Source organism: Dendropsophus ebraccatus, chromosome 9 (genome assembly GCF_027789765.1).
Source record: "Dendropsophus ebraccatus isolate aDenEbr1 chromosome 9, aDenEbr1.pat, whole genome shotgun sequence".
Lineage (NCBI taxonomy): Eukaryota > Metazoa > Chordata > Amphibia > Anura > Hylidae > Dendropsophus > Dendropsophus ebraccatus.
Window position 1 is genome coordinate 12,024,865 of NC_091462.1, and position 274,952 is coordinate 12,299,816.

Here is a 274,952-nt window from a genome sequence, read left to right on the forward strand (position 1 = left end):
GTCCTCCATAGGATCGGCTGCAGGATCGGAGGAAGTCCTCTAACTCTTAGCCTGAGGAAGGGAAATAATTGAATACCTGCAGATGTTATCCGGGCGCACTTGTCGCTCGGTGATGGCGGCTATAATAGATGCACGCTGGCGCCATAGATCTGCACAAAAGAGCTGTTATAAATAACGCCGGTGTGATGGTGTAATGAGCGATAACGCTGCCGAGAGGTTGGAGTGTCACTTACCCATGGAGGGAAATGATTTCAGACGCTCGCTGCTCCGCATTGTTTTGTTTGTCTCACAATAGAAGCGTAATGAGTGGAAGCGGAGCGCGCCGGAAAACAATAATAATTAGCCGATAAGATGGGAGACGTGGATGACAAGAGTCTTACTGACTGAATCCTGACCCTGAACATGGAACCGCGCTGTCACCATCACAGGGACGTATGTGCACAATGATGGGCTGAAACTACAACCCCCAGCATGCCCTAGCAGCCAACTACAACTCCCAGCATGCCCTGACCGCCAACTACAACTCCCAGCATGCCCTGACAGCCAACTACAACTCCCAAGCATGCCCTGACAGCACACTACAACTCCCAGCATGCCCTGACAGCCTGGGGAACTATAACCCTCTAGCTGTTACAAAACTGCAATTCCCATTATGCTAAAGCTTTGGCTGTCCAGGTATGATGGGAATTGTAGTCACACTGCGTGCAACCTGCAGTGTGAATAGAGTCATAGATGTGCGGCCAATTTTCCCTATTTTTCTGTTGAATGTGGGGGGGGGGGGTGGCTACCTCCTGTTGGCCTGCACTCCACCCATGTCCCAAGGGTGCTATAAAAGAGATCATTTGGCTCCTATCTGCCCAGTTGTAGGCTTATTCAGCCCAGGAGAGACCATTGCTAGTGTGAAAATGATAGGGACCATGTCTCGAGGACGCCTTAACGTTGGCGACATGGTACACTCTGATCAAATAGTTTGCTAAGAATCTCATTTTTTTATATCTACAGAGCAGGTGTTTACCGTGTGTACACTGTGGGTTGCTGCTGCACTTTCTGTTTTATATATATATATATATATATATATATATATATATATATATATATATATATTAGTGCTGCCCTCACCTTACATAACCACACTCCCCTCTGGGCTCTTCTGCAGCATGTTCGCTGCAGGGACTATGCAAATTTTACAATGGGGACCCAAGTATTCCGTCAGAATGGAAAAGGGTGACATGCAAAAATGACCACTCTATTCATTCTCTATGGCACAAGTATTAAACTTGATGCCCTACAGCTTTTGCAAAACTACAAATGCCCTGGGTCCGGGGTGGGAATGCCCTGGGTCTGGGCGTCACAAATGCTCTGGGTCTGGGCGTCACGAATGCCCTGGGTCTGGGCGTCACGAATGCCCTGGGTCTGGGCGGCACGAATGCCCTGGATCCTGGCAACGGCAGTGCTGGATCCAGCAGGGGGCGCTCTGACCTTCAGGAGGAGCAGCTGCAGCTCCTGGCCAATCAGACTCCTTGTTCAAGCTGGAGGCCGCCAGCAAGCGCACTGCCTAAGCCCTAAGCACCACTGCTCCCCCTGCAGTCCAGAACGCACTTTTTTTTTTTTTTTTTGAATTTGCGATTTAAAAAAAAAAATTGATTTTGAAGTTAAGGGTGAATTAATTGAATTAATCGCCCAGCCTTAGTTATATGTGTAAGTGCAGAACTTTTTATGACACTACTGAGCGCTACTTACACAAACGCCATCCGTAAGCATTGAGCACATTATGGAGAAGGTCCCCCCAGTAAATCAGTCCTGTGAAGGAGAAGACACGCGGCTTGTGTAGGTGCTGCTGGCGGCTGATCTCAGGGCTGCACTTTCCTCCTTGACCAGGTAGACGCAGGACATCTTCTTCCAGGAAAGATATAGGAGGTGACAGCGGTTCTGGAGAAGACGGAGGGAACGGCGCTCGGGAGGGCAGTAAGTCAGATGTGCGGTAATCAGAAGGATGGACGGCTCCTGATATAAAAGTGATTAAAGACCTTTAATTAAAATACAGATGCAGCAGGACGCGGAGCTGGGCGCTCACTCGCTTCCTCCGCTGCCGCTACAACGGCCTGCAGGAGAAACCAGGGAGCGCTTTGATATGCAGCGACTTCACACATCTTATAAATGTCAGACTGTAAAGGTAACATTTACCTCCAGCCAAAAAGTCTATCTTGTTTGTGATCTCCGATGGCTTAAAGGGGTAATTCCCATATTTTAAACTAGGATTGCTAGGATAAGGCATCACTACATGATGATGGTGGAGGGGGGGGGGGTGTCTTTGTTCACTGTTTGATCCGCTTTCACCGGAAGATTATCACTTAAATGACAACTCCAGACAAAAGTATTTTTTAATATGTTATAACTTATGGAAAGTTAGACAAATTTCTAATGTACATTAATTATGGGAAATGCACATATACTGCTATTTCCCTTAATTTAGTAGATCAGGGAGACTTCAAATTCTCTCAGAAACCATGACGTCACGAATCAGGTGTTATTCCTCTGGAGTGTCCAGCAGGGGGCGCACTATATATAGAAGTCAATGAGTACCATTGACTTCTATATATAGTGCGCCCCCTGCTGGACACTCTATGGATTCAATTGATGTGTATGTAAAAATGTAATGTACAGTATGTTTTTGATTGAATACATTTATGGAATACTTTGGGGAGTTAGTGTCCTTGCTCCCCAAAGTTTTCCATAAATGTATTCAAATCAGTACATTTGGAGGGCACTGAGCAGGGAGGGAGAGGGATGCCTGTGCATCTAACTACCTCCCCCTCCCTCCCTGCTCTGTGCTGGACACATATACACAGTACGCCTCCTCCCATCATCTGCTCATAGTATGAGCAGATGATGGGGGAGTAGTACCAGGGCCATCACCAAACCTCATTATTCTGAGGTCAAGTTGCTGATAAACTCACCAAGATTATCCCTCCCGCCATTACAAAGAAGCTGCAATGTTGCAGATACAGCCTGCCAGGGACTTGTTTACATCAGCTGTCTCAGAAGGGAGGGAAGAGGAGGGGGAGACAGAGAGAAAAGCTCACACACAGATTTTTGTGTTTTCGTCAGAAAGCAGCAGCTGAGAACTGGGGGAAGGAGACTGAATAGATAACAAGAAGTCGGGAAGGAATTGTTAGTCTCACCATGGGCAGCAACATATCAGAAGTTATGTTTGAGTGGAATACCCCTTTAAGCTTTAATAACCAGCCCAGTCCAAATCCCTGATCGTTTCTAGGAGATGCATGAGATGTGATTTTCTGTCGCCCCTGAGAGGCTAATTCCAGGAACGGACCTGACATTTTTCCCTAACCTGTCGCTCTTATCACACTCTGGAGATTGGTGCCCCGGTGATGGTGCCGCCGCTCAGGATGGGTGCTATTGGTGTGCTAATCAGCCCATTTCTCTTGAAATTACAGAATCTAGCCAAATGACTGAGGGGAGCTGCAGGAGTCACTATTACAGCTTCTATTTATGCGCCGCCAAGAATTGCATGAAAAAAAAAAGAAAATAGCATAAAGATAGTGGAATCAGCAGCTCGGTTCACAGACGAGCAATGAAAAGCCCCTTCTTGGCTGCCTGCTGACAATGAATATTCCACTGCTAGCAGGCAGCTCCGCGCTCCTGACCTCAGCCGCCCTGCGCTGCCTATTTCTAGACTCATTTTGGACCAAATTAACTTTTATGGGGGGAAAAGGAGAAAGTTTACTGGCAGAATGGAAGTTTTCTGTGAACTTTAGGAAAGAATCATATGGGTCGTGACCGTCTGTAGTCAGAGGTCGGCCATGAGTGGAGCCTATGGGAACAGAGTAGCCTGGCTGTATCCAAGAGCCGCCTGACCACCTCCGACCTGACAGTGAGAAGAAGAGGAGCAGGGGCAAGTAGAGTACTTATTGTATACTTTGCTATGGGCAACAAATCCACTTTTCCTTGGCGTCAGGTTTACAACATCCGTCCCAATGTTGTCCATGTAAAATTGCGGTACAATTGCTGCTTATATACGAGGGGGTCTTTGGCTTTACCCAGAAAGAAACGAGATAGGAAGATGAAACTTTACATGTATTCCACATTTTGTCCACTGTCAGCACACTTCTTACATCAGTATTCCAAGTTCTGTAAGCCTTGCAAGAAGAAGGATTTTGGTTGTGCCCCAAAACCAGTCATCCATAGTAGCCATGGCATCAGAAATGGTGCGAAATTTGGTTCCCTTGAGGCGTTTTTTCAGGTTTGGAAACAGATGATAGTCGGGGAGAGCTAGATCAGGTGAATAAGGTGGGTGGTCAACCAGCGGGAAGCCTGGCTCCACCAGTTGTCGCTTGTGCAGTGTGAGCGGAGGTGTGTGTCTTCGCAAGATTCCTTTGGACAGCTTGCCGCACCTTTTGGCCTTCAGAGCTGCCTTCAATTGGTCCAAAAGTGCAATGTACAGTAATACCTTGCATTGATGGTGGAACCATTTTAAAGGTAGTCCACTAGCAGCATACCCTCCTTATCCCAGAACACAGACGCCATCACCTTAGTGGCTGATTTTTGCACCCTCAACTCAACCCTTTTGAACCACTTTGCCGCCACTATTCTGACTGCCCCTTGGTTTCAGGGTCATACAAATAAATACAGGTCTCATCCATAGTGACCAGTCCATCCAGAAGGTTCTATCAGTCTGGAAACACTGACAAATGGAGCGAGAAGTTGTCACTCACGTGCTTCTCTGATCTGTTGTCAGACATTAGGGGACCCACTTTGCAGATCGCTTCTTCATGTTCAAATATTCATGGATAATGGCAAGCGGTTTGGGGGGGTCAGATTGTGGGTACAGAGTCGCTTTAATTACAAACCGCACCTGAACTGGAGACAAGAGTCGTTTTGTCTCTGAAAGAAATTGGTCATGTTTTTTTAGCACTGGATAGCCCCTTTAACTGTAGAATATGAAGGGCATTGCTCCCCAAATGTCTACGACATATCACCATGAATATTCTTGAGTAAACCTTGAGCACAGGTGTGTTGATCCAGGCCCGAGTGTGCATTTGATTAACAGTGTTTTCAGAGTATATAGCACTGTATACACAAGGGCAGAGTACAAAGCAGTATATACACAGGGGCAGTATATAGGTGTATACAGGTATATATACACACAGGGTGGTCACTCAAGTTACGTGCCATCCTTCCTCCTACATGAGTGCGTGAGTGAGACATAGACACTCTGACCTCGAACCGTGGCAGAGTTAGTTAGAGGGCCGGATGTGGCCTGTGGGCAATACAATGACCAAGTCTGGAACATGGCCGCCATCTTCAAAGCTGCCATACTGGACCAAGGGTACGTTTTTTCCAATGAAAGGATGGTCATGTTGCATATCAAAAGAACACCAGAACTGCTCAGCAGTCCATTGCTGCCATCAGATGCACACTATGGGGGGGATTTACCCCAGTCACCAGCCCTGGCTATGACCCCGGTCACCAGCGCTGGCTATGACCCCGGTCACCAGCGCTGGCTATGACCCCAGTCACCAGCGCTGGCTGTGGGGGTCTTAAAGTAACATCCAGTTTATGGTTTCAGACAAGCCTAATACAGAGGCACTTTTGCATTTGTATTATAGTTCCCTTTGGTGCTTTGACTTTCGGTCGGGATTTGCCTCTGTAATAACACATGTCCGTATTACATTCATCTGAAATTCTTTTTCCGCATTGTTTCTACCAAGGCTGTGGAGCCGGAGTCATGGAGTCGGAGTCGGAGCTAGTTTTGTCTGGAGTTGGAAAAAAAATGTACCAACTTCGACTCCAGCTTTAAAAAAATCTTTAAAAAATGTAGAATTGAATTTTGATATGAATATTACAATTTTTGCTCATGAATATATATTATGAGCAACTTTCTAAAAGGACACTGGCTCAGTGGTTAGCACTGTAGCCTGGGGTCCTGGGTTCAAATCCCACCAAGGGCAACATCTGCAAAGAGTTTGTATGTTCTCTCTGTGTTTGCGTGGGTTTCCTCCGGGTACTCCAGTTTCCTCCCACACCCAAAACATACAGATAGGTGGATTTAGATTGTGAGCCCTATGGGGGACAGGGAGCAATAATTGGCGAAACTATGTAAAGTGCTGCGGATTCTGTGTGCGCTATACAAATAAAAGCATTATAAAAAAAGCATCATTATTACATAAGGGGGGTCATGGAAACGTTGTCGGTCACTATTTGGCAGTTTGTTTCTGAGCTGGAAGAGTCCATTGTGTGGGGGGAGATCTGTGCTGTTCTCTTCCTGGATGCTGGATGACTGTATATGAGCAGCAGTGTAATATGAAGATATCCTATGTAATATAGAGGAGAAGGAGAAGACATAAGTAGTGTAGCAGTAACCTCTGTCCTCAGTGTGGTGTTTTCTCTTTGATTGTGTTTTTTCCTTCAGCGTTCTATGGCTGCAGCTGTGTGTGTGTGTGTGTGTGTGTGTGTGTTACGACTGCAGCAAGCTGTGTGTGTATGCATGCTATGGCTGCAGCAGGCTGTGTGTGTATGCTATGGCTGCAGCAGGCTGTGTGTGTGTATGTTATGGGTGCAGCAAGCTGTGTGTGTGTGTGTGTGTGTGTGCTATGGCCGCAGCAGGCTGTGTGTGTGTGTGTGTGTGTGTGTGTGTGCGCGTGCTATGGCTGCAGCAAGCTGTGTGTGTGTGTGTGTGTGTGCGCGCTATGGCTGCAGCAGGCTGTGTGTGTGTGTGTGCTATGGCTGCAGCAAGCTGTGTGTGTGTGCACTACGGCTGCAGCAGGCTGTGTGTATGTGTGTATGGCCGCAGCAAGCCGTGTGTGTGTGTGTGTGTGGTGTGCACTATGGCTGCAGCAAGCTGTGTGTGTGTGTGTGTGTGTGTGTGCTATGGCTGCAGCAGGCTGTGTGTGTGTTAGTGCGCATGCTATTGCGTTCCCACACAGTGACCTTCTATATCACTATGTGTGACCCCTCTCTATATCACTATGTGTGACCCCTCTCTATATCACTATGTGTGACCCCTCTCTATATCACTATGTGTGACCCCTCTATCACTATGTGTGACCCCTCTATCACTATGTGTGACCCCTCTCTATATAACTATGTGTGACCCCTCTATCACTATGTGTGACCCCTCTATATCACTATATGTGACCCCTCTATCACTATGTGTGACCCCTCTATATCACTATGTGTGACCCCTCTATCACTATGTGTGACCCCTCTCTATATCACTATGTGTGACCCCCCTGTATATCAGTATGGCTGACCTCTATATCACAGGGATCTGGCATTGTTTGCAGGGTTTCTTTAAAGAGGACCTGTCACCCCCCGTGTCGGGGTTACAGGCTCCCGACCCCCAGGTAGATCCCCTTATACAGACCTTATCTGGCCGAGTCCAGCTCCTGGAGCCGGTCCCGGGACGGAGATATCCCGGTCAGAAGCCGGCGCGCGCGGTGTGGAGATAGGTCCGGCGTCCATAGAGAATGAATGGAGCCGTGCGCGCGCTGCAGAGATGAGTCCGGCTCCATTCGTTCTCTATGGACGCCGGACCTATCTCCACAGCACGAGCGCCGGCTTCTGACCGGGATATCTCCGTCCCGGGACCGGCTCCGGGAGCGGGACTCGGCCAGATGAGGTCTGTATAAGGGGATCTATCTGGGGGACGGGAGCCTGTCACCCCGGCACGGGGGGTGACAGGTCTCCTTTAAGTATGGTGAATATTTAGTTAGAAACATAGAAGACTGTCAGCAGGAAAAGACCACCTGCTCCATCTAGTCTAATAGTGAGTAGTTCTGGACATGGAGGCTGGAGACTGGCTGCATCCACTGCACACACAGGAGAAGCTGCTTTATATGTTGCCCTATTCCCTCAGAAGTCGCCCCAGGATCATGTAGCCAGTGTGATAATAACTCCCCTGGTATCTGACCGGCCATTTATGAAGGAGCAGGAGTCGGAGTCAGAGTCGGTCCTGATAAAATTCAGGAGTCGGAGCTGCGGCTTACCGACTCCACAGCCCTGGTTTCTACACATACTGAATTTTTTTTAATTATTTATTTATTTTTTTAATGTAATACTGACCGTCCACTTAGCTGCGGCGCCACCTCTTTATATCAGCTGTTAATCTGCAGGTCAAGTAGTGACCAGCGACCCCTGTAGCTGCCGCCATGTCTGCAGAATATACAGAGATCATCATCCTATGGCAGAGAGCAGCAGGAGGCAGTGATGGCGGAGGTACGAGCGCTCTGTATGGCAGGTTAATTGCCTTGTAATCCCAACCTTACAATTCTTCAGCCTCAGGTGAAAACAAGACCCATTCAATTAATTTTTTTACATTATTTTTTTTATTATATTAAAATGTTGCAAACACAGTAGAATATTGTATCACAACGGCCGGAAATAATCAGCCAGTGGCGTCTAATATTCAGAAATACCAAGATCTGACGGCTGCTACCGGTAACAGCAAATGTCTTCTGGTTAATAGGTTTTTCCATCTCACAAAGTGACAGAATATAGCATTCTCTGGGTGAGTGGGGGTCCCAGAGTGTGCACCCCCACAGTGGCCCTATGTTCAGAGGATTTGAAATCATGTTTTAAAATGGGAAACCCCTCCTAAAGGGGTACTCTGCTGAAAAAACTGGTGTTCCAGTACTTTTCAGCTGCTGTATGTCCTGCAGGAAGTGGTGTATTCTTTCCAGTCTGCTGCCCCCTTTGTCCATGTCAGAAATTGTCCAAAGCAGCAGCAAATCCCCATAGAAAGCTTCTCCTGCTCTGGACAGTTCCTGACATGGACAGAGGTGGCAGCAGAGAGCACTGTGTCAGACTGGAGAGAATACACCACTTCCTGCAGGACATTCAGCAGCTGATAGGTATTGGAAGGCTGAAAATGTTTAAATAGAAGTAAATTACAAATCTATAAAATTTGAAAACATTTGATTTGAAAGAAAAAGATTTTTGCCGCAGTACCCCTTTAAAGCATTGATGGGGAACAGGCAGCTCTGCAGTTTTTGTAAAACTACAATTCCCATCATGCCTGGACAGCCAAAGCTTTAGCTTTGGCTGTCCAGGCATGATGGGAATTGTAGTTTTGCAACAGCTGGAGGGCCCTAGACTCCTGTCCTATGTTGAGGGTGAGCCCCAGAAGAAAATTTTATTTTCCCAGTCCTTAGGGGGTTAAAGGGGTACCCTGGGGGACTTCTAGTATATACACTTTGATCTCTCATTGAGATCTTTGCTGTATAGTTATACAGGAAAGATCAAAGAGATCGGCACTCGTTTGCTTTTGGCTGCTGCAGCCAAAAACAAACGAGTGCCGAGCCGGGGATGGTGCCATCTTGGAGCGGTCCCCGGCCGGCAGCAGTAACGGAGATCGCTGACAGCGATCTCCCCCACTAGACACCAGGGAAGTGATGCTTCCGGTAATCGGATGCAGCTGTCATGTTTGACAGCCGCATCTGATTACTGTATTAGCGGGCATGGCGATCGGACCATGCCCGCTAATACCCGCGGTCCCGGGCTACAAGGGGCCGACGGAACCGCGGCGGAAATCAATAGTACAGACGATTTTAAGCAACTTTGTAATTTATTAGCCGAAAAATGCATTTTTATAATGAAAAAGCAGTTTGAAGCATGATTGTCTATGGAGAGGGGAGGGGTTAAGGGAGATGAGGCACCAAAACAAGACAACAAAGAGTTAATTTACAGCTACATCACCGGGCTATCTCCTCTGAAGTCAGCACTGACCTCTCAGAAATCTGAATACCACACAGGTTACACAGGTCAACCGTGTAATCCTTTGTTCTCTGCTGCTGACTAATCTCCCTCCTCCCCCCTCCCCTCTCCATAGATTACACAGGGCACGTCTGATGTAAAAGAGTCGAGATTTCCTGATAATGAGCAGTGGATGATAGAGAGGAGGGGGGGGGACCTGGGGAAAGGCTTTGTGAATGCAGATAATGGTATATTTGCCTAATAAACCCAATTACAAAGTTTCCTAAAATTTCCTGTAGTATTGATTTCTACAAAAAAAAAACAACAGTGACACTTTAAATTGCTGTCATGCAATACTAAATGTCCCCTCTAGGGGTCTTTCTGGGGTCAAAAGCATCTTCACATAGTGGAGATCAATAGGGGTGAAACCTGCCATTGTCTTTATGGCAGTGTCTCTATCCAGATCATTGCCTGCAAAGTGTCTCCATTCATTGACATATAGCAGGGATCTAGGAAAAGTTGTAGAATTGAGTGCCAGTTACAAAACTAATCAATATTCAGTATGTATAGGAATAACACCTACACCATGTGCATGATACCCTGAGCCCTTGGAGACAAGCATGCTGGGAGTTGTAGTTCCACATTGGTGACTATGTCTCTCCTGAAGGTGTAACCATAAGCCTTGGAACGCGTTACGATCCCCTGCAGCCGTGTTTTTATCAGGCTCTCAACATTGATTGTTTTCTGATATCTAATGTCCCCCCAGGGGGGAGTGCGGCTGTTTTCTCCCACAGACACATTATTGTGGTGCGTCCGATTCGTGCTGACCTCTGTGAAGAAGCGAAGAGAAATGGGAGGTGTGAGCGGCGTCTCTCAGCGGCGTCCGGCCATGTGATGGCGGCTGATGGCTTCAGGTATCCCAGGAGCTGGCGCTGCACTTTATAAATGCGGCCGCGCACCTCCATAAAACGTCTGCCTTGTTTTTATGAGGATTCTCGGAAATGCAGCGGTCAGCGATATTTACAATGAGAAAAAAAAAGGAAATGGTGAATGTACAAGAGAAGCAGAATCAGGAATTACGTATCACAGGGCGGACGTGTCTGGGCTGATAGATATAAAGAGGGCTGTTAGGATCACTTTGCCACCCCCTCTTGGTGTGTGGGGGGGAAGGGGTCACATAGTTGCTCCTGTGCTCCATATGGTTTGGGCTACACAGCGACTTTGGCTAAAACAAAGGTCAAAGGGTCAAAGATGGCGGCATCACAGTGCTGCACTATGGTTAATGAAAATGAACGTACTGATCATGTGACCTGCAAGTGGCTGCTACCATAGCTTCATCCTGGAGTGGTTACAATCACGGCTACTGCAACGGCAAGATCCCCAGTGGTCAGACCCCTTGTCAGATGGGAATACCCCTTTAAGTGTTCAGAACTGATTGTCTTACATGGTGGCACCACCGCAGCTACTTGCCATGATGGCACCCATAAAGTAGGGGCTAAATGTTACAGCCATATGGTCACATGGAACCATAACATCATGGCAGCCATATGTAAATATCAATATAACATTACAAATCACACAGCAGTGTCCATACAGTAGTTGGCGCTACAAAGTGCCAGTGTGCCAGTCTGAGCAGCGCCTGGGAGTAGCGAGATTGTATGTGTTTTCGACATGGAGAGGGGAATAAACTCCTGACAGACATCACTGAGCACTGTGGTGTAGATATAAGGTTCGCAGGCCCCAAAAGACCCCACTTACATAAGCCGATTTCTCGGGCATGAGCGGCCACAAACAAGCAACGATCAGTGTTTGCAGTGCCTTTGCGTGGCATGAGAAGTCGAGCAGCTGGGCTGCACGAATGATCCTTGTATTGTTAGTGCGGCCATGTTAGCTGACAGCACAGATATATACATGCTGCCAGTTTCCAGATCGCACAGCAGTACATACTGCTGCTGTGATCAAGCATCCTCTCCTTCGGCTCTCCTGCCGAGCCGATATTTCTTCAGGACCTGCCGCCTCTGGCTGTCAATCATTCTGGAGGAGACAGCGTTCTGAAGCGTTCTGCAGTGCTGGGCGAGAGAGGTGTTGGAACACAGCAGCAGCACACTAGGTAAGTATGTACTGCTCTGTGGTCTGAAAGTTGACAGAATTGATATATAAACATCAAGGGACACAATATATATACACTTATCCATGCTGTCAGTATTCCTTTATCATTATCATTCACAAATCCCGTTTACACAGAAAGATGTGTGGCCCAAGGATAAATTTTAAAGTCTGCTCTAATGACACCATTGGCTGAGGCTCAGGCGTTTTCCCCACCCTCAGCTGATCGCTGTAACTTTTACACAGGCCAATTATCAGCTGCAGGGGCGTTTCCCACAACACTCCTAGATGATAATCGGCCCATTAAGGTTAACTGCTTCTGCCTGACCTGCTAAACGTCAGCTGCAATGATCAGTAGTATATGGAGATCTGTGTGGCAGCACTGACAGGAGCAGAGGTGTGACACAGGCTAGGGCCCTATTCCACCGGACGATTATCGTTTGCATAATCGTTAACGATTAACAATCTCAAACGACCACTATTGCGAATGACCTGAAAACGTTCACTCATTTTCATGGAACGATAATCGTTACTTATGATCGTAATTGCAATAATTTTTTCTTCGCTATTTATTCGCTACTGGGTTCGTATCTATTGTGAACGACCAAACGACGTCTTATTCAATGCGAACGATTTGCGAACGTTTTGCGAACGAGCAACGTTAAAAATAGGTCCAGGTCTTATAAAGCGATCAACGATTTCTCGTTCGGTTGTTAATCGTTAACTGCATTTCAACCGAACGATTATCGTTTAGATTCAAATGATTTAAGGATAATCTGAATGATAATCGTCCGGTGGAATAGGGCCCTTAGAGATCAGAGGAGTAGAATCATACAACAGGAGGACTGTATGGTAACCCCTTCCTCAGGAGAATACTAAAATCCACCATGTCTGATCTTTCTTTTTGCAGTCAGTAGGACGGGACACATATACATATTAGATGGTTAGCTGTATTTCCATCGTTCAGTTTCCCTATTTCTGCCCAGCTATATGAGCACTGTGCCCACTAGCCCCTCTTTAACCCTTCTCTTTCCCGCTATATACTTATGCCTGATTATGAATCGCGATCACATAATTTATTAGAAAGAAAACAGAGATGGCGGAGTCATGGAGTGATAGTGATAGATCAAAGCGAGGCCCCTGGGCGATGCTCCGAGAGCGCCAAGTCACAGCAAATAATACAAACAGCAAAATGATATGATAAGGACATGGACCTATTCCTGGGAGCGGGGCCCCTCCTCTCCGCTGATCTCCCCCCCCCGCTGACCCTGTGGGAGTCACGCCTGTTATCTCCAATTCCCCTAAACACATGCAGCAAGCTCACTTCTCCTTTCACATGCAAAGCACCGCCGGAGTCCTGATGAAGTAAGAAGCGCGTTCTGGCCACGATAATAAGCGGAGAATACTAAATGAGATGGCGCCATAGACAAGACAACGTCCATTACTCATAACATGTCCACTTACCTGTCTGCTGTCACATCACGTCCAGCTCCTGTCAGCCTTCCTGATGGCTCTGCCTGCCGCTAGTCACCAGAATATGGAAATTCACAAGAATATATTCACTGCTAAGAAAACAAAGAGAAAAAGTTGGAAAGAAGAAGGTTGGAAGAAGAAGTTGAAAGAAAGAAAGAAAGGACCTGACCATATAGAACACCTGATCCTACAGAACCCATCACCCTATATAAGACCTGACCCTACAGAACCCATCACCCTATATAATACCTGACCCTACAGAACCCATAACCCAATATAACACCTAACACTACAGAACCCATCATCCTATATAAGACCTGACCCTACAGAACCCATTACCCTATATAACACCTGACCCTACAGAACCCATCACCCTATATAACACCTAACCCTACAGAACCCATTACCCTATATAACACCTGACCCTACAGAACCCATCACCCTTTATAAGACCTGACCCTATGGAACACATTACTCTATATAAGACCTGACCCTACAGAACCCATCACCCTATATAAGACCTGACCCTACAGAACCCATCACCCTATATAATACCTGACCCTACAGAACCCATTACCCAATATAAGACCTGACCCTACAGAACCCATCATCCTATATAAGACCTGACCCTACAGAACCCATCACCCTATATAACACCTGACCCTACAGAACCCATTACCCTATATAACACCTGACCCTACAGAACCCATCACCCTATTTAACACCTGACCCTACAGAACCCATCACCCTATATAACACCTGACCCTACAGAACCCATCACCCTATATAAGACCTGACCCTACAGAACCCATCACCCTATATAAGACCTGACCCTATAGAACACATTACCCTATATAAGACCTGACCCTACAGAACCCATCACCCTATATAATACCTGACCCTACAGAACCCATCATCCTATATAAGACCTGACCCTACAGAACCCATCGCCCTATATAACACCTAACCCGACAGAACCCATCACCCTATATAAGATTTGACCCTATAGAACACATTACCCTATATAACATCTGAACCTACAGAACCCATTACCCAATATAAGACCTGACCCTACAGAACCCATCATCCTATATAAGACCTGACCCTACAGAACCCATTACTCTATATAACACCTGACCCTACAGAACCCATCACCCTATATAACACCTGACCCTACAGAACCCATCACCCTATATAAGACCTGACCCTATAGAACCCATCACCCTATATAAGATTTGACCCTATAGAACACATTACCCTATATAACACCTGACCCTACAGAACCCATCACCCTATTTAACACCTGACCCTACAGAACCCATCACCCTATATAAGACCTGACCCTATAGAACCCATGACCCAATATAAGACTTCACCCTACAGAACCCATCACCCTATATAACACCTTACCCTACAGAACCCATCACCCTATATAACACCTAACCCTACAGAACCCATCACTCTTTATAATACCTGAACCTACAGAACCCATCACCCTATATAAGACCTGACCCTACAGAACCCATAACCCTATATAATACCTGACCCTAGAGAACCCATCACCCTATATAACACCTAACACTACAGAACCCATCACCCTATATAAGACCTGACCCTACAGAACCCATCACCCTATATAAGACCTGACCCTACAGAACCCATCACCCTATATAACACCTAACCCTACAGAACCCATTACACTATATAACACCTGACCCTACAGAACCCATCACCCTTTATAAGACCTGACCCTATGGAACACATTACTCTATATAAGACCTGACCCTACAGAACCCATCACCCTATATAAGACCTGACCCTACAGAACCCATCACCCTATATAATAACTGACCCTACAGAACCCATTACCCAATATAAGACCTGACCCTACAGAACCCATCACCCTATATAAGACCTGACCCTACAGAACTCATCACCCTATATAACACCTGACCCTACAGAACCCATTACCCTATATAACACCTGACCCTACAGAACCCATCACCCTATTTAACACCTGACCCTACAGAACCCATCACCCTATATAACACCTGACCCTACAGAACCCATCACCCTATATAACACCTGACCCTACAGAACCCATCACCCTATATAAGACCTGACCCTACAGAACCCATCACCCTATATAAGACCTGACCCTATAGAACACATTACCCTATATAAGACCTTACCCTACAGAACCCATCACCCTATATAATACCTGACCCTACAGAACCCATGACCCAATATAAGACTTTACCCTACAGAACCCATCACCCTATATAACACCTAACCCTACAGAACCCATCACTCTTTATAATACCTGAACCTACAGAACCCATCATCCTATATAAGACCTGACCCTACAGAACCCATCACCCTATATAACACCTAACACTACAGAACCCATCACCCTATATAAGACCTGACCCTACAGAACCCATCACCCTATATAACACCTAACACTACAGAACCCATCACCCTATATAAGACCTGACCCTACAGAACCCATCACCCTATATAACACCTAACACTACAGAACCCATCACCCTATATAAGACCTGACCCTACAGAACCCATCACCCTATATAACACCTGACCCTACAGAACCCATCACCCTATATAAGACCTGACCCTACAGAACCCATCACCCTATATAATACCTGACCCTACAGAACCCATCATCCTATATAAGACCTGACCCTACAGAACCCATCACCCTATATAATACCTTACCCTACAGAACCCATCACCCTATATAAGACCTGACCCTACAGAACCCATCACCCTATATAATACCTTACCCTACAGAACCCATCATCCTATATAAGACCTGACCCTACAGAACCCATCACCCTATATAAGATTTGACCCTATAGAACACATCACCCTATATAATAACTGACCCTACAGAACCCATCACCCTATATAATACCTTACCCTACAGAACCCATCACCCTATATAAGACCTGACCCTACAGAACCCATCACCCTATATAATACCTTACCCTACAGAACCCATCATCCTATATAAGACCTGACCCTACAGAACCCATCACCCTATATAAGATTTGACCCTATAGAACACATCACCCTATATAACACCTGACCCTACAGAACCCATCACCCTATTTAACACCTGACCCTACAGAACCCATCACCCTTTATAAGACCTGACCCTACAGAACCCATCATCCTATATAAGACCTGACCCTATGGAACACATTACTCTATATAAGACCTGACCCTACAGAACCCATCACCCTATATAATACCTTACCCTACAGAACCCATCATCCTATATAAGACCTGACCCTACAGAACCCATCACCCTATATAAGATTTGACCCTACAGAACCCATCACCCTATTTAACACCTGACCCTACAGAACCCATCACCCTTTATAAGACCTGACCCTACAGAACCCATCATCCTATATAAGACCTGACCCTATGGAACACATTACTCTATATAAGACCTGACCCTACAGAACATGTCAGCATATAGAACTCATCATATACAACCTAGGTGAGTCTTCATAAATACCTTAAATTTCGAGTTACATCCAGTATTATACTCCAGAGCTGCACTCACTATTCTGCTGGTGGGGTCACTGTGTACATACATTACATTACTGATCCTGAGTTACATCCTGTATTATACTCCAGAGCTGCACTCACTATTCTGCTGGTGGGGTCACTGTGTACATACATTACATTACTGATCCTGTATTATACTCCAGAGCTGCACTCACTATTCTGCTGGTGGGGTCACTGTGTACATACATTACATTACTGATCCTGAGTTACATCCTGTATTATACTCCAGAGCTGCACTCACTATTCTGCTGGTGCAGTCACTGTGTACCTCTCTCTCACCATGGACCAGTCAGATGAGATTTGTATTGCCTTCAGTATAGTTTGGTGGCTGCTATCATACTCTAGGTTTATAATACCTAGTATCGCTATAGGAACCCCAAACCACTGGGGCACTCATAACGAAAATTCAGTGCTCACCCTTGGCAACCAATCAAAACGCTGCTTTCATTTTCTACCGCGCGCTCTGATTGGTTGCAGCGACCGCTCTTCCTCTAGTCTTCCCATCGTGTGCGCGTTCCGTCACGTGACACCTTCACACCCCCTCCAACCGGCTACTGCGCGATGACGTCACGGTTTAACGCTTGTTACGTAAGGTCACGTGGTGCCATAGTCACGTGATTTCTGCCATCCGGCCCCTGCGGGAGGCTGTTGCGGGTCTCGGTGTCGGGCAGCCATGATTAAGTGAGTACAGGGCTGGAGGTGGGCGGCAGCTGTCAGGGATAGAGTAACTTACCGTATATAGAAGTGGTTTCCAAGCAACCGACCCCGGCCACACACATGCACGCTGGAGCTGGGTGAGTGTGCATGCTTCCTGGGGGAGGGGGAGAGGAGGCGGTCACACTCTTCCACATCCCAAACCGATGGGTGCGGCCGGTTCCTATCTATGTGTATAGGGCTTCAGCTTCCATGCAGTGGATTGGCCTGTAGCAGATCATGTGTTATATAACAAGAGGTTCTGCAGCAGGACCTGGAGGCTCACACTAGTGATATGCACATCTCCCCGATGACACAGTGCTCTCTGCTGCCACCTCTGTCCATGTCAGGAACTGTCCACAGCAGCAGCTAAACCTCTCCTGCTCGGGACAGTTCCTGACATGGACAGAGGTGGCAGCAGAGAGCACTGTGTCACCACTCCCTGCAGGACATACAGCAGCTTATAAGTACTGGAAGACTGGAGATTTTTAAATAGAAGTAAATTACAAATCTATATAACTTTCTGAAACCAACACCTGGACTCACATATGATACTAGATCATATAGCAGGACACCTGTGGCTATTGTCGGGGGAGGGGGAGGGGTCTGTACAATATTGATTTTCTAACTGTAACCAAGAGTCGGAGAGGAGTTGTGTCTCAGCATTTGTGCCGCACGCCGGCCTCACCACTGCTCCCTCTTCTCTATAACCTGCCGGAATTTGCCGTCATTGTTGACATCAGTGGCTCATGCTCAGACTAGGAAGCTGTCCGCCAGCGGATGCCGACATCTCTGAGATTCTGTGCCCCAGGATCCCCCAATCCTAGGGCACAGCATCTCAGTGATGCCCGCATCCGATGTGGGGCAGCCGCTGCTTGGAGTCCCAGCTGGTGGGGGCTGCGCTGAGACACTTGGGGGGTGCTGGGGGTGGGATGCAGAATGCTTTAAGGCAGTGTTTGTGTTAGGGGGTGGGGGCAGGGGGCTGCGTCTCAGACAGTTGTTTCTTCAGGGGAGTTGAGGCCCGCTGCTTACGGCTCTCATCTCAGTGTGTCCTGGGTGGGAGTCCCTGTTGGCAGCTCTTGGATTGTGTTTTAGAGGGGGGAGGGGACAATCGGTGTGGTTGCACCATTGCGACAGGCCACGCTTTGTCAGGGGAGCCCAGGCCCTATCGCAGCTGCGTGGTCTGCCTCCATGGTTGCTTTGCCACTTCCTACAGCATACTGTCAGCACTTGAGTTGGGTCTGGGTGCTGACAGCTTTTCTTTAAAAGAAAGAGAAAATCCCTGAAGTACAGCTCTAACATCAAGTTAGCCAGAACGCTGGACACAAGGTGCGATTATACCTTCACGCAGTAATACAACCTGCAGGATCAGTAACTACACCTGAGGTTATCCTCCAGGAACTTGTCCATTTACACACAAAGATTATCTGACAGATTATCCGCCAAAGATTTGAAGCCAAAGCCAGAAACAGACTATATACAGAAATCAGGTCATAAAGGAAAGACTGAGATTTCTCCTCTTTTCAAACCCATTCCTGGCTTTGGCTTCAAATCTTTGGCAGATAATCTGTCAGAAAATCTTTCTGTGTAAATGGACCCTAACTGTCCGTAATGAATGTTCTTTAAGTGCGATTTGTGGAAGCAAATTCTAGAATCGAATTACTCTGGAAGCGGAGGAGGTGGGGGGGTATGAGCTGCGTCTTCACTGTCTCAGGCTCCATTTAGCATCTAGCGGGGGGGGGGGGTCTCCTGTACCTCACACTTATCTCTATTGTTTGGATGATGAATGGTTAAATCAGCTGTCTTCAATCAAGCGCCCACATAGTGTTACTGCGCCATCAGATCATGGTAATGCTGCCTGACAGTCACCGTGTACGGAGGAGCTCGCTCGGTGTTGAAGACAAAGGTTTGGGGGGGGGGGGAGGGGAGTGAGGTGGTTAAGAATTCTGGGACCTGAGCAAACTGGAGATGACCGGAGGATTTAAACCACTGCGGCCAAGTAGTAAAACTAAACTGACTGATCATCCATGATGGCCGACAACATGAAAGTGATTTGCCTGTAGGTATCTGTTGCCCGGCAGGTGGCCCGAGTGGCCAATTACAGGTGATTGTTGGTGATCTGTCTCCTTGATCGGCTAGTATAGTCTGGATGTTGGTGATCTGTCTCCTTGATCGGCTAGTATAGTCTGGATGTTGGTTATTTGTCTCCTTGATCGGCTAGTATACTCTTGATGTTGGTAATTACCCTTCTTGATCGGCTAGTATAGTCTGGATGTTGGTGATCTGTCTCCTTGATCGGCTAGTATAGTCTGGATGTTGGTAATTACCCTTCTTGATCGGCTAGTATAGTCTGGATGTTGGTTATTTGTCTCCTTGATCGGCTAGTATAGTCTGGATGTTGGTTATTTGTCTCCTTGATCGGCTAGTATAGTCAGGATGTTGGTGATCTGTCTCCTTGATCGGCTAGTATAGTCTGGATGTTGGTGATCTGTCTCCTTGATCGGCTAGTATAGTCCGGATGTTGGTTATTTGTCTCCTTGATCGGCTAGTGTAGTTTAGATGTTGGTGAGTGCTCTCCTTGATCAGTTAGTGTAGTTTAGATGTTGGTGAGCGCTCTCCTTGATCAGCTAGTATAGTCTGGATATTGGTGATCACACCACTTGATCGGCTAGTATAGTCTGAATACTGATAGTTAGATCATCCTATGTATAGTCTTGCATACAATTAAGATCAGGCACTTAACCTTGAAGACCCGCACTGTAGTGGTAATACACACTAGCTGGGATCAATGATAACTCAGATCCCGGCAGTTTAAATCCCCCAGAGCCACAGTCAAAAGCAACAGGCAAAAAGGGCTCCATGTCCCCATCAGCTGCCTGCAGGCTGTTGCAAAACTACAATTGGCTGTCCGGGCATGATGGGAGTTGTAGTTTAGCAACAGCTGGAGGGCTGAAGTTTCCCTAACCCCACACTAAGGGGCCAGCTGATCTCCATTTTTGTGTTTTGCCATCAGGCCAAGTAGTTGGATTAGCAACTAAAACTATAACCTGTTTACAGAGGATAATTATCGTAGCGGTAATACACACTAGCGTTTCTGCTGAGATCGAAGATAACTCAGATCCCGCCAGTTTAAACCCCATGATTTCCCCCCCCCCCCCCCTTATCAACTACATACGGGCCCTCTGTGCACTGTCATGGCAGCCCCCAGGCCCACCATGGCTCTGTACCCATTAGGTCCCACCAAGGGCAGTAATACTTTTTACTGTTAGCGATTCCCCAGTATTTACTAACAAGACTGATGCCAAAGGAGCTGACAGATTTTTACGTAGCGACTCTGAGACCCCTCTGACTGTATGTAGAGCTGCCGCCGTCCCCTCCCGTCCTGTAACCTTCCTCTCGTCTCTATGCTGCGCACTGGAGCTGAATACTGAGTCGTGGCGTAGACCGCGCATCTGTTCTGCTTTTTACGAGGGGATGATCAGTGAGGCGGAGGCGCGTGCTGCAGGACCTCACCGCCGCCGCCATAGCAGATGAATTATGGGGAAGTTACGGCACAATTTACAATGGTGGTTATTTTTAATAGATCTGAAAATGGGAAGAAAACTAAGAAGTATACAAGCAGCTGCTGCTCCTCTGGAGACGTCTCCTCCCGGCATGTAGATGGCTGACAGGAGGGGGGGCTGTAAAGACTAAAACTCCTGGGCTCCTGGTCCATTGTATCTGGTCACATTGGGCACTTTTTAAAGGGACAGTAACAAAAAAAGTTTTTTTTACTCTACGGGGTTAAATGGAAGCTGCTGTTCCCTGGGGTCAGCTGGAGTCTCACTGCAGTGTTCTGGATTCTCTCTGAGGGTATGTGCACACTGAACAATTCCGCGACGGAGTTTCCATCAAAATTATTCAGTGTGCACACACCCTTATACTGAAAATCTCAATTTTACAAATTTTACATTTTATTTCCAGACTAACATAATTAAGACAATGGTTACTCAAAGGGGAACACCAGCAATTTTTTTTTTTTTTTTTTCAAATCAACTGGTGTCAGAAAGTTATAAAGTGGTGTATTCTTTCCAGTCTGACACAGTGCTCTCTGCTGCCACCTCTGTCCATGTCAGGAACTGTCCAGAGCAGCAGCAAATCCCCATAGAAAACCTCTCCTGCTCTGGACAGTTCCTGACATGGACAGAGGTGGCAGCAGAGAGCACTGTGTCAGACTGGAGAGAATACACCACTTCCTGCAGGACATACAGCAGTTGATAAGTACTGGAAAACTGGAGATTTTTAAATAGAAATAATATACAAATCTGTATAACCAGGCTGTCCAGGCATGGTGGGAGTTGTAGTTTTGCAAACAGCTAAATGGGCCTCAAGTTGTGCACAACTGCTTTATATACCTAGTGCCAGGGCCGTATTTACCACTAGGCACTCGTGGTCCGGTGCCTAGGGCAGCACCTTGCAGGGGGGCAGCACCAGGGAGCAGGGGGACAGAAAAAAAATAATTTTTTTATTATTATTATTTTTTTATTTTCCCTCCTCCCGTTTAGACTTGCCAGTAAATCTGGTGTCTTTTCCAGGGGGGTGGGGGGTATGGTGGTATTGGTCAGGTCTGGTATCGCCAATAGGTGCGTGTAGATGGGGCGTCTTAGGTTTAGTGCCTAGGGCAGCAGCAGCTGTTAATACAGCCCTGCCTAGTGCCTAGGATTAAAGATGAGAATGGTGACTGCTCCACCTGTCTGTACTGATGTGTGATCTGGAAGCCTTAGCCGGTGCCTTGTACATGTACTAAGAATAGGACGAGCGCTTCTCCCATCTCCTATAATGATCTCCGTATAGCGGCGGCGGCCTCCCCCCGCCCGGCTCATGACTGCCATCCACATGAGAAGGCTGACAGGTTTCTACCTCCCGACGCTGAGCATCATGGGGACCACGTCCCTGTATGTATATAAAGCCACGTTATAAATGGAGCCATATTATCAGCGGTTTTTATTTATTTATTTATCTCGCATCTTCGGGTTTTCAGGGCTGAATTACTTTATAACACAGAGAAAAGCGCGATTAAATCAAAAGGAAGAGGGAGCGGCACCATTACGGTCAGGAATGAATCTATTCCACGGGAATATTTGTCACGGCTCTTGACGCCTGTTGATGAAAAGCCACGGCGCAGGGCAGGGTGACACATGCTGAGCCGGAAAATCCACTTATACTTCTTAACAAGACAGTATACACCTAATTTAACAGCGCCGCACAGTGCTGCCCGACACAATGTATCACATTATTCTTTGTATCATTACCCCTGCACCTCCGCCATGGCGCCTCGCGCCTCCTCACTTATTTGTGTGCGGTTTCGGGTGATGGGGCGGAAATATTCTCGGCAGGGTGGGATGTGGATGAGTGGACTCTCAGTCATCGCATTATAAGATTTTATTTTTTATTTATTTTTTTTGGTGGTTATTTTTGGAACAGGATGGGGGAGACTCGGAAGCGAGCGCTTCAGTCCTACATCGACCGGTTACTGAAAGTCATCGAGTTCAACGCAGCAGCCGAGGAAGGTAAAAAGGAAGTTTCCATCTTAAAGGCAACTTCAAAACCTTTAAATCCTTTACCCATCAGCAGTGGCGGATTAAATGTACCCTGGGCCCCGGGCTGTCCCCCCTACCTGGCCCCCCCCCCCTCCTTCCAATTCGTACACAACCGACCCCAGCTGAAAAACAACTCCCATCATGAACTGCCAGCAGGCCATGATGAGGTTGTAGTGCCGTAACCTGGAGAGACAGAAGACTGCAAAACTACAACTCCCATCATGAGCTGCCAGTAGACATGATGGAGATTGTAGTGCTGCAATCTGGAGAGACAGAGACTGCATAACTACAACTCCCATCATGAAGTGTTAACATGGCATGATGGAGGTTGTAGTTCTAGGGATAACCTGTCAATGTTTCTGCTCTTCTCTGGGGCTTACATCTACACATATAATGTACATACATACACCATATACATACATTGTATACACATATACTGTGCATGCATACATACACCATATACATACTGTGCATGCATACAGTTACATCATTTACACACATACTGTAATGCATACACATGCATCATATACACCCATACTGTACATGCATACACATATACATACATCATATACACCCATACTGTACATGCATGCCCATATACATACATCATATACACCCATACTGTACATGCATGCCCATATACATACATCATATACACCCATACTGTACATGTATACACACATACATACATCATATACACACATACTGTACATGCATACACATATACATATCATACACATACTGTACATGCATACACCATATACATACATCATATACACACACACTACATGCATACATCATATACACATACTGTACATACATCCTTTAAACACACACAGTACATTTACTGAGCACATTACATACAGAAACACACTTTATACACATACACTTCCACACTGCATGTTTACATCCACAGTTCTCATACACAGAGACAGGCACGTGTGCACACACACACACACACACACACACACACACACACACACAGTATACAGCCTGACCCAGTGTAACAGACACCACACACAGTATACAGCCTGACCCAGTGTAACACCACACGCAGTATACAGCCTGACCCAGTGTAACACCACACGCAGTATACAGCCTGACCCAGTGTAACACCACACACACAGTATACAGCCTGACCCAGTATAACACCACACACAGTATACAGCCTGACCCAGTGTAACAGACACCACACACACACACACACACACACACACACACTTATTATGAAGAAGCTCCTGGTTGTCAGCAGACAGCAGCTCCATGCCTCCCTCCTCCATCTTCCTCCTGGTCCCGGCACCGGGTTCTTCCGTCCCTCCCCCTCCTCCTCCCATGCACCGACAGCAGAGGAGAGCAGATGGGGGAGGAAACAGGGCCCCAGACTGCTGGCTGCGGTGGTGCTCACTTCCTGCAGCATCACCAGCTTCCTCTGACTGCTGCGCTGCGTCCCGCCCACCTGGAGCAGCTCTCCTGTCCCAAGTGAGGCTAAATGCCGCGACGGGGGGGGAGTTCCGGGGGGGGGGGGGGGCGGGTTTGCGGACTCCAGGGACAGCGCGCCACAGCAGCACATCACTCAGGGGCCCACTGGGTCATCATGCATAGTAATAATGTGGGCGGCATGGGCCCCCCCGGAGCCTCGGGCCCCGGGCGGCCGCCCATACCGCCCATATTATAATCCGCCACTGCCCATCAGTAACATGTGGTGGTCTCCATTCAGGTCTAAAGTTAAATGTACAATACAGCCTGAGCTCAGAACGTGGCTCTAAATCTACGTGCTCAGGTCACGTGACTGCGGGGCGGAGCCTGTTTTAAAAGACAGAAAGCAGCTTTGGATGTAAATGGAGCACTATTATAGGGAGAATACACACTACTGAACATGTCAGAGAATTATATTCACTGCTGTGTAGGATGCCGACTGGACTAACAAGCCCCAGCAATATATACTATAATACTGCTACCTATATACAAGAATATAACTACTATAATGTATGCAGAGAGACATAGGAAGTAGCACTCACCCGAAGAATTCAGCGAATCTTGTCTTAGTTCCACAGGGAGCGGGGAGGTAGGAAGGTCAGGTGCAGACGCGTCCTGGGACGGCTGTTTCGGGGACACACCCCCTTTGTCGACAAAGGATGTGTGTCCCCAAAACGGCCGTCCCAGGACGCGTCTGCACCTGACCTTCCTACCTCCCTGTGGAACTAATAAAGACAAGATTCGCTGAATTCTTCGGGTGAGTGTTACTTCCTACGTCTCTCTACATACATATGTGTTTCTACCCTCTGTTATTTGCACCCCTGGTCAGCAGTCCACGTACCGCAGGAGAGATCTAGCTGCCGACTTCATCCAGACCTCCGTACATAGGTGCTTATAGGAGTGGTGCGGGACTCTCTGCCTCCCAGTTCATAACTACCTAAATACTGCTCCTATATACAAGAATATAACTACTATAATACTGCGCCCTATATACAGGAATATAACTACTATAATACTGCCTCCTATATACAAGAATATAACTACTATAATACTGCTCCTATATACAGGAATATAACTACTATAATACTGCAGCCTATATACAGGAATATAACTACTATAATACTGCCCCCTATATACAAGAATATAACTACTATAATACTGCTCCTATATACAGGAATATAACTACTATAATACTGCTCCTATATACAGGAATATAACTACTATAATACTGCTCCTATATACAGGAATATAACTACTATAATACTGCTCCTATATACAAGAATATAACTACTATAATACTGCTCCTATATACAGAAATATAACTACTATAATACTGCTCCTATATACAAGAATATAACTACTATAATACTGCCCCCTATATACAAGAATATAACTACTATAATACTGCTCCTATATACAGGAATATAACTACTATAATACTGCTCCTATATACAAGAATATAACTACTATAATACTGCTCCTATATACAAGAATATAACTACTATAATACTGCTCCTATATACAGGAATATAACTACTATAATACTGCCCCTATATACAGGAATATAACTACTATAATACTGCCCCCTATATACAAGAATATAACTACTATAATACTGCTCCTATATACAGGAATATAACTACTATAATACTGCTCCTATATACAGGAATATAACTACTATAATACTGCCCCTATATACAGGAATATAACTACTATAATACTGCTCCTATATACAGGAATATAACTACTATAATACTGCTCCTATATACAGGAATATAAGTACTATAATACTGCTTCTATATACAGGAATATAACTACTATAATATTGCTCCTATATACAGGGATATAACTACTATAATACTGCTCCTATATACAGGGATATAACTACTATAATACTGCTCCTATATACAGGGATATAACTACTATAATACTGCTCCTATATACAGGAATATAACTACTATAATACTGCTCCTATATGCAGGAATATAACTACTATAATATTGCTCCTATATACAGGGATATAACTACTATAATACTGCTCCTATATACAGGGATATAACTACTATAATACTGCTCCTATATACAAGAATATAACTACTATAATACTGCTCCTATATACAAGAATATAACTACTATAATACTGCTCCTATATAAAAGAATATAACTACTATAATACTGCCCCCTATATACAGGAATATAACTACTATAATACTGCTCCTATATACAAGAATATAACTACTATAATACTGCTCCTATATACAATAATACAACTACTATAATACTGCTCCTATATACAAGAATATAATTACTATAATACTGCTCCTATATACAAGAATATAACTACTATAATACTGCTCCTATATACAGGGATATAACTACTATAATACTGCTCCTATGTACAAGAATATAACTACTATAATACTGCTCCCATGTACAAGAATATAACTACTATAATACTGCTCCTATATACAGGAATATAACTACTATAATACTGCCTCCTATATACAAGAATATAACTACTATAATACTGCTCCTATATACAAGAATATAATTACTATAATACTGCTCCTATATACAAGAATATAACTACTATAATACTGCTCCTATATACAGGGATATAACTACTATAATACTGCTCCTATATACAAGAATATAACTACTATAATACTGCTCCCTATATACAGGAATATAACTACTATAATACTGCTCCTATATACAGGAATATAACTACTATAATACTGCCTCCTATATACAAGAATATAACTACTATAATACTGCTCCTATATACAAGAATATAATTACTATAATACTGCTCCTATATACAAGAATATAATTACTATAATACTGCTCCTATATACAAGAATATAACTAATATAATACTGCTCCTATATACAGGGATATAACTACTATAATACTGCTCCTATATACAGGAATATAACTACTATAATACTGCCCCCTATATACAAGAATATAACTACTATAATACTGCTCCCTATATACAAGAATATAACTACTATAATACTGCCCCCTATATACAAGAATATAACTACTATAATACTGCTCCTATATACAGGAATATAACTACTATAATACTGCCCCTATATACACATACATGTGCTATAATAATCTCATTTCATTGTCGGCCATTACAGGAGACTCCATCAGATGTAACAGTCTCCGTATTTGTCTCTGTCGGCTCTTTCTGTATAATTTTAGCTCTCCATTAGGAGTGATACATTAATAATAAGAGGAATCAGGTAATATAGATAGAACAGATAATCTCTTTGTCTCTTCCTCATCCACAGACTTTATCCAGGTTGCTCAGAGTTTTGAGGCTTCGAGGAAGCGATGGCAGCAGGCGGAGAAGGATCTGAGGGAGAAGCGGGAGACGCTGCTGCGATGTGAGATTGAGCGCTCGGCTCTGCAGGTGAAGCTGAAACACGCCCGCAACCAGGTGGACGTGGAGATGAAGCGACGTCAGAGAGCAGAGACTGAGCTGCAGCAAGTGGTAACCTCCTCTATGGGCATCAGAGAGAACAATACCTAGTACAGGGGTAGGGAACTACAACTCCCATCATGCCTGGACAGCCAAAGCTTTAGCTTTGCAACAGCTGGAGATCCAAGGTTCCCTAGTCCTGAACTAGTAGATGGCGGCATAATGTGTGCATAGTTGTCTCCGTCCCAGCAGCTCTTAATGTGTTTTATTACAGGAGCGTCAGATGCAGCTGATTGGGGAACTGATCCAGAGTGACGGTCAGAGCGCTGTGCCACTTAGTGACTCCGTTTTAGCGTTCCTCGGGGGAGGCCGCACCAATCCAGCCTCCCATGGTGTTGGAAACAGGTATTGTACATGGCTGAACTAGTAATCTGAGTGGTCCCCAGCGGCTTCTCCCCACCCTGTTAGCGTTGATTGACAGCAGCAGGACAGCCAATAGCCACCGAGGCCCATAAAAGTAATAACCGGATCCCTTTAAAAAGTGTGAACAGATGTTATTTCATGGAATCCCAGTGAAACCTCATTCTGTAGAGCTGTAGGCAGAGAGCTCCACAGCTCCCCCTGCAGGCAGTTTGTACATTACATTTTCAGTACTTGTCAGAGATCTGGAGCTATAAAGATTAGAGAAGAGCAAACCTCAAGCGTGCTCTGCTTTGCCTGTACCTCATCGCTCTGCGTTCACCAGTGGCTGAAGAAGTTGGAAACAACCTATGGGCTCATACACACTGAGCAATAGACGAGGAATTGAAGAGGAAAGGTTTTTAATTGAAACTCCTCTCCTTTTCTGCTCTGGCAGAATTCAAGCCCCATTGACTTCTATAGGATTCCTGTAGCAGATTCCGCCAAATGAAGTGACATGCAACTTCTTGTGGCAGAAGGTGGCTCAGCAGCGTAAAAATGCAGTTGGAAATTCTGCAGTGTGAACAGTACAGCGCAAAGCCCATTGAAAACAATGGGGAAGTTCTGTGATCTATTTAAACGGGTGGAATTTTTTGCAGAATCAGCCAGAAATTCAGCGTCTATTACTGAGTGTGCATGAGCCCTATGGCTGTTTCCATATTTTCTCAGACTCTAGGGCTGCATCCAACTTCAGTGGCCAGTAATCAAATGCCAAGCATTCTGGTTCAGACGAACTCAAGCGCTCTTCAGATTCTCTTATCTCCTGTCATTATTTGTTTGACTTATTTAAGTAAAGCTTAAAGGATTGTCTGTGGCAAAATGTCATACTTACCCATGCTGCTGGGGACTGTAGGGGACGTTTCAGTAATAGATACTTACCTGTCCCGCTCCCCTGCTATTGCTGCTTCTCGTACTGCCCGCTCTGCACCGCTCTCGGGGTTTCCAAAAAAATCTGGTGACATGCTGCTTTCACCGGAAATTGCTCAGTTATGCTGACTGTCCATTTCCTATGGGAGAGGGATGTCCTCAAATGTTATGAAAACACTGACAATGGTGCAGAGTGGGCGGCCCAGGAACTGACAGCAGTGGGGGAGCGGGACAGGTAAGTATACATGACTGTCATATCTATGTGGCTGGGACTGTAGGGGACAAGTATGATTTTTTTTTTTTTACCTCAGACAAGGCTCCTTTTAAGCTTATTTCTTTTACTGAAATGAGAGCACTCCTCTAAGTAAAAGGGTTTAAGCTGCAATATGAGCAATAGCCCATATACAAAGATGGCGCTGTTTCCTGTAAATACAGTGCAGACCCTTATTCCTGACTCTTTAGTGTACAGTTGACGTCACTCTGATATGTCTTTAAAACGCACACAATGTTCTTCTCTTGGTCAGATTGTCCATGGTCGACGAGTCCTGCGGTTCCTTCCTGTCGGACATCAGCTACGACCAGACTGACGATGACCTGGTGAGCCCCCGCTCTGTAGTTGCTGGTATAAGCCTCCCTCCATCTCTGGCCTCCGGGCGCCTGGGTTGTGCCCCCCCTCCCCCGCTGTGCGGTCGGGGTGGGTTTCAGGGCCGGTGTAAATCTGTTGTGTTTCTCTTACCAGCGCCATGCCCTTGCTCTCTTCACTCTTCTGACAACTGGTTTATATTTATTAATAAAATAAAACCACAAAATCTCATTCCATCCAATTTAAATGCTAATTTCTGTCCCTTTCGGTGTAACCGGGAGTCTTTCGCTGAGCGTTCAGCCGAGAAAGGTCCCTGTGGGGAGTCTTCTCCCCCCGCCGCCCTGTTTAGCTCTCCCTCCCCGCTCACACACTGTGCTCCTGAGAATACATCCTGTTTGTAATTTGCTTTCCTTAATGCTTTTGAACCGTCCAGAGCTGCCTGCGGTGTCTCCCGGAGGCGGCATTAATATTTAGCTGGCTCGATGGCTCCGCTGCCTCGTGCACTTAGGATTGTGCCGCTCATCCTGGACATCTACCCATCCGCCTGGAGGAAAGCCTCCACCGTCCCCCACCTATGCTCACCTAGGACCTCAGTTGTGGGATTTCTACACTGCTGCATCCTCTATGGTAAATGTTTCCCAGCAAGCGGCTCGGTAGAGATGAGTTTTTCCCTTCTTGAGCAGCCAGGCGTTTCTTTGGGTTGTAAATACTTCTCATTTATGGAACAGTGAGGCTCTGAAATGCACATAATGAAGGTAATACTCCCAGTGCAGAAAGATGTATGCATATGGTAGGGAGCCGGGGCCTCAGGGATCTGCCCCCTGCACCATGTAATGAGAGTCTCTGGATAAGTTCATCATTAAAGTGATGTTCCCATTGTGATCAGTGGGGGACGCCAAACTCTTGGAGAATAAAGGGTGTTCCGTGCCGGTTCACCACGGTGTCACTTTTTTAAGTTTTCCCTGCGCAGCTGGCTCCATTTACTTGTATATAACTTTTCTGCGGCCACCGACTGTGCAGGTAAATGCAGCAGAGCGATCTATAAATGATGGGGCTCGCTACAGTACCCTGAACAGCCACTGGGTGGAGTACTGCCATGAAAGGGAAGCGGCACTAACCAAAGCTGTGGTCCCTCCTCAGGATCAGTGATGGTCCGGGGGTCGGGCCTCACCGGCCATAGAGTGATGATCTGCACCATTACTTACTATAAGATAGGGAAACCCCTTGAAGGACCATTATGCTTTGCAGTGAACACCACATTCAGTTCTCTCTTTATTGAAACATGGTGCATTGTGGTAGATGTATATAATATATAGACTAGTCTTCTACATTAGTACCATGATGCATTGCAAAAGACGTTTCAGTAAGGTTAGGACTATGGCTGCCTGAGTCATGTTACTTCACAGTTATTGAAAGTACAAGGGGTTGTGTTACATCCTTAAAGTGCCTGTGACCAAAACCCAGCAGTGACCAAAGATCCGTCCAAGATGGTCCCCGGGATGTGGGCACTTGTACATTATTCATTAACTTCTATTAGTTGTGATGAAGTGTTCATTGGCTGCATGATGCTGCCCAGTGCACCATGTAGCCCTAGTTTAAGTCTAAGGGGGGATACCGCTGGGTGCACCTTGTAATCTCGAGAACAGGGACCCCAGTCTCCCATTGGGATGGAGTGGTGGGTCGCACTTGTACACCTCCTTTCTATTCTCTATGGACAATACTGAAAACTGCAACCACTGTACCCTGCATAGAGAATGAACAGAGCAGGGGTGCGCTAGAGAACAATGCATTGTGGGAGTTCAGGAGGCAGTTTTCATTAAAGGGGTTGTCCCATGAAGCAGATCTGATGTTTGCCCTATGTAAAGCAGTACAATTATATATTTTCCCTTCCCCCATACTGTTCTCCTCCCCTTGGATATAATCACTTGTTTCCTCTCTGAGCAGAGCACACACTTTCCCACAATCCCCCGTGCTTGCAGGCTCAATGGAGACAAACTGCCAGTACTTCCTGGTGATTGCTATTAATCTGAGCACGTCTGACCTACCTAAGCAGGTCGTAACCAAGGGCAACATGTCAAAGCAAAGCAGACACAAGGGGGATTAGTAAGTCTATATCTCTCCTACAGGGCACTCATGTGCCCTGACAGTGGGTGGCGCTAAACTGCTGTCAGTTTCTAAGAATAACCAGCACGGTTTGGAAATTACTGATTCATTTGGTGAAATTGTATAATAAGAATCTGTATAATAAGCGTACAGTAAAGTTTCTGGATCATGTGACCCCAGTGTAGTCGTAGTCGTGTCTTACGAGCTTATTCTGCATGCCTTGTGTATTATAAGATGCTTGTTCTCCTCAGGATCTGGATGACCTTTCTTCAAGACCTGTAAAACTGAAGCCGCGGGAGAGAAGGGTAAGTGAGGCACATGTATGTATGTATGTACAGGGACAGCACATTGAATCCAGTATCTGTAAATAAAATATCTGAGGTGTTATCAGCCATAACATTAAAACCACTGGCAGGTCATCACATATGGGGCCTGTCAGGAATATATCAGCCAGAGAGTGACCAGTAAGGTTTTGAAGTTGATGTTGGAAGCAGAAAAAATGGACAAGTGACAGATTATCTGCCAAAGATTTAAAACCAAACCCAGGAGTGGATTTGAAAAGAGGAGAAATCCAGTCTTATAGTCTGTTCCTGGTTTGGCTTCAAATCTTTGGCAAATAATCTGTCGTCAGATCTGTTGTTGGAATAGGGCCTTAAGGATCTGAGTGGATGTGACCAGAGCTGATAGTGTTGTGTAGACGCCAGGGTCAGAGCGTCTTGTGCGGTCCCTGGTATGTAGTGGTCAGTACTGGCAAAAAGTCTCCAAACAAGACGGGTGTGTGGGGGGATAAAGGCTAGCCTGTCTGATCCCACAGCAGAGCTGTTGTAGAGCAAACTGCTGAAAAACTCCTGGGTATGATAGAAAGGAGTCAGATGGGAAGAAGACAAGATGGCGGGGCAGTGTGATGGGCAATGTTCTGCTGGAGACCTTGTATCCTGGCATCATGTGGATGTTACTGTGACACCAACCACCTACCTAACCATTATACACACAAAGTACCCCCCTCCGTGGCAGTGGGACCCCCTAATGGCAGCGGTCAGCAGAATAATGCCTGGGGGGGCCACACTGCAGACATTGAACAGGAATGGGGAACAGGACAAAGAGATCAAGATGGTGACCCGTCCTCCAGATTCCCCAGATGTCATCTGCCCCATCATCTGTGGGATGTGCTGGAGGCTTTATTGTTCTGGCTGATGGTGTATACCCTTTGTGATGGCACTTGTCTGTATAGTGTCACCCTGTATACCGCTGGCTCTCCCCAGCAGCTGTAATATCCAGTGTAAATTCATCAATTACACAATGTAAATATTAGCTTCCACCGCTTGTTCTCCTCCTTCTCGGACAAGAGGGGTCAGATGTTATTAATGCCAAGACCAGACGGACTTACTTCATTTGTCAGCAAATTGCCCGGGATCAATAAAAAGTTCATTATTTGGATACCGGGCTCCTGCAGGTTTGGCAGAAATTTTTCATAAATCATTGTAGAAGTATTAGTGAGGGTGCGGGCCCGGTGTGCAGGCGCCCTCTAGTGCTCGCCTCTGGATGTAGAGGCCGGTGAGGATCACACAGAGGACTGCTCCATGTACATATAGAGCGGAGGATGTGATGGAGGCGGAATATGACTGATGGAAGAAGGAATGATCACATTTCCATATAGAAGCAGGAGGCGGCCAGAGGAGTCTATAAGGGTAACGGGACATAATGTTCCCTATTGCTGGTTAGTGGCCTCTGTGCTGAGCTCCGTACAAGATGCAAATGAATTCTCTTGTGAATGTGGCCGTAAATCTGCTCCTACATCCATGACAGAATCATTGTGGCAAAGATCCCACCGGCTGATGGAGTAGTCCTGCCGGCCCATATGTACCAGGATGAATTCTCGCACACTGTCCTTGTATCTATTTACAGGTATGAGAGAAGCCAGGGTGCACCAAAACAAACATTCCCCCATCATTACACCTTCACCAGCTGGAACAGGAAGGGATCATTCTTGATCCTCCAGAGATCTGGATCCATCAAGCCAGGCTGTGTTTCTCCACAGACATCTGGATCCATCAGGCCAGGCCGTGTTTCTCCGCAGAGATCTGGATCCATCAGACCAGGCAGTGTTTCTCCACGGAGATCTAGATCCATCTGACCGGCCATGTTTCTCCACAGAGATCTGGATCCATCAGATCAGCCCATGTTTCTCCACAGAGATCTGGATCCATCAGACCAGGCCATGTTTCTCTGCAGAGATCTGGATCCATCAGACCAGGCCATGTTTCTCAACAGAGATCTGGATCCATCAGACCAGGCCATGTTTCTCAACAGAGATCTGGATCCATCAGACCAGGCCATGTTTCTCTGCAGAGATCTGGATCCATCAGACCAGGCCATGTTTCTCAACAGAGATCTGGATTCATCAGACCAGGCCATGTTTCTCAACAGAGATCTGGATCCATCAGACCAGGCCATGTTTCTCTGCAGAGATCTGGATCCATCAGACCAGGCCATGTTTCTCAACAGAGATCTGGATTCATCAGACCAGGCCATGTTTCTCAACAGAGATCTGGATCCATCAGACCAGGCCATGTTTCTCAACAGAGATCTGGATCCATCAGACCAGGCCATGTTTCTCAACAGAGATCTGGATCCATCAGACCAGGCCATGTTTCTCAACAGAGATCTGGATCCATCAGACCAGGCCATGTTTCTCAACAGAGATCTGGATCCATCAGACCAGGCCATGTTTCTCAACAGAGATCTGGATCCATCAGACCAGGCCATGTTTCTCAACAGAGATCTGGATCCATCAGACCAGGCCATGTTTCTCAACAGAGATCTGGATCCATCAGACCAGGCCATTTTGGATCCATTTTGCTTTATTGCCTCTGGAGTCTTCATTTTCTGTTTCTTTAGGTTCCTATTACATGGGCTGGTGAAGGCCTGATCAATATTGTAAACGAGTGCTGATGTGCTAGATCAGCGCTCGTTTACTGGGCCTGTAATGGTGCGTTTACACAGACAGATTTATCTGACAGATTTTGGAAGCCAAAGCCAGGAATGGATTTGAGAAGAGAAGAAATCTCAGTCTTTCCTATTATCTGTTCTCTATTTATAGTCTGTTCCTGGTTTTGGCTTACAAAATCTGTCAGATAAATCTGTCTGTGTAAACGCACCATTACACTGCCTGATAATTGTTTAGCAAGGGTTGCACGGACATCGTTAGTGATGTCTGTGCAGCTCTTGCCCAACACTTTACCTGTTCATGCTCCCGGTCTTCTCCTGCGCTCTGCATGTGTCGCGACTTTGCACGCTGTACTTTGAGAGGCCTCTTTGAGCTGACAGGCTGCTCAGCCAATCATTGGCCACGGTGGTTCTGGCAGAGAGGTCCCAGCTAGTCTAGCCCCCGATGGCCAGGCCTCTCTTTGTCACTCCGATCACTAGATTTTTCCACTAATGTGCATTCACCCCGAGACTGTTCTATACAGGGATTATTTATTAGGAAAGTGCAGGTGTTTAATAAAATGGCCATTTAGTGTATCTCAGTGTATGTAATATCTGTTTTCTGTCTCTGCAGCGCTCCTCGCTCGCTCCACTGATCGCTCCGTTTATGAAGAAGCCGCGTCCGAGCTTAACCCCTGCTGTAGTAAATGAGAATGTGAGTGCATGTCTGACTCTAGGGTATGTTGGGGGCAGAGGGAGCGGAAAAAGACTGCAGGGCCTGACTACATAGCAATTTTTGCAGTCTGTTGCCATAGAGACACAGAGGTCTGCATAGGATCTGTATACAAAGGTAGATTTTTATTTTTTTTAGGTTATGTATTTGAGTAGTAAAAAGTTGCAAAACTACATATACCCAGTAAGCCAGCTGTTGCCCAACTACAATTCCTATCAAAGCTTTGGCTGTCCAGGCATGATGGGAATTGTAGTTTTGCAACAGTTGGCGAGCCGGAGGTTCCTCATCCCTGGTCTATAAGGAAGAAGTCTGTCTTGGACCTACAGCTTGATGGGGATATTCCGCAATAAGTTACCCCTATTCACAACATAGTGGTTAAAAGGGTTATCTAGCGTTGGAATAACATGACCACTTTCTTGCAGAGACAGCACCACTCTTGTCAGCAGTTTGGGTGCAGGTTTTGCAACTCTGTTCCATTGAAGTGAATGGAGCTTAACAGCAAACCACACCTGAACTGGAGACGAGAGTGATGATGTCTCTGGAATAAAGTGGCCATATTTTGTTGACACTGGATATCCCCTATAAATATCTATCTGGTCCAGTCTTTGGGTGCACCCACCATGATCATAAGAACAGGGGCTTCTCCCCCTAAGGGAATGGAGTGTCGGCACATATGCTCCATTTATTTTTTACTGTAATCCCTATACACCCCTATATTGCCTGTAGGGTTTCCTGTATAATATATAACCTACATATATATCTGTACCCTGCAGCACTGGCTGCAGTTACTAATACATCCTTGTGTCACCACTGCCATAGATGTGACATTTGCAGAATAGATTATTCTTTTTTGTCTATTAGAAGTGTGCGGCAGTCATTTGGCTAGTCCGGGTTTTTTTTGTCACCGTCCACTTGCAGCCCCGTACTTACTGCAGTCCACAATCTATTGACTGCTAAAATTCTAGGCGACTAATCCTTGATATACATCGCAGTGCAATTTACAGCATACGTGACTCCGGAGCGAGGATCCTCCGTCCGCCGAAGACTGACACTGCCATCTAGTGGTAGATGGTGGAACTCCAGATGGGTTAGATGAGTGTTTACTGCGTTACCCCCCCTCTGGGCGTAAAGACATCGCAATGTCCGGATTCAGAGGGAGTCCCTGCAGCAATAGATGTCAATGGAGGAAGGGCTTCTTCAATTATATAAAAGCCAAGATATGGGGAGTAGAGATGGACGAATTTCGAGCAAACCTGAGCGTGTGCCATTTGATTACCAGTGGCTGTAGAAACTGGATGCAGCCCTAGGTAGTCCTGGGCCTATGGCTGTATTCATGTTTTCCAGGTAGCCTTGGGCTGAAGCCAATTTCTGCAGCCACCGGTAATCAAGTGCAGAGTGTTCAGGTTTGGATGTCTCCAACCAGTGAGAAACTACAACTCCCAGCATGCCCAATGACAACATTATAAATAGAGAGGCTATTGCCTTGATATCCAACCTCTGGCTGTCTGGGCACGCTGGGAATTGTAGTTTTGCAACAGCTGGCGCACCACAGATTGGGGACTAAGGGCTCTATTACGTGGAAAAATTATTGTGCAAACAAACGAACATTCCGTGTATTATGGGAAACATTTCAGGTCGTTCGCAAAAGCGTTCGTTTGCAGTAGTTTATAGTTAAAGGGGTATTCCCCCTAAAAATGAAATGTTCCAGGACCTAGCAGGTCCTTCTCACCAAGTCTACTTGATTATTTTGAGCCTCCTGTCTTTCTAGTTGCTGCCCTTTCTGAGTTACAAGTTTTTCTAAAAGCAGATCTATATTCAAGATGGTGCTGGCCGGGAAACGAAATTTCCCAGCATACACTGCACTTCCCAATTCAACTGCCAAGTCTCCACCTCATCTTGTAGTATCTGCCCACTGCTGGCTCAATCTGCTTTTGTTTTAGGGTGTATTCACACTTAGTAATTCAGGCGGAATTCCGTGTGTCATAGCCCGTCTATGGGACAGCGTATGCTTCACCGCTGCTGCCGCTTAAAGCAGAGACATGACACTTATTTGAGGGGAGAGCCACGGCAGCAGCAGCGGAGGAGCGCTCTCTCTCTTTCATAGAGATGCTATGGCACACTGAATTACTCCCCCTTAGGGTACAATTACATGGAACAATAATCGGCCGAATTGGCCCGATTCGGCCGATTATCGCTCCGTGTAATAAATGCAACGATCAGCCGATGACAACAATCATCGGCTGATCGATGATATAGGTTAGAACCTATTTTTATTGGGCGCTGACCGCGCACCGCTGCGTGTGATAGCGGTACAAGGGTGGCGACTAACGATATACATTACCCATCCACGTTCCAGGCCTGCTCCTGCCGTCCGCTTCTCCCCGAGTCCCGCGCGCGCTCTAGCTTCACAGCGGCCTGTCAGCTGATAGGCCACTCAGCCAATCACAGGCTGCGGCGGTCCCGGCCTGTGATTGGCTGAGCGGCCTATCAGGTAACAGGCCGCTGTGAAGCTAGAGGGCGCAGGCCCCGGGGAGGTAATGTATGCCAGTTTAGCAAGGGCTGCAAGGACATCGGTAACAATGTCCTTGCAGCTCTTGTTAAACGATTATCGGGCTGTGTAATAGGCCCAGTAAACGAGCGACGATCTAGCAGATCGCTGCTCGTTTACAGGTATTATCGAGCCCTGCTCGGCCCGTGTAATACCACCCTTACACTGTAAACAAAATATCTGTCCATCTATCTACATAATAGATAGATTAGAAAGAGAGAAAGATGAAACAACAGTGTGTCCTTTCCCCTACACTGCTTGGGCCACTGTCAATGTTTTGTTGTTCCCATCTCTTTGGCCAGGTGGTCACTGATTGGTGTGATGTCAATGGTGGGCGGGGTTAGGGAAGAGGCGTTACAGCAATAGAAAGACAAAGATCCTGTAAGTTTCGTCTCAGAAGGGAGGGCGGCGGACAGGATTGGAGACAGAGTGGATTAGGAAGTGAGAATTGTTGCAATTTGCAATAAAAGCCGTGATTTATACAAACCATAGGTTGTCTCTGAATGAATGGAATCCCGGCCAGAGCGTATACAAATAGTACACGCTCTGGCTGGGATTCCATCCAGCCGTGCGAAAGACAGACATGTCAGTTTTCTGTGGCCGCTATTCATTGAATAGCGGCCACAGAGAACTTGTCAGTTCACACAATGGAGTGTGCGGCTCCAGCTACATGTTCCATTGTGTGCAACGGTGAATTGGGATGTGGGGCATCCCAGTTCATCAGAAATAAAGATAATCCGGCTGGTACTGCAGTTTAGGCCAGGATGATCTTCAGTAACACCGGCTGTTCTTTGACCAGGCCGGGGTTATATGTAGTGTGAACATGGCCCCAGGGTGTGAGTCAGGATGTGCTGCAGACAAACAGCACATTTCGTGTAATAGAAACCTAGTACAAACAAGATTTAGAGTATGGATTCAGCAGGGTTAAATCTTAAGTGCACCCCTTAATTGGAGAAAACAAAAAATTGCTTTGTCTAATAGGATAAAATTTATTTTTTTTTCTTCCTTGACCATACAAACAGTTCTGGGAAGAGTTGCCCCCTCCTAAATGCCCTGAAAAGTTAAAGGGGATCAGCCGCAAGGTTTATTCCACCTTAAAGAGGCCAGCATAATCTAGTGAAAATAATGCTGAACAGATGGTTGTATTACTTACTTCATTTTTTTCAGCAGTTCTCCTAATATGCAGGAGAATAGTATTTTTGCCGCACCCCCTGTCCTCCAGCTGCTGTGTGAGCTGCAGTGGTGACTATTGTGGTTGTCAGCTTTCCAGCTACATAGGGGAAGACTTAGGGCACCATGTTGCAGTAAGATCCTTTCTGTTGCCCGTTGCTACCTATCACAGCTCGGCTTTCATTTCATCAGCGCAATATGAAAAGTGAAAGCTGAGCTGTAATATGGGCCACACCTAGAATAATGCTGGGTAAGAGCAGTGAGGAGTTGCCACCCAGAACTAAAGCTGGTCATACACATGACCAAGTGGTCGGCTAGTCCCATGTGTGGCCGGCTTAAACAGAAGCCAGCCTCCATTTTTGCTGTAATTGAGACTTTGAGCCCGCTTTCCCAGGAATTCCCAGGAATTTTTTAGTTTTCTGTCTCTTGGAAAGATGAGTGACAGCTAAAACCCTTAAAGGGGTCATCCAGCCTTATTAGAAACCTGTGGCCCTCCCAGGTCCAGCAAAACTACAAGCATTCAGGAGACTGTGGTACTCGCTTAAGCCATGAAGTCCCCAGGCCATCAATTTTATAAGGCTGGAAAACCCCCTTTAAAGCGAATCTGCCCCTTTTAAAGGGGTTATCCAGCGCTACAAAAACATGGCCACTTTTCCCCTCTCTTGTCTCCAGTTCAGGTGTGGTTTGCAATTAAGCTCCATTTACTTCAATGGAACTGAGTTTGAAACTCCACCCAAACTGGAGACGAGAGGGGGAAAAGTGGCCATGTTTTTGTAGCGCTGGATAACCCCTTTAAAGGGTTAATCCCTGTCATTTGGGGTGACATACTCAGGAGTTGGGCAGTATTATGAAAAACCGAAACTTGGCTTCTTTTTTTCCCCCAGAACAGCGCCCCACCTAGCCACAGGTTGTGTGTGGTATTGCAGCTCCTATCACTATTGCCTAGCTGCAATACCAAGCACAACCCGTGGATGTTGTGGTGCTGTTTCTTGAAGAAGGCAGCCATGTTTCCCTAATCCTCTACAGCCCCTGACCGCTATATTGGTTGTCACTCTTGGTTTACAGTAACGCATACAGCCGTTATAAGTGACAACCAATATAGTCGTTTTATATCTCTTACCCAGCTTTTCCAGTCTGGCAGCCATCTTGGCGGTCACCCAGCTTTCTCCGTATTCAGAATAAGACCATCCAGGCCCTTTATATCTTTATATGCTGTGCACAATGGGGAGCGCTGCAGCCGTATCCAGCGCTCTGCCTCCATTGTGTGCGGAGAATGGATGAAGCGCGGATGCTGTTTGTTGTAATCCTCTATTACAGGTCATAAGCCGAGGATGGCGAGATAAAAGGATTTGACCCGTAGCCTGCTCCTCGCCGCCGCCTCCCATTGGATCACCGCTCTCCTAGAATGGCGTTGTTTCAGAAACAGGATTTTTTTTATTTTTTTTTTATTTCTTGTGATGAAATGTGTTTTGAAAGACGAAGAAATTGATTTGCAACTTCAAAGTAAAGCGGGTGCAGGCGCGGCGGCGGAAGGGCACGGCGTGCTGCACATGAGAGGCTGCCGCCAGGATGCCTGCTCCTCATTACACCCCGGTTACGCTTTGATTTTTTTATTTTCTACACACAAACAGAAGCCAGGTTAGGAATAATGAAAAGCATCCGGTCGTATTGTGTATGCAGCCCCTGTGCAGATCTGTGTGGCTACAGGGTACATGCAACAAGTGACTGCAGGATCTGACTACACAGTGTTGGTTGTAGTCTGTCACCGTGGAGACAGTCTATAAATTTGGACAGGATCAGAAAAACTTGGCTGCTTTCTTCCAAACGCGGCACCACCCCATCCACAGGTCCGTTCCACTGAAGTGACTAGGGTTAAGTTACAGTACCATACACAGCCCGGGGACAGGTGTGGTGCTGTTTTCTTTCAAAAGCCGCCCTGCTTCTGTAGTATTGTACAATCCCTTAAAGGGAGCTTTTGACATCTATTTTTTATTTGGGGTAAGTTACTGCTTCCTTGTAAATGAACAATTCACCAAAACTTTTCTTTCAAATAAACTTGTGTTATATAAATATGTAATAAAAAAAAATCTCCAGTCTTCCAGCACTTATCAGCTGCTGTATGTCCTGCAGGAAGTACTGTAGTCTCTCCAGTCTGGCACAGTGCTCTGTGCTGCTCCCTCTGTCCATGTCAGGAACTGTCCAGAGCAGCAGCAAATTAACATACACAACCTCTCATTGTGTCAGACTGGAGAGAATACACCACTTCATGCAGGGCATGCAGCAGTTGATAAGTACTGGAAGGCTGGAGATTTTTTAATAGAAGTAAATTACAAATCTCTGGCACCAGTTGATTTGAAAGAATTTTTTTTTTTGGTGTGCTATCCCTTTAAGGACAGTTCTTGTTAAAGGAACGCTCTGGCCGTAACTAAAGCACAGTGTCCTGCTTAGAGCATGGCAGAGCATGACGGCCGTTGGTGGTTTGTGAATCCCTGCCTCGTTCTCCGCCTCCCTAGGAATTCTATTAGGCAAAACACTGTGTATAAGTTTCATGGGTCCGGTGTCCGTCGTTCAGTGTTTGCATTGTATTTGCAGATCAAGGAGGCAATTATTGCAAAAACCACCATGTTTATCACAGAGTCCGGGCCGATCCATGCCACGTCCAGCATAGAGTCTGTACCACGCCGGCGATCGCGCAAAAGCAGAGCCTTCTCATCTATGCAAGGTGGGGTCCTCCAGAGCATTCTGCCTCTATGGTATATAATACAGCGCATATAGGAGACGTCTTTGGCCCTAATGGTGGAGGATGGAGCCCCCCCTCCCATAGTGCAGGGACTGCCTCTCCTAGCAGGGAGCTTTCTCAATAACAAGGGCGCCCCCTATCAGACACTTAGAGAATGTAGTCAGGATGTGTAGCCTACTGAGGCCTGTGTATTTGGTTCCAGACCAGAATTCTGCATTACCCCAAATTATCGAGGCCGATCAGGAAATGGAACCAGAAATGGCTCGACCCAACAACACAGCACGACCGCACGTCTTCTTGTCCAAAACGGTGAGGACTTCATAGCTATACAAGTAACAACCAGCAGAATAGTGAGTTCAGCTCTGGAGTATAATACAGGATGTAACTCAGGATCAGTAATGTAATGTATGTACACAGTGACCCCACCAGCAGAATAGTGAGTGCAGCTCTGGGGTATAATACAGGATGTAACTCAGGATCAGTAATGTAATGTATGTACACAGTGACCCCACCAGCAGAATAGTGAGTGCAGCTCTGGGGTATAATACAGGATGTTACTCAGGATCAGTACAGAATCAGTAATGTACTGTATGTACACAGTGACCCCACCAGCAGCATAGCGAGTACAGCTCTGGAGTATAATACAGGATGTAACTCCGGATTAGTAATGTATGTACACAGTGACCTCACCAGCAGAATAGTGAGTGCAGCTCTGGAGTATAATACACTTTATAACTCTGGATCAGTGAATGTATATAATAAGATGTGATACGCTGATCACGCTAGGCTGCACGCTTCTCATTCTGCATTCATCCTTATGCCGCGCCGTCTTCTCCTGTAGATGATCCGGGCGGAGCAGTGCTCTGTCTGCGGCCAGAAGACCCGCTTTGGCAAAATGTCTTTGAAGTGCAGAAACTGTCGGATTTTGATTCATCCTGAATGTCGTGACTTCTGCTCCAAGTTTTGTCCGTCCACCTCGCTGCCCTCTCAGAACGTGGCCCCAAAAAAGGGACAGGTGACCGTGTGCTGTGATTCCAGTGGGGGGAGGCAGGGGAGATGGCGGCCGGCCTGTCCGTGTCTGTGACGTGTTTGGTGTCTCTCGTACCCCTCACAGGTGCTGCTGTCTGACTTTGCCCCCGCCGCTCCTCCCATGGTGCCCGGCCTGGTGGTCCAGTGTGTGAATGAGATAGAGAAGAGGGGACTGAATGAGGTAGGACCATCCCACACCCTGCGCCTCAGCTCCTGTTCACACTCTGTATTCTCTATTAGATCCTCAGATATCTGGTGCAGGTCTATGATCACATGTATGTACCAGGCTGGTGTCTTGTCTGCAGCGCGGCCTCTATCGTGTTTCCGGTGGCGAGCGACTGGTAAAGGAGCTGAAACAAAAACTTCTCTACGGGAAGGTGAAGTCTCAGCAGCTGATGAAAGAAGACATCCATGCCGTGTGCAGCGTCCTGAAGGATTTCCTGCGGAACCTGAGCGAGCCGCTCCTCACCTTCTCCCTGCACGCACACTTCCTGGACGCTGCCGGTAAATCCAGAACACGGGGAGCGGTGGGGAGGACCAGGGTCAGCTTTATGTAGGGGGAATTTTATCATTTACAGGTCCTGACTTCTCTACACAGGTGTAATGGGTAAATGTTGCAGTTTTTATACCTAAAATGGGCACTGTCACTTTAAAAATCTGTGTGTCAAAAGTTTTGATTGGCAGCCGTTAAGACTCTGACCAATCGGTGCTTTAGGGCGGGGTCTAGTGTGCGCTACAAGCATTCTCTCCCAGCTCTTATGCTTGTGACCAAGACAGGCTTCCAACATAAGGGCCTATTACACAGGATGACTATTGTGCAAATTATCGTTATATTGTTGGAATTTAAACTATAATTTTTTAAGTCTTTCATCGTTTTTTTTTGGTGCTGTCACCAAAATCACCGTTTATCGTTGGCTGGAATTCTGGATTCGTTCTCTAATCATTCAGTTTAATTCCACATCACTCCTTCATTTGCTGGGATCAGATTTTGTAATAGTAATAGTGACTATTCTGCGTAAAATGGGGAACGATTTCAGGTTAACAATAAACTATTTTGTTTGCGATTTGTTTATTGTTTAAAATCGCTTTGTCTAAAAGGACACAAGACCATCTTAGTTGTTCATTTATCCGTTTGGTTCTGAACCCTCAGACTCAAACGAATTAAAAAGTCTTTGTTGTTTGTTAGTTTTTTGTTGTTTTTAAGAGACAGGGTATGTTCACACTGAGTAATCTAGGCGGGATTCTTCCGCAGAGAGCCACACTCCGCCGCTGAATCCCTCCTGCCTGTGTCACTCAGTGACTATGGGATGGCTTGTGCGCCTCCACTTAGAATTAGTGTCAATTCTGCCTTTATTACTTTAAAAATTCGATTAAAATTTTTATTTGTCCCTGGGAAAGCTGGGAGATAACCATTATGGCTGCCATCATAGCTCCCAGAGGCGCTGCCAACAGACAGGATGGTTAGTTATGAATCCCTCCAGGGAGGCTCATGTGGCCTCCAGCTTTCCCAGAAAAATCTATAATAAATGGCTCAGGAAGACAGGTAAGGGGCAATGGTTGTAGTGGCGGCCATATTGGTTATCCAGCTCTTCTACAAATGGATGGAATAAATCTGGTGAATGTAATTTTCTATAAGGCTGGTGTCAGACAAGTCTTATAACAAATAACAGACACAAGTCCTGGCCTGACCACAATTTGTCCGTCCGGATCATCAGATTTGCGGTGAGGCTGGGAACAAATATGTGCGTGTAATACGCTGGCGGTGAATCCGGCCTGACAGAATAAAGCTACCAACACTTATACTTACTTTTTGTTTAGAAATAAACCTCTGTAACCTTTGAACCTACATTTTTTTTATGTTTTCCTCCTTGTGTAGATATCCTCAATGAAAGTGACAGTAAGTCTGAGATCTGTCAGGCGGTTCAGGAGCTCCCCCCTGCTAACCGGGACACGCTGGCCTTCCTCATCCTGCACCTGTACAGGTAATGGCCCCCCCACACACACTCACACACAAGGCGGATGTAGCATGCCTATGGCTATGTCTTCCAGGCAGTCCTCGGGCTGCATCCACCTTCCCCAGGCAGCAGAGATTCAAATTCTGATCAATCGGGTTCATGCAAACCTGAACTTACGGCAAGTTCACTCATCTCTAATAGATGCTAATAATCAAATTCACATTATACCTACCATTTTGTTGCTTGTGTTTGTTTGTTTTTTACACTTGAGCTGTGAATAGTGTCAAAGAGATGGGGCTTATCCTTCCCTGGGCCTTAGCACCTCCCAGTCTCACTGGGCTGTATGTTCACCCCTTAAAGGAGAAGTCCGGCTAAAAAATTTTATTAAAGTATTGTTTTGCCCCCCAAAAGTTATACAAATCCCCAATATATACTTATTACGGGAAATGCTTATAAAGTGCTTTTTTCCCTGCACTTACTACTGCATCAAGGCTTCACTTCCTGGATAACATGGTGATGTCACGAACCGACTTCCAGAGCTGTGTGGGCTGTGGCTGCTGGAGAGGATGATGGCAGAGGGACACAGGGCACTGGAGGGACACTGAGCATCCCTCTGCCATCATCCTCTCCAGCAGCCACAGCCCACACAGCTCTGGAAGTCGGTTCGTGACATCACCATGCATTCCAGGAAGTGACATCACCATGTTATCCAGGAAGTGACATCACCATGTTATCCAGGAAGTGACATCACCATGTTATCCAGGAAGTGACATCACCATGTTATCCAGGAAGTGAAGCCTTGATGCAGTAGTAAGTGCAGGGAAAAAAAGCACTTTATGTGCATTTCCCGTAATAAGTGTATATTGGTGATTTGTATAATTTGGGGGGGGGGGGGGGAATACAATACTTTAATAAAAATTTTCGGCAGCAGACTTCTCCTTTAAACAACCAATGTCCGCTCCGCATACAGCAAAGTGAGGCGTAGCGGTGCTAGGACCCAGGGGAGGATAAGCCCCGCTTTTCCCTTTAAATGAGGTGCATGCCCCCCCCCAGCTTGATAAGCGGTCAGGGAGGGATAAATAATCCAGGATTAGAAGAACCACAGCTACTTTCTTGCAAAATCTGTGCCACCCCTGTCCTCAGAGTGGATGTGGTATTACAATTCAGCTCCATTCACTCCATCCATTCGTCTCTGTTCCACAGAGTGATGAGGAGTCCGGACTGTCAGATGGATAGGATGAACCTGTCTCGAGTCTTTGGTCCCACTGTGGTGGGTCATTCTGTTCCTGACCCCAGCCCCCTGGTCATCATGCAGGACACCCCCCGTCAGGCAAAGGTCAGTGAGCGGCTCTTGTGACTACCGGACGCCATGCTTTCCCTGCCGTCACTGACACCTGGGTTTGTCATCAGGTGATGTCTCTGTTGCTGTCGCTGCCGTCCGGTTTCTGGAATCAGTTCTTGTCCAACAATCAGGAGAATCAAAACTTTGATTCTGTGAGCGTGGCACAAGGTGGGTCCATGGGGTAAGATGGCAGCCGGTCCCAACATTGTGCAGTCTGCTGATGTGTCAGATAAATGGAGGCTCTATGAGGTGCAACTCACCACACTGAGATACATTTTGGTGGAATTGCACCAAAGCTGCATTCACAATTCTGTAGGTTTTAGACCTTATTTAGCGTCTGCACACAGCTTGCTGTTATGTTTCTTCATTCAGACTTGCTGATAATTGTTTCTAGTATCGGTATGTTCATGTAGTGCGGAGCCAATGTACAGTATGTACACAGTGACCCCACCAGCAGAATAGTGAGCGCAGCTCTGGAGTATAATACAGGATGGAACTCCGGATCAGTAATGTAAAGTATGTACACAGTGACCCCACCAGCAGAATAGTGAGCGCAGCTCTGGAGTATAATACAGGATGTAACTCAGGATCAGTAATGTAATGCATGTACACAGTGACCCCACCAGCAGAATAGTGAGCGCAGCTCTGGAGTATAATACAGGATGTAACTCAGGATCAGTAATGTATGTACACAGTGACCCCACCAGCAGAACAGTGAGTGCAGCTCTGGAGTATAATACAGGATGGAACTTCGGATCAATAATGTATGTACACAGTGACCCCACCAGCAGAATAGTGAGCGCAGCTCTGGAGTATAATACAGGATGGAACTCCGGATCAGTAATGTATGTACACAGTGACCCCACCAGCAGAATAGTGAATGCAGCTCTGGAGTATAATACAGGACGTAACTCAGAACAGTGAGCGCAGTTTGTTTGATTCCTACGAGACCCAAGTCAATGATCAAAGACTTTTTTAGCATTTCTTAGGCTCTTGCCCTGTCAGATTGATATCATCCACCTTGAAGCGAGCTGAAAAACATTTTCTTTTGAAGCTTCTATGTTCCATATCGGATCGATATAAGTCTGTGGCTTTGTGATTCATTGTTTATCCCAATGTAGAAAGCACTTTCCAGGGTCTGTACTATAGCAGTGATGTCAGCAGCAGGATAACATGATAACCTGTCTGATCTCCGTACAGAGCGTCTGTTCCGTCCGCTGACTTCGCCTGAGATCACCAACTCACTTGCCGTTCCTCTTAAACCCAAAGGGAAGTCTCCTTACTTGTAAGTATTGCTGATCTTTCACCATTCTCCTACGGATCATTTAGTTACACTCCTCCATCATGTCCTCTATCTGTTCTCTTAAGGGGGTCATGCTGAATGACTGCCATCTCTCCCACCCTCCCCATTACACATGAACGTTCAGTACCAATGGCCGATCCCGACCCCCAGTGGCAGATTTGGGCAATATAAGTGTAAAGCATATGGGGACCTTTAGTCTTGCATTGAATCACTCACTCCTCTCTAACCAAAGGGTAGGGAAACTTGACTCTCCAGCTGTTGCAGAACTACAACTCCCATCATGCCTGGATAGCCAAAGCTTTAGCTGTCCAGGCATGATGGGAGTTGTAGTTTTGCAACAGCTGGAGAGCCATGGTTCCCTCCCCTTAAATTAGAGAGGAGTGAGCAATGTAACATATGAAGTAAAATACCAGACTATTTTTTTTTTTTTTTGTAGCCTGTTACTATGGAAACGCATGCATCTGCATAGGGGCCGTATTTACAACTGAGACCCTGATATATTGGCCCATTCAGTCATGTAACAGAGTTGAATAAATTAAAAAAAAAAGTCCTTGGGCTTTGTCCACACGTTGCTTCCATGGAGCAGCAATGCGTGAACGCAATTCTAATGTACAACAAAACTTTATTTTTAAATCAGTCTGAAACGCCTTCCGTTCATGTGATGCATGTGTGATCTATAACATAATTGTAAATCACTTTACCAAAATCACTCCTCACCCCAGAAACTAAGCTCCGGACCATTAGATGTTTCTCTGCTGCAATCTGATGTCTAGTACTTGTTGTTAGGGGAAATCTGTCTCCAGTAACAGCATCAGCAAGACAGAACACAGGAAGTTGGCCATATGTGAGAGCTTGGGCTGTTTGCTCTGCATTGGGGACACACTGTTCCTAAAAGGCAAATCATGGCTTCCCTCTCATACAGTTGTGGTCTTACCATTCCCTATCTCACATTTACAGAACTGAGTCTACAAGCAAAGGCGAGTTGCCAAAGAAGCCGGGAAGATTTTTCACTTCTCCTAATGCCTGAAGGGGTCAATGCTCCACTTTTTGTCTTGGTCACTTATTCACTGTTCACCCATGAACTGGCACCTCTTATATCTTTATATACCTGTTCACTGTCACGTGTTTTGTACTGTATGTGTGTGCGGAGACCCTCCCTGGACTGGACGGGATCCTGAGAATAATAGAGCTGCATATGATGTATTTATAGGAAATAAATTATAGAGTTTCAGCTTTTGTCTTGATTTCCTTTGCTGAGACTTGATGCTTTTTTGGGCCCTCTTTCTACTAGCAGAATTTTTTCTTTTCCTATCAGGACAATTTGCAAAGTTTTTTCATTTTTACATTCACTGGAACAATAAAAGGAATAGGGTCAATAATAGAAAAACACTCACTCAATAGAACCCGAAGGAGTATTAGGGTATCAACTCACTGTCTTTCAGCGCCCCCTAGTGGGAGTTAGAACAAGTACTGGAACACAAATACCAGCTTGGTCATCTTTTCTAGGGTATGTTTGTTGTCCTGAGGGCGGTATTCTCCCACCCTGCAGCTTTTCAACTGCTGCAAAACCACAACTTCCAGCATGCCCTGACTGCTTTCAGCAAAGGTGGGTGGTCCTGGAAGTACAAAGAGGACATAACTCATGAGTGTAGTTATATATTATCTGTACAGGGGCCTCTTTGTTTGTTTATTGTTAACCTGAAATCGTTCACCATATTACACAGAAAGATGGTCGGTAGTTACGATTGTTATTGCGATTGTTACTATGATCGTTTACTCCTTCTGATCCCAGCAAAACAATGTGCAATTACACTGAACGATTAGTGAACAAATGTGGAACTTGAGCGAACAAACGTGGAATTACAGCGAACGATTAACGATAATTTTAGGTTCAGATCTAAATCAACGGTCAACGACATACGAACGATTTTTTTGGTCGTTGCCTGCAATTACACAGAACGATTACTGTTTCAATTCGAACGATATAACGATTTTTCGCACGATAATCGTCCCGTGAAATAGGGCTCTTAGGTTCCAGTAACAACAGGGCTTTTATAGGGACCTCATTTATATTAGAGGGGTGGGTTGCCTCATACACAGCCCCTTTCAGATCAGAGCCGCTGCAGCCAGTACATGCGGCAGAGGTCAGGAGTCATGCTTATAGATAGGCTGTGCACCGACTGTTCCTTCAGACCAGTTTAAGATGTCTTGCTGGTAGGTGCATAGTCCTGACCCTAAACCTGAGAACCAGGGGGTTACTGCCATCTAGTAGGAGGGGGTTGGCTGTCAGAGGGGAAGACAGTATTTATTTTTTTTATATAACCTGTAAATTTATGGTGCGTTTACACAGACAGATTTATCTGACAGATTTTTTTTTAAGCCAAAGCCGGGAACAGACTATAAACAGAGAACTGGTCATAAAGGAAAGATTGAGATTTCTCTTCTTTTCAAATCTATTCCTGGCTTTAGCTTTAAAAATCAGTCAGGGTGGGTTCACTCGTAATGGAACTGCAGCGGATTTCATGGTGCGAGTTTGCATCGCTGCTATTCCGCTCCTGTCAGTTTCCCATAGGATTACATACTCGCAGAATAGTCATCCCGCGGCGAGTATATAAATGGTGGCCCTCTTCACCCGGTGCATACATTATCTGGTTGGCGCTTTAGCTTGCTTTGGGGGCTCCTGGACGTTCCGCTCAGCCAGTTAGTGGGTTCGGTGAGGCAGCTTGGTTGTCAGATGAACCCTTTAGAGTTGTAGAGTTTAGTAGGTGATGTCTGTGCTGTTACTGAGCCAAAGAGTTCCCTTCATTTACGCAGTGCTGTCAGGACTTCCATCCTCCGGTCTCTGACCAATCACAGCACAACCTCCTCTCTGCTATAACATGACATAGTGCCATTGAACAGGCTTGCATTGTTTGGGGATAATGACTTATACAGTACATTACAATAGCTGGCATGTGGGGGAATTAGGGTTACTGATACACTAGCTTTGAAAAAAAAAAAAAAAAAAAGGGCAGCACAGGGATACAAGCCCTGTGGCTGAGAGAAGCTGTGACTTTGTATATACAGTGCAGTGGGTAGGTCTTCAGGTAGACAGTCCAGGCTTTCTCCATGTACAAGCCAGCAGATAGCACAGGAGTCACACAGTGACCATTTACCCCACACTATACAAATCAGAGGGAATTTATCATTATATGCCTCAAGAGTGGAGAAAAGTTAGGGAAAGTGTCTAATTCTGGACCCTCCCATAGACTTGTATGGGGGTCTTCTGTGACGGATCTCCGGATGAAAGTAGGACAGGTACTATAATTTCCTGACTTATGGCCTTTGGGACCAGCGAAACTTAAAGCGGGCAAGGAGGGGGCGAAATCCACACAATTTCCCTATTGTGCAATGACCCTATATTTCCTGAACTCACAAGGAAAAATCCTAAAGTTTTCATTGCTCAATACAACCCTAGGGGTCAGGAAAGCTATTTGGATTTCCTGGTAATAATAATAGAAAAAATCCAGGTTTTCCTGATGTGTGGCAGAGGCCTCAGTGTAGCGACAGGCCGAGAGTGGTGGCTGAGATCCTCCCATCGTGTACCAAAATGACACAAGCAAAACAGGGAACCCATTGTCATACTTTATTAGAAAGAACTAATATTTTATAATATATTCTATTTACTTCCTCATTAATAAGGGAAGAGTGAATTTATAGAAATAAAGTGAAGGGCTGAATCAGCCTGCTGCCTTATAAAGGGGTACTCCAACAAGAAATGTTTTCTTTCAAATCAACTGGTGCTACAAAGTGCCAGAGATCTGTAATTTACTGCATTAAAAAAAAAAATATATATCTCCAGTCTTCCAGTACTTCTCAGCTGCTATATGTCCTGCAAGAAGTGGTGTATTCTTTCCAGTGTGGAGAGCTAGAGATGAGCAAATTTACAGTACAAAGTGAATAAGCCGACTGCGGAGCTAACAAAGCAATTTGCTTTGTTTGTACTGTAAATGCGCTCATCTTTACTAGAGAGGTTTTCTTTAGGGATTTGCTGCTGCTCTGGACAGAGGTGGCAGCAGAGACCACTGTCTAAAGAAAATACACCACTTCCTGCAAGACATACTGCAGCTGATAAGTACTGGAGATTTTTTTATATATAAATTACAAATCTCTAGTACGTTCTGTCACCAGTTGATTTGAAAGAAAACCATTTTCGCTGGAGTACCCCTTAAACTCACTGCCGCTCCATCCCGGACACTCAGAAACGTCTCCCAGCTTCCCAGGACAGAATCCAGCTTTTCCCAGCACCTGGGGAGGAGCGGCAGTGGGTTATAAGGCAGCAGCTGATGAGCGGATTGCAGACAAAGCGCTTCACTGTAAATTCGCTCATCTCTAGTAAACCACATGCTCAAAATGTCATTCTGAACCCAAACGCTGATCATTATGGGGTTAATGTGAAAACTTTAAGTACATGCAGGACTTCTCCAGCACAAATGACTTCTCCAAATGTAACTTTTAATAACCCGGGAGGGACTGAGGCCTCGGCCTGCAGAAAATCTGTACATGTGATATAAATTACAATGGATACAAGAACACCCTGGGGTGATGTGTATAGAGCGCTGCCTCTAGTGGTCAGTCACATCTCTGCCTGAAGAAGAGCGACCTTCCCGATCTCCATGTCCAATTTGTAGTCGCAGCAGAAACTCCAGAGGTCACTGGGACGATGCCCTGATGTGCTGGAGGAGCCGCCGTACACAGAGAGGCGTCCGTGCCCCGAGCGCTGTTCTCATCACTGTCCCCAAACTACAGAATTATCTGATTCTTGAAGCTGCGGCCCAGCTCCTTGTGTGGGAGGACGATGGAGTTTAAGATGACGACCTCCGCAGGGATGGAGACGTTACAGCCTGGAAGACAAAACAAAACTTATTACTATCTATACAGAATAACACTCCGCACAATCTATACAAACATTTAAAGGGGTTATCAAAGATTCAAACACAGCTGCTTTATCCAGAAACAGCGCCGCTCCTGGCCTCAGGCTGTATGTGCTTTTGCAGCTCACTTCCACTGAATTAAAGGATTTCTCCAGCAAAAATCTTTTTCTTTCAAATCAACTGGTGTCAGAAAGTTATACAGATTTGTAATTTACTTCTATTTAAAAAGTTCCAGTTTTTCAGTACTTATCAGCTGCTGTATGTCCTGAAGGAAGTGGTATATTCTCTCCAGTCTGACACACTGCTCTCTGCTGCCACCTCTGTCCATGTCAGAAACTGTCCAGAGCAGCAGCAAATCCCCATAGAAAACGCTCTAAACAGTTCCTGACATGGACAGGGGTGGGAGCAGAGAGCACTGTGTCAGACTGGAAAGTATTCACTTTCTGCAGGACATACAGCAGCTGATAATTACTGGAATACTTGAGATTTTTTTAATAAAAGTAAATTACAAATCTCTGGCACCAGTTGATTTTATAGTAAACTACCCCTTTAATGGCCAAATAATGCAGACACCATTGCACGTGAGCGCAGTCTTGTCTGCATGGAGCACAGTGCGTTGTATTGTACCCCTAACTATCAGTTTACCTGGACCCCACTGAGGTTCTCCAGGATTAGGAAAAAACCCCACACCCAGACTGAGGACAGAAGAAGTGCTGTTTCTGGAAGAAAGCAGCCTGTACAAACCCTTCAAGTTATTACAATTTATTTATTTTTTTTACCTAGAATTGTGATGGACGGGGTGAGCTTCCCTTCCCGGAACAAGGTTTCACTGTCTATCTTGGCATGAGGGTCATTAGGATTGGGGTCACTGGGCGTCCCTTCCACCCGGGCCCATCGGCCAATGCTGCTGTCCCAGCCCACTATGGTGTTTAGGACGCAGCTGTGATCCTAGAAGAGAACACAGAAACCGTGTATGAAACAGAGAACAGACACACCAAGAGCCTGGTATTGTGTATGGCCGGGGCTGGGACATTAACGCACCTGTAGTACGGCTCCATGTAAAATGATAGATTCTCGTACCCGGACCCCAGCTCCAATTGTCACCCCCATCCCGATAGAGACATTGGGGCCCAGCTGTCAACAACAGGAATATAGGGACAGAGCATTTTGTCATGAACAGTACAGAAAAACACATACACAAAACCCCTTTAAGTACCTACCACGGCCGTGGGATCTACATTGGCTGTGGGATGGATATACACGTCTCCTGGAGAGGAAGAACCAATGAGGCTTATTACTCATAGAGAACACAGTACACGGTGCCCATACTCAGTAACATGGCTAGGAGTCCATACCCAGTATAATGGGAGCGCCATCCTTATTGTGCGCCAGTCTCTCAGGATGCGTTATATGATACTGGTTCAGATACAGGCGGCTGGCGTATATAGCTGAGCTGGTAACAGAGGATATAACACACGGATGTGAATGACAGGGTAAGGTCCGACATGCTGCCCCTTCTTATAAGAGCCGGCACTCACCCTGCAGACTTAATCTGACTCCAGAAGCAGTCTGTTTCATAGACATAGAGCTGTCCTCGCCCGGCCAGCGCGGTGAAGATATCCTGCTCCAGCCGGATCACCTCTGTCCGCTGCCAGCTCGAGTTCTCCTCGCTGCTACACAAAAGAGCAAAAGATTGTAATGGAAATGTCAAATTAGCTTTATTTGCTGTATTTACGAGCTTGCTGGATCTGACGCCTCACTACTGCCACCTGCTGGTTCACTTTGTACAGAGCATGTGCTGATGTCGTGCATTGTGGGAGAGGTGGTGTACACATGGCACTATACACCAGTAACCCTGCTAGAGTGTTACACTGCATAACAAGGAGCTGGCAGCCACTATACCAAGACCCCAGCCACAATCCCAATCTCTACATAAGGAAAGAGAATTACTTTATGATGTCATGTGCCATAAAAATTTGATGGCTGAGGGTCTGTCAACTGGGACCCCCACTATCCTGAGAGCGCGAGAGGATGGAAAAGTCTTGCTCTATATCTCCTATTCACTATAATGGTGAGGAATCATGCATGCTTGACCCTCTCCTCTAGAATTGGAAGTAATAAACCCCCCTGTACTCACCACTGGCCAGGGTTAAGGGGGTTATTCTGCGCTACAAAAACATGGCCGCTTTCTTTCAGAGACAGCCCCACTCTTGTCTCCAGCTTGGGCAGGGTTTTTGCTGCTCAGTTTCTATTGAAGTGAATGAAGCTTAATTGCAAACCGCACCTGAACTGGAGACAAGAGTCGTGTTGTCTCTGAAAGTAGCCGTGTTTTTGTAGCACTGGATCACCCCTTTAAGCAGTCAGATCCCCCCCTCCATATAGTCTATAACATGAGACCCCAGCCTATAAGCTCTGGCACAAGATGCAACATGTCTGCTACCTCCCACGCTCCTGTGTAACATGAAGGCTATGAAATCTGGGTGACAACCTCTATGGTGGCCGTCTTGGCAGCCCAATAGGATTAAGAAAATGCGGCAAAGCAATATATGAATGATACACCATACGTGCAGGAAAATCCATTGTTATTTGTTGTCCCATAATCAATCCTTACTATATATTATATATATATATATATATATATATATATATATATATATATATATATATATATATATAGTGTCTGATTACAGGGGTCCGGCTCTTGGGACCCTCACCCTTGTTTATATGCATGTGCACAGTCGCTCCATTCCAAGTCTGTGGGACTAGTGGAGACGGAAATATACAGACCTTGATGGAGCAGAAGAGCACACGCCATGATCACTGGGGGTGTCAGCGATCGAATCCCCAACAATCAGATTATCACCTATCGCATTATTGGAAACCCCCTTTAAAGGAGTACTCCAGAGGGGGAAATGGTTGTTAAATCAAGTGGTGAAAGAAAGTTATACAGATTTAGAAGTCAATTCTATTTAAAAATCTCCACTCTTCCAGTACTTATCAGCTGCTGTATGTCCTGCAGGAAGTGGTGTATCCAGTCTGACACAGTGCTCTCTGCTGCCACCTCTGTCCATGTCAGGAACGGTTTTCTATAGGGATTTGCTCCTGCTCTGGGCAGTTTCAGACATGATCAGGTGGCAGCAGAGAGAATACACCACTTCCTGCAGGACATCTAGCAGCTGATAAGTACTAGAAGACTGGAGATTTTTAAATAAAAGTAAATTAAAAATCTGTATAACTTTATGACACTAGTTCATTAAAATAAATAAAAATCCAAAGTACCCCTTTAAGGTCGGAACGTGAAGGACACGAGGAAGACAAGAAGTTGTAGAAATGGTTGTGATGCGTGAACAGATGAGGTGATTGTGCGTTTTAAAGCCGAACATCCAGTGACTGTGGTGCTCATGCCATGTGCCCGTGCCACACACAGCACTCACCTGATGCAGGAGGAACAACTGGCCGCACATGCGGGAGGCACAGGGGACACAGCGGAGGAGAAAAAAGAAGAATGAATGTACATGAGGAGGCGATAAATGAAATAGGAAGAAGAGGGGGTATGGGGGGGGTCCATGCTCTGATGGAGGAGGGGGTGTACAATGATGGACAGGAGGAGGTGACTCACAGCTGCAGGTCCTGCTGATTCTGCTTGAAAACCTCTGCAATGTGCTGGAATATGGAGGGTGAGAAGAGATAGATGCCGCAGTTGATGATATCGCTGACAAATGTGCTGGGCTTCTCCACATAATGCCGGACCTGATGAGGACAGATAACAAGTCACGGATTGTTATAGATTCACTGATCAATTCTGTCTATCTGCAGTCACCACTAGGGGGCAGCACACTGATGTAATATCATAGGGGAAGGGGGGGGGTGTATGCAGTGAGCCGTCCCTAGAGCTACTAGGATTTCCTTCTTGTCCTGGGAGCTCCTTATCTCCCTGGGCTCCTGACTAAAGGGGTAAGTTCAGCAAAAAAAATAATGGAAGTAAATTAAAAATCCGTATAACTTTCTGACATTAAATTGGGGTGAACAAACCCTTTAAATCCAAACAGTTACTTGCTGTGAATCTGGTCAGTTGCCCATTGTCATGATTTAGCCATTCCCATGTTGGTCCTTACCTCCTGGGTATCGGCATTCGCCACAATGCAGCCGTAGTTGAGAGACTGTGTCCTATTCGCCTACAAGATAGGAAACTGTGTGAGTAGACGGCAATAACCATAACTGTAAAACATGACCATTAAAAAAATAAGAATTAACTCCACCCTGGGAATTAACTCCACCCTCGGCAGGTTCGGACCATCCCTACTAGAAATGTCTCTACGACATAAAGAGTTTATTTTAAAGGGGAACTATCAGCAGGTTAGACGAATCTAACCAATAAAACAAGATCATACCAGTTTTTCACTTAAACATAGCTCGAAAAAGAAGCTATCGTGCTTCAAAACGTCGCAGACATGTTCACGTGGATCTTCAGCTAATGCCTATTCGTGAGTGAAGCTGGTAGCTCATTACGAGCATGGACTTTGCATAGCCCAGGTAGGGCAAATGGACTTTGTTTAAAGCGACTCTGTACCCACAATCTGTCCCCCCCCAAACCACTTGTACCTTCGGATAGCTGCTTTTAAGATATGTCCTGTGGTCCGTTCGGCAGATGATGCAGCTATGGTCCTAAAAAACAGCTTTTAGGGTACAAACCCACACACCGTATACACAGCAGATACGCAGCAAATACGCAGCAGATTTGTTGGTACAGATTTGATGCTGTGTTCAGTTATTTAGATCTAATCTGCTGCGTTTTTGCTGCGTGTTTGCTGCGTATTTGCTGCGTATCGAAGCAATAAATACGCTGCATATAAGGTGTGTGGGTTTATACCCTTAAACTGGCAGCCCCATGTCAAAAGGCCGTGGCCATGTGTATGCATTAGGCTGGCACACCCTCTTTGTCCCTCCTCCCCGCCCTCCTCATCATTAGAAATGCTCCTGGCAGATTTTCTACTATTCATCACCTGTGTCAGCAAGGCACATGGGCTGCATCGTTAAGGCACCTGTGCAATGTTCAGACAGGAGAAAATGTTCTAGGGGCATTCCTAATGAAAAGGAGGGTGGGGAAGAGGGACGGAGGGGTGGTGCAAAGTTAGGGCACAGATACTCTAGGCCACGGCCGTTTGGCACAGGCTTTAAAGGGGTATTCCCCCCAAAATTATTTTTGCATGAATACGCTGCCCACCCGTAGCTTTCCATCTTTCCAATATAAAGTTATTATGGATAGTGCACAGTTTTGCTCTTATCCAGCTGCGTTCACCCCCATGGATTGCAGAGAATCATCAGACCTCAGTCCACACCGACACGCTCCCTGCTCCTGGCCCCCACCCTCCGTGTTGGCATCACGTGTCCTCAGCCCCAGTACAGTGAAGTGACTGAGAACACTGATGCGGTGGCTGCTGTTACAGAGGGAGACAGTGATCAGCGCAGCTGTGACTGCATCCCTCCCTAACAGCAGCCACCGGGTCACCCCCAGCCCAGAGCTCACCCCGTGTCCAGAGCCTCCCGACACTGTCCAGCACTCACCCGGAGCACACAACCCCCCCATCATCACCCGTGGCATCCTTCACTTACCCGCGGCCCCCCCCCCCCCCCCCCCCCGGCAATCTCCGACCCCGACTAGCTCCGCCCCCGCAATCGGCGCGTCTAGCTCCGCCCCCCGCAATCGCCCGCGGCAAGCTCCGCTCCCCCCCCCCCCCCCCCCCCGCAATCTCCCGCGGCAAGCTCCGTCCCCCGCAATTGGCCGCGGCATGCTCCGCCCCCCCCCCCCCCGCAATCGCCCGCGGTAAGCTCCCGTCCCCCCCCGCAATTGCAGGCTCCGCCCCCCGAAATCGCGCCGTCACCGCCAACTCAGCTCTGCTACGCCGTCACCCCAAACTCAGCTCTGCTACGTCGTCACCCCAAACTCAGCTATGCTACACCGTCACTTTCAACTCAGCTTTGCTACACAGACACCGCCATCTCAGCTCTGCTACACTGTCATCATCTCCTTCATTGTCTCAGCTCTGCTACTTCACCATCATCAGGCAGAAGCATTGCATGATGGGAAATGTAGTTTCCTATCTTGGATATAGATCGGCTTTTAGAAAAACTTGTAACTCAGGAACGGCAGCAGCTAGAAAGATGGGAGAAGCTCAAAATACTCAGAGGGACTTGGTGAGTAAGGCCAGCTAGGTTTGGGAGCATTTAATTTTTTTAGCTCTTGGGGGGAATACCCCTTTAAGTTTAAAAGTTGTTTTTTAAGACAATAACTGCATCACCTGCGGAACGGACCCCAGGACAGATCATGGATTAAAAGCAGCTATCCGAAGGTACAAGTAGTTTGGGGGGTATTGGGTATGTGTCTTACCTTTCTCCTTAGCGCCGGTACCACGCTGTTAGTCGGTGTAATCTTCAGCCGGGAGCACTGCCCCACCCCCACCCCCACAGCATCATCCGGCCTGCCCGGATGAACTAACATAGCGGGACCGGCGCTGAGGAGGAAGGTAAGAGACACACCCTCCTCAGTGTTCCGGGCACCATAGGGGGCTATCAGCAGGTTAGATTTGCCTCACCTGCTGATAGTTCCCCTTTAAAGTGACATGTTCAGCAGAAGGGCAGTAAATAAGACAAGTCATAAACAAAAACTCTGCAGATCCTGCGTAAGGCTATATACAGTCCCTCCCCCCCACCAATAGCCCAACGTATACACCAGCAATGGGGACCCTTCGGCTGTCCAGGCATGATGGGAATTGTAGTTTTGCAACAGCTGGAGGGCTGTAGGATCCCCATCCCTGGTATACACCATACACAGTTATTACACTACGCATCAGATCCCTATGTGTCTCGCCTTATTCCGTCCCCCTCTGGCACTCGTACCGTGGTTCCCAGCATGATGTACTTATGCGTCTCCTCATTTTGCTTCTGAAACTCCAACATTTCGAGAAGAGGGAACTGGCAGCACACGTCCGCATTCATCACAAAGAACGCCTGCGGCCCCCCGGACAGGATCTGGTCCCGGAAGTGGTAGATGCCCCCGCCAGTGCCCAGGGCTGAGAATTCCTGCAGGTACCTGCCAAGAGGATGGGGGTAGGAGTTCTGTATTACTATACAATGCCAGGATGACGCTTATCTACTCTGGAGAGCAATAGGTTGGAGACTACTGTTTTAAATCAGCATGTTCCAACCTGTAGCCCTCCAGCTGTTAAAAACTACAACCCCCATCATTCTCTGATGATAGGAGTTGTAGTTTTGCAACAACTGGAGGGCCACAGGTTAGGAAACACTAATCTAAATAAATAGTCTCTGATACTAACACTCCAGTCACATCCAGAGCTGCATTCAAAAATCCCTGACTGTCTCTATTAGCTCCAAGGTTGTCAGATCTCAGAGCTCCCTGCTGGTTCAGTGTCTGAAGTAAATCTTTGCTGATCTCAGGTCGCAGGATCCTCGGTTCCCTGTCTGATTGCGCAATGATATCAGCTGGATGAAACATAAGACAGAAGGGAGTGAGGAGGCGTTTCCAGCACACTACTGACCAAGAGGAACCGAGAAGAAGTCTGAATGCAGCTCCGGATGTGATTAGAGTATAAGCTATAAGGAAATGGCTGTAAGATGGTGTTCACATACTCCGAACAGAAGAAATACAAATGCTCTGTCTGGATACAATGACATGACACACTATGATGACCTCTCACCTAATCGCTACTTTAAACTCTTGCTGTGCTGTGACAAGGAATCGGCTGAGGGCCTCATTGGGCTGATAGAATCCGATCAGTAAGATCTCCTTCAGGTTGGGCACCTATGGGACAGACAAAGCATGAATGGTGCTGTATACAGTATGTCACACACACACATATATATATATATATATATATATATATATATATATATATATATATATATATACACACATACATATGGTATTTAGTTTATATTCTAGACACAGAGCCTTAAGTCATTGAGCCATTTAGGTTTCTGGAATTCTTAAAGTGGTATTCCACTCAAACATAACTTTTGTGGTATTCCACTCAAACATAACAATTCCTTCCATACTTGTTATCTTTTCAGTCTCCTTCCCCCAGTTCTGAGCTGTTGCTTTCTGCTGAAGACACAAAAATCAGTGTGCAAGCTTTTCTCTCTATCTCCTCCGCACTCCCTTCTGAGAGGGCTGATGTAAACAAGTCCCTGGCAGGCTTTATCTTAAACATTGTAGCTTCTCTGTAATGCTGGGAGGGTTATTCTGAGGTAAAGTTGCTGATACTGTAGGGAGCAGTGCAGTGATGCTGCACCACAAGACATTCATTCTGCTGATCAGTGAAGGATCCAACCTCACTTATCACGTAACAATGGCTGATTGTGAACGTGAAATCCCGGCCAATGTCTGGAGATCTTACCTTGCTGCAGGCCTCAATATGATGCTGTAACATGGGGACACCGGCAACTGGGAACAGGGGCTTAGGAACCTCAAATGATAGAGGCCGGAACCTGGTACCTATGAAATTACAGAAGAGCACAGAGACCCCCATAAACACACATGTACTGGAGCGGGTGCCCCAAATATTCCTTATCACATTAGGGAGATGGATCAGACTACACTAGGTTTGTAGTCTGTAACCATGGAAACACATAAGTATACAAGCTCCATACACAAAACAGTAGATCCGTAATCAAGATTATGTGCAAAGTAGCTTCTTTTTTATTTCAATGCAAAAATCTACATATCATTAGGCTACGTTCACACTACGTGAAGAGACCGGCCGTTCCGGACAGGTCACCAAACGGACGGTCTCTGCACGGATCATCACGGCCGGTACTGCAGTACCGGTCGGATGATCTTTTGGCCGCAAGGTTCTGATGCGGGCGCATCCGTGCGCGCCCGCATCAGAACCTCCCACAGCACACTATGAAGCAAGGAGCTGCGCGCTTCATTGTGTGAACTGGCAGGTCTTTCTGCGGCCACAGAAAACTGACATGTCAGTTATTTGCGGCCCCGTACAGGATGCCGGCCGGAGCGTATACGATGTGTATACCCTCCGTCCGGGATCCCATAGAAGATAGGCTAGGTTACACACCGTACAAAGTACGGCCGTTGTTGCCGATGGCAACAACAGCCATACTTTTACGTAGTGTGGACATAGCCTTAAAGTGTATCTACACCTCTAAACAACTCATAGCAAAGTAAATGATGGAACAAAGCACTCAGCCATGCGCTTCTCTCCCTGTGCTCTAAAGCAGTGGAGGTCTCAGCAGCTGGACCCCTCCGATCACAACTTCTGATATGTCTCTATGAGGTCAGAGGTTGTATAGAGGTTCATGTGCACCATGAACCTTCCGTATTAGATCTATATGTAATACTTACCCTTCTGTGGGCCCCCGATGAGGATGACGGCTTTCAACATTTCTGCAGGGTCTAAAATAAAAACAATAAAGACGAATATAAAAAAACAATAAAGAGCCAAGACTCCTATATATTCTATATAGCTGCAGCTCGCCCACTACAACTCCCAGCAAGCCCCAACATCGCTCTAACACATCCTTTCTCTTAATAACTAGTGATTTCCATAAGTTTTGCTTGCTGTCAATGGATGGAAACATTTTTTGTTTCAGTTTAAGGCTTAAAGGGATTCCTTAAAGGGATTGTCTAACCAAGAAGACCTGCGGATAGCGGATAACAGTTATCTCAAGAACAAGAATCCCCGGTCCCCCCAAACCCTCTGTGTAAGGATCAGGTGTAAAGCATAAAGTACAAGTGCTTCCATTCACTGACAGCCAGCAGGATATAGAGATGCCTTCCATTAATACAAGGACTATAAGGCACAGCGCAGCCTACAACTGCTGAGGGTTGTAGTCCCGGCTGCTACAGAGAACCTGATATAGGCTGTAAGCCCTCACAATGGCAGGACATGCTGGGAGTTGTAGTCCCCCTACAGCAGACAGTATAACACACCTGCTCGGCGCTGTGATATTATACTTACTACACTCACAATAAGGTAAAGAAGACGAATAAACCGCAGATACCTGCTCTCCTGTCTACACTTCCGCGTCAGTGGCTCTATGGCACGTCAGCCGGGAGGAGGATGCCGGGATTTGTAGTTTGCGGGGTTATCGTCCTTCCCATTGGATGGAGGGGAGCACGTGATGACTTACGTAGAAGAGGTGCGTGGTCTCCAGGGTAACAGAGAACACCTAGCCTGACGGGTCAGTGACGTGACGTAACGTAAACCGTGAGTAAAATAAATATTAGTCACGTGATCCGCGCTTTAACCCCTTAGATCGAGGTCTATAAATCATAATGAGAGTTTGATAATTAAACTGAAACCATGAAAGAAGAACTTTGTACATTTGTTGAGGCGTCATACCCTGGTGTTACCCCACTTGTGACCCTACAACTGTGGCAGAACTACAACTCCCAGCATGCCCTGAAAGCCTTTGGAGCAAGGGTTGGGAACCCAGGTTCTCCAGCTGTTGCAAAACTACAACTCCCATCATGCCTGGACAGTCTCTGTCCATACATAATGGGAGTTGTAGTTTTGCAGCAGCTGGAGAGCCAGGGTTGGTGACTATTGCTTTAGACCAGTGCTCTCCAGCTGCTGTGGCTGAGAGGGACATGATGGGGGTTATACTGTCTATTATTGAAAAGAAGAAGAAATCTTCATAGTGGACGGGCCAGATGGAGAAGAATGGAATAGTGAGCAACTCCAATGAGAGAAGATGCCCCCTCTGAGTCACTGGATGTAACTGCACTGTAATCACTTACATGGTGTGCACCTGTGTCTACCTCTATATGGGTCGGTGTACAGTGGATGTTATTTAGTAATGGTATGACGGTATTAGTCATTAAGTGGTGGTAATGTTGGTGGCCATATAGGGTGTGGTCATGGGGGTGTGGCCATGGGTGTGGTCATGGGGGCGTGACAAATTCCTTGAATGTCCCTCTTTGCTAGGAGGTATGTACAACGTATAGAAGGGGGAGGGTGATATGTGTGCCGTACTTAGTGATTGGTCGGGGTCAAAACTGATCAAAACTTTTAATATGTCTTTACAAAAGTTTTTTTTACTAATCCCAATGATGCAGTTTTCTTCGTCTGAGTGCTGTACTATCTGCACCAGCCTCATTGGCAGTGAATAGGGTGGCGGTGGAGCGTGTGCACTACAGCTTTATGTATTTGTGTGATGGCTTCTGTATACATCATACATCAGTAATCAGGTGTCCTATATCACACAGGTCCAGGAGGACTCTTGACTTGTTGTCCCCTCTCGGACGGCGCGGTGAGGACAGCACGGTGAGGACGGCGCGGTGAGGACGGCGCAGTGAGCGCTGTGTAATACTAGAACCAGATTTCATTAGTTTACTCTCAGCAATAAACAGCTGTCACCGGGGCGGGAGGCTGCAGGCAGTAACACCTCCTCATATGGACATGGCAGATAGATATATATATATATAGCGTCTGACTCAGGCCGGAGACATGGAGGGTGTCAGGGTGGGGGTGATAGAGCCCTCAGCGCTTCTTCATTCCATTCACAATGTCACCATTTACTGACACGTCATCCTGACAACCACAAATCCCCAGTAATGGAGGACCACACCCCCCGCCCCTCAGCTTCTATTTCATACATTCTGTTTTTAGACAAGTTGTGTGACAAGATTTTTTTGAACAATGAATAACTGGGCCCCTGTGTCACCGCACATTGTATATAGTAATATTTCCTGTGTACGGATAGTGGTTTTGCTAATGATGATACATAGAGGTTAATATTTAAAAGAATACTCTGGAGAAAATCTTTTTCTTAAAAATCTCCAGTCTTCCAGTACTTATCAGCTGCTGTATGTCCTACAGGAAGTGGTGTATTTTCTCCAGTCTGACACAGTGCTCTCTGCTGCCACCTCTGTCCATGTCAGGAACTGTCCAGAACAGCAGCAAATCCCCATAGAAAACCTCTTTGGTTTCTCTGCTCTGAGCAGAGAGCACTGTGTCACACTGGAAAGAATCTACCACTTCCTGCAGGACATACAGCAGCTTATAAGTACTGGAAGACTGGAGATTTTTTTAATAGTAGTAAATTACAAATCTATATTTCCTTCTGAAACCAGTTGATTTGAAAGAAAAAGATTTTCGCCGGAGTAACCCTTTAAAGCGACTCTGTACCCACAATCTGACCCTCCCAAACCACTTGTACCTTCGGATAGCTGCTTTTAATCCAAGATCTGTCCTGGGGTCCATGCAGTTATTGTCCTAAAAAACAACTTTTAAACTTGCAGCCCCATGCCAAACGGGAGTATCTGTGCCCTAACTTTGCACCACCCCTCCGTCCCTCCTCCCCACCCTCCTCATCATTAGGAATGCCACTGGAACATTTACTCCTGTCTGAACATTGCACAGCTGCTTAATGATCCAGCCAGTTTAAAAGTTGTTTTTTAGGACAATAACTGCATTACCTGCGGAACGGACCCCAGGACAGATCTTGGATTAAAAGGTACATGTGGTTTGGGGGGGTCAGATTGTGGGTACAGAGTCGCTTTAAGATCTTGTGGTTTAGTAGGTGTTGCAAAAAAAAAAGTTATAAAATCAACAGGGATCACAAGCAGTTTTGCAATATACTGTCAAATTTTTTTTCTATGTTTTTTTCTATGTTTAAATCATTGTTATACATATGGTCATGAGGTGTCTCCCCTCCTGGGCTCCATGCTCCCTCTGTGCCGATATTTGGTCTTTTCGCTGTTCAAAAAAAAGGGAAAGGTCCTTTACGCTCTCACAGACATGACTTGGTGTTGATTGACAGCCATTCCTGAGCAGGACAAGACTTCACTGCACATGTGTACAGCTGCTGCACATCCACATTCAGTAGCAGAGAATCCTGGGGTGTTTGCATTGTACGGTCAGCTCTCCTGGCACCAAAACCTCTGTAACCACACAGTGACATTATACTGAGTGAATTGTTACATAACAAAGAGCATTGTCTCCTGGTAAGCTGATAATAGAGCTGATAATAGAATTTAGGCGCTATCCAACCTGCATGATGGACAGGTGTCTTTCCTTGTGTGAGCACACAAAGTACTGGGACTTCCTGTGTTTGGTCTTTTTTTAAACAGACAGCAGGGAGGAAACATGGAGCACAGTGTGACATGAAGGGAGACACCTAGTGGCCAAATGTATAACGCTGATTTACACATAGAAAACCTAAGAAAAATTTTATAGAGAATGTGTAAAACTGCTTGCCATCACAACTCCTGTTTATTTTTGGTAAGCTTTAACACTCAGGCACTATTAACATGATGGAAATGGGTGCTGGTTTTGGCATCCTTAGCTATTGTACTGGGAAGCCATTCGAACTGGGCAGCAGGTCATCCAAACACACTGCATTCTCTATGGTGAACATTACTCGTGGCTTCCGTGGCTCCCATAAAGAATGAATAGTGGCCCCTATTCTTGAGATTCAATCCTGTGCATGGGGGATGACGTCTTAAGATAGGAAGACCATTTTAAAGCAAAAGTAATGAGCTGTCAATCACTGAATAGATCCGCCCATAATAGAGTTCTGTTTTCCTCTAGTTCCTGTTGATGGATCTTGGGGGGGGAGGCAGTTTAGAATATTTCTTTTCTAAGCAAAGAAAGGACAGAGAGACAGGAGCTTCACCAGCACAGATCACACGCGGGGTCCCGTGCAACCTCATTTATTTTATCTTCTCAACTTCTCCACACAGAAGAAAAAAAAAACATGGGGGGGGGGGGGGAAGGGGGACATTACAAACCCAGGAAAGCAACACAAATTCTATTAAATAAAAGGAAACATCATGAATAAATAAGAAGCTCGGGAGCAGCATGGGTGGGGGAGGGAGGAGGGTGCAGCGCAGACGCCCACCCACCCGCAACAAATGTACAATCCGCCATGTTTCATTAGCGCAGCCCCTCCACCCTCTCCTGGATTCGTCCTTCTGAGAACATGTCACTGTCCACCTGATTGTCTGGGACGGTCACCCGTGAGTCCTCTCGACCACCCCACATACATGTGTCACTCATGTGCATGTGACTCCGCACGCCTTGTGCAGCTGACATTCATCCCTGTCCGTGTAAGCGGCGGGTTAAGAGATAACTGAGAGTAAGGCCTGGAGCAGAGATATCCCATATATCTGGCAGCTTAAAGGAGAACTCCACCCACAACGCTAATACGCGGTGTACTCACTGTTACTACAAGGTTGGCTATCTCCGTGACCCGTGAACAGATATGGTGTCAGCAACCAGCTTATGTCATTTCTCCTTTCTCGACATAACGGTTGTATGGTAGATAGAACTCATGGGAATAATCTGGAAAAGACCCAACCAAGTTTTCCATACTGACTATACAAGGGAACGTAAAAAATCTTGATAATTCCATGTACTAAACCAAGACCTAAGGCCTAAGAGTGGTTGTGAGCCGTATAGTTTCCTGTTTAGTTTAGATCTCCCTCTCATACATGTAGACATCCCAATGTCACCAGTTCACTCCATAAAACCAGTAACCCCTCCCAGTTCCCTATTTGCTCAGGTCTCTTCCATGTGGGCCCCGTCCGCTCCTATTTCTCGGCTCTTCCTATCTCTTTGTAAACAAGTATCACGGGGATACGGCTACCTATGGCTATGAGATTAATAAATACTACACTACCCCCTTCATAGAAATCTCTGGTTACCCTCATCTAAATAAATTAATTTAAAAAAAAACTATATAGAATTATTCACGGCCCCTCTGAATTGTTAAGACCACTTGATTCAACCAGGGATTTCCTGGGAAGATCTGCGTAAACGAAGCGTTGTCCAAGACGATCCAGGTGAATTTCCAGCAGAAAGCTTGGTGCCTAAGGTCTCACTGAGGTTCAGAGTGGCAGCCGGAGCTGGTACCAGCTGAGGAGGTGCCGTGGTTGTGGAAGCGGGGGGGTCTCTTACATGCATCATGCACCCCCACTTCTTTCCTCATCTCTGTCCCCCAGTCTCACTGGACTGTTCGACTTCTGTTATTGAGGTATGTTGACCAGCAGTGCTCCAGGACCCCCCTTGTCCTGGGTGGTCTGGGGTCCTCTCTATGTACACTCAGGGTATTTACTGTATGTGATTTGTCTCTGACCCGACCTGCCTCCCTGGGACTGCTGGCGTCCCACATCGTCCAGTGGAATGCACCGCCGGCTCCGTGGCCACCTTATTTACCGCCAAAGTCCTTCCTCCGTGGTCACTGGGTGACAGGGGCTGTGGGCTGTGCACCATGGTAGGAGCGGAGCAGGACTTTATGCTTGGTAGCAGTGTCCGAGCGTCTTCTCTGCTGCTCCACCAAGAACTCCTTCAGACGGTTGGTTGTAAAAGTGAGAGTCTGTCGCCGGAGCTTCATTAGATAAGCGTCCTGAAGCCAAGGGTTAGAGAAGCACTCCTGTATGGAGGGACGGCTCCTGTGAACGGAAGAATAGAGGATATATAGTATAGATGAAGTGTGGTGTAGTATATAGAGGAGGTGGTGTCCTGTGTGGTGTAGTATATAGAGGAGGAGGTGCCCTGTGTGGTGTAGTATATAGAGGAGGTGGTGTCCTGTGTGGTGTAGTATATAGAGGATGTGTCCTGTGTGGTGTAGTATATAGAGGTGGTGTCCTGTGTGGTGTAGTATATAGAGGAGGTGGTGTCCTGTGTGGTGTAGTATATAGAGGATGTGTCCTGTGTGGTGTAGTATATAGAGGAGGTGTCCTGTGTGGTGTAGTGTATAGAGGTGGTGTCCTGTGTGGTGTATTATATATAGGAGGTGTCCTGTGTGGTGTAGTATATAGAGGAGGTGGTGTCCTGTGTGGTGTAGTATATAGAGGAGGATGTGTCCTGTGTGGTGTAGTATATAGAGGAGGTGGTGTCCTGTGTGGTGTAGTATATAGAGGAGGTGGTGTCCTGTGTGGTGTAGTATATAGAGGAGGATGTGTCCTGTGTGGTGTAGTATATAGAGGAGGTGGTGTCCTGTGTGGTGTAGTATATAGAGGAGGTGTCCTGTGTGGTGTAGTATATAGAGGAGGTGGTGTCCTGTGTGGTGTAGTATAGAGGAGGTGGTGTCCTGTGTGGTGTAGTATATAGAGGAGGTGTCCTGTGTGCTGTAGTATATAGAGGAGGTGTCCTGTGTGCTGTAGTATATAGAGGAGGAGGTGTCCTGTGTGGTGTAGTGTATAGAGGTGGTGTCCTGTTTGGTGTAGTATATAGAGGATGTGTGGTGTCCTGTGTGGTGTAGTATATAGAGGAGGATGTGTCCTGTGTGGTGTAGTATATAGAGGATGTGGTATCCTGTGTGGTGTAGTATATAGAGGAGGTGTCCTGTGTGGTGTAGTATATAGAGGAGGAGGTGTCCTGTGTGGTGTAGTATATAGAGGAGGGTGTGTCCCGTGTGGTGTAGTATATAGAGGATGTGTGGTGTCCTGTGTGGTGTAGTATATAGAGGAGGATGTGTCCTGTGTGGTGTAGTATATAGAGGAGGTGGTGTCCTGTGTGGTGTAGTATATAGAGGAGGTGTCCTGTGTGCTGTAGTATACAGAGGAGGTGTCCTGTGTGCTGTAGTATATAGAGGAGGAGGTGTCCTGTGTGGTGTAGTGTATAGAGGTGGTGTCCTGTTTGGTGTAGTATATAGAGGATGTGTGGTGTCCTGTGTGGTGTAGTATATAGAGGATGTATTCTGTGTGGTGTAGTATATAGAGGATGATGTGTCCTGTGTGGTGTAGTATATAGAGGAGGTGTCCTGTGTGGTGTAGTATATAGAGGATGTGTGGTGCAGTATATAGGAGTAGTCGGCACTCACCAGGGATATATAGACAGCAGCTTTCGTATAAAGAGGGACGCGCTCTGGGATACATTTGAGTACAACTTGAAGATGTCAAACCGGCCTGATAGGATCTTATTCTCTGTTTCCACTGGATCCGCTTCAAAGAAGGGAGATCGGCCGCTCAGCCTGCGGTATAAGAAAACTCATTGGTTTCCACCCAATAAGTAAGAAATAACTGTACACTACCATAGTCATTCCACGGTCATACAATATTCTGTTTTAGGCCACGTTCACACAACGTATAATTTAATTAAGCAATGGTCGTTATTTAATCACCGTGGCCGATCAATTTACTCACTATGAAATCCCAGCCAGAGTGTACACACTCTGTATACACTCCAGCTGGGATTCCATGTGGCCGCACAGAAAACTGACATGTCTGTTTTTTTGTGCGGCCGCTATTCATTGAACAGCAGCCGCATGAAACGGACAGTGTAGACAATGTAAAGTGCGGCTCCGGCCGTACTTTACATTTGTCTGCTATGGGTCATTGGAATGCAGACACACCCGAATGCGCCCGCATTCCAAATATAAAGAAATTAACCTTGTGTGAACCTGGCCTTTTACTTCAGAGCTGCGCTCACTATTCTGCTGGGTGTAGCACACAGCCGTTCTTCGTATTTGTTACTCACATGAGATAGGTCAGTACTCCTAATCCCCACACATCCGCAGCTGGACCCACCGGGTCTCCCTTTAACATCTCTGGAGCTGTAAGAGAAGAAGGAGGAGATGAGGGTTAGGAGGAATCACGCCTGCACATATACCATTCAGGGCCGTAGAAAGCTGGGTTATGGGACTGCACTGCATCTACAATACTATTATAAGCAGTGCTGCAGTCTATAGGGGTCGTGATCTATATGGTTACCCACTGGTTTAAGGGGTCTTACGTACACATGTATTCCAGGGTCCCCACACGCTTTCCTAGTGCACGAAGGACAAGGGGGCTAAACGTCTGAGCGCTGCCGAAATCAATGATCTTAACGGTGTTCATATAGGACACCATGATGTTCTCCGGCTTAATGTCCAGATGAAGGATCTTCTGTTCATGGAGGTACTCAAGACCCTGCAGGATCTGTAGGAGGTAATTGACCACGTCGTCCTCAGAGTAGCGGAACCTGCAGACACCAAAAAAGGGAAGGTGCAAAATGTGGTAACTGTGTGATGGCGGGGGGTGACCCCTATGGGACATCCCTCTCCTCCAGGAGTCCGACATAGTGCTACGGCCATTAGGCTGCTGCCCTGTTCTACTACTCAGCACTTCCTGATCTCAGTCTCCAGTGGGCAGTCAGTGGCTGAGGCGGGTCACTGCTGTGGCCCATGATTGGCTGAGCAGGTTGAGATCAGGAAGTGCTAAGTAGTGGATGGTGGGAGATCAGGGCAGATGACTACAGTTTCTTTTTTATCATTTAGCTCAGCCTGGCAAGATTTGGTCAAAAGAAATTAGTCCCTGGGCAACCACTTTAAAGAAGCACTCTGGAATTTTTTATTTGTTGCCCTGCTGCGCGCTGGCGCATATTCTCACCAGCGATGTTCAGTATCCTGCGGCGCCGTTCAAATCCTGTGTGCGTTTACGTCACCGCTCTTCTGAGCCCTCTTCTGTCTCCATGTCAATTGAAGGCCAGAAGTCACGCTCTCCCATAGAGAATGCATTGAAGAGCATGACTTCTGGCCTTCAATCGACATGAAGATAAAAGAGGGGTCAGAAGAGCGGTGACATGTGAACGCGCAGGACCGCAGGACCGTAACAAAGCCGTGCCGCGGGACACTGATCATTGCTGGTAGCTCCTCAGTCTGTGATATAGTATAAGAGCAGGCGGTAATTATCTATACAGAACATGGCGTCACCCCTGACCCCCCCCTCCTACCTCTCTACCAGGCAGTAGAGGATTTCCCTCCCGGAGCACTGCTCGGAGATCAGCACCAGGTAGCGGGGTGTTATGTAGGCCTCATGCAGGCTCAGGATCCGCTGATGGTGAAGACACTTCAGAACCTCGTATTCTTGCAGGACGCTTTGCTTATTCTCCTGCTCGTAGGGAACAATCTTCGCCATGAAGTGCTTCCCTGTGGCGTTCTCCTTACATTCCCGGATCACCCCAAAACGTCCCCTGCAGAGGATGAATCCATAAAATGACTGATCTCTTAAAGGGGTTATCCAGAATTAGAAAAACACAGGTACTTTCTTGCAAAAAAAAAAAAAAACGTCACCCCTGCCCTCAGGTTTTGTGTGGTAATACTCCATTCACTTTAATGGAACATCAAATCGACTGGAGCCAGAAAGTGCCAGAGATTTGTAATTTACTTCTATTAAAAAATCTCCAGTCTTCCAGTACTTATCAGCCGCTGTATGTCCTGCAGGATGTGGCGTATGACACAGTGCTCTCTGCTGCCACCTCTGTCCATGTCAGGAACTGTCCAGAGCAGGAGCAAATCTCCACAGAAAACCTCTCCTGCTCTCCAGACTGGAAAGAATACACCACTTCCTGCAGGACATACAGCAGCTGATAAGTACTGGAAGAATTTAGATATTTTGAATAGAAGTAAATTACAAATCTCTGGCACTTTCTGGCACCAGTTGATTTGAAGGAATTTTTATTCTCACAGCTGAAAGTTGTATCCAGCCTAAACAATGCTCTGTGAGATTTTACTATGCTAAACTGGGTGTAACAATATTGTCAGTCCACTCACCTTGCCTTCTCATCCAGAAAGGTATAAGGCTTCTGTGGTACCCCCTGTCGGAGAGCGCTTTCTCGTCCGGATGGCGTGTATCTACCGTCCTTACTGGGAGTCACGCTCTTCACTAGGATGCGTGTAGGGACCGTCTGGGCGACCGGAGCAGCAGGCAGTGGAGCGGGCGTCTCCGTGGCTGGTGATGCCGGTGTTGGCATAGATATGAAGGAGGTGACCATGTATGTTGGAGAGGCCGGGGTTGATGGCTTATACACTGGGCTGGTCGGAGGAGATGGGAATGAAGGTTTGACGCTGGACGTAGGACTTAGCGGCGAGGGAAGAGTCGAAGATTTAAAGGGGGGAATGTGCAGCATAATTGGAACTGAAGGACTGGTAGGCACTGGTTTTGGAGCCACCGGTGGGGGAACCTTGGACTCTACAGATACTGGGCTAGGTGCTGGTTCTTCAGGCAATGGAGACTTTGTCATTTGGGGGATGGGGAAAGGTTTAACTGGGGCTACATAGGTCACTGAGGGCGTATTCTGGAGGCCTGTTGGAGACTTCACCTCCTGCACTGGTTTAACTGGGACAGTTTTAGCTACTGGTTCTGGAGTTGGCTTCACCTGCTGGACCGGAGGTGCTGGTGGAACTCGTAAATGGGACACGGCTTGTCTTGGGGTCACTGACACCGTGACTGCGGACACATGGGACGTCACCACCGCCCCTGCTGCTGCAGGTTCAGGGGACTGGGGTTTGTTGTTGGAAATTACTTGGCTTTGGGGCTCTACTTTAGCGGTGGCTTGAGGTACGGCCCGGTGTACTGTGGGCGGCGTTGGAAGTCCTCTCTGACGTCTTGGAGGAGTTGGAGGAGGAGCTCCTTTGGTATCGGGTTGTACTGGAGCTCCTGCAGCGGGGACGTTTGTAGGAGGTGAGGTAACGGCAAGAGGAGACCCAACCGAGGGCGGCAGCTTGGAAGTAGTGACAACTGGTGGTGCAGACGTGACCCGGGGGGAAACTGGTCCAAAAGTGGATACTGAGGGGCCTACTGGTCGGGCCTTCTGGGCAGGATGAGCCAAGGCCGGTGATGGTTTTCCATCTACAAAAAGAAGAATAAAAATATAATGAGTCCACTGGTGTCACATGGGGTCATGACCCACAAATGAGGCCAAAACAGACACAGGGTGAGTGGACTCCAGACTGATACATTGTACATAGCTAGTCCTGATCTCAGCTGTATCCAGTGTAGACAATGCTCTGTGAGCTCCAGACTGATACATTGTACATAGCTAGTCCTGATCTCAGCTGTATCCAGTGTAGACAATGCTCTGTGAGCTCCAGACTGATACATTGTACATAGCTAGTCCTGATCTCAGCTGTATCCAGTGTAGACAATGCTCTGTGAGCTCCAGACTGATACATTGTACATAGCTTGTCCTGCTCTCAGCTGTATCCAGTGTAGACAATGCTCTGTGAGCTCCAGACTGATACATTGTACATAGCTAGTCCTGCTCTCAGCTGTATACAGTGTAGACAATGCTCTGTGAGCTCCAGACTGATACATTGTACATAGCGAGTCCTGCTCTCAGCTGTATCCAGTGTAGATAATGCTCTGTGAGCTCTACAGCCTGGACCCCAGACTGATACATTGTACATAGCTAGTCCTGCTCTCAGCTGTATCCAGTGTAGACAATGCTCTGTGAGCTCTACAGCCTGGATCCCAGACTGATACATTGTACATAGCTAGTCCTGCTCTCAGCTGAGAAGTGATACAATAGTATCCAGTGTAGACAATGCTCTGTGAGCTCTGCAGCCTGGATCCCAGACTGATACATTGTACATAGCTAGTCCTGCTCTCAGCTGTATCCAGTGTAGACAATGCTCTGTGAGCTCCAGACTGATACATTGTACATAGCTAGTCCTGCTCTCAGCTAAGAAGTGATATAGTTATATCTAGTCTAGACAATGCTCTGTGAGCTCAACACCTCTGCAGCAGCTCCACAATCAGTTAGGTGATTTGCTACCATATCCCGATATATTGTGACCTCATTACAGAGGTAAGAGATACATGGATTTCCCTGATTCGGGGTTATTTTATGCTGTATGCAGGTGACTTCTTACTGTTTCCATCTATGACCACAGTCTGGGATATCTCGCTGTACGGCCCTTGTCCTGCTTTGTTCACACAAGCCACACGGAACCTGACTGAGCCGGGCGGCAGCTCGGTGACGTTGTAATAGCAGTCCTTGATGCCGCTGCTGACCACCTTCCACTCCTCTTGTCCTGTTGGATCATAGAATAATATAAATGATTCCTGTCCTGTGAGCTATAGTAACGTTTCACCATCTACAGCAGTGCTTCTCAAACTGTGAGGCCGGCCTTAGCAGTGGGGCGCCCCCTAGTTGATAGGGTGATAGGTAGCCCTAGCATTATTGTCAATTTTTTTAATGGATTTTCATCTCAGATGGTGAGGCCCGGCATCCTCTTTGTCAGTCTGGTGAGGCCAGGCACCCTCTTTGTCAGTCTGGTGAGGCCCGGCACCCTCTTTGTCAGTCTGGTGAGGCCCAGGCACCCTCTTTGTCAGTCTGGTGAGGCCCAGGCACCCTCTTTGTCAGTCTGGTGAGGCCCGGCACCCTCTTTGTCAGTCTGGTGAGGCCCAGCATCCTCTTTGTCAGTCTGGTGAGGCCCAGGCACCCTCTTTGTCAGTCTGGTGAGGCCCGGCATCCTCTTTGTCAGTCTGGTGAGGCCCAGGCACCCTCTTTGTCAGTCTGGTGAGGCCCAGGCACCCTCTTTGTCAGTCTGGTGAGGCCCAGGCACCCTCTTTGTCAGTCTGGTGAGGCCCAGGCACCCTCTTTGTCAGTCTGGTGAGGCCCAGGCACCCTATTAGTCAGTCTGGTGAGGCCCGGCATCCTCTTTGTCAGTCTGGTGAGGCCCGGCATCCTCTTTATCAGTCTGGTGAGGCCCAGGCACCCTCTTTGTCAGTCTAGTGAGGCCCGGCATCCTCTTTGTCAGTCTGGTGAGGCCCGGCATCCTTTTTGTCAGTCTGGTGAGGCCCAGGCACCCTCTTTGTCAGTCTGGTGAGGCCCAGGCACCCTATTAGTCAGTCTGGTGAGGCCCAGGCACCCTCTTTGTCAGTCTGGTGAGGCCCAGGCACCCTATTAGTCAGTCTGGTGAGGCCCGGCATCCTCTTTGTCAGTCTGGTGAGGCCCGGCATCCTATTTGTCAGTCTGGTGAGGCCCGGCATCCTATTAGTCAGTCTGGTGAGGCCCGGCATCCTCTTTGTCAGTCTGGTGAGGCCCAGGCACCCTCTTTGTCAGTCTGGTGAGGCCCAGGCACCCTCTTTGTCAGTCTGGTGAGGCCCAGGCACCCTCTTTGTCAGTCTGGTGAGGCCCGGCACCCTCTTTGTCAGTCTGGTGAGGCCCAGCACCCTCTTTGTCAGTCTGGTGAGGCCCAGGCACCCTCTTTGTCAGTCTGGTGAGGCCCGGCACCCTCTTTGTCAGTCTGGTGAGGCCCAGCATCCTCTTTGTCAGTCTGGTGAGGCCCAGGCACCCTCTTTGTCAGTCTGGTGAGGCCCGGCATCCTCTTTGTCAGTCTGGTGAGGCCCAGGCACCCTCTTTGTCAGTCTGGTGAGGCCCAGGCACCCTCTTTGTCAGTCTGGTGAGGCCCAGGCACCCTCTTTGTCAGTCTGGTGAGGCCCGGCATCCTCTTTGTCAGTCTGGTGAGGCCCAGGCACCCTATTAGTCAGTCTGGTGAGGCCCAGGCACCCTCTTTGTCAGTCTGGTGAGGCCCAGGCACCCTCTTTGTCAGTCTGGTGAGGCCCAGGCATTGCCTTGGTCTATGAGACTCCAGTAGAAAAAGTTTGAGAAGCACTGATCTACAGGAAAGGTTCCTGAGCAATGAATAGTGACATAGAAGGTCTCAGAGGTAAATCCTAGAGTGTATGCCATATACATCAGCTGTTCGGATAAAGGTAGTCTAGTGCCCCCTGCTGGGGAAAGGCTGCATGTAGTGACTGCGATGGCTGCTGTTCTTATACAGTTATGACTTGTTGTATCCTCCCCTTAGATTTGTGACACCACTCACCATTCGTCTGACTCTCCAGGATGTAGGTGCAGGGACAGCTATGCTCCAAGGATTTCCACAGAACCAGCACTGTGTCCTTATACTTCTGCGGGATCTCCGGGATGCCAGGAGCCTGGGGAATTCCTGCAGAAGTAATAGCACAGGGACACATAACTTTCTGTTTTGCCTGATACTGGAGAACAGCTTAGTAAGACCACAGCAAGCTTTCCTGGCATTAAAGCCCCTTCTCTCACAGACTGCTTCTTTTACCCCCTCTCTCACATCTCTCACAGACTGCCTCTCATACCTCCTCTCTCACAGACTGCCTCTTATATCCCTTTTCTCACAGACTGCCTCTTATACCCCCTCTCTCACAGACTGCCTCTTATACTCTTCTCCCACAGACTGCCTATTATACCTCCTCTCTCACAGACTGGCTCCTATGCAACATCTCTCACAGACTGCCTCTCATATCCCCTCTCTCACAGACTGCCTTATACCCCCTCTCTCACAGTGTGCCTCTTATTCCCCTCTCTCACAGACTGCCTCCTACGCACCCTCTCACCTTACAGACTGCCACCTATGCCCCCTCTTACAGACTGCCTGCTATGCACCCTCTCATCATACAGACTGCCACCTATCTCACTGTTTTTGGTGGTGCTGCCTCTCACAGACAGCTCCATATATCTCCTCTCTCAAAGACAGCTCCATATACCCCCTCTCTCACAGACAGCTCCTTATACGCCTTCTCTCACTGACAGCCCTTTAAACCCCCTCTCACACAGACAGCTCCTTATACCCCCTCTCACACAGACAACTCCTTATCCCCCTCTCACACAGACAGCTCCTTATGCCCCCTCTCACACAGACAGCTCCTTATACTCCTCTCACTGACAGCCCTTTAAACCCCCTCTCACACAGACAACTCCTTATCCCCCTCTCACACAGACAACTCCTTATCCCCCTCTCACACAGACAGCTCCTTATGCCCCCTCTCACACAGACAGCTCCTTATACTCCTCTCACTGACAGCCCTTTAAACCCCCTTTCACACAGACAACTCCTTAAACCACCCTCACACAGACAGCTCCTTATGCCCCCTCTCACACAGACAACTCCTTATGCCCCCTCTCACACAAACAGCTCCTTATACTCCTTCTCTCACTGACAGCCCTTTAAACCCCCTCTCACACAGACAGCTCCTTATGCCCCCTCTCACACAGACAACTCCTTATGCCCCCTCTCACACAGACAACTCCTTATGCCCCCTCTCACACAGACAACTCCTTATGCCCCCTCTCAGACAGACAACTCCTTATGCCCCCTCTCACACAGACAGCTCCTTATACCCTCTCTCACAGACAGCTCCTCATTTCCTCACCTTTAACAGACAGCTCCTTATACCCCCCTTTCGCACACACAGCTCCTTACACCCTCTCTCTCACAGAGAGCTCCTCATTCCCTCATCTCTAACAGACTGCTGCTTATACCCCCCTTTTACAAACTACAATTAGGTCCCCTACTGTGATCACACGGTCATAGTGATCCCCTACAGCCATCACTAGATGGGAGCTGTCTATATACAAATTTATACACAACCCATAAAGCTTGACACAAGCTGATAGACCCCCATGTTGTGAGCTCCCCCTTGTGGTGGCTTCTTACAGCCAGAATTATAAAATGTAAGAAAAACGGAGGTGTCTTCTACTGTGCTATATTGCCTTCTTAAGTTTAAAGCTCCAAAAATTGTGGAATAATGTTAAAGAGACGTATACATACTTGCCACAGCTAAGGAACAGGAGCTGGTAGCATTGCCCAGGGCATTGGCTGCCACACACTCATAGAGGCCAGCTTCTCTCTGGCCAGCCCTGGTGACGGTAAGAACCTGGCGTCCATCCGGATTGGATCTTATAATGACCTGCCCTCTGGATTCTATGACCATCTTATCTAAGGAGAGAACAACAATCAGAATACAGATAGACCTGACCTACTGTATAGTACAGATGTGATTTTTATGGTGCTGACAGTCTACCAGGTCTGCAGACTGGATACATGATTCCTAAATTACAGATGTAGCAGAACATTGCACGGCTTCCTGTGTACATCATGTGCGGATGATGTAGTGAGTGGAGCCGCGGTCCAGTGTAATAATACACCTGCCACATTGTGCTGAGTGATAAACTCAGCTCTGCTGCACCTGAGCTGTCTGTTCTATTACAGGCGGCCATGCTTCATTCCACATGGCTGCACAGTGTATTGAGGCTGTATATAAATAATACAGAGATGTTCTCAGCTCTAGAATGAGATACGTCCTGTAAAGCAGCTGTCAAGCGTATCACTACCACAACGTACAGGTTTTAACCATTCCAGGACACTGTCAGCTTTAAACGGGTTATAACTAGAGATGAGCGAACCTGGAGCATGCTCGAGTCGATCCGAACCCGACCGTTCGGCATTTGATTAGCGGTGGCTGCTGAACTTGGATAAAGCCCTAAGGCTATGTGGAAATCATGGATATAGTCATGGGCTGTATCCATGTTTTCCAGACAACCTTAGAGCTTTATCCAAGTTCAGCAGCCCCCGCTTATCAAATACCAACAATCGGGTTCGGATGGACTCTAACCCGAACCCGGTTCGCTCATCTCTAGTTATAACGTACTATCAGTGAGGAAACGAATGTGGTCCCTACACCCAATGACCAGCTTACATAGAAGTGAATGGGAGAAGGCTGCAATACCTTACATTGCTGCTATAAGTATGAACCATCTTAGAGCAGAGCCGGTGTATTCATTTAATGGGGTACTCCGGCGAAAATCTTTTTCTTTCAAATCATTTGGTTTCAGAAAATTATATAGCTCTGTTAGGGTATGTTCACACCTCGTTTTCGTCATTATGTGACTGTGTTCTGCTCATTTGCGGGACGTACACGGCTTTTGTGCAGGACTCAAATGTGTGGTCGACCACGCTCTTGAGTCCTGCAAACGAGCAGAACACAGTCACATAATGACTCCGTCCTGCTCATTTAAGTCAATGTGGCCGTCGGCCGCAAGTCGGGCTGCATGTCCGCATCCTTTTTTCACTGATTCCTGAAGTGCAGCCAGACGTGGGATTGAAAACGAGGTGTGAACATACCCTTATTTAATTCTATTTAAAAATCTTCAGTCTTCCAGTACTTATCAGCTGCTGTATGTCCAGCAGGAAGTGGTGTATTCTCTCCAGTCTGACAAAGTGCTCTCTGCTGCCACCTCTGTCCATGTCAGTAATGTCCATAGCAGGAATGGTTTTCTATAGGGATTTGCTACTACTGCTTGCATGAACTGGAATTAGGTGTTAGTCCCCCCACTGACCTGATATAAATTACTTAGGATAGCCCTCTTAAAGTGAGTGGCCACCACTGTATACTATCTGAATAGATCCAACATTTTACGTTGACAGCTCCAGATTCTCTGCAGTAATCTGAAGTTACATGATACTTTTTTAGCCGCCTGCCGTCACCTATAGGGGGAGCTCAGGAGCTGACAGCATACTGGTTATATACTGAACACAATATGGTGTGAGCTACTAAGCTCCCCCTAGTGGTGGCACCAGGCAGACTTTTATTGTGTAACTGTCTATGCAGGGGATATGTAGCTGTGTATCAGAAAAATGAAGCCCATTCACCATAAAGCTATATGAACTGCATCACACAGAATAGCGGATGTAATAAAATTCACTTTAGAGGCTTCTATGCCGGGTATATGTACAAGGAGCTGCATCACAGTTACCTTTCTTCCATAGAATTCGAGGTGCAGGGCTACCGGCAGGAAGACAGGACAGGGACACAGAGTCGCCCTCCAGTATCACAGTGTCCTTCAGCTTTATGTGGAACACAGGCGGGAAATCTAAAGGGAAGAAAACATTGCTATAAAACATGGCCGACATGCGGAGCGCAGGAGCAAAAAAAGGTTTTCTTTAACAATACAAAATGTCCTTCAGTCGTCCATAACTGCTTCTTAGGCCCCATTCACACCATATTTTGCTATTACATTGCTGCCATACATTGGCAAAATAGCAAAAAGGCAGTCTAAAGGATGTCTATTAAAGGGGTACTCCGGTAAAAATCTTTTTCTTTCAAATGAACTGGTGAAAGTTTTATAGATTTGTAATTTACTTCTATTTAAAAAATCTCCAGTCTTCCAGTACTTATCAGTTGCTGTATGTCCTCCAGGAAGTGATTTATTCTCTCCAGTCTGACACAGTGCTCTCTGCTGCCACCTCTGTTCATGTCAAGAACTGTCCAGAGCAGCAGCAAATCCCCATAGAAAACCTTTCCTGCTCTGGACAGTTCCTGACATGGACAGAGGTGGCAGCAGAGAGCATTGTGTCAGACTGGAAAGAAAACACAACTTCTTACAGGACATACAGCAGCTGATAAGTACTGGAAAACATTTTAAATAGAAGTAAATTACAAATCTATATAACTTTATGAAACCAGTTGATTTGAAAGAAAAAGATTTTCTCTAGAGTACCCCTTTAAGCTTACTTGCCCCCTTTCCACAGTATAGGGGACATGTATGAGATCACAGGAGGGGGTGTGGGGGTCCTCTGGGGATCTGTAGATCAGCATCCTAGCTCCTTTGTTATGAATGGAACCACAGATCGGTGCATGGCACGCCGCTCCATTAATTCTCTATGGAGTCTCCAGAGAGAGCTGAGTACAGCACGGGTCTGCTGTAACAAAGCTCAGCTCTTTCCTGTGGCTCCATAGAGAATAAATGGAGCTGCGGGTCATGCGCTCTCTCTGCGGCATTGTACTGACACAGTCGCGCTGCTGTGTCAGTACGGTCCCATGAAAATGTAAGCACTTTTGGGGCTCATTCCACTGCGCAGTTTCACTATCCGTGGTTGTTTCGCGGATACGTGTGAATACCTCCTTAGCGTCCGGCGCCTCCTTAGCATCTGGGGCCACCTGCCTCATTTTGATAAATTTGGTGCCATTTCCCTTTCTCCCACCTAGATTTCCCTCTTAATTCCCTCTCAGAGTTTCCCTCTCTTCCTCCCTCCAACCCATTCTTGTGTTTTGACTCCCTGCTCCCTGCCCTGGGGGTCGAATCCACTGAATAGGCAGAAACTATAGTACGATTTGTATAGTGTTATGGTTGGGTTAGAGGCCTCAGGGCGATGAAACGTGACACTGAGGAGTCAATGGCGGCATGTATCATCACTGTCAAGAAATTCATTAGCCTGCATGGCGGCAAAAAAATAAGTCCTAATGTGCATGTGGTGTAATACATTGGTGCCGACTAACAAATACAGCTGCATTTACACCTATTTTATGGCCATATTTTATTTTCCTGTCAACAGAGACTCGCAGTACAGCGATGTTTCTAGTGCAGGGAAGGGGAAGCTTAGCTGTCCGGGCATGATGGGAGTTGTAGTTTTGCACCAGCTAGAGGGCCTCAGGTCTCCCATCCCTGTTCTAGTACACAGCAAACCATATAAATAAAAAAGCATGTGCGAAAAAACAATGACAGTATAGTTTTTTTCTTTTTGTACCCCATCCCTCTAATAATGAATGAAGCCCCCGTGTATGTATGTAAATGGACACATAAGGTGGTTATGGCTGTGAGGGTGCAGTGTGGCAAATGGCGGAATATTTACACCTGTGCTAAATCATGGCCGCCTAAGGCCCTATTCCATGGAACAATTACACTAGTCAACAAATTTTCAAAAGTTGTTTGTTTCAGAAATAAAATTATCCATTTCTTAATGATTTTTATGCGCTGAATTCAAATATCACAAGGAAACATGTGAATTGTCTCTAGTTTCTATGATATGGAAGATTTCTCATGTTACGGTTTTGTGAATTGTATAGAATACAGTATAATAGCCGACATATTTATTACTTCTGCAATCATAAGGAAGCAAGGTTACTGTTCATAAACCTTTGAAATATATTCATAGGAAACTTAGTTCTATCTGAAATCAACTGCAATTTACAGGCAGATCCAAGAATTATTACAAATTAATTGTTTATTGAACTCTGGAATGTTGGTCCGTATTCAATGGCTTCTCTGTGTATTTAAACGTCTTTTGTATTCATACATGGGATTGTCTCTGATAACTGTCCAACAGTAATCTGCAAACATTGATGGGTTCCATGAAGGCTAGGTTCACACTGCGTTTTTGCAATCCGTTTTTTAATCCGTTTTTTGCAAAAAAACGATTAAAAACGGATGCATTTGTGTGAATTCTTTTTGATCCGTTTTTACATTGACTTCAATTATAAAAAAAAAAATGATCAAAACAGATCCGTTTTTTTTGACGGACACAAAAACGTAGCTGACACTACTTTTGTGTCCATTAAAAAAAACAGATCCATTTTGATCCATGTTTTTTTTTTATAATGTAAGTCAATGGAAAAACGGATCAAAGCGGATGCACACAAATACATCCGTTTTTTTCATCCTTTTTTTTTGCAAAAAAACGGATGAAAAAACGGATGAAAAAACGAAGTGTGAACCTAGCCTTACCCTGATACCTTTTTTTCAACATTGGTTATTCTAATGATGCGTTTACACAGAGAGATTTATCTGACAGATTTTGGAAGCCAAAGCCAGGAATGGATTTGAAAAGAGGTGAAATATCAGTATTTTTATTATGACCTGTTCTCTGTTTATAGTTTGTTCCGGGCTTTGGCTTAAAAAAATCTTTCAGATAAATCTGTCTGTGTAACTGCACTATAAGATGATGCAATATACCAGTTGATAATGCAAACTTTTCCCAGTATTGTGTAACAGGCTGTGAGAAATATAGAAAGTACGTCTATATCTTGAAAATTAGAGCCAATTTCAAAATTTGAACATCATTTTTGATCTCAGCGCCCCAAAATTAGTTAAGATCAACTGTTTTCATGTCGGAAACTTTTTGGCTGTTGACCAGTGATTATCGGCCGTATTCTGACGATATCAGTCGTTACGGCCGATAATCATACTGTGGAATAGAAGCCAATGATAAGCCGACATCGATCCTCTACTGTATGTGCATCAATGGCCAAGTTTCCGTAAACTTCAATAGTGAGCATTATTACATTGAATATAGGCATTATAATATTATTTCACAGTGCGTGGACATAGCATAATATATTGCCTACGGTTTTAATATAATAAATTTTTCGCCTTCTCAGGGTTTCCCTCTCCTCCTCCCTCCATCCAGTCCCTGTGTTGTGGCTCCCGGCTCCTCGCCCTGGGGTCACATTGTGCGGCATTGTACCTGGTAACAGTTGTGTTGTGCTGGATTGTGTTATACAGAGGGCAGGGCTCTGGGGGGGGGGGGGGGGGGGGTACCTCCCTCCTGTTACTAAGGACTCACCTGACACTGACTCCTATATATATAGAGAAAAGAGCGGAGAGAGGACACAACTACTCCACATCTGAAGACCTAACCCATCGGAGTCGGGAGACCTGTATCCTACACCATGGTGAGCGCCCAATCTCATCTATACTATATCATCTATACTATATCAGCTATACAATCACATCTATACAATCTCATCTACACTATTACATCTATACAATCTCATCTACACTATTACATCTATACAATCTCATCTATACAATGCCAGCTATACTATATCATCTACCTGATCTCATTTATACAATACCAGCTCTACTATCACATCTATACTATTACATCTATATAATCTCATCTATACAATGTCATCTACATGATATCAGGTATATTATGTATATATATTTAGTATGAGTTATATTGTTATATTGTATACATGGCCAATCTGCTCTTTTAGATGTAGTTGCTATTATATAACAGTATAATGTTGTGGCCTTTCTTTTTCTATATAGTGCTGTATTCTACACATCTGCTCAGTATGTCAGTGTGTTGTTATATAATGTCACTATCCAAGTTTATACTATCCCACAGTATATATTGTATGTGTGTCCATACTGTCCCCCCCTATGCAGTGTGAGACTATGAGAGTCTATACCAGGGATGAGAAAGGTTCCCTATCTCTGGTTTATACTGTCCTATACATAATGCATAGACTGTACCATTCTATATGCTTCCATCCTGTGTATACGTCTGTACTCACACTTCTAGTCTATAGTAAGGAAACCTTCCAATAGATTTGAGACCTAATCCTCTCCCCCTCTCCCCCACACAGAGGGAATGCATCTCAGTCCACGTTGGCCAGGCCGGAGTCCAGATTGGCAATGCCTGCTGGGAGTTGTACTGCCTGGAACATGGCATCCAGCCAGACGGGCAGATGCCCAGTGATAAGACCATCGGAGGAGGAGACGATTCCTTCAACACCTTCTTCAGTGAGACGGGGGCTGGTAAACATGTCCCCCGCGCTGTGTTTGTGGACCTGGAGCCGACTGTGATTGGTGAGTACATCCCCCCTGACTGTCTATGATGATGGATAGAAGAGACGTCGGTGAAGCTCTGGGGGGGATGAGGGGGACGGACGGTTCTGGATCTCACATAGAAACCTCCATTATTTCTCTCCTACAGATGAAGTGAGGACTGGAACCTACAGACAACTGTTCCACCCGGAGCAGCTCATCACCGGCAAGGAAGATGCCGCCAATAACTACGCCCGTGGCCATTACACCATCGGCAAGGAAATCATTGACCTGGTGCTGGACAGGATCCGCAAGCTGGTGAGACCATTGCTCAAGTATTCTGAAAGGGTGAAACCTGCGCAACACTGTGACCGTCCTTCATGGGACAATATAGAAGAACACAGTCTTGGGGGAACAACCAACCGAGGAGTAATTTTTGTAATTTGCATCTCCAACCGGCCTCAGCGTTACAGCTGCTATATATTATTGGTAACACCATTGTAGATATGTTACACACTGGCTCCATATTCCAATCTGATGTTCTTCCTTCGTTACATAACATGACGTATAACTTCCTCTTGTGTCTCTTCCATTAGGCCGATCAGTGCACCGGTCTCCAGGGCTTCCTCATCTTCCACAGTTTCGGTGGCGGCACGGGATCCGGCTTCACCTCCCTCTTGATGGAACGTCTTTCCGTTGACTATGGCAAGAAGTCCAAGCTTGAGTTCTCCATCTACCCGGCCCCCCAGATCTCCACCGCTGTGGTTGAGCCATACAACTCCATCCTCACCACCCACACCACACTGGAGCACTCAGACTGCGCCTTCATGGTGGACAATGAGGCCATCTACGACATCTGCCGCAGGAACCTGGACATTGAGCGCCCAACCTACACCAACCTGAACCGTCTAATCGGTCAGATTGTGTCCTCCATCACGGCCTCTCTCAGGTTTGATGGAGCTCTGAATGTGGACTTGACAGAGTTCCAGACCAACCTGGTGCCCTACCCCCGTATCCACTTCCCCCTGGCCACCTATGCCCCCGTCATCTCTGCAGAGAAAGCTTACCATGAGCAGCTCTCTGTGTCTGAGATCACCAACGCTTGCTTTGAGCCGGCCAACCAGATGGTGAAATGTGACCCCAGACATGGAAAATACATGGCCTGTTGCCTGCTGTACCGCGGTGATGTTGTCCCCAAGGACGTAAATGCCGCTATTGCCACGATCAAGACCAAGCGCACCATCCAGTTTGTGGACTGGTGCCCAACAGGCTTCAAGGTTGGCATCAATTACCAACCACCGACTGTGGTTCCTGGTGGAGACCTGGCCAAGGTGCAGCGTGCTGTGTGCATGTTGAGTAACACCACCGCCATTGCCGAGGCCTGGGCTCGCCTGGACCACAAGTTTGACCTGATGTATGCCAAGCGTGCCTTTGTGCACTGGTATGTGGGTGAGGGGATGGAGGAAGGAGAGTTCTCTGAGGCCCGGGAGGACATGGCCGCTCTGGAGAAGGATTATGAAGAGGTCGGCACCGACAGCGTGGAGGGAGAGGGAGAAGGAGAGGAGGGAGAGGAGTATTAACGTTTGATATAATCTGAGATACTGATTTGTGTGCATCAGCTCTAATAAATCATTTATTTTACTAGCCCTTATGGTGTTTTGTAAGTTCTTTCACTGTACCCGGCTCTGATGTTAGGCTGTGTGTGATGTAAAGGATAATGGCATTACAATATATGGAGGGTATTGATATAAGTGTCTGTCTCTCCTACCTGATTCATTGCGTATGTACTGTCTTCCTACTATGCTCCCGTCTTCAGTCATCAAGCTGGCTGGAATACTTGGCTGGGATGTCATCTTGTCCTTCTTACTACGTGAGAGTCCCCACCGGTCCCATCTAGATCTTCTTTCATCTGTAAAATAGAATTTAAGACACTTTAATTAAAGGGGTTCTCCACTATAGAGGAACTCTACTTGTTAGATAGGCGCCTTGTAAGTAGATCCAAAGTGTCTTCCTGCCGTGACCCCCAGTGATCAGCTGTAATCTGTGGGGAGATTTGCCAATAAGTGTTCAGTTGTACTGCACTACCCCCACAGGGAAAAGTAAGTATTATAGTGTCCATTCATATTCATTGGTTGTCTGTGTAATGCAGGACAGGATGGGTCCTCCAAAGGGAGAGACACTCTTTGTGGCCAGGTATCAAGGTCTCTATTGCACTTTCATTCTGACACATTTTAAAGGGAATTAATGTGCTTGATTTATTAAGTATTTTTTTTTTTTTTAATTGTTTTTCATCATGTTTGCAACTTTTTACTTGATATTAAGTGGGTGTTGTTATGGGCAGAGTATGATGGCTTCGGTCCCTAGCAGTATTGGCATGTTTTTTGGTTGGGTTTTTATACTGGTGCATACAGCCCCACCACCATCTTACAGACACTCACCTCTTTCCACCATTTCTGATTTGATGCTTAGTCCCGAGTTGACGGACTCTTTAGAGCGCGATGTACCAGACTGAGAAGCAAGCTGGTTCTGGGGTATTTCTAACTTCCGTAAGTTCTCTCCCTCTGAGTTGGATCTCCTAAGCAGGGACAATAGAGGGGTTCTTCGCTCCGGTCTGTCCTCTTTTTTGTCAGCAGAATCTGTTTCTCCCCTTTCGTCTGACTGGCTTCTGAGTTTTGAGGACAGGCGGTCCATGGTGCTTCCAATCTTCTTTCTCATTGCCAACACCGGAGAGTCGCTTGACTTCTTCTGCTCTCTGGATACTCCCTCTGAGATTGTTTCAATAGATCCCTTTAAACTTTCACCGTCTTTTCTTTCTTTGGATCCTCCTCTTCCTAATGACCATGAAAGACGCCTTCCCACTGAACCGGATCCCTCAGCGTCTTCCTTGCGCTCAGTTGTGGATGTTCTCCTAAAGCGTTGGGATAGTCTTCTCATGAAGCTTGGATCTTTTTCTGCACTAGACAGGTCCTGCATAGATCTTGACCTATCATCCAGTCCTAAAGCCGCAGGGACTAGGAACTCAAGTGGGACACCTACAGGACTAGGCCGGTACATTTCCTCCTCTCGAGATGCGTGTGCGGCAGCTAAATTCTTCTCCTCTGACCAAGTCCTGGTTAACATTTTCAGACCACGTGTCAGAGAAGACTCACGATTTCTCTTAAACTTTGCTTCAAACACTTCTTCAGAATCTATGTTGCTGATATAGTGGACGTCCTCTGTGCTTGAAGCACTTGGTGGTTCTTTAACCTTCGAAAATGCTGGTTGTTGTGCATTATCTTCTTTTTTAGTTCCTTTTTGATCCACATTGGTGGCTATAGATGGGCTAGGTTTGTCCTCTAAGGGTCTGCTATGCTGGATGGATGGGGCAGGTGACTTTTCAATCTGTGTGTTTTGTTCTTCGAGCCCTTCTTGTGAAGTTCCCACCTGGAGAGTCTGCATCATTTCTGCATAAGGGGAGTGTTTAGGGGTCACTGTATTTGCTGTTTGGGGTTTGGGAACAGATTCGCTAGCTGCTGGAAGCTGAGGATCTGGTGTTTTTATTGCCGGTTTTGAAGACTCTTTCTTTAGTACTGACAAAGACGAAGGCAACGAGTCAGATTTTTTGAGATAGGTTGGTAAAGGAGATGGAGCACCTGAAGGCCTTGGCAAAGTTGACGTAGATACTGCTGGGCTTGGTGGAGAAGACTGGGCAACACTTGGCGAGAGAGCAGGAGTGCCTTGGGGTCTGGGCAAAGTTGATGATTTACTTGGTGAAGAAGATGGGCCAAAACCTGAACTTGGCAAAGGAGACGGGACACTTGCGGGTCTTGGCAAAGGTGATGGAGCAGATGACAGGCTTGATGTAGAAGATGACCCAGTGCCTGAACTTGGTAAAGGAGATGGGACAATAGTTGGACTTGGTGATGGTGATAAGACAACAGATGATCTTGACGTAGTAGATTTTACAGGGGATTGGTTTGGCAATGGTGACTGGATAGTAGCTGAAGTCTCATTCTGCCGGGTGGGAGCAGCAGAAGAAGCCACTGACGTGGGAGCTTTGCTTGGCCTGGTGTCTGAAGATACTGAATCTTGTGATGCAGCAGGAGTTGGCAAAGAATCCTCCACTGGTTTTAATATGGATTCCTCAGCTGGCAAAGGTTGTGGTGATGACCGTGCAGGACCATCGCTTTTGTTACTTTCTGTAAGAAGTGGTGGCATTGCTGGTGGCCGTCCTGACTGGATACTTGGTGTTTCTTTTTTGGGTATTGTCTCCTCTACAATAGCAGTTGCTTTTGGAAGGATAATTTCCAAGTTCTCAGCCTTAGGCCTCAATGTCCGTGACTTGTCCTTCTCATCCACTTTGTCGTTCGGAGTTTCCGCACCTTCTCTTGTTAAATCAGGAGTCAGAGACTTCTCACGAGGCGTCTGTGGACGGGAATCAAATCGCGACTGGTCCGTCAGAGCAGACAGAGACGGCGACTCCTTCAGCCGCTGTGCCTCCACTTGAGCAAGAGGAATTTCCAGGGGTGCACCAGATCTGCGATGTAGAACAAGAGGTTCTGTGTCACTATGTGAAAAAGAGCTGGTTTTTCGTAAGACCCTTTCTTCTGATGATTCTCGGCCAGGAGCAGCCTCACTGGAAGCAGCACGTGTCAATTTTATCGCAGGGATGGGTGAAGGTGGCGTGTTCTCAGCACGTGGAGAGCGCGGGGACATGTGCTCAGCTCGTTCCATCAGCGGCCCCCTAAGACCACTCAGCTTGTTGTCTGCAGAACTGCCCCTCAACAGCCTCTGCCGCATTAGCTCCAGACGCTGGGCATACTCCTCATCTGCTGATCCTAGCTTTCTTCGCCTCATCGGGCTGCGGTTTCGTGTTGGTAGCTCCATGGAAGCCGCTTTGGTCATACCTTTGTCAAATCTATCTCCTCCTTCTCCATCTTCACTAGATACATTGAGCAGGAGAGCACTATCTGCAGAGCTTCCTCTTCTTAGTTCTCCTCTCCGTGCTACCACCAGTTCCTCATCGGGGGTTTCTGAAGATTCAAGACTTGATGCTTTTTTAAGAGGCTTCCTTGGTTGCTCCTTTTTGTGGGATTCTGACATCTCTTCATCTGAGGATGAGCCGGCTTCGGCTTCATTGGATTTTTTTCTCGTAAGTGACCCCTTAGGACGTTTGCTCAATGACTCTGTCGTCTCCCTACGTTGCACTTCTGGCTCTATGATTTTAGCGTCGAGTGCATCCTCGTCTTTTTCCTGATTTTCTGGCATGCTACCATCTTCAAGGTATTGGGAAGACTGCTCATCATCCGTTAGGATTTCATTGAGGGACATTCGAGAACCAGAGAACTGCACTTGAAGCGGCATAGGAACATATGGAAGTTCTTCAAGATCATCTGAGTCTGAAGATGATGATAGGCTGGTGGACTCCTTGGGATGTCTGGGGACTGCGATAGACAAGTGGTTGCTTGTGTCTTGGAGGAGCTCCGGAATAGATCTCATCACCATGTTGGATTTGAAGCTGATCAAGGATCGCTAAGTAAGGAAAGCAAAACAGAAATTACTTTATAGGCCTGATGCAGCACCAAAAACAATTCTTACTATTCCTTCTAACTTACCTGCCACTTGCGTCGAGACTGGAACAGTTTTATATGATCCGTGCTGATGTTTTTTCCTTTTGACAAAGTCTAAAATCATAAATGTAAAAGTAAAAGGAAATCCTATGTGGTGATGAAATATAAGATCATCTATGGGGTCTATGAGATGTTACCCAATAAAATATAGGGGCAAAGGTTTCTTAAAGGGGTTTTCTGATTGAAACTTACTTATCTACTATCCACAGGAGTTTGCGATGACATTGCAAGGGGTCTGAGATTTAGGTTGGCCCCCCCGACTTCTTTGTTATGAATAGAGCCACGAGTCAGCGTGTGACCCACAGCTCAATTCGTTTTCGAAAGCAACAAATTTCCAGCAGCTCCATAGAGCAAATGAATAGAGCTGAAGCTCCACGTCGACCTGCCGCTCCATTCATAACAAAGGAGCCAGGGCACTAATCAAGAGATCCCGAGTGAGACACATAGGTCAGACCCCCTGTAATTTTATACTTGTCACTAGAGATGAGCGAACCGGGTTCGAGTCCATCCGAACCCGAACGATTGGCATTTGATTAGCTGGGGCTGCTACAGCCAATGACTATATCCATGATTTCCACATAGCCTTAGGGCTTTATCCAACTTCAGCAGCCACCGCTAATCAAATGCCGAACGTTCGGGTTCGGATGGACTCCAGCATGCTCCAGGTTAGCTCATCTCTACTTGTCACCTATTCTGTGGATAGGGAAGTCATTTTTAATCAGAAAACCCCTTTAAGCACGCGAGTTGCTATGATGCTCACACTTACAATCCTTATGCTACCTCAATAATGAGAAGCTGATACACCTTCTATAAGAGTCTTTAGCCATGACCCCAATAACTGGCACACATGCTGCAGAGTGACTACACTGGACACACTCTTCTCACACTCAGCTTACCTTGAACCAGGGGTGTTCCAGACATTCTTCAGCATTGGGTCTCCTATATAAGCAAAAAGATGAACATGAACAATGATACCCAGATACCATCCACCATGTCATTGATTTGGACATTTGCACTTTTGCTAATGAGCTACAAATGCTTAATTTTTTTTCATTTTGTCCATAGAATTGCACATTTCCCAGCACTGCTCCTGAAGTGTCATCTCTTTCATCCCAGCTCTGCTGCATCCATACATTTTATTTCGATATTTAGGTCATGTGACCTCTGACGAGCCCCCAACTTGACTTTCAGATTGCAAACTGCATTCTCTCCCTCTCAAATCTGCTATCAATCCCATGATGCATAGGTACAGCATCACATGGGCAGCTAGGACCAGGACCATCCCTACCTGCTGGGAGGACAGCATAAAAATCTCTATATAGTTCTAAATAAGAGACTAAAAGTACAGAATACAGATAGGGGGATTCTGTTCCAATCTGTTCACCGGATTAAAAAATTGCTTGTGTGTAGAGCTGTGAAACCTACACAGTTACCGGTCTCTTCTTCCACCATACAGAGTGAGGAGGAGGCAGCGAGCAGATCTCACCTCCGGGCATTGTGTCTGCCTATAAATAATGGACACTGTGCCTATCCAAGCTCTGGGTATCACCTTACACCTTGGCTGCAGGGATGATACATATCACTATAGACACAAAAGACCTGACACCATTAGTACTCACAGCTTCTCATTGCCAAGGACCTTAATTAAGAATCCTCGTGCCTCGCGAGTGAGATCAGCGAACATCTTCTCCTCGAACGCCACCGTGTAGCCCCGGATATTCATCAGCGTGGTGTAATCATTCTCCCCCACAAATGGAGACACTCCGGTCAGGCTGCGAGGGGGCGAGAGAATATACAATTACCAAGTGTAATATGGGGGACACATAAAATAATACAAAACATTAGCGTAGTAATCTAGTGCCATCTAGTGACAGATTTTCAGTACTGCAGACTGAGGTAAAAGGCAACAAGTGTAACATACATTAAGCTTCCTGATAGATCAAATACATAAAGGAACAACTCACCATAAGTATGCCAGAACTCCAACTGGCCTACAAAACAAGAAAGTGATATTAAATAAGAAAAAAAAGTATTTATAAAGGATGGTATTATAGTCAGTGGCGGTCTTTGGCACCAAGCATCACAAGCGATCGCTTGGGGCCCCCAACATCCATGGGGGCCCCCACTCCCCGCTCTTGTGCTCAAGACCGCTGGACAGGGCCGCTGCCCCGCTCGCTGCTGCCATCTGAACTGTAACTATGAGCACTCGTAATGAGCGCTCATAGTTACATGCAGCAGCACTGACAGGGCGGGAGACATTGGCTCCCTTCCTGTCACTCTTGTGGCCGCAGGAAGGGTTTTCCCTGCGGTCACAAGTGGCAGCTTTGTCCTTGTGGTGCCGGCGCTGCAGTGACATCACTGGAGCATCGGCGCCAGGACAAGGGGAGTGCGGCCTCTTGTGATCGCAGGGAAAACCCTTCCTGCGGCCACAAGAGTGAAGAGAAGAGGAGACGCCCAGACCCAGGTGAGTATAAGTGTTTGTTTTATTGTGTTATATTCTATATGGGAGGGGGAGCACACAGGGGTCTGTTTAACTGGGGGAGCGCACATCGGGGGTCTATATAAATGTGGGGAGCACACAGGGGGGGGCTATATAACAGGGGGAGCACACAGGGGGCTATAGACTACTGGGGCTTCACAGAGGGGTCTATATACTACTTGGGGCAGCACACAGGGGGTCTATATACTACTTGGGGCAGCAGAATGGGGTCTATATACAACTTGGAGAGCACACAGGAGGTCTATATCCAAGTGGGGGAGCACACAGGGGGGCTATATACTACTGGGGGAGCACACAGGGCTCTATATACTACTGGTGGGGCACACAGGGGTCTATATCCAAGTGGGGGAGCACACAGGAGGTCTATATCCAAGTGGGAGAGCACACAGGGGGGCTAAATACCACTGAGGGAGCACACAGGGGGGCTATATACTAATGGGGGAGCACACAAGGGGTATATACAACTGGGGGCAGCACACAGGGGGTCTATATACAACTGGGGCAGCACACAGGAGGTCTATATACTTCTGGGGAAGCACACGGGGGGCTATATATAACTGGGGGAACACACAGGGGTCTATATACTACTGGGGGAAGCAAACAAGGGGTATATACTACTGGGGGCAGGACACAAGGGGTATATACTATTGGGGGGAGCACAGAAGGAGTATATATTACTGGCGGTAGCGCACAAGGGGTATATACTACTGGGGGCAACACACAGCGGTCTATTGTTTTGGAACTCGTGTCAAGGGGGGGGCCCAGACATAACTTCGCTTGGGGCCCCAGAAATGCCAAGACCGCCCCTGTTTATAGTAGTTCTATTCTTGTATATAGGAGCAGTATTGTAGTAGTTCTATTCCTGTATATAGGAGCAGTATTATAGTAGTTCTATTCCTGTATATAGGAGCAGTATTATAGTAGTTATATTCATGTATATAGGAGCAGTATTATAGTAGTTATATTCCTGTATATAGGAGCAGTATTACAGTAGTTATATACTTGTATATAGGGGGCAGTATTGTAGTAGTTCTATTCTTGAATTTAGGAGCAGTATTATAGTAGTAATATTTTTGTTTATAGGAGCAGTATTATAGTAGTTATATTCTTGTATATAGGAGGCAGTATTATAGTAGTTATATTCCTGTATATAGGGGGCAGTATTATAGTAGTTATATTCTTGTATATAGGGGCAGTATTATAGTAGTTATATTCCTGTATATAGGAACAGTATTATAGTAGTTATATTCCTGTATATAGGAGCAGTATTATAGTAGTTATATTCCTGTATATAGGAGCAGTATTATAGTAGTTATATTCCTGTATATAGAGGCAGTATTATAGTAGTTATATTCCTGTATATAGGAGCAGTATTATAGTAGTTATATCCCTGTATATAGGGGCAGTATTATAGTAGTTATACGTATGGTGAGAGTTCCGGCCGGCACTAACTACAAGGTACACCCAATGTGGGAAACCCGGGACTGGAGTATATAGCACACAGACTGTATCCAAACCGTGGAGCGGCGGTGCAGAGACAAAAAAGGCAGGATAAATGAACAAGGATCAAGAAACAGAGTCTCGCACTCACCGGACTGAAGATGCAAGTGGTTTATTTCCGATATATCAGAGTAGGCTAGGCGGGGAGAGGGGAGATGGTGAAGCAGGTGTGTTCAGCAGGAGCAACAAAATGTTTCACGCCTACAGAGGCGCTTCGTCGGGCTAGGAGACGAAGCGCCTCTGTAGGCGTGAAACATTTTGTTGCTCCTGCTGAACACACCTGCTTCACCATCTCCCCTCTCCCCGCCTAGCCTACTCTGATGTATCGGAAATAAACCACTTGCATCTTCAGTCCGGTGAGTGCGAGACTCTGTTTCTTGATCCTTGTTCATTATAGTAGTTATATTATTGTATATAGGGAGCAGTATTATAGTAGTTATATTCTTGTATATAGGAGCGGTATTATAGTAGTTATATTCCTGTATATAGGAGCAGTATTATAGTAGTTATAGTAGGGTGAGAAGGATTCAGACGGCACCAGCTGATAACTCCACTTGAATGGAACCGAGGGCAGTTAAATGCAGTAAGCAGTAAGTGTGGGATAAACTTTGTATGCCGGGGTGCTGGAGACTGAGAAGATGAGTATAAATATGCAATGGAGAAGAAGGAATCCGCACTCACCGGTCAGTAGAAAAGGAAGGTTTAATAATCCAAACACCAGAGGCTGAGGCTGGGAGGGGGAAGGTCTTACGCAGGTGAGCTCCTTACAGCAACAATTGTTTCTCGCCTGCTCGGCGCTTCGTCTGGCCAGACGAAGCGCCGAGCAGGCGAGAAACAATTGTTGCTGTAAGGAGCTCACCTGCGTAAGACCTTCCCCCTCCCAGCCTCAGCCTCTGGTGTTTGGATTATTAAACCTTCCTTTTCTACTGACCGGTGAGTGCGGATTCCTTCTTCTCCATTGCATAATTATAGTAGTTATATTCCTGTATATAGGGAGCAGTATTATAGTAGTTATATTCTTGTATATAGGGGCAGTATTATAGTAGTTATATTCCTGTATATAGGAGCAGTATTATAGTAGTTATATTCCTGTATATAGGAGCAGTATTATAGTAGTTATATTCCTGTATATAGGAGCAGTATTATAGTAGTTATATTCCTGTATATAGGAGCAGTATTATAGTAGTTATATTCTTGTATATAGGAGCAGTATTATAGCAGTTATACCTTATCCAGACTTGTGCTGTTTGGGGGCAGCTTCCTCCGCCGGTGGTGCTGGCTGGGTTTTGGTGTGGCATTTTTGGGTCTGGTCCTGTGGCATGGGGGTTTCAGGGCCGTTCCATGGCCTCCCTTCCCTGACTGTGCACGCCTGCGGGGGTGGTGGTCGCTGACTGGCACAGTGTGGACTTGGTGTAGGGACCCATGTGTATCAGATACCTGCACGCGGTACATGGGGCAGTGTGGCTTGATCAATTCACATACAGAGTTCTGATGTTTTTTATGCAGCCGAGAGGTACTAGTATCAGCCATAGGTGTGAGGTGCAGCACTCTTTTTCTTCCCTGAACCGTATTATAGTAGTTATATTCCTGTATATAGGGGGCAGTATTATAGTATATTTTTGTATATAGGAGCAGTATTATAGTAGTTATATTATTGTATATAGGAGCAGTATTATAGTAGTTATATTCTTGTATATAGGAGCAGTATTATAGTAGATATATTCCTGTATATAGGAGGCAGTATTATAGTAGTTATATTCTTGTATATAGGGGGCAGTATTATAGTAGTCATATTTTTGTATATAGGAGCAGTATTATAGTAGTTATATTCCTGTATATAGGAGCAGTATTATAGTAGTTATATTCCTGTATATAGGAGCAGTATTATAGTAGTTATATGCAGAAGCCAAAAAGACAGAAATGGCTGCACATCGCACCCATGGCTGACACGAAAGCTTGTTCAGCTACATTTAAAACCAACATCAGAAGTTAGTATATAATTTGGCCAAACCATATTGCCTCATGTACCACGTGCAGGTCTTCTGATACACATGAGTCCCTAACCAAACATCATCACTGTGCCGGTCAGCCACCACAATCCCCGCAAAACGTGCGCAAGCAGAGAAGAGGGGCCACGGAATGGCCCTGCAACCCCATTGTCACAGGACCAGACCCAAAAGGGCACCCCAAACCCCGCAGGCGCCACCGGCGGAAAAAGTGGACGCCAAGCAACACAAGTGTGAACAAGCTCTTACCTCTCTCCATTCCTCTGCAGGTAGAATGGGAGAATACTAGGAGATCCTCCCCTTATGTACACAGGTGCTTCCTGCTAATTTGGATCACATGGGTCTTACACAGCACGAGTGCTAGCCACAATGAAAAAAGGGACAGAATACATAAAATATGCACAAGCCAAAAAGACAGAAATGGCTGCACATCGCACCCATGGCTGACACGAAAGCTTGTTCAGCTACATTTAAAACCAACATCAGAAGTTAGTATATAATTTGGCCAAACCATATTGCCTCATGTACCACGTGCAGGTCTTCTGATACACATGAGTCCCTAACCAAACATCATCACTGTGCCGGTCAGCCACCACAATCCCCGCAAAACGTGCGCAAGCAGAGAAGAGGGGCCACGGAATGGCCCTGCAACCCCATTGGGTTGCCCTTTTGGGTCTGGTCCTGTGACAATGGGGTTGCAGGGCCATTCCGTGGCCCCTCTTCTCTGCTTGCGCACGTTTTGCGGGGATTGTGGTCGCTGACCGGCACAGTGATGATGTTTGGTTAGGGACTCATGTGTATCAGAAGACCTGCACGTGGTACATGAGGCAATATGGTTTGGCCAAATTATATACTAACTTCTGATGTTGGTTTTAAATGTAGCTGAATAAGCTTTCGTGTCAGCCATGGGTGCAATGTGCAGCCATTTCTGTCTTTTTGGCTTGTGCATATTATAGTAGTTATATTCTTGTATATAGGAGCAGTATTATAGTAGTTATATTCTTGTATATAGGGGGCAGTATTATAATAGTCATATTTTTGTATATAGGAACAGTATTACATTAGTTATTTATTTATAAAACATGGTGTAACGTGAAACTGGCTCAGTTGCCCCTAGCAACCAATCAGATTCCACCTTTCATTCCTCACAGACTCTTTGGAAAATGAAAGGTGGAATCTGATTGGTTGCTAGGGGCAACTGAGCCAGTTTCACGTTACACCATGTTTGATAAATCTCCCCCATAGTATACGCTTCGGCAGGGATCTCTCGCGACGCCATAGAAAACTGACATGTCAGTTTTCTGCAGCCGAAAAAACCATGTCAGTGCACACTATGGAGGGAGCGGCTCCGGCTGCATGCTCCATAGTGTGCAGTGGGGAGTTCTGATGCGGGCGCGCATGGATGCGCCCGCATCAGGACTCTGCAACCCTAAAGATCACTCAGCCGGTACTGCTGTACTGGCCAGGTTGATCTTTTCAGAGTCCGGCCATTCCGTGACGCGGCCGGGTCACGGAACGGCCGGTCTCATACTGTGAATGAACATGGCCTTAAAGTAGTTATATTCTTGTATATAGGGGTAGTACCATATATCGGTGACTGGAGAGACGGGCATCTGGTTCACAATTTCAGGTGCCACAAATTCCGGGGTCCCATATTTGCAGTACTGTGGTTCTTCAGCATTCAGCTCCTGAGCATTCCCAAAGTCACATATCCGAATCTGATCACTGATCATGTCGGCCATTAAAATGTTCTCTGGCTGTGGACACAATAAAATCAATGTTTTACATTCAGTGTAGATAAGTTACATTTCTGTGTATTTTAGTGATGTACACTCTAACACACTACGTATATTTCAGTAAGTATTGTGGTCCTCATATTGCAACCAAAACCAGGAGTGGATTAAAAACACAGAAAGGCTCTGTTCACACAATGGTGAAATTGAGTGGATGGCCGCCATATAACAGTAAATAACGGCCATTATTTCAATATAAAATAAAAGCAAATATTTGCCATTGAATGGCGGCCATCCACTCAATTACAACATTGTGTGGACAGATCCTTTCTGTGTATTTAATCCACTCCTGGTTTTGGTTGCAATATGAGGACCACAATACTGACTGAAATATACGTAGTGTGAACCCAGCCATATAGATGGAGGGGGGCCCAATACACATAGGTTGTTTATACTGCAGCTATTTAGTCATCCACAGTCATGTCTGCAGGACACATCTACACTGACTCCTGCGGATTTTATTGCAGCCCTGGTGGATTTACTTGGTTCTAAAAAGACAAAGGAAGTAACTCAGGAAAATTATATTACACCCCCATAATACTGCAGGGGGGGGGGGGGATAATCCTCCCATGGTCATGGATTTACCCTCCGACAAAGCCACAAAACTCACCTTAATATCCAAATGTAGAATATTCTTATGGTGCAAATAATCTAAACCTTCCAGGATCTGACGTACAAAGGAACGAATCTAGAGAAACAGAGATCAATACAAATGTTATATAGGTGTAGAATGTAAAGGGGTATTCCTACTGTCCACACAGGCAGTATTATAGTAGCTATATTCTTGTATATAGGGGGGGAGTATTATAGTAGTTATATTCCTGTATATAGGAGCAGTATTATAGTAGTTATATTCCTGTATATAGGAGCAGTATTATAGTAGTTATATTCTTGTATATAGGAGCAGTATTATAGTAGTTATATTCCTGTATATAGGGAGCAGTAATATAGTAGTTATATTCTTGTATATAGGAGCAGTATTATAGTAGTTATATTCCTGTATATAGGAGCAGTATTATAGTAGTTATATCCCTGTATATAGGAGCACTATTATAGTAGTTATATTCTTGTATATAGGGGGCAGTATTATAGTAGTTATATTCTTGTATATAGGGGGCAGTATTATAGTAGTTATATCCCTGTATATAGGAGCAGTATTATAGTAGTTATATTCTTGTATATAGGAGCAGTATTATAGTAGGTATATTCTTGTATACAGGAGCAGTATTATAGTAGCTATATTCCTGTATATAGGGGGCAGTATTATAGTAGTTATATTCTTGTATATAGGGGGCAGTATTATAGTAGTTATATTCTTGTATATAGGGGGCAGTATTATAGTAGTTATATTCTTGTATATAGGGGGCAGTATTATAGTAGTTATATTCTTGTATATAGGAGCAGTATTATAGTAGTTATATTCTTGTATATAGAAGCAGTATTATTGTAGTTATATTCTTGTATATAGGAGGCAGTATTATAGTAGGTATATTCTTGTATACAGGAGCAGTATTATAGTAGTTATATTCTTGTATATAGGGGGCAGTATTATAGTAGTTATATTCTTGTATATAGGAGCAGTATTATAGTAGTTATATTCCTGTATATAGGGGGCAGTATTATAGTAGTTAGAGGACCTGCGCGGTGGTACACGGGGCAATATGGTTTGATCAATTCATATACAGACACTCTGGTGTTGATTTTTAATATAGGCCTGGCGGCATTAGTATCAGCCATAGATGGGATGTGCAGCCGTTCCATTCTCTCCAGTTCGTGTTTTGCAATTCTCCCTCTCTGAACAGCTAGCACTCCTTTATAAGACCCACATGACCAAAATAAGCAGGATATGTCTGTGCTCACATGTCTGGACCCTATGTCTTCCCCATTCTGTGAGAGCAGCAATGGTAAGTGTAATACCATATCCATACTTGTGTCGTTTGGGGGCAGCCTTCCCCGCCGGTGGTGCTGGCTGGGTTTTTGGTGGGGCTTTTTGGGTCTGGTCCTGTGACATTGGGGTTGCAGGGCCGTTCCATGGCCTCCCTTCCCTGCACGTGCACGCTTTGCGGGGTTGGCGGTCGCTGACCGACACGGTGTGGAGTTAGCGTAGGGACCCGTGTGGACCAGAGGACCTGCGCGGTGGTACACGGGGCAATATGGTTTGATCAATTCATATACAGACACTCTGGTGTTGATTTTTAATATAGGCCTGGCGGCATTAGTATCAGCCATAGATGGGATGTGCAGCCGTTCCATTCTCTCCAGTTCGTGTTTTGCAATTCTCCCTCTCTGAACAGCTAGCACTCCTTTATAAGACCCACATGACCAAAATAAGCAGGATATGTCTGTGCTCACATGTCTGGACCCTATGTCTTCCCCATTCTGTGAGAGCAGCAATGGTAAGTGTAATACCATATCCATACTTGTGTCGTTTGGGGGCAGCCTTCCCCGCCGGTGGTGCTGGCTGGGTTTTTGGTGGGGCTTTTTGGGTCTGGTCCTGTGACATTGGGGTTGCAGGGCCGTTCCATGGCCTCCCTTCCCTGCACGTGCACGCTTTGCGGGGTTGGCGGTCGCTGACCGACACGGTGTGGAGTTAGCGTAGGGACCCGTGTGGACCAGAGGACCTGCGCGGTGGTACACGGGGCAATATGGTTTGATCAATTCATATACAGACACTCTGGTGTTGATTTTTAATATAGGCCTGGCGGCATTAGTATCAGCCATAGATGGGATGTGCAGCCGTTCCATTCTCTCCAGTTCGTGTTTTGCAATTCTCCCTCTCTGAACAGCTAGCACTCCTTTATAAGACCCACATGACCAAAATAAGCAGGATATGTCTGTGCTCACATGTCTGGACCCTATGTCTTCCCCATTCTGTGAGAGCAGCAATGGTAAGTGTAATACCATATCCATACTTGTGTCGTTTGGGGGCAGCCTTCCCCGCCGGTGGTGCTGGCTGGGTTTTTGGTGGGGCTTTTTGGGTCTGGTCCTGTGACATTGGGGTTGCAGGGCCGTTCCATGGCCTCCCTTCCCTGCACGTGCACGCTTTGCGGGGTTGGCGGTCGCTGACCGACACGGTGTGGAGTTAGCGCAGGGACCCGTGTGGACCAGAGGACCTGCGCGGTGGTACACGGGGCAATATGGTTTGATCAATTCATATACAGACACTCTGGTGTTGATTTTTAATATAGGCCTGGCGGCATTAGTATCAGCCATAGATGGGATGTGCAGCCGTTCCATTCTCTCCAGTTCGTGTTTTGCAATTCTCCCTCTCTGAACAGCTAGCACTCCTTTATAAGACCCACATGACCAAAATAAGCAGGATATGTCTGTGCTCACATGTCTGGACCCTATGTCTTCCCCATTCTGTGAGAGCAGCAATGGTAAGTGTAATACCATATCCATACTTGTGTCGTTTGGGGGCAGCCTTCCCCGCCGGTGGTGCTGGCTGGGTTTTTGGTGGGGCTTTTTGGGTCTGGTCCTGTGACATTGGGGTTGCAGGGCCGTTCCATGGCCTCCCTTCCCTGCACGTGCACGCTTTGCGGGGTTGGCGGTCGCTGACCGACACGGTGTGGAGTTAGCGTAGGGACCCGTGTGGACCAGAGGACCTGCGCGGTGGTACACGGGGCAATATGGTTTGATCAATTCATATACAGACACTCTGGTGTTGATTTTTAATATAGGCCTGGCGGCATTAGTATCAGCCATAGATGGGATGTGCAGCCGTTCCATTCTCTCCAGTTCGTGTTTTGCAATTCTCCCTCTCTGAACAGCTAGCACTCCTTTATAAGACCCACATGACCAAAATAAGCAGGATATGTCTGTGCTCACATGTCTGGACCCTATGTCTTCCCCATTCTGTGAGAGCAGCAATGGTAAGTGTAATACCATATCCATACTTGTGTCGTTTGGGGGCAGCCTTCCCCGCCGGTGGTGCTGGCTGGGTTTTTGGTGGGGCTTTTTGGGTCTGGTCCCGTGACATTGGGGTTGCAGGGCCGTTCCATGGCCTCCCTTCCCTGCACGTGCACGCTTTGCGGGGTTGGCGGTCGCTGACCGACACGGTGTGGAGTTAGCGTAGGGACCCGTGTGGACCAGAGGACCTGCGCGGTGGTACACGGGGCAATATGGTTTGATCAATTCATATACAGACACTCTGGTGTTGATTTTTAATATAGGCCTGGCGGCATTAGTATCAGCCATAGATGGGATGTGCAGCCGTTCCATTCTCTCCAGTTCGTATTATAGTAGTTATATTCTTGTATATAGGGGGCAGTATTATAGTAGTTATATTCTTGTATATAGGAGCAGTATTATAGTAGTTATAGTCTTGATCTGCATCTTCTTACCTCTGATTCACATACTGTAGGTTTACGGACCATTCTGTCTAGAAGTTCCTCTTTGGAACAGCTGCAGACTGTCAAGGAATAAATCTTGTATGGAGTTTAGGGGAAGGACAGTATAATCTGACTCAATATACCCACTTACTGCTATGGCTTTTCTAAGAACATTCTTGATACTCCCATAACAAGGGTTGCTCTGTAGAGATTAGGGAACCTAGTGAAAGTTCAGGTTTGGCATTTGATTCCGCCTGGCTGGGGAAGTTAGATGCAGCCCTAAGACTGTCTGGAAAACATAGATAAAGCATTCGGCCTATGGTTGTATCAGTGTCAGGTTTTCCACCTTCTCCAGCCACCGGGAGTCAAATGCAAATCGTTCAGGTTTATGCGAGCACAAACTTTCGTCTCATCTCTCTTCCTGAGTATAAGGGACTGAAGCACATTGTCTGGGTTCATATAATATGCCGATTGGTGGAGATGTATACAGAGTGGTGCTGATGGCCACCAATTGTGGCAATATACAATGGCAGGAAGAGTCCCCATAGCCTGTAACATGTATATGCAGGGTGGGTAGCTCTCCTTAGGGTATGTTGACACTGAGTAAAATAGGCGTCATTCTCGAAATTACACCTGCCTCAGTGTGTCATGGCATCTAAATGGAAGAGCGCCCACTCCTCCGCAGCCGCCGCTCTCCGCCCAAAGAAGTGACATGTCACTTCTTTAAGTGGAGATTGGCGGCTGCGGAGGAGCGCACGCTATCCCATAGATGGGCTACTGGACATTGAGACCGGGGGACTCCGCCCGTTTTGCTCAGTGTGAACATACCCTTAGGGCCCATAATAACTGCCCCAGCTGCTTCTGTCCATGCATCACTCTGTATACTCCTCCCTATGGTATCATCTGCCCTAACCGCCCCCCCCCCTGTCCCTGAGTGACTATATACAGAGAGCGGAGGATACAGCTCCATGATGATGATCAGCGCGCTCCTCTTCTCAAACACCTCGTGGAAGTAGATGATCCTCTCGTGACTGAGCTGGGAGAGGATACTCGTCTCCCTCCGCGCCCTCTCCCTGGACGCTCCTCTAAATGAAATAAACTTTGCAGCAAAATCCTGTCCGCTGTCCTTCTCCACCACGTGTCGTACATAGGAGAAGGCTCCCCTGTGAGGATAAGAAATAAAGAATATAACAGAATATAGTCATATACACTAAGATAGGGCCAGTAGGGTGTGGTAGCAAGTTCTTGCTAGATTTGTATATATTGTACATATCTGGTGGCTGCTTTGAGTGGCAGGCAGAGTAGGCTGCTGTCTAGGGCACCATTATGGCAATTCTAGACATGAATCATTACTAATGGAACTGAATGGAGACACATTGTAATAGTCTATAATGCATCTCTATGTGATACAGAGACACTAGTATGAATACGGACACTTACCTTCCAATCTCCTTGTGAATGGTGTAGTAGTCAGAAAGTCGGCGAGATATCAGCCCATCAGATTCATCTAGTGCCGATCCAACTCCTGGTTCCTCTGTGTAAAAAAAAATAATTTGATCCTTAAAGTGGCATAGCACTTGCTTTTCATTTATATTTGGCCGGGTGACAACTTACAGGGCCACATTTCAGGGCCTACCCCGGAGCCCAAGGGGGGCAGATACGCAGGGAGTCCCTGTCTACTCCACCATCGTCTTTATATACATATAGGGGGAGATTTATCAAACGTGTTGTAAGGGTTCCTTCACACATACCGACTCGCAGCAAATTACTCGCTGCGAGTTTCTGCTACGAGCCGAGGTCCTGGAAGGCCCCTATCACTACATACAAGCAGTGGTCTGAAAGACCGCTGCGTGTATGTAATGCAGCCGCCCCCTCAACCCCTTCGGCTCCCGCACCGCTGTCTCCATACATTACCTGTCCCGGCGTCTTGCTCTGCCGCCCAGCCAATCAGTGTGTTGCCCAGCCGCAGCCATTGATTGGCTGGGCGGCAGAGCAGGACCCCGGGACCCCGTGCAGCCAAAGCCAGGTAATGTATGGAGACAGCGGTGCGGGACCCAAAGGGGTTAAGGGGGCGGCTGCATTATATACACGCAGAGGTCTTTCAGACCACTGCTTGTATGTAGTGATAGGGGCCTTCTAGGACCTCGGCTCGTAGCAGAAACTCGCAGCGAGTTTTTTGCTTCGAGTCGTAGGTGTGAAGGCACCCTAAAGTGAAACTGGCTCAGTTGCCCCTAGCAACCAATCAGATTCCACTTTTAATTCCTAACAGACTCTTTGGAAAATGAAAGGTGGAATCTGATTGGTTGCTAGGGGCAACTGAGCCAGTTTCACTTTTGACCAGGTTTGGTAAATCTCCCCCATAGCATGTTGGAACTGGCAACTGGAACTGGTAAGCTTTCCCTACAGTGCCCCCACAGGACAAAAGAAGCATTACACTGTAAAATGAATGGGATGTCAATCCGGGATCCCTGATGTAAACCATGGACATGGTGGCTACTCATAGATGAGGGTCCGGAGTGTGGACCCTGCTTTTATACCCCCTGAATTACCTAGATTATAGGAGTATTTCTAGAGCAGAGAAGCAGTATCTTACCTCTGCACACCTGCAGCTCAGCCTTACATGACACTTCTCCTGCCAGGTTGCGGGCCGTACAGGTGTAGACCCCCGAGTCCTCCGGTGCAGCGTTCAGGATGACCAGGGAGCACTCCGCATCATCATACACAAAATTAAAGTGTCCGCTCTCCGCCAGGAGCTCTCCGTCCTGAAGAGGAGGAACCAATGATCAACGGGAGATACAGACCAATGAGCAGGGCATGGAGGGTGGGGGAGGGAGACATGGACGCACCTTGTACCACATTATATCCGGCACTGGTTTTCCATCTACGACAACTACAAAGCGAGCTGTTTCTCCAGCCTTGATCTCGATGTCTTCCATGATGGACTCAAAGCGAGGTGACTCTGAGGAGGAGGACACATGGGATTGCAGAACATGCTGTAGTTATGGCCTAAGCGGTTGCAGACCTCCCAATATTATTCAGTCATGCCCCAAACCTTCCCCAAATCCACATATGGTGCATAGTTAAAAAAAAAACATTCTGTGTAGCCATGGTTACAGACTACAGAAAAACCTAGTGTAGTCAGACCCTGCAGTCATGCTACTTTCCATCGTTCCCCGACCAAATGCAGCCTTGGAGACACATAGATTTACAGACCTGTTTGGTGCAGATCACAGCAAAGTCTATGGCTTATAGTACATGGCCGCCTCCAGTCTCTCGTACCTGCCATCTCTATGCTGATGGTGCATTTGTCCACTCCATACTTGTTCCTGGCTTCAAAGACCAATTGTCCGAGATCCGACTTCTTGGGACTGAAGATGGTGAGTGAGTGCTGGTCGTCATCCGGCATACTCATCTCACACACGCCATTCACACTGCGCAGAATTGTGCCTGCTCTAGAGAGAAGGACTTGTGTTTATAATAATGTATGAACGCATAGATAAGCTGTAAAGGCCGCTATACACTTTATACTTGCTGGATTCAGCCAAGAGTATAAGGTGTATGGCTCTTACTAACTGACTACCAACAGAGGGATCTTATCTGCCCAACCCTTGTGTTCTCAGAAGGGTAAGCCGCCACTAGAGCAGTCTGGCTGTGGCTTAAGGCCCTATTCCACGGAACGATTATCGTCCGTATTCCTTAAACAAGCGACTGATATAGCAGCAGTCTGCTGCCGTCGCTCCGTTGAATAGGAGCATCGGCAGCAGACGCTGCTGTATCCTATGGGCTGCCCGGACGATCAGCGATCACCCGGGCAGCCCCCCGCCGCCCCTCCCGCACTCACCCGCTCGCTGCAGCCGCGTTGAATAGCAGCGGCAGCGAGCGGGGAACCAGGAGCAAACGAGCGCTGAGAGCGCTCGTTTGCTCCTCTAAACGACCCGTGTAATAGGCCCTTTACCCTTCCACCCTTCCCCCCATAGAGAACACACATTTCGGCTCATGTGAACGGGGAGAACAGAAGAGATAACTGAAGGATTTTCCGGTGTAGAAGCATCCTAAGAAGCTGCCGGTAAAGTCTCATGGCTTCCCTGTAAGCCTATATCAGTCTCAAGACGTGAAAAACCTGTTCCTGCCTGTTAGAACTGATCAGCAAAGAGGTCGGGATACAGTTGCACTGTAATACTAACTCCCCTAGTAAAGAGATACCAGAAAATAGTTCCTCTCCAAGTCAGCCTGAGACTCCAGGTCTCCTCCAGAAGAAAGAACACTGTATCTTTAGTGCCCCCTACAGGCAGCTACCCAGAAAGTCAATGTCTGACCCTTTGACAAACCCTAAAACACGACCAGGAATACCAGCCAATCCAGAGACAATCATCAATAGGCTGTGCTGTTTCTGGGTTAGGGGTCTGGTAAGCTGGGTGAGATGCCATAAACTTGGCTTGGGTAGCTATACCTATAGAGGTTAGCTGGAGAGGCAGTTTTCTTCATTCAGAGAGAGCTAATTTGCATATATTCCCAGAATGCATTGCAAACATGAACTGGATCTCCATAAGGAGAACAAGTATCCTCCCCAAAACTGGAAAAAAGTGTCTGCCTTGTCAATGCCTGGCTGCAGCGAGGACTGGGCACAGGTTGTTACCTCCTCCAGGTGACTACGGCATTCACATGGTTCAGCGTCACAGTGGCACATAATAGTTGGTTTTCCACCATGTAGAGGAGCTCAGGGCGATCTGTGATGACTGGAGCCTCCTGCAGGTAGGGACCTGTAATAGCAAGTCACGTGTAAGAGGATTGGTCATCCCAACAGTGGGCACCTGAACCCATCACTGTATGTGTCACCGACCGTCCCAGGACTCACCTCGGTCTACAAGCCCAACAATGTCACTGGGCAGGGAGGGTTTGCTGTGTGATGTTGCAGAGTATGTGACCACACGGAATTGGTATTGGAAACCTTTAGTCAGTGACCTGACAATATAGGCTGTTTCCTTCAGGTTGCTGGCAATGACCGTCCACTGGACAGAGCCCACGGCCTGCTGCTGCAACGAGTAAGTGATCTGAGCCGGATCTGTGGAGACAACAACAGACACATCTTTTAGAGATACCAGGTGGTTGAGGCCTTTAATGTGGTCAAGATTTATTGATGACATCTTTATTCTGTGGTCAGGCTCCAAAACTGACTTTGATGACTTTATGATATCCCTGAACAGGAACCATATTGGCCTAGCATTTACATATGAAACCCAAACTGAATCTATCACATTCCTGGATGTTAGGGTCTCGAAGACAGAACGGGGGTACCTTGAAACCACCATTTATAGAAAAGATACAGCCACGAACAGTCTTCTCAGGTGGGAGAGTTGTCACCCAACCCCTTTAAAACGGGGGATACCCAAGGGCCAATATCTTCGCCTGAGAAGAAACTGCTCGAATGAAACTGACTTCTTTACTCAAGCCAGGGACTTGAGACACAGGTTTAGAATGAGGGGTTACCCAGACCACACATTGAGATCAGCTTTCCAAATAGCTAAGAATAAAGAGAGGGGGGATCTCCTCACCCCAAAACCCAAATCTAACATTAGGGAACCCATTCGCATCATAGGTACTTTTGATGCGGAAGCCCAACAAGTAAGGGAAATCATACACAAACACTGGGGAGTACTCACCCTTGACCCAGAAATTAGGGAGGTCATAGGTGACCACCCCCAGATCACGTATAGAAAAGGACGTAGTATAGGGGATACTGTCACCAGGAGTCATTTGACATCTACCATGACACCACGCACATGGCTGGACACCAAACCGTTACCCAGGGGTTGTCATAAATGTGGACATTGCAAGGCCTGTTCCTTTGTGATGAAAACAAGGGTCTTCACTAGTTCCACAACTGGGGTAACATATCAAATCAAAAACTTCATAAACTGTAGCACCACGATGGTGATTTACCTAGCCATTTGCACCTGCTCGATGCAATATGTGGGGAAAACATTACGGCCATGGCGTAGAAGAATTCTAGAACACATCGGCGACATTAGGAACCAAAGGGATACCCCAGTGGCAACACATGTAGTAAAGTGCCACGGAGGGGACCCCACATGCATCAGATTCATAGCCATAGACAGTCTTAAACCATCCCCTAGAGGGGGGGGACATGGATAAACTATTGTTGCAACGGGAAACGAGATGGACATACACACTTCAGACTTTAGCTCCAAAAGGGCTAAATGAATTACTCAACTTTGCGTGCTTCATATAAAACTATTCGCCTGCACCCCAATACCCCAACCCACCCTGCCCCCCCCCCTCCCCCTCCCTCCCCTTATTACACATACACACAGACCACCTCATACTACCAGCTGAGGATAGGCAGTCAGGGAAGGGCCTAGTGTACCCTCTAGGAGCTAGCGGAGCTGGCCCCCTTGTATAGCTTGATAGAGCATTCTAGGGCATATCAGGTTAGGTTCCTGAGTGGGACCGCCCTTCTTAGGGCAACCACCCCACCTAGACCATAGGGACCCTAACATAGGGTATACTAGGGAATGATAGAGCCCCTTCTGGTTACAAATGCTTGGCACTTATTCATTATACCATCCCTCCATCTGTGTGGGGGAGCCTGAAGGGTATTCACTGTATGATTATACATATATTATATTTACATTCACTCTAAACATATATTACATTTACATTCACTCTAAACATGTGGCATAATCATTCATGATCATTTATTTTTGTACAATATCGGAACATCATTCCATCCTTGTTTTGTTTTATAACACATGACCTTATAGAATATAGGTCTCAGCACTAACACCTGCCCAATATTGCTAGTATATATCCTCCAGAAGCCGTTTACATGCAGCACAGGATGACACTACTCCTGTGTATTGCACCTATCTCGGGCATACGGGAGCGCTGACCTCCAGACGCATCACGACTGTGTTTACTAACACAGAGTGACCACTCCCCGATAGGCGTGCACGGGGAGGAGCGGCGGCTTGGCGCGCTCCCAGACAGCCCGATGACGTCAGACGCGCCGTGACCGCGCGGCCCTTAAACTCGAGCACACGGCCACGAACACTCCCCTCTATCTGCCACTGCAGGACTGCGGGAGGAGAACCTCACACTAAAACAGGACAATCATGTAAGTTCCCGACATATCTGCTATCATGTAACCATGCAATCATGCAATTATCATGCTAGTGGGGTACTTATTATGGGGTACTTACGATTGTACGGCAATTTTTCCCTTCGGACAGATACCCGGAGGGACTTTTGGGCACTCACCAAAACACAGTAGCATAGAGGGATTACTGTGAGTATATTTAGCCTTTAACCTCATATTCCAAGGTGGTAAGAGTACATTCATACTGATAGCCACATATTCATTTTCCACAGGGTCTATTGTAGCCACTGCCACTGAAGACCTTCCCTCCCACTGCTTCTAATCACGGATCAGTGAGTAGCCATACTGCCGTGTCCTGTTATTACAAACAGTTCTTCTTTGATATGTGTTTAATGACTTACATTGTTAAAACTATTGATAGCCTCGACGCCCCTGATGAGGTCACGATCATTAGTGACTGAAACGCGTTGGGCGAGGCATATGACTTTCTGGACTTACACCACTCAATACGTGACTGATTGGACTTACTGCCACACTCATTTGGTCATATAGATAGAGTAATCTACTGGCATTTCCATCACGGAGTGGAGTAGCTTCTTGTTACAGCGTAAATAGACCACTACTGGTTCTGGACTGTACTGGACGATCCCGACATAGGGAAAGAACGGCACAACAATGTGCATCATTGCTTTAAACTGAACCTTTTTGTAAATACTTGTATATATTGGTGAAGGTGTCACCTAAATAAATACCCTTTGAGTAAGCATATCCTTTTCTTGTTATTGTTGGTTATATTGCTAAGGATTATTTGAGTACCTAGTGTTACTGACAACACTAAACCATACAGGCCTTTAATAAGACAATGCTAATTGTTACTGAAAACAGTCAGCAAGATTGTGCTTAGACATCCTTCAAACACCTGAGGTCATGTAATGTAATCGGTAAGAAAGTGTATAGACTGCACTATGGAATAAGCAGAGGATACTGGAAAACTCTGAAACTTGCAGAATTGTGAGCACAGCTCTGAAGTATAACGTAAGATGTAACAGGATTAAATTATGTCATGTATTTACAAAGTGACTACATTTTGTACTTCCATACTGTTTACACATATAACAACAGTATACACTAAGCTCCCTCTAGTGGTGGCTGCTGGAAGTCAGAATATGATATTATAAATCTAGGTCTATGCAAAGGATCTCGATCTCTGTGTCAGAAAAACAAAGCTCTGACCCCTATGACCACTATGACATAGAACTATGGACATAATGATAAAACTTGAGCTAACAAGAAGCAGACAACAATACCTATGGTTGGATCCAGTCTTTTCGGGGGATTCCATCTGAGCTTCACTACTTTTCCAGTTACAGATGTGATTACTGGTGGACCGTCAGGAGGGTTGGGCACCACATCTATAGACGTAAGGTACAAAGATCATGATTGTATCCTAAAATATCACTAATCAGGTGTTCATTTTGATCAATGTAATGCATTTGTATTAAACTGATCTGTTAGAACAGCAATCAGATTGCCAAAGGCAGAGTATATGAACAGATCCATTATGGTGGGCACGGAGGTCTGGAAGAGGGTTTGGGCTAACATGACAGATGATCGGACCTACTGAACACAATGACACAGGTATAAACTGTTCAGATACTACAATCACCACTGATTGTGGGACATCACTCTGATGAAGCCCACAGGACATCACCTACCCTGATGAAGTTCTCAGGACATTGCCCACCCGATGAAGTTCTCAGGACATCATGGACGCTGATGAAGCGCTCAGGACATCACCCTCCCGATGAAGCCCTCGGAACATCACCTACCCTGATGAAGTTCTCAAGACATCACCCACCCTAATAAAGTTCTCACAACATCACCCAGGATCTCAGGACATCACACATCCTGATGAAGCTCCCAAAACATCACCCATCCTGATGAAGTTCTGAGAACCTCACCCCCTGATGAAGTTGTCAGGACATCACCCCCTGATGAAGTAGTCAGGACATCACCCACTCTGATGAAGCTCTTGGAACATCACCCACCCTGATGAAGCTTTAAGGACATCACCCACCCTGACAAAGTTCTCAAGACGTCACAAACCCTGATGAAGTTTTCACTACATTACCCACCCTAATGAAGTTCTCGGAAAATCACCCACCCTGATGAAGTTCTCAGGGCATCACCCACCCTGTTGAGGCTCTTACCTGTGACATATAAGTGGGCATAGCAGGCGGCCTTGCCCACTTTGTTGGAGATCACACTCTTGTAGACACCAGCATGTGAATGGCTTACGGACGGGAACACCAGACGGTGAATATCTTTATCTATCAGGAAATACAATAAGACATGAGACTATTGGATGTGTAAGTGTTTGCCGGCTGTATTGTTATGGTGTGTGTATAGGAGACTGTGCTGTGACTTCCTGCTGGGGTAGAGGATCATACATTACATTACACTGATCGCTTACATTGGGTCATCCTGCGGTCGTCGGTGCTCTGGATTTTCCGCCCGTTGTGGTACCAGGTGATGGTGGGATACGGTAAGCCGGTGACCTGACACTCTAGTTGCACTTCGCGAGACTCCACCACATCTAAGTCTTGTAGGGGACGCAGGAAATCGGGCATGAGCACCCCCTCTACCTCACTTTCTTGCACCTCTGGTTCCTCTGGGATGGAAGGCATCTTTTCCAACCTGGATCTGAAGGAAATTTCTCATTAGAGGGTCTGAGAGCGGCAAAATTTCTCTATCTATATCTATATAATGGTGGGAACCCAGGTTTTCTGATACAAAGCTTTCAGTCTTCTGTATAAAGTCACCTGTTATCATTCTGGTGTCTGCAGTTTGCAAATATTCTTGAAAAAAAAAAATCTACCCTGTTTCCATGGTTACAGACTACAAACACCCTGTGTAGTCAGATCCTGCAGTCATGGGCTACTCTTGTCTCTGCCTCCACTTCTACTATATGTAAGTTATGAAGAGGAAGAGGCAGATGGAAGAGTGTAACACACATCTCTTAGATCTGACTACAAAGGGTTTGTTTGTAGTCTGTAACCATAGAGATGCATAGGAGCTGGATACACAAAACGATAAGTATATAGCCTGTTGCTCTACAATTCATGTCCAGAAGTTTTATATCCTCTTCTATCCTTACATGTGAGATGAGGCGCCAAGTCTTGGCTCCTCCACATAGAGCTCTGCAGAGCACTCAGCTTCCCCGTGTTGGTTGCGGGCAGTGACAGTGTATTGACCCTCATCCTCACTGGACACCTGGCTGATCAGCAGAGTATGGTAGCCTCTTTCTTTCAGGATATGCACGGACTCATTCTCTTCTACTGGGCGGCCTGAAAGGGGAGAATTAAAGGGAAAAAACATAAAATTACAAATCCTAACCTCAACTTTGGCTAAAGAATGGCGCTGCCGATGGTAATCTTATACAGGGTATACCCTTGTGCCAGGAGGACACTCACCGTCATGCATCCATGTGACCACAGGTGGCGGTGTACCACTGATCTTACAATCCAGCCGGGCTGTGCGACCCTCAATCACTTCCCGATCTGCCATCTTCCTGGTGAATAGAGGAGCCAGCGAGGGGTGCACCGTCAGCACCGCACTGCACGTCAGCTCATCTGGCAAAGGGGCATCAAATTTTGAGGAAACGTTAACGTGTTATAACCGACCGACTGGCTGTCAGTATGAAACTCAGGATCAGTAATGTAATGTATGTACACAGTGACCTCACCAGCAGAATAGTGAGTGCAGCTCTGGAGTATAACACAGGATGTAACTCAGGATCAGTACAGGATCAGTAACATAATGTATGTACACAGTGACCCCCACCAGCAGAATAGTGAGTGCAGCTCTGGAGTATAATACAGGGTGTAACTCAGGATCAGTAATGTAATGTATGTACACAGTGACCTCACCAGCAGAATAGTGAGTGCAGCTCTGGAGTATAACACAGGATGTAACTCAGGATCAGTACAGGATCAGTAACATAATGTATGTACACAGTGACCCCCACCAGCAGAATAGTGAGTGCAGCTCTGCAGTATAATACAGGGTGTAACTCAGGATCAGTAATGTAATGTATGTACACAGTGACCTCACCAGCAGAATAGTGAGTGCAGCTCTGCAGTATAATACAGCATGTAACTCAGGATCAGTCCAGGATCAGTAACATAATGTATGTACACAGTGACCTCCACCAGCAGAATAGTGAGTGCAGCTCTGGGGCATAATACAGGATGTCACTCAGGATCAGTAATGTAATGTATGTACACAGTGACCTCACCAGCAGAATAGTGAGTGCAGCTCTGGGGTATAATACAGGATGTAACTCAGGATCAGTACAGGATCTGTAATGTAATGTAATGTATGTACACAGTGACCCCACCAGCAGAATAGTGAGTGCAGCTCTGGGGTATAATATAGGATGTAACTCAGGATCAGTACAGGATCTGTAATGTAATGTATGTACACAGAGACCTCACCAGCAGAATAGTGAGTGCAGCTCTGGGGTATAATACAGGATGTAACTCAGGATCAGTAATGTATGTACACAGTGACCCCCACCAGCAGAATAGTGAGTTCAGCTCTGGAGTATAATACAGGGTGTAACTCAGGATCAGTAATGTAATGTATGTACACAGTGACCCCACCAGCAGAATAGTGAGTGCAGCTCTGGAGTATAATACAGGATGTAACTCAGGATCTGTAATGTAATGTATGTACACAGTGACCTCACCAGCAGAATAGTGAGTGCAGCTCTGGGGTATAATATAGGATGTAACTCAGGATCAGTACAGGATCAGTAATGTATGTACACAGTGACCCCACCAGCAGAATAGTGAGTGCAGCTCTGGGGTATAATATAGGATGTAACTCAGGATCAGTAATGTATGTACATGTAACATATTAGTAGGATTACCTCTGGCGGTGCTCAGCTTGCAGGTGTAGATCCCGCTGTCGTCTTCATGGACGGAGTTGAGGAGGAGCAGACACTTTTTGCCGTTGAATCTCATTTTACAATCCAGCAGCGCCGGCTGCAGCAGCTTCCCCCGGAACATCCAGTCCACGTCCAGGTCCTGGGGTCCGGACACCACACACTCAAACACAGCCGCCTCCCCAGCACACACACTCACATCCTGTAAGGGGGTCACCACCTCCAGCGTGGCGCTGCCAGACGAAGCTTTGGTGGCACACACACACACAAGGACGCAACAGCGAGACACCACAGAGCGCCACAAGACAATGACCAACAAGAAGACAACACAGAGAGAGGGAAGATACATGTTACATGGGAAGTGACCGCCAGAGATGGACGATGAGGATGAGGAGCAGAAAGAGACACGTTCAGGATTTCAGTAATACAGCTTTAAGAACATCACAAAGTCTCCAGTGTGAGATAAAGAGCATCTCCACCCCGAATCTACAGGGAAACCTCCCATTACAGATCTGGGGTTCAGGAGCCTGGGAAAGCTGGATGACAATCATAGGGGAGGTCAGTTATAACTAACACATGGAACTTAAAGGGGTACTCCCAAATCACAGGGTTGTGCCCTATTCACAGGATAGCTGATCTGTGGGGGTCCAAATGCAGAACAAAGCGGACAACATGTGCCTGGCCGCCACTCACTCCAATGATCAGCATGTTATCCTGCGGTTAGGGAGAACTTTGTAAGATGGGAGTGCCCCTTTAAGAATTCAGGTTTTCTTAAGGTGGAAATGCTCTTTACATAAAGCCAGAAATACAGACAATGAAGAAACTGTTGTATTTTCCAATGACTGATTTATAATTTCACGTCAATTATCTGGAAGGATGGAGACCTCATCATTACTATTGATCTATATACATATATGTAATTTTCTTGGTCATTATTTCATATCCCATATAAGACGATAACATTTAGAGTAACATTTCACACCTACAGCTACATCCTACTATCCAGCTATCCACAAAGGTCTTGGAGAGTCCTGGAGAAAGGGCGAATCTTATGTCATACTCACCTCGCCCTGTTCCCACATTTCCTGATCATGAACAGGGAGAGGTGAGTATCTGCATGTCTGAGATCTGCGGGGTCTATATTAGGGGGACCTAGTCAAGATCTGCTGCAGGGACTGGTCTGGTGTCTATATTAGGGGGGGTCTTGTGTAAGATCTGCTGCAGGGACTGGTCTGGTGTCTATATTGGGGGGGTCTGGTGTAAGATCTGCTGCAGGGACTGGTCTGGTGTCTATATTAGGGGGGTCTGGTGTAAGATCTGCCGCAGGGACTGGTCTGGTGTCTATATTAGGGGGCCTAGTCAATATCTGCTGCAGAGACTGGTCTGGTGTCTATATTAGGGGGGGGGGGGGTCTGGTGTAAGATCTGCCGCAGGGACTAGTCTGGTGTTTATATTAGGGGGGTCTGGTGTAAGATCTGCCGCAGGGACTGGTCTGGTGTCTATATTAGGGGGGTCTGGTGTAAGATCTGCCGCAGGGACTGGTCTGGTGTCTATATTGGGGGGGTCTTGTGTAAGATCTGCTGCAGGGACTGGTCTGGTGTCTATATTAGGGGGGTCTGGTGTAAGATCTGCTGCAGGGACTGGTCTGGTGTCTATATTAGGGGGGTCTGGTGTAAGATCTGCTGCAGGGACTGGTCTGGTGTCTATATTAGGGGGGTCTGGTGTAAGATCTGCCGCAGGGACTGGTCTGGTGTCTATATTGGGGGGGTCTGGTGTAAGATCTGCTGCAGGGACTGGTCTGGGGATTATATTAGGAGTTAGGGGGGTCTGGTGTCTATAATAGTCACCAGATAATAGATCTCTGGACTGAGATCTGCAGAGGGGTCTGATCTGTGGTGAGGACTGGTCTGGTGTCAACATTAGAGTGGTCGGTGTCTATATTAGGGGGTTCTGGTCTGAGATCTGTGGTGGGGTCTGTTTATATTAGGGGGGTCTGGTGTCTATATTAGGGGGTCTGGTCTGGTGTCTATATTAGGGGGTCTGGTCTGAGATCTGTGGTGAGGACTGGTCTGGTCTGAGATCTGTGATGGGGTCTGTTTATATTAGGGAGGTCTGGTCTGAGATCTGTGGTGGGGTCTGTTTATATTAGGGGGGTCTGGTGTCTCTTAGGGGGTCTGGTCTAAGATCTGCGGTGGGGTCTGTTTATATTAGGGGGGTCTGGTGTCTATATTAGGGAGGTCTGGTCTGAGATCTGTGGTGGGGTCTGTTTATATTAGGGGGTCTGGTCTGATCTGCGGTGGGGTCTGTTTATATTAGGGGGGTCTGGTGTCTATATTAGGGAGGTCTGGTCTGAGATCTGTGGTGGGGTCTGTTTATATTAGGGGGGTCTGGTGTCTATATTAGGGGGTCTGGTCTAAGATCTGTGGTGGGGTCTGGTGTCTATATTCAGGGGGTCTGGTCTGGTGTCTATATACATTTTCTGCCTTCCTATAAGATATGAAGTAATGACCCAATGAACAATTGTTATATTATTAGTTTTTCCATTTCCACGATAATCGCACTTTAAAGGGTTTCTTCCAGGTTGGACTTTTATGACACATCAATAGAAAGTATTATATGAGCTGAGCGGCTGTACTTGGTCACAGGAGCTCAATGTCTCCCTATAGGCGGGGGGATCCGACCATGTTTTAGGATTCTTGTGTCACTCCAAATGTCATGGAGCCCTAATATAACGGTGGCCTATACGTATACATATACACTCAGCTAAGAGTAAGATGGGGAAGGGGAAACAAGCTGCTGCAGACATGTGCAAATTGTATAACATATCTAAGGAATAAGTGGAGGCCCCCATACAGAGCCATCACCGTCCCCATACACGTGTGCCAGGCCCCATTTGTTTTGGTGGGATCGGTCATGTCTGCTCTGTCTAATACAAAGCAATTCCATAAACCTCTTTGCATCTCCCATAAAGATACCGGCCAAATACACAGTGCTAGCTTTCAGCAGAGCTATCTCCCTATATCTGCTGAGCACGGGAAATGGGACAGCGGAATAAAAGGATCAAGCAGTTTAAACCCAACACGCCCAATCCTTCTCCTCTGGCTGCAGAGGCGTGATGGCAATGCCCCATCCCAGAAAGCACAGATGTCTAAAATTGCCAGGTTTGGCCAACACATCTAATATAAATGATCAACTTTAGCCTCAATGTGAACTGACTCTTAATCCTATGAGCCGTCTTATTGATGTGTCATAAAAGTCCAAATGGAAAACCCCAATAATGGATGGTGTGATTTTTTTTTTTTTTTTTTAATGCTGACCCTCAGTTCTGAATACATTGGTATATATATGATTTATAGCCACTGCTACATTGTTCCAAACCTCCTGCATACACGGATACTTCTCTAGGATACAAATTATATCTGCTTTCTAACAGAAACAGCGCCACCCCTGTCCTCAGGTTGTCTACAGTATTACAACTTGCCTCTACTCACTTTAAATGGGAACTCAGGTGAAAATCTTTTTCTTTCAAATCAACTGGTGTCAGAAACATATATAAATTTGTAATTTACTTCTATTTAAAAATCTCTAGTCTTCAAGTACTTATCAGCTGCTGTATGTCCTGCAGGAAGTGGTGTACTCTTTCCAGTCTGAAACAGTGCTCTCTGTTGCCACCTCTGTCCATGTCCAGAACTGGGGATTTGCTGCTGCTCTGGACAGTTCCTGACATGGACAGAGGTGGCAGCAGAGAGCACTGTGTCAGACTAGAAAGAATACACCATTTCCTGCAGAACATGTAGCAGCTGATAAGTACTGGACGGCTGGAGATTTTTTAATAAAAAAGTCAGTTACATATCTGTATAACTTGCCGGAGTACCCCTTTAATGCAACTGAGCTGCAATACAGCACAAAAAATGAGGACAAAAGTGGCTCTTAAAGGGCCAGACCCTTTTAGTTTTTAAGCTTTTGCAGGGGATTTAGAGCTTTGTAGCATAACAACAACCACTATAAAGATATCATGAAATGTATCAACGCCGAAAAACAATATAATGAGGAAACACGAGGAGACATTTCTGAGGACCAGCATTGAAAACGGCGTCATTGATCATTAAATGGGCACAGTTATAACCGGCATGATACGATGGATACATATGGAAGGAACATGGCTTCCCCAAGGACGAGAGCTCTGGCCTGTGGCTCAGTCTCTCATGTGTCACCTTGGGTAAGATAAGACGGGACGACTAAATCCTGACACCGACTCCAGGCCCCCCCCTCCCCCGGGTGTAAATGAGCCGACGCCGGCGTCACTGTCACATCATTAAGATTAGGAACATTGAAGGAAGCAACAAAACCTCCCCGAGCCGCCTACACCGCCACTGCCTATGGAGTGACATTCCCTCCCCGCAGTGTACAAGCATAGTTATACTGGATCCAGAACTTCAATGATAAATGTGATTCTCCCTAAGATGTGGCGATGTGGCTGTTCAGCTGTTGCAAAACTACAACTCCCATCATGCCCTGACCGCTGAAGGCGGTATGGGCATGATGGGAATTGTAGTTTTGCAACAGCCGCAGGTTCAGGAGAACACTGCATTACAAAAAGTTCTGCAACGTTAACAATTTCAAATCCTGCAAGCTGTCAGTGAATAAAAAGTGTCACCTCTATAATCACTATATGTGACCATGAATGGGGAAATCCCACTAAATCTTATATCACTTGTGTCACACTCTGGGATGATAGGTGCCTTTCCACATGGTATCTCCTTGTTTGTAAGCACAGCTGAAGGGATAAGGGTTAAAGGAGAAGTCCAGTAAAAAATTGTATTAAAGTATTGTATTGCCTCCCAAAAGTTATACAAATCACCAATATACACTTATTACGGGTAATGCTTAAAAAGTGTTTTTTTTCCCCTGCACTTACTACTGCATCAAGGCTTCACTTCCTGGATAACATGGTGATGTCACTTCCTGGATAACATGGTGATGTCACTTCCTGGATAACATGGTGATGTCACTTCCTGGATAACATGGTGATGTCACAACCTGACTCCCAGAGCTGTATGGGCTGTGGCTGCTGGAGAGGATGATGGCAGGGGGACACAGGGCACTGGAGGGACACTGAGCATCCCTCTGCCATCCTCCTCTCCAGCAGCCACAGCCTGAACAGCTCTGGGAGTCGGGTTGTTACATCACCATGTTATCCAGGAAGTGACATCACCATGTTATCCAGGAAGTGACATCACCATGTTATCCAGGAAGTGACATCACCATGTTATCCAGGAAGTGAAGTCTTGATGCAGTAATAAGTGCAGGGAAAAAAGCACTTCATAAGCATTTCCTGTAATAAGTGTTTATTGGGGATTTGTATAACTTTTGAGAGGCAATACAATACTTTAATAAACATTTTCGCCTGACTTCTTTAACTGTTTGGTTTGTTCTGCTTACAGTTTGACCAATCACAGGTGCAGGTACCTCACACACCATCCACCTATTACACTATTTTCTCTAGTATGTTCCCCACCAATAGGCAGATAGACTAGGTCACCCCTTTATAAGTGAGTTAGATCCTGGTGGGAGGGTCTTCTGTAGTGGAGTTGAACGGAGTCAGAGACACACTTGATTTCTAGTTTGTCAGAGAGAGACTTTTTTAAACTAAGATGCACTACTAAGCCAAGAGGTGGGGATCAACCTTGCCTATGCCTGGGATACTTTTACACAGGACAATCTACAAAGTCACAGATTGATCCTCAGTGATACAAAAAGCCTAAGCCGAAGTATCCCACTGGTATCTGCTCGACTTATGGACATTTTTAGAAGAAATGCAGCAGGTTTTTCACGGTGTGGTGGATTTTGATACAGATTTTCTAATCTGTGGCCCTGTATTACAGGGTGATGGGGCCTAGAGATGAGCGAACTTGCCGAAAGTTTTTGGTTTGCACAAATCCATACAATTGGCCTTTGAATTCCTCCACTAGAAGTTGGATGCCACCCGAGGACTGCCTGGAAAACACGGATACAGCCTATGACCTATGGCTGTATCCACATTTTTAAAGGAGTTATCCAGCGCTACAAACATATGGCCACTTTTCCCGCTCTCTTGTCTCCAGGTCAGGTGCGGTTTGCAATTAAACTCCATTTACTTAAAGTTTGAAACCCCACCCAATCTGGAGACAACAGTAGGGGGAAAAGTGGCCATGTTTTTGTAGCGCTGGATAACCCCTGCATCCAACTTCTCCAGCCGCCAGCAGTCATATGCACAGGTTTGGAGAACGTTGTTGAACACGAAAAGTTCGACACTAATCAGTGCAGGTCTTCAGCCGCTGGATGTGACCTGTAATGATTTCATTCACTGACAGCAAGCACAGATAGAATGTTGCAGAACCTGTCACCAGACAATGATGGGGCTTTACTTATAATAATTTGGCTCCCATGATGTGGATGCGACCCCCATATCGCTCTCCATTGGTGCCCATTTGCTTATGTTTGGAGAGGTCAGGGGTCAAAACTGAGACCAGCAAAGCTTCCTGTCTATTTGTAGCTGGAGTTCCCCTTTATACACAGAACACAAATGAATAGAATCCACAACTAGATGTCACGATGACCATAAAACACTGAACACAAAACCAGAGAGAGAGAGAGAGAGTATAGAGCAGCCGCGGCGTCCGGAGATCCTGCGCCGTAATCGCATTGTTAGTAATGACAGCAAACACAAGCTCCAAAAACAAAGAGTTTATTGGGACTACAAATAAAAAAAGTATAATCTTAACAAAATTAGTTATTTGATTCCTGTAAGTTGGGGGAGGGGGTGAGGTCCGGGATTCAGGGGGCGGGGCACTACTCTCCCCGGATGGTTTACATGACGTTACTTGGTGGGTCGGATTCGGATTGGCGCAGAATGCTGGATGGGGATTGGACGCCCTCCGTCTTATACGCTTTGCTATGTGACACCCTGTATTCCAGGGATGGGAAACCTTTGGCCCTCCAGCTGCTGCAAAACTACAATTCCCATCATGCAACAGCTGGAGGGCAGCCGGTTCCCCTTCCCTGCTGTATTTAGATGGATGGGTATTAGAGGGCACTACATGGAGTGATATGGAGAGCGTACTAATAAGATGGCGCTATCTGTAATATTTTTGACATGTCTGTATGTTTCAGCTAATGCTGCGCCTCTTTTCTTCTCTATAGATCCCCTTACATAGTCCTGGGACTTTATTACTGAAGATCTATCCTTAGATTAGGTCCTCATTACCAATTCCTGGTTATGGTCTCTACAGCCTCTACAGACACAGCGCCATACATTTTATAGTGGCTGTACCTGGTATTGCAGCTTATCCTATTCAAGAAGCTGCAATACCAGGTACAGCCACTACAGAATGTATGGCGCTGTGCCTGGTAAGTAACAAAAGGTAAATCACACAAGTGCTGCTATCCTTTCAATCACCTGATGAAAGGGGGGTGGTAGATATATCCTAAGGGTGCGTTTACACAGAAAGATTTATCTGACAGATTTTGGAAGCCAAAGCAAGGAATGGATTTGAAAAGAGGCTAGATCCCAGTCTTTCCTTTATGACCTGATCACTGTTTATAGTCTGTTCCTGGTTTTGGCTCCAAAGATCTGTCAGATAAATCTGTCTGTGTAAACGCACCATAAGGATAGGTCATCAATATTAGGATAGTTGCAGAAGATATGTTAATAGGTTGGTTGTCCGAGTGTTCGGTCCACAAGTGGTCGCTAGAACAAGGTGAGAGAAGCGTGCGCTAAGTGTATGCTCTGTGCCATGTGACCTAGATAGACAATCAATGTAAGTCTATGGGACTCCCTTGGCTGCATAAATAAGCGTTCTGCCATATGCTTCTCTCCCAGCTTGTTCTAGTGGGGAACATTCGGACCCAGTCTCTACAACATGTTAAAGGGGTTATCCAGCTCTACAAAAACATGGCCACTTTTCCCCCTACCGTTGTCTACAGTTCAGGTGCGGTTTGCAATTAAGCTCCATTTACTTCAATGGAACTGAGTTTCAAAACCCCACCCAATCTGGGACAACAGTAGGGGGAAAGTGGCCATGTTTTTGTAGCGCAGGATCACCCCTTTAAAGCTCTTTTTTAAAGAGACAAATACACTTTACTAAAGTCCCATAGTACCCCTTTAAGTGATAAAACTAGCTGCCTAAGGTCTCCGCTAGGGGGCAGTATGTCTGGGCTTGGATGAAGTAAAACAAACATGTCACATGTTCAGTAGGGTGTAGGAAGCTGAGAGCTATTGTGCTGTTTGTACATGACATTAAAGGGGTTATCCAGCGCTACAAAAACATGGCCGTTTTCTTCCAGAGACAGCACCGCTCTTGTCCCCAGTTTGGGTTTAGGTTTTGTAACTCAGTTCCATTAAATTGAATGGAGCCTGGAGACAAGAGCGGTGCTGTCTCTGGAAGAAAACGGCCATGTTTTTGTAGCGCTGGATAACCCCTTTAAGGGGCTGCAGAGGATACTGGCAACTAACAGTAGTGTAAAAAAATCCACCCTACGGAGTAAGAAAATCATCAGGGAGCACAGTTTTGCCATCAGGTCACAGACAGCTGCTCTACTGTGTGAAGACGCAGCAAACAGCCCCTTAGATCTCAGCTTCCTGGACCCCTATAACAGCAGATATAGATGCTCCTTGTATTGTCTATGTTCTAATAATACTATGACTAGTGCAAATCATAGATACCCCCAGTGGGCAGCTGCTGTGGGGCAGGGGTATCTGTCAGACAATGATCTGATGGGTTATAGTGGTAGATGGTGCCCCGGACGCCCCCCGCACGTCTACTACTTAAAGCTACAGTATCTACTTGTCCTAGGTGACAACGCTTGGAAACATTGGTTCAGAGGATTAAGGGCTTTGTGGAAAAGAAAAATCTGTATGTTAGTATCCTACAATAGCTGCACCATATAGCCGTCCAGTATCTGTATAGTAGTATCCCACAATATCTGTATGGTAGTATCCCACAATATCTGTATGGTAGTATCCCACAATATCTGTATGGTAGTCGCCTCCAGCATCTGTATGATAGTGCCTTACATCTGTATGATAGTGCCTTATGACATCTATATGGTAGTGCCTTATAACATCTGTTTGGTAGTGCCTTATAACATCTGTATGGTAGTGCCTTATGACATCTGTATGGTAGTGCCTTATAACATCTGTATGATAGTGCCTTATGACATCTGTATGGTAGTGCCTTATAACATCTGTATGATAGTGCCTTATAACATCTGTATGATAGTGCCTTATGACATCTGTATGGTAGTGCCTTATGACATCTGTATGGTAGTGCCTTATAACATCTGTATGATAGTGCCTTATGACATCTGTATGGTAGTGCCTTATAACATCTGTATGATAGTGCCTTATGACATCTGTATGGTAGTGGCTTATGACATCTGTTTGGTAGTGCCTTATAACATCTGTATGGTAGTGCCTTATGACATCTATATGGTAGTGCCTTATAACATCTGTTTGGTAGTGCCTTATAACATCTGTATGGTAGTGCCTTATGACATCTGTATGGTAGTGCCTTATAACATCTGTATGATAGTGCCTTATGACATCTGTATGGTAGTGCCTTATAACATCTGTATGATAGTGCCTTATAACATCTGTATGATAGTGCCTTATGACATCTGTATGGTAGTGCCTTATAACATCTGTATGATAGTGCCTTATAACATCTGTATGATAGTGCCTTATGACATCTGTATGGTAGTGCCTTATGACATCTGTATGGTAGTGCCTTATAACATCTGTATGATAGTGCCTTATGACATCTGTATGGTAGTGCCTTATAACATCTGTATGATAGTGCCTTATGACATCTGTATGGTAGTGGCTTATGACATCTGTATGGTAGTGCCTTATAACATCTGTATGGTAGTGCCTTATGACATCTGTATGATAGTGGCTTATGACATCTGTATGATAGTGTTTTTTGACATCTGTATGGTGATGCCCTACAACATCTGTATGATAGTGCCCTAGAACATGAGCTATATAGTATCTAACTGTGTCAGAGTAAAGCAAGATGAGTGACAGCTGTCATGGATATAACCCCCAATGCATAAAGGCCGTTGTAGTCTTAGGTAGAGGTGCTAACATCAACCTGATCTGTGCAAGGCGCAAACACTGCAAGAAGGGCCTTATCTTCCACCTATAGTCACCTGACCCCTGGCACCTATGGTCACCTGACCCCTGGCACCTATAGTCACCTGACCCCTGGCACCTATGGTCACCTGACCCCTGGCACCTATAGTCACCTGACCCCTGGCACCTATGGTCACCTGACCCCTGGCACCTATAGTCACCTGACCCCTGGCACCTATAGTCACCTGACCCCTTGCACCTATGGTCACCTGACCCCTGGCACCTATGGTCACCTGACCCCTGGCACCTATGGTCACCTGACCCCTGGCACCTATAGTCACCTGACCCCTGGCACCTATAGTCACCTGACCCCTGGCACCTATAGTCACCTGACCCCTGGCACCTATTGTCACCTGACCCCTGGCACCTATTTTCACCTGAATGGCCAGATGAAAAGCTTCCTGTGTCTTCACTGTCCTACTTCTTGTAAGTGCCTATGGTCTATGCTTATGCTACCCTGTAAAGTTGTAGTGTTTTTTTTTTACCTGGGTTACCAGGAAAGGCTTCTCTATGATCAAAGCTGAACTAGTAGTATGAACACGCCCACTAAGAGAGTCCCTATAGGCCAATTAGGAGGCCTGTGGAAATAAGCCCCACCCCTGAGGACTCTTCTTGTTACTAAGAGGCTGTAATAAAAGTTCATGGCAGAGGAGGTACACGGGTGGGGGCGCCACTGAGACCATGTGCTTAGGAAGTAAGATTGAGGTCACTGCCATAGTGAGCGGTCCTAAAAAATGAAGGTATCTTGTGATGCTGTAAAGCTGCCATTATTGTACGGAACCTCTATGCCCATGGGGAATACATTTCCCCTATAAGCCAGGTGTTCAGAACTACAAGACCCAGCAAGTCTTGAAGCAACAATTGTGTAAGTGGAGGAGTTTCACTTTAAAGGTGGGGGGATGGGGGGTTACAAAAGTTTTAAAGCTGTCTGGTTTTTCGGCGCCATAATTTCTTAGTTCTGGAACAGAAAGCAGGATGGGGGTGGTAGTTTGGTGGGGTGGGTGTAGGAACAGTAAGAAGAGGTTTGTCATTAGAGGCTGGAGATATGGGATTGCCATTAGTGCAGTCTGTTACTCGGTGGCCTCTCAGGGTGAGTGTCAGTGACACAGCGAGACCTCCGACCAGTCTTTCTCTGCTCCGTCATAAGAAGAGGTCTGTCCTGCTCCTATGCCTCCCCCTGGTGCAGCTGGGCCAGGACCCCTCTCCTCTCGGCACAGTCCGTGTTTTCCGGGGGGGTTGCAGCTCGGCTCCTGTGTTAGTTTGTTAGTGACAGGAGATTATCTGACTCGCCCTGTATACAGACAGAAACTGCAGTCAGCGTGCGGCAAGCTAGCCATTCACAGCAGCACAGAGGATACAGCGAGCAATGCTGCGGGGGAGCAAAGCAACAACACAGCACGAGATGTGTCAACTCCTAGAGATGGAGGCCCTGCTGGGGGGCAATGCTTACCTGCCATTTGTTCTGCTGTATTGGAGGCTGGCTCTGCTACATTAGGGTACAGCTACGTCTCCAACCTAGCTGCATAGTCTACTGCCTGCCTTACCAGCTGTCCTATCCACCATGCTTTATACTGCAGCCCTGCTCTGTCAGGCTAACAGGGAATTAATGCATGATGAGTTCTATACATCATGCTTTATACTGCAGTCCTGATTTATGGGCCCTGTTGCAACTGCAACCACTGCGAGCCTTATAGCTATGCCACTGAGAAAATGCACAAGTATAACAGGTAATCAGTGCATGGTGTGTTCTGTCCACCATGCTTTACACTGCAGCCCTGCTCTATCAGGCTATCTAACAGGGAATCGATGCATGATGAGTTCTATCCACCATGCTTCATACTGCAGTCCTGATTTATGGGCCCAGTTGCAGTTGCAACCTCTGCGACCCCTATAGCTATGTACATAGTGTGTTCTGTCCCCCATGCTTTACACTGCAGCCCTGCTTTTGCATGTTGTCATCTGTGTAAATGCATAAACTCCTGTGGCCATCCTATGGGATAAGGCCAGTACCTGCAGTACCACTTTCAACCACTGCTTTTTTGCATTCACAGCAATACAACAGCGCCCCCATTTTACTTTACGTCTTCCAGCAATGTGTCTGAAAGTTTCTAGAGAGTTGACACATCTTTTGGGCTTGAAAAACAACAGGCAATTATTAGAAGAGGAATAAACAAGATTAAATGCAACGCATAATAACAGTGTTAGGCATACAAGAGTAACATGGAGCATAAGCCAAGAGCGGGACATGCAGATGTATCAGCAGGTAAAGTGTAAGAGATGAGAGATCCGGGTATAAATAGGCACAATAGATCAGCGGCACAGCACAGATTAGTTCACATCACCAATACATTCAGGAAAACATCTGATATCTCATGACATTAAAGTTACATTATGCAGAAAGATTAAAGCAACCAATCCTATAATGGGAAAGAAATAGTGAAAAATACCCAGTATGAGGTTGGGGTTCTTCTTTGCATTTATGGTAATTTACACTGGTGATATTGGTGCACAAGCATTTCTATTCACACCGTCATATTAGGGCTGTACCACTAGGCCTGAGGCCCGGGCTCCACACTACAGTAAGCTTATGCTGCAGTCTGCTGCCATCTAGTGGTAGCATTAGGTAAAGAGATTCAGAACGTTACAGAAGATTCTAGAGAAGGGGAGGAGTTAGGCAAACAAATTTGTATACCATATGCTCTTGAGTAGAGGAAAAGGTAATCAGTAATATTTACATCTACAACTATTAAGATCTTCTAAGGATTGCCTCCGGAATTCCAAGTATCCCTCTCACCCCTGTCTGAAGGATCCAATCAGTGGCATAGCTACCATAGAGGTAGGGTAGGCAGTTGCTGTGGGGCCCGTGCAGGAGGTGGGCCCGGGGAAGAAGGTAAGAGCGTGTGTCCTTCTGCTTAACCCCTTAATGTACTGCAGTGTGACCCAATGGTTACTTACATGCTACAACACAAAAAAGGGTTAACAAGCAGAAGACAGAGATCTCTGCTTCACTGCTCTGATAACCCCTGACCTCTGTTCTCCAGCTGGTAGTCAAGTAGGAAAGGAAAATGTGCAGAGCTCCGTGCAGAGGTCAAGGGTTGTCAGTACGCAGGCAGTAAAACAGATATCTTCTTGTCTACTGAACATTGGGTCACTTACACACTGCAGTACATAAGGGGTTAAGCAGAAGGTAGTCTGCTCCTGCACCTAGGTATTTAACCATAAGCTCCTAATGGGCCCTTATAGGTAAAAACAGTGGACTGACAGAGCAGGCAGCCAATGGCTCCCTGCTCTGCCAGTCACTCTTGTGGCTGCAGACAGGATTCTGCCTCTGGCCACAAGAGATACATTTCACAGAGCATATACTGTGTGTATGTATATATATATATATATATATATATATATATATATATATATATATATGCAGTGCTTTGTGTTGTGGGTAGGGAAGGGGGGCCCCTTAAAATTTTTTGCTATGGGGCCCTGTGACTCCTAGCTACGCCCCCATCAAAAAGAGAAGTAACCATACTGTATGGAGAGATAGGTATATATGTATATGGAGTTAGGCTTGCATTTACCAGAATAATTTAGCAAGCAGTTGTGGATCCCCCATACAGGTCAATGATAGAGCTGCAGAATATCACCGTCACTCATTCAGCGGTAGATCATGGCGTCCTCGGGCTGTAGTCTACGTCCATGCCTCTGAGTTAGTTGCACTCCTGGTGGTCTGGCTGTGCACAGCTTATGGCTCATACCCCTCTCCCCAGCTGGAAGCTAGGCATGCAGCCCTCCGCCATGCAGAAACCAGGGAAAGGCTTAGCTTAAGGCAGCATGCAGTCTACTCCTATGCAGAGAAGAGAGTGGAGGGGACTGTCGCTTTGTCCGCAACCCAAGATGCCATACTTATCCCTAGAAATAAGTATGATTCAGATCAAAGAGCTCAGTACTGATTCACGGGAAAAACACGGTGAACAATAGGCAATGTCCGCAGACCCTTGTACTGGGAAACTAGATCTGTAGCTGGGAAGTCAATGCTTAAAGTAAAAAAGTAAAAAAAATGGCATATTGTACAGTGATAATGTATGAAGAGCAATTCCACTCTCGGTGCAGTTATACCCCATGTAAGAGAGAAACTAGAAGCCCCTTAATGCCTTTATAATGGTTCCTGAGGCCGTGACCCGTCTCTATACTTTAATGACTGTGCATGTGCCGCAGCACCACATGGCGGTAATCAGAGATGCTTTGGGTCTTTTTAGCACCAGGAAGTGCTGAATTTGCGCCACCCCGTGTTGCGGATCGTGCGCTGTCACAGTACGGGTAGAATTGCTCTATAAAGATTTTGACTAAGCAGCATTTTTCATGCGTATAAAGGTTTTTGTTTTTTTTTCCAAATAGGTTTCCCTTGTATCACTGCATATCGACCAGTCACGAGATCACAGGACGGACCGGTCACTGAGCGCTACGTGACAGCAGAAGCAGCAAAGAGACGCTCCGGATGGTATCAGCATTCACCACCCAACTACATGAGGAGCCGACAACAAAGGTTTAAAGTGACTGTCTGACTGTCCATTATCACACAAGAGAAGCAGAGGTGTATTTTATTGACCCTTTTTTTTTTCATCAAATATATAATTTTTGCCCCATCCGATATATCTATATCAGTCTCTCCCCGCCACCCATCACTACGAGGAACACATAAAATAAACATAATAAAAATAAATAATAAACATATAAAAAACTAAGAAATAAAATAATAAAATAATTAAAAAGTGATAAACATAAAAAAAAAAAATCTAAAAAAAAAATTATATAATAATAATAATAAATCTAGAAAAATAAATATAATAATAATAATAAATAAATAAAAAATTATAAACTATTACAAATAACAATACACAAAATTGAAAAAAAAAATGACATAACCATAAAGCAAAATAAAATGTAATAAAAAAAATAGAAGTAAAAAAAAAAAATTATAAAGATAAAACATCAGGTCATCTATAATACACGTGTGAATTTTTTCTTTTAACATATATTGTACATAATATTTTGGTATTGTGGGGGTTATAGGTGAGAATAGAGTCAGCGCTGTGACCCGTCTTACCTCTTACTTCTACCTTGGCCTCGCATTGCTTTGTTCCATATTCATTTATTGCTTTGCAGGTATAGAATCCAGAATCTCGTTTTTCGGACCCTGAAATATGAAGTGAAGAATATCCCCCCTCCTCCTCCGCCATCTGATACTTCCCGCCGGGTTTCACCTGCTGCTTGTTCTTCAGCCTGTCCAGGAAGAAACGCTGAGTAAATGGATGGAAGTGGCAGGAATCTGTAGGGTCATGTAGAAACCCTGCGATCTGGATCCTTGAGGTGATATCAATAAATGGCAGTGACACAATGGGACACAATGATGGCCGGGATTTATACAGTTCCTAATGAATTGCACACTTTTGAGCAAAGGGCTGCTTGCAATGGTTCTCCTTATGGTTTTTCAGGTGGTCCCTGTATATAGTTGCCTCTTGGACGGTGCAGATAGCAGCTATTGTGGCTACAGAGATCAACAGTTCACCTACGCAATGAACATGGTGTGACCACTGCCATAGCTGAGCCTACGGCTGCACTGCCTTCTGGGAAAAGAGCAGTACCTGGTGTAAACACTACAACTCCCATAATGCAGCACAGCTCTGTAGAGCAGGCTATAAAACAGCTGAGTGAATACAGCTCTGGAGGTAACTAGAATAAGGTGTAATCAATGAATACTCACCAGCTTATCATTGGCTTGGGCTCTCCCTGCACCTGCACTCGGAGGATAATCTCCTGACCCTCAAACACCATCTGGTCTGACAGAGACACCTGAGGAAGAGGGAGTAAAAAAAATATGTACGTATATATGTGGTGTCCCACTAATAGTGCCTTAGGCACCTGTTGCAAAGTTCTCACTCCAGGTTAAGTGGTCATAAAAGGTACTTCACGGTTTCGCCACTAGGTGTCAGTGTTATTTCTAATGCTGCGTTTACACGGAGCGATAATTCGCCCAATCGAACGATTAACGATTTTAAAGTAACAATGTGTTTTTTATAACGATCAGCATTTAGACGGAACGATATATCGTTTGGAAAAATCGTTATTGCGATCGTTTTTAAGATCGCTTAAGCCCATCTGACACATAGGGTGAATCGGTGAAAGACTGTTTACACGAAGCGATTTACAAATTTTTTGCGACCAACGACGATTTGAGAACTTGTTGAAAGATCACAATGAACGATTTCTCGATCGTCACTTGATCGTTTGCTGAGTTTACACGAGCCGATTATCGTTCAAATATGATCATTATCACGAAAATTCGAACGATAATCATTCGTTGTAAACGCGGCATAAGTCTTGTTATTTCATGCACAGCTGAAGTTAGGAATGGGTTACTGTCATTGTTGTACCATGTGTTCGGTGCTGACCTATAGGTCTATGCCTGCTCTCCACACACACTCACCCCCTGTCAGAGGAGATAGTTAGCGCCGTGTGGGAAGAAGTGAGCAGGGAGTCTAGTCTGAGACACCAAAGTGTACACATGCAGCTAGAGGCAACTAGTCCTTTTACTATTACTTCTACTATGTCTATTATGCAGTGCTAAAGGGAATAGAGTCCAGGAACACCCTAACCCATGACGAGAACACTTCTAAAAGGTGCAGGGCAGTATCCTGAAAAAGAAGAGGAACTAGCCTGGATATGACAAAGCTACCAAAGCAAGGTCTACGTATCCTATCTCGCAGTGCAGGTAACTGGAACACCCCCGGAAACTTAGCCTCACCCAGATAACTATGGCTGGGGCTTGTATCATCCTATTAGGATGGGTCACTCGACACAGTAGGGCCCAAGGTGGTCAGACCAAAGTCTATACACGGGTACAAGTAAACGTCTCACTACAAAGTATTCTCAAAAGTTCCGGCAGAGTACATTGCTACATTGGGTCAGGGCTCCCTCAACAAACTCTTCTCTTCTGCTCAACTCTTTAAGCACCGCTACAACTACCTCTCTTCTACTTGCTTCTCTAACACCTCCTAAAGCACAACCAGTTCAAGCACTAAAGTCTGTGTGAGGATTTATCTATTATACTGAAGTGTATTATATTGATGAGAAACTTTACAGTTGTTCTGTTTTTATATCACTGGGACTCCGCACCAGCACCCATCCACACTAACAGCACACCTTGGTTTATTTTTCCCCTTTCTGTGGGTGGCGGTACTGATAGTCCGGGTGGGTCAGTCACCCCTCAGGACTACCGTGACAAGAAAGCAAGGGACCCACTACAACCCCGTTTGGGGATTACAGCCAGCCACAACACAAAGCAGGAACCAACATCACACCTGTGTGCTGGACTAACACTGGCACTAACATCTCTGGCCGAGCTGAATGGCAAATACCATCTAGTGCCACAAGTAAAAAAACAACTAGCCACACAACAACCCCCCCCCCCCCTTATTTCTTCTTTTAAATGAACTGGCATCAGTAAGTTATACAGGTTTGTGAATTACATCTAATATAAAATCTCCAGTACAATCTTCCAGTACTTGTCAGCTGCTGTATGTCCTGCAGGAAGTGGTGTATTCTCTCCAGTCTGACACAGGGCTCTCTGCTGCCACCTCTGTCCATGTCAGGAACTGTCCAGAGCAGCAGCAAATCCCCATAGAAAACCTCTTCTGCTCTGGACAGTTCCTGACATAATGCCAGTTCATTTAAAAGAAAAAAAAATGTCACCAGAGTACCCCTTTAAGGCTGCAGAGTGGGCTGGGAACCCATATTCCACTGCACTCTGCACAACCCAGCCTTGTATATAATCCTAATACCCTACAGTAGTATCCGGCATACATATCGGAACATCCCTTTACAATCTTACCTTGAATGATGGAGGGGCCTTGAAGCTGACGCTGTGCTGGACGCCGCTTTTGCCGGCCATGCCGTGCTGGGGGGTTGCAGGCTCACTCAAATCTTCCTGAGGGCTCAGATACTCATCATCAGATGTAATGGGGCTCAGAACGTCTCGGGGCGTCCCGCGGTGAGCAGGAGACTCTGCGGCCGGTGCTGAAAGGAGAGAGAATGAGAGTTTCAGATCTATTACAGGAATGAGTCTGGGGTCCAACAATCTAATACTAATCATCTATACATCACATCATTGACACAGTTATCGTCTGTATTATACCCCAGAGCTGCATTCACAGTTCTGCTGGTTGTTACTGGAATTAGTCAATGCTCTGCTGACAAACACGCCACTTAAAGTGTCCCTGTCATTAGAATAAACTTTTAACATGTCCAAAGTTTTCCCAGAATTCAAGGGATGAACCTGCACCTATAATGTGGGGTCTAGTTCCTGGGGATGGGGGGGCAGCTAGGTCAGTCTCACCTGGATGGATACAGTGACAACCAATGTAGAGAAAGAAACAGTTTTGATTGGTCAGGAGAAGTGTGTGGTTATAAGTCTGCCGAGCTTGTTTTATAGGCAGTGAGTCAAGGAGTGAAGCACATAACTGTGTGCTTCTCCCCGCTCGGTGGAACCAGCATTGGGGGGCTTTACAGCTTAGGGTCCTATTAGAGAAAGCCAATTTAAAGTTAAACGATCGCAAACTAGATTGTTTATCATTAACCTGAAATCGCTCACTATATTAAACGGTCAGCGATGATTTTGGTGTCAGCATCAAACCAACAATGAACGATTTCTCGTTGTTCGTTTCAACAATGATCCTCTAAATTTGAACATTATAACGATAATTTGCACGATAATCTCAGGCCCTCAGGGTCCTACTAGATGGACTGATGACGGGCGGATTAAAAATGTGCACGGCGCTCGTTTACTGAGCCTATTATGATGCATTTACACGGAACGATTATCATTCAAATTTGCGCCATAACGATCACATTTGAGCGATAATCGGCTCGTGTAAACACAGAACGATCAAGCGACGAGCGAGAAATTGTTCATTTTGATCTTTCAACATGTTCTCAAATCGTCGTCTAAACGCCGATCATTATAAAAAACACATCGTTATTTCGAAAACGTTAATCGTTCGATTGGGCAAATTATCGCTCCGTGTAAACACAGCATTACATGGCTCAATAATTGTTTAGCAAGGCTGTATATATATATATATATATATATATATATTGTTAGCGATGTCCGTGCAACCTGTGCCCTATACTGATATACATCATCTCTCCATGCTTCCGGTACTCGACTCACTTCCCGGCAGCTGCAGCTTCAGAGCGGTCTGTGTGAGCTTACAGGCAATTACTGACCGGGACTGCAGCAGCCACTGATTGGTGCTCTGAAGCTGCAGCTGCCGGGAAGCGAGCAGAGGGCAGGGGAAGACTGGGAGCATGGAGAGGTGATGTATAACAATGTAGCCATCGGACATCTTTATTACATGTAGCTATTACACCCGGTCTGGACCTAAAGACACGATCGGCCAATGATGGTTGTCATAGCTGATCATTGTCTCTATTAAACGGAGTGATAATTGCCTCATCTGACCGATAATCATCCTGTGTAATCGGCCACTTAGGGTCCATTTACACAGAAAGATTATCTGACAGATTATCTGCCAAAGATTTGAAGCCAAAGTCAGGAATGAATTTGAAAAGAGGAGAAATCTCGAATTTCCTTTATGGCTTTGGCTTCAAATCTTTGGCAGATAATTATCCTGTGTAATCGGCCCCTTAGGCTCTGTTCTCATGATATGGTGACGCTACATATCGCACAGTACAATTTCCTTGACAGAAATATCTGAATCAATGAGAGTTTTCGGGTTGTCGGTAACTATACAGGGGACCAGTATGGGCCTAAGGTTCTTGTAGGTGAGAAGTGTTAGTTTTCCATTACTTCTTGTAATCTTGGAAAGTGAAGGAGCTCGACTACAGGACTTTAGTTTCCACAGACCCCATAGACGTGTGAGGGACGGCCTCTATGGTACATACTGTACATGCCTGCGAGCAGGACCTTCTCCAGTGTAAACTTAGAGGGGCAGCCGACTGTATACCAGGCATGCCAATGTATCTGTGAGCAGAGGGCGCCATTCTCCCAGGCCTATACCTTTAAATAAAACGTCAGCCTTGAAGACTTAAGATGCTAAAAAACACAACTAGAGAATAAGAAGCGTCCAGCTATGACGCTGTAGACTACTGCTCCCATGCATGCTGGGAGTTGTAGTCCTGTAACAGCTCGGGAGCGACAGGTTACCTTAGTCAACAAATTTAGACAATCTACTGTATGCTGCAAAACTACAACTCCCAATGTCCAGAGAGCTTAGAGCTTGGAAAATGCAGACTAGCCTTAGAAAACAAGACACAACCATATGTTGCAAAGCTACAACCCCCTGTACGCCCAGACAGTAAAAGGCTGCTAGGGCATGCTGGGGGTTGTAGTTGCCGCAGCTGGAGAGCCAGGGGTCAGGGAACCATTCAGGAGATGTCCCTGCCTTAGTCAATAGTGTTGAGCGGAGATGGCGGACTGTTCCGTGGCTGCAGAAGTTGCATGCAGCCTTAGGGAATCCTGGAAAATATGGATATATGCAGGACTAGGGTGGCGTCCAACCTCTGCAGCTGCAGGGAGTCAAATGCCGGTTCGAAGAATATTGCCGATCCCAAACAGTTCCGAATCTCCATTCAACACTATTATACAACAAAATAAGACACCCTATGCTGTAAAACTACAATTCCCAGCATGCCCAGACACCTGGAGAACCACAGGTTGGAAAATGGAGGCGTTCTTGCCTTAGTCAATGAAAACAAGACACCAAATGTTCTAAAGCTACAACTCCCACCGTGGTCGGCTAGCCAAGTGTTGCTCTAGCATGCTGGGAGTTGTAGTTTTGCAGCCCAGTTTGGAGAACACTACTATAGATGTCATTGTCACTCAATATCTTTAGCAAACATCTAGCAACATGCTTCTATGCTTTTCGGATATTTTTGTAAGATTGCAAAATACAAGCAAAACCCTGTAAATGCTTAAAATGGCTCCATGCCAACCCGCCCCCCCCCCACCCCCTCCCTGCAGAGCACTGGCATCTCTCCTAACATCCAAAAAAAGAACTGAGTGGAGCCGGGGCTGTATGTGAAGAGTATGAGACACACAGATAAGGACAGACACAGAGACACTCACCGCTCTGCAGACCCCCCAAAACATCCCGGACTATCCTAAGACATCAAACGCCAGAGGAGGCAGAGAAGCAAAGGGGCAGCCAGAGTCCAGCAGAGGAGTCCGGGACAATGGGCGCAACGAGGAGCCGAGAGGAGGAAAGGAAAGTGAGCAGGGAAAGAAGACAGAAAGCTGAAAGGGAAAGTGCACAGGGAGGGCCGAGCCGGAGAAGAAGAAAGATGCACATAAAAAGGAAAAAGCCCAGAGGGGAGAGAGGGAAAGAAGAAGAAGGGTGGAGAGAGCGAACATGACGAGGTCACCTCCAGTACAATCTGTTGCTGTATTTAGACTCTCGCCCTCCTCGCTCCCTCCCACCGGCAGACAGAGAGAAGGAAAGACAGAGAACAGGACAGAGAGGTGCGGGAGATGGGACGGAGAGCCGAGAGCCACCACCGTCCATGGAGACTCCTGCCCCACAGGAGCAGAGGCTGACGGTGCCCTTTACACTGCACACAGCGCCCCACAGGAGCTGCCGCCACTGCCCTTTACTCTGTACACAGCTATTACAATAAATACTATTCATGGAGACGCTAACGACTCGGGTTACTAAGTGTCCGACAATGACGGTCAATGAGTCCAATGACACTGGTGAGAGTCACATTCCGGCGGGTGGCAGATGCTGAGCTCATAGGAATATATTATACCAAGGCGGAGAAATCCCAGGATAATGGAGGGGTGTGAAAAGTTATCTGGACGGAGAGGAAGGGGCTATAATCCCCCTGTACATGCAAAGTCATCCTTCATACTGCAACAATGGCGCTGGAAGTCTGTCTATCACTATCTAATAGAAAATGAGAAAAGTAACACTATGAGTTCTGTGCAGTGATGTGCATGTGGTGTATACACAGACCACAGGTATATACTATATACAGTAGTTCACCTAGCTGAGACACTGCCCCCTCCATGCTGAGACACTGCCCCCTCCTAGCTGAGACACTGCCCCCTCCTAGCTGAGACACTGCCCCCTCCTAGCTGATACACTGCCCCCTCCTAGCTTATACACTGCCCCCCTCCTAGCTGAGACACTGCCCCCTCCATGCTGAGACACTGCCCCCTCCATGCTGAGACACTGCCCCCTCCATGCTGAGACACTGCCCCCTCCTAGCTGAGACACTGCCCCCTCCTAGCTTATACACTGCCCCCTCCTAGCTGAGACACTGCCCCCTCCTAGCTGATACACTGCCCCCACCTAGCTGATACACTGCCCCCTCCATGCTGAGACACTGCCCCCTCCATGCTGAGACACTGCCCCCTCCTAGCTGAGACACTGCCCCCTCCTAGCTGAGACACTGCCCCCTCCATGCTGAGACACTGCCCCCTCCATGCTGAGACACTGCCCCCTCCTAGCTGAGACACTGCCCCCTCCTAGCTGAGACACTGCCCCCTCCTAGCTGAGACACTGCCCCCTCCTAGCTGAGACACTGCCCCCTCCATGCTGAGACACTGCCCCCTCCTAGCTGAGACACTGCCCCCTCCTAGCTTATACACTGCCCCCTCCTAGCTTATACACTGCCCCCTCCTAGCTGAGACACTGCCCCCTCCTAGCTGATACACTGCCCCCACCTAGCTGATACACTGCCCCCTCCATGCTGAGACACTGCCCCCTCCATGCTGAGACACTGCCCCCTCCTAGCTGAGACACTGCCCCCTCCTAGCTGAGACACTGCCCCCTCCTAGCTGAGACACTGCCCCCTCCATGCTGAGACACTGCCCCCTCCTAGCTGAGACACTGCCCCCTCCTAGCTGAGACACTGCCCCCTCCTAGCTGATACACTGCCCCCTCCTAGCTTATACACTGCCCCCTCCTAGCTGAGACACTGCCCCCTCCATGCTGAGACACTGCCCCCTCCATGCTGAGACACTGCCCCCTCCATGCTGAGACACTGCCCCCCTCCTAGCTGAGACACTTCCCCCTCCTAGCTTATACACTGCCCCCTCCTAGCTGAGACACTGCCCCCTCCTAGCTGATACACTGCCCCCACCTAGCTGATACACTGCCCCCTCCATGCTGAGACACTGCCCCCTCCATGCTGAGACACTGCCCCCTCCTAGCTGAGACACTGCCCCCTCCTAGCTGAGACACTGCCCCCTCCATGCTGAGACACTGCCCCCTCAATGCTGAGACACTGCCCCCTCCTAGCTGAGACACTGCCCCCTCCTAGCTGAGACACTGCCCCCTCCTAGCTGAGACACTGCCCCCTCCTAGCTGAGACACTGCCCCCTCCATGCTGAGACACTGCCCCCTCCTAGCTGAGACACTGCCCCCTCCTAGCTTATACACTGCCCCCTCCTAGCTTATACACTGCCCCCTCCTAGCTGAGACACTGCCCCCTCCTAGCTGATACACTGCCCCCACCTAGCTGATACACTGCCCCCTCCATGCTGAGACACTGCCCCCTCCATGCTGAGACACTGCCCCCTCCTAGCTGAGACACTGCCCCCTCCTAGCTGAGACACTGCCCCCTCCATGCTGAGACACTGCCCCCTCCTAGCTGAGACACTGCCCCCTCCTAGCTGAGACACTGCCCCCTCCTAGCTGAGACACTGCCCCCTCCTAGCTGAGACACTGCCCCCTCCATGCTGAGACACTGCCCCCTCCATGCTGAGACACTGCCCCCTCCATGCTGAGACACTGCCCCCTCCTAGCTGAGACACTGCCCCCTCCATGCTGAGACACTGCCCCCTCCATGCTGAGACACTGCCCCCTCCTAGCTGAGACACTGCCCCCTCCTAGCTTATACACTGCCCCCTCCTAGCTGATACACTGCCCCCACCTAGCTGATACACTGCCCCCTCCATGCTGAGACACTGCCCCCTCCATGCTGAGACACTGCCCCCTCCTAGCTGAGACACTGCCCCCTCCATGCTGAGACACTGCCCCCTCCATGCTGAGACACTGCCCCCTCCTAGCTGAGACACTGCCCCCTCCTAGCTTATACACTGCCCCCTCCTAGCTGAGACACTGCCCCCTCCTAGATGATACACTGCCCCCTCCTAGCTGAGACACTGCCCCCTCCTAGCTGAGACACTGCCCCCTCCATGCTGAGACACTGCCCCCTCCATGCTGAGACACTGCCCCCTCCTAGCTGAGACACTGCCCCCTCCTTGCCCACCCCATCGCCTTCACCCCTGGCAGTGTTATATCTTGGACCCCATTCATGTGATCACCATCTGTAAACGTTGGACGCAGAGTTACCTGGTTTCACGGTCAGGGCTCCACAGCTGCTGGCCTCCCCCACTTCATTCTTGGCTGTTAATGTATAAATGCCAGAATCAGATGGCAGCGCCCAGCGTATGAAAAGGGTGTGCCTCTCACCCTCTGCCCGGATCTGATGGGTGGGACTATTCTTTAGAGGGATGCGATCCTTCCTCCATATGACTGCCAGGAAAAAACATCAAAGCAAATTAAGTATCCACCTATATATATATGACCACACCTGCCGTGCCCATGAGCCGTACCCAACATCATACGGGTCAGCCCCTGAGCCCCCCCAATCCTGGGATCAGCTGATTGCCAGCACATCCCTCAACCAATGAGAGATGTCTAAATTGGAAAACACAAAGGAGGGGATTTATGAAGAGTACGCCAGAGGCGTACGCCAGGGACAAGGTGCAGATTCGCCACTTCTCCCTGGCGTATGCCTCCCATACGCCCGGCTCACCCAATGGGCCAGCTGGCGGAGCTTGGGGGGGGGAGATAAGGCGGGGAGCAGTGCGCCCGGCCAGCCGGATTCACTAAGAGGCGTACACCTCTTAGTGAATCCTGCCAGAGAAAAGGGGACAGGGCCTAATTTAAGACCGGCGTACTGTACGCTGGTCTTTCTAAATGTATATAGAGTGATGTGTATACAGTCATACATGTACGTGTAGAGTATGCTCAGCACTCACCTTCTGGACTTGGTTTCCCTGTGATTATACATTTTAATAAAACTTCTGAGCCGGCATTCACTAGGGCGCTCTGCAGAGGGATTTCAAACACAGGAGCCTCCCTTGGATCCTCATCCGCTGATACATAGGAATCATCCGAAGATTCTAGAAAACAGCATGAAATCAGGGCGAACAAGGTATATATTATATATAGATATATATACACACATGTATACTACAGGAGCTCTGGGATTAATATACTAAATATAATAAATGGTAAATGACTGTAATTCTCATCCTGACCACTAGGGGCAATAGGCTGCCACTTTCTGTGTTGTAAATGTTCATGCTGCTAGAAACTAGATAAGCAGGATAATACACATAACATAAATACATAACCACGTACTTTGCTATAAATTTGGTGAAATCGTTTCATAGATATAACAGCAGGCACATTAGCTGTTCCTCCAGCACAAGGGTAGGGAACCTTGTCTCTCCAGCTGCTGCAAAACTACAACTCCCATCAGCTGAAGCTTTGACTGTCCAGGCATGATGAGAGTTGTAGTTTTGCAACAGCTGGAGAGCCAAGGTTCCCTACCCCTGCTCTAGCACATCAAAGGCACATTTCTTTTTAACCTACCTAGTTCCGGTGACATGACTCTGTGCCTCCGGCTCTTCCCTTTGCTTTTGGTGGTTTTGTTGGTTTTGCCACTGGTATGTATTTCGCTGTGCTTTTTGACTTGTCCCCCACCCTTCCCTGGTGGCCCTTGACTTCTGTGGGTGGGACCTGCTGGTGTGGCCCATGGGAGGTATCTGGGCTCTCCTCTTGTTTCTCCACCCATAGAGCCCTTTTCCCGCCCTATCCCTCTCTGTGCTATTTCCAATGCTGGTGGGGCTTGTGTGCTGGTTGGCGGTGGCTCTGTTCCGTGGTCAGGAACCCTCCTTATGTGAGAATCTGTGACCTCCTGTTTAGGGGTTACTACTTTGGGGATGATGTGTTTTGGAGCACTGGTGTTGGCTTTCGGAGCAGGGTGGGATGATAGGCATATATCTGACTGCTTGACTACTAGATGGTGGATGACGGAACCGTTGGATGACTTCTCGGGTACTGGAGCAGTCTGTCCTTTGACTCCACCATAAGGCTCCTTATTGTTGGATATTTGGTTGGAGGTGGCACAGCTCCTGACTAGGGGTTTTCGGGCCACATTTGCCGGCCTATGTTCCTGAATTTCCGCTGCCTTAGAGTCTTTAAGAACACGTGTTGGAGCAGGTTCCAGAGTTGCAGATTGGTTGCTTGGGGTCCTTTGAGGAGAAGGTGATCTTCTAGTTAGATCTTGAGATGAACGGATAAGTTGTTGCTGGGAAACCGTTCTTTTAATGCGGGAAAGCTCTTGGGAGAATCGTGCCTCAATGTCACTTACACGGCCTGAGAAGTTTCCTCGATCATCCAGTGATGCTGTCTTGTACCTCATTGAAGGATACCTCGAGGTATAGCCTCCTATTTCTGATCTGACGCCATCTCTTAGGTCCTCCCTTAGCTCCTCGGTTGAGGACTCCAACCCACTAGCCAGCCCATCCGCCCCAGGCTGGTCAAAGGACCTGGCCTTACGGAGTGGTAGCCAGGACTGGACAGGAAAAGGGCTGTCCGTCTGATCCAGGCTTTTTCTTCTCTCTTCCAGACAACGTAGTTTTTCAAAAATTTTGGAGCCTGAGCGGACCAACTTTGGGGATGCGCGCAAGATGGACACTCGCCCTGATGATTCACTCAGTGGTGTCACAGGGCGAGAGTCCTGGCCACTGACCTGAGAGCCAGCTGAGGACTTTGGCCTCTTAACTTTCTCCTCAAACTCTTCAACCACTGTGTCCTGGTACTGAGAAGGCATATGGGTTTTCTTTCGGGGTGTAAGAGGAGTTGACGGGTTACGGCCGCCAGGCATGGGATTGGCCGCAGACCGCTGCCCGATACGGGGAGAAGGAGGAGGTAGAACAGGAGGTCTTGGACTCTGAAGAGGACGAGGGGAATCTGGGATGGCACCATTGATGCTGCCTCTCCGTAGTCCACCTTCTGGTAAAAAGCTGTGAGGAAAAGTGAAATGTGAGCTAAGAAGTTTCTTGTGCCAAATGCCTTACTGACCCTGAGTTGCATCAAGTAGTATACTCCAGAGCTGCACTCACTATTCTGCTGGTGGGGTCACTGTGTACATACATTACATTACTGACCCTGAGTTACATCAAGTAGTATACTCTAGAGCTGCACTCACTATTCTGCTGGTAGGGTCACTGTGTACATACAATACTGATCCTGAGTTACATCCTGTATTATACTCTAGAGCTACACTCACTATTCTGCTGGTGGGGTCACTGTGTACATACAGTACAATACTGATCCTGAGTTACATCCTGTATTATACTCTAGAGCTGCACTCACTATTCTGCTGGTGGGGCCACTGTGTACATACATTACATATCTGACCCTGAGTTCCATCAAGTAGTATACTCTAGAGCTACACTCACTATTCTGCTGGTGGGGTAACTGTGTACATACATTACTGATCCTGAGTTACATCCTGTATTATACTCTAGAGCTGCACTCACTATTCTGCTGGTGGGGTCACTGTGTACATACATTACATTACTTATCCTGTACTAAGCCTGAGTTACATCAAGTAGTATACTCTAGAGCTACACTCACTATTCTGCTGGTGGGGTCACTGTGTACATACATTACATATCTGACCCTGAGTTCCATCAAGTAGTATACTCCAGAGCTGCACTCACTATTCTGCTGGTGGGGTCACTATGTACATACATTACATTACTGATCCTGAGTTACATCAAGTAGTATACTCTAGAGCTGCACTCACTATTCTGCTGGTAGGGTCACTATGTACATACATTACATTACTGATCCTGAGTTACATCCTGTATTATACTCTAGAGCTGCACTCACTATTCTGCTGGTGGGGCCACTGTGTACATACATTACATTACTGACCCTGAGTTACATCAAGTAGTATACTGTAGAGCTGCACTCACTATTCTGCTGGTGGGGCCACTGTGTACATACATTACTGACCCTGAGTTACATCAAGTAGTATACTCTAGAGCTACACTCACTATTCTGCTGGTGGGGTCACTGTGTACATACATTACTGATCCTGAGTTACATCCTGTATTATACCCCAGAGCTGCACTCACTATTCTGCTGGTGGGGTCACTGTGTACATACATTACATTACTGATCCTGAGTTACATCCTGTATTATACTCTAGAGCTGCACTCACTATTCTGCTGGTGGGGCCACTGTGTACATACATTACATTACTGACCCTGAGTTACATCAAGTAGTATACTGTAGAGCTGCACTCACTATTCTGCTGGTGGGGCCACTGTGTACATACATTACTGACCCTGAGTTACATCAAGTAGTATACTCTAGAGCTGCACTCGCTATTCTGCTGGTGGGGTCACTGTGTACATACATTACATTACTGATCCTGAGTTACATCTTGTATTAAACTCCAGAGCTGCACTCACTATTCTGCCGGTGGAGCCATTGGACCGTATGCACCAGCTGTGGCACCCCCAGGCCCAGCTTGCTCTCAGGCTCTTTCCCTTTCAGTATCACACACATGTACATATAATAATAACATCTTGAATATGAAGAAGAATGGACAATGTGGAGGTGGAAGAGGAAAAAGGAACCAAAACCAGCAGGTGAGAGGGAGAACAGGTCAGCCTGGGAGTGCAACATAATGCAAATCATAAGAGGATGGAGACGTCACAGGACCTGCGGGGAGAGCGCAGCAAGCTTAGTCATCATCCAGGAGGGTAAGCATCACTATTACTTCACAGGGACACGAACCATTACTCTCTGTTATCAGCCACCCCAGGTTGGGGAGACACTCAATGATTTCTGGAAGTGTGTCTGGTATATTACTGGATATACTGGGCCTGTACACTGCTTTGTCAGGTACTGCCCTAATCTCATTGTATCACAGAGCACGGTCCAGGCAAACGTACAGTCCGCCTGTAAACTGGAATGTTTTATTTCACTGCCAATAGACTTCTTAAATTAATAAAAATGTAAAAAAAATGTATATAAGGAGATTTACACCCTCTCCACATCTATTAGAAACTTCTTTTTAAAAGTTTTACAATTGTTTTGCCCATATAATACACACTCATCCCTGGTATACCTGCAGTGTCATTTGTTTCATCCCAGCTCAGCTGCAACCGTACATTTTATTACTGCAGCTGGGCCATGTGACCCCGATCAGTCCAATACACAAGTAGTGCTTCCTGTGTGGCTGACTTCCTGTTTAGTACCTGGCTGATCTCAGAGCCCTCCCGACTCAGCTCCACCCTCCTTGTTCCTCTATTCCTCCTATGTAGAATTTTACAATGTCCTCCCTAGGAATGAGTCTGTGGAATAGTCCATACAGCTGATTGGTAGCAGAGTTACACACCTTCCCTTAATCGCTTTCTCTTCTTTGTAAAGACTCTCTAGTGTGTCCTATGAGATGCAGCTTGACACTTCTCTCCTGCTTGTAACAGGCAGAAAGCTGCATCTCATAGGAATACACTGAGACTCTATAGTGTTAGTTATGGGAGAGACATTTTAGTTCTCTGATCTATTACTTGCTGAACTTAGGACTCATCAAGTGTCCTATAAAATGCAGCCTGACACTTCTCTCCTGCTAGTAATAGGGAGAAAGCTGCATCTCATAGAAATCATATAAGACTTTATAGTGTGAGTTATGGGATACATTAGGACTCATACAGTGTCCTATGAAATGCAGCCTGACACTTCTCTCTTGCTTGGAGAAAGCTGCATCTCATAGGAATACACTGAGACTCTATTGTGTGAGTTATGTGATAGACGTTTTATGTCACTGATCTATCACTTGCTGGACCTGAGTGCAGTGATGAGATTGTACCCCCTGTGACACTGTAAAGTCAAAGGCATCATGGGAAGCTGCATCTCATAGGAATCATCTAAGACTATAGTGTGAGTTATGGGATAGATTAGGACTGATAGAGTGTCCTATGAAATGCAGCCTGACGCATTTCTCCTGCTTGGAGAAAGCTGCATCTCATAGGAATACACTAAGACTCTATTGTGTGAGTTGTGTGAAAGATTAGGACTGTGACACTGTAAAGTCTAAGGCATCATGGGAAATGTAGGCTGCAGTAGAAGATATAGGCTATATTAGAGGGGAAATAGGAATAAAGATGGCAGACTATATATATATATATATATATATATATATATATAGTGCATAACAGATCCATTCTTCCCCGTATAGCTTAGAGTTCTCATCAGTAAGCCGAGCTGTGTCTATGGTCGCCCTCTTTGGGGGCCTCAATGCAATTTACAGCTACAAACGTAATAGACACAAAGTAAATGAATGGCACCTAGTAACAAAGAACGGGAGAAATTGATGGGTAATGACCTTATAACGGAGCGTCCCGGAGGATGGCGGCTCACCAGGATGATGATACATAGAGAAATGATGAGGGTGAGATAAGATTGATGACTACGGCTCCGGATGAGATGTACTAAGCTCGCCGGCTCATCAGCCCTCCAGATCAACGGAACAAAAGGAAAAATATATCACAAAGAAAAATGGAAAAAATCCAAAAACAAAGGTTCAGCGGAGGATGGCATGAGGCGGGTGATGGCGGGCAATCGGAGTTACTTACACCCGAATGGCACATGACCTGCCCCGGTAGAGGCTGAAGGCGCTGCTATACAGGTCGCTGAACCCTGACAGGCTGACCTCTGACCCCCAGACACTGCCCGGCAGGTTGTTGCTGGATGCTGGGATGAGGGGCTCCACTCCCAGGTGTCGCGTCCCTCCCCCCTGAGTGAATCCTTGCCTTGCGTTCTTGGAGTCCCTCTCTACTACTGTCTGTTGACTGCCGGACCAGTCCGAGAACTCATCCGTCTGTGAGAGTCCAGTCAGCGTACTGGGAGTGGTGTGGAGGGAGCTGGCCAGCAAGGTGTCCGAGTCCCCTGGAGACAAAAGAAAAAGAATATGGGTATATGAAACTCACAGCTCAGAGTGTGCTACAACAATTCTAGTATAAAAGATCCTGTAGGATCAGCTGCTACTGTACTATACTCCAGAGCTGCACTCACTATTCTGCTGGTGGGGTCACTGTGTACATACATTACTGATCCTGAGTTACGTCCTGTATTATACTCCAGAGCTGCATTCACTATTCTGCTAGTGGGGTCACTGTGTACATACATTACATTACTGATCCTGAGTTACGTCCTGTATTATACCCCAGAGCTGCACTCACTATTCTGCTGGTGGGGTCACTGTGTACATACATTACATTACTGATCCTGTACTGATCCTGAGTTATATCCTGTATTCTCTAGTGATGTGTATTACAGGTAGTGTCACCTATATACCGGGCACTGTATAATGTACTGACTGTAACTACCAGCATTATTGTGACTATACCCCTGTAGACCCCAGCTGTCAGTCAGTCCCCTCCATACAGATCTCCGGCAGCCTGGGCCGGTGTCCTCCTCGCTGTCTATGGTCAACACTGTGGTCTGGTAAAGGTCGGAAGCTCCTTTATAATATTTACTACACTCCCACCAGGGACAAGGGAGGATTACAAATGTATTGACTGCAATGCAGCACAGAGATCGCAGCTCCGCAGCTGCCAGGACACTCGCTTTATTTAGTCCAGATCTAAGATATTAGTTCACAGCAAGAAATGTGTAATACTCAATAGCCCATGTACAGCAGCGTATATACTGCCAGGCCAGGTAACATCGGGGTCTATATACTCCACCCTATAGCATTCACTGTATATACTCCACCCTATAGTAGTCACCGTATATACTCCACCCTATAGCATTCACTGTATATACTCCACCCTATAGTAGTCACCGTATATACTCCACCCTATAGCATTCACTGTATATACTCCACCCTATAGTCACCGTATATACTCCACCCTATAGCATTCACTGTATATACTCCACCCTATAGCAGTCCCCGTATATACTCCACCCTATAGCATTCGCTGTATATACTCCACCCTATAGCAGTCTCCGTATATACTACACCCTATAACATTCACTGTATATACTCCACCCTATAGCATTCACTGTATATACTCCACGCTATAGCATTCACTGTATATACTCCACGCTATAGCATTCACTGTATATACTCCACCCTATAACATTCACTGTATATACTCCACCCTATAACATTCACTGTATATACTCCACCCTATAGCAGTCACCATATATACTCCACCCTATAGCATTCACTGTATATACTCCACCCTATAGCAGTCACCGTATATACTCCACCCTATAGCATTCACTGTATATACTCCACCCTATAACATTCACTGTATATACTCCACCCTATAACATTCACTGTATATGCTCCACCATGTAACATTCACTGTATATACTCCACCCTATAGCAGTCACCATATATACTCCACCCTATAGCATTCACTGTATATACTCCACCCTATAGCAGTCACCATATATACTCCACCCTATAGCATTCACTGTATATACTCCACCCTATAGCATTCACTGTATATACTCCACCCTATAGCATTCACTGTATATGCTCCACCATGTAACATTCACTGTATATACTCCACCCTATAACATTCACTGTATATACTCCACCCTATAGCAGTCACTATCCCCAGTCCCTGATATCAGCCCCTTAGTCTGAACAGACTATAAAAGTGACAACTACTCATGCGGTACAGACAGGTTGTCAGTTCTGTGCCTCCACTACTCGTTAGCTCATTCAATGTATTACTCAGCATTTTTTGGGTGCACTACCCCTTTAATAATAAAAAAAGAAACAACACTAAGGACCCTATTAAACGGGACGATTATCGTGCAAAAAATCGTTAAATCAATAATCGTTCTGTGTAATTGCAGGCAACGATCGAAAAATCGTTCGTATGTCAATGATCGTTTATTTAATGATCATTCAGTGTAAGGCCCCGTTCCCACTGAGCAAAGCTAGCGGAATTCCGCGACGGAATTGTCCGCCGCGGAATGCCGTTAGCCTCCCGCTCATAATGGGAGTCTATGGGAGGCGCGCGCTCCTGCCCTGTCCGTGCTGAAGAATGAACATGTTCATTCTTCAGCGCGTACAGAGCAGCAGCGCGCGCCTCCCATAGACTCCCATTATGAGCGGGAGGCTAACGGCATTCCGCGGCGGACAATTCCGTCGCGGAATTCCGCTACCTTTCCTCAGTGGGAACAGGGCCTAATAGCACATTGTACATTGTTTTTCTGAGATCAGAAGGAATAAACGATCGTAGTAACGATTATAGTGTAATATGGTGAACGATTTCAGGTTAACAATAAACAATTTCGTTTGCGATCGTTTTTATCGTTAGTCGTTAAAAATCGCTCAGTGTAATAGGACCCTAACTCTAATAGCAGTGCATGGTGCTGTGTTGTGCTGCAGTACCAGCTCTCACCTGACGGTGTCCCCAGAGGAGTGTTGTTTGGGGCTCGAATTGTGCGCTGTAGTTGGGGCCCTCCAGTGTCCTCCTCCCCCGGCTCAGAGTCTGCATAGAGAAGAAACACATAGATGAATTATGGATTAAGGAGGCTTTGTATTCTCCTTGGCGGCCATCATCCTCTCCACCTTATCTTCTATATCCAGCTGACACCGATTTCATTAACCTTTATTTGCTGGTTGTCTTCTTTCACAAACACATAAAGACCGAATCTCGCAGTGTTGAATCTGGGTGACAGAGACGCCTCGTAGGTGATTACAATGTCATTTCCAGTACCCCTTCTATATTAAAGGGGTACTCCACTCACACATTACTTTTGATATGTTGCAGCCCATGGTGAGACTAAAAAATCCTTCCATACTTGTTATTAGCTATTCAGTCTCCTTCCCCCAGTTCTCAGCTGCTGCTTTCTGCTGAAGATGCAAAAATCAGTCTCTCCCTCCTCCCCCCTCACGTCTAAGATGATACACAAGTCCCTGGCTGGCTTTATCTGCAACATTGTAACTTCTTTGTAATGCCGGGAGGGATAATCACAGTGAGTTCATCAGCAACTTGACCTCAGAATAACCCTCCCAGCATTACAAAGAAACCACAATGTTGCAGATACAGCCTGCCAGGGACTTGTTAACCATCTCAGAAGGGAGGGGGAGACAAAGAAAAAGGCTTACACACAGATTTTTGTGTCTTTAGCAGAAAGCAGCAGCTGAGAACTGGGGGAAGGAGACTGAATAGATAATAACAAGTATGGAAGGAATTGTTAGTCTTACCATGGACAGCAACATATCAAAAAGTGATGTCTGAGTGGAATATCCTTTTAATTTCTTTCGGTCTTCAAAACCTCTGCTTGCTGTCACTGCATAGAAACATTCATAAAGTGAATTCTTAATTCTTGGTTTATTCTAGGGCACAATATTGTGTATTACTTCCAATATTCTGTTCATCCGTTCTCCTAATATGCAGGAGAATAGACTTCCAGTTGCGCCCCTCCCTCCACCCTCCGGCTGCTGATTGACAGCTCTCTGCCTATGCACTGCCTGTGTATATACAATGTATATCAGCTGCCGGTGGGCAGAGGGAGCTGGTACTTATAAATATTGAGGACTACTGGGCTCATGCACATAATGGAGAAGACTACTTATTGTCCGTGTTATTCAGGAGGAGATCTCTGGATCAGCTGCACAGAACAGTGTAAGTGATACATCATTCTGCTCAGCTTCTCTGTCACTAGTTTATGCTACCCTGAGATAGGACACCATAAACCTATATATTACAATACTGAAGAAGAAGGCCGTATATTGCATCTGCCCCCCCCCCCCCTGCTGGTTTTGGGGGTACTATGGTAGTACAGCTGGTGGCACTTAAAGTGATACTGTCACCCCAGTTATCCTGTGTTCTTTTATCATTGTGTCACCTAGGCGGAGCTTAGCCTCTCCCCACCTCATCACAGAGGGAGCATGGCTAACAGCTCTGAACTGAGGCAGGGGGAGGGGCTCAATGGATGCTAAGCCCCGCCTAGCTGACACTGTCCACTGATGAAGTAAACTGATTTTACAGCATAAAGAAGACACAGACAAGTGTTCTACAGGTATATAGGGATTGTGCAGCATCTACGCTTGTGGATGGGACGGAGAACAGATAGAGTAAGGAGGGAGGGGGGCTCTATCACATTAACAGATTACAGACCAGAATGCAGCAAACATTAACATAACAATTACAATGGGAAGTGCAGGGACACTGCTCAGCTCTGCAAAAGAAAATTTAAACAACAGTGACACCTTAAGAATAACAAGCCTGTATGATGGGAGTGGTTATTATTATAATGGATGGTTAGTTTTCTTACCATAGCTGTGTTTCCTGCAGGAGCGGAATACTTCGCTTCCATAGGGGCAGCGAGAGAGAAAGATATGTCACAAACTGTTAGTAACAGCCCAAGTAGTTCAAGCAAGCATGAGCATGCAATGCCATTCATGCAGACTGCACTTCCACCTGTCAGCACTAGAGGGCGCCATAACACAGCTACTGACCACAAGCCAATGCTACAGTAACGCAAAATCATCAGAGCAAATGTATATATATATTCATGTGATGTAATATTAAAAATTATTGGCGTCTTCCATCTGCTGCATAGCATTTGGCGTGCATCTGTTACTAGGCTGCCATTATGGTTATTATAGTAACATCAGACCTGGCGCTGGCTTACAACTTATTCCAATGCTAAAGATTTATCTCCAGGAATGATGGGAGTTGTAGTTTTGCTACAGCTGAATGGCCACACATTGGCCGGCCCTGTCTCTATGGAGTCTGCACATTCTCCTGGTGCTTTATGCTTTCATCAAATTTAAAGGGGTTGCCCAGTGCTACAAAAACACGGCCACTTTCTTTCAGAGACAGCAAGACTCTTGTCTCCAGTTCAGGTGCGTTTTGCAATTAAATGGGTTATCCAGCGTTACAAAAACATGGCCACTTTCCCCCCTCTACTCTTATCTCCAGTTTGGGTGGGGTTTTAAAACTCAGTTCCATTGAAGTAAATGGAGCTTAATTGCAAACCGCACCTGAACTGGAGACAACAGTAGGGGGAAAAGTGGCCATGTTTTTGTAGTGCTGGATAACCCCTTTAAAGGGAACCTGTCACCCCCGATGCCGGAGTGACAGGCTCCCGACTCCCCGCTAGAGCACCTTATACGTACCTGATCACACCGGGTCCCGCTTCTTGAGACGGTCGGGTGACGGAGATTTCAGCGCCCGAAGCCCGGAGCGCCCGCTCCTGAGATGAGTCCAACGCTCATAGAGAATGACAGAGCGTCGGACACACCAGTCATTCTCTATGAGCGTTGGACTCATCTCAGGAGCGTGCGCTCCGGGCTTCGGGCGCTGAAATCTCCGTCACCCGACCGTCTCAAGAAGCGGGACCCGGTGTGATCAGGTACGTATGAGGTGCTCTAGCGGAGGGTCGGGAGCCTGTTACCCCGGCACGGGGGGTGACAGGTCCTCTTTAAGCTCCATTCACTTCAATGGAACTGAGCAGCAAAACCTGCACCCAAACTGGAGACAAGAGTGGAGCTGTCTCTGGAAGAAAGTGGCCATGGTTTTGTAGCGCTGGATAACCCCTTTAAAGGGGTTATCCAGGATTAGAAAAACATAGCAGATCTCATCTTGTCTGTGTGCTGTATTAGGGTGGGTTCATACTGAGGAATTCTCGCGGATAATATCCGCGGAATTCCATCGGCTGTCCGCGCGCACGGCCGCGCGCCTTTGTGCCAGCTCCATAGACACCATTCTGCTATCTGCCGAAAGAAGTGACAGACAGCGGAATTCCGCGGACATTATCCGCGAGAATTACTCAGTATGAACCCACCCTTAGGGTACAAACCCACACAGCATATACACAGCAGATACGCAACAAATACGCAGCAAATACGCAACAAACACGCAACAAATACGCAGCAGTTTAGATCTAAATAACTGGACACAGCATCAAATCTGCACCACCAAATCTGCTTCAAATCTGCTGCGTTTTTTCTGCGTATCTGCTGTGTATACGGTGTGTGGGTTTGTACCCTTAGAGTGAATAAAAGTGAATGGAGTTGTAATACCACACAAAGAATTAAAGTGAATGGAGTTGTAATACCACACAAAGCTTTTGGCAAACAGGTGTAAAGTGACACTGGCTCAGTCGCCCCTAGCAACCAATCAGATTCCACCTTTCATTTTCCAAAGAGTCTGTGAGGAATGAAAGGTGGAATCTGATTGGTTGCTAGGGGCGACTGGGCCAGTTTAAAGGGTTATTCCCACCTCATCTAATATAGTTAGACTTGTAGTATGTGTCATGTTATATATTTTTGCCAATATATAAATTTACCAGACTTCTCTCCTCCTCCTGATATGCTGCTCTTTTCTCCCATTGTTGACAGCTCAATGTATGTATTTATATAGCCAGACCACTGCTTTCAGAGCAGAGCTGTGGTCGGTAAACTAGACAATAAGCTGTCAGCAATGGGAGGGAAAGAGCAGCGTATCAGGAGAAGAAGAAAAGTGTGGTAAATGATTGTATTTGTAAAACTATTTCCAACGTGATTAAAGGGTTTGTCCAGCAAAAAATAAATAAATCTGGAGTCAGAAAGTGCCTGAGAATTGTAATTTAATTCTATTTATAAATCTCCAGTCTTCCAGTACTTATTAGCTGCTGTATGTCCTACAGGAAGTGGTGTATTCTCTCCAGTCTGACACAGTGCTCTCTGCTGCCACCTCTGTCCATGTCAGGAACAGCAAATCCCCATAGAAAACCTCTCCTGCTCTGGACAGTTCCTGACATGGACAGAGGCGGCAGCAGACAGCGCTGTGTCAGACTGGAGAGAATACACCACTTCCTGCAGGACATACAACAGCTGATAAGTACTGGAAGACTGGATATTTTGAAATAGAAGTAAATTACAATTCTTTGACACTTTCTAACACTAGTTGATTTGAAATAATTATTTTTTTCCTCTGGAGTATCCCTTTAAATATATTAGTTGAGATGGGAATACACCTATAAGCAATGCAATGTACAGTGCAAGGCAAAGGTCCTCCAGAGACAAATGGAGTCGGCCTATATGGGGGACCCCTCTAATCCCCCCGAGACTCCATGTGCCGGGTATCTGGGCTCAGGATGGGGCGGTACAGATAACTCATATAGATTCCTGTGTTCTGGATAATGCCCCAAACCTGTTATGTCTCATCCGGGTATGTAGATGAGATGGGAGACTCATGGTACTCAGTCAGGCAGAGGTTACCATGGTGATTCTCGGCCTTATTTTTTTTGGATGCCAATACTGCGGGGTTTTATTTTTTTTTTAAGAAATCCTCCCCAAACATAATAGTGACAGTGATGGGGAAAGCGCCAAATCCATCACAATTATAGACGGATTGTAGATGGAAGGGCTAATGTGCTCAACATTCACAAATATATAGCAGTCACTATATATACAGTATATATATATATATATATATATATATATATATATATAGGATTGGACTCACTCTGGAAATTGCTTGAAATTGTTCTACTGCAACACTGACCCCATCTGTGTTTCTGACCCGGCTAGTGCAGAACTACAACTCCCATCATGCACTGACAGCCTTCGGCTGTCAGGGCATGATGGGAGTTGTAGTTCTGCACCAAGGTGGGGAATCTGGTGCATTGATCCCTTATGGGTCAGATGAACTTTCACAGCTCAACGTTCAGCGTCCCCATGCGGGATGGATGGAGCACAGGCCGTGCACAGGGGTGGTAAGCGCTCCATTCATCTCAGGGGCGATTGCATCCCTATTCTCAGGTGGTCGGACCCCCAACCATCAGCTTGATATCTCCTATCCCATGGATTAACTGAGATGGGAATACCCCTTATGGCTATGTACCCACTACCGACAGATGAGCACAAACAACGGCCTTTGTTCTATTGCTCATGATCATCTTAAAGGGGTACTCTGGCAAAAATCAACCGGTTTCAGAAAGTTATACAGATTTGTAATTTACTTCTATTTAAAAATCTCTAGTCTTCCAGACCTTATCAGCTGCTGTATGTCCTGCAGGAAGTGGTGTGTGCTCTCCAATCTGACACAGTGCTCTCTGCTGCCACCTCTGTCCATGTCAGGAACTGCCTAGAGCAATAGCAAATCCCTATAGAAAACCTGTCCTGCTCTGGACAGTTCCTGACATGGACAGAGGTAGCAGCAGAGTGCACTGTGTCAGACTGAAAAGAATACACCACTTCCTGCAGGACATACAGCCGCTGATAAGTACTGGAAGACTGAAAATTTTAAAAGAAGTAAATTACAAATATATATAACTTTCTGAAACCAGGTGATTTAAAAAAAAAAAAAAAAAGATTTTTGCGGGAGTACCCCTTTAATAAGCTACTGAAAACCCCGGCAATCTGTAGGGAAACCTGGCAGTAAGGGTATGTGCACAATACGGAATCCCGACAGAACACATGCTGTGGATTCCGTAGCTTGCACTTGCTCGCGAGCGGGTTCAAGCTGCAGAATCCACAGCGGGTGTTCTGTCAGGATTCCATAGTGTGCACATACCCTAAGGGTCCTATATGCCTGCAGCACCACCACAGGAGAAAAGATGAATTACACAATGTCCATTCAAATCAATGGGATGTGTGTGTAATGGAGGACAGCACAGGTCCTCCAGAGGCGCTCTCTGTAATTGCTCCCCACTCAAACTTGGGTTTGTTAAACTGGGCAAACCCTTTAACTACAAAGAATATCTACAGATATGTCAAGCCCCGCCCCATGGCAGACCACTCCCCCAATAAATCCCACCATCATTTTTCATATGTTTCTCACTCTGTATGACATCATCGTTATATTTGTGAATGTTTTGCATTGACCGACATGTTTCACTGATGATGGGTGAACGCCACAGTGTGATGATGTTTAAGCAACGCACCATGAGTAAAACGTCCAAAGACCCTCCGGGAGTGTCCTGATTTCTACAGAGGAGAAAGAGAAGCAGCAGAATTAAGGAGAGCGACAGCCCCGACAACCTCCCATTGACCCCGGCCGGATTCTCCTCCATAACCTACAGGTTGATCCGAGATTTACACTACATGATAATGATTCCGGTAGGAATTCGCGGTCTGTTGTCACGGCAACGGCCGCTGACCCTGTCACTATCACTAAAGGTCTTCATAGCGCTGTAGAATAATGTGGAAAAACAAGGAGAAGTAATGAGAACCCCCCCCCCCTCCCGAAATGCGGTGGGGGGAGCGGTGATCTGCAAGCGTTTCTATTACTGGAGTGTCAGTGATGGGTTTTCACGGTGTTGCTGGGTTGATTTCCAGGAGTACATGATCCCTTCAAGGAATGACCATCATCAGGTTGATCTATGCATGGACACCAGTCTGGGAGGATACCATGTTCTAGGTGGAACAAACCAGTGTTCTAGAAAACAAATATATCCTATGTATATACATTTTAAAATTCCAATAGTCCAGCAACCATGGGACCAGTGTGATGCTGGACTATTGGGATTTGAACACAATTAACTGTAGCATTAGAAGCTGATGGAAAATTCTGCAGCATATTGGGCTTGTTGGACAGATTTGCCAAGGACCCCGGGGGTAAGAGCACAGCATAGCCGTCCATACTACACGGGGATAGTCAATGATTCTGGACTGGAGGGGGTTAAGACATTGAAGCCGTAAAGGGACAGCATGATCAGAACAATACTGAGATGTTATAGAGCAGCGATCAGCGAGTGATCAGCAGCAGGTGAGAGCAGGTCAGCGTGAGCTCCTCATGAATCATCACACAAGAGAATGGACTGTGATGTAACTGCTCAATGACCCAGGTCTGTCTGATCCCAGCTGGCAGCCCGCCCGTCTCCTCCAGCCAGCCAGCAAATCTAATGATTACCTGGCCGCCTATCACATCAACCCCCCATCTATACATAACCATGTAATGTCCCATCACTCCGCAGCCTCCCTGCCCAGTATAATAGGGATAAGGACAGGAGGAACCGCAGCATAATATTCACATTATTACTGACTAGGATCACTGACAGCATTATAATATATTACAGTACATAGGGGGCAGTATTATAGTAGTTATATTCTTGTATATAGGAGCAGTATTATAGTAGTTATATTCTTGTATATAGGAGCAGTATTATAGCAGTTATATTCCTGTATATAGGGGCAGTATTATAGTAGTTATATTCTTGTATATAGGAGCAGTATTATTGTAGTTATATTCTTGTATATAGGAGGCAGTATTATAGTAGTTATATTCTTGTATATAGGAGCAGTATTATAGTAGTTATATTCCTGTATATAGGAGGCAGTATTATAGTAGTTATATCCCTGTATATAGGAGCAGTATTATAGTAGTTATATTCTTGTATATAGGAGCAGTATTATAGTAGTTATATTCTTGTATATAGGGGCAGTATTATAGTAGTTATATTCTTGTATATAGGGGCAGTATTATAGTAGTTATATTCCTGTATATAGGGGCAGTATTATAGCAGTTATATTCTTGTATATAGGAGCAGTATTATAGTAGTTATATTCTTGTATATAGGAGCAGTATTATAATAGTTATATTCTTGTATATAGGAGCAGTATTATAGTAGTTATATTCTTGTATATAGGGCGCAGTATTATAGTATAATTTTTTCTTTACTATAACGGGCATCATCACTGAGTTCCTGATGACATTGTGTTTATACAAATCATCTTGTATGAACAAGTAGAGCTGCAGTATAAAGCTTCAGGTTGGCATAAAAAACTAGTCTTGCCCTCTAAATCAGAAAGAAAATTTTAGACAATAAATAGCAGGTAAGGTTTGGGAAGTAAGATATGTTTGCACTATATATATATATATATATATATATATATATATATATACATATACAGTGCGGTTACACGTGCATATGACTTGGTGTAATCCAGGACTGACACGTGTCTCTCACTGTCCCACGTTTGTAGATCACATCCCCCACGTGTAGTTATGAACCTGGCCGGTTTACTAAGCCCTGAATATTTTATAAGTAGCCCGCAGTGCAGCTGTTCACAGGCGTACACAGCACAACTACCAAGAAATGGGGAACTCTCTGTATTTGTACAGCAAAATATATTATAGAAATAACCGCATTGGAATTATGTCAATAAAACATGGGGAACAGAAGAGAAATGAGCACAACTTCCGGACCCCATGTCGATCCCTTCGCTGCCTCATCTGTCCTGACTTAAGGGGGAATTCTACATTCAAGGACTTTATAACATTGCTGGGAGCTCAGGCGGCAGTCAGACCCACCCTCCCTCTGATATAAAAGACATGGGGCATGATAGTTGAGACAGACCCCACTAAGCACTCACCCAGCTTTCTACAGACCCCGAATGTCCTTCACACAACCCCCTGCAATCTTTCCTATGACTACTGCATGTTTGTGCCAGTATATACTGTATTTCCTGCATTTTATTAATGAACAAGGAGGCTCAGGATGAACAATGCTTAAAGGGGTAGTTTACCAAAATAAATGTTCTTTCAAAGCAACTGGTGCCAGAAAGTGCTGGAGATTTGTAATTGACGTCTATAAAAAAAATCTGCAGTCTTCCAGTACTTATCACCTGCTGTATGTCCTGCAGGAAGCTGTGTATTCTTTCCAGTCTGACACAGTGCTCTCTGCTGCCACCTCTGTCCATGTCAGGAACTGTACAGAGCAGCAGCAAATCCCCATAGAAAACCTCTCCTGCTCGGGACAGTCCCTGACATGGACAGAGGTGGCAGCAGAGAGCACTGTGTCAGACTAAAAAAAATAATATAATAGTCAGAAAGCAATGGTGCGTCCATAGGTGAGATCTCTAGTAGTTGCTATAAGACTACTATGGTCGCTGGAGCAGTTATATCAGGTCTCTGCTATAATATGTTCTTCACTATATTCTATGTTTACCCCGCATGGCATTGCTTCACAGCTCACACCCTCTCCTGTCCACCCTCCTGTTTCACCCCAAAATCCGGCGATTGTTAAATGTTACACGTCTCATGGTGGGAAGACAAATCTCAGCGCACGAAACTCGCAGATTGGGACTGCACAGTTGGGAGGACGCACAGTTAACACATCCTAATTGTTCAGATCGTAGGAGGGTATGAGAATAAACAGCAAGAAAGTCCTGTCTCCAACTGCTGATCTGTCAGTCTCATAAACCACAAAGCGTGCAAGATCCAGACACACAGCCAAGAGCGAGAAGCCACGAGAACCCCATGATTTAAAAGGGAGCAGTATTATAGTAGTTATATCCCTGTATATAGGAGCAGTATTATAGTAGTTATATTCTTGTATATAGGAGCAGTATTATAGTAGTTATATTCTTGTATATAGAGGGAGTATTATAGTAGTTATATTCTTGTATATAGGAGCAGTATTATAGTAGTTATATTCCTGTATATAGGAGCAGTATTATAGTAGTTATATCCCTGTATATAGGAGCAGTATTATAGTAGTTATAATCTTCTATATAGGGGCAGTATTATAGTAGTTATATCCCTGTATATAGGAGCAGTATTATAGTAGTTATATTCCTGTATATAGGGAGCAGTATTATAGTAGTTATAATGCAATGTAGAAAGCGGAATCCGCACTCACCGGTCAGCAGAAAGAGTAGGTTTAATGATCCAAACACCAGAGGCTGTGGCTGGGAGGGGGAAGGTGTTACGCAGGTGAGCTCCTTACAGCTTTATATTAGTTATATTCTTGTATATAGGAGCAGTATTATAATAGTTATATTCTTGTATATAGCAGCAGTATTATAGTAGTTATATCCCTGTATATAGGGAGCAGTATTATAGTAGTTATATTCTTGTATATAGGAGCAGTATTATAGTAGTTATATTCTTGTATATAGGAGCAGTATTATAGTAGTTATATCCCTGTATATAGGAGCAGTATTATAGTAGTTATATTCCTGTATATAGGAGCAGAATTATAGTAGTTATATTCTTGTATATAGGAGCAGTATTATAGTAGTTATATTCCTGTATATAGGAGCAGTATTATAGTAGTTATATTCTTGTATATAGGGAGCAGTATTATAGTAGTTATATTCTTGTATAAAGGGGGCAGTATTATATTAGTTATATTCCTGTATATAGGAGCAGAATTATAGTAGTTATATTCTTGTATATAGGAGCAGTATTATAGTAGTTATATTCTTGTATATAGGAGCAGTATTATAGTAGTTATATTCTTGTATATAGGGGGCAGTATTATAGTAGTTATATTCCTGTATATAGGAGCAGTATTATAGTAGTTATATACTTTTATATAGGGGCAGTATTATAGTAGTTATATTCCTGTATATAGGAGGCAGTATTATAGTAGTTATATTCTTGTATATAGGAGCAGTATTATAGTAGTTATATTCCTGTATATAGGAGCAGTATTATAGTAGTTATATTCTTGTATATAGGAGCAGTATTATAGTAGTTATATTCTTATATATAGGAGCAGTATTATAGTAGTATATTCCTGTATATAGGAGCAGTATTATAGTAGTTATATTCTTGTATATAGGGGGCAGTATTATAGTAGTTATATTCCTGTATATAGGAGCAGTATTATAGTAGTTATATACTTTTATATAGGGGCAGTATTATAGTAGTTATATTCCTGTATATAGGAGGCAGTATTATAGTAGTTATATTCTTGTATATAGGAGCAGTATTATAGTAGTTATATTCTTGTATATAGGGGGCAGTATTATAGTAGTTATATTCTTGTATATAGGAGCAGTATTATAGTAGTTATATTCCTGTATATAGGAGCAGTATTATAGTAGTATATTCCTGTATATAGGAGCAGTATTATAGTAGTTATATCCCTGTATATAGGAACAGTATTATAGTAGTTATATTCTTGTATATAGGAGGCAGTATTATAGTAGTTATATTCCTGTATATAGGAGTAGTATTATAGTAGTTATATACTTTTATATAGGGGCAGTATTATAGTAGTTATATACTACAGGGGCCAGTATTATAGTAGTTTCTGTGTGATATTAATGTTCCTTGGACATCTAGCCTCAGAGCTGCTTTGGTTGGGAATGTCATTTTTGCAGTCCTTTACTTGGCAATAAGAGGCTGTTTAGCACATATTAGAGTCTTTACATCTTTCCCGTATGATTTTTTCAATTTTAAGATATGGAGGAATATGTAGCGTGGAGGCGGGGGGTGGGCAGTGTATCCCAGGGGCTGCGGTAGCTGTTGCTGAGTCACACTGTCTACAGGCTTTGAATCTGAACATATCCCATGGGATTTTGTCTATGACGCTGGGCTGTGACGTACTGTCTGTGACATCCATCCTCTTCTCCTTCACCTCCATGTACAGGGGACATAAGACAGAGCTGCAGATGCATAAACCATAGACTGCGTCTCCCTGACGGAGCCGATAAATGAGACTCCTATGTTACAGCAGGTTTACATTCCCATCCAGAATAAACAGCATAGATTTTCAATAGTCCTTTAATCAGTCATTAATGAAGCGGCCGGGCCGATCGTCTGCATTGTAATTACGACCATTAGCCGTATACATTTGCTATTGTGATTGTGCAGCGTGGAGAAGAAAGATATAATCATGTATGGGGTGGCGGGTTCAATACAAACGCTCCCTCTAAGTGGCTTTTGGCTTCAGAATTGTGGCCCGTCTGTCACTGCTGCGTATTCCTGACACTGGAGGAGTATAAAGGGCTGTGGCCCAGTATGGCCTGGCACATGCAGCAATGGATTACATCCCCTACTGGCAATCCCTATGGGTCTGGCAACGGAAAGCCTCCAGGTGGCCGCACATTCCTATTCCCACATAGCCACCATGTGGATGTGCAACCATATAAAGGAAATGTTTTCTCAGAAAATGACCTTTGTTTAAATAAAGTTTTTATGTTAAAGAGGTAGTTCACCCAAAAATTACTTCTTTGGAATTAACTGGAGCCTGAAAGTGCCAGACATTTGTAATTTACTTCTATTAAAAAAATCTCCAGTCTTCCAGTACTTATCAGCTGCTGTATGTCCTGCAGGAAGTGGTGTATTCTCTCCTGCTCTGGACAATTCCTGACATGGACAGAGGTGGCACCAGAGAGACAGAGGTGGCACCAGAGAGACAGAGGTGGCACCAGAGAGACAATACGTATAATATAATAATATAAGTACTAGAAAACTGGAGATTTTTTAATAGAAGAACAAATCTGTATAACTTTCTGACGCCAGTTGTTTGAAATATATATATTTTTTTTACAAGGCTACCCCTTTAAAAAAAACTCTACAGCATAGGTGTCAAACTCAGGCCCTCCAGCTGTTACAAGACTACAATGCCCATCATGCCCGGACAGCCAAAGCTTTATGGTGGTTTTACACGGAGCGATAATTCGCCCGATCACACGATTAACGATTTTGAATGAACGATTTTTTTTTAATAACGATCAGCGTCTAGACGGAACGATACATCATACGGAAAAATCATTTTGCGATCGTTTAAGCCTATCTCACACAGAGGTGAAATCGTTGAAAGACTGTTTACACGGAACGATCTGCGAATTTTTTGCGAACGATCAACGACGATTTGAGAAGTTGTTGAAAGATCAAAATGAACGATTTCTCGCTCGTCGCTTGATCGTTCGCTGCGTTTACACGTACGATTATGGTTCGAATTTGACCGTTATCGTGCAAATTCGAACGATAAATCGTTCCGTGTAAAACCACCATTAGCCTGAGATTGAGGTTGACACCCATGCTCTACTGTGTTGCATATACCAGCGCTGTACAACCTGCTGCTCTCCGGCTGTTCTTTTACTGCAACTCCTAACATGCTCTAAAAGCTGCAGTCTTTCAGGGCATGCTGGGGGTTATGGTTTCACCATGACTGTAGCTTGTCAGCTATCTGATCCCTGCAGGCCCCTGCTATGGACCATATTATTACAGCGACAGAAGCGGGACAGCGCGGGTCATATAATGTGTCAATCACTTCCATCACTGAGCAGGGAACGGAGCGGAGTTCATCTTCCCTCACATCCACCGTCCCGCTGGGTATGAATGTCATCACCGCACGTATAGCACCTGGCAGCAGTTCTCCACCGACGCACTGAAGTAGGTTAATTAGTTAATTAAAAGATAACTAGAGCAGCACAGACCAGTTTGCTGCTTGTTTGCAGTAGAAGATCGAAATTTGTAAGATGCTGAGTTGATTTAAAGGAGAAGTCCGGTGTTTTTAAAAATCTGGCAGCCAGCAGGGGGAAGTAGATCAGGAGTAGGAACTTACTTCTCCCAGTGCCTGCGGTGAGTGGCCGGACCAGCCTTGGGACCCCCATCAGGCTCCGGGATTTCCGGCGCTGACACATCACAACCCGGCGTCCCGTCACTGATTGGCCGAGTGGCCAGTCCATCAGCCGGGACATCATCACAACTCGTGGGAAAATGCCTTCCAGAGGGGGTCCCACGGCTAGTGCCACCGTTCATCGCGAGCACGGGGACAGGTAAGTTCCTACTGGTTATTAAATTCCCCCCTGACCCTGCCAGATTTTAAAAAGCGCCAGACTTCTCCTTGCATTAAAGTTGTAGGAGGACGCAAGGAAGCCATCATCAGACTGGAGCACCGGAGGTTGCAGGTTTTGACACCGCGTTCGTGAGCAGAAGATGACCCCATCTGTAGCTGACTTGGAATCTTTTGGCTCTGGCTGACGGGCTCATTTTATGCCACATAAGAAGACACCAGTATTATAAATAGCACATGGTGGGTGGGCGCCCGGCTGCAGATTTTACATGGGGGTCCAGGGGTTGGAAGCTAAACCTCCACACATGAGACTAGGAGCTCCTTCACTATGTCCTCAGCCCCTGGAGAGAATACGTACAACTTTTACAAGAACAAGATTAAAGTGTCACTGTTGTTTTTTTTGTTTGTTTTGCAGAAATCAATAGTCCAGGCGATTTCAAGAAACTTTGTAATTGAGTTTATTAGGCAAATATGCCATTATCTGCATTCAGAAAGACTTTCCCCAGGTCCCTACCCCCCCCCCCCCCCCCCCTCCTCTCTCATTCACTGCTCATTATCAGGAAATCTGAACTCTTACATCAGTCGGGCCCTGTCTGTTCTATGGAGAGGGGAGGGGGGAGGAGGGAGATTAGTCACCAGCAGGAAACAGAGAAAAAAGGAGTACACAGCAGGACCTGTGTGAAAGCCAGTATTCAGAGGTCATAGAGGTCAGTGCTGACGTCAGAGGAGATAGCCCAGTGATATAGCTGTAAATTAACTTTTTGTTGTCCTGTTTTGATGCCTCATCTCCCTCCACCCCTCCCCTCTCCATACACAATCATGAAAACGGGGCTAATAAACCCAAATACAAAGTTTCTTAAAATCGCCTATACTAATTAATTTCTGCAAAAAAATAAAATAAAATTAAATGACAGTGACACTTTAAGGGATGTGGGTATCCCCTGCTTGAGTTGTGGGCTGTGTAGTCACAGAGCGGTTGGGGGACCCATGTGGCCCCTGTGTACCTCCGACAGTGTCTACAATGGTCATCAGGACCGGAGAAATGGGAGAAGATGCCTGGTATGATGGGTCACATTCTCCATGAGATCAAGATGGTGACTCGTCCTCCAGATTCCCCAGATCTCAAACCTATAGATTATCTGTGGCATCTATGGGGGGAACTAGAGGCCGTACCACACAGGTTCTGCTACTAATACCAGAGGGCTATGGGGTCCGGGGGGACACACCACAGGGCTATGGGGTCCGGGGGGGACACATCACAGGGCTATAAGGTCCAGGGGGGACACATCACAGGGCTATGGGGTCCGGGGGGACACATCACAGGGCTATGGGGTCCGGGGGGACACATCACAGGGCTATGGGGTCCGGGGGGGGGGGCACATCACAGGTCTATGGGGTCCCGGGGGGACACATCACAGGGCTATGGGGTCCGGGGACACATCAAAGGGCTATGGGGTCCGGGGGGGGGACACATCACAGGTCCATGGGGCCCAGGGGACACATCATAGGGCTATGGGTCCCAGGGGACACATCATAGGGCTATGGGGTCCGGTGACACACATCACAGGTCTATGGGGTCCGGGGCGACACATCACAGGGCTATGGGGTCCGGGGGGACACATCACAGGGCTATGGGGTCCGGGGGGACACATCACAGGGCTATGGGGTCCGGGGGACACATCACAGGGCTATGGGGTCTGGGGGATCACATCAAAGGCCTATGGGGTCCGGGGGGGACACATCACAGGGCTATGGGGTCCGGGGGGACACATCACAGGGCTATGGGGTCCGGGGGAACACATCACAGGGCTATGGGGTCCAGGGGGACACATCACAGGGCTATGGGGTCCGGGGGGACACATCACCGGGCTATGGAGTCGGGGGGACACATCACAGGGCTATGGGGTCCGGGGGACACATTACAGGGCTATGGGGTCCGGAGGACACATTACAAGGCTATGGGGTCCAGGGGGACACATCACATGGCTATGGGGTCTCTGGGACACATCACAGGGCTATGGGGTCCGGGGGGACACATCACAGGGCTCTAGGGTCTGGGGGGACACATCACAGGGCTATGGGGTCCGGGTGGAAAACATCACAGGACTATAGGGTCCGGGGGGACACATCACAGGACTATGGGGTCTGGGGGGGACACATCACAGGGCTATGGGGTCTGGGGGGGACACATCACAGGGCTATGGGGTCTGGGGGGGACGCATCACAGAGCTATGGGGTCTCTGGACACATCACAGGGCTACGGGGTCCGGGGGGACACATCACAGTGCTCTAGGGTCTGGGGGGACACATCACAGGGCTATGGGGTCCGGGTGGAAAACATCACAGGACTATAGGGTCCGGGGGGACACATCACAGGACTATGGGGTCTGGGGGGGACACATCACAGGGCTATGGGGTCTGGGGGGGACACATCACAGGGCTATGGGGTCTGGGGGGGACACATCACAGGGCTATGGGGTCTCTGGACACATCACAGGGCTACGGGGTCCAGGATACACATCACAGGGCTATGGGGTCCAGGAGACACATCACAGGGCTATGGTTCCGGGGCACATCACAGAGCTACGGGGTCCGGGGGGACACATCACAGGGCTATGGGTCTGGGGGGGGGCACATCACAGGGCTATGGGTCTGGGGGGGGGGCACATCACAGGGCTATGGAGGCCAGTTCTCCACATTTGCAGGGGAAACCATATTCTATGACAGGAACCCGAATTTTTATTACCCAATTGTCCCCAATTTGCTGTATACTCTTCCCTCCATTTGTTGCGCCCAGAATAGAGAAGTCTGCAGCACAACTTCATGCAGTAAGAAGAAACAACAAAGATCTTACGTTCCGTCTTTTCTCCATTGAAATCAAAGGAGCAACATCTGCCTTTTGTTACGTACAGTCAGGCTTTCTATGGCAATCCAATTATAATGGATCTGTTATTTATAAAAACAGGAGTATGGCGATACTGGGTACAGAAGTAGAATATAAAGTCCCATTCAGACCTATTACAAGTCAATTTCGCTGCAGATTTTACCTTCTGCTTTGCAAAAAGTGAAAATTCACAGCACAAGTCTCCAGTAATCAGTGGAGTAGGGGTGGTAATGCTCGCCATTGTGACCGGGCCCACCTGCTATGATGTCCGCTGGCACCTCTCACCACACGCTGTCACTCTGCAACTCTTCTGAATCAGCTGTAAAAGTGACAGCCAGTTCTGGAGAACTGCAGTGAGCAAGCATCTCTCTTCTTCCTATTCAATTGTATCAGAACATGGGAGCAGAGAATGAGCCAGGCCAGGAGGCCAGGACATGTGAGCATTACTGGGTGAAGATAATATAGGTGTTCACCAACCTCTCCACACTGCAGAACTACAACCTGTCCTGCTGACAGTCCGTGATGGGAGTTGTAGTTTTATCGCCTGCGGCTCTCAAGTGTTTTTTTTTTATTCGGACCCTAATTTGGGTCCACCCAAATTTAGCTACACCCCTGCCAGCAGGACCTGAAATCACAGATTTACCTGCAGACTTTACACTGGAATCCTTTACACTCACGCCAATGGGAAATTGATAAATGTATAACTGTGCAAACATTGCAAAATTTTGAACAAAAGAAAAAAACAAACAAACATAAAAAGTTCTGCACTCTGCAGATTTAAAGGTTGAATTTACATAAGAAATCTAATCCACAGTCTAAAAAAATATACAAAGAAATCCATGCGGACGTAAACCTGCAGAGCTGATCGGAAATATCTGCGCATATTTGACAAACTTGTTTGCCGATATTCCTTATTGATTTCAGGAATTCTACATAAATTCCGCATTTGAGAAAACGATGCTGACTATATATAAAATACGCAGAAACGATGCTGACTATATAAAAGACGTATATGACTATAATAAATATATATAAATAAATGCCCAGTAATAATAGTAATAATAATCTAGGATGGGGTAAAGCTGTCATCAGTTTAGCTGCGGATCCCGTGTAATGGATCTGACTAGCAGGATAATCGCAGAGAGGCGATCAATGTGTCAGGCTGTAAGAACGGCGGTGATTGTGCAGTGCACACATAGGTGCAGTCCCCTGACACGCACAGCACATACATTATGGTTCTTACTGTACACTTGTCTCATTAATGTATGTATAGCATGTATCACAAACTACAGGGGAGTTTCTCACCATCTCCCCACCCCCCTCCACCACTCCATTAACTATTAACCTGCTTGCTCAGTGATTTGTACAAAATTGCTTTGCATCCAAAGAGGCGACAGTCTGCAGAGTACTGGATAGTGTAATAGTCTGCTGCCCGGCTCATTGCACCTCCAGTTCTATTATCATATCATTATAGTCTATGGGGGACCTGCAATGCTGCTCCAGTTGGACACAGTACTCTCTGCTATGATTGTGGGTCGTAGACCATCACTTTCTTTCAAAGAAGGCGATTGAGTATGGAAGAGCTTGTGTTACTAGATATCACCCTTGTGGCTTAAAGGTGAAGTTTGGAATCAGCTACCGGATTGCTTATCATTCCAGCATTAGCATGGATGCCAAAACTTTTATATAGAACAAGACAAAACTCAACCCATCTCGCGAAGAGCTCATGAATATGGCTGCTCTAGGTATCACACAGATCCTGAACAGGGTGATTTTGCATAGTCTGCTTAAAGGGATCTGTCACCACGGAAATGGTATCCAAACTGCCGACATCATGTGATGGAGCTGGTGATGCTGAGCAGATTGATGTATCATTTTGTTGTATAACTTGTAAATGATTGAAATCTCTTCTCTTTCTATACTTAGGAGTCCAGTGGGCGGTGCTACTCTGACAGCTATGAACATGGCTAGCCAATTATTTAGTAGGCCTAAGTCATACAGATTTATTTTTTTCCCAGTGAACTATACATCAATCTGCTCGGCAGCTACTGATCTATAACATGCTGCTGGCAGATCAGACCGCATGTTTATTGTGACAGGTTCCCTTTAAGAAAAAAACACAGCATGCTCCATCAGATGTTATTTACTGGAACTTGGCACCCCACATGGAACTATATGACCCACGATACTGTGTGCAATAACGTTCCATACTGTGCACCATATTGGGAGCCATATTATGAGTGTGTCTGTTGCCAGGGCTGACAGATATCACAGATTCTCACCTTGGGGGGGGGGTACATGGGGGTTCTTATGTAACCGCCTTATGGAGGTATCTGGTGACTGCTGGTCTACAACAAGGACCTACAGGGACTCAGCTATATGGAGTGTATACATGTAACAGCGCTGCATACATGGACCTAAACATCTGTACGACTTCCCGGATCCTTTTCTCTCCCCACCAAAAATATGCTCATATACGTGTATAGGGGAACTGGGACAATAGCTATTGTTTGGACAAAAGCTCTTGAAGGTGTATGACCACGACCCCTCACGTTTGAGCTGTGGGTCCCTAGTATGTGTCAGGATACTGGCAAAAAGGTATGCCAAGATAAGGTGTGATGTATCTGTGGCCTACCAGTGGCCACGTTTGGTCTATTTCCTAAATCGACATTTGTTTCTCTGCAGGACTCTGCGTAATCTAGAGGGATTTGAGGCCCTTCCTCCAAGTACATATCCAGGAAATAGACTGAACATAGTCACTAATAGACTATATGTGGACCATTAACATCAATGGATCTACTACAGGTACACCATAGTATAACAAATCTCGATATATATACTGGTCACCTACAACCCAAACATGATGTGTACCCAGCCTCAGCTCTGACTACCTGATTATCATTGACTTGACCGTCTACAATAAATCCCCTCTTATGTATAAGACCTTATACCATTGCTGTGCCACAGTACCGGTGCCCCAGCTACTAGTATCAAATATGTTGTGTGGTTAAAGGGAATCTGTCACTAGGTTTATTCCGCCTTAAACGAGGGCAGCATAAAGTAATGATATAAATGCTCAACAGATCAGTGTATTACTTACATCATTATGTTCAGCCGTTCTCCTAATATGCAGGAGAATGGGATTCTTGACGCACCCCTCCCCCCGCCCTGCAGGTGCCATTTAAACCTTGACAGCCTATACCCAGCATGGATAGATAACTGCCAATCAGCAGCTGGTGGGCGGAGTTTGCTGCTGCTCATGAATATTGAGGGCTACTGGGCTCATGCACATAATGGAGAGGACTACTTATTGTCCATGTTATTCAGGAGGAGATGTCCAAATCAGCGGCATAGAACACGGTAAGTCATACATCATTCTGTTCAGCTTCTCTGTCACTAGCTTATGCTACCCTGAGATAGGACACTATAATCCTACTGACAGAGTCTCTTTAAGGTATCTTTCTCCAGAGGTTTCAGCCTACCCTGCATAACTTGTCACAGTATCTGTCAAACTGCTATTTAAGCATACGCTATAGTATTAAGATGTACAAGGGATACATATTTCTCTGTACTGCCATCTATGGTGGATCCTATGTAAAGAATGCCTGAGGCTTTGGTCACATGTCCTTCCCACAGATTAGCTTCTGATAGAAGTTGCAGGGAGGTTCTGGGAGAAGGTAAACCCTCTTGCCCCAGAGGCCTAGATCATTCTAGTCCTCTCTACTATCTTGTTCCTGTTCTAGAAGGCAGAATCTTCTAGCCAGAAGGGAAAATAGCTATGCAAGGACTGTAACTGAGCATAAGTCTTTCATGTAGTTTTATTAAAGGAGCATGTTCTAGTCGGATCACTTGGCAATCTATTACCAATGGATGAAAAAGTTGGCTGCTGCCCTAGAGAGTCCAGGAAAACATGGATACAGACATAGGCCATAGGCTGTATCCAATTTTTCCAGGACTCTCTACGGCAGCATCCAACTTCTTCAGCCATCGGTAATCAAATGCTGAACGCTCAGGATCCAGCATGCTCCAGTTGCGCTCATCTCTATCAGTGAACTTTGTAGGCCCTTGTCTGTAAAGGCTCTTCTACTTGGACTGTACATATCTCCATTGGCAACACTAACAGCATATTCAGAGACTTTATGTCAGTGACCAAATTCCAAGCAACCACCCAAAGACCATGTTCCCACTATGTAAGTTCCGTAGAAATCAACTAGTGGTACCTTCTAAGGAATCCCGGCTGGAGTGTATACACGTGGTATACACTCTGGCCGGAATCCCTAGTGGCACCGCAAGAAACTGACATGTCAGTTCACACAATGAAGTGCTCGGCTCTGGCCGCATGCTCCATTGTGAGCAGGGTTGAATTTGGATGTGGGCGCGCACGGATGCGCCCACATCTGAATTCAGCGGTATTACCAGCTGGGATGATCTTTTCTGACACCGACTGTAACTCTACTACCCTGTGCTGTGAGGAGTATTTGTTGTCTGGTTGTGCAATTTAGTAAAGTTAACCCCTATGGGTACACCCACCAGACACCTCACCCTGAGAGGTGTGACTCGGGGGACATACAACCACAAAGCCATCTATGACCACTACTAGAGACTTTAACTACCCTCGCAGGCCTAGACCACTCTCCCCACACTACAATGAACAGAGTGCCCCCCCCCCCCACACACACACACACACACATATATATCTCTATAAGTCTGAAGAAGAATGTGTCGGACAACATAAGAAAGGTTAAAAAAAATCATTTTTTTCTATAAACAGGATGGATATGGCAACAGAACCAGGCAGACCTTGCCACAATGGGGGGTCTATCGGGGGGCTGTTGGCATCCATTGTGCCACCTAACCCATGATTAGACTGGACAAAGCATAGACCTCTCAGTGTCTCGTCTTCTTCTACCTAGACGTAAGACTCATCCCTTTCTAGGTAATTTTCCTCTCCGCTCCCACATATCTATTCTGGGCTCATCCTCTCCAGGTATTCTTTTTGCAGACTCCTTGGTAACTGTTCCCCGCTGAGTCAGCTCCAGTCTTCAGCTTCTCCAAATATATATATCCAAGCCCCTCTCCCCATCTGATGCAGCAATCCTCCCCGCCTGACTCGCTCATCCAGCGTCAGCGGAGACATCACTCAGCCATCTGATGGTTTTATAAAATTTAACACAACTGTCTATAAGCGAGACAGAGATCGCTCCAGTCTCCGCGTCTCGTCTATGAACTTCCAGATAATTGACAGCGCTCGGTCCTCTCCGGATACGCCTGTAGACTCCTGGACAGCTGAGCTTAACTAGACTGACGTGTGTCTTATTCTGGAGATTAGCAACTTCTAGTTACATAACAGCTGAGATATCAACATGTATATCAGGGGAATGGTGGCCATTGGGCCGGCCAACTATCTGATGTGTATGGGGCTTCCTCGACAGCAGATAATGGATGAGACGTGCCCGTACACCATCAATGGCCGCCAGCTATCATCAACTATCTCTTCCGTTAACCCCATACACATATACATTCAGCTCGGAGGAGGGGTAAGCTGCTGCCAGACATCTGGCAGCAACTTATCTCCTGGCAAAATAAAAAGGGTCAGGTAAAATCCATCATGCCCAAACCTTCTCTGCCCAGATATTATGGGGGAGATTTATCAAACATGGTGTAAAGTGACACTGGCTCAGTTGCTCCTAGCAACCAATCAGATTCCACCTTTCATTTTCCAAAAAGACTGTCAGGAATAAAAAGTGGAATCTGATTGGTTGCTAGGGGCAACTGAGACAGTTTCACTTTACACCATGTTTGATAAATCTCCCTCTATGTGTCAGGAGGAAGTCAGGAGGCCGCCATCATTGGAGATACACTTCATAGGCCAACATGGTGGGAGATGTAGAGAGGCCTCCTAACTCTCCCTCAGCAGTCTGGTAGTGGCTTACTTTCTCTACAGCTACTGATAACATATGCACACACTGGCAAGTCTGATGTGTGTATGTTTGTGCTGATCAGCTGATCATAAGGTTGTCAGATGTTAGCACCCTGCAGATCAACTATTGGCCTTTCCTGGTCATAGGCCATCAATATATTTTTTCCTGAATACCCCTTTAAGGTGACTATAGTGAAGGGTGGAGCGAATTTGCTGAACTGTTCAGGTTTGGCAGTGTTCTCTGACCCCAAACACTCGGCATTTGATTCCTGGCGTCTCCATGTTGGATGGTACCTTAGAGGTTCCTGTAATATATAGGATGTATCCGTGTCTTCCTGACTCCAACCAACTTCTCCAGCCACCAAGCCAAATGCCGAGCCTTTGGGTTTGGAAAACGTTGCAGAACTCGAATAGTCAATAGTTTGTTCAACACAAGTGGAGAGACAATCACCGCCATGAACCTTACATATTAGGAGTAATGTATTGCAGAACTTCACACAATCTGGCGGTATTATATCTATTTATTACTATAGCAAGTCTGATCTGTCATGGCTTAGTCATGGAATTGTGACATATTTTTTTACGTCAATGGGGAAAATCTTGGCTTTAACAATTGCATGCAACAACTGTGACCGTGTGTACTAGTAATTCTAGTGACGTACCTGCCAAAACTGTATTTAGAGCTTTTGCTAGTTTTTGTAGCAGTCACTGATCTGGTTGGGGTGGATCTACCATAGAGACATGTACGGCTCCTGGCACAAACAACACATCAAGGGTCTGCGGGGAGCCAAAAGTCTCACCAACCACAAGTACCAAGGTGGTGATAGCGGGTCAGGTAAGGCAGGCATTGCAGAGAGTCCAGTGTCTGTCACCCTGGTGCTGTCCAGACAGAATATCAGGATTGGCAGGTATCTCAGTAGCCAGGGTGGCAGCCAAGGGGCATCTATTCCCTGGACCTCCTTAAACAGTACTAAAGAGTGGACCAAGGTCTAAGCAATGAGTTACGATGAGACAATTGTATACAGTCACAACCATCTGAATATCACATCGACATTGACCCTGTACTGTATACTCAAACTTGTTGATAACTTAGACAGTCTGAAGCCGAGACATCACCCACCCGCTACTATATAACCCAGCACTCATCCTTCTCTTAAAGGGGTATTACACTGCTTTGCATTAGACTATACTGAAGCTTCTAATAATAAAACCTCCCAAGTTTGTGAGATGACCATAGGGACTGTGATTGAGGATTTGGCCATGAGGCCATTGTATACAGCTTGTCCCAGAAGCTGTATACACATCCATTGCCGATAGTGGTCCCTGACATCTCCTTGGGCTAAACTGGTTATCCTATTATAAGAGGCTTCAGCTAAGTGCAATTCCCCTTTAATTTGATAACATGTTGGAAACCCATACACGTCAGAGATGACTCGATCTCCTACAGTATCCAGGGAAAGTTCTCTGATATAGTCTCTCCTAATGGCTCCTACTATTCAAGTCAATACAGTCAACTACTGCAAAAAAACAACCCTTCCCCGACACCCTATTGGGTCCTATTTTCCCCTATGGACGTTAATGGGGGACTATTGATCCTTGCTGATCTGTATTGGATCATGTTGGAGAATGAGCCTCTTGACTACAGTTCTCCATTGAGGGAAGTGTTATCATAGGGCCGGTGTATTATATAACCAGTGCTGAGTTTGCTGGAGTACAATGCGTAGAGTTCAGCTAAGCTGCGGAAAGTGTGGAGGTCTGCATGGTGGGCTCCATAGTTTGTGGTTGGGTTTGGTGCACGTTAGGGTGATACAGGGCGTGTTGGGCCATTGGACAATATCATATACAGGGCTTGGGCATTGTTTGGTCAATGTCTGTCCCCCACTTGGCCTGACGATAGTCAACTCTACATCTTATCTATTCTCCAAAGCCATGTCTATCCCATAAATGCCAGTCCCCTCCTCTAGTTATCCATCCTCCCTCCCCTCTCTCCTCCTCTCTTACCTGAGAGCGTCTTTTGATCCAACTCTTCTTCATGTCTAAGAATGGGGATGAGAAGAAGAAGGGACCCCCCCTCCCCCGGATAAGCTTCTTCTATACTTCCTGATGCAGCTTCGCTAGAGAGGGGTCCCTACAATCCTCAGGTAGAGACACGGAGGGACGGAGATGGATGCGAGGGGGTCCAGCCAGCCGGATGGATAGACATCAAATCCTGGTAGCCACTAATTGTATTCCTGCCGCTCCCAAAGCAGGAGCCAAGTCAGGAATACAATGCATTGAGAGCCAGGGGGAGGGATGGGGGATGGAGAGAGAAGGGGAGGGTGCTGAGATGGGAGCGAGCAAGGGAGGAGAGATTGAAAGAAGTGCATGGCTACATCAGGTTTGTGAGCCAATGCCGCCTTGTGCTGGACCACCGACAAGCCTGCCACCTGAACTTTAGCTTCCTCTATGGCATCTGCACCCTACCACCAATGTGCGGTCATCATGGCAAGGAGCTGCCGCTCACGTCACCTTCCCAGGGATCATTTCCCATCTGGACCAGTCATGGATCAGTAGGATAAAAGCTTTTCCTTTGTATAATATACAGTTGCAGAGATCTAGCAAATCTCAATGTGTCCTATAAGTCCTTTTGGGGGGGGGGGGGGGGGGGGGGGGGCTTTGCTGAAGGTTTATTATCTAAATGCAGAAATATGGTGACAGCGAACTCTGCTACATCTGACAACATATGGAACAGCTGATATATAAACCTCACAATGCAATGTAATATACTGTGACAGCAGCTCCGACCAATCCTGTGCGTGAATGGCAATCCCCTAATACCCCAATACAATGGGGATACAGGCCAACATATACTCTCCAGGTTGTGCTGGACTCTATGGTTCGTCTCTGATATTAAGATTAAAGCATATATGGGGATTGCTATGTATATGTAACTCCTCTGTGGTACATAGTGGTATACAAGTGATCCCCAACCTGTTGTAAAACTACAACTCCCATCATGCCCTAATCACCTACTAGCGAGCGCTAGGCTAAAATTGCTTTAGTATAATCTGTCGCTATCCACCTGTTGCAGAACAACAAATCTCAGCATGCCCCGATAACCTTCTAGAGATCGCTATTAACACTATTTTACAACCTGTGGCTCTCTAGGTCTTGCAAAACTACAACCTCTGGCTGTCAGGGCATGATGGGAGTTATAGATTTGCATCAACCATCAACTGGAAACCCACAAGGAGGCGCTAGAGACATGAAGACCATAACCGCTAACAGGGCATCTCACTTATCGATCCAACGAGTCAATGATCTGATTTGTGTGGAGACATTCTGGGATGATGATGAGCTAATGCTGAGGGATGAACGCAGCGACCACTGACAGCTGGGATATGTTCCTATGGGGACACACATGTTGCCAGTCTCCTGTTTCTCTCAGTTAAAGTGACACTGTCCCCCCCTACCCCCTCCTTACTCTAGGTGAGGTTCTCTGCACCATCCACAAGCTTAGATGCTGCACATGTGATATATTTCTGTATAACACTTGTCTGTGTCTTCTTTCTGCTCTAAAATCGCTTCAATTATCGGTGCACAGTGTCAGCTAGGAGGGGCATAAGAACACAAAGGGCCAAAAGCCCAACCAAACCCGGATATCCCCGATTAACTAATAAAACGTAACTTTTAATTAATTAATATATATATATATATGAACTTATAATGTGAGAATGTAATATTAAAAACACTACCCCACAGTCCACAACAATATCTGTCTATGTCCACTAGCCAGTGGTACTAGAAGGAGCTTGGATTAGCTGCAGTCTAACCAAGCAACATAGGACTGTGATGGTAGAGCACATTTCTTTTTGAGTAGCTAGGTGGGGCTTCTTGGTAGTCGGGCCCCCTCCCCATCCAGGTGATACTGTACAACTGTTACTGTCCAGGGCGCCCAACTGTTATGAAGCCCCACCCAGGTGACACTGTAAACTGATTAAATGAAGTAAGAGTAAGGAGGGGGGGGGACAGTATCACTTTAAATGAATGGGTAAAAGGGTCCTTTTCTTGGACACCGCTGAGGTCATGCTTTAGTTAAATACTGCTCAAGACAAGCCTGCAGACTAATGGGAGGTCGCCTGCAGACTAATGGGAGGTAGACTAGATAAGGCAGCACAGTGTACATATAGCAAGGAAGAGCTAAACTAAGCCCTGATCCTGCTGATGAGGTGAGAGGGAAGACTTCAATTACCATTTGCATTTGCACATCCTTTGGGGAATGGAAACAGCATGCAGTCCGCCCCTAAGATCCGCCCCTACTTTCTGCGTTCTGTCTAGGGATGGGCCGAACCTGCCGAGGGTCGGGTTTGTATGAACCCGAACGCTCGGCAGCAGATTCCCGCTGTCGGATCCAGCGGGAGTAACGCCTGGAAAACTGGGATACAGCCTATGGCTATGGCTGTATCCCATACATGTTTTCCAGGCGGTCCTCCCGCTGGATCCACCCGCTGCACGGAGCGGGCAGACAGCGGGAATCATTACCGAGGGTTCGGGTTCGTGCGAACCCGAACCGAACTCGGTTCGGACCATCCCTAGTTCTGTCCTGATCTAGCTGTTAATAGAGATAGACTTCCCCTAACAACAAGCAGCAGGCAGTAGGTTTCAAATACACTTGTGAAAACACTTAGGAGAACACTTAGACATATGAAAAGAAAGCATGTTGTTGTGACCCCCACTGATGACTAGAATAAAGGGGTACTCATCGTTTAATTATAGATAAAAGCTATCCCGATAAAGTCCTATTGATTTTATTGTGACAGCAAATGACAATCGTAGCAATTTTGTAAAACAAATAACTTTTTTTTTATTTAGTTTTTTTTATGTAATGTACGTTCTTGGAGTTTCCTCAGTCATGTGACCACAAAATAGCTATATGAAGTCGTCTATAAAGGTCTTTGGTCCCCTTAACAACCAATCATAACACATGTGAACTTCCCTCTGATTGGTTGCTGTGGAAACAAAGGCAGTATTTATTTTAGTTAGGTTCAAATAATTGTCCGTTAGGGGCCTATTCCACAGGAGCGATAATCGGCCGAATCGGCCCCATTCGGCCAATTTTCTCTCCGTGGAATAGAGAGAACGATCAGCCGATGATCGTGTCATCGGCTGATCGTTCATTTAGGTTCAGACCTAAAATCGCCGTTCGCCACCAGCGCATCGCTATGGTTGAATAGCGGTGCGCGGCGGTGACCGACGACTTCAGCAGAACCATACATTACCTGTCCGGGCGCAGGTCTTCTTCTTCTCCCTGTCCCGCGCGGCAGCATCGGCTTCGGAGCAGGGCTGTCTGAACTAACAGACCGCTCAGCCAATCACTGGCCGGAAACGCCGCGGCCAGTGATTGGCTTAGCGGTCTGTCAGTTCAGACAGCTCCGCTCCGAAGCCGATGCTGCCGCGCGGGACCGGGAGAAGGAGAAGACCTGCGCCCGGACAGCTAATGCATGAAACAAGGGCTGCAAGGACATCGGTAACGATGTCCCTGCAGCCCTTGTTTCACGATCATCGTGGCCGTGGGATAGGCCCAGTAAACCAGTAAATGTAGCAGATCGGCACTCGTTTACATCGTTGCTCGGCCCGTGGAATAGAGCCCTTAGGCTGGGATCACACTATGTATATTTGAGGCTGTATTTGTGAGGCTGTATAGCAACCAAAACCAGGAGTGGATTGAAAACACAGAAAGGCTATGTTCACATAATGTTGTAATTGAGTGGATGGCCGTCATTTAATGGCAAATTTTTGCTGTTATTTTAAAACAACGGCTGTTATATTGAAATAATGGCAGTTATTTACCGTTATATGACGGCCATCCACTCAATTTCACCATTGTGTGAACAGATCCTTTCTGTGTTTTCAATCCACTCCTGGTTTTGGTTGCTATGAGGACCTGACTTGAGGACCAAATACTGCCTGAAGTATACAGTGTGTGAACCCAGCCTTAAGCTGCGTTCAGACTGCATTTTTCCAATCTGTTTTTTTTTCATCTGCTTTATGCAAAACAACAGATGAAAAACCCAGATGCGGGGATACGTTTTTTCCCTTGACATCTATTATAAAAAAAGGGATAAAAAAAATAGATCAAAACGCATTTGTTTATTTTAGGCTAGACAAAAATGTAGCTGACCATGTTTTTGTGTACGCTTAAAAGACGGATGTGCTTTGATCCTTATTTTGATAATGCAAGTCAATAGGAAAAAAAAGGATCAAAGCAGTTGCACACAAGTGCAATAGTTTTTTAATGTTTTTTGCATAAAATGGATGGAAAAACAGACTGCAAAAAGGCAGTGTGAACCCAGCCTTAGAGTGTAACTGTAACCCAAGCTCCCACAATGCACTGCTTCAGATACATGTATGGATATTTACTATGTTTCACAATATTTTTTTCTTCAAATAAAATTTCCCTCGTGAAACTGGACGTTCCTAGATTGGCCGCTCGCACCTCAACCCCACACCCCGCTGACAGCCGTCGTTCTCCAGTCTTATCTATCACACACAGCTGTCAATACAGACATTGATTTCCCGTCCGCTGTTAAGAGAGTTTGCATCTTTCGGGTGTTAAGTGAACATACCGAGTGAGACTATTGCTGTCTGGACATTATATAGCACCTGGATCAGCTCTCACCAATCTCTTCCTGACTTTAGTTGCAGCGGTTTTCTTCAGTCTTGAAGACATGTCATCAGAATTGCCAATCACGCCGCCATCCTCCGCCCCGTCCTAGCATATATATGTGAAGGCATCAAAAATGCATTGGAATCCATTGTTTGCTATACCCATAGACATTCACAGTAACACAAAGAGCAGCCGCCACTCCGTCCTGGTTACAGTAGATGGATATCACCAAAATAACATTCATAACATAGCAACAATATTCATCAATGTCAAAATGGAAGATCCCATTCAAAGTATAATTTTTCTAAAAAACAATAAAAATACAATATTTACTAAGAACAACAATTTCCCTATCGCTAAAAATATTTATATTATACAATGTAAACGAACAAATTCAAAAAGCAAAACTGTTGTCGCCCATGATAAATAATTAGGAATCAATTGTTTTTCAAGTGAACATTGGAAATCAGATTGGTGGGTAACTCCTGATTTATACCCCCCACCGGGGAGACTAAGGCTAATTTCACCACAGCTGTATCCTGGTAGAGAATGTATGGACTGCAGAGGTTGTTTCCATGGTGACAGAGGTGGATACGGAATGTAATGTACACGAAAGACATCTGCCAAATGGCTACCACCACCTTTTCTATATTTAAAAGCCCTAAATGAATATTATTACTACTTTATGACTGCTAAAATACTGCCCCCTATGTGCAGGAATATGTCTACTATGATACTGCCCCTATATACAAGACTATAACTACTATAATACTGCTCCTGTATACAAGAATATAACTACTATAATACTGCTCCTATATACAAGAATATAACTACTATAATACTGCTCCTATATTAAAGACTATAACTACTATAATACTGCTCCTATATACAAGAATATAACTACTATAATACTGCTCCTATATACAAGAATATAACTACTATAATACTGCCCCTATATACAAGAAAATAACTTCTATAATACTGCTCCTATATACAAGAATATAACTACTATAATACTGCTCCTATATACAAGAATATAACTACTATAATACTGCTCCTATATACAGGAATATAACTACTATAATACTGCCTCCTATATACAGGAATATAACTACTATAATACTGCTCCTATATACAGGAATATAACTACTATAATACTGCTCCTATATACAGGAATATAACTACTATAATACTGCTCCCTATATACAAGAATATAACTACTATAATACTGCTCCTATATACAAGACTATAACTACTATAATACTGCTCCTGTATACAAGAATATAACTACTATAATACTGCTCCTATATACAAGAATATAACTACTATAATACTGCTCCTGTATACAAGAATATAACTACTATAATACTGCTCCTATATACAGGAATATAACTACTATAAAACTGCTCCTATATACAAGAATATAACTACTATAATACTGCCCCTATATACAAGAATATAACTTCTATAATACTGCTCCCTATATATAAGAATATAACTACTATAATACTGCTCCTATATACAGGAATATAACTACTATAATACTGCTCCTATATACAGGGATATAACTACTATAATACTGCTCCTATATACAGGGATATAACTACTATAATACTGCTCCCTATATACAAGAATATAACTACTATAATACTGCTCCTATATACAAGAATATAACTACTATAATACTGCCCCTATATACAGGAATATAACTACTATAATACTGCCTCCTATATACAAGAATATAACTACTATAATACTGCTCCTATATACAGGAATATAACTACTATAATGTTGTGAGAGGTAGATAAATCAGCACTCACCCAGTATCTTGAATCAGCTCACTTTATTCCGTCTGCCATCGGTAGCGGGGAGGGGAAGGTGCGGACGCGCACTGGGACGGCCGTTTCGGGGATACACCCCCTTTGTCAACCAGGTGATTGCAATCACCTGGTCGACAAAAGGGGTGTATCCCCGAAACGGGCGTCCCAGTGCGCGTCCGCACCTTCCCCTCCCCGCTACCGATGGCAGACGGAATAAAGTGAGCTGATTCAAGATACTGGGTGAGTGCTGATTTATCTACCTCTCACAACTTGCATCAACACTGTACCGTCTTGCACCCCCGGTCTTCAGCCGAATACCTGCCACCTGTCTTGCACGTCTACTGCCGTAGACTCCCAGACACTGGTGTTCTGATTAGTGGTGCGGGCCAGCTGTATCTCCCTCCTGCATAACTACTATAATACTGCCCCTATATACAGGAATATATCTACTATAATACTGATCCTATATACAAGAATATAACTACTATAATACTGCCCCTATATACAAGAATATAACTACTATAATACTGCCCCTATATACAGGAATATAACTACTATAATACTGCTCCTATATACAGGAATATAACTAGTATAATACTGCTCCTATATACAGGGATATAACTAGTATAATACTGCCTCCTATATACAAGTATATAACTACTATAATATTGAGTGTACTCCCATCCATCAGACATCAGCCATATTGGTAACATACTGTTACTGGCAGGGATGACAGACACTCCTTACGATGCACTTTGTTAGACATTAGGCAGCATTTGTGCTGTCGTTTAGTACTTTACGCTGGGCGATATGTTTATTTACAATGACTAGGAGAACCTTCTGGAGAGATTGGTGCCAGCTCCCGGCTGGAAGAAAATGTACTCAACATCCATTAGGTGTATTGAAAATGGTAAATGTTGTAGTGAAGAGTTTAGCTGTTTGTACATCCAGGAAAAGTAGCCGGAGTGTCACCTAAGGATATTACACACTGCGGCACTGCTTGGGAGGGAACTATGCTGGTGTTCATACTGCTCTTCCTGGTTCATTTATGAAATATCAGAGTAATTGATTGATGGCCAAACATAGAAAATCCATCCCAAAATGTTCATAAGCTGCGTGATTAGTGAGGAATTTTTTTTTAGATTTTAACAAATTATAACCATATGTAAAGGGGTAGTCCAACCCAATTTTTTTTTCTTTCAAATCAATTGGTGCTAGGAAGTGCCAGAGATTGGTAATTTACTTCTATTAACAAATCTCCAGTTTTCCAGTACTTATCAGCTGCTGTATGTCCTGCAGGAACTGGTGTATTCTTCCCAGTGTGACACAGTACTCTCTGCTGCCACCTCTGTCCATGTCAGGAACTGTCCAGAGCAGGAGAGGTTTTCTATGGGGATTTGCTGCTCTAGACAGTTCCTGACATGGACAGAGGTGGCAGCAGAGAGCAACGTGTCAGACTGGAAAGGATAAACCACTTCCTGCAGAACATACAGGAGCTAATAAGTACTGAAAAACTGGAGATTTTTTTTTATACACGTAAATTAAAATTTTTGCTTGAGTACCCCTTTAAAAATAATGAATATATATATATATATATATTAGATATAAAATAAAAATAACCATAAGAATTTTGTTCAGCCCCCTAAAAAAATTTGTACCTGAGAAAAACGCCTAAAAGAAAGCGCTGTATACGGCACGATATATGTTTTTTTTATTAGATGGAGTAGTGTACGCTATTCTATTTAGTGGAGATGAAGCTATACCGCATTGGTTTCTGCCAAAAGAAGATTGTGAGATGAATGAGATCCAATGGATATGGGTGAAGGAGATGCCAAATGGCCTCTGCAGTGTGAACACCTCCCTAGTGGCGCAGTAGGACATGGCGCTTTGTTATAATGTCGTCGGTTATTGGCTGTAAACTCTTGCAGGTAGTGACCCGCACCGTTTTATTAGGCCGCCTGTCATTCGGCTGGCCAGGTGTCACGGTGCTGCCTCTTTAAGTGCACGGAGGTCCTGGGCCGGCTGCCTCTGAGCATGGGTGTCACGTCAGCGATGGCAGCTGTCTCTGTCCGTCTCCTCTCACATCCCCCTCCGCTGGCTGCTCGCTGTCACTCTTCATTTTCTGCCTCTTCCATGACTACTTGTCGTTGCCTTCTCAGTTCCTTCTCACCACAGATCATCTGCTTGGTTGCCCACTCGCTTCTCTAATCTCTTCTCTTTTTTTTTTTTACAAATCCGTGAGTCACTTTCTCCGCCTGTCCTACCTTCCCACAGCATGCAGGCGCAGCCGCCGCGGCCCACTTGTGTGGTGTTTTGCTGGTGTCAGATACATCCGTAAGATCTGCAAACATTTTGAGGTTTCCTCTTAAAGGGGTTATCCAGGATTCGGGGGGGGGGGGGGGGGGAATGGCTGCTTTCCTCTTTTTCTTCAAGTTTGGGTGCTTGGTTCCATTGAGTTGAATGGAGCTGAGTTGTAATACCACACACAACCTGAGGACAGGGGTGGCACTGTTTTTGGTAGAAAGCAACTATGTTGATGATACATTGATCTTTAACCTGTAGCTGTTCAGATGTTGCAGAACTACAACTCCCAACAGGCCTGCTGGGTCCGGGTATGCTGGGGATTGTAGTTTTGCAATTTACTATCGATAATTAAAATTTCCTATCCGTAATCTAAAATAATCTTGCAGTTTCCATTCTCACCACTAGGCCTAAGCCGAAACTTCCTGTTTTGCCTGCGATGATAAGAAGGAGCCTGCCGTAAAGCGATCTGTACAGAATTGTAGCGAAAAGTGGTAGATAGAGAAGAGGATAGATAAAGTTCACAGCTCAGCCTCCCCCTCCCTGTATATCCAGTAATGCTTCCCATTAATCTCTATGGGACAACTCCTATCCTTTTGTTGTCTATGTCCATGGGGCTTGCAGTAAAGTGTGCCACTAAGTGCTGTTAAAAAGATGGCGGTGAAATATAAAAGAATTGCATTAGTATATCTATTTCTAGGTTACAACCAATATGGCGACCGTGAATAGGAGCGAATGAAACATCTACCTAGTTATGCAACAAACTTAGAGGAACTGCAACGGCAGCCATATTGGTTGTAACCTACAGACAGAGATGAATAGAATTGTTAGCAAAGTGACAGGAGGGGAGAAGGCGAGACGGACGCGCGACCGTAGAGATGAATACCGATTATTCTCCTCCCGCCTGGGTCGGGTGGACGTGGCTGGGCAGCCGGGGGTTAACCCAATGTTTACTTCTATCGGGGCCGGAGAGGTTCAGTGGGTAATGGAGATTCTCCTAGACATCCTCACGTCCGGCGGGGCCCGGAGGCTCGGCGTGACTCAGTAACCGCATTCTCTCTCTCATCATGTGCATCAATGCATTATCCCCTCTCGCAGACGGAGGGAGAGCACATCTGTCAGTTTCCATGGCAACCAGAACCGCTCCCGTCATCTGTGCCCTTGAATAAAGTCAGATTTAATAAAAACCAAGGTGGCATCTGACGGGGGCCTGGGAATCCCTGTGACACCCCCCAAAGCCCAAAATCTGGTCACTTAGGCCTCGTTCACACATGGCAGCAGTGTGGTCATCTGTCTGATGGGGTCTCATAGCTCACTGACCCCAGAATGTTCCTAAATACTCTACAGCCCAATTACATTGTTATTGTCATACAGGTACCACAATGCCCTTATACTGTACACTGCCTAGAGAGAGTCACAACACATCTTCATATAGCAGAATAGTGAGTGCAGCTCTGGAGTATAATACAGGATGTAACTCAGGATCAGTAATGTAATGTATGTACACAGTGACCCCACCAGCAGAATAGTGAGTGCAGCTCTGGAGTATAACACAGGATGTAACTCAGGATCAGTAATGTAATGTTTTTATGAAATAACTGAACTTTTTATGTAAATGATTGACATATTTACTGTAAATTGATTCACAGTGTTTTTAAATGAACTGATGTCATAATGATATAAATACCTGTAAATTATGTCTATTAAAAAATCCCCAGTCTTCCAGTACTTATCAGCTGCTGTATGTCCTGCAGGAAGTGGTGTATTCTCTCCAGTCTGACACAGTGCTCTCTGCTGCCACCTCTGTCCATATCAGGAACTGTGCAGAGCAGCAGCAAATCCCCATAGAAAACCTCTTCTGCTCTGGACAGTTCCTGACATGGACAGAGGTGGCAGCAGAGAGCACTGTGTCAGACTGGAGAGAATACACCACTTCCTCTAGGACATGCAGCAGCTGATAAGTACTGGAGATTTTTTAATAGAAGTAATTTTACAAATCTGCATGACTTTCTGGAACCAGTTTAAATAGTATATTTAAATATATTCCCCCCCCCCCTACAATACTCCTTTAAGAAGTATAAGAGTAGGACGCCATGTGGAAGCAGGTAGGAGAATAGAATTTTCCTCTCAGCATTGTTACTAGGACGTTATGCAAGTTGTGATATAAATGAGTGTCGCGTTGCACAGATTCACTAAGAGAAAGTCAACTGCTGTACATGGAGCATTGTTGATGATGTTGTCTGTATAAAGTCATAGAAGACGCCCTATAGGAATATTATATTATACGTTGCTTCACACAAACCTAATCCAGGCCCTGCTGGAAATTGTCAAATGTAGGATCTAATACAAGGGATCCACAGCGCCATCTACTGACAGATCTAGCAGCGACACGTCACAGGCAGTAATATTTTCTGCCTGTGAAGACACAGGCAAGCCCCCCCCCCTTCCCCCCACAATATATATGTAACGATAACAAAAGCCAGAACCCCTACAGTATACAGCCACTATTCCTATGGATATATATCATGTATGGGTACCAGCTTAGTTTCCGTGAGAGCCACAGTAGCCCCCCCCCCCACACACACACATTATTACCAATGACCCCATATGTGTGCAGCATTTTGAAGGAATGTTTGGAAATCGCTGGTAGCATATGTTCTTGACATCTCCCCCCACAGCCCCGGCAGCATAAAATATTATTTTATCCCGGACAACCCCTTTAACTTTACTGCAGTCACCTATACAGAGGGGAATCTATCAAGACCTGTGTACCGGTATGTCGGTCTTACATAAAGCCCCGCCCCCAAGCATGATAAATCAGGTGGGGGGGAGGCGACACTTCCTTTCCCTGCCTTGCCATGTCCCCTGCTATCAGGCAAGCATGGACTATGCGGTTTGCGGAAAGATCTGTGTCTTTCCCCGACATATGCCGCGTGCAGCTTGATGAATTCCCTCCTTATTGTTTGTGGTATTAGTCTACTATGAGTACTTTTTGCAGTCAAAGCCCTGTACACTGGTGTTACTAGTGTTTTTCACCCCTCGCAAAAATCTGTACTTCAACTTACTGTGGTGAAGAAGTAGTACCTAAGTTTTACCACAAGATGCCACTATTGTATGTAACTGTACTTGTATTTTGCACAGCTGCAGGTAACTAAAGGGTTATTGTTTGTTGTAATCTGTGCACCAATGGGAACCCTCTCTTCTTCTCTGCCTGTCTCTATGCTCCTTCCTTTCTATACTTTCTTCTCCACCACTCACAGGGGAAATTACACCTCCTGTAGGAAGTTGTCACATGGGGAGAGGAAGTATACACCCACACTTAGTGAGTCTTACCCAAGTCTTGGTTGAGAGAGGACGCAAGACAAGTTGGTCCCTGCTGTAGTCCAGCTGGGCCCTGGCTCTGCCAGGTCCCCACTCCAGAACTAGTCTGTAGTGTGGTCTAGTCGGTGGTAGTCAACAGACGCACATGGGAGACGCAGACACCAGTTTCTTGAAAACAGAACTTCCCCACACTACGCAGTGTTATGCTACTCCAAGGAGAGGACAAGTCAGAGATCAACCCAACCCACGCCAAGAACAAGTCTAAAAGTGCAGCACAGTATCCTAACAAGAGGAACTGATCCGGATAGAGCAAAGTTGCTAGAAGACTACGTAATTTATCTCGCAGTGCTGGTGTCATCAGGAAATCTTGGCCACTCTGCTCCACCCAGGTAACAAGGTCTGGAGCTTGTGTCACCCTCATTGGAAGGGTCACTCGAAACTGGTGGGCAATAGGTGGTATAGGTCGGAGCCCTGTACACATGGACTCTGTGAATATACTCTGTGATACAGTTGTATTGTGTGGTTACGGTGTATATATACTATAAGTACTCTCTACAGTCAGAGTCCTGTACACATGGACTCTGTGGATATACTCTGTGATACAGCTGTATTCTGTGGTTACGGTGCATATATACTATGAGTACTATTGGCAGTTGGAGCCCTGTACACATGGACTCTGTGGATATACTCTGTGATACAGTTGTATTGTGTGGTTATGGTGTATATATACTATAAGTACTGTCTACAGTCTGCACCCTGTAACATATTTTAATATGAGCTGAAATCTGATGGACAGGCAGCCCACAGAGCATCCAGTCTGGGGCACCATTAATAACCTCCCCGCCTTGCCTCCCTAATGGCCCCCGGCAAGGTATAAACTACAAGCCTGGGCCCTGATTGAAGGACTTGTCGCAGTTATTGAAGCTGATTTCTCCGTCGCAGTCGCCATGCAGACATATGGCCCCGGGGTGCTGTGTGTTATGTCCTACAAATATGCATTCATTGTATTACATGAGTCATGTGCCGGGCCCCGGGGAGGATTACTGCAGAGTATGGACAGGGCCTGACATAAGCCACGTGTTATTACGCCTCAGGATGGAGATTATCACCTATATAAAATATACAAAAATAGCAGCAAAGCCGCAAAAATAAATAAATGTATTCCATGCATTTTCCTGTGGTTTTTTTCGTAAAGCAAAGATGCTGTCCCCCATAACACTGCCCGCAATAACACTACCCACTGTAACACTGCCCGCAATAACACTACCCACTGTAACACTGCCCGCAATAACACTACCCACTGTAACACTGCCCGCAATAACACTACCCACTGTAACACTGGCCGCAATAACACTACCCACTGTAACACTGCCTGCAATAACACTACCCACTGTAACACCGCCCGCAATAACACTACCCACTGTAACACCGCCTGCAATAACACTACCCACTGTAACACCGCCCGCAATAACACTACCCACTGTAACACCGCCCGCAATAACACTACCCACTGTAACACTGCCTGCAATAACACTACCCACTGTAACACTGCCTGCAATAACACTACCCACTGTAACACCGCCTGCAATAACACTACCCACTGTAACACTGCCCGCAATAACACTACCCACTGTAACACTGCCCGCAATAACACTACCCACTGTAACACTGCCTGCAATAACACTACCCACTGTAACACCGCCTGCAATAACACTACCCACTGTAACACTGCCCGCAATAACACTACCCACTGTAACACCGCCCGCAATAACACTACCCACTGTAACACCGCCCGCAATAACACTACCCACTGTAACACCGCCTGCAATAACACTACCCACTGTAACACTGCCCGCAATAACACTACCCACTGTAACACCGCCCGCAATAACACTACCCACTGTAACACCGCCCGCAATAACACTACCCACTGTAACACTGCCCGCAATAACAATACCCACTGTAACACTGCCTGCAATAACACTACCCACTGTAACACCGCCTGCAATAACACTACCCACTGTAACACCGCCCGCAATAACACTACCCACTGTAACACTGCCCGCAATAACACTACCCACTGTAACACCGCCTGCAATAACACTACCCACTGTAACACCGCCCGCAATAACACTACCCACTGTAACACGGCCCGCAATAACAATACCCACTGTAACACCGCCCGCAATAACACTACCCACTGTAACACTGCCCGCAATAACACTACCCACTGTAACACTGCCCGCAATAACACTACCCACTGTAACACCGCCTGCAATAACACTACCTGTAATACATACCTCCCAACTGTCCCGGATCTGGCGGGACGGTCCCGATTTTGGGGTCATGTCCCGCCGTCCCGGTACAGCCCCGATGTGTCCCGCTGCCGCGCACCTCTCCCCAGCTGGACCCGCCGGATTCTGTGGGATCTGGTGCGGAGCGGCAGAGTGAAGGAGCTGTAACTGTCGCCCTGTGTACCCTGTGGCAGTGCGGGGGCTGGTGTGATGTGGATGGAGGAGACAGTGTGCTGCGGTGCCCGGGCTGTAGCTGCTTCCTGTGTGACCCGGTCACCGCAGTACACGTGCTGTTGCTGCAGGCCCTATCTGTGGGGGAGCTGAGGAGGCACTGAGGCTGCACAGGTATCTGGCCGACAAGTGTCTCCCCGGGCAGAGCTGCTGGAGGCCAGGGAGCACGGGCCACACTACAGATGGAGGTAATGGGTGTGTAGGGTGGGGGAGGAATGGTCCAGGGCTGGGGGCACACTTACACTTACGGCCGGTCCCGGTGTCTCCCGGCAAGCCCCGCCCCTGTTGATAAGCCCCGCCCCCCATGTCACCCGCGGGAGGTATAGTAACTCTTATCACGGACTGTTAGATCACCCAGCTTTCCAGCATCATCTATTGAAGTGAGTATAATGGGGGTCACCCAGCTTTCCAGCATCATCTATTGAAGTGAGTATAATGGGGGTCACCCAGCTTTCCAGCATCATCTATTGAAGTGAGTATAATGGAGGTCACCCAGCTTTCCCAGTATCTCATAGTCAGTATAATGGGGGTCACTCATCTTTCCCAGTATCTCATAGTCAGTATAATGGGGGTCACCCAATTTTCCCAGTATCTCATAATATAATGGAGGTCACCCAGCTATCCCAGTATCTCATAGTCAGTATAATGGAGGTCACTCATCTTTCCCAGTATCTCATAGTCAGTATAATGCAGGTCACCCAGCTTTCCCAGTATCTCATAGTCAGTATAATGGAGGTCACCCAGCTTTCCCAGTATCTCATAGTCAGTATAATGCAGGTCACCTAGCTTTCCCAGTATCTCATAGTCAGTATAATGGAGGTCACCCAGCTTTCCCAGTATCTCATAGTCAGTATAATGGAGGTCACCCAGCTTTCCCAGCATCTTGTATGGTAGGCAGTATAATGGAGTTCACCCAGCTTTCCCAGCATCTTGTATAGTAGTATAATGAAGGTCACTCGGCTTTCCTACCATCTTGTATAATGAGGTCACCAAGCTTTCCTACCATCTTGTATAGTAGTCAGTATAATGGAGGTCACCCAGCGTTCCCAGCATCTTGTATAGTAGTATAATGAAGGTCACTCGGCTTTCCTACCATCTTGTATAATGAGGTCACCAAGCTTTCCTACCATCTTGTATAGTAGTCAGTATAATGGAGGTCACCCAGCGTTCCCAGCATCTTGTATAGTAGTATAATGAAGGTCACTCGGCTTTCCTACCATCTTGTATAATGAGGTCACCAAGCTTTCCTACCATCTTGTATAGTAATCAGTATAATGGCGGTCACCCAGCGTTCCCAGCATCTTGTATAGTAGTATAATGAAGGTCACTCGGCTTTCCTACCATCTTGTATAATGAGGTCACCAAGCTTTCCTACCATCTTGTATAGTAGTCAGTATAATGGAGGTCACCCAGCGTTCCCAGCATCTTGTACAGTAGTATAATGAAGGTCACTCGGCTTTCCTACCATCTTGTATAATGAGGTCACCAAGCTTTCCTACCATCTTGTATAGTAGTCAGTATAATGGCGGTCACCCAGCTTTCTCAGCATCTTGTATGGTAGGCAGTATAATGGAGTTCACCCAGCTTTTCCAGCATCTTGTATAGTAGTATAATGAAGGTCACTCGGGTTTCCTACCATCTTGTATAATGAGGTCACCAAGCTTTCCTACCATCTTGTATAGTAGTCAGTATAATGGAGGTCACCCAGCGTTCCCAGCATTTTGTATAGTAGTATAATGAAGGTCACCCAGCTTTCCCAGCATCTTGTATAGTAGTCAGTATAATGGCGGTCACCCAGCTTTCCCAGCATCTTGTATGGTAGTCAGTATAATGGAGGTCACCCAGCTTTCCCAGCATCTTGTATAGTAGTATAATGGTAATAGGTGACGTGGATATGAGGGTGTGGCTATGGGGGCGTGGTTATGGGGAGGGCATGGCTATAGGGGCGTGGCACATTGCCGTGACTGTCCCTCTTTCCTCTCAGCAAAAGTTGGGAGGTATGCTGTAATATGTAGCAAGCAGTCCTGTCCCTTTAAGAGCAGAGCACATGGGACAGGAACCAGGAAGTAGGAGTTAGTTGCTTGCTCAGGGGCTGGAGAGAAGCTGCAGATCTATGTGTGGAGACATGAATAAAGATAGTTCATGTTGGATTTCATCCCTGACTCCTAATACTTCTTGAAGATGTTACAACTGGCGACAAGGATGGGATGAGAGTTCTGCTGCTGTGAGTACAGGCTGCCATCTGCATAATACAGACACCAAAGAGTGTGCTTATACATACAAGGAAGATGGCAGACTACATGCATGTGTTCCCAAAATGTCATACAACTGACAGCCATAACCTGGCCCATAACTGGAGAAAATGGATGCACAGGTTTGAGAACTTTCTGGAAGCAATAGACATAACAGATGATAAAAGAAATAGAGCTTTATTGCTGCACTATGCTGGCACAGAGGTATATGACATTTACAGTACCCTACCTGTTGCTGACACTAATAGCCACTGCGCCAAAGCCTTAACAGATCACTTTAATCCTAAGCAAAACATCAGATATGAGAGGTACAAGTTCAGGATTGCTAAACAGCTTCCAGAAGAATCCATGGACACGTATGTCACACGCTTAAGGTGAACTGGCACAGGGGTGTGCATTTACTGATGTGGATGATGAAATTATCACACAGATTACTGTATCTTGCACATCGTCCACTATAAGACGCAAAGCACTGCAGCAGGATTACTCTCTGCACGATGGCCCGGGCCATAGAAATAGCAGATCAGCAGGCCACTGCAATGGAAAAAGGGGATGAGATCCATGTGCATAATCTCAAGCATAAAACTACTGCAGACACTTCAACCCAGAAACAAAGAAAATGCTACCGGTGTGGGAAAGACTTTCCTCATGTAAACAAATGTCCAGCATTAGGACAAACCTGCAGCAAGTGCGGTAAAGAGAACCATTTTGCAGCAGTGTGCAGATCAGTAATACCCAAGTCTCCTTACACTCCAGCTAAACAGACTAATGTAAAAGTCCTGCATCAGGCTGAAGAGGAGACACCGACCACTAGGGAGGACTATGTATTCATCACTTCTACACCTAAATCTGTGCAGTCTCCAAGTGTTACAGTCACAATACTCAATCCAGATATTACTTTCACCATTGATACTGGGGCCTCAGTGAACATTGTAGACAGTGATACATATGAGACATTGCAGACAAAGCCGGTCCTGGAAACTGTGCAGACTAAAATCTTCCCATATGGATCTCAGACTCCATTACCTACTGTGGGAAAATTTGAAGCTGAAATAAGCTACAAAGGCAAGATGCAAGAAACAAGTTTTTACATCCTAAAAGGTTCTGTAGGCTGTCTTCTCAGTTACTGCCCTAAATCTGGGCATCATTCAGATCATCCATACAATAACTCATCCTGCTGAGCAGGATGTGAAAACTCTGATTAATGAATTTGCCTCTTTGTTCAGTGGACTTGGAAAACTGAAGGACTTTCAAGTACATCTTCATGTGGATGGAAATGTTCGCCCAGTGGCGCAATCCCACAGGCGCATTCCGTTTCATCTGAGAAAAAAGGTGGAAAAGGAACTCCAGTCTTTAGAAGATGATGATATTGTTGAAACTGTCACTGGTCCCACTCCTTGGGTTTCTCCAATTGTTGTGGTTCCAAAACCCCAAAATCCTGACCAGGTGAGACTGTGTGTTGACATGCGCCTGCCAAATGCTGCTATTCAGAGAGAGAGAGACACATATCTACCACAATTAATGACATTATTCATTTACTGAATGCAGCAACTTTCTTTTCAAAACTGGACCTTCACAAAGGTTACCATCGGCTGAGCTGAGCCCAGAGTCCAGATACTTAACAACATTTTCTACACATTTAGGCCTAAGACGGTACAAACGGCTGACATTTGGGGTATGTTCAGCTGCAGAGATTTTTCAAGATGCCATAAAAAGTGTAATCCAACATATCCCCAATGCTTTAGGGTAGCTTCACACGGACGGGCTCGCAGCGAGATTCTCGCTGCGAGCCCGGCAGGTCCTGGCAGTTCCCATAAACTACATACTTGCTGCGGACCGCAGCGAGTATGTAATTGTACCGCGCTTAACCCCTTCTACTCCCGCCGGCTCCCCCGCTGTAAGCAGCATACATTACCTGTCCTTGCTGCTCGGGTCCGGCGTCCTGCTCTCCCGTCCGGCCAATTAGTGTGTTGCCCAGCCGCAGCCACTGATTGGCCGGGCGGGAGAGCAGGACGCCGGACCCGTGCAGCAAGGACAGGTAATGTATGCTGCTTACAGCGGGGGAGCCGGCGGGAGTAGAAGGGGTTAAGCGCGGTACAATTACATACTCGCTGCGGTCCGCAGCAAGTATGTAGTTTATGGAAACTGACAGGACCTGCCGGGCTCGCAGCGAGAATCTCGCTGCGAGCCCGCCCGTGTGAAGCTACCCTTAAACTACAGTGATGACATTTTAGTTTTTGGCAAAACCCAAGCTGAACACAATTGTGCGCTACATGATGTCTTTCAATGCTTAGCATCTCGGGGACTTACTCTGAACAAAGAGAAGTGTGAATTTAACAAAACTTCATTGGAGTTTTATGGTCACATATGGCCTGATCCAAAAAAGGTACACGCAATAAAAATGGCCTCTGTTCCTCAGAATGTCAGCGAAGTTCGTTCTTTTCTTGGAATGTCCAGTTACTGTGCTAGATATATCCAGAATTTTCCTACCATTAGCGCACCACTTAGAGACCTCACAAAACAAGGCTGTGAATTCAGATGGTCTCCAGAATGTCAAAATTCTTTTGATGCAATCAAAAATGAACTGTGCTCAACGACAACCATGGCTTACTTTGATCCCGTCTTACATACTGAATTGATTGTGGATGCAAGTCCGGTGGGACTGGGAGCCATTCTGACACAATACCTACCCAGTACTCCAGACCCTGCCATCATTGCATATGCTAGCAGAGCATTAACAAATACAGGAAAAAAATATTCTCAACCTGAAAAAGAGAGCCTGGCAGTTGTCTGGGGCTGTGAGTGTTTTCATCTCTTCCTCTATGGAGCGCCTTTCACCATAGTCACTGATCATCAAGCGCTCCTCACCATTTTTGGAAACCCAAGAGCCAAGATGCCGGCAAGGATTGAACGGTGGGGTCTGCGCCTTCAAGATTACAATTACAAAATTGTTCATCGACCTGGAAAATACAGTAATCCAGCTGATTACATTTCTAGACATCCCTCAGAAGAAGACCAAGGTGTACATCAAGCAACTGAAAGGTATATCAACTTTGTGACAGTTCATGCAGTGCCAAAGGCACTTTCAGCTGATCAATTTGTGACAGCAACAGCAAATGACAAGACACTCTGTGCTTTAATGCAAATTATCCAGAATGGAACATGGCATGAGATTCAGAGGACCAAATTTCCAGATCCTGAAATCAACCTTAAGGAGCTAAAGTCATTCTCCAGTGTCAGTGACTGAGGACCACCTCATTCTCAGAGGTACCAAACTGGTGGTTCCGAAGGTCTTGCGTACCAAAGTCATACAGATTGCTCATGAAGGTCATCTGGGAATTGTGGGTACAAAAAAACTTCTCAGAGAAAAGGTGTGGTTCCCAAATATGGATCATTTAGTGGAACACCTAATAAAACATTGCAATACATGCCAGCTTATCACTCCTTCATCACACCCAGAGCCCTTACAAATGTCTCCTCTACCCACAAATGTATGGGAGGAAGTTGCAGTTGATATCTATGGTCCATTACCTAATGGACAACACATCCTGGTGACAATTGATGAATATTCAAGATATCCTACAATTGCATTCATTTCAGCAACCAGTGTCTTACCTGAGTTAGATAATATCTTCTCAGCATATGGTATTCCACAGATAGTGAAGACTGATAATGGACCTCCATTTAATGGACATGCATTTGTACAATTTTCGGAATATCTTGGGTTTACTCATAGGAAGATTACCCCTTGCTGGCCACAAGCAAATGGAATTGTGGAAAGATTTATGTGCACCTTAGGCAAGAGAGTCAAAGCAGCCAGTCTGGAGCATATACCGCTGAAGCAGGCCTTGTACAAATTCCTGCGCAACTACAGAAGTACGCCACATTCAACAACTAATGCTGCTCCAGCTCAGCTCCTGTTTGGCCGAACTCCTCGCATACGTATTCCGGATGTAGCTACACATGCCCTGCCAGCTGAGTCTACCGTTAGACCAACCGACTTACACAACAAGAACAAAATGAAACGTTATGCAGATAAGAGACGCCATGCACAGCCCTCTGCTATTCAGACGGGTGATACAGTGGTTGTTCGTCAAAAGCAAAACAAGAAGACTTCTCCAGTGTATGACCCAGCGGGCCATTATGTAATGGTCAAGAAAGGAAGCATGGTCACAGCTGCGCGAGATGGACACTCCATAACCAGGAATGCCTCACAGTTCAAAGTACTACCAGCCAACAACTTTGATGAACTCTCTGAGACTGATGGAGCTGCTGCTGATGGTGGCAGCTCTCAGCAGGACATAGCCAGCCCATCAGTTAGCGGTGATCCTGACTCTTCTAGAAGGTATCCCACCAGAGAACGAAGAACCCCGTCCAGACTGATTGAGGAGATGTAGCCAGGGTCTTGGAATCTGTTCCTGTTTGATTGAACTATATTCAGGACTGCGAATTGTGTTTTTTTTTATAAGTTGTATTGTTGTTTTTGGTATATACTTTACCTTAACTGTACACATGTAATGTAAAAAAAAAAAACAAGGGGGGTGATGTAATATGTAGCAAGCAGTCCTGTCCCTTTAAGAGCAGAGCACATGGGACAGGAACCAGGAAGTAGGAGTTAGTTGCTTGCTCAGGGGCTGGAGAGAAGCTGCAGATCTATGTGTGGAGACATGAATAAAGATAGTTCATGTTGGATTTCATCCCTGACTCCTAATACTTCTTGAAGATGTTACACTACCCACTGTAACACTGCCCGCAATAACACTACCCACTGTAACACTGCCCGCAATAACACTACCCACTGTAACACTGCCAGCAATAACACTACCCACTGTAACACCGCCTGCAATAACACTACCCACTGTAACACTGCCCGCAATAACACTACCCACTGTAACACTGCCCGCAATAACACTACCCACTGTAACACCGCCTGCAATAACACTACCCACTGTAACACTACCCACTGTAACACTGCCCGCAATAACACTACCCACTGTAACACTGCCCGCAATAACACTACCCACTGTAACACCGCCAGCAATAACACTACCCACTGTAACACTGCCCGCCATAACACTGCCCTCGTAACACTGCCTGCCATAACACTGCCTGCCATAAAACTGCTCGCCATAACACACCATAACACTGCCGGACAGAACACAATGGAAATTGTCTTGACAGGCATAATGGGAATTGTAGTTTTGCAGGAGCTGGTGGGCCGCAGGTTGTGGGGTCTTATTACATCTCCTATCCTGCTAATAATGGGGTATATATAAACCAGACACCACGTTCCTTACATCTGTTATATCCTCTACCAGCGATACATCTTCTCAAGCTGAAAAATGAGAGAAAAATGGCGCATAAACTTTGACGCAGACATTTCTGGCAGCCTGTTGCCTAGCAACGTGGAGGAATCGCTAGCTAACCCGCACCGGGTGGATATCTATTGTGAGCCCATGACTTTAACCCGAGGGAAATTTCCCAGCATGCTTTGCGCGCAACTCCAGTCAGGAGTCAGGCGACGAGTGAACTGTGCATTTGCCACCTACGGCCGGCTTCCTCAGGGAACGTGTGAGAAGATTTGGAATGGCTCCGCCATGTATGTCATCTCCCTGTATATCTGCTGGGTATGACAGGCACGCCGGCCCTGGAAATAGTGACACAAGCGGCCCAGGCCGTGTCCGTGTCAATAAAGCTTCATTGTGGTGCCATTTTCTAACTTTCTGCATCAGTTCTTCAACGTTTCAGGACTTCTCTTGCTGCCAGTGAATAGAACCCTTTAGTTTAGAGACTGGAAACCTGCCCAGAGCACGTCCACACAGGGGCATGCTCACTTCCACTCTCTCTACGGGTTACTAAGTATCTGAGCCCTTTTGGCCCCTTTGTCAACTGGACATGATCAGGATTGGTTTATAGCCTTTAGGTGTCCTTTACTGACAGCAAGCAGAGATCTTAAAAACAGTGATTGAATTTTTATACGCTGGTTCAAAGATGCCCTGGAGTAATATGTCCGACATTTAATGAAGGGGAACTATCAGCAAGTTAGAAGAATCTAACCTGCTGATGTGTCCCTATTGCACAGGAGAGGCAGAGCGTGATGGTATGTGTCTTTGTGGTGTCCCGCCACTGGTGTTTCTTTCTCTTTTCTGCACCTTTAAAAAAGTTCTCAGGTTTAGTGGTGGATGAAGTATGCAGTTTCCCCACTAGGTGTCAGTATTTCTTATGTGCCTATGTATTACTATTATTGCACAGCTGAAGGAAGTTATGGGTTAATGTTTATCTGTACCATGTGTTATGTGCTCACCACTAGGAGGTGCTCTTTCTTTTCTATCTATCCTCTTCTGCCTTTCTCTTGCACACACTTATTCCCACCACTCACACGCAGGTACACAAGGTCCCCTGTAGGAGGAGTTACTGGTGGAGGAAGTGCAGTTCAGTCTTATCCAGATTCTCAGTGAGAAAGGACACAAAAAAACCTTCCTGCAAAAGCTAAGCCAGGGTCTGGCTTTTTCCAGGACCCCTGCTAGGGACACAAAAGTCAGTTCAGACTAGTTTCCAGTGTGAACAGATGCAGCTAGAGACCAAGAGTTATTCTCAAGCAACTACCACTTATACAGTGCAGTGCTAAGCTCAAGTAAGGGAGAGTAGCCACCAAGGAACACCCTAGCCCACGCCAGGAACACATCTAAAAAGTGCAGGACAGACTCCTGATTCAATAGGAGCTGATATCAGTAGGACAAAGTTACCATAAAGTAAAGGTCTATGTATCCTACTGCACAGTGCAGTCTAAATGTGAGTACGAGTATCACGAGTAACTACTAAAGATATCTACCATGTTTCCGGCAGAGTATAGGGCTACACTGGGCTCAGGGCTCCTTTGGCAAACTCCTCTTCTCTTCTCTCTACTTTCTACAAGCACTTCTACAGCTACTTCTTCTACTCCTTTCAAGCACCTACCTCAAGCACTCAAGTGTGTGTCAAAGAATTCTACTGCCTGTGAAACGTGTACTGTTAACTTACATAAAGTTCTACAGTAAAGTTGTTCTATTTTTATAACAAATGCACAGGACTCTGTGTATCTCTACTTGCACCTGCACCTATACACGCACCACCGCACACCTTGGGTTATTTTTCCCCTTTCTGCGAGTGGCGGTACCGACAATCCAAGAGGGTCAGTTGCCATTCCAGGTTGTTGTGACAAGAGCCCAAGGGACCCACAACAACCCAGTAGGTTACGGACCATTTTGGGGAATCCAAACTGGCCATACAAAAAGCAGGTACCAACATCACACCTGTGTGCGTGACTAGCACTGGCCTCACCACAATAACATCACTGGCCGGGTAGTACATAGCAGCACCACATCTCAACTTCTTATAGGGGTTATCCAGCGCTACAAAAACATGGCCACTTTCTTCCAGAGACAGCCCCACTCTTGTGTCCGGTTTGGGTGCAGGTTTTTCTGCTCAGTTCCATTGAAGTGAATGGAGCTTAATTGCAAACAGCACCTGAACTGGAGACAAGAGTCATGTTGTCTCTGAAACAAAGTGGCCGTGTTTTTGTAGCACTGGATAACCCCTTTAAATTGTGTCACACACCTTTAGTAAATATGTCGGAAAACCAAATCAAAAGGGAAAATGAAACAAAAACACACCAATTTTCTGATGGAAACACGGTAATAAATCAGCCTTATGATATCACACATGGAAAGTCGGTGCCACAAAATAATATTTTGTGTGTGATAAATTCATTCTGCAAATATAAAGGTTTGCATTACAGAGAAGCTACAATGTTGCAGATACAGCCTGCCAGGGACTTGTTTACATCATCCATCATCTAGGAGGGGAGAAGGATGAGGCAGAGAGAAAAGCTCACACACAGATTTTTGTGTCTTCAGCAGAAAGCAGCAGCTGAGAACTGGGGGAAGGAGACTGAATAGATAATAACAAGTATGGAAGCAATTGTTAGTCTCACCATGGGCAGCAACATATCAAACGTTATGTTTGAGTGGAATACTCCTTTAAAAATCTATTGCTGTGACTCAGCTCTCACAATATATGTCATACACATGAAATTCGTTGCTATCGTATTCTCTCCCCATAGACTTCAATGGTCGTTTTTAATATTTTATACACCCATGAGAATAGCCCCATAGAGTAACAAGATTTCTATTAGGTGATGGCAAGCAGACATCTTGAAAACCATAAATATGGATAAGGGCACGGACAAGAAAAGTGATTAAACGGGACACTTTAACGCCCCGGTTATTGGTATACATGTATGGTAGCCATAAGGCGGCAGAAGGCATATACAATGAGAGAAGGAGCTCTCTGGGTGTGCAGGCATGTACCAGCACCAGCAGGGGGCGCCTCCTCTTGCCCTATGCATGCAGCTCCTCAGGGCCCAGTTCGCCTCAGCGCTGCAGCACAGTACGAGCAGTATCAGTGCTTGGTTGTAGATCAGAGTTTCCTGAGTTCTTCCCACATGACTTGCTGAATATAAAAAGCGGTAACTGGACACCAGCTGATCTGGGAGAGTGGATGAGATCTTAGTGATTGGGTCACATTCAGCCAAAAACATTGGGCAGAGTCACTACAGAAGGGGACTGCCATCTGGAGCCATGGAGCAGAGCTGAATTTGTCACTGACTTAGTAATTGTGATATCCTAATGACGTGACTTTTTGGGGGGGAATTGAGTTATATATCGGCCTCCTCAGCTCCTCCTGCCCTGTAAGGGTATGTGCACACTACAGGATTTCTGCAGAGACCTTAATTGGTTTCCACTGGGTGACCTATGTTTGAAGTTCTTTGGACAGACAGCGGAACAGGACTAACAGGACTACAGGTGGATTGGACATGCTGACGGGTTCCTTTTAAAGGACTCCTCTCTGTGTGACTATCCTCTCCTTATCCTGGGTACTCCTTACCAGTGATTCTTCTTGTAGTTGACACCATATACCGCCTGTTTATGTTGCATCTGACAGGCGATTATGTCTTGCAGTTTTATGAGAGGCCATTGCACCAAGGACGGTAAAGGCCCTATTCCACGGAACGATTATCGTCCGTATTCGGCCGATATCAGCCGCTAATCGTCCCGTGGAATAGAGTGCAACGATCAGCCGACATCGTTCATGTCGGCTGATCCTTGCAGTCGCTTGTTTTTCAACATGTTGAAAAACAAGCGCCTGATATAGCAGCGATCTGCTGCCGTCGCTCCGTTGAATAGGAGTGCATCATTACACTGCAGGGTTAATAAACAACAAAGCGCTATGAATCCATCTACTGCCGCTATGCTTCACTATGGGCCCTTACCTGTCTCTGTGCATTCTGTAGAAGTACACAATCCTTGCATGCTACATTCTATGTTACATGGTGGAGATCATAGAATCCTAGTTGTGTTACTACTATAGGAGAATCCTGAGGAAAAGCCTGTACAGCCCTGATATACAGACCAGTGCTTCTCAAACTTTTCGTTCTCAGGCCTCGCCAGGCGATACATGTTGAGGCTGGGGCCTCACCAACAAACACATACTACTATGCAGTGCCAGATACCGCCATGTAGTGCACATAATATCCCAGAGCAGCACCAAATCAGCACCACGCCTCCTCTTCGCCTTAAAGTGCAATGCAATTTAGCAACTTTTTTTGAGGCGGTTCCGTGATTAAGCCATGCACTACTGTCGGTGGAATTATCTATAGTTTTTATTGCAGCCATTTTGGTGTTGATGGGAATTTTTGCCGCTCTTTATAATTTATATATATATATATATATATATATATATATATATATATATAATGTGACAAAAAAACTGCAGATCCTGCAGGACATACAGCAGCTGATAAGTACTGAAAGGCTGATTTTTTTTAAATAGAGGTAAATTATATATAATTTTCTGACACCGGTTGATCGAAAAATACTATTTTTCCCCGGAGTGCCCCTTTAACCCGTGAGTAGTATTAGATTTGTAGAAGATGACTCGAGCTGGAGCCCTATGTACATTAGGATGCGGCGGAGCTCCTCTTATCCTTGTTATCATTGACCCCTCAGGCTTCTGTACAGTGTCAGTAAGAGCCGGCTTGTCAGTAAGTCACTCTGAGAACCTCACCGGTCATAATGATCAGTGAGTGCAGAGATTTGGTGAGGATACAGTACCGGGGGTGGGGGTCTGTGATAAGGCGGCTGGACGCTACCCCCCACCCCGGGCCATGGATGGGATAAATTTAGAGCAGGGATGGTGGCTATTGGTAATACAATATCTTGTTGCTCTGTAAAATCTGAAGGGCTGACACATTCCATAGGGAAACATAGTACAGGGGGCGTCCATGCTCGGCCATGCTCACAGGAAAAGCTCAACTGAAAGATACAGCAAGAAACTCACTAACAGGACCCTCATCTGCCCCCCATCAGGACCCTCATCTGCCCCCCATCAGGACCCTCATCTGCCCCCCATCAGGACCCTCATCTGCCCCGGATCAGGACCCTCATCTGCCCCGGATCAGGACCCTCATCTGCCCCCCCATCAGGACCCTCCTCTGCCCCCCATCAGGACCCTCATCTATCCCCAATCAGGACCCTCATCTGCCCCCCAATCAGGACCCTCATCTATCCCCAATCAGGACCCTCATCTGCCCCGGATCAGGACCCTCATCTGCCCCGGATCAGGACCCTCATCTGCCCCGGATCAGGACCCTCATCTGCCCCCCCATCAGGACCCTCATCTGCCCCCCCATCAGGACCCTCCTCTGCCCCCCATCAGGACCCTCATCTATCCCCAATCAGGACCCTCATCTGCCCCCCATCAGGACCCTCATCTGCCCCCCATCAGGACCCTCATCTATCCCCAATCAGGACCCTCATCTGCCCCGGATCAGGACCCTCATCTACCCCCCATCAGAACCCTCATCTACCCCCAATAAGGACCGTCATCTGCCCCCCATCAGGACCCTCATCTGCCCCCCATCATGACCCTCATCTGCCCCCCGCCCAACAGGACCCGCATCTGCCCCCGATTAGGACCCTCATCAGTCAGCCAGTGAGGAGAGAGCGTCTCTTGCTTATTCCGGCTTTACCATTGATTACAGTGGACACCGTGTAATGCTTCATTTCTAAAGCAGTGGTGCTGTAGGAAAATCAAGCACTTAAAGAAGCATTGCAGGGCTTCCTTTTTTGCCATATCATGCACACTCACATCACTAGTCCTTCAGTGCCACCTGTTTCATCCCAGCACAGCTGCCTCCATCCATTACTGTAACTGGGTCATGTGATCACCAGCCTGACTCACAGAAAGTTACAGTGTTTGATGCGTCAGGCGAAGTGGTCTGTCCTGGGTCAGCTGACTTTCTGTCAACTGATGTCATCATCATCTATTAAATCCTTCCTGGCTGCTCTCAGTCCCCTTACCTGCCTTACCCACAGTTTTATGTGTATGGTGCTAGCATCAAAACTAGTGTGAACTGACCCCAACCTACTTATGAACCTCACCTGGCTGGACTCCACCAGGTGATTATATCACCATGTGATGTCATTAGGATTTGCAGTGAGGAGCCCTCTCTCTCTCTCTCTCTCAAACTACAACTCCAAGTTTGTCCTGAGGCCGGAGGGATATGCTGTAAGTCGTAGCTTTGCAGCAGCTGAAGGATGGCAGGTTGTCGAGCACAGATCATACATGACAATGATGCCATCCGTCTCTTACACATTCACTGTCTCACGTGTCGCCCCCCCCCCCCCCCAACCAGCGGCAGCTCCCGTCACATGAAATATGCATGGTGATTATAATACATAATGTACATCATAATGCAGGGGCGACCAATGTCTCCCGTATAGCACAATGGTAAAGGAAGATTATCGGGAACTCTCATGTAAATTTTATATTTGTCCCTGGTGCTCATTATATCACACAGGCACAAAGTCACCGAGGGGGGGGGGGTCCATATTGTGTTCTACAGTATATGAGACGCACAGAACATAGTTCTGGGCAAAGATCTACACAGGGGCACAAAGGAGAACGCTAATAATGGGGCGACACCAGGGCCGGATTAAAGGGAGGGCACAAGGGGCACGTGCCTAGGGACCTCCACCACTAGGGTGCCTCCACCAGCCCAAACCCAGAAGTGGTGTCTGGGAGCCAGTCCCACGCGCAAAAAGTATGTGGAAACCCTACCTGGACACAGCATTGGCCACACTGCATGCTGTCCAGGGAGGGAGGGAGGTGTAGGGTTAATCCTGTGTAAGCATCTCCCTACCGGCAGGCTCAGACTCCCCCCTGGTCGGTCTTTGAATGGATTCTTCCTGTCAAGCTTCCGGGTGCCTGTCTCCTGCCCAGGTCCTCACTCCCCCTTGCCCTTCCCCCTTACTGAGGAGAGAACAGCGTGGGACCTTAGCAAGGAAACCTGATCTCTCCAGCAGGGGTGTGACATCATGGAGCATGCTGGAGCATCTGTCACAGTGGCTGACAGGCTGAAGGAACAGAGAAGAGCCAGAGAGAAGACCTGTCATCTGCCCAGATCAGGTGAGTATGAGGTTTTGTTTTGTATTGTATTGTATAATATATAGCCTGTGTGCAGTGTATGGTATATAGCCTGTGTGCAGCCTATGATATATACCCTGTGTGCAGCATATGACATATAGCCTGTGTGCAGTGTATGGTATATAGCCTGTGTGCAGTGTATGGTATATAGCCTGTGTGCAGCGTATGGTATATAGCCTGTGTGCAGTGTATGGTATATAGCCTGTGTGCAGTGTATGGTATATAGCCTGTGTGCAGTGTATGATATATAGCCTGTGTGCAGTGTATGATATATAGCCTGTGTGCAGCATAAGGTGTATATATAGCCTGTGTGCAGCATATGGTATATATATAGCCTGTGTGCAGCATATGACATGTAGCCTGTGTGCAGCTATATATGCCATGATCCTTAGGGTACGTTCACATGTACCATATCCGCTATAAATTATACACAGCCTTTAAGTACTTTCTGGGTGCTCCTTACTGCTTCAGGTAGTTTATATGGTTGGGAACTGAAGATGGGACCTAGACTTGCAAGCCCAGGTTCTGCCTGCGATTCACAACTGCATATGCTGCTGTGGGGGCTAACACAGTGGGCAAGAGAGCACAGAAAGTGCTGAAGTGCTGTGTTCTCGCATTGAATTAAGTGGGATCACACCGCAATGCTCACCCCTCCCCATCCTGTCTCTAGGGCCTGGCATCTTCCTCTGGACTGCAGCCTATATTCTTGTATATAGGAGCAGTATTATAGTAGTCATATTCTTGTATATAGGAGCAGTATTATAGTAGTTATATTCTTGTATATAGGAGCAGTATTATAGTAGTTATATTTCTGTATATAGGAGCAGTATTATAGTAGTTATATTCTTGTATATAGGAGCCGTATTATAGTAGTTATATTCTTGTATATAGGGGGCAGTATTATAGTAGTTATATTTCTGTATATAGGAGCAGTATTATAGTAGTTATATTCTTCTAGATAGGAGCAGTATTATAGTAGTTATATTCTTCTAGATAGTGGTATCAAATATTCCCTATATATTCCTCCTTCCATATTTCCCATACATTTATTGATATACCCAGTATACTGTCATGCCTTTGCACATAGGTAACTAAACACTATTTTCCCCATGTGTAACCTGTCCGGCGTGCTGCGGTATATTCCTGTGTAGTACAGTGTATCAGGTAGCTCATTGGTGAGATTTTTACCCTCTTTGCTGATGAAGGAGACAGCTGTACATTGATCTAATTCTGGTTACATGTGTCTGGTACAATGTGTAATGTGCTGATCGTCTGACTCGGACATATATCACATACGGGGTGTGTGCTGTCAGTCCACATTATGTGACATTTAGTCAACAATGCAGAAAGTTCTCCCTCGGGCATTGAGTAACATTATAATATAAGCACGATTCATTCCATATTTAATATGACAAGGACATGATAAATGCTGGAATTTCTATGTTTTTACATTTAGATTACATTGGTCATTCCTCTGGATTTATAGGGATGAACATTGGCCCCAGGATGAACGGGCCGAACATGGAGGAAGCTCAGGCTGAAGTGATTAACATGGTCGACATGGAAGAAGCCAGTGTACAGGAGATCTGAGGCTTCCGTCATCGCAGCCAAACACTTCTCCTCCCAGAGGGGGCTGAAGGATGTTTACTAAGAGACAAGTATGGATATCTGGGCTCGGAGCCTAAGCCTGAAGAACCCCCTAAACAAGCAGGAACAAGCCGCCAGCCTGCGCAGAGTACAAGAACTGATACATGGTTCAACATTAGACGTCAGGACCCTATCACCCTGATCCAGCGACAGGAGAGAATAACATCACTCGCACAATTTCAACAATAATTTAGAATTTTTGTAGTGCCAGTAATAGCGCACATCACCCACACAGTGTGGTTACATCTGCTCCACTGTGACCCTCAAAAAGAGATGACCTGGATCCATAAGTCAGACTGGATCACAGTGCACAACCACTTCCAGTGAGACTTTACACACTAACACACTACTATTATCCCTGTACTGTGACATGACCCTTCCTGCCCTGCTCCGTCCCCTACCTCCAGCCCCCCATTACCGATAAACACAGACAACCTGATTGGAATTCAATGGCCACAGCAGCCGTTTTATTATACAACAGCATAAAATCATGTCAAAACACCATAACATATAACATATTCAGATATACTCGACAGGGCGGTCCTCGGAGCCCAAAACCCCCCAGCCGGCTTCTATGTCCTAATGCCAACCACACACCCAGGATTTGCCTCTAGCTGACGGGCAACATGGCCCAAAGGCACCAAACTAAGCACCTGCATGTGACCCACTAGGCCTCCTTTATTATCCCTGTACTGTGACATCACTGTGTATTATCCCTGTACTGTGACATCACTGTGTGTATTATCCCTGTACTATGACAACACTGTGTGTATTATCCCTGTACTGTGACATCACTGTGTATTATCCCTGTACTGTGACATCACTGTGTATTATTCCTGTACTGTGACATCACTGTGTTTATTGTAACACAAAGAGCAAAGTCCTCAGTAGCACTCCAATAACCACAGGGGCCCAAACTGGCTTCCCTTCGGACGCAGATTTCACCCGGGTCGTGGATCCCAATTGGCCCAGTAAATGCAGTATAAGGAAGATGGATGACAGCGTCCAATCATGCAAACATATCTTTTATTCCTCCATAAACAGACAATGTAATGACGTTTCGACTCGTCTGAGTCTTTTTCAAGACTCAGACGAGTCGAAACGTCATTACATTGTCTGTTTATGGAGGAATAAAAGATATGTTTGCATGATTGGACGCTGTCATCCATCTTCCTTATCACTGTGTTTATTATCCCTGTACTGTGACATCACTGTGTATTATCCCTGTACTGTGACATCACTGTGTGTATTATCCCATTACTAAGACATCACTGTGTATTATCCCTGTACTGTGACATCACTGTGTATTATCCCTGTACTGTGACATCACTGTGTGTATTATCCCTGTACTGTGACATCACTGTGTGTATTATCCCTGTACTGTGACATCACTGTGTATTATCCCTGTACTGTGACATCACTGTGTGTATTATCCCTGTACTGTGACATCACTGTGTGTATTATCCCTGTACTGTGACATCACTGTGTATTATCCCTGTACTGTGACATCACTGTGTGTAGTATCCCTGTACTGTGACATCACTGTGTATTATCCCTGTACTGTGACATCACTGTGTGTAGTATCCCTGTACTGTGACATCACTGTGTGTATTATCCCTGTACTGTGACATCACTGTGTGTATTATCCCCCCTGTACTGTGACATCACTGTGTATTATCCCCCCTGTACTGTGACATCACTGTGTGTATTATTCCTGTACTGTGACATCACTGTGTATTATCCCTGTACTGTGACATCACTCTGTGTATTATCCCTGTACAGTGACATCACTCTGTGTATTATCCCTGTACTGTGACATCACTGTGTGTATTATCCCTGTACTGTGACATCACTGTGTGTATTATCCCTGTACTGTGACATCACTGTGTGTATTATCCCTGTACTGTGACATCACTGTGTATTATCCCTGTACTGTGACATCACTGTGTGTATTATCCCTGTACTGTGACATCACTGTGTATTATCCCTGTACTGTGACATCACTGTGTATTATCCCCCCTGTACTGTGACATCACTCTGTGTATTATCCCTGTACAGTGACATCACTCTGTGTATTATCCCTGTACTGTGACATCACTGTGTATTATCCCTGTACTCTGACATCACTGTGTGTATTATCCCTGTACTGTGACATCACTGTGTATTATCCCTGTACTGTGACATCACTGTGTGTAGTATCCCTGTACTGTGACATCACTGTGTATTATCCCTGTACTGTGACATCACTGTGTGTAGTATCCCTGTACTGTGACATCACTGTGTGTATTATCCCTCCTGTACTGTGACATCACTGTGTGTATTATCCCTGTACTGTGACATCACTGTGTGTATTATCCCTGTACTGTGACATCACTGTGTGTATTATCCCTCCTGTACTGTGACATCACTGTGTGTATTATCCCTGTACTGTGACATCACTGTGTGTATTATCCCTGTACTGTGACATCACTGTGTGTATTATCCCTGTACTGTGACATCACTGTGTATTATCCCTGTACTGTGACATCACTCTGTGTATTATCCCTGTACTGTGACATCACTGTGTATTATCCCTGTACTGTGACATCACTGTGTGTAGTATCCCTGTACTGTGACATCACTGCGTCTGCATCAGAGTGTTTTGTGGGAATATAAGATGAATCCCTTTGGATGGGCCTTTAGTCATGGTAGTCTTTGGTCATTGGGGTCTGCACCCTCGGACAACCACCAGAAGTAGAGGCCATGGCGCTGATGCCTGTGTGGATACTTATTACTATTGGCTCCAGTTGTTGATATGGCCGCTCGGCCCCATTCAAGTGATTTGTAGAATTTCTCTTTTATTCTAGTAAAACGATTACAGGTTTCAGGACTTTCTGGCATCTGAAAAATTCTAACTTTGTTACAAGAGATTTATTCTGTTTATACAATAGTATTGATTCCTCCTTTGTTCTTGGAAAAGAAATCAATTCCCGGCTGAGCCTCAACCTCAACCTCCGCGGTGAGGGATCTGTGTATCTGCCTCGTCCTCCACCGCTTTAGGACCGAGAGCACTGGAATCTGATGTTCTGCTCCCTGATCAGAGATACAAGCATGGATATACTATATACCGTGCTAGAAGCTCTACTATAAACTGTACATCAATACAGAAAGTATAATGGATGCAAATGAACGTTGTCAACTATCTATACATCTCCTATCAGTCTATCTATCTGAACGTTCAAAAGGTAGAGGTCAGCCCTCCTGAGTTCACAAAATCATGTTTTCCAATATATACATCACTGATGGAGCATCTATCTCCTATCTATCTATCTATCTATCTATCTATCTATCTATCTATCTATCTATCTATCTATCTATCTCCTATCTATCTATCTATCTCCTATCTATCTATCTATCTCTCTCCTATCTCCTATCTATCTATCTATCTATCTATCTATCTATCTCCTATCTATCTGTTTATCTATCTATCTCCTATCTATCTATCTATCTATCTATCTATCTATCTATCTCCTATCTATCTATCTATCTATCTATCTACCTATCTATCTTCTATCTATCTATCTATCTATCTATCTATCTATCTATCATCTATCTATATATCTATCTCCTATCTATCTATCTATCTATCTATCTATCTATCTATCTCCTATCTCCTATCTATCTATCTATCTATCTATCTATGTCCTATCTATCTATCTATCTATCTCCTATCTATCTATCTATCTATCTATCTATCTATCTATCTATCTATCTATCTATCTCCTATCTATCTATCTATCTATCTATCTATCTCTCTCCTATCTATCTATCTATCTATCTCCTATCTATCTATCTATCTATCTATCTATCTATCTATCTATCTATCTCCTATCTATCTGTTTATCTATCTATCTCCTATCTATCTATCTATCTATCTATCTATCTATCTATCTATCTATCATCTATCTATCTCCTATCTATCTATCTATCTATCCATCTATCTATCTATCTACCTATCTATCTTCTATCTATCTATCTATCTATCTATCTATCTATCTATCTATCTATCTATCTATCATCTATCTATATATCTATCTCCTATCTATCTATCTATCTATCTATCTATCTATTATCTATCTATCTCCTGTCTATCTATCTATTATCTATCTATCTATCTCCTATCTATCTATCTATCTATCTATCTATCTATCTATCTATCTATCTATCTATCTATCTTCTATCTATCTATCTATATCCTATCTATCTATCTATCTATCTATATCCTATCTATCTATCTATCTATCTCCTATCTATCTATCTATCTATCTATCTATCTATCTATCTATCTCCTATCTATCTATCTATCTATCTATCTATCTCTCTCCTATCTCCTATCTATCTATCTATCTATCTATCTCCTATCTATCTGTTTATCTATCTATCTCCTATCTATCTATCATCTATCTATCTCCTATCTATCTATCTATCTATCTATCTCCTATCTATCTATCTGTCTATCTATCTATCTATCTATCTATCTATCTATCTATCTATCTATCCATCTATCTATCTCCTATCTATCTATCTATCTATCATCTATCTATATATCTATCTCCTATCTATCTATCTATCTATCTATCTATCTATCTATCTATCTATCTATCTATCTTCTATCCATCTCCTATCTCCTATCTATCTATCTATCTATCTATCTATCTATCTATCTATCTATCTCCTATCTATTTATCTATCTCCTATCTATCTATCTATCTATCTATCTATCTATCTATCTATCTATCTATCTCCTATCTATCTATCTATCTATCTATCTCCTATCTATCTCCTATCTATCTATCTATCTATCTATCTATCTATCTATCTATCTATCTTCTATCCATCTCCTATCTATCTCTATCTCTATCTCTCCCCCATGCATTGCACATTACTGTGTTATGATACATGGACACTTGATCTCTCCCATCTCCAATCAACAGTAAGAGAAGCATCAGAAATAACCCTGATCCATCAGCGTGACGTGACGGACGCCGGGGAGATGGGGTGAATCAGAGGGCAGGAAACAGTGAAGAAAAATCACCGTCATAGTCAATGACACCGTATAACAGAGAGGGCCGCTGTGCTCAGTGCGGGGTCCTCACCACCAAACAGTGACAGGACGGATCCATCTCCATCTCACAAATCTAAACTCATCTATCCATCAGGACTTAGAGGGGATGATCTGATCATTCTGCCTTGTGGGACCATATCCTTCTATATATAGTCGCCTGTCACTTTAAATTGCCCTTTTGCACCTGGGAGATTGCTGGGTGAATATATATGTGGTGATAGATATACAGCTTGGACCTGTGTGTAATGTTATCCTGTCCTGTATATGAGTTTGTTCTATGGTTATTGAGGCGCTGCCAGATATCGGGCAGCATATATCTGTGGCACAACGATTTATACTCAGTGGTTGACGACTGAACCATGACAACAATGACATCCCGAAACCCTACAACCATTCACTAGAGTGGGGATAGAAATCCTATAAATCACTTGAAGGGTCCAAGCTTCAATACCGAGTCCCAGAGTCCGTACTGATCCGCTGCTTAGGGTTTGGGCCCTCCAGTTTTTTAGACAGAACATTGTTTGATATTCACTGAAATGAAGTATAGCTCGAAACTGGGGAGGAATAGAAACACCAGGTATATTCAAGAGTTTCCTAACTTTATTTAAACTCCAGATTAGAAACATTTACCTATAATCTAAGCTTGTGTGTAATAGGTTTCTGTTACGTAAATTGGTCAATTCATGTGCAGCACATCCTGACTAAGGGTACTATTACACGGAACGATAATTGGTCGAATCGGCCCTATCCAGCTGATTATCGTTCCGTGTAATAGACACAACAATCAGCCAATGACAATGATCATCGGCTGATTGTTGATATAGGTTATGGATTGTTAGATTGATATACTGTAGATTGTTGATATAATTCCCAGGCACCGAGCACGCATCACTCCGTGTAATAGTGGTGCGCGGCCGGCAGATGATGATTTGAAAAGTGCATACATTACCTATCCATGGTCCAGGGCTCCTCCTGTGCTCTGCTTCTCCCCGGGTCCCGCGCACTGCAGCTTCAGAGCGGCCTGTCTTAGCTGACAGACGGCTCAGCCAATCACAGGCCTATCAGCTGAGACAGGCCGCTCTGAAGCTGCAGCACACGGGACCCGGGGAGAAGCGGAGCGCAGGAGGAGCCCTAAACCATGGATAGGTAATGTATGCAGTTTAGGCAAGGACTGCAAGGACATCGGTAACAATGTCCATGCAGCCCTTGTTTAACGATTATCAGGCCGTGTAATAGGCCCAGTTTACAGTTATTATCGGCCCCCTATCGGCCTTTGTAATAGGACCCTAACACCCTGAAACTGCTAAAAATCCTCACTGCCTGGTCCACTCTGTCTCCACTCCCCGGTCCTCCCCCTCCCTTCTGAGACAGGATAGAGAGATGGATAGGAGAGGGTGGGAGAGCGAGAAAGAGAGATAGGAGATAGAGATATATAGGGGAGAGAGAGATAGATAAGAGAGGGTGAGAGAGATGGGAAAGAGAGAGAAAGAAAGAGAGATAGGAGAGAGAGATATATATAGGGGAGAGAGATAGATAGGAGAGGGAGAGAGAGAGATAGGAAAAAGAGAGAAAGAAAGAGATAGGAGAGAGAGATATAGGGGAGAGAGAGATAGATAAGAGAGGGTGAGAGAGATAGGAAAGAGAGAGAAAGAAAGAGATAGGAGAGAGAGATAGGAGAGCAAGAGAGAGAGAGATAGGAAAGAGGTATAGATAGGAAAGATATATAGGAGAGAAAGATATATGGATAGATAGACAGATAGATAGATAGATAGATAGATAGATAGATAGATAGATAGATAGATAGAAGAGTGAGAACTAGTCGAGAGAGATAGGAAAGAGAGCGTTAAACAACGGCCGTTCATGCGGAATGGCCATTGTTTATATAGATTGTTAAGATAGCCTAAGGGATACCTTATACTGACTAAGATAAGAGCACGCTTCCTCAGATCACAGAAAGTATATGTGCTATAATACTGCATAGAAATGGTGGCACAATGACCCCTAATAGTCACAGACCCTGGGTATAGAGTATAGGGTATTTGAAAATGGGTTTTCTCAGCCAGAAATCCCATTTAAAGGGTTAACCCAACAATAAAAGATACAACGGACGGGTGATCTGTGGGGGTTCAACACAGGGATGGGGAAGCTTCAGCCCTCCAGCTTCGCTTTGGCTGTCCAGGCATAATGGGAATTGTAGTTTTGTAACAGCTGGAGGACTGAAGGTTCCCCATCCCTGGTTTAACAGCTGGGACTGACATTGATCACATGATCAAACTATGGCCATGTATGTGTCCTGCCGAAAACTCCGTCCTCCGTTCTGATGATCAGCAGTCAGACCCCCACCCATCCACTAGGTATTTCCTGTATATAGGGGCTAACCTTTATTCATGGGATAACCCCTTTAAGGAACCTATAACCTATCTACTCCTATTGACCCACAGAAGTACTAGTATACCAGTATACCATATAGGATACCATATAGTATACCATATAGGAAGAGAATAACAGAGATATTTCCATGGCACAAAGACAAATGGATAACAACCCGACTATTGTCAAGGACAAATGACGAAAACAAAGGTCCTTGTGTGGAAATTAGGGACAGATGGTGGCCAGGAATCTGCAAGGTGGTAGGAGGCAACAGATGAACAGCTTTGCTGCTGTGCGTTGGATGAGGCCGCCATGTTTAGGTGGAGACATCTCCGTCGACCTCCTCAGAGAATAAACACAAGATCTAAATAAAGAGGACAGCATTTTGCCCAGTGCGGCAGACAGTGACCCTGCCAGAGAAGTCATGCCTTGGCCATCTGCCTGGCCCCTGTGCCCCCTATCTACAATGCCCAGCTTCATACATGACCGCTGCTGATGGCTTAAATCATTAGATGTGGGGGTGAGCGATATCGGGACTAAACATTCTGTCCTGCGTCTGGTTAAATCTGCAACCAATTCCATCTGGCGGCCGCCAAACCATGGAGGTAATGCGAAATGATGACACTCAAGATGTATGAGGGTGACAAGCCGAACCCGGGACGTAATACAACACATTAATATGGCGGCCATTCTAGACAACCAGGCCACTCGGCATCGTGTATATGCACCTGCTGCCAAGAATGGGGTAATATGGCTCCAGTGGTGAGAAGTCTGGGGGGTCCGAGCACATATTCTGCTCTGGGGCCTAAAAGCTTCATGTTATGAAGGTCTGAGAAAGAAATGGAGGTCCTAAAGGTGGCCTCTCCTAAAGCCCATACATAAAAAAGCCGCCTACAATTTTCCAGGACTAGTGTTAAGCGACTTTGCTCAGTGTTCGGGTTCGACAACAATCGGCATTTGACTTGAGAAGTTGGATGTCGCCAGAGGGAGTCCTGGTAAACATGGATACAACCATAGGCCATAAGCTATATCCATGTTTTCCTGGCAGCTCTAGCTGCTGAACCCGAACAATTTGGCAAGTTTGCTCAGCACTATCTAGGATCCATGGTGGAAAATGATGAAGACTACTGGGACACCATACTCTAGAAAGATCAATGTATTTGGAAATGATATCTTTGTAACTGCGGTGAGGAGGACAAAAAAAGGTGCCTGGTGACGGATGGTGGTGTCTTTATGTGGGGCGGCCTGGGTCTGTGACGGTCTCATGAATTCACATGTACTGCTCTATATGATCTGCGCTGCCCTTGGGTGTCGCACAATCTAAGGCCCCCGCTGGGTTTCTGGAGAAGTACTGGGTGAAGGAGCTTCAGGGGCCAAACCTGATCTGACCCCAATTGATCACCTATGGGGAATTCTGAGGAGACAGAGGAGCCTCACTCCCCATTTAGGATCTATGTTCTGGAATTAGAGAAGATTTCGTAAAGTTATATTAGTAACCTTACTTTCCTCTTAAGGGTTAAACAAATGTTCTATCAAACTTTTTTAATTTTCTTAAAGGGGTACTCCAGAGAAAAGAGAATATTTATGTTTTCACATGAACTGGTGTCAGAAAGTTATATAGAGTTGTAAATTATTTTTACTGTCCATGTCAGGAACTGTCCAGAGCAGCAGCAAATCCCCATAGAAAACCTCTCCTGCTCTGGACAGTTCCTGACATGGACAGAGGTGGCAGCAGAGAGCACTGTGTCAGACTGGAAAGAATACACCACTTCCTGCAGGACATACAGCAGTTGATAAATACTGGAAGACTGGAGATTTTTTTAAATAGAAGTCATTTACAAGTATGTATACCTTTTAAGTTTCCCTTAAAGTTCAGTAAGATATTGATTAAAATGTTACTTTATAGGGGGATGTACTCTGTGTGATATTTGGGGACGCACTTATATATACTGAGCTCTGTGATATTTGGGGATGCACTCATATATACTGAGCTCTGTGTGATATTTGGGGGTGCACTCATATATATTGAGCTCTGTGTGATATTTGGGGATGCACTCATTTATACTGAGCTCTGTGATATTTGGGGTTGCACTCATAAATACTGAGCTCTGTGTGATATTTGGGGGTGCACTCATATATACTGAGCTCTGTGTGATATTTGGGGGTGCAGTTATATATACTGAGCTCTGTGATATTTGGGAATGCACTCATATATACTAAGCTCTGTGTGATATTTGGGGGTGCACTCATATATACTGAGCTCTGTGTGATATTTGGGGGTGCAGTTATATATACTGAGCTCTGTGATATTTGGGAATGCACTCATATATACTGAGCTCTGTGTGATATTTGGGGGTGCACTCATATATACTGAGCTCTGTGATATTTGGGAATGCACTCATATATACTAAGCTCTGTGTGATATTTGGGGACGCACTTATATATACTGAGCTCTGTGTGATATTTGGGGACGCACTTATATATACTTAGCTGTGTGATATTTGGGGATGCACTCATATATACTGAGCTGTGTGATATTTGGGGATGCACTCATATATACTGAGCTGTGTGATATTTGGGGGTGCACTCATATATATTGAGCTCTGTGTGATATTTGCGGATGCACTCATTTATACTGAGCTCTGTGATATTTGGGGTTGCACTCATAAATACTGAGCTCTGTGTGATATTTGGGGGTGCACTCATATATACTGAGCTCTGTGTGATATTTGGGGGTGCAGTTATATATACTGAGCTCTGTGATATTTGGGGATGCACTCATATATACTAAGCTCTGTGTGATATTTGGGGGTGCACTCATATATACTGAGCTCTGTGATATTTGGGGGTGCACTTGTATATACTGAGCTCTGTGTGATATTTGGGGGTGGACTCATATATACTAAGCTTTGTGTGATATTTTGGGGTGCACTTGTATATACTGAGCTCTGTGTGATATTTGGGGGTGGACTCATATATACTAAGCTCTGTGTGATATTTTGGGGTGCACTTGTATATACTGAGCTCTGTGATATTTGGGGGTGGGCTGAGGTCATAAATCAGCCCTGGGCCCCATGGGCTTCAAGCCTGGATGACAGACCACACTGACACATATGGATCACAGGCCGCGCGTCCTGTTTTCATTCAATGGAGCTAATACTGTTGTATTAAGGGAATTGTCCCTGATGACACCGGAGTGACATTGCAAGGGTAAACACGCATTAAAATGGCAGCAATGAGGCTCTGGATGCATTTCATTACAGTACAGTAAATACACAGGTCCCAGGGTCATTCTCCACCACGATATATATCTCCCAGAATGACTTTATTAGCTGGGAGCGGTGCCAGGACTACGTGATTTTACATAGCAATGAGGTTGAAAATTTTCTGTGAAAGCTGTCGGGAGTCACCCCCTTCTTATTAAGCATGTCCCCTACTTCTGCTGATGGGCTCCCCGTCTTATTGGTGAAGAATCAGCTGATTTCTACAGTGCCAAACATTACATGATGCCCAATCAGACCAATAGGCACCCTAAAAGAAGCATGTATAGATTACAAAGCAGTCTCCATTAAATTCATAGGTGTACGCTTGATACTCCTGGTTCCCAGTGCAAAATTGAAAAAAAAAATAATTTAATAGGTATAATCCATAATGACCTGTCCCCTTTTTTTTCACACCGACGGGTTTCACAAGGTGAAGTATGAAATATTCCCATTTAAAACAGCAGAATGCAGACACTAACCTTCAATCCCTCAAATGGGAGTGGTTAGCAAGGAGAAAAGCTGTTTCAATACTACAACTCCCAGGATGCCTGGACAGCCTTCGGCTGGGAGTTGTAGTGCTGCAAAAACTGTGCAGCCATATGTGGGGGGACACTGATACAAACAGGCCTCATCATGGGGAATGCTAGTCATCCCTGGACTAAAGAGGCCGACACAAGCCTCAATCCCCTTCCCTATTGCTCAATAAGCGAGATATTACAGACATGTTTGTATAAGTGCTCAGCATATCCCTTAAGACCTCGGTTGTAAATCTTCAAGACAGATCATGGCCTGAATACAGAACTACCTCAACAACTACCTCAACTTTTACATCATGGAGTATTTTGCAAACTCAGTGGACCAAGATAGAAAGTCATCTGTGGCCCGGCCTCTTCCCAGTAATGGAGGCTGACATTATACGGAGGGAAGCAAACATGCTGCATCATGTGATATTGTACCGAGTGTCCGTGCAGGGATGGTCTATAGCAGATGGGTTTCTGGGTAGAAAAAAAATCCCTAACTGCCATACTGATAAATAACAGTTTACCAAATACTGCCATATAGTAAATGCGATACAACATACAGTTCATACCGGGCACAGCAATACAATAGAAAGCCATTATAGTTATATTATAACACTGCAAACTGATATCACCATACACCACCAAACTATCTCTCTATTGTCTATCTATCTATTTATCCATCTTCTAATTATCTCCTATCTATCTATCTATCTATCTATCTATCTATCTCTCTATCTCCGATCTATCTATCTATCTATCTATCTATCTATCTATCTATCTATCTCCTATCTATCTATCTATCTATCTATCATCTATCTCCTATCTATCTATCTATCTATCTATCTATCTATCTATCTATCTATCTATCTATCTCCTATCTATCTATCTATCTATCTATCTATCTATCTATCTATCCATCTTCTAATTATCTCCTATCTATCTATCTATCTATCTATCATCTATCTCCTATCTATCTATCTATCTATCTATCTATCTATCTATCTATCTATCTATCTATCTCCTATCTATCTATCTATCTATCTATCTATCTATCTATCTATCTCTCTCCTATCTATCTATCTATCTATCTATCTATCTATCTATCTCCTATCTATCTATCTATCTATCTATCTATCTATCTATCTATCTATTTATTTATTTATCTATCTTCTAATTATCTCCTATCTATCTATCTATCTATCTATCTATCTATCTCTCTCTTCTATGTTCTATCTATCTTCTAGCTCTCTATTGTCTGTCTATCTATCTATCTTCTACCTCTCTCCTATCTATCTTTCTCTCTATTATCTCCTATCTATCTATCTATCTATCTATCTATCTCCTATCTATCTATCTATCTATCTATCTATCTATCTCCTATCTATCTATCTATCTATCTATCTATCTATCTATCTATCTATCTCCTATCTATCTCTTTCCTATCTATCTTCTATCTCTCTCTATTATCTTCTATCTATCTATCTATCTATCTATCTATCTATCTATCTCTTCTACTCCAGTTACTAGGACCAATACAGTTACTAGAATTTCATAGACACCTTAAAATACATAAACTACAAGGGTTTAGCACAAGATCTTTCTTTCTCTCCTTTTCTGAGCTGTATACATGGGGCTGGAGAATGATTGATGCCATCAGAGCTAATTTTAGATTTCAGCTTCTGTCCCGACAAACCTGCCCTTTGCCCCTTTAAATATCACATCTCACTGAAAGACATGGGGGGGAGGGGGTGGCTTTATAACGCTGCCCTCTAATGTGATGAGTGTACGGTGGTCCTCACAGGGGCCCTAGGACCTATCGTGTAGACATGCAGCGTATGCAAGAAGCCGGGACGTGAGCTCGGTATCAGGTGTACTTTGCATCATTCCTTCCCATACTTTGCATCATCAGCTCTGCATGGTATACAGATCATATTTTATATTTTCCAATAACAAAAAGTTTCATAGAGTCAAGAAATAAACTGAAAAAAAAAAAACATGAACAAGCACCCCTGCCCCAAATCTGTCTCCAGGAAAGCTGGGTGACAACCATTGGTAGTGGTTACCCAGCAGAAACCACTCAGACTTATAGTAACTGAGTTGTTTTGGGGTGGGGTGGCCCTTTAATAAATTGACAATCATCATTACCTTCTAAATCAATGATGGCAAGAACGGCACTGGTGATGGCCTCTCCCATGGGGTTCTGAGCCACGCAGGTGTACACTCCAGCGTCTTCTATCTTGCTGTCCATAATACACAATGTCCCGTATTCCTCTGCTCCGGGATCCAGGGGCTCCTTGTTTTTGTACCAGCTTAGACTTGGCACGGGGTTCCCTGATACCGCCACCTTCAGACTGATGTCACAACCCGTCCCTATGGCAGCGTTTTTGAGCCTGCGGACAAACTGCGGAGGGCATGGCTTGGATTGCTCTTGGTCACTCATCAGTTTGGGTTTCTTTGGGGTCACAATAGGACTTGGTGGCTCTGACATGGTATTGATGAAGGTTCTGGGTGAAGGGGCATGGGTGACCGGAGCCCCCTCCTCAGTTTGGTTTAGGTTCATCTCCGCTCTGGCACGATGCATTGTAAATATAGAAGCAGGGTCCTATTCCAGGTAATGGGAAGGGTGGTAGGTTGTAAGAAATTCCAAAAGTTCGATCCAGGAATCCAAAGTGTTTTCAGTTTCCGGCGCCAACTTTGCTCCTGCAAAATGCAAGAGGCAGAGAGAGAGAATATGAGGAGGGGGCACCAGCCCCAGGGTACCAGGGTGACTGATGACGCAATGTGTGCCTATATCATATAATAAATCTCCAGTTGATGGTCAATACAACTCATGGGCTGGGGTGTCCTCGGAGCCCCCCAATATCAGTGCACTTCCTTTCCTAGGCTGGGGCCTATGGTGGTAGAAGACCTTGTACATGCCCCTAGGTCTGAGCCCCCTCTTCTTCTCCCTCTTCTCCTCAGCCTGCGATCTGCAAAAGAGACCCTACAGACCTGCTGAACGCAGAATGGAGCCCCCCCACCCCTCCTTCACTATTCCAAAAGTGGCTCGAGCAGCTGCCTCCCCTACTGATATGTGACATAACTTGGCTGAAACTTCTTCCCCCCCCCCCCCCCCCACTCTACTTTTTCTTCCTCCCTCCTCTGTCCGCTGACCCCCCTTCATCTCCTGGTGCAAAGAATAGAAACTAGGCAGGAACTGACCATATAGAGCTGACAGGGGCCGGTGCCGGGCACACGGGGCAGCAGCAGGTGGCTGGAAAAAGAAAGAATTCACATTAAAACAGCAGTAAACACCATTTCAAAGGGAAACGGAACAAGCTGGGATTTATTATACAGCATCCACATGTATTTATAGTGATAAATCCCATACCCCTGGGGCAGGGACAGGAGCGCCATGGCTGGGCATCTACCCTGTGCTAGGAGAGGAACATATGCAGTCCTATAAACAGGGTTTCTAGCTGTCCCTAAAATTCTGGATATTTTTTCTGTGAGAAATAATAAAAAATTTGTGTGGGGGGGGGAAGTGTCGTGTAATATTGTGTAAGATTTTAATAGTAATATTATCATTGAATAACTCTTGGTAATGTTCATTATCATAGCTCGAAACACACATAAGGATACAGGTCCAGCCCGCCAGCTGCTGCAAAACTACAACTCCCATCATCCCTGGACAGCTATAGCTTTAGCTGTCCAGGCATGATGGGAGTTGTAGTTTTGTGACAGCTGGAGGGCCGTAGGTTTGAGACTGTGCCTTATAAAAGAGCTGAAATCGCATCAATAACCTGCGGTTTTAAGTCTCCATTCACATAACATTTGCTGTATACCACATGCTGTATTTGCATTGACATGTGAAGTTTTCCTGAATACCGACGCAAAATGAGCCGTTGCCCACGGCAACCAATCAGAGAGTTACTTTCATTTTCCAGATAGCTTTAAGAAAACAATAGATTGAATCTGACAGGTTGCTATGGGCAACAGCTCGGCCTCCTTTGCACCAATACTGATCTATACTGACGTACAAAGGAGATTTCAGCCATTAAACTACAGGTAAAGTAAGTAACACTGATATCTGGTAATGGCGGCTGTCATGGAGGGATATATCAAGCAACAATAGTGATGTGTAGACGCCGGGGTCAGAGCATCACCAGGGCGTCTGGTTTTGTGGTGTCCCTGGTATGTAGTGGTCAAGAAAGGGGAACCGGGAACATGGGGGTCCAAGGCTCATTGAATCCCACAGAAGAGCTGCTGTAAAGCAAACTGCTGCAAAACTTCCTGCTGACTATGATAGAAATGAGTCAGGTGACACAGGACATGGCGTCTGGCCTGATGTGTCATGTTCTCCATCATGTGGACGGCCGGGCGCGTGTGTGTCACTTACCTGGGGGAAAGATGGCACCAGGATGAACTATGGGAAGAAGACAAGATGGCGGGGGCAATGTGATGGGCACAGGAGATATCACAGATCTATGAAGTCCGGGTCTCAATAAACAGAGCACCAGGGGGGACTGACACAATATTAGGTTTTATTATAGCTGATCTGAATATATTATGGAGTCTGGATTCATTTTAGGGACTGGTCTGGATTCATTCTGGTGTCTGAAATTATTTTGGGGTCTGGTTTAGGTCCTACCATAGTCTATCCGATAAGGATTGAATCATTGAGCTATTCGGTGACACCAGGTGACAACCACTATGAGAGCAGTAACGGCAGCCATACTGATTGTCAGTCGCTTGTCTTTCAACCATGTTGGAAAACAATCTATGGGCTGTCCGGACGATCTAGCGATCCCTCGTGCAGGCCCCCCGCACCTTCATGCGGCCCCTCTTGCACTCACCCGCTCGGTGCCACCAAGAGCGGGGAACGAGGAGCAAACAAGCGCTCACATCGCTAGTTGGCTCCTCACAGTCGGCCTGTGCAATAGGGGCTTTACCCAGTGACTCCAGGATCTGAGCGGATCAGCTGCCATTTCACAGCCGATGGTCAGGACTGAGGTCAGGACTTGTTTATACAGTTCATCTTCCAGATTATACTGCACAGACTTCAATATATGTCAGACAAAATTGTAGAGAAAAAAACAACTGGTGTCCTGTGCACAGAGGCCGAGGTAATAACACAGTGTAAGTGACATCATCAGAAAATTCCCTGGTGACAGTTCATATCAGGACTTCAATAGATGCTACAAAACTACTGTCCACAGAAAACAAGTAAAAGTGTTTCCCCTGACATGAGTGTAATATTTATATAGTGAGCTTTCTGATTTAGCTGCCCCCTATATACAGAAATATAACTACTATAATACTGTCCCCTATACACAGAAATATAACTACTATAATACTGCCCCCTATATACAGAAATATAACTACTATAATACTGCTCCTATATACAGGAATATAACTACTATAATACTGCTCCTATATACAAGAATATAACTACTATAATACTGCTCCCTATATACAGGAATATAACTACTATAATACTGCCCCCTATATACAGGAATATAACTACTATAATACTGCTCCTATATACAAGAATATACCTACTATAATACTGCTCCTATATACAAGAATATAACTACTATAATACTGCCCCCTATATACAAGAATATAACTACTATAATACTGCTCTTATATACAGGAATATATATATACTATAATACTGCTTTTATATACGGAAATATAACTACTATAATACTGCTCCTATATACAGGAATATAACTACTATAATACTGCTCCTATCTAGAAGAATATAACTACTATAATACTGCTCCTATATACAGAAATATAACTACTATAATACTGCCCCCTATATACAAGAATATAACTACTATAATACTGCTCCTATATACAAGAATATAACTACTATAATACTGCCCCTATATACAAGAATATAACTACTATAATACTGCCCCCTATATACAGGAATATAACTACTATAATACTGCTCCTATATACAAGAATATAACTACTATAAAACTGCTCTTATATACAGGAATATAACTACTATAATACTGCTCCTATATACAAGAATATAACTACTATTATACTGCCCCTATATATTGGAATATAACTTCTATAATAGTATTTATCTCGGTGTTGCAGCACTGATTTCCATGTTCTGGCTCCTGACACATTAGCCGGTCTGTCATGTCGTCTTTTTTCCATGGTAATAAATCGGGCAGGTTATGAGCTGTTGATAGATCCTAACTTACTTCATGGAACAAGCTTCTAGAAGATTTCTAGCTCACATTTCATAGCTGTAACTGTAGCCCCAGGAATAGATGAACAGCGCCCTCTTGTGTACTAATCCAGAATATGGTCGTTAATGTCACAGTTTTCTCACTAGTGACACTTATATTCTCTATTCACAGAATAGGGTCAGTGTAATATCCAAGAGGGGGGGATGGGGCCAAGTGTCCTGATATAATAAAGTGACAACAAGTACAGCGAGAGCGGAATAGAAATGTGTCACTCACCATTCATTGTCAATGTCACTTTTATGAGGGCACTCTGGATGTCTCTCCTATAGGGGCACTCTGGATATCTCTCTTATGGGGGCACTCGGAACTCTGGATGTCACTCTTATGGGGGCACTCTGGATGTTTCTTCTATGGGGACACTCTGGATGTCACTCTTATGGGGGCACTCTGGATGTTTCTTCTATGGGGACACTCTGGATGTCACTCTTATGGAGGCACTCTGGATGTCACTCTTATGGGGGCACTCTGGATATCTCTCTTATGGGGGCACTCTGGATGTCACTCTTATGGGGGCACTCTGGATGTCACTCTTATGGGGGCACTCTGGATATCTCTCTTATGAGGGCACTCTGGATGTCACTCTTATGGGGGCACTCTGGATGTCACTCTTATGGGGGCACTCTGGATGTCACTCTTATGGGGGCACTCTGGATATCTCTCTTATGAGGGCACTCTGGATGTCACTCTTATGGGGGCACTCTGGATGTCACTCTTATGGAGGCACTCTGGATGTCACTCTTATGGGGGCACTCTGGATATCTCTCTTATGGGGGCACTCTGGATGTCACTCTTATGGGGGCACTCTGGGTGTCACTCTTATGGGGGCACTCTGGATGTCACTCTTGTGGAGGCACTCTGGATGTCACTCTTATGGGGGCACTCTGGATGTCACTCTTATGGGGGCACTCTGGATGTCACTCTTATGGGGGCACTCTGGATGTCTCTCTTATGGGGGCACTCTGGATGTCTCTCTTATGGGGGCACTCTGGATGTCTCTCTTATGGGGACACTCTGGATGTCACTCTTATGGGGGCACTCTGGATATCACTCTTATGGGGGCACTCTGGATGTCACTCTTATGGGGGCACTCTGGATGTCACTCTTATGGGGGCACTCTGGATATCACTCTTATGGGGGCACTCTGGATGTCACTCTTATGGGGGCACTCTGGATATCACTCTTATGGGGGCACTCTGGATGTCACTCTTATGGGGGCTCTCTGGATGTCACTCTTATGGGGGCACTCTGGATGTCACTCTTATTGGGGCACTCTGGATGTCACTCTTATGGGGCACTCTGGATGTCACTCTTACGGGGGCTCTCTGGATGTCACTCTTATGGGGGCACTCTGGATGTCACTCTTATTGGGGCACTCTGGATGTATGCTTTATGGAAACACAATATGTGATAGCGACCGCTCCCCTCCTCCCCTCTGACCTTTGCACAGGTCACAGAGCATACTCACAACACTTTCCCACAAAAATCAGTCATTCAGAATACAGGTTCCCGTGGTCCTTGTGGCTGCAATAAAGCAAATTTCTGAACTGCTGCTAACAAAGCAGATTGCGGCTCAAACAAGATGGCCGCCCCCATAATCTTCTATGCAAAATAGATTTTAAAAAATGAAAAAGAAAAACAGATTAGAAAAAAAGAATATGTAATATACTGTTTCTGTATACTGAACTGAAGATAAGGGGCTTCCCGGGAGGGGGGGGGGGGGGGGGGTACTGAGCACCCTGTGCTCTGCAGATGTTCCTCTGGCATTCAGTGAATTATATACCGCTACCTGTGATTAAGAGGCGAGGGATCAGTCACCTAATCCACTTCCCGCTGGAGCTGCTGAGTGCGCCTTAATGTTCTCTGCTAGAATTTACAGCGGGCAGCTGCCCAATGGTACGTGACATGGCTGCCTAATGTCTGGGAGATAAAGGGTTAAGTGGCTGGATAATACCACCAGACTGTTACCCAATAAGTCATACTATACACAGACCAATATTATATCTATACAGTCACCTAGGTAGATCCCCCTATTAGATATGTAGCCAGGTAGTTTCCACCATTAGGTAGGTAGGTCCCTCAGTAGCTAGGCAGTATGTCCCATTAGGTAAGTCTCCCCAGTAGGTAGCTATGATCCCCCAGCAGGTAGTCAGGCCTCCCATTAGGTAAGTAGGTGCTCCTTTAAACAAGTAGGTTGCCCTAGCAAGTAAGCCTACAGGTAGGTAGAATGGTCCCCCAGTGGGTAGTTAGGTGCCCCTGGTAGATAGGTTGTTTCCCTCATTAGGTAGGTGCCCCAGTAGATAGGTATGTACCCCCTGTGGGTAGGTGGATGCCCCAGTAGATAGGTATGTACCCCCTGTGGGTAGGTGGATGCCCCAGTAGATAGGTATGTACCCCCTGTGGGTAGGTGGATGCCCCAGTAGATAGGTATGTACCCCCTGTGGGTAGTTAGGTGCCCCCAGTAGATAGATATGTACCCCCTGTGGGTAGGTGGATGTCCCAGTAGAGAGGTATGTACCCCCTGTGGGTAGGTGGATGCCCCAGTAGATAGGTATGTACCCCCTGTGGGTAGTTAGGTGCCCCCAGTAGATAGATATGTACCCCCTGTGGGTAGGTGGATGTCCCAGTAGATAGGTATGTACCCCCTGTGGGTAGGTGGATGCCCCAGTAGATAGATATGTACCCCCTGTGGGTAGGTGGATGCCCCAATAGATAGGTATGTACCCCCTGTGGGTAGGTGGATGCCCCAGTAGATAGGTATGTACTCCCTGTGGGTAGGTGGATGCCCCAGTAGATAGGTATGTACCCCCTGTGGGTAGGTGGATGCCCCAGTAGATAGGTATGTACCCCTTGTGGGTAGGTGGGTGCCCCAGTAGATAGGTATGTACCCCCTGTGGGTAGGTGGATGCCCCAGTAGATAGGTATGTAACCCTTGTGGGTAGGTGGATGCCCCAGTAGATAGGTATGTACCCCCTGTGGTTAGGTGGGTGCCCCAGTAGATAGGTATGTACCCCCTGTGGGTAGGTGGATGCTCCAGTAGATAGATATGTACCCCCTGTGGGTAGGTGGATGCCCCAATAGATAGGTATGTACCCCCTGTGGGTAGGTGGATGCCCCAGTAGATAGGTATGTACTCCCTGTGGGTAGGTGGATGTCCCAATAGATAGGTATGTACCCCCTGTGGGTAGGTGGATGCCCCAGTAGATAGGTATGTACTCCCTGTGGGTAGGTGGATGCCCCAGTAGATAGGTATGTACCCCCTGTGGGTAGGTGGATGCCCCAGTAGATAGGTATGTAACCCTTGTGGGTAGGTGGATGCCTCAGTAGATAGGTATGTACCCCCTGTGGTTAGGTGGATGCCCCAGTAGATAGGTATGTACCCCCTGTGGGTAGGTGGATGCCCCAGTAGATAAGTATGTACCCCTTGTGGGTAGGTGGGTGCCCCAGTAGATAGGTATGTACCCCCTGTGGGTAGGTGGATGCCCCAGTAGATAGGTATGTAACCCTTGTGGGTAGGTGGATGTCCCAGTAGAGAGGTATGTACCCCCTGTGGGTAGGTGGGTGCCCCAGTAGATAGGTATCTACCCCCTGTGGGTAGGTGGATGCCCCAGTAGATAGGTATGTAACCCTTGTGGGTAGGTGGATGTCCCAGTAGAGAGGTATGTACCCCCTGTGGGTAGGTGGATGCCCCAGTAGATAGGTATGTACCTCCTGTTGGTAGGTGGATGCCCCAGTAGATAGGTACAGGGGTGTAGCTATTGTCTCATGGGCACTGGTGAGGATTTACATAGAGTACTGTATAAGACTGCTGGAGTGCATATACAGTACAGTAGTAGTACAGTCAGTGCACCACCATCTCCCATCCTGTACAGTACTGTATAAGACTGCTGGAGTGCATATACAGTACAGTAGTAGTACAGTCAGTGCACCACCATCTCCCATCCTGTACAGTACTGTATAAGACTGCTGGAGCGCATATACAGCACAGTAGTAGTACAGTCAGTGCACCACCACCTCCCATCCTGTACAGTACTGTATAAGACTGCTGGAGTGCATATACAGCACAGTAGTAGTACAGTCAGTGCACCACCATCTCCCATCCTGTACAGTACTGTATAAGACTGCTGGAGTGCATATACAGTACAGTAGTAGTACAGTCAGTGCACCTCCATCTCCCATCCTGTACTGTATAAGATTGCTGGAGTGCATATACAGTACAGTAGTACAGTCAGTGCACCACCATCTCCCATCCTGTACTATATAAGACTGCTGGAGGCATATACAGTAAGTAGTAGTACAGGCAGTGCACCGCCATCTCCCATCCTGTACTGTATAAGACTGCTGGAGTGCATATACAGTACAGTAGTAGTACAGGCAGTGCACCATCTCCCATCCTGTACTGTACTGTATAAGACTGCTGGAGTGCATAAACAGTACAGTAGTAGTACAGTCAGTGCACCACCATCTCCCATCCTGTACTGTATAAGACTGCTGGAGAGCATATACAGTACAGTAGTAGTACAGGCAGTGCACCACCATCTCCCATCCTGTACTGTATAAGACTGCTGGAGTGCATATACAGTACAGTAGTAGTACAGTCAGTGCACCACCATCTCCCATCCTGTACTGTATAAGACTGCTGGAGTGCATATACAGTACAGTAGTAGTACAGTCAGTGCACCACCATCTCCCATCCTGTACTGTATAAGACTGCTGGAGTGCATGTACAGTACAGTAGTAGTACAGGCAGTGCACCACCATCTCCCATCCTGTACAGTACTGTATAAGACTGCTGGAGTGCATATACAGTACAGTAGTAGTACAGTCAGTGCACCACCATCTCCCATCCTGTACTGTATAAGACTGCTGAAGTACATATACAGTACAGTAGTAGTACAGGCAGTGCACCACCATCTCCCATCCTGTACAGTACTGTATAAGACTGCTGGAGTGCATATACAGTACAGTAGTAGTACAGTCAGTGCACCACCATCTCCCATCCTGTACTGTATAAGACTGCTGGAGTGCATGTACAGTACAGTAGTAGTACAGTCAGTGCACCACCATCTCCCATCCTGTACAGTGCTGTATAAGATTGCTGGAGTGTATATACAGTACAGTAGTAGTACAGGCAGTGCACCACCATCTCACATCCTGTACTGTATGGGACTGCTGGAGTGCATATACAGTACAGTAGTAGTACAGGCAGTGCACCACCATCTCCCATCCTGTACTGTATAAGACTGCTGGAGTGCATATACAGTACAGTAGTAGTACAGGCAGTGCACCACCATCTCCCATCCTGTACTGTATAAGACTGCTGGAGTGCATATACAGTACAGTAGTAGTACAGGCAGTGCACCACCATCTCCCATCCTGTACAGTACTGTATAAGACTGCTGGAGTGCATATACAGTACAGTAGTAGTACAGTCAGTGCACCACCATCTCCCATCCTGTACAGTACTGTATAAGACTGCTGGAGTGCATATACAGTACAGTAGTAGTACAGTCAGTGCACCACCATCTCCCATCCTGTACAGTACTGTATAAGACTGCCGGAGTGCATATACAGTACAGTAGTAGTACAGTCAGTGCACCACAATCTGCCATCCTGTACAGTACTGTATAAGACTGCCGGAGTGCATATACAGTACAGTAGTAGTACAGGCAGTGCACCACCATCTCCCATCCTGTACAGTACTGTATAAGACTGCTGGAGTGCATATACAGTACAGTAGTAGTACAGTCAGTGCACCACCATCTCCCATCCTGTACAGTGCTGTATAAGATTGCTGGAGTGTATATACAGTACAGTAGTAGTACAGGCAGTGCACCACCATCTCCCATCCTGTACTGTATAAGACTGCTGGAGTGCAAATACAGTACAGTAGTAGTACAGTCAGTGCACCACCATCTCCCATCCTGTACTGTATAAGACTGCCGGAGTACATATACAGTACAGTAGTAGTACAGTCAGTGCACCTCCATCTCCCATCCCTTGGAGAGCTGGGATGGGGGGGGACTCTATACATAGTCACTGCTGTACTATAATTGCTGGTTTTGTTGAATGTTTCTTGTGTATAATGTCCTGTACAGTATAGTGCTGCTCTGTCCTGTACTGTAGTGATTATACTGGGCACTTATCAATGTAATATATAGGTATTGTAGGTAGTTATTGGTGGCTGCTGGAACCAATTAAACACATTTACAATATTTCCTATGGAAAGACTCGATTCTCAAACTGCCTTCCGGAACCAATTAAGTCCGAGAACGGAGGTACCACTGTAATAGCAGTATACACTGTCTCAGGGTACATATACCATCATACCAGGGGGCATCTATCTCTTCTGTTGCCTCACACTAAGCAATACTAGTGAGATAAGTATGATGGATATATGCAACACAATGCAAGAACAAACATTCGTCGTGATGGATCTATCATGAATTGTTAAAGGGGAACTAAGCACTAGACGTATCTAACCTGCTCATGGTTCCCCAGTGCACGGGGCGCCAAGGAGGAAGGTATGTGTCTTACCTCTATACTCAGCTCCATTGACATGCTGTTAGCTGGCTACACCCCCGCCAGCTGGGGGTGTGCCAGGTCGGTTAATACGGGGGCTTACCAGGCAGAGTATTTCAGAATATACAGCACGGAAACAGCGGTGAGGATGCAGGTAAGAGACGGAAACCTGTGCCCACTAGGGAGCTACCAGCGGGTGAGATTCATCTAACCTGCTGATAGTTCCCCTTTAAGAGGTAACAAAATTACAGGATTTTACATAGAAAACATATATACTGTGTATTATACCCAGATATATGCACATACACACAGATACACCCATATGCAAAGACATATACATTTCCAGGTGTAGACTAGGTCTTACAGTACATATACACACTCACCAGCCTGCTTCGGTATCAGGGTATACACCACCTTTAGGAGAGCGGTGAGGGGGCTGGCTGCTTCTGGCCACTGGACACTATGGAGCTCTCCACTGCCCTGACTTCCCCTTCATGTCTTCCTGGCTACAGATAGAAAAGGGAGACTGTAAGGTCTCAATATACACTTTTTTCATCTACCTAAATAATTCTAAAATAATAATCTTTATTATGCCATACCCAGATCACAGTACCCTCACCTGCTGCCCTGCACTCCTGCCCTATCTCTGCTGATGCCAACCATCCATAACCAGATCACAGTACCCTCACCTGCTGCCCTGCACTCCTGCCCTATCTCTGCTGATGCCAACCATCCATACCCAGATCACAGTACCCTCACCTGCTGCCCTGCACTCCTGCCCTATCTCTGCTGATGCCAACCATCCATAACCAGATCACAGTACCCTCACCTTCTTCCCTGCACTCCTGCCCTATCTCTGCTGATGCCAACCATCCATAACCAGATCACAGTACCCTCACCTGCTGCCCTGCACTCCTGCCCCATCTCTGCTGATGCCAACCATCCATACCCAGATCACAGTACCCTCACCTTCTTCCCTGCACTCCTGCCCCATCTCTGCTGATGCCAACCATCCATACCCAGATCACAGTACCCTCACCTTCTTCCCTGCACTCCTGCCCCATCTCTGCTGATGCCAACCATCCATACCCAGATCACAGTACCCTCACCTTCTTCCCTGCACTCCTGCCCCATCTCTGCTGATGCCAACCATCCATACCCAGATCACAGTACCCTCACCTTCTTCCCTGCACTCCTGCCCCATCTCTGCTGATGCCAACCATCCATACCCAGATCACAGTACCCTCACCTTCTTCCCTGCACTCCTGCCCCATCTCTGCTGATGCCAACCATCCATAACCAGATCACAGTACCCTCACCTGCTGCCCTGCACTCCTGCCCCATCTCTGCTGATGCCAACCATCCATACCCAGATCACAGTACCCTCACCTGCTGCCCTGCACTCCTGCCCCATCTCTGCTGATGCCAACCATCCATACCCAGATCACAGTACCCTCACCTGCTGCCCTGCACTCCTGCCCCATCTCTGCTGATGCCAACCATCCATACCCAGATCACAGTACCCTTACCTGCTGCCCTGCACTCCTGCCCCATCTCTGCTGATGCCAACCATCCATACCCAGATCACAGTACCCTCAACTTCTTCCCTGCACTCCTGCCCCATCTCTGCTGATGCCAACCATCCATACCCAGATCACAGTACCCTCACCTGCTGCCCTGCACTCCTGCCCCATCTCTGCTGATGCCAACCATCCATACCCAGATCACAGTACCCTCACCTGCTGCCCTGCACTCCTGCCCCATCTCTGCTGATGCCAACCATCCATACCCAGATCACAGTACCCTCACCTGCTGCCCTGCACTCCTGCCCCATCTCTGCTGATGCCAACCATCCATACCCAGATCACAGTACCCTCACCTGCTGCCCTGCACTCCTGCCCCATCTCTGCTGATGCCAACCATCCATACCCAGATCACAGTACCCTCACCTGCTGCCCTGCACTCCTGCCCCATCTCTGCTGATGCCAACCATCCATACCCAGATCACAGTACCCTCACCTGCTGCCCTGCACTCCTGCCCCATCTCTGCTGATGCCAACCATCCATACACAGATCACAGTACCCTCACCTGCTGCCCTGCACTCCTGCCCCATCTCTGCTGATGCCAACCATCCATACCCAGATCACAGTACCCTCACCTGCTGCCCTGCACTCCTGCCCCATCTCTGCTGATGCCAACCATCCATACCCAGATCACAGTACCCTCACCTGCTGCCCTGCACTCCTGCCCTATCTCTGCTGATGCCAACCATCCATACCCAGATCACAGTACCCTCACCTGCTGCCCTGCTGACCCCCCAGCCTGCAGAGGAGATGCTGCTTTTACTGCTACCAATTTCATACTTAGGTGCAGGGAACTCAAACTGCTGCCCCCTACAGGCTGGGAGGAGCACTGGCTGAGGAAAAGCTCTTCCTTCCCCTCATGGATGGTGCAGCCCTGGGCTCTGTATGGCACTGTGACCCTGCCTGGCCCTTGTAGATGGCAGCTGGAGCATCCTGGCAGAGAGGTGAGCAGTACACACTGTGGGTAGCCCACCCTCGCCCAGCTTACAGTTTAGCAGCCGCCTGCATCCATACATCTGTGTGACCCATTAACCCTTAGGGGACACAGCCAATTTTCATTTTTGCGATTTTCTTTTTTCCTCCTTGAGTATATAAGGCCATAGCACTTGCATTTTTCCACCTAGAGACCCAGATGAGCCCCTATTTTTGCGCCACTGATTGTACTTTGCAATGAAAATTGCAATGAAATATGCCATGAAACCAGAAAAAAATTATGTGTGGTGAAATTGCAATGTTTTTGTTTTTACGCCATTCGCCCTGAGGTAAAACTGACTTCTTATATATGTTCCTCAAGTTAGTACGATTACGACGATATGTAACTTGTTCTATGGGGGTGTGTTAGGTGTAATCTTTTGCGCCATGATGTTTACTTTCTATCGGTACCTTGTTTGGTTATATGCAACTTTTTGATCGCTTTTTATTACAATTTTTTTAGATTTGATGCGACCAAAAATGTGCAATTTTGCTCTTTAGAAATTTTTGGCGCTTACGCTGTTTACCGTGCGAGATCAGGAATGTGATAATTTAATAGTGCAGGCGATTACACACGCAGCGATACCAAACATGTTTATTTATTTATTTTTATTTATAAAATGGGGAAAGGGGGGGGGGTGATTCAAACTTTTATTAGGGGAGGGGATTTTTTATTAATAAAAAAAATCATTTTTTTTACACACTCACTAGAAGCCCCCCTGGGGTTAGAGTTATTCCCCCTGGGGTTAGGGTTATTCCCCCTGGGGTTAGGGCTATTCCCCTTGGGGTTAGGGCTATTCCCCCTGGGGTTAGGGTTATTCCCCTTGGGGTTAGAGTTATTCCCCCTGGGGTTAGAGTTATTCCCCCTGGGGTTAGGGTTATTCCCCCTGGGGTTAGGGTTATTCCCCCCTGGGGTTAGGGCTATTCCCCCTGGGGTTAGGGTTATTCTCCCTGGGGTTAGGGTTATTCCCCCTGGGGTTAGGGCTATTCCCCCTGGGGTTAGGGCTATCCCCCCTGGGGTTAGGGTTATTCCCCCTGGGTTAGGGTTATTCCCCCTGGGGGACTTCTAGTATAGCCACATTGATCTCTCATTGAGATCTATGCAGTATAGATATATAGATATAGTATAGATATACTGCACAGATCCATAAGATCAGTGTTCTATTGCTTCCGGCTGCTGCAGCCGAGAGCAATAGAATGCAGACCCCGGCCCGGTATGAGATGCGGGGACGGCTCCTCCATGATCATGATCAGGGGGGAGGGGGTCGATCCCCCCACTAGACACCAGGAAAGGGGAAAAAAAGCATTTTAAATGCAGCTTTCAACTTTGACAGCTGCATTTAAAAGGCTAATTAGCGGGCACGGCGATCGGACCGTGCCTGCTAATGGCTGTAGCCCCGGACTGCATATAGGGGTTAAGGCGGGCACCAACGCTAAACAAGATAGGGCACAGTGAGGTAGCAAGGTGACTACCCACTCAGTAGGTAGGTACCCCTAGTAGGTAGGTTGTTTGCCTCGTTAGGTAGATTCCCAGTAGATGGGTATGTACCTCCTGTGGTTAGTAAGGTGCCCCCAGTACATAGGTTGTTTCCCTCATTAGGTACTTTCCCCAGTAGATAGGTATGTACTCCCAGTGGGTAGGTGCTCTGATTCAGCAGACAGAATCCCTCAGCAGGATGGCCTACAAGACTAGGTGACAGAACAGGGAGCCAATGGTTCTTTGTTCTGTCACAGATTTCCCTTATGTGTGTCCTGTGGATAAAGGTAACGGTAGGTAGTAGGATGTGGAGAACTTACTAGCGGTCAATCAGTTGAAAGGGTTGCAAGGGGCATAGGGGGGGGCAGAAGAACTTGGTGCAACTGTTCATAGAATTTGTACGCCTGCAAATTCAACAGTGAGCACTAGATGGCGCAGCAGTGTAACATCAGCATCAACTCATTCAAGACCTGGAAGTCTAGGTGAGAGGCTGAAGCAATGCAGGTCTATGAGACTTCTGGCAGTTCTATATACCAGTGATTTTCAACCTTTTTTGAGCCGCGGCACACTGTTTATACTTAAAAAATTCCGGGGCACACCACCAACCAAAATGGCACAAAATGACACTAAAACAGTACATAGTATACATATAGTTAATAATATAGATTCTAAATGTATTTATACTCACTCAGTGTGAAACCTGGGCCTGTTTTCTTCTCCCCCTGTGCTTCTCTCCTGTACTTCTCTCCACCATACTTCTCCCCCCTGCTTCTCTCCTGTACTTCTCTCCACCATACTTCTCCCCCCTGCTTCTCTCCTGTACTTCTCTCCACCATACTTCTCCCCCCTGCTTCTCTCCTGTACTTCTCTCCACCATACTTCTCCCCCCTGCTTCTCTCCTGTACTTCTCTCCACCATACTTCTCCCCCCTGCTTCTCTCCTGTGCTTCTCTCCACCATACTTCTCCCCCCTACTTCTCTCCTGTGCTTCTCTCCACCATACTTCTCCCCCCTGCTTCTCTCCTGTGCTTATCTCCACCATACTTCTCCCCCCTGCTTCTCTCCTGTGCTTCTCTCCACCATACTTCTCTCCCCCCTGCTTCTCTCCCCCATACTTCTCTCCCCCCTGCTTCTCTCCACCATACTTCTCTCCCCCCTGCTTCTCTCCCCTGTTTCTCCCCCATCCCCATGTTTCTCTCCCCCATCCCCATGTTTCTCTCCCCCCTGCTTCTCTCCGCTGTTTCTCTCCCCCATCCCCATGTTTCTCTCCCCCATTGTTTTCTCCTGTTTCACAGGGGGAACCATAGTTTTGGGAACTTTCCCCGCGGCACACCCGACCATGTGTCGCGGCACACTGGTTGAAAATCACTGCTATATACCACTCGCTTTAGCTTCAGTCTGAATGAATATCCTCCAGCCAGAGGATATGGATGATACACGGTGAAATTCATTTGTTTAAGAGCTCACAGTTTTTCAAAATTGTGACTTGGTTTAAGAGCATTGCTTTGGTTTAAGAGCTCCCTGTACTGGGTGGGAGCGCAAGTGGAGGAAGGGCATGGTCTGCACAGCGGGGTTTACAACCCTGTACTCTGACCCAGGAAGTCTCCCTCACCTTCCAAATCATAGCAGATCCACTTCAGGCTGGGGCTTACATCAGGGGACAGGACTGTGGAGGTAATCTCTCCATAGCTGTAACCCCTCTCTCCCCGGACAGAGAGCGCTGCATGTATGTGCCCACATCTGCCCTGCTCATTCCTTCCTGCTCCCTGCAGTCTCTGTCCGCCCTTGTGTTTCCCATCCTCTCCATTACTGTACAGTAACTTATAATATCACAGATTCTGCTGTTTCTGAATGTTTGTTTCATCTGTTTTACCTGTTACTCAGAATAATAAATCATTATTTTTGGGGTGTGGAACCAATTGTCTGCATATCAGTGATTTCTTATGGGAAAATTTGCTTTGGTTTAAGAGTGGATTTGCATTACAAGTGCGGTCCCGGAACGAATTATGCTTGTGATTCAAGGAACCACTGTATATATATCTATATATATATATATATATATATATATATATATATGTGTGTGTGTGTGTGTGTGTTTGGGGAGCAGGTTGAACCCATAGGTGTTTCATAGACTCTGTAAGAACTACATAGTAAGGCTCTGTTCACACATAGTATTTCCATAAGACTTTTCGTCAGTTTTATTTTTAACCAAAACCAGTAGTGGGTTGAATATAAAGAAATGGTGCAATTCTTTCTATTATATTTTTGCCCTGCCAGTTTCACTCCTGGTTTTGATTAAAAAAAATACTGAGCAAAAGACTGACGGAAATACTATGCGTTTTGTAACACACTTCCTTCCTTTACATCTTTTTCCATTAGATAGGACGGGAAAGTGTGATTTGTCAGTCAGTTTAGCCTGTATGGGACCCTTCTGAACCACCATAGACAGTCGGCCATGATGGAAAACCCCTGCCCTCCCCAACGATCATTTGGCCGTCACTTGTTGAATGTGTATGGCCGCCTGAAATCACAGCTCATAGTCTCTGTATTGTGCGCTGATCTTGTAGGGGAGACGCTTCTCTGACATTTCTGGTGTCCCTCTCTGCAGAAATCCTAAAGTTGGTCAGAGCTTGGGTTATCTTGGGTGGATACTGTGTGTGTGGTGGCCCGGTAGTCAATGCCTTGGGGGAGTTCAGGTTCACTTTGGCTCTTGTCACGGTAGCCTGGAGTGGTGTTAGACCCACCCCGGACTGTTAGCACCGCCACAGCACAGAGAGAGAGAGAATATGACCCAAGTATACAAAGGTGTGTGTGTGCGTGTAGGTGCTAGTGCGTTTTGGCAAAAATAGAATAATTTACTGGAGAGTAACTGTGCAAACAGTACACAGGGTGAATCTTTACAGAGAACGTGAGGTGCTGACAGTTGAGGTAGATCCGGTGCTTGTAGTATTAGGTGCTTTGCAGTAGAGAGAGTGAGAGAAGAGGAGTTGCCAGAGGGCCCCTGCCCAATGTAGTAAGTGTGCTCTGCCAGAACAGGTGAAGTAACAGAATAGGTGAAAGAAAATACTTGTACTCACGGATGACTGCTCTAGTCTTCAACAGCCTCATGTCCCCTACTTGCGGGCTACCCGTCCAAGGTGGGTAATACAAGCCCCAGCCATCGGTTATCTGGGTGAAGCAGACTCCCAGGATTGCCCAGTTGTCCTGCACTGCGCAGTGGGATACGTAGACGTACTGTAGCTTTGTCCCAGTTGGGTTTGTTCCTATTGCTTTTGGTAACTGCCCTGGCGTAGGCAGGGTGATTCTGGTGTGGCTTCTTTCCCCTGGTGTAACTTAGCACCGCATAGTTAGGTGGCTACTTGCATAAAAATAAAGGGGGAGATTTATCAAACATGGTGTAAAGTGAAACTGGCTCAGTTATTCCTACAACCAATCAGATTCCACCTTTCATTTTCCAAAGAGTCTGTGAGGAATGAAAAGTGGAATCTGATTGGTTGCTAGGGGCAACTGAACCAGTTTCACTTTACACCATATTTGATAAATCTCTTTAGTTGCTGTCCTGTGTCCCTGACAGGGGACCTGGCCAGAGCAAGGCCCTGGCTTAACTTCTCCAGAGTCTCTGCAGATAGCGTCCTCACACAGTGAAGACTAAACCAGAACTGATCACTTCCTCCCACCAAGAACTAACTCCTCCTACAGGGACTATGTAAGTGGTGGGGCTGAGTGTGTGTGAGAAAGAGAAGCTAGGATAGGACAAAGAAAGCACCCGCACCTGTGATTGGCCAATACATAACATGTCATACAAAAGAATTAACCCTTCTACTCCTTCAGCTGTGCAAAGTACAGAATAAAGACAGTAGTGACACCTAGTGGGGAAAACACAACAACACACCATCTCCCACTTATGTGAACCTGAGGGAGTTACTTACTCAGGTGCCAAAGACAGCACCCTGTGTCGGGACACCACATGTGATGTTAGGGTACAAGGTAAGAGTTGTCATCTGCATGTTGCCAAGCAAGGCCTGGAGAGTGTCATGGGGGGTTTGACATCGTGCTAAATGTGGTGTAGGCCGAGCACATTGTCACCTTTGGGAGGAGTCATTTCTATACAGTAAAAATGTCAGTTAAGATGGAGGCAAGGGTGGTACTAGACTGATACCCAAGGAGGCAATGACTTGTGTGCGGGATAGCAGCTTGGAAAGAACTGCTGAACACTGTGATATGGAAATTGGCTGCCCTGAGGTCTATATTGTGGTCAAGTCATCCAGATCTGTAGTGAATTTGACCAGACAGTATGGTAGAAAGGGTTGGTGATGGGGTTGGCCCTCCTTCTGTGTGTACAGGAGGTTGTGGAGAACCATGTGACTGGAACACAGTGTGAAGTACCACTCTCTGGAGGTCTGTGTGAAGTAACACTGTCCAAATATCTGTGTGAAGTACCACTGTCTGGAGGTCTGTGTGAAGTAACACTGTCTTGAGGTCTGTGTGAAGTAACACTGTCTGGAGGTCTGTGTGAAGTAACACTGTCTGGAGGTCTGTGTGAAGTAACACTGTCTGGGGGTCTGTGTGAAGTAACACTGTCTGGATGTCTGTGTGAAGTAACACTGTCTGGAGGTCTGTGTGAAGTAACACTGTCTGGAGGTCTGTGTGAAGTAACACTGTCTGGAGGTCTGTGTGAAGTAACACTGTCTGGAGGTCTGTGTGAAGTAACACTGTCTAGAGGTCTGTGTGAAGTAACACTGTCCAGATATCTGTGTGAAGTAACACTGTCTGGAGGTCTGTGTGAAGTAACACTGTCTGGAGGTCTGTGTGAAGTAACACTGTCTAGAGGTCTGTGTGAAGTAACACTGTCTGGAGGTCTGTGTGAAGTAACATTGTCTGGAGGTCTGTGTGAAGTAACATTGTCTGGAGGTCTGTGTGAAGTACCACTGTCTGGAGGTCTGTGTGAAGTACCACTGTCTAGAGGTCTGTGTGAAGTACCACTGTCTAGAGGTCTGTGTGAAGTAACACTGGAGGTCTGTGTGAAGTACCACTGTCTAGAGGTCTGTGTGAAGTAACACTGGAGGTCTGTGTGAAGTAACACTGTCTGGAGGTCTGTGTGAAGTAACACTGTCTGGAGGTCTGTGTGAAGTAACACTGTCTGGAGGTCTGTGTGAAGTAACACTGTCTGGAGGTCTGTGTGAAGTACCACTGTCTAGAGGTCTGTGTGAAGTACCACTGTCTAGAGGTCTGTGTGAAGTAACACTGGAGGTCTGTGTGAAGTACCACTGTCTAGAGGTCTGTGTGAAGTAACACTGGAGGTCTGTGTGAAGTACCACTGTCTAGAGGTCTGTGTGAAGTACCACTGTCTAGAGGTCTGTGTGAAGTAACACTGGAGGTCTGTGTGAAGTACCACTGTCTAGAGGTCTGTGTGAAGTACCACTGTCTAGAGGTCTGTGTGAAGTAACACTGGAGGTCTGTGTGAAGTACCACTGTCTAGAGGTCTGTGTGAAGTAACACTGGAGGTCTGTGTGAAGTACCACTGTCTAGAGGTCTGTGTGAAGAAACACTGGAGGTCTGTGTGAAGTACCACTGTCTAGAGGTCTGTGTGAAGTAACACTGGAGGTCTGTGTGAAGTAACACTGTCTGGAGGTCTGTGTGAAGTAACACTGTCTGGAGGTCTGTGTGAAGTAACACTGTCTGGAGGTCTGTGTGAAGTAACACTGTCTGGAGGTCTGTGTGAAGTAACATTGTCTGGAGGTCTGTGTGAAGTAACACTGTCCCGATATCTGTGTGAAGTAACACTGTCTGGAGGTCTGTGTGAAGTAACACTGTCTGGAGGTCTGTGTGAAGTAACACTGTCTGGAGGTCTGTGTGAAGTAACACTGTCTGGAGGTCTGTGTGAAGTAACATTGTCTGGAGGTCTGTGTGAAGTAACACTGTCTAGAGGTTTGTGTGAAGTAACACTGTCCAGATATCTGTGTGAAGTAACACTGTCTGGATATCTGTGTGAAGTAACACTGTCTGGAGGTCTGTGTGAAGTAACATTGTCTGGAGGTCTGTGTGAAGTAACACTGTCCCGATATCTGTGTGAAGTAACACTGTCTGGAGGTCTGTGTGAAGTACCACTGTCTGGAGGTCTGTGTGAAGTAACATTGTCTGGGGGTCTGTGTGAAGTAACACTGTCTAGAGGTCTGTGTGAAGTAACATTGTCTGGAGGTCTGTGTGAAGTAACACTGTCTGGATATCTGTGTGAAGTAACACTGTCTGGAGGTCTGTGTGAAGTAACACTGTCTGGAGGTCTGTGTGAAGTAACACTGTGTGGAGGTCTGTGTGAAGTAACACTGTCTGGAGGTCTGTGTGAAGTAACATTGTCTGGAGGTCTGTGTGAAGTAACACTGTCTGGAGGTCTGTGTGAAGTAACACTGTCTGGAGGTCTGTGTGAAGTAACACTGTCTGGAGGTCTGTGTGAAGTAACATTGTCTTTGAAACTTTGATAGTGACCTCACGTCCACCAGATAGGAAACAGGACTAGACCATCTCTCCAAGGGCCCCATGGCAAATACGTGGACTGTGTCTATAGTACATATAACCTTGTTTTCCTGACCCTCTCTTGGGTTTATAATGACTAGAACACATTCATCAGATGACAACTTTGGTTGGATGATGGAGGGGGTGGAGGGTGAGGCTTCAACATACAACATGATGATATTCTCCTTTAAATCAGATTTTTATACTTCTGCAGAAGAAATAAGACAGACAGATGCAGTGATCGGAACCTTGATACATTTATTCATGTACACTAGGTAGCGTTACAGTGTGCGTCACGTGATTAGTTCTGTCATACATGGGAAGGACACAATGTAGTATTGTGGGCCATAGTGTCAGTAACCAAGTCATTCTACACCTACATTCAGCTCTCAGGATATGCTGGTACTTATAGTTCAACATTAGCGGCTTTAGAGAGAATATCAACTTTTTACATTCACCAACTCACAAAAGAGTTGTACAAGATTAGAAAAACCCTACTTTATCTGAGAAACAGCGCCACTCCTGCTCACAGGCTGTGAGTGGTATTGCAGCTCAGCCTTGTTTACTTTGAGCTGCAACCAATGAAAGCCGCAGTACACACACTTAAACGTGCCGTACTTTCCTTCAGACCACATTAAACTTCCATTGTCTTTCATAGATGATGTTCTCCAGTTGCAAAGGGGACTACTACTCCCAGCTGAGGGGGAGAGCCAGGGGCTGCAGATCATTGACCTACAGTAGTGATTCCCAACTTGTCACCCTCTGGATGTGAAACTACATTTCCCATAATGCCTATTAATGTTACCATGTTTCATAGGTAGAAGAACCCTCGACCCCCCCCCCCCCCCCAAGACAATGATGTAACAAACATAGCTGCCATCTTTATAAATGATGGCTATGGTTTCTGTGATATGATGGGAGTTGTAGTCCTGCAGCAGCTGGAGAGACTCTGATTGGAAACCATTCAGCCCCAGTTTTTTGAAGGGTGCAGTGAGATGGTGTTCAATGAAGATGGATTGGATGGAACACATCAGGGAATAAGAGCTGCAGGACAATGGAGATCAGCATTATAACCAATGAGATGGGACACAAAGCCATAATCAGAGAATAGGGATCAGCATCTATGAGAGAGAAGTGGGTGAGGGGCATACAGGAATATAGGATCCTGCTGGGGTTCGTGTTCCCTGGGAAATGAATGGGAATGCCATTGTTTGTGAAAGTGTTGGTTACTTTATTTCTCTTGTAATGATGAGAAACCTCCAAGAGGGGGGATCGGGGGTGACCTATGGGGCCCCCCTGGCAGTCCATGGGTTGGGGGAGAAGCAGTGAGAAGTGTAGTGGAGATGTGTGGTGAGCAGACAGCATGAGATGGCCTAGGTCCAGCAGGGTTATGCTCAGGCTGTGCACTGTGGTCATTCCCGTGGGGTGTCCGTCTTCATGTGTCCGTTCACAGGACCTCCTGATGTTGCTGGGAAGCCTCGCTGACAATCTGCGGACACAAAGCAACAAGTCAGAAGAGCTACAGGAGAAGAATAATCCAAGACGGATTGGAGACTACAGATCTGGTATAGAAAACCTAATTTCTCATCTGCTAGGGAACTCTAGGGACATAATAGTGTGTGGTCCCTCTATTAGCTACAAAGAGGGTCCCTAACTCTGGAGGACCCAACACATCCTAGTATTACATAGGCAGTTTATCGATTTAATTGAGAATGGTGTAATCCTTCATCCATCCACTAGAGGTGCTGCAGGAAAATTACACTCTTGGTGTTCCAAGATTACCACTGCAACAAAGTGCAAAATTCTTAAATCGCCTGGGTATATGATGGTCAAACTCTTAAGACGGGCAGAATTACACAATAGCATTAGGCATTGGACCACTCTCATGGCCTAGCCTCAGCCATATGTTCTGTGTAAAGATGTGCACAGACAGAATAATGGAACATAGGCAACATCCATAGAGGAACGATGCATGCTGGGAGAGATAGGTATGGTGATGCACAGTGAACTACAGTATTACAATACACTCATACATGGTGAAAGGTGATGCACAGAACGCTTATCGGGTGAACACTCGAAGAGTGATGTGGCCATAAAAGTGAAGGAACGTGCCCAGGTGTGACTTACCAGTGCTCCAGAGGGACAGTAAGGTGCTCAGTTCTGCTGGGGCAATGAGAAGTATGTGTTTGCATTACTAACATCTTCTCAATACTCCAGAATAGAGACAGCAGACCAATGATAAAGAGAGGGTTTCATCATAAATTTTGTATTGCTTCTCAATTTCTTCGGCATAGACAGAGGTGCACATAGAAGAAAGGGGGCCTGCTACGGGCCCATACTATACCCCATGGGTATCTTATTTTATACAGCAGAGTGTCTAATCAGGCATAATATGAACTCATAGGGATCCTATACAAGGTCTGTGTCATTGTGTGCATGGACCCTAAGTATCAACTATCAAGATATACAAATTGTCTAGAAATAGAAGTTCTCACCCTTACTCCTGTATCATAGGCATATACTTTGTCTACAGTGGGGGCATTATGATGCCAGCTTTTATTTTTTAACATTAGATTGACTGAAAGAAGAGAAAACCTTCAAATATCAGGAGAGAGTAGGGGGGAAAATCAGATTTGGGGTTCAATATGACCCCATAGCAGTCCCCATAAAACTTGTCCTAGCAGCCTCACTGATATTTCCGTTTCGGTATGATGTTATATGGAATCTTTTTGAGGCGGACGTACATTACATTTCATCCCCTGTCCATCTTTTTCTTGTGCAGCTGCCGTATCTTTACTTTTGGAAACTCTTTGGTAACAGCTGTTGTATTTTCTCCATGCCAGTGGGCGTTGTGTGTGGAGTCCTGTACGTGTGTCTCTCTGTATATTCAGCAATCACTATAAAAAGCAGGATGAGGCCATGTAACCGAACCGTATCTGAGACTCGACAGCAGGACCAGGAAGCCTACAGCTACGAGGCCGATTTATACTGACAAAAAATCAAATTACTGAGGGATAAAAGGGGAAGAGCAGAAAATAGCAAAAGGGAAGGAAGAATTAGTTTCCAGAAGTCCCTGATTTAATGGAAGAGAGGAACTCCATAGTAGACATTGGGCCTCCTATTATGACATCTGATTTTTGCCCCCAGGACAGAAGGGTTTGGTCTTTAGTTTCCTTGCTTGGACCAATACCAATATTTCCAGGGAGCTGATGTTTAATGAACAACTTAAAGAAGATGCCTGGTTAAGAAAATCCATTCTCAAATAAGGGCTCTGAGCTACTAGAAGGGAGTTCCTAGTTTAAGGTCACCTTCACTTAACTAGAGAGCAGCAATAAAGAGCATCTCTCCCTCTGGAGGACCCACCATGTCCGAATTACATGAACATTCCACTGATTTCAGTCAACTCCCTGTTTTGATTCATCCATCTTGTGGTGGCGCTGTCAAAGGAATTAAACACCTTCAGGAAAAGCTACGATCAGCTTGCTTTTCAAGAAATCTTACTTGTAAAAAGTAGAGGGCCCCTTTAAACACTTAAAAGGGTACTCTGGTGGCAAGAACTTTCTTTCAAATCAACTGTTTTCAGAAAGTTATATAGATTTGTAATTTACTTCTATTTAAAAATCTCCAGTCTTCCAGTGCTTATCAGCTGCTGTATGTCCTGCAGGAAGTGGTGTATTCTTTCTAGTCTGACACAGTGCTCTCTGCTGCCACCTCTGTCCATGTCAGGAACTGTCCAGAGCAGCAGCAAATCCCCATAGAAAACCTCTACTGCTCTGGACAGTTCCTGACATGGACAGAGGTGGCAGCAGAGAGCACTGTGTCGGACTGGAAAGAATACTCCACTTTCTGCAGGACATACAACAGCTGATAAGTAATGGAAGACTGGAGATTTTTAAATAGAAGTAAATTACATATCTATATAACTTTCTGAACCCAGTTGATTTGAAAGAAAAAGATTTTCACCGGAGTACCCCTTTAAAAAGGAGAAGAACTGATGATGGGTAGTAGTAGTAGTCTGCTATATGCACTTGTTGTACATTGTCTTTGCACCAGTTGGATATGTCTCGCCATGATGGTGCTGTTGCTTTAGTAACTGGTCGTTGTATGGGATTGTGGGTCTGTATGGCTGCACTGAGCTCATACACCTCATGTAATGTATGCTGAAGGCTTCCACCGGCCTAACATCCATGATGAGAGTAATAATTCAGATACATGACAAAGGCTTTGCAGCTCCTTCATGACTGTGCTGTTCTCCATCGCAGGCTCACTGCTCCCATTCCATTCCTTTCTTGGCTGACACTGAGACAACACGGCCGAGCGTCAGGATTACAGACGCAGAAGCCGCCAAGTTTCCAAAAGTAGTTTTGGAAAGAATGGAGATGAAATGTTATAAATGATCTGGGATGAGCTGCAGCCAGTGTGGGAAATCCTGCAGGCTTCCGGTTACATATCCTGGGAAGTAGATGCACGTTGTATGATGGGAGTAGTGTATGATGTATAATGGGAGTAGTGGATGACGTATGCTAGGAGTAATGTATGATGGGAGTAGTGTATGACGTATAATGGGAGTAGTGGATGACGTATGCTAGGAGTAGTGTATGATGGGAGTAATGTATGAAGTATGATGGGAGTAGTGTATAAAGTATGATGAGAGTAGTGTATGAGGGGATTAGTGTATGGTGGGAGTAGTGTATGAAGTATGATGGGAGTAGTGTATGATGGGAGTAGTGTATGAAGTATGATGGGAGCAGTGTATGATGAGAGTAGTTTATGATGGGAGTAGTGTATGATAGGAGTAATGTATGAAGTATGATGGGAGTAGTGTATGAAGTATGATGGGAGCAGTGTATGATGGTAGTAGTGTATGACATATGATGGGAGTAGTGTATGATGTAGGATGGGAGTAATGTATGACGTATGATTGGAGTAGAGTATGACATATCATGGGAGTAGTGTATGAAGTATGATGGGAATAAAGTATGAAGTATGATGGGAGTAAAGTATGAAGTATGATGGGAGTAGTGTATGAAGTATGATGGGAGTAGTGTATGAAGTATGATGGGAGTAGTGTATGACGTAGGATGGGAGTAATGTATGAAGTATGATGTGAATAAAGTATGAAGTATGATGGGAGTAAAGTATGAAGTATGATGGGAGTAAAGTATGAAGTATGATGGGAGTAGTGTATGAAGTATGATGGGAGTAGTGTATGACGTAGGATGGGAGTAATGAATGAAGTATGATGGGAGTAGTGTATGACGTATGATGGGAATAGTGTATGACGTACGATGGGAGTAGTGTATGACATACAATGGGACTAGTGTATGATGGGAGTAGTGTATGACGTACGATGGGACTAGTGTATGATGGGAGTAGTGTATGACATATGATGGGACTGGTGTATGATGGGAGTAGTGTATGACGTACGATGGGACTAGTGTATGATGGGAGTAGTGTATGACATATGATGGGAGTAGTGTATGACGTACGATGGGACTAGTGTATGATGGGAGTAGTGTATGATGGGACTAGTGTATGATGGGAGTAGTGTATGATGGGAGTAGTGTATGACATATGATGGGAGTAGTGTATGACGTACGATGGGACTAGTGTATGATGGGAGTAGTGTATGATGGGACTAGTGTATGATGGGAGTAGTGTATGATGGGAGTAGTGTATGACATATGATGGGAGTAGTGTATGACGTACGATGGGACTAGTGTATGATGGGAGTAGTGTATGATGGGACTAGTGTATGATGGGAGTAGTGTATGACCTACGATGGGAGTAGTGTATGATGGGAGTAGTGTATGACGTACAATGGGACTAGTGTATGATGGGAGTAGTGTATGACCTATGATAGGAGTAGTCTTTTCCCCATTTATAATGGGATACAATGACTATTCACACAGTGACTCATGGCTGGTTTTCTAGGCTATCATCATCATCATCAGGTCTCTTACCTCTCCATCTCTGGTCTCGATAGTTTTGATCATGACTGTCTTCTTGGTGTGAATTTCAGACGCTCTCTGCTCTGGGCTGGTCTCTGCACAAGATACAAAGATGGAGGCCATGATACATCAATGGACAGAGATCAATGTCTTCTTACACTTATAGGTGAAACATTATAAGAATCTTACCTCTGAAACTAAGTGCTGAGTATGTCTGGATAGGGAGTGTGATCCTGAAATATAACAATATCATCTGGTTATCATCCGTATCTTATTATCTATTATCTATTATCCATCCTAAACATAACAAAAGCGCCAATGGCCTAAAGCTATACCACCTACAGCCTATAGCTATACCACCTACGGCCTATAGCTATACCACCTACGGCCTATAGCTATACCACCTACGGCCTATAGCTATACCACCTACGGCCTATAGCTATACCACCTACGGCCTATAGCTACACCACCTACGGCCTATAGCTACACCACCTACGGCCTATAGCTACACCACCTACGGCCTATAGCTACACCACCTACGGCCTATAGCTATACCACCTACGGCCTATAGCTGTACCACCTACGGCCTATAGCTATACCACCTACGGCCTATAGCTATACCACCTACGGCCTATAGCTACACCACCTACGGCCTATAGCTACACCACCTACGGCCTATAGCTACACCACCTACGGCCTATAGCTACACCACCTACGGCCTATAGCTATACCACCTACGGCCTATAGCTATACCACCTACGGCCTATAGCTATACCACCTACGGCCTATAGCTATACCACCTACGGCCTATAGCTATACCACCTACGACCTATAGCTACACCACCTACGGCCTATAGCTACACCACCTACGACCTATAGCTATACCACCTACACCCTATAACTAATCCACCTACACCCTATAACTAAGCAAGAACACTGGATTCTTATTATAAATCAGTTTCTTGATCATTTTTACGTAAATTTTCTTCAATTTTATGTAGTTAAAATGTATTCAACAGTAATAGTTTTAAGGATTTATTCATATACAACATTTGGGATCTAAAGATATTAAAGTGGTTCCTGAATTTCAGTACAGGGTCATCACCCGGTGTTACCAAACAAAGTCACCTGGAAGAAAACCATCCATAGTCTATGATTACCAGTGGGTTTGAAACATTGGATAAGGAACCTCCCTCCTCACCTGCTCTCCTCTCCTTCCAGAAGTTTACGGTATGTAGCGATCTCAACATCCAGCGCCATCTTAACGTTCAACAGATCCTGGTACTCGCGGAGGTGTCTTGCCATCTCATCTTTCAGGTTACGGATTTCTTCCTCTAACCGGGCAATGGAGTCTTGGTACCCAGCTGCCTCTCCGGCGAATCTTTCCTCTAGGTCTCTCATCTGGCGCATCAGGGAATCATTCTAGAGAATGAAGAGTCAGATGACATACAATGAGAGAAGATGGCAGCCAACCAGAGCAAGCTTTCTACTGCGCCATGTCTATCGAAATGGGTCATGTATGGGACAATTGGTGTAGAAAAGTGACACCTGGGAGGCAGCATTATCTTGGATGATACCCCAGTCTGATACTTACGGTTCCCTTGAGGGCATCAATCTCGCAGGTGTAGGACTGGATCTGGTGGCGGTACTCCATTAGCTCCTGCTTGGACTGGCGAAGAGCATCATTGTTCTTCTGTGCAGCCTGGTTGAGGTCAGACACCTGACGGAACGGAAGATATAGATGGTAAGTATTAGGTCTATCCTTTACTCAACAATGGTGGAACGTTATGGATCAAGTGTGGACATTACCTTGGACTTGTACCATTCCTCAGCTTCTGAGACATTCTTGGCGGCAATAGTCTCATACTGAGCCCGGATGTCTCGGAGGGCTGCGGTCAGGTCTGGTTTGGACACGTCCATTTCTACCTGTACTTGCTGTTCCTGTAGCTGAGACTGCAGTTCCCGGATTTCCTGAGGAGATATATCGAGTTGTATCAATGACTGTAAAAAAACGAAGACATCTTGGAGACCACTTTATGACCAGAGACCACCACACTTACCTCCTCGTGAATCTTCTTAAGGAATGCAATCTCTTCCTGCAGAGATTCGATCCTCCTCTCCAGATCAATCCTGGCCAAGGTGGCAGCGTCAACATCCTGGAGAGGTGAAGAGATGACACCATGAGGATCGGAGAGGACAGAGAACATGGGGATTATGGGCAGAGGAGTGGATCACCTGAGGTCAGGTTACACAGAATACATCCACAAGGGGTTTAGTCACTGATAAGACAACTTACTGATCTGAAGGCGGACAGGTTATTTTCAGCATCTTCCTTAAGCTGGATCTCCTCCTGCAGCCTGGAGAGACACAGAGCGGTATAAGTCATTCATCCCGATATACTAGTAATGGTGGAACATGAAGATAGATAGATAGATAGATAGATAGATAGATAGATAGATAGATGATAGGAGATAGATAGATCGATAGGGGATACATAGGAGATAGATAGATAGATAGATAGATAGGGGATAGATAGATAGATAGATAGATAGATAGGAGATAGATAGATAGATAGGAGATAGATAGATAGATAGGAGATAGATAGATAGATAGATAGATAGATGATAGGAGATAGATAGATCGATAGGGGATACATAGGAGATAAATAGATTATAGATAGGGGATAGATAGATAGATAGATAGATAGATAGATAGATAGATAGGAGATAGATAGATAGATGATAGATAGATAGATAGATAGATAGATAGATAGATAGATAGATAGATAGATAGGAGATAGATAGGAGATAGATAGATAGATAGATAGATAGATAGATAGATAGATAGATAGATAGATATATAGGAGATAGATAGATGTTGCTGTGATGTGATATCATTGATTTATTGCTGACATTTATCCTTCTAATATCTTTATACATTCTTACAGGACTCCGTATACTGGGGTGCAGCAATATATTTTGGGGCTCACGTTCTCCTCTTCCCCGACCACATACACTGTAGATGATTTGCTAGGCAGCCATATAACGCTCAGTCTTACTGAGGATGAGGATGCTATATACATGATGGATGGGGCAGAGGAGATCCCCTCGGCTCCGCTCCTATTAAGGCTATTGCGCAGTCCCCCCTTATTCTAGGGATGGGCATGAGCTTATGGCATGGCTTGTGTTATATTCCATATGGAAAATGATGGCTGCTCACCATATAGGGAGCACACACAGGAAGCTCTGCTCTTCTTCACTCCTGACAACCTGTGCCCTCTGTCTGTCCTATATGGGGAATGAGAGATGTGTGACCCTCTGCAGCTTCTAAAAGAGACAGGAAGACTAAACTAGAGGCGCTCATCCATTATATCAATAGGTCAACAAGCTCCCAACTCTTCATGTTGTTCATTGGGCAGTGAGTATACTTGATCTCTTGTCCCATTGAACATTAGCTGGAACTGGCTGATAACAGGGAACAATAGACAGCCCTGACATGTATAACTGATAATGACGAGACTTCAGGGTCAGTGTCCCTTTAAGGCTGTCTTATGTGACTTATGTCTCAGCTGTCTCTGTGAACAAGTGGTCAGTGACTCACAGTATCTCATGCCGGAGGATGAGGTGGGGGGGGGGGGGATATATATTTATAGTCCGCGGGGCCGTCCCTCCATTACTAAATTGTTATTATTAATTTCTGTCCTGCGTCATGCAATTCCCTTCAAAAAGTAAAGTTCCACATTATAAATTGGGAAAATCACAGAATTACTATTGCCCTAATATGTTGTCACCCACCCCCAGTCCTGGGGGTCAGCCTCATATATATGATATAATATACATATAATGCCACACTGGGCCCGGTATCATCATCAGGCCCATAACAGATATGCAGAAGTATCTAGAATGAAAAAAAAAAATAAAAAAAAAAATATATATATATATATATATATATATATATATATATATATATATATATATGAAATCTGTGGCCTATCCAAGGCCCATGCTTGCTGTCACTGAATGGAGATTTGCTTATATTCAGCCCATCCTACAACCTTCATCTGCCTCCAATAAAGGGGATCTGGCCTCAGGTGGTGACAGAGATCCCAATTCCAGCATCTTGTCATGGAGCAGATCTCATAAAATCAATGTTTACCCACCCACCCGGAGCCAAGCGCGCCAGAGATATGAGATATGGCGGCATAAGCCTAGTGATAGATTCCCTTTAAACACATCAGCAGCTGTAAGCTTCCGTATTCTGGCTACAATGTATTAGTGCAGGTGAATGTGTCAGTCTGGAGTGCACATTGTTTATCTTACAGGGATTGTTTAGACTGGATACAACTGTAGCAGACCCTCAGCTGTCAGAAGTATAAAGGAACAGGCCAGGAATTGAAGAGGGAAGTTTACTGCCTGAAATTTCTTCTTCTTCAGCTCTGGCTGAATTTGAGCGGTTAGTGGAAATTCAAAGTCCCATTGACTTCTATGGGATTTCTCTAGCAGAATCTATCCAGAGAATTCATATGTCAGTTCTCTGGGTGGAAAGCGAATCCGCGGCGGAACATTCCGAGTGTAAATTCCACCTTGTCAACAACAGAGAGGAAATCCCATTGAAGACACTGAGACATTGCTCTGTACACATTTTACAGGTGGAATTTCAAACGGAATGCTCGTAAAATTAGGCGCGGGTTCAGCTTGGAATTTGTCGCCTACTCCTCAGTGTAAACAGACCCTTAGGCTGGGTGCACAGCTGGTGCAGGCTGTAGGTGACCGCTGTACATCAGGAGACACCCGCCATGGCCTGTATCTCACCCTTGTATATGTTTTCCATACTGAGTATACCCTTGTCACTTACTGTATATAAAGTCACCTAACTTTTCCAGACTCCTGTATGGTAATATGTCTAATACAGGACGTCAGATAAGCTGTCCGATCCCTAGGAAAGTCTGGTGACTACACTTCTGTTACCTATCAGGCCTTATTCACACGTTCAGTCATTTTTATATTTTATTATAATTATAATATTTTATATTATGTTTGCAGTTAGCGGAAAAAAATCATCTGTAATCTTGTAATTTTTGTGCAAATAAATGTAATGTTCGCCCTATTTTTTTTATGGATTTTTTGTTACAAATGTAATACATTCACATGGAGTTGTTGATGGGCATTGAGTTGTGCAAGGTTCCTCATTGAAAAGGCTGGGTTTACACTATGTTTTTTTCATCCGTTTTTGCAAAAAAACGGATGGAAAAAAAAACGGATGCAGTTGTGTGCATCCGGTTTGAACCGTTTTTCCTTTGACTTCCATTATAAAAGAAAAGGGATCAAAACGCATCCATTTTTTTTACCGTACACAAAAGTAGGGTCAGCTACCTTTTTGTGTACATTAAAAAAACAGATGCTTTTTGATACATTTTTTTATAAAGGAAGTCAATGAAAAAACTGATCAAAACGAATGCACACAATTGCATCCATTTTTCCATGCGTTTTTCATCCTTTTTTTTTGCAAAAACGGATGAAAAAAAAACTGATTGCAAAACCATAGTGTGGACCCAGCCTTACATTGATGATCTATTATATTCGCCATCAATGATACCCAGGGGGTGTTACCCACCGGGACCCAAACCAACACAAAGAATGAGGGTGCCACATCTCTACTTGGTTATGGTGCTATAGGGTATCCTGAGTACCACCCCCCCCCCCCCTCCATCATACTCCGATGACAAAATGTGTAATGTGTAATTTTAGGACAAAAGGGCAACAATCCCTCAGAAGACGCCACTTAAAGGTCACACTGGGTATATGTCGCCCTGCCCTTTCACTGAGGGTACAGTATATGCGACCTTGTGGGTGTCACATGAAATATGGCACCGGCTTCTTCTTATCGGTATAAATAGTTACCGGATCGCTAGAATGAACAGCTGTTCCTGGGGCTGACACGTGATGCCATGTACCGCATAGCAATTGTCAGGCCCCGTCTACAATGTGGCTTTATCGTGGGGGGATGACAGCGGTGCTGAGTCTGTTAGATGTAGCAGAGCTGAGTGTGTCACCTGGTTGTAACCACTACAATGCACAGCATGTCTATGGACCATTCCTATAACTCCTCATTCATTCAGTCTCCTCCAGTATACAGCCACTATATAGCCTCACTGTTTATAGAAAGGAAAGGTCATTCTGATTTAGAATTTTGCTATTTTCTTAAAACTTATTGACAACCGGCTGAAATATTTATCCATCTCTCTCTATATTTGATCATCACCGCCTTATAATATAGAAGAAGTAGGGGGTGCACTGGGTCCTGATCTGGAGGATCAATAAGAAGTGCCCAAAAGTTTTATTATTTGAAACTTTCACTTTCTTGCTATTAATAGTCAAGTGGTCACTTAAATTTATTATCCAACATGGCTGCTGTCTTCCAAAAACAGCACCACCCCAGTCTTCAGGTTGTGCCTGGTATTACAATTCTCCAACATTCATTGAGCTGCAATACCACACATAACCTGGGGACAAGGGTGGTGCTGTTTGTGACCGGAAGCAGCTATGTTTGTCTAATAAGTCCAATCAGATAGGAACGTGCATATAAAATACCCTTCTTATTGGCTGCTCTTCCGCTATAAGCTCAGGGAGGGACCGTTAAATGCCTAATGACAATGCCACATAGAGATTTCAGCTCCCAGCTCCGATACAAGAAGATGATAAAGTGTCTGAGGAAGTCCGTGACACTGATGTCCGCATCCGCTCCCACATTCCTGGAAGGGTAGGGGCCTTATATGGTGACCACAAAGATATCAGCTGTAAGTAACCAGCGGAGAAAGGAGCTCTACAGATATACGGAAGTAGGGGTTACACCATATGTTACAGTGAACAGGTAACATTAACCATTACCTATCATCCTATAAGTAGGAAAGACAACCTGCAATCATACTGTAGCTTAGATAGTTGAAGCAAAGTCAGCTCTGCTACATCTGAAATATCAAGCTCATTTTAGGTTATAACACAGGAGTAGGGAACCTAGGCTTTCCAGCTGTTGCAAAACTACAACTCTCATAATGCCTGGACAGCCAAATCTTTAGATTTGGCTGTCCAGGCATTATGAGAGTTGTAGTTTGGCAACAGCTGGAGAGCCAAGGTTCCCTACCCCTGTTATAATAGTTACTTTTTATTAATGCACTTTTAATAAAGTTGTCCATCATATTACGACTCGGAATTAAAGGGCAAACCAACCACTTAACGCGTCCTCCTCTTCCTGATTTAGTTGTTGACTCACCTCTGCTTTAGTTTCTGCAGGTCGTCTGCCAGGTTGTCCCTCTCCACCTCCACCCGTGACCTCTGGCCTGTAAGGATGTCCACCTGGCGCCTCAGCTCCCTCATCTCCTCCTCGTACAGCTCGTTGATCCTCGTTGGCTCCTTGCCCTTGAGCCGGTTGACTTCAGTCACCAGGATGGCGTTCTGCTGCTCCAGGTAGCGCACCTTCTCAATGTAGTTGGCGAACCTGTCGTTCAGCTCTTGCAGCTCCACCTTCTCATTGGTTCGGGTTTGGAGGAACTCTTGGTTCATAGCGTCGGCCAGGCTGAAGTCCAGGACATCGTAGCTTGCTCTTACCGGAGTGAGCCTTGTGGACTTGAAGCTGGAGAGGCTTGGGATGGCGGAGGAACGAGACACCTGGTAGACTCTGGAAGAGAGGGAGCTGGAGGATCCACCTTTAGATCCGAAGGAGGTTCTGGAGAAGGATGGAGAGGCACCACCGAAGGTGCGGCGGTAAGAAGACTGCCGCTGGCTGGAGGAGTATGAGTGGCTCATGCTTGCGGTGGGATTGCTGTCGGCTTAGAGCCTGGAGATGGGCTCTGAATGGAAGTGGAGTGAATTGTCAAGACCGAAAGGACAGGTCCTTGTCTATTTGTAGTGTCTGTCCCCGGCCAGTGACATGAGAAACCTCCTCTCTAGCCGGTGCTCCCACCTCTTCCCATAACACCCACCCAACCCCCCTACTCCATCCCACACAGTAAGTAAGGATCCTGGCCAATTGTCCCATGAACAGCTGCAACGTCTTCCCAGTAAGAAGCTGAAAGATTCATCGACTTCAAAAAAGTTGTTTAGTTTCTTCCTAACTTTCTCTAAAACTTACTTTAGAACAGGGACGGGGAACCTCCGGCCCTCCAGCTGTTGTAAAACTACAATTCCCATCATGCCTGGGCAGCTGTAGGCTATCCAGGCTATCCAGCCATGATGGGAGTTGTAGTTTTGAACTTAACAAACAGTACGGGGCTGACTCGACAACTTCTACAAAACTTGGAAAGAGTTAACGGAGAAAACACAAAGTGGCCGCTATCAATGACAATTACAATGTTACATGGGCCAGACCATTGCCCACCTGTCCTAAACACCTGGAGAAGATAGATACAATGAAGCAGTGTTGTGCTTAGCAGATGTAGCAGAGCTGTAATAGTCATTAACTAGTAACCATGTAACCATGCCTCATCATGTTATTTGCGGCTACTGATATAACTACTGTGGTATCTGATTCATCTAAAGTAAAGTACCCCCGCCTATGGATCTTCAGCTGTCGCTAAACTACACCTCTCATCATTTCCTCACAGACAAAGCTGGGAGTTGTAGTTTCATCTAGAAGTGCTTGTTGTGCAATGTTCTTCTCATTTAGAGAAGTTTAAAGCGAAGGGGGGGGGGGGATTCTTTCAAATCAACTGGTGTCAGAAAGTGCCAGAAACTTATCATTTACATCTATTAAAATTCTCCAGTCTTACAGTACTTATCAGCTGCTGTATGTCCTGCAGGAAGTATTCTTTCCAGTCTGACACAGTGCTCTCTGCTGAGTAGCATATTGCAGTAGCAATATGCTACGCCTCATAGAAATATACCCCATAGAAAACCTCTCAGTTCCTGACATGGACAGAGGTGGCAGCAGAGAGCACTGTGTCAGATTGAGAAGAATACACCACTTCCTGCAGGACATACAGCAAATGATAAGTACTGGAAGACTGGAGATTTATCAGTAGAGGTAAGTTACAAGTTACAGTTGATTTAAAGGGAAAAAAATTAGCCGCTTTTTTTGCTTAGGAAAGATAAGAAAAAAGAAAGAGACTCATTTGGTTGTTATGATAAACAGTTCGGCTGTCCGTTAGCTTTCCCATCTGGCCCCATCCCCTCTATACACAAGAATATTTGGCACAGCAGAGCAATCCTGTGTTTTCTATGGGGAGCGAAGACAGACTCTTTGCAGACAGCTCTGGCTGTGGCTTATTTCTCCCAGAACAAAGAGGTCAGGTGGTAATTGACCATCATACCTGACCTCTATCTCCACCAACATTATCAGTCGATGGTCAGTCGGGAGAACCCCATACACCTCAAACCGACGGCCAAACCCACCGCCAACAAAAGAATGGTGTATGGGGACCTTTAGAGTCCCTATGATAACACTGACTCATCTACCAGAGCACAGGAGCAGGAGGTGTTGTCCTATGTCATATAATCTTTTCACAACCAACCAGTAACTTCAGCCTCTGATATCTCGACACACAAATAGTATGTGAAAATTCTGCTTTTCCAGATTTCGCGTTACCCGTCCTTTGAGCTGATATTTTGCATCAAGAATTAGAGGAGGAGCGATGGGTCTCTCCTGTTTGGCACCATTATATGAAGTTCATGAGAGGAGTCATCTGGACGAGGACTGGCGGTCAGGCACTTGAGGTTGAAGGTGTGAGGAGCAATCCTGGGAATGCTGAGCTCTCTAGAATGGGAGTCGGAGTGGAGGAACAAAAGTTATGTTAATATTCAGTATTTTGATGCAGATGTCTGGTAGACCGCGGGGCAACAATGTCACCGACAAAGGTCATGGTAAAGGTTAGTGCAGCTCCACAGCTTGGATCAGTGACTCCAGCTTAGCTGCATCGGCTATTGGAGTCTGGAGTAGTTTGAAGTCCACCTCCTATATATGCTCATTTAGAGCTGAGTGACAACCTTTGTAGGAACTTACTGACAATCATTGTCATCAAGTTTTCTCAGATCAAGGCAACTTTAACCTTGATGCCCACCAACATCTGTTAAGCTATATCTGAATTCTTCAGATGTGGATATAGTTGTAAGGTATGGTGCAACAGGACGCCACTGGCTCCTTACCACATCATTCGTTATAGTGGGCTGCAGGCATTGCGATAGGGACACCATTGACTCACCAGTGCCAGGTTGCTGAGTACAAGACTTTGGCAGGATCTGGTTTACTATGTATACTAAGTGGGGCATCCTCACTATGTATACTATGTGGGGCTCCTCACTGAGGTTTCATCAGTCCACACTAGGAGATCCATTCGCTTCTCAAGTCTTCATCAGAGGTTGGATAAGTTGTATCTTGCCGAAGGGCCCCCTTGCTCTGCTGTTTTCCATACAGTCTTTGTTGACAGATGATGCTGATTGGGTTCCATGTCGGTTATTGTTCTCCTGCATACGATTTATGGTTGCCATGTGACAACATTGCCTGGTTTTATCTCTTCTCTCAATACGCAGCTAACCAAACTGTGTAGAGCCTTGACAGCAGAGTCAAATTCTTTTTGGGCTGAGCTCTCCTTATATAGTCACCCCTATCTCAACTCAAGTCACTTTAACATGTCACCTACCTAAAAACTGCTATTTTAAGTATAGCCTTCCTATCTCAAGTCTCCCAGAACTAAGTTCTTTAGTTTACCTGATAGTGGCAGAGGTACTAATTTAAAGGGGAAGTGACCAGCATATTGTCTCTCAAGCTAAAGAGTCCCTCTACACTTTGTGACCAAAAACTGTATGTATTGTATTGAACTGTTCAGTAAAAGTTACTGTTTATCTCAAGAAACCGTGTGATTGATGTCCTTTGGCATGACGGGGATGACTATTTTTGGTCGAAGTGTTTATTGGATTTGGAGACTTGCTAGCGTACCACTTAGGCCTGTGATAAAAGCCATGAACAATTACTGCAACCTAGCTAGCTGGCACTACGTCTGGCCCAATGGGGGTCTGATTTGACCCATAGTCGGGATATAGGAGTGTAATATAACAGAAAGAAGTGCTCATATAACACTCCGGCCTTAGTGACTGTGACTGATCATATCCAGCACTGTAGGAAATTTCTCAAAATTTAACCTTAAAGAAAGACGGGGACAGGTGTGGCTGAGATGTAGGGCCCCCCGGCAGCAGCTGCTACAGATGGACGCTCCATGCTTAAGCCCATTCTATATTTAATCTGTTGTTAGTGCAGCGGGATCCCACGCTCTTACTTTATATGATTATAACAGAACATCATTGACATGGAAATGTCTGTCCCTTACAGGGTATATGGAGGCTACATTATAAGATGCTACAGTTAACCCCTTCCTGCAATGTACATGCACTTGATTAGGGCAGCGGTGGGGACATATGGAGTGGGCTCAGGACCGCTCCATATGTGGCAGGTGCTGGCTGTATATTACAGCCGTCACTCACGGCAGCTGCAGGAATCAGACTTCAATCTGATCCTTGTATTTTAACCATCTAGATACCATGGTCATCCTGTAAGAGGTCTGACTGGCACCTCCACAACATGATCACTGGGTGCTGATTGGGGGCTGCAGGGGGTGCAGAGGGTTGGGGGCCTCTGTGGCTGCCATGGTAAATCTGCTGTTACAGCCTGCTATAGACAGGCTGTACTGGTAGATCACTAATACATTAAATATCCCCTAGGCAAACTAAAAAATATTTTTAAAAATATTATTTAAAAAAATATTTTATAAAATATGGAAAAAAAAAAAAGCTAAAAATTAACACATACCTCCCAACTGTCCCGGATTCCGCGGGACAGTCCCGTTTTCGGGGTGCTGTCCCGCGGTCCCGGAACGGCACCCAGTGTCCCGCATTATATGTGGCCCCACCGAAAAAAACAATAAACCAGTTACTCACCTGTCCGCCAGTCCCAGCAGCTCCTCTCCCGGCAGAGCGCGCACTCCCGTCATCCTCCGGGGCGGGCAGCGGGATACAGAATCACTGACTGTACCAGAAGTGACCTGCAGCCTCTGTCATGAATTACTTCCGGCACAGTCAGTGTCTGTATACCCAGCTGCCCGCCCCGGAGGATGACAGGAGTGCACGCTGCCGGGAGAGGAGCTGCTGGGACCGGCGGAAAGGTGGGTTACTGGTTTATTGTTTTTCTGGTCGGGCCACACTAATTGGGGGATTGGCTACTATGTGGGGCGCTAAATGGGGGATTGGCTACTATGTGGGGCACTATATGGAGGGATTGGCTACTATGTGGGGCACTATATGGGGGGATTGGCTACTATGTGGGGCACTATATGGGGGGATTGGCTACTATGTGGGGCACTATATGGGGGGATTTGCTACTATGGGGGGGCACTATATAGGGGACATTGGCTACTATGTGGGGCGCTATATGGGCGATTGCATAATATGTGGGGCATATATGGGGGCATTGGCTACTATGTGGGCACTATATTGGAGGATTGGCTACTATGTGGGGCATATATGGGGGATTGGCTACTATGTGGGGCACTATATGGGGGATTGGCTACTATGTGGGGCACTATATGGGGGATTGGCTACTATGTGGGGCACTATATGGGGGATTGGCTACTATGTGGGGCACTATATGGGGGGCATTGGCTACTATGTGGGGCATATATGGGGCATTGGCTACTATGTGGGGCACTATATGGGGGATTGGCTACTATGTGGGGCACTATATGGGGGCATTGGATACTATGTGGGGCACTATATGGGGGATTGGCTACTATGTGGGGCACTATATGGGGGCATTGGATACTATGTGGGGCACTATATGGGGGGATTGGCTACTATGTGGGGCACTATATGGGGATTGGCTACTATGTGGGGCACTATATGGGATTGGCTACTATGTAGGGCACTATATGGGATTGGCTACTATGTGGGGCACTATATGGGGGCATTGGCTACTATGTGGGGCACTATATGGGGGGATTGGCTACTATGTGGGGCACTAGATGGGGGATTGGCTACTATGTGGGGCATATATGGGGGCATTGGCTACTATGTGGGCCCTATATGGGGCATTGGCTACTATGTGGGGCACTATATGGGGGCATTGGATACTATGTGGGGCACTATATGGAGGATTGGATACTATATAGGGCATTTTTGGGGGAATTGGATACTGTATAGGGCACTATTCAGTCAGCAGCATGTGGTGACTGTAGGGGAGTGGCTATGGAGGGTTGCTATGGGGGCGTGGCTATGGAGGGCCATTATGGGGGCATGGCTATGGAGGGTCGCTATGGGGGCGTGGCTATGGGGACCGCGGCGCACATGTCCCTCTTTGCTCTTTGCAAAACTTGTGAGGTATGATTAACATAATAGATCATAACATATTAAAATCTAAGAAAAGATACAGAAATATGTGTTTGCTGTCATCGCACCCACACAATATAGATAACATATAAAAAAAAATCAGAATTACATTTTAGCTTGCCAATTTAGGTTTTTCATTTTGCAGTACCGATCTGATCCTTCACCCCCATCACCTGTCCTACCCTGATGCCCCACTAAGTTTACAGTAAGAAGGCATATATTCCTATACCCAGCTGAGGTGTCAGGCCTAAAGTCAGGGGTGCTGAATCACTCTGGTGTATATAGTAAGCCCATTTTTATGTATTACGCCTCTGGCGTCCAGTGTCTGAATGACTCAATACACGTTTCAATGTGGCCTTCCCAGATGTCACCTGACCGCCCTCCACCCAAGGATTCCTAGACCGGAAAAGAATAAAGATATCTACTTTCAGCAGCTGTATTTATAGGCCGCTACCAGAATAGGACCCTATCAGATCCCCTGCCAAGCAACACTATATCAGCTCTGTGTGGGAGGAAAGGCTACGGCCCTGTTCACACTGTGATTTATCCTTCCATCACAGGGACATGTTCTGGAAAGATACGTGTAACTCTGATGTATGTTACTGTATATACATCCATTACTAATAGGCTAACATCATCCATACAGATTTTAGGTACCACATCTCTCCATAGAGAAGAATATAAGGGGAGATTTATCAAACATGGTGTAAAGTAAAACTGGCTCAGTTGCCCCTAGCAACCAATCAGATTCCTCCTCTCATTCCTCACAGACTCTTTGGAAAATGAGAGGTGGAATCTGATTGGTTGCTAGGGGCAACTGGGCCAGTTTCACTTTACACCATGTTTGATAAATCTCCCCCCATAGTCTACAAGTCTCTAGAGCAGAATAAAAAATGTGGCAACCAACACATAGCGGCCTATCCAACGACAAATGTAAAGCAAACAATTTACAGGGGTCATCCCAAGAATAATAGTTATCCTACAGGACAGGGGATAATGAGAGGACTGGTGGGGTCTGACCACTAGGACCCCCACCAGTCCTGAGGAGGAAGGCGACTTCTCCCCAGTATGAATGGAGCGGCAGTGCACCGGCTCAGCCACAGCACCAGCCACCGTCTACAGAATGTCCCAATGTAGCGGGAGCGTTGGTGGAGCATGTACACTGCTGAGCCATCCATTCAGGAGACAAGTGACCTCCATTTTCATAATCAGGAGGGTATATGCAGGTTGATATGGAGGATACAACCTCCTGGACAGTACAGGGGATATTATACCTACAGGGGGTATAATACTAACTACAGCGGTGGTGGGGGGATACCAAAAACAGAGATGCCAACTACAGGTGGACATTTCTGTGTATAAGGAGACCTACCTAGTTAGGGGAACCTACATAATGGGGGAAACTACTGGTCGTGACCTACCCAAGGAGGGACCATCCCCTTATGTGCCCACCGGAAAGGGGGTGGGGGTCATTATTACTAGAAAAGTACAGAGCCTAAAATAGCCGTCCGGGTCGGATGGAGAAGAAAAGTGAAAGTGAACGACACTGGTCAGAGAAGTGGTGGCCTGTGAGTCCCCAGGTGTATACTCATTACTCAGATATATAGTTAGAATTGTCACATTTGCTATTAGTCATGGAGGACGGTTCTAGTAAGGAATTCCCTGCATGAATAGCGCCCCCTATACATTATGTATCGTTTTTTTTTTTACATTACTGCAAATTTCATTCTCCTCCTTGGCTAAAAATCTTCCTCAGAAATGCTTAGAGGGGTATTATTACTCTACCAGAAATGTAATGTGACCCCGTGCAGAAGGTTACGCCCGCAACCCTCCGTCCTGGGGGACATTTTTCATCTCTTCTAGGTTTTCAGCGGTCCCCAGCAGTGACAGGGTTAAACATCTGGGATGGTGTCGTCTGCAGACAGCTGGTCCCGGCTGTTACTCCCAGTTACTATACTGGATGTTTATCTTCCAGGCCTCTGGTCCTCCAGGTCTCTGACAGGAATCAGCTGGAGCCGAGAGAAGAAGATGGGAGGAGGGGGACAAATGTCTCCAAGATGGTTGTATGTAAAGCTCCTGCTGCCCTAGCCTCCCCGAATACGCCCCATTAGGGTGACTCCTCATAGATTTCTTACTAATACACCTAAAATCATGTGTGTTACATGCAGACTTATTATGGATTTCAATCACAAATCCATAACTTATAGAGCAGCTGCAGATGTAAATCTGATTATTCTTCTCTCAGGTCACAGCATGGCGGCAGCAGCTACATCAAAGGGATTTGTCACAATTGTAACTGACATAAAGGGGTACTCAAGCAAAAGTTTTTTCTTTCAGATCAACTGATTTCAGAAAGTTACAATGATTTGTAAATTACTTCTATTTAAAAATCTCTAGTCTTTCAGTACTTATCAGCTGCTGTATGTCCTGCAGGAAGTGGTCTGACACAGTGCTCTCTGCTGCCACCTCTATCCATGTCAGGAACTGTCCAGAGCAGCAGCAACTCCCCATAGAAAACTTCTGCTCTCCAGATTGAAAAGAATACACCACTTCCCGCAGGACATCCAGCAGCTGATAAGTACTGGAAGACCTGAGATTTTTTTAATAGAAGTAAATTACAAATCTCTGGCACCAGTTGATTTGAAAGAATTTTTTGGGGGGTGAACTACCCCTTTAAGTGCTGCCCTAGGCACAGGCCACCTGTCTAATAACAAATACAGCGCTACACTACACTACAGCACTACTGATGACCCACAATCATATAATGGCGGCTAAAAACAAGTAACCATCAAAGCGCACAGCTACTATAACCTGGTGGTCATATAGTAATCCCAGGTGACCAGTAAGTACTGGTACTGACACTAAAAGGGTTGCCAGGAACAGCAATCCCACTGCTCACTTATACAGATATATTCTCTTGTCTATATGGATTTTGCTGTGTTATTTGGGTATTACATGGGTCCATGTAACCAGGCAGCGTCACCATTGAGTGTATAAACCAGTATATAGCAACATGATGCAAGAGAGCGACCCAGGAGAAGTATTACAGGGGATCTTTATTAAGGGGGAGATGGCTGTGAGCTCTTCCCTCTTTATAGCAGAGGACACGGCCGCAGTTGTCGGGATCTTTCACTGTTACCGATCAGTCACTGAAGGGCAGAAAATAATCCGCAGCACTTATTGCCCCATCTGTCATGTCTGTGCGGAGGCGGGGGTCTACATATATCTATAGGAGGGACAAGGAGAGAGAGGTGAAATACAAGAAGCCATGATGACAGGTATGAGGAGTCACAGGAGATTCATCCCACAGAGGATCCGTCTTATGTGAACACATTCTAAGGGCCCCATTACACGGAGCGATAATCTGCTGAATTAAGACAATTCGGCAGATTATTGTGCCGCCTAATAAAGACAACGATCATCAGCTGATCCAGACCTAAAATTATCGGCCGCCAGGTGTGCATAGCTATGTGTAATAGTGATGTGCGGCCGACGGCTGATAAATCTGTATAGAAAACTATAAGCTGTATACCTTACCTTTCCACGCTCCTCAGTGTTCTCTTCTCTCCCGCCGCTCCCCGCAGCCACCAGTATAACTTCAGAGCCAGTGTAGTGTCCCAGTACAGGGGTCACTCATTTTTCACTGACCGTCAGAAAGTAACTGGCAGGTGTCACACCTAGGGCTGGGAGCTGTGATTTCCACTCCAGCCACTAGGTGTCTCACTCTCCCCTGTGCACAGCTTCAGTGTATAAGGTTTAGCTATGTGATGTTTTAGCCAATCACAGGTGCAAGACACTCTACCCTGTGCTTTGTCTATTCACTGTACAGTCTATGTCCATCAGTATGCAATGATGAGCCCTTAGAAGTGGGGTAACTGTAGGTTGGGATAACATTGTCTATACTGTGGATCTTCTTAAAACATCAGGACAGTCAGCCCCTAGAAGAGAGGAAGAGGGAAGACAAAGCTGCTAAGTGCCGACGTATCTTACTGACCCATCTTCAATGGGAGCTCGACCTAAAGACCAAGGCTGAAGCGCTTAGGAACCAGAGAAAGCCTAAAAGCCATCCAATACCATATCCAGGCTATGGTGCCCCCGAAGGCCAGGCTCCCCCAGACACCATCCTCCTGTCCGGGTCCACTATATATCTATCTATGGCTGCCATGTATCATATCAGATAATACTTTAGGAATTTCCTGAGAGACACGCACACAAAGTAATAAATCTATCTTTTATTTCTCCCCCAATGGGGCCACATGACATTGGTTACGGCATTAATATGACTTTACATGGGAAGGAATTTCCTGTCGTGAAGCTTTAGATGAGAGGATATAGATTTACAGAGCTGCAGAGATTTTATTATACAAGGTATAAACATACCAGGGAGGTTACCGAATGTATATATTATATTCTCCTATGAAAGCTGTTAACTAAAATATCTATGGGTGGTCCTCCATATAGCCGAGACCCCTTTGTAAGGTCCATTAATCTATCTAGGTAAAATGCTAATATGGGAGACAAGTGGCATGTAAACCCAGAAGCACTCATATTGCTTTCATCCTGGTTCCATATTCTGTCATTGCCATATAACTATAACTATATAATACTGCTCTTATATTCAAGAATATAACTACTATAATACTGCTCCTATATACAGGAATATACTACTATAATACTGCTCCCTATATACAAGAATATAACTACTATAATACTGCTCCTATATACAGGGATATAACTACTATAATACTGCTACTATATACAAGAATATAACTATTATAATACTGCTCCTATATAAAAGAATATAACTACTATAATACTGCCCCCTATATACAGGAATATAACTACTATAATACTGCCCCTATATACAGGAATATAACTACTATAATACTGCTCCTATATACAGGAATATAACTACTATAATACTGCTCCTATATACAAGAATATAACTGGTGGTGGTGGTCACTGACCGGCACAGTGTGGACTTAGTGTAGGGACCCATGTGTATCAGATACCTGCACGAGGTACATGGGGCAGTGTGGCTTGATCAATTCACATACAGAATTCTGATGTTTTTTATGCAGCCGAGAGGTACTAGTATCAGCCATAGGTGTGAGGTGCAGCACTCTTTTTCTTCCCTGAACCGTATTTTGTTTCTCTCTTTTCTCCGTGTTTTGCACTCCTCCTGGTGAGACCCACATGACCGCAATTAGCAGGAGACACCTGAGTGCTCATGGTTTTAATCCCTCCTGTCTGTCCCATTCTATCTTTGATAGCTATGGTGAGTGCAATACCTTATCCAGACTTGTGCTGTTTGGGGGCAGCTTCCTCCACCGGTGGTGCTGGCTGGGTTTTGGTGTGGCATTTTTGGGTCTGGTCCTGTGGCATGGGGGTTGCAGGGCCGTTCCATGGCCTCCCTTCCCTGACTGTGCACGCCTGCGGGGGTGGTGGTCACTGACCGGCACAGTGTGGACTTAGTGTAGGGACCCATGTGTATCAGATTCCTGCACGAGGTACATGGGGCAGTGTGGCTTGATCAATTCACATACAGAATTCTGATGTTTTTTATGCAGCCGAGAGTTACTAGTATCAGCCATAGGTGTGAGGTGCAGCACTCTTTTTCTTCCCTGAACCGTATTTTGTTTCTCTCTTTTCTCCGTGTTTTGCACTCCTCCTGGTGAGACCCACATGACCGCAATTAGCAGGTGACACCTGAGTGCTCATGGTTTTAATCCCTCCTGTCTGTCCCATTCTATCTTTGATAGCTATGGTGAGTGCAATACCTTATCCAGACTTGTGCTGTTTGGGGGCAGCTTCCTCCGCCGGTGGTGCTGGCTGGGTTTTGGTGTGGCATTTTTGAGTCTGGTCCTGTGGCATGGGGGTTGCAGGGCCGTTCCATGGCCTCCCTTCCCTGACTGTGCACGCCTGCGGGGGTGGTGGTCACTGACCGGCACAGTGTGGACTTAGTGTAGGGACCCATGTGTATCAGATACCTGCACGAGGTACATGGGGCAGTGTGGCTTGATCAATTCACATACAGAATTCTGATGTTTTTTATGCAGCCGAGAGGTACTAGTATCAGCCATAGGTGTGAGGTGCAGCACTCTTTTTCTTCCCTGAACCGTATTTTGTTTCTCTCTTTTCTCCGTGTTTTGCACTCCTCCTGGTGAGACCCACATGACCGCAATTAGCAGGAGACACCTGAGTGCTCATGGTTTTAATCCCTCCTGTCTGTCCCATTCTATCTTTGATAGCTATGGTGAGTGCAATACCTTATCCAGACTTGTGCTGTTTGGGGGCAGCTTCCTCCGCCGGTGGTGCTGGCTGGGTTTTGGTGTGGCATTTTTGGGTCTGGTCCTGTGGCATGGGGGTTGCAGGGCCGTTCCATGGCCTCCCTTCCCTGACTGTGCACGCCTGCGGGGGTGGTGGTCACTGACCGGCACAGTGTGGACTTAGTGTAGGGACCCATGTGTATCAGATACCTGCACGAGGTACATGGGGCAGTGTGGCTTGATCAATTCACATACAGAATTCTGATGTTTTTTATGCAGCCGAGAGGTACTAGTATCAGCCAGGTGTGAGGTGCAGCACTCTTTTTCTTCCCTGAACCATAACTACTATAATACTGCTCCTATATACAGGAATATAATTACTATAATACTGCTCCTATATACAGGAATATAACTACTATAATACTGCTCCTATATACAAGAATACAACTACTATAATACTGCCCCCTATATACAAGAATATAACTACTATAATACTGCTCCTATATACAGGAATATAACTACTATATTACTGCCCCTATATACAGGAATATAACTACTATAATACTGCTCCTATATACAGGAATATAACTACTATAATACTGCTCCTATATACAAGAATATAACTACTATAATACTGCTCCTATATACAGGAATATAATTACTATAATACTGCTCCTATATACAGGAATATAACTACTATAATACTGCTCCTATATACAAGAATACAACTACTATAATACTGCCCCTATATACAAGAATATAACTACTATAATACTGCCCCCTATATACAAGAATATAACTACTATAATACTGCTCCTATATACAGTAATATAACTACTATAATACTGCCCCTATATACAGGAATATTGTTATTGAGCACATTATGTAAATAAGAAAATTTTCTCTTATATTTTATGTTTATTATGTGTTTTCATGTTGCAGTCACACTAGTCTTTGATGCAGATAATGGGGGGGGGGGCCGTATAAAACTATGTCATCGTCTTATCTTCCTCTCGTCTTATCGTCCTTCCCTCCTCTCCCTTCGCCTCTCTCCATATACAGACATTGATTCCCCATGCCCCTCTCTACAATGTACCAGTCTGGCTCCCGGCCCAGAAACTCATCATAGAAAACCCAGCAACCTCTAACAAACAAACACGGCTGCTGAGCGCCGGGAACATTCTACTACCTGCCGCCCGGCCCTATCGCCTGCCGCCACCTCTGCTCCACTTTTCAGCTGAGATCTGGGATTTTGAAGTTCAGAGTGATAAGTATCCTCACTGCACTATTTATATAAGTCAGGGAAACCCCAGAATAACAGGTCTTACTTTACAGCACGCTGTGACTTCACTGCCCGGGCATCTCCCTGGGTAAATGCAATGACTGATAATTATAGTCACCGCAATGGAAGGAATGAGAGGAAATGCACTGACACATAGGACTCAACAAACTTATGTTTTATAGGGGGCGCTAGATGTAATACCTTGCCCAATAGTACATGGTTTGCATGATTTTGCACATTATTAAAGGGGAGCTCGAGTTTTAAAGGGGTATTCCTCCCAAACATAACTTATGATTAGAGATAAGCGAACCTGGAGCATACTCGAGTCCATCCGAACCCGAACTTTCGGCATTTGATTAGCGGTGGCTGCTGAACTTGGATAAAGCCCTAAGGCTATGTGGAAAACATGGATATAGTAATTGGCTGTATCCATGTTTTCCAGACAACCTTAGGGCTTTATCCAAGTTCAGCAGCCCCAGCTAATCAAATACCAAACGTTTGGGTTCGGATGGACTCGAGCATGCTCCAGGTTCGCTCATCTCTAGTTATATTTTGCTGCCCATGGTGAGACTAACAATTCCTTCCATACTTGTTATTATCTATTCAGTCTCCTTCCCCCAGTACTGAGCTGCTGCTTTCTGCTGAAGACACAAAAATGTGTGTGTGAGCTTTTCTCTCCATTTACCCCTCCTCCCCCTTCATTTCTGAGACGGCTGATGTAAGTAAGTCCCTGGCAGGCTGTATCTGCAACACTGTAGCTTCTTTGTAATGCCGGGAGGGTTATTCTGAGGTCAAGTTGCTGATGAGTTCATTGCGATTATTACAATGAAGCTAAAATGTTGCAGATACAGCCTGCTAGGGACTTGTTTACATCAGCCATCTCAGAAGGGAAGGGGGAGGAGGTGGAGACAGAAAAAAAAAGCTCACACACAGATTTTTGTGTCTTCAGCAGAAAGCAGCAGATGAGAACTGGGAGAAGGAGACTGAATAGATAATAACAAGTATGGAAGGAATTGTTAGTCTCACCATGGGCAGCAACATATCAAAAGTTATGTTTGAGTGGAATATCCCTTTAATATATTTTTAGGCATTGATCATTGGGTTAAGGGCTATGACTGTAAGCAATGGCAGAGACTGTATGGCCCAAAGGGATAGTAAGCATGAGGCTTGGCTGGATCTTGTCTCCGAGCTCTACCCCCGCCCTCCTTAGTGATGTCACCATGTGCCTGTCATACACACACACACACACACACACATATATATATATATATATATATATATATACACCCATACATATGATATTTAGAAGGAGTGAGGAGTAATTACAGCATGATGGCTTGTGATGAATGATGACACAGAAAGAGTAGACAGGGAGTGAATGCAGCAGGTGCTGCACCCTTACTGGTTGTGTGATAGTATGCAGTGAAATGATCAAAACAAGAAGACAGCAGGCCGCAACCAACTACTCCATACATTCGGCACAATACCTAATATCGAATACTGCGGAAAACACCTTTCAGCACATGAAGACAGGGGTGCACCTCTCAGAATATGTGAAACACAAATAGAAACTTCCAAAATAACAAGAGGATAGAGAGGGCACTCACCATAAAATTCTTCTTTATTCAGTCCAAAACATTAAAAACAGGCAGAGCGTGTAGCAGTCGGCGGGGACGCCATACAATCACAAAAAAGGGTGTGACAGCCGTTTCACGCGCGCATGCGCGCATCATCAGACACTGGTGATGTCTGATGTGTCTGATGATGCGCGCGTGCGCGCGTGAAACGGCTGTCACACCCTTTCTGTGATTGTATGGCGTCCCCGCCGACTGCTACACGCTCTGCCTGTTTTTAATGTTTTGGACTGAATAAAGAAGAATTTTATGGTGAGTGCCCTCTCTATCCTCTTGTTATTTTGGATGCAGTGAAATGAGATGTTCTGCAACAGCTTAGGGCAGGAGAGCGCTGGGGGATGGGAGTAGGCAGGTTGGGAGGACTGTGATGGAGAGAAAGTAATGCATTCAGGGGATTATAGTACTGAGATACTGCTGTACCAGGAAGTACACAACTGAGGCCCCAAAACAAATGGATTTTTTTTAAGTAACTGGAGCAGACAACCTTCTATGCTTCTACAGCAGGTTTATTTTTTTTCCTAACCTTGGTGTTCCCCTTTAAGGAGTATGTTTTTTTAATATCTCAGTCCCAGGTGAGACCTTTAGTTTTGCAAGTCTGCCATTTTATGTATTTTATAATTTTTTTGTCTATTATTTCTTCAGTTGATTTATTTTTTGGAATGAAAAACAAATCATTAAAAAAATAGATAAAAGAAGGAAGGATAAAATGACTGCCTGAGTAAGAATACACGTATGTTTCCTCCACCATAGCAGGTGCTGAGTCCTCTCTGACAGGGATTAGTGTGACGTGCACTGTGTGATGTGTAAGGAGATATGTCAGTGCTCATAGATCCTGAGAAATCTTCCTGCAGACTCTGTACCACAGCGCCATCTGGTGTTCAGTAGTGATCACAGCACATGAAGGAATTTAATCCACATTACAGTAAGAGATGAAACACAAATCCTATACAGTGGTACTTTGGTTTAAGAGTAACTTGGATTGAGAGCTCTTTGATAGAAGAGCTCACAGGTATTCAAACTTGTAACTTGGTGTAAGAGCATTGCTTTGGTGTAAGAGCTCCCAGCACTGGGTGGGAGGGAGAGTAGGGGAGGGTCATGGTCTGCACAGCGGGGTCTACAGCCCTGTACTCTGACCCAGGAAGTCTCCTTCACCTTCCAAATCATAGCAGATCCACTTCAGGCTGGGGCTTACATCAGGGGACAGGACTGTGGAGGTAATCTCTCCATAGCTGTAACCCCTCTCTACTGTGCCCACATATGTCCTGCTCATTCCTTCATGCTCCCTGCAGTCTCTGTCAGCCTTTGTGTTTGCACGATAATGGTCAAATTCGAATGATAATCGTACGTGTAAACGCAGCGAACAATCAAGCGACGAGCGAGAAATCTTTCATTTTGATCTTTCAACAACTTTTCAAATCGTCATTCGCAAAAAATTTGCAGATCGTTCCATGTAAACAGTCTTTCAACGATTTCACCTATGAGATAGGCTTAAGCGATCGCAAAACGATTTTTCCGTACGATGTATTGTTCCATGTAAACGCTGATTGTTATAAAAAAAAACATCGCTCATTCTAAATCGTTAATCGTGCGATCGGGCGAATTATCGCTCCGTGTAAAAAGAACCATTAGTCTATTTCTTCACTCGTCTGCAGCTCTGGTCTCTTCACTTCCTGTGGCCGGGCCTAGTGGGACCATGTGACCAGGAAGCAGATCTATTTCGTAGTCTGTAACACACTGGCCACCACTGCTCAATTCTCCTGTCTCCCTCCACTGACCTATATAGAAAGTAGTCCCTCACCCACAGCTCCGGAGATCTCACTAATACATAGAGCTGGGGGATTTCACCATTGTCTCGAATGAGTTATCCTTTAAGTTTTATAGAGAGAGAAAACGTATACATGTTAATCCATTCTCTTTCTAAAAGAGAGTTATATTTCTATGAGCTTCTGTGTAGTATTAGTTCTACCTCCCTCTTCACCTATACAGATTTATACACAGTAGGTGCATTAAAGGGGTAGTTTACAAAAAAAAATTCTTTCAAATCAACTGGTGCCAGAGATCTTTCAGTACCTAACATCTGCTGTATGTCCTGCAGGAAGTAATGTGTTACACAGTGCTCTCTGCTGCCACCTCTGTCCATTTCAGAAACTGTCCAAAGCAGCAGCAAGTCCCCACAGAAAACCATTAGCTTGTTTACTATTCATACATGCAAAAATAGTGTTAGCCAGATACTGCAAAACTTGTAACCTCCCTCCGGAAAATGAGTATATAACTGCAGTAAACTCATCTTTCCATTTTGAAAAGGTTTTAGCATATGGCGCTGGCTCAACTCAACCTTTTCTACGCAAATGGGGTTTATGGATGGAATCATCATACTGTACACACGCACAATAAGCAGCTCACATATGGGCTTTGAGGAAATGTACATTATATTATAATATATTATTTTTCTCTCTTTACCTTGTATATTATCTTTACTGACAAACCAGTATACTTTACACCAATTTTCTCAGGAGGTGCTACACCTAATGTCATTCTACCATGCTGAATGTATGTTACCACAATTTTATACCTATATAATATACCGAATGTTATTCCTGTTGTTTCTAAACGGTAACTATACTCTTGGCACTAAAGTCAGTGCTTATAGATTTTCTCTTTTGTAATTTGTTCTTAAAAACCTAATAAAAACATTGAACCAGAAAACCTCCCCTGCTCTCCACACTAGGAAGAATTCAACTTCATGCAGGACATACAGCATCTGATAAGTACTCGAAAATGTGAGATTTCTTTTTTTTAAAGAATATTTGGCACTTTCTGGCACCAGTTGATTTTAAAGATTTTTTTTTGTTAACTACCCCTTTAAGGAAGTATACAAGGTATTATATAAGCTTCTACGCAGGTATAAATACACCTGGTGAGAAGACCAGAACAAAAATCAGCAGAACAGGTAACAGCAGGGGGCGCTACCACTTACCTCAATGTAAACTATCTCGCATTTACTCAATTGCTATAGGTGAAACATATCTTTTTCCACATACTATTAGATGAGGCTGAATATTTGTCTCTGGACATCCCCTTTAAGATCTTCGCCTTAGAGCTCAGTTTGTGCTGCGACAATGTAACACATTGATAGAATTAAATTATACATAGAGGTGATGAGTAGCCGGTAGATGGGGGCCCAGGGTCATTGTGAGAAAAGGCTGAGAATCAGAAGAATGTGGGGGGGATTAGGGTGTGCTGACTGCTGGACGATCAGGGAGGATCTGCGTTCCCCGTTCCAGGCAGCTAACAAGGCGTAAGGTCTGTAATCACATCGCATTGCACCTGGGATGGCAGAAGAGGCGGGCGCCCCGGGCACAACGAGAGGATTCTCAGCCCATCTGCAGCCAAGCAGACTTAAGTCCTTGTGAAAGCTCAGCACACTGCTGCCTGCCCCGGAGCAGCTGCTCCACACATCTCTGGAGTCCTCCTCACTATTCTAGACACACAGAGTACATGTATGCAGAATACATTATAAGTATCTGCTTCACATATGACCCCAACCACAGGCCGGGCATAAGGATCAAAGCTGAAGGTCACATCACGTCCTTAAAGGAGAAGTCCCCCAAAAGTTATACAAATCCCCAATATACACTTATTACGGGAAATGCTTATAAAGTGCTTTTTCCCTGCACTTACTACTGCATCAAGGCTTCACTTCCTGGATAACATGGTGATGTCACTTCCTGGATAACATGGTGATGTCACTTCCTGGATAACATGGTGATGTCACTTCCTGGATAACATGGTGATGTCACTTCCTGGATAACATGGTGATGTCTCTTCCTGGATAAAATGGTGATGTCACTTCCTGGATAACATGGTGATGTCACTTCCTGGATACCATGGTGATGTCACTTCCTGGATAAACATGGTGATGTCACTTCCTGGATAACATGGTGATGTCACTTCCTGGATAACATGGTGATGTCTCTTCCTGGATAAAATGGTGATGTCACTTCCTGGATAACATGGTGATGTCACTTCCTGGATACCATGTTGATGTCACTTCCTGGATAACATGGTGATGTCATTTCCTGGATAACATGGTGATGTCATTTCCTGGATAATATGGTGATGTCACTTCCTGGATAAAATGGGGATGTCACTTCCTGGATAAAAAAAAAAAAAAAAGGTGATGTCACTTCCTAGATAACATGGTGATGTCACTTCCTAGATAACATGGTGATGTCACTTCCTAGATAACATGGTGATGTCACTTCCTGGATAAAGTGGTGATGTCACACCCCGACTCCCAGAGCAGTGCGGGCTGTGGCTGCTGGAGAGGATGATGGCAGAGGGATGCTCAGTGTCCCCCCAGTGCCCTGTGTCCCTCAGTGTCCCCCTGCCATCATCCTCTCCAGCAGCCACAGCCCGCACAGTTCTGGGAGTTGGGGCATGACATCACCATTTTATCCAGGAAGTGACATCACCATTTTATCCAGGAAGTGACATCACCGTGTTATCTAGAAAGTGACATCACCATGTTATCCAGGAAGCGACATCACCATGATATCCAGGAAATGACATCACCGTGTTAACCAGGAAGTGACAGCAGCATGTTATCCAGGAAGTGACATCACCATGTTATCCAGGAAGTGACATCACCATGTTATCCAGGAAGTGAAGCCTTGATGCAGTAGTAAGTGCAGGGAAAAAAAAGTACTTTATAAGCATTTCCCGTAATAAGTGTATATCTGTGATTTGTAAAACTTTTGGGGGCCAATACAATACTTTAATAAAAATTTTCACTGGACTTCTCCTTTAAGGTTCTTCATTGTGTGTGGTGTAAAAAGAAGAGAGACAGGCGACTGCGCTAAAGAATGGCTGCGATTCCTGACAAGACAGGATGCTGCCTCCCTGGTGGGCTAGCTGAGCGAAAGGGGGAAGATAATCTCTCTGGTGGTTGAGGAAAGGGAAGTCATTAGTGACAATCACATCATTCAGACATGAAGACACCAATGTCTGTGTATCTGTTGTACTAAGGTGTCAACATCCCTAGTGGTCTAGGCCAGTGCTTCCCAACCTTTTCCACCTCGGGGCACCCCTTGGAAAAAAAAATTTCCTCGGGGCACCCCTACTAAATAATGTTCTACAAAATAAGAAAACCATCATACAGTGACTCACAGGTGACGTCTTCTTTGATCTGAGGCGTCACTTTCCCTTTTCCTCTCCATCCGGCCCAGACCTCCATGATGATTCCTTCCAGATATGTTTAATCTTTTCAGAACCTGCGAGACAAACAATTTAGGCTCCGCACATTTCTAGCAACTTCCTTTCCTTTCTCCCTCCTGTAGGATCCCCTGCTGTGCCCCCATGAGCTAATAATGCCCCCAGAGGTACCCTCATGAGCTAATAATGCCCCCAGAGATGCCCCCATGAGCTAATAATGCCCCCAGAGGTGCCCCCATGAGCTAATAATGCCCCCAGAGGTGCCCCCATATACTAATAATGCCCCCAGAAGTTCCCCCATGAGCTAATAATGCCCCCAGAGGTGCCCCCATGAGCTAATAATGCCCCCAGAGGTGCCCCCATGAGCTAATAATGCCCCCAGAGGTGCCCCCATGAGCTAATATTGCCCCCAGAGGTGCCCCCATGAGCTAATAATGCTCCCAGAGGTGCCCCCATGAACCAATAATGCCCCCAGAGGTGCCCCCATATACTAATAATGCCCCCTAGAGGTGCCCCCATGAGCTAATAATGCCCCCAGAGGTGCCCCCATGAACTAATAATGCCCCCAGAGGTTCCCCCATGAGCTAATAATGCCCCCAGAGGTGCCCCCATGAACTAATAATGCCCCCAGAGGTTCCCCCATGAGCTACTAATGCCCCCAGAGGTGCCCCCATGAACTAATAATGCCCCCAGAGGTGCCCCCATGAGCTAATAATGCCCCCAGAGGTGCCTCCATGAGCTAATAATGCCCCCAGAGGTGCCCCCCATGAACTAATAATGCCCCCAGAGGTGCCCCCATGAGCTAATAATGCCCCCAGAGGTGCCCTCATGAGCTAATAATGCCCCCAGAGGTGCCCCCATGAACTAATAATGCCCCCCAGAAGTGGCCCCCATGAGCTAATAATGCCCCCAGAGGTGCCCCCGTGAGCTAATAATGCCCCCAGAGGTGCCCCCATGAGCTAATAATGCCCCCAGAGGTTCCCCCATGAACTAATAATGCCCCCAGAGGTGCCCCTATGAACTAATCATGCCCCCAGAGGTGCCCCCATATACTAATAATGCCCCTAAGGTGCCCCCATATACTAATAATGCCCCCAGAGGTGCCCCTAAAAAAAAAACATCCTACTGTAACACTGTCCCCTCTAATGTACTTTTCACTGTCCCCTCTAATGTACTGTACCACTGCCCTCTCTAATGTGCTGTACCACTGTCCTCTAATGTACTGTGCCACTGTCCCCTCTAATGTACTGTGCCACTGTCCCCTCTAATGTACTGTGCCACTGTCCTCTAATGTACTGTACCACTGTCCTCTCTAATGTACTGTACCACTGTCCTCTCTAATGTGCTGTACCACTGTCCTCTAATGTACTGTACAACTGTCCCCTCTAATGTACTGTACCACTGTCCCCTCTAATGTACTGTGCCACTGTCCCCTCTAATGTACTGTGCCACTCTCCCCTCTAATGTATTGTACCACTGTCCACTCTTATGTACGGTGCGACTGTTCCCTCTAATGTACTGTACCACTGTCCTCTCTAATGTACTGTACCACTGCCCTCTCCAATGTACTGTATCACTGTCCCCTCTAATGTACTGTGCCACTGTCTTCTCTAATGTACTGTACCACTGTCCCCTCTAATGTACTGTGCCACTGTCTTCTCTAATGTACTGTACCACTGTCCTCTCTAATGTACTGTGCCACTGTCCCCTCAAATGTACTTTTCACTGTCCCCTCTAATGTACTGTACCACTGCCCTCTATAATGTGCTGTACCACTATCCTCTAATGTACTGTACAACTGTCCCCTCTAATGTACCATACCACTGTCCCTTCTAATGTACCGTACCACTGACTCCCCTAATGTACTGTACCACTGACTCCTCTAATGTACTGTGCCACTGTCCTCTCTAATGTACTGTGCCACTGTCCTCTAATGTACTGTACCACTGTCCTCTAATGTACTGCACCACTGTCCTCTCTAATGTACTGTACCACTGTCCCCTCTAATGTACTGTGCCACTGTCCTCTAATGTACTGTACCACTGTCCTCTCTAATGTGCTGTACCACTGTTCTCTAATGTACTGTACAACTGTCCCCTCTAATGTACTGTACCACTGTCCCCTCTAATGTACTGTGCCACTGTCCCCTCTAATGTACTGTGCCACTCTCCCCTCTAATGTATTGTACCACTGTCCACTCTTATGTACGGTGCGACTGTTCCCTCTAATGTACTGTACCACTGTCCTCTCTAATGTACTGTACCACTGCCCTCTCCAATGTACTGTACCACTGTCCCCTCTAATGTACTGTGCCACTGTCTTCTCTAATGTACTGTACCACTGTCCCCTCTAATGTACTGTGCCACTGTCTTCTCTAATGTACTGTACCACTGTCCTCTCTAATGTACTGTGCCACTGTCCCCTCAAATGTACTTTTCACTGTCCCCTCTAATGTACTGTACCACTGCCCTCTATAATGTGCTGTACCACTGTCCTCTAATGTACTGTACAACTGTCCCCTCTAATGTACCATACCACTGTCCCTTCTAATGTACCGTACCACTGACTCCCCTAATGTACTGTAC

The 274,952-nt window shown here is 45.8% G+C and overlaps 5 protein-coding genes and 1 long non-coding RNA gene across 18 annotated transcripts; 2 read left to right on the top strand and 4 right to left on the bottom strand.

The window, feature by feature from the left end:
• Positions 1 to 1,691: 1,691 nt before the first annotated feature.
• LOC138800682 (uncharacterized) lies at positions 1,692 to 17,276 on the bottom strand. Of its 2 annotated transcripts, XR_011364501.1 has the most exons (4): positions 17,132 to 17,276; positions 13,282 to 13,382; positions 10,540 to 10,936; positions 8,783 to 8,881 (listed from the first exon to the last, which is right to left on the bottom strand). It is a non-coding gene; the product is annotated as an uncharacterized lncRNA (long non-coding RNA). The 2 variants fall into 2 exon arrangements; XR_011364500.1 differs by lacking the exons at positions 8,783 to 8,881; positions 10,540 to 10,936 and adding an exon at positions 1,692 to 2,004.
• A 207-nt stretch (positions 17,277 to 17,483) lies between these two features.
• LOC138800681 (rac GTPase-activating protein 1-like) lies at positions 17,484 to 49,040 on the top strand. The gene is made up of 17 exons (XM_069982539.1): positions 17,484 to 17,571; positions 23,047 to 23,132; positions 27,944 to 28,146; positions 28,349 to 28,479; positions 29,925 to 29,997; positions 32,338 to 32,391; positions 35,646 to 35,726; positions 42,055 to 42,184; positions 42,405 to 42,511; positions 43,044 to 43,217; positions 43,317 to 43,412; positions 43,537 to 43,735; positions 45,108 to 45,213; positions 46,390 to 46,522; positions 46,597 to 46,696; positions 47,729 to 47,813; positions 48,789 to 49,040. Exons 1-17 carry the CDS (start codon positions 17,564 to 17,566, stop codon positions 48,856 to 48,858), a joined length of 1,836 nt encoding a protein of 611 aa, XP_069838640.1. The 5' UTR covers positions 17,484 to 17,563; the 3' UTR covers positions 48,859 to 49,040.
• Positions 49,041 to 51,441: 2,401 nt separating this feature from the next.
• On the bottom strand, positions 51,442 to 65,649 carry GMPPA (GDP-mannose pyrophosphorylase A). 6 transcript variants are annotated; one of them, XM_069982543.1, is made up of 14 exons: positions 65,646 to 65,649; positions 62,124 to 62,176; positions 61,159 to 61,256; positions 60,460 to 60,563; positions 59,642 to 59,834; positions 56,860 to 56,919; positions 56,364 to 56,494; positions 56,179 to 56,196; positions 54,283 to 54,417; positions 54,100 to 54,197; positions 53,965 to 54,011; positions 53,786 to 53,878; positions 53,524 to 53,692; positions 51,442 to 52,714 (listed from the first exon to the last, which is right to left on the bottom strand). In XM_069982543.1, exons 2-14 carry the CDS (start codon positions 62,161 to 62,163, stop codon positions 52,614 to 52,616), a joined length of 1,287 nt encoding a protein of 428 aa, XP_069838644.1. In that variant the 5' UTR covers positions 62,164 to 62,176; positions 65,646 to 65,649; the 3' UTR covers positions 51,442 to 52,613. The 6 variants fall into 6 exon arrangements, with proteins under 6 accessions (XP_069838644.1, XP_069838645.1, XP_069838642.1 ...); XM_069982544.1 differs by lacking the exon at positions 65,646 to 65,649 and adding an exon at positions 62,783 to 62,909 and having other exon boundaries at positions 54,283 to 54,414; positions 62,124 to 62,174; XM_069982541.1 differs by lacking the exon at positions 65,646 to 65,649 and adding an exon at positions 62,783 to 62,909 and having other exon boundaries at positions 62,124 to 62,174.
• Positions 65,650 to 66,402: 753 nt separating this feature from the next.
• Positions 66,403 to 219,549, bottom strand: SPEG (striated muscle enriched protein kinase). 5 transcript variants are annotated; one of them, XM_069982548.1, is made up of 43 exons: positions 219,481 to 219,534; positions 218,537 to 218,588; positions 217,481 to 218,035; positions 148,163 to 148,252; positions 145,547 to 145,682; positions 140,304 to 141,739; positions 139,685 to 139,828; positions 138,993 to 139,175; positions 132,506 to 132,690; positions 130,379 to 130,467; positions 129,722 to 129,897; positions 114,432 to 114,692; positions 112,972 to 113,130; positions 112,656 to 112,845; positions 111,972 to 112,201; positions 111,709 to 111,828; positions 110,806 to 110,910; positions 107,237 to 107,443; positions 107,018 to 107,141; positions 105,661 to 105,833; positions 105,228 to 105,340; positions 104,975 to 105,143; positions 103,822 to 103,915; positions 103,344 to 103,544; positions 102,394 to 102,454; positions 98,661 to 98,738; positions 97,842 to 98,014; positions 92,216 to 92,242; positions 91,871 to 92,023; positions 91,148 to 91,190; positions 90,237 to 90,305; positions 87,081 to 90,153; positions 86,411 to 86,551; positions 80,065 to 80,181; positions 78,080 to 78,247; positions 76,322 to 76,444; positions 74,360 to 74,521; positions 72,260 to 73,337; positions 71,440 to 71,679; positions 70,466 to 70,689; positions 70,207 to 70,282; positions 69,551 to 69,700; positions 66,403 to 68,177 (listed from the first exon to the last, which is right to left on the bottom strand). In XM_069982548.1, exons 3-43 carry the CDS (start codon positions 217,914 to 217,916, stop codon positions 67,964 to 67,966), a joined length of 11,391 nt encoding a protein of 3,796 aa, XP_069838649.1. In that variant the 5' UTR covers positions 217,917 to 218,035; positions 218,537 to 218,588; positions 219,481 to 219,534; the 3' UTR covers positions 66,403 to 67,963. The 5 variants fall into 5 exon arrangements, with proteins under 5 accessions (XP_069838649.1, XP_069838648.1, XP_069838651.1 ...); XM_069982547.1 differs by lacking the exon at positions 219,481 to 219,534 and adding an exon at positions 219,355 to 219,402; XM_069982550.1 differs by lacking the exon at positions 219,481 to 219,534 and adding an exon at positions 219,118 to 219,140.
• LOC138800685 (tubulin alpha-1A chain-like) lies at positions 83,667 to 86,248 on the top strand. The gene is made up of 4 exons (XM_069982553.1): positions 83,667 to 83,759; positions 84,462 to 84,684; positions 84,812 to 84,960; positions 85,239 to 86,248. Exons 1-4 carry the CDS (start codon positions 83,757 to 83,759, stop codon positions 86,220 to 86,222), a joined length of 1,359 nt encoding a protein of 452 aa, XP_069838654.1. The 5' UTR covers positions 83,667 to 83,756; the 3' UTR covers positions 86,223 to 86,248.
• A 19,342-nt stretch (positions 219,550 to 238,891) lies between the features above and the next one.
• Positions 238,892 to 252,512, bottom strand: DES (desmin). Of its 3 annotated transcripts, none has more exons than XM_069982555.1 (10): positions 251,874 to 252,512; positions 246,901 to 246,961; positions 246,665 to 246,760; positions 246,414 to 246,575; positions 246,199 to 246,324; positions 245,806 to 246,026; positions 244,794 to 244,837; positions 244,617 to 244,699; positions 240,781 to 240,816; positions 238,892 to 240,142 (listed from the first exon to the last, which is right to left on the bottom strand). In XM_069982555.1, exons 1-9 carry the CDS (start codon positions 252,404 to 252,406, stop codon positions 240,808 to 240,810), a joined length of 1,335 nt encoding a protein of 444 aa, XP_069838656.1. In that variant the 5' UTR covers positions 252,407 to 252,512; the 3' UTR covers positions 238,892 to 240,142; positions 240,781 to 240,807. The 3 variants fall into 3 exon arrangements, with proteins under 3 accessions (XP_069838656.1, XP_069838657.1, XP_069838655.1); XM_069982556.1 differs by having other exon boundaries at positions 240,781 to 240,813; positions 251,874 to 252,511; XM_069982554.1 differs by lacking the exon at positions 240,781 to 240,816.
• Positions 252,513 to 274,952: the final 22,440 nt, after the last annotated feature.

What these genes read in the sequence shown, in the direction of transcription:
- LOC138800685 (XM_069982553.1), top strand. An exon ending in CCTGGAGCCGACTGTGATTG is followed by an intron (nt 84,685 to 84,811) that starts GTGAGTACATCC and finishes TCTCTCCTACAG; the next exon opens with ATGAAGTGAGGACTGGAACC. An exon ending in TGGACAGGATCCGCAAGCTG is followed by an intron (nt 84,961 to 85,238) that starts GTGAGACCATTG and finishes CTCTTCCATTAG; the next exon opens with GCCGATCAGTGCACCGGTCT.
- DES (XM_069982554.1), bottom strand. Translation starts at nt 252,406, where the DNA reads ATGAGCCACTCATACTCCTCCAGCCAGCGGCAGTCTTCTTACCGCCGC. An exon ending in CTGCAGAAACTAAAGCAGAG is followed by an intron (nt 246,962 to 251,873) that starts GTGAGTCAACAA and finishes GTGTCTCTCCAG; the next exon opens with GCTGCAGGAGGAGATCCAGC. An exon ending in CTGGAAGGAGAGGAGAGCAG is followed by an intron (nt 244,838 to 245,805) that starts GTGAGGAGGGAG and finishes GTTATATTTCAG; the next exon opens with GATCACACTCCCTATCCAGA.
- LOC138800681 (XM_069982539.1), top strand. An exon ending in ACCAGACTGACGATGACCTG is followed by an intron (nt 29,998 to 32,337) that starts GTGAGCCCCCGC and finishes TGTTCTCCTCAG; the next exon opens with GATCTGGATGACCTTTCTTC. An exon ending in ACACTTCCTGGACGCTGCCG is followed by an intron (nt 43,736 to 45,107) that starts GTAAATCCAGAA and finishes CTCCTTGTGTAG; the next exon opens with ATATCCTCAATGAAAGTGAC.
- SPEG (XM_069982548.1), bottom strand. Translation starts at nt 217,916, where the DNA reads ATGCATCGTGCCAGAGCGGAGATGAACCTAAACCAAACTGAGGAGGGG. An exon ending in TGAGCTGCAGGTGTGCAGAG is followed by an intron (nt 103,916 to 104,974) that starts GTAAGATACTGC and finishes TTTTTTACACAG; the next exon opens with AGGAACCAGGAGTTGGATCG. An exon ending in GGAGTACTGACCTATCTCAT is followed by an intron (nt 69,701 to 70,206) that starts GTGAGTAACAAA and finishes CTTATACCGCAG; the next exon opens with GCTGAGCGGCCGATCTCCCT.
- GMPPA (XM_069982543.1), bottom strand. Translation starts at nt 62,163, where the DNA reads ATGTTGAAAGCCGTCATCCTCATCGGGGGCCCACAGAAGG. An exon ending in CATCGGGGGCCCACAGAAGG is followed by an intron (nt 61,257 to 62,123) that starts GTAAGTATTACA and finishes GTAATTTCATAG; the next exon opens with GTACCAGGTTCCGGCCTCTA. An exon ending in AGTCAGATTAAGTCTGCAGG is followed by an intron (nt 54,198 to 54,282) that starts GTGAGTGCCGGC and finishes CTCTGTTACCAG; the next exon opens with CTCAGCTATATACGCCAGCC.